The 288,358-nt window shown below is 35.7% G+C and overlaps 2 protein-coding genes and 1 long non-coding RNA gene across 4 annotated transcripts; 2 read left to right on the top strand and 1 right to left on the bottom strand.

Moving 5' to 3' along the window:
* Positions 1-7,134: 7,134 nt before the first annotated feature.
* On the top strand, positions 7,135-7,458 carry LOC129238227 (uncharacterized). The gene has a single exon (XM_054873268.1). It carries the CDS (start codon positions 7,135-7,137, stop codon positions 7,456-7,458), a length of 324 nt encoding a protein of 107 aa, XP_054729243.1.
* Positions 7,459-61,947: 54,489 nt separating this feature from the next.
* Positions 61,948-251,286, top strand: LOC129237355 (probable serine/threonine-protein kinase yakA). 2 transcript variants are annotated; one of them, XM_054872044.1, is made up of 8 exons: positions 61,948-62,005; positions 112,482-112,624; positions 112,714-114,177; positions 201,460-201,556; positions 201,992-202,171; positions 245,030-245,289; positions 245,713-245,805; positions 249,365-251,286. In XM_054872044.1, exons 3-8 carry the CDS (start codon positions 112,855-112,857, stop codon positions 249,473-249,475), a joined length of 2,064 nt encoding a protein of 687 aa, XP_054728019.1. In that variant the 5' UTR covers positions 61,948-62,005; positions 112,482-112,624; positions 112,714-112,854; the 3' UTR covers positions 249,476-251,286. The 2 variants fall into 2 exon arrangements, with proteins under 2 accessions (XP_054728019.1, XP_054728018.1); XM_054872043.1 differs by having other exon boundaries at positions 112,482-114,177.
* On the bottom strand, positions 74,624-76,072 carry LOC129237356 (uncharacterized). Its single transcript, XR_008581755.1, has 3 exons — positions 75,382-76,072; positions 75,075-75,320; positions 74,624-74,820 (listed from the first exon to the last, which is right to left on the bottom strand). It is a non-coding gene; the product is annotated as an uncharacterized LOC129237356 (long non-coding RNA).
* Positions 251,287-288,358: the final 37,072 nt, after the last annotated feature.

Raw genomic sequence — 288,358 nt, 5'->3', positions numbered from 1 at the left:
TTTGACTCAGAGTACTCTCACCGTATGCCACTGTCAAACTTTTCAAGTGTTTTTGAGTAATTAATTATATTTTTACACAAAATTTGATGCAACTTCTCTGATCCATTTTTTTTTTTTCGATAGCAGAAAATCGCTGAACACGCAAAACACTTGTCTTATTTATGTCTCTCACAAGCAATCTAAACAGGCTATATTGCTAATGTTCACGGTTTTAGCAATCATCGAGACGTAGCACGCGAAATTTGAAAGTCCACCTTATTTTTTGAACACACCTCGTATTCTGATTTCTCTCACTTCTTATAGCTTAAAATTTAAGTTTTGATCTTGAGTCACCAGTGCCAGTGACAAGGTTGTATCTAAAAGATCTAAAACTAAACAAAAAGGTCTTAGAGGTGTTAGGCAGTTATTGCGCCAACAACCGTGACGCACGAATTGGGCAAATGCATCCGAAACCAGGACAGAAGGACCCACTTCATTCCAAACCCTTCAAGCCAATTTGTTTCACGTAATTTACATTAAAAATAATGGGAAAGAAAGTAGACAACTACATCAGGCCCTAGATCCTAGCAAAAAATCAAAAATTACATAGCAGAAATGGCGAGGAAGCCCATTATAGTATTACTGTTAAGTAAATATGTTGCAATATTATAGTCGCACCTATGATTTTGTACGGGTCGGTAGTCTGCAAGAATTGCACGGCGATGCAATCAGTAATAAATACACTAACAAGGTTACGCGCCATCAACCCTCTTCACATTCATATCCAATCGAGGGGGCTATCCTAAGAACAACCAAAGCTAAAATTACCTCAGGCGTTCATCAAAATAGTAGGAAGTTTGATATTCTTGCTGAATAAGCCTCTGAGGTCTCAATGCCTTGGAATATGATTCAACCAATATTTCCTTTGCCAAACGCTTCAAGAATCTGGCATTTTTCTTAAAATGCGAAAGCATAAGAATAAAACACAAAATCATCTGCTCATACAATTTATGCCGAAGCATCCGGACATCGCCATAGGCGAAAATCCAAAAAGTGATAAGGACATTGAAGATAGCCTTTGGCATCAATTAGCAGAATCGCTCAATAAGATCAAGGAGGGGCGCTAATTGTGACTCAGATCACTACTTCGTCGCTTGTGTATTGCTGCAACGTACATAATATACATATATACATCGAATGTTATATCGCGCAACAATTACAAGAAAGGTAAATGGCATTTAGACGGTTTCAAAAATTGACAGATGTTGGAGAGATACCAGAGCATGGTTGTGGAAAAACTGCGACTTATTAGCACCAACGGAAGTGAGATTGAAGAAATGTGATCCACAATTAAAGCTTCTGTTAACGAAAGTGCTGCTGCTACCGTGAGCACAAAACGTAGCCCCAGAAATGGCGAATGGTTCGATGAGGAATGTAGGGAAGCGATCGCACAAAAAACATTGCTAGGGAAAGGATGATGTCACGTAACACAAGACAAAACCTAATGGAATACCACCAAAAAAGAAAAATAGCAAAAAAGCGTATCAAAAAAAAGAAAAAAGAGTAACTTAAAAAACAAATACAGCAAATAAAGATAAGTGGTCTTGCGTGAATATTCTACTCTAAAATAAAACACCAAAGATCAGAATACATGCCTAGACTAAACACATCGCACTTGTTACGTTAAAGCGTAACAACTCAAAAAGAAAAGGAAAAGAGTAACCACTCAAAAATTTGTTATTTTAGCGCAACTACTAAACAAATAAGAATGAAACAACCGTTATATTGTTTTTAATGATATTTTCGTGCAATTACATATTTTTTCCCTTGTAATACCTATATTATTAATATTTACGGAAACAGTTTTTCGTCTCTACTGAAAATGTTCAGATTTTGAGTTGTTAAGCTTTAACGTAACAAGTGCGACATGTAAAGATGCGTAGGGTAACCTTATTTCAGAAGAAGGAAAAGTTCTCACAAGATGGAAAAACTACTTTCAAGAACTTCTAAATAATAAAATCAACAGCACTCAATCTAACGCAATTCAATTGGCAGAAATTTTGGTCGAACCACCCACAATTGATGAAATTAGCCTTGTGATAAATGGCAAAGCAAATGGGGAAGATGGCATAACTGTCGAGCTCATCAAAAATGGGTCAACCATCACAGATTGAATGATTACGTCGAACATATATTAGACGAGTACCAATGTGGTTTTAGGAATGGAAGGCCGACGACCGACTAAAGCTTTGTAGTTTGTCAAATATTTGAAAAGTTTCATAAGTATAAAATCAACCTACATGTCCTCTTTATAGATTTTCTGAAAGCGTTCGATAGTATTGAAAGAGGCAAAATTGAATACGTGCTAAGCATGAAAGGTATACCGAAAAAATAAGCTTTGCTAGTAAGTCTAACCCTCGCTGAGACCTATTCGAAAGTGCTTATACAAGGCAAAGCATCTGTTCAGTGTTGAATCAGGAGTAAAGCAGGGAGATGCGCTGCCTACGCTTGTCTTCAATCTGATGCTAGACCATATAATTAAAGAGGTTGATCCATCAGGCACTATATTCAACAAACCTCACTGATCATCAAGCACTCTGATCAAAAGCGAAATTTTTCGGTTTAAAAATCAACGAAAACAAAACGAAGTATCTCGCAAGCTCTAACACGTTGAGAAAAGCGCCAGATCTTACAATTGGCGATCACAAACTTGAAAGCGGGGATGTGATTAAATACCTCGGACTGCTTCTCAGTAGAACAGATGATACAACGATTGCTATTCAAGACCGTGCACAGGCTGCAAACAGAACATATTTTATTCACGTTAAACTATTAAAAAGCAAGCTCTTGGGTAGGAAAACGAAAATCAAAATATATAAAACTCTTATTCGACCAGTGGCAACATACGGATGCGAAGCGTGGACATTCAAAGCGAATACAATTAAACAATCTGGAAAGAAGAATACTGGGTCCAGTACGAGAAGAACATGAAGTATTTCGCATCAGACACAACACCGAGATAGAGGAATTCCTGCAAATGTTGTGCGGTTTGCCAAATCGCAACGCATCAGATGGCTACGACACGTTAGCAGAATGCAAGATGAAAGAATACCTCGCAAAGTTCTAGATGCGCGCATGCTTGATGAAAAGCGAAGAGGACGGCTGCGGAAACGGTGGTTAGACGACGTTGAAGACGACCTCAGGAGCATAGGACTGACCAACTATCGTAGTCTGGCTATGGATTGAGATGCATGGAGAAGAATTGTGGAGGAAGCTAAGGCTCACAACGAGCTGTGATGGTATAATGATGATGAAACGCTTCAAGATTGAGCTATAAAAAAAACTTTGATAGGGTTATCTAAAACCAACCCGGAACATAATAGCAAATGTCTGCGGACTGGAAGAAAGATGCCCCGAAGCGTTAGAATATGAGTACATATGTAAATATATGTATTTCAAGCGGAAGTCTACGCTCACTTGAACTTGCATGCAACTAAAACAACAGAAGCGTACCCAGGCAGCAATCAAGACTGTCAATTATTTCTAGGCTATATCAAAACTGGTGCTGGTATGCTTGGATATCTTAAGGGTTTCAGGGTACATACAAATTACTGGAAACGAAATGACAGATAAATTAAACAAGAAAGGACAACATCTCTTCTCTTATTCAGAAATACAGAGAAGATCATATCGGAACAACCTACCGGTTGTACTTATAGAGAGCTTTTACGTAAACTGATTTAAAGTTTTGTGGAATTAAGTAAGAATAAATTTAAAATCATTACAGGAATTCTAACAGTGCATTTAAGACCGTATCATTATCTTGTCAACCTGGTAATACATACAGGTTCTGTAGGGTGGAAGATGAAACTTTATCTGTTTAAAGAAACAAAGTTCTATATTTCGATTTTAAATTTGAACTCAAAAATAAATTTTAGAGACTATGTTTTAACCTGCGTGCCGTCAAAACAAATGACATAGTTTCTCTTGTTAATCAGCATTTTCCAAAAGAGAAAAAAATAAGTGATGAGTTTCGCCGTGAATTTATATATTTATAAAAAAATTAAAAGTGCACTGCACCTGATCCATGTTGTGTTCTGCTAATTATTCTTCTTTTCCACGAAAATATCGACCGAGTCGATACCTCCGAGCTCAGAAGCGTCAGGGCATTTAACTTTCATATATTAGTAAAAAATAATTACAACTCTGTAGAGCGTTAGGTGCGTGCTACATAAAACATTAATCCTGGCTCTATTGTTGCTTGTTGCAAGAGGGCTGGAAGTTTTGAAAATTTTTTTTGGAAAAATTTTTAATATTTTTCTTTGGCAAAGGGTTAGTATTCATTCGATAGAACTCTTTCTGCTCTCCAAAACTATGTTATTTGTATTTTTGAAATATTTAATTTCTTATTAGTTTTGAGGCCGAAGAAGCCCTGGGCATTTGTGACGTGTATGGAGAAGGTGTCATAGGCTAGCCTACAGCACATAAATGGTTTGCAAAGTTCAAAAATGGCGACTTTGACGTCAATGACACGTTCCGCAGTAGAATGACTTCTGGGTTCGATGAAGAACGTCTGAAATCACTTTTGAAGTAGAACGATAGCCAAACCAGTTGGGAATTGACGGAAAAAGTTAACTGCGATCGTAAAACGTTGCCCACTCACCTTTATTCAATGAGATTTCCCGAAAAATTGGGAGCCTGGCAGCCTGGGCACCTTACGAGCTCAACGAAAAACAAACAAACAAAAAGGAGAGTCAAGCTGAATCTTCATCCAAATAAGATGCTATGCTATGTTTTGTGTGGGACTGGGAGGGCATGGTGCACTGGAAAATGCTCGAAAAGAATACCACGGTCAACAAAGAGCTCTTCATTGCCCAGCTAGACCTCATGAATGAGGCTATTCGACTGAAAATACCTGATCGACTTGGTAAAACCATACTTCTTCACGACAATGCCAGGCCCCATGTTGCACAAGTCGTCAAAGCCGCACTCTAAGAGCTCGAACGGGAGGTACTTCAGCATCCGCCGTATTTTCCGGACCTTGCGGCGAACCAATTACCATCTTTTCTGCTCCCTATCAAACCATATGAAGGGCGTTACCTTCGGTAACAAAGAAGTGCTTAAAAACTAGCTCAAACACTTCTTTGACACCAGACCAGATGATTTTTGGTGGAACGGCATCCACAAATTGGTCGAGAGGTAGGAAGAAGTTGTAAACAGCAACGGCGAATATATAATTGATTAAATTATTCTCCAACCTAACCCTTTAAAAATATCCCAAAATCATGGTTAAAATACGTCCGTTCATATTGGAATTCCTAATGTATATATGTATGTATATATCTGCAGTATTGCTTAAGCAGGCTAATAGATTATTGCTAGCTAAATTTTAAATACTGTCTTTCCAATTACTCAAAATATAGAGCATTGGTGCGTCTGCGAGATCCACAGCAACGTTTCTATCGCCGACATTGAACAAATAGAAGAAAAGAAAAGAAATTTCATACCTTTTTTTTTGTCGGGACAGACTAACAAGTACAGCACTCAGACACAATTAAATCCACTGTACTGCACTCGGATTCACTTTTTCATTTTCTTTAAATCTACTCGAACTCCGAACAAATCTGAGTAGATCTTGTGCTGCCAAGGAGCACACTTCTTAACACATCAGTACCAAAGACCTCAAGCCTGATTCGAGCGAAGGCGAAATAGACGCACAGAAAGTGGTCCGCCGTCTCATCTTCCTTTCTACATGCTGGGCAGAGTATACCATGCGCTTTGCCCATAGAAAGTGGCCTGTCATCAGTCCAACCAGCCTCCTACAGTCCCTTTGCTTAGTCACAGCAGAAACTGGCACAGCCGGTCGGACATGACAGGTAACATTAGTTTTGTCCATCTGCAGCCTCCCTCTGCCTGCGAAGGGAGCGTGGGTTAGAGTAACCCGTGGCTAATCGTGACTTTGATGGCTGCAGAAGGGAGTGGCAGAACGAGCTCCGGCCAAGAAAGTCGGCCTCAGAGCCCATTCTGGCTAAAGAGTCAGAGATCTCGTTACCCGTGATACGAATGTGTTCCGGGATCTATGTATGTTAGCCTCAGTATTATGTCTGCCGGCATAGTTCAACCTATTCAATTACCCTTGAAGTAGTTGAAGGGCTGTCTAAGGCCGTGAGCGCAACTTGGCTGTCGCTGCAGACACATATAGATATGCCTCTCCATCTGTTTTGCACAACAAAGTTCATCACATCTTGAACAGCATACACAGCATTTAATACCTTACTAACAGCTAACTATTCCGAACTATTATCTACAAAATTAAATCTTGAATGAAATACAAGAGGTATTTTACCGGGTTGAGTCTGACAGACCCTACTAGCCGTGCCGCGGGTTTATATGCAAAACGGTTAATCATCAAATTCATGTGAAGTCGAAGGTCAATCAAATGGAAAAAAGCCCAACAATATTAAACAATTTATTTAAATTTTTCACGCTTATTGTATAAATTTTTTTGCAAGGGCACTCATTGCACCCTTTATTTACTCAAGTGCTTCTAACTGTTCACTGTTAAACTAATACGTAAAAAGTTGTACAAATAACGCATTTATGCTGCGTTTTTAGGTTACTAACTTTAATTAGGTTGCTTTAATCGGGTGGGTTTGTGGATGACTTCAATTCGTTTGGTCCCGGGTACGACGCCCATTTCGGGCATGAAACAAGAAATCATAAAAAAAAAATCTCATAGCGGTGGCCTCTCGGCATAGACTGAATCCTGCCATGCTGCCAGATCCTGCCTGCCAGACTGTATCCAACCAGCTAAGGCCTTCCAGGGAACAGAGAATAAGTGGCTAATTTACTCGTCCAACGACTCCTGTACAATTCGTTGTCAAATTAATGACCCGTCAATTCTACCATCGATCAGAAATTAGCTAAACGTGTCGCCATCCATATCATCACATTGTCAGCGATCTTTCTTTAGTACCAATCACAGAGGAAACTCGGCCTAAAAACTTGACACCTAAATTAAGCGCAATAAGGTAGTATTGTGGGAAGAATATTGTAGTCTGGAATTTTAGTATAAAAACCTTAGCAGGCCGCACTGAGAGTACAGTCGAAATTTGTCTACATTACACACTATACTACTTACATTCTACTAGAAGCATGAAATCTCTACGTTTAATTTTGTTGAGTGTTTTCGTTGTGACGGTCGTATCGTTGCTCACAGCGGACGCCGCGACCACAAATTCAACATCCAACTCAACATCAGCAGACACTACCTCGAACTCAACATCAACGTCAACGTCTAACAGTACCATCACTGCATTAAAGAAACGTTTGGCAAGATTACGCGCATTATTGAGGAAGAAAAAGCTGGCTGCTGAAGCAAAAGCAAAAAAACGACGTGCAGATAGGAAGAAGCGAAGGCGTGAAGAAACATTAAGTAAAATAGCTGCAAATAAACGCCGAAGGGAACGGGAAGGCTGAATATATTCCCAATTGGATCAAACGTAATATCCTGCATCCTGTTACTTAGAGACATACTCGTATACCAACTAATACACATTTGATTTGACAATATTAATAACGACCACAATTCTAGTGTTGGATACAACACACATGGAGACAATGTTCTTTTCGTCTATCATTTAAGTCTCTAGTCCATCTCTACAACTCTCAGTTCAAGTAGTTTTATAAAACCTTTGTTGTAATAATAATAACATGATGATAGTAACATAACTAACTTTTTTTGCCTCACCTTAATACGAAGGGAATTAAAGAAAAATGCGGCTAATCTTTGCAATTTCGCTAAATAACTTCCAACTTAAATTTACGTTCTGTGTCAGCTGACACGATCAAACTTATGAGAGCGCCTCTTCTTCTTAATTGGCGCGATAACCGCTTACGCGATTTTGGCCGAGATTAACAAAGCGCGCCAGTCGTTTCTTTCTCGTGCTAACCGGCGCCAATTGGACACACCAAGTGAAGCCAAGTCCTTCTCCACCTGATCTTTCCAACGCAGAGGAGGCCGCCCTCTTCCTCTGCTACCACCAGCTGGTACCGCATCGAATACTTTCAAAGCCGGAGCGTTTGTATCCATTCGGACGACATGACCCAGCCAACGAAGCCGCTGGATCTTTATTCGCTGCGCTATGCCTATGTCGTCGTAAAGCTCATACAGCTCATCGTTCCATCGTCTGCGATATTCGCCGTTGCCAACGTGCAAAGGTCCAAAAATCTTACGCAGAATCTTTCTCTCGAACACTCCAAGCGTCGCTTCATCGGATGTTGTCATCGTCCAAGCTTCTGCGCCATACGTTAGGACGGGCATGATGAGAGTCTTGTAGAGTGTTAATTTTGTTCGTCGAGAGAGGACTTTACTGCTCAATTGCCTACTTAGTCCAAAGTAGCACTTGTTGGCAAGAGAGATTCTACGTTGGATTTCAAGGCTGACATTGTTATCGGTGTTAATGCTGGTTCCTAAATAAACGAAGTCTTTTACAACCTCAAAATTATAACTGTCAACAGTGACGTGGGTGCCGATGCGCGAGTGCGCCGACTGTTTGTTTGAAGACAGGAGGTACTTCGTTTTGTCCTCGTTCACCACCAAACCCATTCGCTTTGCCTCTTTATCCAGTTTGGAGAAGGCAGAACTAACAGCGCGGTTGTTAAGGCCGATGATGTCAATATCATCGGCATACGCCAGCAATTGTACGCTCTTATAAAAAATTGTGCCTGAGCGATTAAGTTCTGCGGCTCGTACGATGCTCTCCAACATCAGGTTAAAGAAGTCACACGACAGCGAGTCACCCTGTCTGAAACCTCGTTTGGTATCAAACGGCTCGGAGAGGTCTTTCCCAATTCTGACGGCGCTGCTGGTGTTGAGCAACGTCATCTTACATAGCCGTATTAGTTTTGCGGGGATACCAAATTCAGACATAGCGGCATACAGGTAACTCCTTTCCGTACTGTCGAATGCAGCTTTGAAGTCGACGAAAAGATGGTGTGTGTCGATTCTCCTTTCATGAGTCTTTTCCAAGATTTGGCGTATTGAGAATATTTGGTCGATGGTAGACTTTCCAGGTCTGAAGCCACACTGATAAGGTCCAATCAGTTGGTTGACGGTGGGTTTCAGCCTTTCACACAATACGCTCGCTAGAACCTTATAGGCGATATTTAGAAGACTAATCCCGCGGTAATTGGCACAAATTGCAGGATCGCCCTTCTTATGGATTGGGCAGAGCACACTTAAATTCCAATCGGCAGGCATGCTTTCATCCGACCATATTCTGCATAGGAGCTGATGCATGCACCTTACCAGCTCCTCGCCGCCATGTTTGAATAGCTCAGCCGGCAGTCCGTCGGCGCCCGCGGCTTTGTTGTTCTTTAGCCGTGATATTGCTATTCTCACCTCGTCATGGTCGGGTAACGGAACGACAATTCCGTCGTCAACGATTGGGGTATCGGGATCTTCACATTCTCTATGACATGCGCAGCTGTCACCGTTTAACAGGTTCGAGAAGTGTTCCCTCCATAATTTAAGATTGCTCTGTACGTCAGTCACCAGATCGCCGTCTTTGTTCTTACAGGACAACGCCCCGGTCTTAAAACCTTCTGTAAGCCGCCGAACTTTCTGATAAAATTTTCGGGCGTTGTTTCTATTGGCCAGCATCTCAAGCTCCTCGCACTCACGCGTATGAGAGCGCCTTGTAAATGAAAAATCACCACCATTCCGTTACGTTGTATCGTAGAGTCAGCTGATTGCTCTCTCACCACACAGTGTTGCCAAACAGTACATTTTGGCATAATTAACAAAACAAACTTACACAAATTTAAATTTTTATGCAAATAATTTAAAATTTGCATTTGTTGGTTTTCGGCTTTGGTTCATTATACAATACAATGAAAAATTGTAACTGATAACGCTGATGTGTGTAAAAGTAGGTATCTAAAAATATGAATGGCAACATTGTGCCGATACAAGCAAACACAAACCGATGTTGTGTAAATATGTAACAAAACGAAATCAGCTGCTTTCTACGGGTTCAAGTTTTGCTCAATTTTGTTTATCTCACGGGCAGCAGACAGGGACTACGGCAACGTCGGTGAAAGTGGGTACCAGCAGACATTCCTCAAAATGCCTTGCTGAAAACTTCTTTTTGAAAATGCACATTTGAAAAAGAAAAAAATTACAATAATGCTTGAAGCATCATCTACCACGTTATCGAATTGGCGCTTATATGTATGTATCCGCGGCGCTCTAGGAACCACATCCTCTGATGCTCTGAATACTCTTTTCTTCTTACATTCCCTAGATTGCATTTTTGCAAACAAAATGCAGGTAACACTGTCGCTCGGCTTGTCGGAACTAAGCAAAGACGCAATTTAGATGCTGGACCATTGGCAATAACACTCAGTCAGGGTCCAACCAATCCTGTTGGTTATGGTATGGATGAGCCATGAGTAGGTAGTTAAATGCCAGCTAGACATGAGTGGGTTGACTATATACATATGTATGTAAGTATGTACGTGGTCGGAAAAACTGTTTACGATTCTATAGTGATGGCTCGTAGATTGACGATAAAGTTGGTTTTGGCGTCGACTGTAAGAAGCCAAAAATGAAGGTTCTGGCTCGTCTTCCGAATCACTGTAGCGTATTTCAGGCTGAAATTCTTACCATCAATGAAATTAGCAAAAAGCGTGATCGCTTTTAGGGAAATCTATATTTGTTCTGAAAGTCAAGTAGCGATTAAGTCTCTTGGTGGGGTTGCCACTAATTTCTTCGTTGATCGCAAATGCCGAGCTTCTTTTAATACCGCATCCACTTGATATGGGTGCTAGGGTATGGTGACATACAAGGGAATTGTAAGGCAGATGAATTAGCGAGAGAGGGTAGGTATACCCCTCCTAACTTAGTTTTTTTTTTGTTGTCGGGACAACTAGCAAGTGCAGCACTCAGACATTAATTCAGTCCATTGTACTTCACTTGGATTCCCTTCTAATTCCCTTTAAATCTAACCGATCTCCGAAGAAATCTAAGTCTCCTCCAGGATGTGCTCTCGCTCATAGAGCTGAGAGACTTGGGTAATGGTTGGGGCCTCCAGAATCCATGTCCCTGGCGCCGAAGCGGGTGTATTGACACTTGTGTGGGTTCCACCTGGAGTAATTAATCCATCGTTTTCCATTACCTTTTCGGTTTTTGTTCGTGACTCCTTCCTAGCCAGTTTGGTTCACGGATGGCACCCTGATTCTATGCCAACTTTGAGTCATCACACGAGTGTTGGAACCTAACCCAGATGGGAAGGTTATGATGATGCCAGGCCTTCCCTATCCACCACCTGGGACGCGCCCGATGGGAGATCAGGCAACTCCACACGGGCCCCTCCTAACTTACAAACTGCTTGGTGCAAGTAGCATTGCCACTTCAGCCAATACGAGTTGCGTTGATAGTCTGACATGTACCGCTATAAAAAGCATTTGGCCATTTGACCAATGAGACGTCAGGCGCTCAAAGGGCTAATCAATCGCTGAAGGAAAAATTTCTCTACATTAGTTGCTTTGACCACAGGCCACAGTCTCCCAGGTCGACATGCTCAAATATTGAACGGACCTCAATTCGACTATTACAGAAGCTGCAAAATTGAGGAGGAGGAATAATGTGCAGGAAATCTTCTTTGCCACTGCCCTTTTGTCATGCCAGTACAAATGTGAGCCAGAGGAATGGATTTGTACTTAAAACAAAATGGTTTAACCAGGAGTAGCAGGTAAACTGCTACTGTGGTATCACAATTTTTTTTTTTTTTTTATTCATTTAAATTTTTTATTTTTTGCACGCGTTAAAGGTATTTTTTAAATTTGCTTTTTACAATCCAAGGCGAATTCATTGAAGGTGATTTCGCTAGACCAACAACTACATTTGCATGTATTTTGTATTACAATTCCAAAAATTTCAATTGTCAATTATAATACATATAAACAAATAAATAAGGCAATAAAAAAAGTAGTACACTTTGACATTAAAACCAGCAAATCGCAAGAAAAACCAACCAGCTGTTATAGTAAACTCACCTTCGGAGGTTTTTCGCCTTGTTACCACGGCGAATTGGGTATCTATAGTGGCGCCATTAAAAAACAGTTACTTTATTTTTCGCGATTTTGACAAGTCTGACGTCACCTCAGTTCGCAATACAAAACAAACAAACAATAGTAGGATAAATTACGTGTTTGTGAAAGTTCAGTGGATGGCCAGGTAGTTTTGGGATTTGTGAGATTTAAACTAATGAAAACGAAGTGCCGTGTGTTAAATTGTGGAAGCACAAATTAATATAAAGCCTCCAAATGCAGTTTGTTTGTGTTTTTATGCGGAAGACGCTGTGGCAAGAAAGTATTGGTGTTTGTGTATAATTTCTTGTGCTTGGTTATTTTCATTGCTTTCGCCTACTCTTCTTCTTCACAAACAATTAATTTCCTTTGTTTTGCTTGTTTATTCAGCCGCTCTTACGACACGGCGAATTCGCAAGGAGCAATCGTGTATTTTATCATTCTTGGCCTTGTTATGATCTTTGACATTTTCTGAAACTATACCTTCCAACACATTTTTTTCTCTTATAGCGAATAAATTTTGACATTCCTCAGGACCCAAAAACATAGCAAAAAATGCATTTTTTTAATCAGTTAACTGCTTTGTTTTGTTAAAAAAAATTCAGTATATTCAGTCAGTACTTTCAAAAACGAAACGCATAATAACTCGATAACGTGGGAGTTCGAAATGTTCACCGTGCGCTTATTCGAAAATTTCTAGTTGTCTACAAGTGTCGCGAGAATTTTCAAATCGATCAGATATCGTTGTTTTTAAGGGTATGGGATTTAAGCAAAAACAATTTAATAGTTCTCTTTGAGATGGATTTCTATAAATCATAAGCGGTTTTGAAGGAATCATCTGATTTGCTGACGTCACCTGGGTTATGACGGCGGTTTGTTTACGACAAAAGTGAGACTGTATTGGTGAAATGAAGAAAAAATAAACATAGTTCATACTTATGTGACTTCGTTGCCGTCAAAACAACAACTGATTGGACGAGTGTGTAAATACGTGTGAAATCAGCAGGCAGAAATCTGTTGCCGAAACCCCGTTGAAGTGACAGCCGAAATTACTCTCAAAATTTTTCTTCGAATGGCCAATATTAGCTTAGCGACGGTTACCGGTCTGATCTTGGTTACACCTCTACAAATATTTTAGCCATGATAATCATGGCAAGGTAATAAACGTCGGCATCACTGCTTTATAGATTACGAGAATGCAAGGGTGAAAGCAGAAGAGAAAAATTTGGGATGTATGCTATGAAATGGCCAGATCTGTTATATTTTTTACCTCCGCTATTTGAGGTCAGGTACTGTAACAAACAAAGTTGAAATAATTTTATTGAATGAGTTCCTTATTTAAAACTAGATCACACAACATAATTCTAACCTTATTCCAAAATATTTTTTTGCTAAATATTCCTTAAACCTTTCCGTAGGTCATCAGCAATTGTAATTTTAAAATATTCAGTTTGTGGATAAGTCACCAAAATTACTTCCCCAATAATTCTGTTTTATAATTATAATTTAGATTATATTTGCGAATGTCTTGTATATTTTGTAAATTTTATTTACTGTGGTTATTTTTCAGGAACAAGTGATCAGAGCAGTTATTCTTCTTTATTTATAGGAAGAGAACCTAATTGCCAAGGTTGCATTTAACCTGACTGCGGAAACGGGTAGACCTTTACTCGCCTTTAATATGTAGATAAAAAAAATCTATACGAAATTGTTGAGAAAAATAACAGACTACTGAAATAGTAAATTATATAAATAAATGAATGTCTTAAACATTTTTTATTATGAATTAAAGTATACATTAATTTTTTTATTTTTAAATCTATGGCTCGGCTTTATACGATTTTTAATTGTTTTCTTATTATTACAAATCTAAATAAAAGCAATTTTGAAAGAAACAATGCAAATAACAAACAAAACAGAGAAATTTTTATTTGCATACAGCTCCAATTGGACATTTTGCAACTGGTACCATTTCGTTCACTTTGGAACTAGTACGAATATACACCAAGCGTATTTTTCCTCAAGAAAAAAATAATTTTTTTCAAACGTATTCCTTTTTCTAATAGAGCGATTCCATGTCAAGTGAACCAAGTATATTATTGGATAGATTACCAGCCAGTAACTTCGGCTGCCACGTCACATGAGAATCAGCTGCAGAAGTTTGACCGTTCATTTCACACGTATCCGCACACTCCGTCGTTGTTCAAACGGCAACACTGGACAGTGGCTGCTTTAATTTTTATTATGTATACCACTAACTCAATCTCAGTGTTTTTGTAAAAAAACGTCTGTCATGACCTATGTGACGTCAGCACGTAAACTGATTCTTTCAAATTTGCTGAGAGCTGGTTTACAGTCTGATTTTGGTCACAACTCTAAAAATCTTTTCAGCGTGGGTTCTCTGCAAGATTGATAGAACCAAGATTGTGCCCATCAGAGAGTGCGTGACGTCACGTTTGCCGAGTTGTGCAGTGTTGCCAAACATTTGTTCTTCGCAATAAATGTAGGGCTGTTTTATATCCAATATGCCAAAATTTTTAAGTTTGATATTTGTTTCTTTTTTTTTTAATTCAAAGCTACCAAAACTGTAAGTAAAAAAAAAAATTGTATTATTAAACAAAAGAAGGTTAAAAAGGTCACTCTGAGCAGATTTTAGTGTTAATGAAAATTTGTCGATTCTTATAAAATTTGATATTTTTAAAGTATATTACAAATTTAATTTTGTGTTCCTTTTAAGGTTATGCAAGAATATTAAATCTTCTTCTCTCAACTCTGCTTAACCTTTAACTACTGAGGTGAAATATTTGGACGTAGTTACTGAGGTGGGGTAAATTTTACCCCTTTATAATCTATAAATAATTTTTGTGAACGAAAAATTTTTTTTAAACTATTTGTTTTTAATTGGAATACTAAAACATATTTTTAAATGAATAGAGTAATAAATTTAAAGAAAACAAACTTTTAGTTTAACAAAACAAGGACTTTATTTCATAGTCACTTTTCTTAAAACTAAAAAACAGCACTAACATAACTTAAAAAAAATTGTAAGAAAAAATTCAAAACTAGATAAAGGCACTTTTCACAGCCAAATTTATGACATTAGAATCACAAAAAAGAAAACAAACAAAAATTATGTTCAAAAAAAAAAAAAAACTGCAGATCAATCTTTTTGGAGGATTTTTACTCATCAAATTCCTTATTTGCACACTTCACGCATTCGCGTTTACTGCATCCCATACACATAGGCTTGGTGCAAAACAAACAAACATGTGGAGTATTCCGCTTCAACCTACTAGTGCAAATGTAGCATAACTACTAGAGGGGAAGCTACGGAGTCTAGTCCTAAGATGCTACTTATATTGTCTCGAATTAACCTGGGTAGTTGAGGATTATGCTGTCGCCTTTGCAAATGTGGTAAAATCAATTGCCGGCCTAGACTTTTCAAAAAGTCTGCCCTCGATTTATCATCAAACTCAGCACAAGATTGATATATAACGTAAGCATTTGCAGCACAGTAGTCTATAAAAAATTGCGAGTGGCCAGCGTCGCGTACGTCGAGTGGTTGAATATATGGAGCACTTCTTATCAAGTTCATCAACTCCCCCTTTTGTGTTATTATAGTCTGCTATTATGGCCGGCTTTCCACTTTGGATACCGCTTTCTTCCCTGTGATGCATAGAAGATAACAAAAGAACAGCTTTGTTTTTGTGAGGCACATATGATAAAATGGTAACTTCTTTGGTAAAACCGTACAAACAAGATCCAATTGGTCTGTTTTTATTGGGCTGAAATTCGGGAGGTATTTCCCTTTTATTTTTCTTTAATGTACCCAAGTACGTAAGCTGTCTTTTTTTTTTAATTCTTCTATAACCTGCATTGAGGAAAACCAATTATCAGCAGTAATATTATATTTCTGTTACTTCTTTCTATAATTTTAGTTAGCCTTAATACGGCTTGTGTTGGTACTGATAGCCTTTTTTCTTCAGTTGTGAGACCATTTCCGTCAGAATTTTTGCCATGGTATATATAAGCATTTGCAAGGTACTGTGTGCGAGCATCTGTTAACGCCATTATTTTGATGCCATATTTTGCAGGCTTTTTGGCATATACATTTTAAATCTGCACCTACCGCGAAACGGCACTAACATTTCATCGATGCATCCATGGGTACCAATTGTATAATTTTTTCGGCAGTTTTCTATAAACTTATTGAACAGCTCTGAAATGGCAGCCAATGGATCCGTTAATAATCGTTTCTTTCTGTCTGTGGAGTCATCAAATCGTAAGCAGCTAAGGATGCATAGGAATCGTTCCTCCGACATTGTGGACCTGAAAATTTGTCTGCCTGTTCCATCTGTTGCAAATATAAGGCGAGTGTCTTCGTGATTCGATTTGAAAGCGGACGAATATATCAAAACACCGAAAAATGCTCGCAACTCAATAATATCCAAACATTTCGCTTCACTTCTTTGAGACTTATCGAACTTAGCCTTTAGTTTAGTATTTGTATTTTGAAGAATTAGGTTCTCTATATTTCTATCGAAAAATCTTGACCAAAACCCAATTATTCCAACTTCAAGGTTTTGCTGCAATGCTTTTGGCAAGCGCACGATGTTATGTAGTGGAGTTTTACTGCACCGTGCTGGCTCTTTTGCTGACCACTTATACCCATTTTTTTCATAAAATTATTTGGTTACTCCTATTGACTCAATTGCGTCTTCTCCATCTCCATGTTCATTAGCATTGTCAATTTCTTTAGCAACATCTTCCTCGGAAACATCACATTCACTTCCTTCTTCATCTTCAATGCTCATTATATCATCTGTATCACTATCTTGAAGGCAAAAATCAGGATCAGCAATTTCATCATCAACGTCACTGATTTCGTCATCGTCTTCCAGCAATCTGGCTATCGCTAAGTCATTTAATTTGTTTGAATTTGACATAACCCAATAAAATAAGTTGCAATAAATCGTAGGAGTAGTCAAAATGATTCCACGAAAAACTAACGCTAAGCCTGAGAAGTGGTATTTTATTTTCTATTAAATACTTACGCTTAGTCTGATGTGGTGGTAAAATAATTTCTATTAAAAAAATACGTAACCCTGGACGAGTGGTAATTTTGACACCAGCACTGGTATATCTCCGCTTATACAATACCCCCGACTGTAGAAACACAACTGAATAATAATCATAGGATGACGAGAAGATACCAAGAAAATGAAATTGATAGCGGTCAACTGCAGAGAGTGAGAGAGAAAACAAACTACGAGGTGTAAAATTTACCACCACCTCAGTAGTTAAAGGTTAAGATTGAAAACCTTTTTACACATTTTAAAAAGCGTTTGAATTTACTGAATGTGAATTAAAACCATAGAGGTGTAATCGTTTCTTCTGGTCATCAATCCTTAGTGGGACATAGGGCATTAAGAGGTGTATTCATAGTAAAAATAAGCAACAAAATACCCGAAACTACTGTAGAAACCATAATGACATTTTTAAAAATTTTTTTTTTTTTTTTTTTTTTTTTTTTTTTTATATCTCCCTTTATTTATTACAGTCTGTTATGTATTAACAATATGTAATTTTTGTACAATTAGGGTGTATTAAGTTCTTTTACCAATGTAAGAAGAATCTGTTATTATTATTATTGTTTTTTGTGATTACACTGTAAATCTTATAGTTAGATCAGTCGGTGTGAGTCGCTTTAATCTTCGTTTGGTATTTTCTGCCGGTGCTATTTTACGCATTTCTTCGTTTTGGTGGACTGACAGTCGCTGTATATGCTTAGTGCTACATTTTGTGATTGTTTCTTGGATAGTATCTACATTTAATTCACGATGTATGGCTTCATTGGGAATAAACCAACCAGCATTTGTTATATTTCGTAATATTTTGGATTGTGTTCGCTGTATGAGCTGAATATTTGTGTTTTTAGCCGTTCCCCATATTTCTATTCCGTATTTCCAGATAGGAGTAATAATTGTTTTGTATATAGTCACCTTATTATACAGTGATAGTTTTGATGCTCGTCCTATTAGCCAACTTAAAAATTGAGTACCTTATCTCGTTACATAACCTCAAATATAGCAAAAAAGTCGTAACCTTAACAAAAGAGTCTCGCTTAACAAAAAAAAACTCATAAATTAAATTGTAAATAACTATAACACATTTATTTAAAAATACGCACACTTTAAAGACAATTTGTCACGCATACAAAGTTTTTTATGTGATTCAATAAAAATTTGGTGTTTTATTTTCTTTAAATGGGTATTTTGGTGCGTTTTTATATCCAAAGCTAGGCAACACTGCAGGAGCGAGAGAGAAATTTGACTGCTGAAAGCAGAGAACACCAACAACAATTGCAATCGCGGGCAATTCTACCAGATGTTAAAAAAAAGTAAAGCTATATAAATCTAAGTGAATTATTGAACTAATTTAAAAATTATGTATATTTTACAAAATTATAAACATTACTTTTAGTTAGAACAGGCTAGAAAAATGTCATGAAGAAAGAACTAAAACTCCGAGACTAAATAACAAAAAGAAAAAATGCAAAATCAAGTTATGAAAATGGTAATCTGGCCATACTGGTGCTATAACGACGTAACTCATTGTAAAATTCGCTGAGCGTAAAGTAACGGTAGCACGACAGGCGCCATATCATAATTCTTTCCATCATGGGTTCACTGTACGTATTTGAATAGAAGTTGAAAAGTTATGGGGATGCCATTATCAAAACTACTGAGCGTGTGCAATCTTAGCTATTTATGAAAAAAAAGGAAAAAAAATTAGAATGAAATATGAATGGGTTGATTTTCCCAAATAACGAAAGTAAATTTTAATTCCAAACAAAACTTGTTTTAAGTATATTTTATGCCAACAAATTAAAAAAAGAAATAAGTATTTAAATGTTTTAAATGAACCGAAATATATTTGACTTTAACAAACTCTGAACGCAATAAATATTATGTCCCATGGCAACACAATATGGCATCACTGTAATCCTCACGATCAACAACACACAAAGTTGACTGAATATATTTATGCGGAACAGCGCGTGTTTGTGCCTGTCTCTTTTTGTCGTGTTCGCAATGAACGGATCGAGCGCATACCAATACGTTCCACAAATGTATCTACGATTCGTTGCTGCACAAGTCAGAAATCTGGTTTTAGTTTGAACGCGACGAGTAATAAAACAATTTATTTTGCGGATATTGTGGTGTTTTATAGCGGGTTTGTAGTTTTGTTTCTTTATAAATTACAAATTTGTGCCAATTAGTGAATTACTAATTTGAAATTTAATTTAGAAATACGAACGCACACGAATTTAATATTGAAAATATTTTAGAAGATAATAGTGAAGTCAAAATGTTAATTGATATTTGCAGTGCGAGAAGCAGCAAAATAATTCAAGTGCAACAAAATTAAAATACACTTGCTTTGTATTTAGCAGATTGAGAAAGTTGTTATACATATGTACGTTGTGTGTTGCATTGGTAGCAGAAACCGGTGAAAATTCAAAGGTGCAAGAAAAATTTCAGTGAATGCGAAAATAATGTGAAAATTTATGTGAAAAGAGAGATTTCTAAAAACACGAGAGGAAGAAATAAGTTATAACCCATAAATAAAAAAATATATTTAATAAAATTTATCTGCAACTATTTTGAGTGGATTAGGATAATTAATTGATTGATTAAAGGTAATTTTTGTTTTTTTTTACTATGTTAAATTATAATTTTTAATCTATTTTATTTTATTTTATTTTTGTTATTATCGCAACCAAAATTAAATCGAATTGTAAAAAATATATTTTTTTTGTCGTACATTGGTACTGTAGTTTGTGTGGTCTTAACCCTGGACCGGATATCCTTCGTGAAAACCAGGACATGAGTTATTATTTTCAAGCTTTCTCATATTTTCATGGTTGGTTTTAAGTTTAAATTATATGTAGTACATTGTTTTTGTTTTGACTAAAATTTAATTTAACATAAAAATAAAATCCAGTATTTATTTAGCGGCAGGCTAATCACCTACCCTGTCAGATATCAAAATAGATTAACGAAACCAACGCAAGACTGAGTCTTGTACTTGTATATATAATATAATATGTCTTGTATATGTGTACAACATCCTTTGAATGTGAATTTGAAGGAGGTCAGCGTCGAGACGACGCAAGATGACGTTAGTGTACAAAAAATAAAATGATGTTCCAGTGGTTAAATAGAAAAAATTGCAGCATAAATAATTTAATCCTCCGTTGCGCACCTTTTTTAAAACCTTTGGTTGGGCACCAGGGTCTGGCCTTTTTTCGTCCTATTCGACAAAAGGTTATATACATACTACATAAGTCGGAAGAAAATAAAATTTTAGGAAGCTACCTGCAAGCTGAAGTCGTTAGCTATAACACAAATATGTTAAATTCACTTCCGCAGTCGAAAAACTCTGGCCAGACCCGTGTGCTGTACGGAGGGTTAAAACTTTGACCAAATCCTTTTTATTTAATATTTCAATTGACATTAGATTAAGTTTCGATCAAGTTTTTTATGGAATTATTCGGCTTAGTTTGGAAATGCTACAAACCTACGTACATATGTTTACTGTTATATTTGCACTGTCATCAATATCATAAAAATGTCAAGTAAGTTTCAGTATAAACACAAATCCAAACAAGATGTGCAGCATCCCCTCTAGGCGCTGCACCTTAATTTCTCTTCTTACCCAGTAGCAAAAAGCCAAACTACTCAAAAAATCATTCTACTCTCTGAATTGGAAATTGGTGGAAAAAGTCATACGGACCAGTTGCAAAACTACCAATTAGAGATGTATGCAAAATTCTTCTATATGAGTGTTGTTTTTGTTGTTGTTATGTTTGTAGATATCAGCATTAAATGTTTTTTGAAGTTGCCTTTATTTAATTTGATAATAAATAAAACCTTATAATGTGTCATTTTGAAAAGTACAATTCTTCTTCTTCTTAATCGGCGCGTTACCGCTTTTGTGATTTTGGCGGAGTTTAACAAAGCGCGCCGATCGTTTCTTTCGCGTGCTAGACGACGCCAGTTGGACACACCAAGTGAAGTCAAGTCCTTCTCCACCTGATCTTTTCAACAGCTGGTACCGCATCGAATACCTTCAGTACCGCAGCGTATGTATCCATTCGGACGACATGACCCTTTTAGCTTAGGCAGAAGGAGTCCATCAAGTTTCCTCCTTCTGGTAAAGAGGACAATACCGGTTTTGGCGGGGTTTGCCAATAGCCCATTCGCACAGCACCAAGTGTCAATCATATCCAGTATTTTCTGTACTTTTCTACAGATTTTCATAAGCGAAGGGCCCGTTATCAAACAAGCAACGTCGTCCGATATGCTTGTGTGTAGACTCCAACACCGTTTAAGGTGGTGAGTAGAGGATCGATCACTATGCCACAGAGCAATGGAGACAGCACACCATCTTGGGGGTAGCCTCTATTAATCCCGGACGACACCAGCAGATCTTACTCCGCCCGCACCGTGACGATTCTTTGGGCTAGCATTGAACGAACCCAATTCACCAGCACCCGGTCTACACCATGTTGGCTGGCAGAGCTGCACATACTGTCGAAAGGGGCATCATTGTGTTGTATTGTTGTAATCTTCCACGACTTCTCTCCTTTGGACCTTTCGCTGCCATACACTCTGCGCAATATCGAAACCATTCGGTTACTGATTCTCTGCAACTTGCCCAATAAAACCGCTGCTTAATCCTCTGCAGCGTTGTTCCCCTTTTCGATTCTTACGACTTCGAGCGGAATTTTGCAGCCTATCGATCCATCGAGAAATTTGTAATTCGTGGTCTACTTTTCTACGTGGTCTCTTTTTAACTTAACTTAACTTATCGTTGGCTGTACAAATATTTGTGGATATGTTTTACGCGTCTGGTCACGTAGCAATTCATCTTGCCTTCCGAGGACTCTGCTAGAGTATGCGATCACTTTTTCTTTCGCACTTCGCGCACATTTCTTTGTCGTGTCAATCTTTTACTGCTTTTATTTTCTCCTCGTCCGTCTTGTCGCCTTATATCCCTCGATTGTCACCTTATGTCCAAGATATGTGACTTATGTCTTGAACACACTTTTTCGGATTCAATCGTAATCTAGCGGAGGCGATGCGTTGAAGGTCCAAAAATCTCTCGCAGCATGCACCTATTATATCGCACCCTATATACAAAAGGGTCACAACTCAAAATTTTCCACACTCGAGCTTGACTTGTTTACAGTAGCACAGAAAACAAACTATGTGACATATCACGCTGAAATTTGCCATGTAAGCTTATAACAGTCCTACCAAAAAACAAAAAAAATTATTTTTGCCATATGTCATCCGCGCACCGTTTTATTGATAACGTCTCGTTCATATTTGAGCAGTAGTACATTTTGAGTTGTCACCCTTTTGTATTTAGGGTGCGATATGTACTAAGTCGTACAACAAAATGAGCATTTTTTTAACTCGCTAAAAACTTGATATATGCATGACCAATTCGTGAGCTTACTAGTCATTAACTGGTTCGATGATGGTGCAAAGGCTGACTATTGACAATTGACATTTCAAGACATCGCAATGTGATAAATCCTAGTAGCTACGAAGTATCGAAGGATATGGCGTGCGCTTTCCTACAATAAAAATTCCATCACTCAAACTAATTTTTTTATTAAGTAAATAAGTTATTCAAAACAAAATTAGAACTTTAATTTTGCGCCATCATATTCATGCTTTATACAAGCATGATCCCTTATCTTCTTCTCTAACCCACGAAACGGCAGGATCTCGTTGACAATTGTTCATTTTACAGAAAACTAAAATAGTTGAGAATTGCATTGTGGGACCAATTTTTCTGATCCTCAACGGCTTTACTTTTCTTTTGTTTTATTTTTGTGTGTTGTATTTTCAGACTTTTCAGCCCTGTTTTCGTTTTATCAATGTATGTATTATACATATTTGTTTTGTCGCCATCGGTTCCAGGTGGTGTATAGCACACACATAAGGGCAAGTTTTTACATAAATGCTACGTTTTTCTTTGTGTACATGCGCTATGTGTGTACATGTTGATTAAGACTCAAAGAAAAGACTTCGCCGCTTTCTTATCCTAAAAATATATCTATGAGTATGTACCCACACGTAGCTCTAAACTCATGAGCACGAACATTTTGAATTAGAATATTACACAAAATTTTTTCTTTTCTTCAAATTTTTCGTAGGACGTAATATGATTTTATTTTCAAAAATTAAATATTTCACAAGCTATTAAATATTGTTATTTATTTTATTTCATCAATTAGTTTTTACACGTTATGGTTATATGCTACTAGACTAAGTCAATTTAAGTAAAAAAAATGATAGCAGTAATTAAGAGCTTTACTACTGTCTTCTACTTTCGGAGAATAGGTCTAACAGACCACCTAACACTTTAGCGTGCCCAAAACATCTGTTGAGTGGCTCATTTAAAGAGTAGTTAGTCTTACAATGAGGACTGCGAAATATTTGACATGCCCTCAGATTTCGTGCCCTCTTCAACGCAAAACTATTATACTCGTACTATGATTTTCTAATGAAATTTAAGTGCAAATGGGTATGCAAGTATTCTGATTGTTTCTATTAGGCTGAAATAAAAAAAAAAACAAAGAAACATAAATAGAAATAATTATTCAGAATAGCACTGAACATACAGTTAATTTACTTCCGAAATTCAATTATGATGCGGTGGAGACGGGGTACAAAACTTTGCGCATGCAACACAAAAATTATAGGAAAACGTTTTTCCGATCAAGCAGGCAATGGAAGATATTTGAGTGGTATTTTCTGCCATAAAAGAAGCTCCTCATAAACAACCATTTGTTATTCGGAGGCGGTATAAAACTGTTGGTCCCTCAATTTTTATAAAACCATCAAGACGCTCAGCACAGAATTGAGGAGAAGCTCAGCCAGACATTCAATACAGGGTTTAAGCTCCAATTCTATATATATAGTATGTATGCCTCTTTAACTAAAAGATAAAAGAAAGATTATTTTCATCTAATGAGTTACTGTTAATAGATATCGCCATGCATTTTTAAAAGAAGAATCTAGTGATCATTTCTACATACTTATCTAAATTTTTTGTATGTAATTATGGCACTATTGAAGTAAATGAACGATATTCCCCAATACCCCATACAAAATATTCTTGAACTGTTGTATATATGTATGTACATACATATGTATGTGGTAACCATATGGCTCAAGGTATTTTTGTAAATAAAATATGCTTACATATAAATATGTGCATATGCATATAGGAATTTATCTTTATTTCTATGCTTGCTTCATTATAAGTAATATGGAACATATGTATGTATGTGTGTATATATTATGTATAGGTATGTAAGTCCACACATGGACTTGCGGAAGAGAGCTCAACGTATTGTGGTACCTTTAGGGGTTGGTGAGCCATAAATTCAGTTTCCACCTCTCATTCTCTTTAGATAAAATTCTTTAAAGGGATGCTATTAGACGTTGTAAATATATATGCGTACATGTACATATATGTATATACATACATATGTGTGTGTATGAACTGTCGTATTTACTGTTTACCTATTTTCTTATTAAAGGTAACAAAAGTGTCTTGCGTGTCTGTTTCTTGCAAATGTATGCGCAAGTGCGTATAGTTAATGGTAATCATGGCGATAAATGTCAGCATCTGAAACTAGAAGTGTGATCTCGTTATCCATATCGGGCATATGACGCTAAATAGAAAAAAATATTTTGTGAAAGACCTACACAGTGGCACAGTTCAGCCTAAAACTTGCTAGACAAAGGCGTTACCAGAAAACTGTTATGTAGTAGCAATAGCTGTATTCTATTGAAGTCGACCTGCAAAAGAATACCAGCTAATTTAGCGAGTTACTTGCGTGGAAAGCAATAATTCACTTGAGTTGATATAACCGATTTGAGTTGCATGCACTTAACTGCATGTGACCTGATTAATAGATCAGAATATAAAAGATACACATATTCGCCAAATGTTTTATGTAGAATCAAACAAATGTATTTACCAAAGATTTTTCGGAATTACTCACTTAGTATTGTTTTTCGTTCACAAATTTCACAAATGGACCATTTACTAGTGCAAAATGTAAGCGGTTTTGAGGGCCGATTCAGAAGAAAACAACTATTTTAGCAGCAGTGTAGTTGTTTCACCACTGGTGTGTGAGCTCATTGAATATATTTTTAAAATTTGCCGATATGCAATATTCGAAAATGGTTGATTCTTTCTGTGAGGCTCTTAATGCTGTTCGGCCAAATTACTTGTAGTTTAGCCGCAATTTATATGAACGAGCATTTCGAGCATATAATTCTATTCGTTTGTCCTAGTACAAAACTGCTCTCTACTCTAATTTAATTAGTAAGCAGCATTGTAGGCAAAATTAACACGAATACATATAAAAGAAAGAATTAAAGCTCTTAAAAAATACAAAAAAATCATTCAATTGCGGAACAAAGCCATCTATGCATTATTTCGCTCCCCGCAGCAAGTTTAATTACGAATCGGTTCTTTGCACCGACAGTAAAAAAGCATACTGCTTTTGATAAAATTTTTTCGACTTTAATTTAATTTATTTTCTAATGCAGTAATATCGAAAAAAATAAAAACAAAAAAATTGCGACGAAGTCAAGCTAGAACTCCATTTTTAAAGCTGAAATGTGTTTGTGGGAAACCAAAATACAGAAGTGTAGAGAAGAAATTTGCCAAGCAATGTAACGACTAAAAAGTATGAGTCCAATGAGAATAAGCTTTCTTAATACCATATTTTTGACCAAATTTTTTTGTTCATTTGATTGTCCCGATATCATGTAAGTTATCGATGCATTATTGCCGCATTCGCTTGCACCATAACTAATATCGGAATAACTGTTAGTAATCAGCGCCTGAAATCATGTAAAAATAGAAATTTTGGCTACTCTCAGGCGTTCTGGTCATTTCAGGCTTCACTTGTGCAGGGGTTTTCATGTTAATTTACCTTTTGAGGCATGTGGGCAAGACCTGAACGTATTAATATAAAGTTATAACTTTATATACCCATCTTTGTTCGATTTGTTGGTCCAGCTCTCACTTGTAGACTCCCTTTGCGACGATCATAATGACTTTGCACTGGTTTATCTCAATTTGACCAAACAAAGAGAATTATCTAATCTAATTAGATTAAATTTAGTGCTAAGTTGTATTTTGTTTTTTAATTTAAAAAATTGATTGTTAAAAAATTGAAGTTTTCAACAAAACCAAAAATCCTACGAAAAAAACTGGGCTTCAAAATAAGCTTTCAAATATTTGAATATGCGAATTTCCCTCACATCAATCACATTTTTTTTAAGTTATTGTATATTAGTCGCTGAATTTGCAAACACAGTTTCGAAAAAAAACCATTAAAATATTAGTCTCAGCCATCAGGAGTGCGAAAGCCGCTCACTAATTTTTGGAACCTTCAAAAACTATTAATTCGATTGACTTAAATTATTCAAGAAATATTCTAAAAAACATTTTTTATTACAAAAAAAAATCTTAGAAGGAAATGCAAAATATATCGATTTTTTAACTTGACAATTTTTTTCAGGGATTGTTCAATTCACAGACAGGATACGACGCACTGCTGATGAAATTGTGCTAGGAAACGAAGCTACTGCCATCTGACATGAGATTAACATTTATTTGATGTTGTATTACAACCTTCATGACTACACTTTTTATTACAACAAAAAAAAGCATTAAAAATTAGGGCATCTACATTGTATGGAGGAAAAGGCGTGATAGCTCAACGAAAAATTTTTTTAAAATCAATTATTTAGTAGTAACTTGAAACTTGCACTTTGTTGTATTAAAATTCAATAGGCTATAAAACTACTTATATACCCAGAAAAATTTTGAAAATTCTGATTAAGAATTTGAAAGTTTAAATGGAATTTTAGAAAATTTTGTACAAACTTTGAAACTCTTTGCGTTATATGGTTGTAGTATAAACTATATTTTTATGACAAATAGTGGGGCGTTTATAATTTTGCAACGTGTAATTTTGTACGAGTGTAGTGGTTAGGTCGAGTGCTCTTCTTAGGTATTTCATAAAATTTATTTAAGCCATGAACAATTTGCTTCACTTGCTGCTACTGATGTGTCCACTGCACTTCAGTTGCTTTGATAAATAAATAACCGTCTAACAGATAGTATTTAAAATTATTAAATAAAAGTACCAATAAAATACTATCACTGTTTTTTTTTTATCAGTGACGGAAGCTCATTAAAAGGCGACATACTTGTACATTTTTTCCCACTGCTGTTCAATAATATTTTATATTAATCACCTACAACCATGCTTTTATCTGAAAATGCAAGAAAGGGTTAAATTTTTATGCATACCTATGAATATTGCTAAGATAATACGTGCCCTTTTAATATTATACATTCGAAGCATGACGAAAAAATGCAATTTCACGCTCAATCAATTCATACTCGCGATCATCTCTCACATACATCTACATACCGTATCGCTTATTTATGATAAGCCGGATCGTTCGATTTTGTATATTTTGTAACTTATCATTTTGTAATTCGTTTGCTATGAAAATGTTCGTGGAATGATGCATGAAATGTGGTTCCACAATAGATTTAAAGGCCAGACCTAAATATCTTCTTCTCAGATACTTGAGTATATTTTTATAAAGCCTTTTTTATCGCAAGTCTTATCATGGGATACTCTATGTACTCATAACATTTTAGTTTATTATTCGACGTACATATATACTCGTCGAAAAAAATCCACACACATCTTGGGATTATAAATTTGTTTTATATGGAAGAAAGTGCACAATCCCATTAACAAAAAAAAAAAAAAAAATGTTAAAAATCAGCTAAATGGGCTATAAAACGGCAGACTAATCACCTACTTTGTTCGAATACTTACTTTTATTACAGTAGCAAAGACAAGTAGCCTCGGGCGAATGATTGTAAAGACGTTAGCATCTGATCGCGTACGTTGAAGAGGCCTTGTAGAGGCTCTATGCTCCTCCTAAATAGGAGAACAAAAGCAAAACAGAAAGCTATTCCAAAATTTTCGAAAAACTCTGATTAGAAAGTTAGAAATTTTGTTGAAATTTGGCTATTTTTTCGAATTTCGTACAATGTTTGGAAATTTGACCTAAATAGCTTTTGTTAAAAATTGAACTATATTTTTATTAAAAACTAGCAAACCCGGCCCGCTTCGCTGGGCACACTAAAATATAATAGATATGGTTTACAACAGAAAAGATATGGTTTTCATATTATTTATTTCTTTATTCTTTATTCAAGCGCTTTGGCATAACCAATATTTTTTTTTCTTTTTGTTTTTGAGTAAATATAAAATATAAATGGAAAATCATAAGTACATACCCATACTGTACATAAACAACCAAAGGTTACCCGGCTCCACGTTTTGACCTATATCTCGAGACCCCAGCCACGGAGCGGTATGAAAAATACTCTGTACTAAAGCATTCACCAACAGCTTCCATTTGATTTCCATATTGTACAAACACATTCCAGGGTCCACGTTTTGGTCTCTATCTCGAGACCCTAGTCACGGAGCGGCATGAAAAATACTCTGTACTAAAGCATTCACCAACAGCTTCAATTTGAGATCCATATTGTACAAACACATTCTAGGGTCCACGTTTTGGTCTCTATCTCGAGATCCTAGTCACGGAGCGGCATGAAAAGTACTCTGAACTAAAGCATTCACCAACAGCTTCCATTTGATACCCATATTGTACATACACATCCGAAGGTTACCCGGGTCCACGTTTTGACCTATATCTCGAGCCCTATCCACCAATAGGTATCCAAACTATACGTAAACCATCTTCAATACCTTCTTAACAATGTGTGTAAGTTTGGTTTAATTCGGTGCAAAGACACGGCCGGTTAGCGAACACACACAAAAAGTTGACTTTATTTTATATATAAGATTAATTTAAATTAAATTAAAAAATCTAATGTCAAAATAATATATATAATCGATGGGTACTTAAACATGTTCACTTTCTCCATTACATGATTTTTAATTTGGAGCTTACAACGTAGCTACATATCTCTCTAGATAAAATTTAATTTTTTTTTCTTTTTAATATTCATTTTAAGTTTTTTCAAACATTGTATCGTTTTTTTTTTGCTTCATGAGAAATATCGGTATTCATAACTATGATTTGAGAGCAAACAATGGTGTACTGTGTTTACATTTCTGTGCAGTAGTATTTTGTAAGTCATCACGAAGCATGTAACACCAGAACAATGCTTCGAAATTGTGGAAATATACTTTGAAGAAAAAATCTGTTCGCGAAGTTCATAGAGCACTGTTGGAATCATCGGCCCTTATTTCTTTCGAAATGATGAAGGAGATGCCATTACAGTGAACAGTGAATGCCGAGCAAATTCCTGTTTCCAAAAATTCATCAGCTAGACATCTAGTCAGGGAGCCAATGGTCATTTTGACCTCATCATTTCATGCCGACTGATTTTAATACTGAAGGCAGACGCCATCCAATGGATGACGAAACCAAGCGTCAGCTGGTCCAGTAGCGGTGGGTACGTGCGTGGGATGCTGCGAAACGTGTCGAAAAAAAAACTTTAACAACTCATTTAATACCGCCTGTAATTTTTTTTGTGTATTGTTGACATTTAGTATGAATGAGTTGGTAGAAATTTTTTTTCGACACGTTTCGTACCCTCCCACAATCACACCTACCGCGGTTGCGCCAGCTGACGTTCACTTTCGTTATTCATGAAAGTTAAATCACAAGTATAGTCAAGAATTTCACGGTATAAAAACGCAGTCCACAATCGACCCCTGGCTCCCGGACTAATCGACGACATTTGGTTCGAACAAGGGCGCTCAACTTGCCATACAGTGCGCTTAATAATCTATTTGTTGTCTTTGCATGATTGGTAGCCGCGACAGACTTATGCCGAATATCATATTCAAAAAATAAAAACCATGAAATCATCTACAAGTTATATTAATAAAAATCTCATTCCAACAACACTTCTGTTTGGTATTATCATTTTAAGTTCTCAAGGTTTCAAACAACACGTGAAACAAGTAAATACCCGGCGTATTTGAACTAAGTCGGAACCTTCGCCAGTAGATATATACTCAGAGAATATTAATTTTCCATCTTTGCTTTCCCTCACAAATAGCAATTTTTTTTTTAATCTTCTCTTTTTTTAATTTTAACAGTTATAGGAAATAAGTGATATATTTTGAGAATGCAGCGTGATAGCAGACATTTCAAAGTTTTATAGCAAAAAGTACTCCAATCGGATGAGTCATCTTTGATTTGTTTGAATAATTTTAGGATTCTTAACGCATTTTATCTCATAGACAGCCTATTTAGAAAATGTACGCAATTTATGCAAAAAGAAATTTCTTGCAGCGGTGGACTTCGAAATACAGTAAACTTTGTGCAAATCGGAGAATTCTGTACTTAGTTATTAGCATACATATGTACAAACTTTAGGACTTCCTTTTCGTGAGTGGTAGCAGTCGAGTGTGTTACCTCGCACCGTCTTTATATCATTAATGTATGTATAGGTGCTACGATCGTCGAAGTTCTTCAAATTTCTTAGAATTGTTTAATTTTTTTTCCATTCCTTTGTAACTATCCATTCATTCAATACTGCCCCTTTAGAAGCTTATTTTCTATAGAAACTTGCAAATTCGCAATATTTATACACACAGATGTACATAGGCAGGTATGAGCAACAAAAAAAAAACTGTGTACATACATACGAAAAGTAGGTAAATATAATTAATTAACTTACAATAATCCGGAATTATGTCATTGACACCCACACTCAACTACCGGCCTGCTTACCGGCGTAGCCCCTGCTTGCCTCTGTATATGAAAAATGCAGATGACCGACCAGCTGCGTGTGTACGACAATGTGATTAACGGAACAATTTTTTTATTTTTTTTATTTAACTACCTACTACTATAATGATTGTGCACATACCTATGTGTGTACGTATGAGTGCAGCACAAGCTGAAATAATCACGTTTTGGCGTATGATCTACTAAAAAAGAAAGCAAAAAAAGCGAAAGTCGTTTTAAAATCATAAATATGCCGTTAACACACAATCGCTTGCATATAGTTATCACTGAATTATATCTTATAGAGTTAATGGGATATTCAAGAGTGTTTAGGTTAACCAACATGCAGGGTGCCATTTCGTGGAAATTGGTGGAAACTGCAGCTTAATCCACAAAGGTGTAAATGTTCACCAGTTTCTAGCCTATCCTTTGACAAACAAATCGCTTTGAAGCTGATTAGCAGTTGATAAGAAATGTTGTGTACGAAATAAGAACAAGAGAGTTATGGAGATATAGAAGCTATAGAGCGTCTGTTTTGTGCCAGCAAACAAAACTGTCAAACATTAGCGCGATTTGAGCCACTTGAAATTTGTTTATTATACCAAAACTCGATGGGCTATAACACTGCATATTCGAAATTTTTCGAAGAAAATGTAGACAAATTTTTTTGGTAGGAGGATGAGCTACAATATATTTTCATAAAAAATTATTAAAATTAAATTAGAAACAAATAAAGTGTTGCCAAAAAGTCTTAGTGCTACAATTATCAATGTAGTACCTATATAAGAAGAAGAAGGTTCTCGGCTTAAAAATTCACCACTCAAAAACAGATTCGATTACATGGATGATAGATTTACAAGGATTGCTCTGTAACTGTGGTAAAAAGAAAATTTTGAGGGGAGATTCGGCAGCCGAATTCTGCACAATCATTTCTCATGTATTCACACGCTCATCCAATCAGTTGCTGTTCAGATTGTAACAAAATGTCATAGGTTGATCTTTTTCGTACATCATCTACACAATCTCAGTTTTTTGTAAATACATCCCAAGTGACGTCAGCTCATTAGCTGATTCTGTCATATTTGCTCAGAGCAAAATAACGGTCTGTTAAAGGGCACACCTCTAGAAATATTTTCACCATGATTGGATTAGATTCCAATCGGCTTTTTCGGTTGTGAATTTGCTCGCCGATTTTTGGTTGCGGAACGGTACAGAAACTGCATTTCTTGATGTCATAATGAAAAAACAAAATTGTTTTAGATGAATATGAAAAATGATATGATCAGGCTGCGATATCTAATATATTAACAGTATCTGATTAGATGAAAATAAGCGATGTGTTCTTTGCCGTAAAACTCTTTTCAGACATAAGGCAACAATCACATAATTTCTATGTTCCTTTGATGTAGATAAGGTATATCTCGTATCGTATTTCCATATAGGTACTTTTTGTAAAATGTAAATTAATCATTTATTTTAAAGTATTTATAGTTTTCCTCACGTTGAAAAGCGAGTACAATGTAACGAAAAGTTTTGGAATGAGATTTAAATTTTAGAATAAACATTAAAATTATTCATTGAATTAATAATGTATTTGGCTTTGAATAATAGGTCTAAAGTGTCTAAAAGTTCGAGTGAGAGTATGATATAGTTAACTTCATCCAGAAGAAATGAACAATTTATAGGCGCTGCGAGTAATTTTGCCACAAATATTTTCAATGTCATCTCTCTAGGACTAGCATGAGAGAGAAAACTTATAAGTTTTAGATGATTATTGTACAGAAAAAGATCATTAAAAAATAAAAATTGTGTTTGAATAGATAGAAAGGTAAGTTATGTAAATTCTGGGGTTTCGGACTATCATCGAACCATGTGAAATCTTTAGAAGTTCTCTTCTGCTGTAAAAACCTAGTTGTTATAGAATCCAGTGGTATACCAAAGAGCAGAAAAAACCTTGGAAGTCGGAGGAACAAGTTATTCAAAAAATTGAAATCCGCAAACTTATTAATTCACAAAGAGTACGACTTTATATGGAAATTATGCCACTAAATATGATTTTGAAATTGAATTCACTCCAAAGCTTTTTTGCGATATATTAAGACAAAGAACTAGAGCTCAATTCATTCGCCAGAAGTCTTTCTGTAAATGTTCCCGATTTTCTCGCGGATGTTTTTAGCTCCAACTTTGCGCCCGAATTACACTCACTGATGGTGAATATGATGTTTCGAGAATTAAATCCTCTATGCAAATGAATACCCATGCAGTCGTTATTTTTCCCATTAGATAGATTGCTACAAATATTAATCGAGCCACCAATAATTGGCTTACATATTTAGAAAGCTAAGAAAAAATAAAAATTAACGAATGACTGAAAAAGCAAATAAAGCAGCTAACGGCCAACTAAATGTTCAGTTCGGCTAAAATAAAAAAAAAAATTTTGTTATATAATTAAAAAAATCGATTTTGAGCCGAAAAACAAAATTGCAGATAAATCTTCAAAATATTTTTTTCGGACGAAGAAAAAAATACGTGTCTCATTATTTTGACCAGAGAGCAACGTATTTGAGTTACATCGAAATCGAAGAACATGTCCCGAATAGCCCGGTTGAATTGAAACGGAAAGTATCTAAGATGCACTGTGTTGTGGGAGCTGGCTTCCATTCGGAGTCACTCAACCTGTCTCAGTCAATTCGCCTTCCTGACTATGCCAGTGTGTTCCAGGCAAAACTGTTAGCGATCAGAGAAGCATGCACTAAAACTCTACAAGAAAGTTGGTGCAATAGTAGCTATCTTCTCAGACAGTTAAGCAGCTATAAAGGCCTTAGACTCCAAATCCATTTCATCCAAACTAGTCTTACGGTGTGGAGAGGAGCTGGAATTGCTTAGTCATTGGCTTGAAATCACTCTGATATGGGTTCCCGGTCACAGGAACATACGGGATAATGAGATAGCGGATGAGCTAGCAAGAAAAGTTACGACACTAGAAATAGCAGAGGCACTGGCAGTCTCAACCCCACTCAACACATTGAACGCATCCATTGCTTCACACTACCATGCTTGAACCGAAAGAAGATGGAAGCAACTAACAACATGTATTACAACAAAAAATACATGGCCGTCATACAAAATCCAAAGGACGAATGATCTGTTAGGATGCTCTCGGCCAAACATCTCACCGATCACTCTTACAGGCCATTGGAAAGTAGGGGATCACGCAGCTAGACTCAACCTAGCCTTCAATCCTATCTGCAGAAGCTGTCAAGCGGAAGGGGCGAAGGAAAGTCTTTTCCACTACTTCTGTGAATGTCCAGGGCTAGCTAGGGCACGACTCCGCGCCTTTGGTAAGCCAGACATCGAGATAAAGAATTTGCTGCTATACTTGGGCTTCACTAAATGGATCTGACTTAGAACAAAAAAAAAATATCATACGAGCACGCTGGTAGTAAAACGGTGCTGGTCACTTATTAGGATTATATCAGTGGAAATACTCACTCACTTCAACAACAACAACCACTTTGCAATGTTTTGCCCAATGTGCTAATAGAGTTTGGGGACGGTCTTTTGAGTTCAGAATGAATACCTAAGCATAGCGAGATATGCTTCCATGTTTCCAAAGATATAAAATAATTTTTTGACATCAGATAATGTGTAGCAAAGGCAGCCAATTTGGAAAAGTGGACGCTATCCAGGAAGAATGGAGAAATAATGATATTTCTCTTTTCCAAGCTCTGGTTAGCTCCATGAATAGGCATTAAATGGAATGATTAGTAAGAAAGCAAAAAAAAAAGCATTATTAAAATAATTTTTTTTAACGAATAACCTTTTATTTGAAAAATTTTCATAGATATTTGTAATTTTGTTAAAGTAGGATGTAGGATGCTACATAGCTTTTTTTTGAAAATATTTTTTTTTAAATGGATTTGATTATCCAGTAAAACAATGAAATTACTCTAAATTATTCAAGGTGGCGCAATTTTGTTTTTGAATAATTTTTTTACTACCAACAATTTTTACATCAATAAACATTTTTTTTTGAGTAACGGAAATCTTTATTTTGACCTTTACGCACTCCATTGCTTGTCTGAGTGCGTTTGGAAGCTGTCTAGTTCACAAGTGTCAAATATGACTGACATACGACGGTATTTGCAAAAATTATAAATCTTCCGATAGAGTGATTAATTTTGCTTCACCTTGTACAATATATAGATACGTTATTTCCATGATAAATTTTCGGTTATCAGGTATAACCATTCTCCTGCACTTATTGCTAATTTATGACTTTCGTAAAAAGATGTAGCAGTAGCTAATTTGCTTATACGGACTTAAATATCGCCCGTTTTGTCGAAGAACGACAACTTAAAAAATCAAACATTCGAGAGAAACGGGTGCAAAGTATTCAATTAACTATGCCCGCTAAGTAAAAGTATACACATATTTTGATCAATGAGTTACTGCGGCTTGCAATTTTTGCATAGCGAAAAAAATAGTAACTTCTGCATAATTATCTAATTTTTTTTTTACTTTCTTCCAGGAAACGACCTAAAAGCACTTCAAGAGAGGTATAGGAAATATAATAGGAATCGTAGCTAGGGTTCTAAGCTCAGTAGAAGTGCATTGGTACAAACTATTGGACTTCCCTACTAGGCAGTTAGAAAGCTAAATATTATTACCAGCTCAACCTTTGACATTACCAATTAATCGATTTAATTTAATTTTGGAATTTAGAATTCATTAGTGTTTGTATGCATGTGTGTATGCCAAATAAGTTTTGTAAATTGTTATAGCAACAAATTGGTGGAACAAATACACTAACAAATGAAAAGTTCAACTACGTTAATGTTTTACTTTTTTATTTACATAATTGAAATGGTCGGAATTAGATACGTGTATACATATTTCTGCCTCGTAATGTACGTATTCGATAATTATATTCAATTGTAATCTTCTAATTGAGTAAAAACTTAGGTTTACAAATTCATTAATTTTTTTGTCTATTAGTTTATTAAAAATAATTACATATTTAAGTTCTTCAGTAAATTTTATTGCAAAAATAATAAAAACACAGGGTTTTTCAAGTAAGGGTTTTGTTTTTTTGTGTAACAGGTTATTAAAATACATATGTAGAGAGGGCCTATAATCAATGAGTAATGAAAAGTAAACTAGAAAAAATTTTAATAAAAATAATTTTGAGATTTATTCCATGTTGAAAATTTTGGGTTAGATTTTTTAAGTGGAATATTTTTGGTTCTTTTTGACATTTTTATTTATTATTGTTTTTACATTTTCTAAGATAAAATATATTTAAAAAAACATATTATATATATGCATTTTTCATATAATATAATATATTCAAAAACAATTTAATATATTTGGTTCAAAAAATGTAATATATCCTTTTTTTAATTTTGGGGAATTCTTTTTTTTTTAAGTTTTGGGAATTTTCTTTTCGTAATATTAGAAAACCACCCACCCCTCAAATTTGTTGCTTATTTTTTTTATCAAAAGCTGAGATTATGCTCAGCAATCCCTCAAAGTTTCATTGCGTCTGATATTCAAATATGTAAAGAAATATTAGTGCAAAGTATGTACTATATAATAGGCAATGCACCCATATGTACTCATATATTATGTCCGTTTGCAAATTGATCGAAGCGTCATTACGTACCTAATGTAAGCAGATAACAGTTATGAGAATCCCTCTGTGAAATTTTCAAGGACTTTTTTACTGAGGACAGTGTTGTTTTTAATACCAAAAACAAAATTCTAAAAATTTTGAACAAAAAATAGAATCCCAAATAAAATGTTTAAAGAGTATGTTCTACTTTGAAAAGCAAAAAAATTAAAAAATGTTTAAAAGAATCAAAGAGTTGACTTTAAAACACTCTACACCAATTTGTCCACATTGAATAAATCTCAAAACTATAAATATTTTTTCCAAATCTTTTCAATTTACTTATTTTTATACTTAAGCCTACAATTAGACTAATTTTGGGAAAAAATTATGACAATGTCCAAAGTACTTGGATCACTTGACATGAAATGGCTCTAAGCTTCATTTAATTTGTAGCCTGACCATTGTTAACTTTTAAAGCTACAATAACTTTTCGACTAGCATCGACTATTATCTATTTCCAAGCCAGAAGATATTCCTTCATGGAAAAAATGTTGTCAAGTTCTGCGGTCAATCTAACCTAACTCGAAATTAACGCCATAAAAGAACCAAATTATTTTAAAGATTTTGAACTTTTTTTCTAATTTCGATGAATGTTTTCTGCTGGCTTATTGTTATGCTTTGAATGGAAACTATACAGAAAAATAAAAAAATAATTTTTCAGTTCCAAGTTGGAGGTTTTTACCCATTAGCTCAAAATGTTGGGAATATGAAAACATAAACGAAATATCCAATAATGGTCTAAATAAATAAAATATTTGGAGGAGTGGTTGGTTGGCTTCGCTTTCGCACTATTTTGTTGCACATCCTTGTTACCAACTTGTTTACCAGTTATTTGCAGCATGACTATATCCAGTCTGTGCCGTTCAGGAACCTTATCAGGTTGTTGACATCTAAGCCAGAGAGGTGTTCGAGACTCTTGAATAGCTGTTTACCCGGGGTTAATATTCTGTCCTTCCATTGGGCAGGGCATTCACAGAGGAAATGGAAGATTATTTCCTTTTTCTCTGATTGTTTGCAACTATGACAGTAAGTGTTGTGAGGGATGCCCATTTTGGCCGCTTGTTCTCCCATAGACCAAAAGCCAGTTATGACTGCCGTTAGTCTCCAGGCGTCCCATCACTTCATGCTTATCAATGTTGACGATTGCTTAAGGTTGTAGGTGGGCCAGAACGTTCTGCTAATTTTGCATGTACTCTGATCTCTACAGTCGGGACGATGTAGTCAGTCCTCTTCGAGGTATACTGGGTTTGTCACAGTAATAGATTGCCATGGCCATGAGCTTTTTCCTTCCAGCGACCCGCTTCATTTAACCCAAGTGCACTCATTGCTGCCATCTTCTTGATATGTAGATCTACCGGAATAACGTGTGCCAGTACCTTCAGAGCCTCCCTAAGGTATGGTCTGAGTGCACAGGCTGATCTTTGTATTCTGCCAAGTACGAGTAATTTGATATATTCTCTCTCTAGAGCTAGAGGGGCACAAACACAAAAAACACGCGAACCCTTCAAGATTATGGCAACCATTTTTATGGTAAATTAGAATATATGTCTTTTTTAATTTCATTTTAAATAAATATTTTTACTCCAGATTTTTCGAAACTGGATTTCTTATTGATTTACTAAGTACCTGAATATTCTAATTTGCTGCAATCAGCTGTTTGTCTTACTGCAAATTTTCGCTTGTGAAATCTTTAAATGAAATGTTAATTTGTTCCCTCAATTTGAATTAGTCTAAAAATTTTTACTTAAGAAAATAGTTTAAAATATATCATTCCTACGAAAAAGACTAACTGACTATATTTTTTGCATTTGTGAAAGAGATTTTTACCTTATTTGATAAAGAATTTCGTGACATTCCGGGCGTTTTTGAAGGGTATTATCAAAGTTTGTATTATATTTGCTATAATTAGGTATGCACTTAAGCTACACTTAAGAGTTGTTTGTGAAACTGGCGCTTAAGAAGCGGTTTAGTTTCGGCATAAAATATTGAAATCGAGCATGACCAAATTTTTCACATTTATAGTGGTTGAGTAAAACTCGACTAACATTAGTTGGACTGACATTAATGAATAATCAAAACATGGTTATCGAAAGTTACAATATCAGTCAAGGCAACAACTGCAATGGCCTATATTTTTATGTGTATGCATGTATGTACGAGTGTATAGTATAAATTTACCTCCCATATATGTATATATAGTACACACAATAAAAACAATAAAAACAATTGGTCTGACAATTGTGTACACGATTGGAACGCCTTTGTTCATCTATGATTTCAATTAAGTACATACATACGTGTGCATATAAATACATATAGAAATATATTTAGTGGAAGAATTATGATTACCCAACAGACATTATAACAGAATTTTCCAGTTAATGCGGACCTTGTAATGCTCAAATAAGTTATAAGAGTGCCTTTTTGTTTATAAATGTTCTTTACTGAAATGATCCATGTATTTAGGTTATTGCCGTAAATTTTAATGAAAATAGGTTTATTTGTAGGCTTGAGCTTATAAGAAGTAAAGAATTATAATATAAATATTTGTATTTCAAAATTGTTTTAGAGCGATTCCGTGTCAGGTTATTTAAGTATTTTAAAGATCCGCTGAGATTTTTTTCTAATTTTGTTTTTATTAATAGCTGAGATTATGATTCAGTAATTTCTGAAAGTCTCTGTAATCCCTGAAAGATGCTAAACATCGAGGAGACGTGGGAAATCATAAGTGGTTTCGGGGGAAAAATTCTCCGGACGAAAAAGCGAGACCTGGACGCAGGCACTCAAGCATAGACTTTGTGATGAAAACAGATAGAACTCCACTCTGAAGTAATTCGAAAGCGGTTCCAGGGTGGGCGAGAGTTCTAATTGAGGGAGAGTTTTTTAGTCTATACTGGACATACTATACCATTACTGCGACGGCTACTTTGATGATGCATTAGCCACTTGAAACCTCCTTATTCGCAAAAAAAAAACAAATAAAAGAAAAAAAATCCTGGAAGTTTCAAGGTGTGAAACGTCCTGGGAATGAGTCAAAAATACCGATCGACTTGCAAATGATATTACGTCCGTAATACTATTACGGCCGTAGCACTTACGAGAACATGTGCTAGTGCTTCCCTAGAGCAGTTTGTTCTGATTTTTCTCTAGTTCCTTGTACTATTTGCATATATTTCGAAAAGTTATTGGAATCTTATTATGTAATTTCATAGTTTTAGCTATTAATGAAAGAAATGTGAGCGGGAATGTTTTTCTAATATAACAACAAAAAATTTTCCCAATAATTTTCGCAAAGACATTAAATGTTTTTACTCAAAATGTAAAAAAAAATATTTTCCAAAAATTTAATTTCTCAAAAAAATTTTTTTAAATTATTTTTATTTAAGCTAAAAAAACAAAAAAATGTATAAAAATGTTAAAAAGCAGTGAAGATATGTGATTTTAAAAACTCTACACAAAATTTTGAACATTGAGTACATCTTAAATCTACTTTAAATCTTGACATGGAATCGCACTTTTATAAGTTATTTGATTTCAAGAGGAAAATGCATAATATTTAAATTTCTTTTATTTGAAAATTATTAAATGTTGAGATATTAATATATTAAAAATTTTAAATATCTGGATTAACCAAATTTATAGACAAGCCGATGATTTCCAATTGCCTTAGTCCTGAAAAATAAGTGCACGTAATTATTGACGAACTGCGTGCCGCTGAGAGCCAATGCTAAGTATTTTACAAATACTCCACCTCAAACTGAACTGACGCCAAAATGCTTGTTGGGTTCGTTTTTAGTTAGGCGTGTATGCTCGCATGTCATATCAATAAGTAAACAAATAAAAGCCAAACACCATTAACGACCAGAATCACTTTCAAGTGCAGCGGGCTATGAATTTTTCCTCGAAATATCGTATCTTGTAATTAATGTTGTGCAGCGTTGATCGTTGAACCAGTCAATTTGTGTAAACTCTCTAATATGTAGTACGCGTACATATGGTATACATAAATGTTTGTGTGTGAATATATAAATATAGCGAACCACAAATGAGTGCGTGGAGCAATTTCTCAGTTGGCCCTAGTTGCTCTGAGTAGGTACTTCTCACACTATTCTTTTTCAATGCATGAAGTAGTTGCTAAATTCTACAGCAAATAACTTATAAAGACAAGACGCCCGTTGCTTTAAAAAAGTCGAGTTGGAAACTTCACCACACAAAAAATATATTTGTTCGTAGTTGGTTCTCATTGATACTTTCTGTGCACAGAGTATTTTACGTGACGCTATTTTATACTCTAAACCTTTTGAAGCGCTCGTTTTTTTATTTTACATTTCTATTTCCAAATTCGGTGCACCAAAAGGCATTCTAATCTCTTCAAGAAAAAAAAAAAAATTAGTTCATCATATCAAAATTGATGCGATTTTGAATGAAAAGAATATGTAAATTGAGCCCGCGAAAAAAACTATAGTACCGTTATATTTTGACTAATTTTGATTACTCTTCTTTTATTCTAATTTTCAGTAATTGTTCATAAAAATATATTTTTTCTGATATAAATATCATTTAAACTGAAGTCTTAAACTGTCTATAAAAATTTATAAAACTTTGACAAATTTTGATTAAAATTAAAAATTAAATTTTTTTTTTAATTCGGGTATGCAGTTTTATACCTCATAAAATTATAGTACAATAAAGTACAAGTTCGAAGTGGCTAAAAATTTTCGTTGATTTTTAACAATTTTCTTCGCCTTTACTCCGCATAAAAAATGTGCATTCGTCAAAATGTTTTGGCAGCATAATTTCCTAGCGGTCTGTATATGTAAGTATGTTGGTGGATGCTGTAAACTAGGTCTGGTATTGATTTTTATTACTATTAATTACTTTTTTTTTAATAGCGTTCGTCCCTCTGGAGGGAATGGGTGTTTACCAGACATGAAACGTTCTGTTAAAACTATCTGAAAACTCGGAGGTATCATCAAGTTACGGGTACCATTATTTGTGTGGCAATAGGAATAGAAACGCATACCATAAACTGGCGAAACAGCTCGACTGAAATGCCTTCAATGACGAATGCGATAATATAATATTATTATTACTTGCTTCGTCACGATTAATTCGAAAGCAATAGTGGACTTCTTGAGATCGCTCAACCTAATGACAGAATAACTAGCTCGCTTTTCATCTGCTTTGGGCATCTCTTTGACTCACTAATATACAAAATCACGATAAATATAGTAAGACGAGTTTACTAAAATGAATTATTATACACGTCAAAACCAGCAAAGCAGCAAAACTCATATGCCCTGTTGAGAATATAGAAAATCATAAGTACTACTTATGCTAAGTAGAAGAGAAATATCTATAGTTGTGGGGCTACTTATATACCATATTTTTATCGAGAACTCCCAAACATGTTCTTTATAAAACCTTTTACGATGCAGAAGAATCAGAAGCCATCTTCTTAGAGATTCAGTATGAGGGAAAAAGCAATAATTTCTGGGTAGAGTATTTTTATTGCGTAAGACCACTCTAACGGTTAGGTTTTTTTTCTCAAAACTGTAAGACGCAAAACTTTTTCACAAATATTTATCTTTAGCTCACGTTTATTACAAAAAAAAAGAAAAAATTTAAATGAGGGAGATACTTAGTTCCGCATGAGGCAGCTTTCCCTTCTTAGAATATGCACTTTGAAATTAAATAACAAAATCGAGTTTGCGAAAATTTCCGTGAGGTCTTACGCCTTAAGTGAAATGACTGCAGATGCTGACTCTACCGAAAAGTACAAATGAAAGTAGAAAAGTTTAAGTGTAATATTTAATTAGGGCCCAACTGCGAGAGTACGTGTGCCAGCGGAAATGTGTGCAGCCGTTTCAACCTAACCTAGCTATTACATATAAATAGAAATAAATGTAACTTTATTTATAGTATCAATTACAGAAAAATGTATTACATATTATAATAATTATTAAATGTATTATTATATAAAATTATTATTTCCTATGGTTCCATGGACGCACAAAAGGCCACTCGAGAAAAAATGACTGGGAGTATTTCCAATTATTTGCTAAGCATAATCTCAGCTACTAATGAAAAAGAAAATAAAAGAAAGATCTGCTGTTTCTCAAAGTTGAGAAAACATTTTTCCCAAAAAATTAAAAAAAATATTTCAGTTTAATAACTTTGTATTTTACTTCTTATTACACTTAAACCTACCAAGAATCAAAATTTTCAGAAATAATTACTATAATGTTCAAAATACTTTCCTCACTTTCCTCATGGAATCGCTCGTTTGAGACAGGGTATCGCCAGATTTATTATCGCTTGGCATAAAACAATGAGCTGCGCCATATAAAAAGGCGTTTTAAATGAAAAGGAAATGTCACCAGCTATTTTCGTTTCTCTTCACTTCTCTGTCAGAAATTCTGATTATGTTTACGAGTACTAACGCCATTTTCGTATGCCGCAGATATTTAGCCTTCCGATATAGTACCTTTGTATGTTTGTATGAATAAATATTTAAAATTGTATTTACTTTTTAAATGCAAACATTTCCTAGCTTATCACACGCAAATTATGCATTCTTTATAATCAGTACTTCAAAAGGTTCTCTCTTGGGAAACGCAATACGCAAGGTTTCACTGGGTTAGCTTAACGTCCAAAAGATAACACACGATTTTGTAGTAGGGCCATTGTGGGATCCATTTTTCACAGACGTGCATATATATGTATATGCATAGATGCATGAAAATTCACAACTGTGGTAGATTACGCATGCTATCAGTGAAATATCAGTGCATTGTCGAAATGAAACGTTAAGCGCAACACACACGTGAATATTTATGGGTTTGTCTTTTTACCCACTTTTCATTGGCCCTGAAGTGTTTGACACATTTCTTGTAACTAGAAAAAAAAATGATTAGCATACTTCGTCTGACCTCGAAAAAGTATTCACTTGAGGTGCTACTATAAATGTTTAGGGAATTAATTGAGGAATTCAATTGTTAATGAATTGTAGCGGATATTCTGCTTGAAATGTGAATTTTCATATTAAAGGAGTTTTCTCTAAACTAAAAAGTTCTTGGCTTGTTAAAATCCAATACAAGACTTTGGTGCCGGTGTGTCTTCTAAATTCACCAGAATTAAGAAGATTTCGTACTAAAAAATAAGCAAAAAACTGGCGCGATTCAATGCCAACTGATCTAAGTATTTTGGACATTGTAGTTAGTTTTTCTAAGAACTGATTTATTTGTATCTACTTTCTTAACTTCGAAACTTCGATCGATTTGTCCGTAACAGTATTTTGACTCTAGAACCTACGAGTACTGGTGCTAGCGTTTTTGCAGAGCAGTTTATTTGCACGCATTTTTCACTGGTTATGGGGCTCCCATTATGAAACTTGATGGGGTTACTGAGTATAGTCCAAGCTTTTTACATTTTTTTCCAAATTTTTTTTAAAGTATTATATAATTTATCCTAAAAAATTAAAAAAGAATATAAAAGTTAAAAGGAATATTAAAAGGAATATATTTCTCGTTGAAAAACTCGGTACAAAATTTTCAACAGTGAATAAATCGCAAAATTATTAATTTTATTGTTTTGAAACATTTTCATGTTGAGTATAATAAAAACACTCCATAAACTCAAATAAATAAATTTTTAAGAGAATTACCGACAATGTTTAAAATACTTGGTTTACGTGACACGGAATCGGTCATGGATAACCGGCATAACTGAGTCCGCCCAAGTTGAGTGGGCTTGAGTTTGACATATTGGAATACTGGTTCGACAGACTGCTCAGCAAAATTAATGTAAAATATTTCCAATGGCTTTCGGGAGTTGACACTGTTTAAAACTGTGTACAAGGTGGCGCAAAATTAATCATCCATGTTTGAATTTCAATTGTATACTAAATAAAAAAAGAATGAATGAAAATCTTTATTTTGACCTTAAATGTCTTCATTGCTTGTCTGTCTACCGTAGCTGTATAGTGCGACCGCGTTTGTGAGGAGTTGGTAACGACCAAAATCAAGTAATATAGTAGTATTTAAAGTTGAATGTGTAATTTTTGACTTACTTCCACAAAAAAACTTCCTTCAAAGTAATTTTGTTTTAATTGTTTAAACAATTGCAAAAAAAATACTCGTTTCTGGCATTTTTGTGACCTTCAACTATTCGAAACCGTTAAAAAGTCAAAATCTGGTTTTTGGTCATTAATCATCTTTTCTCAGCCGCTGTCATATTAGCGCCCTATAACAAAACAAAATATATTTATCAAAGTTTAAGAAAGTATGCGAAATCACAAGATACAACAATTTTATGCTGAATACTGCGAGCATAAGTTTTCAATATGAGCATTTTTTTAAGTGATAAAGAGAGAAAAAGCACCTGCTGCCTTAAGTTATCATTAATGTTTTCGACCAAGTATCTCGATCCTTTGTTTTTCCATCCAGTCTAGTGTGTCGTCATTATCTGTGCCAGTCTTGGTTTACTATTGCATATCTTTTTTTATAATTTCTTTAGGGGCCATTCTAAGAACATGTTCTGTCGACTTAAGTCGCTGAAGTTTGATGTAGCCGGCGATTAGGAAGTCGTTTATCTCAGCTAGGTATTCATCGTTGTAACGTAGACGATAGTTGACGTTATTTATTCCCACCGGTCCAAGGATGTTGCATGGGAATTTTCGCTGAAATATGTTAAGCTTTTCTTCATCATAAGGCCTAATTATTGTTTTATAGAGTTTCAGGTTCGTTCGCTGAGGAAGAAATGAGAAACGTAGCGTCTTTTATAACGAAAATAAGAAAACGTTTCTCGCCCGAAGCCTTGCTCTAACTTCTTTTTGGTTGTTGCGTCCACAGAAATGGCAGATTAAATATAGCTGAGAAATGGTTGCCATGAGTTTGGCTCATATTTCTGTAAAGTCATGATTTCTTCAAGGGTTAATTAAGATAAAACAAATATGATGACATAGGTACTTAATAGCTTTTTTTTTAATTTTGGGGGATTTGTATTAATGTTATGCAGCTTTTGTGAGTAAATACGTATAGTGAAATACGCCAAGAAATATATTTGTAGAGCTTTTTGGCCCTCTTTACTACTACTCTACTTTTTCGATAGCACATTTTAGGATGAAGGGTCGAAGAAGAGACTATAAAGTGTTGAAATCTATTACGAAAAAATGCTACTGAGATTTGATTTCATATGCCTGAATATCATATTTTTAATTTCTATTTCTAATTTTACGAAATAACTTTCCTCACAAATATTTCAAATCTTGATTTTACCATCAAACAAGTTTTAATTATTTGGGTCGAATGGAGTCTTTTTTCTTGATTGGTTTACCTCTTAAACCGCTTAACCGCTTAAGGGTCATTCATTCTTTCTCGTGCTATCCTATGTCAAGCCCTTTTCCAACGCAGAGGAGGCTTTTAATTTTCCTCAGCTTACACCAGAATACTGCTAGCCGGAGCGTTTGTATCCATTCGGACGACATGAACTAGCCAGCTGAGCCGCTGGATCTTTATTCCCCGCACTATGCCTATGTTGTCGTAAAGCTGATGTAGATTATTGTTCCATCGCCCGCGATAACTGCCGTCACCAACTCAAACACACCAAGGTACGCTCAAGGCCAGGATTTAAATAAAACTCACAATTTTATGTTGTTTTATTCATTTGGTCGGTTGATAGATATTTGGACTTCTTCTGTATTGCACTCCTATGCCGGGTCCACTTAAAATTTTAGAATGGATCGGATACAAATTGCCTGAATTACGCTGCCCATTACTTTGAAAAATATAATTTCTTGATAAATGCATTTAAAGTTTCAAAATATATGTAGTTGGTGTACATTGTTGAATGGTTTCACAAATTAAGACAAAAATAATTACTAAAATTCTTTTGCCATCAATAATTTTCATGGGCTATAATTCTTGGTATGTTTTTCAACGTTCAAGCGAAAACGAAAAATTCCAAAAAAAATATTTTCCCGAGTGGTCTAATTCCTTCAAAACTTTCGAAATCTTATTAACACAAACTATTTTGTTTTCACTGTTTGCCTCAAAGCTTCTTTTGGTGGCAGTCATCAAATTGTACCTCAAGTACATACATATTTTTAAATATCATAGTTGCAAAATATCGGGTGAAGATATTCCAATATCTACTTTTCCAACACTGTTTTCTTCATCAATTACTTTTTACTTTCTTTAGTTTCCAATTTTATTTATATCACTCTGCAGTCTTTTTGTTTTTTTGTTTTGTGGAAAAGCATATTTCTTCTTTGAGCCGCTATTCCTTGCCATTTGTCAGCTGCACCATCCTTGCGTGCAAACACAACTTCACTTTGCTGGTGACGCCGCGCATTCACCTTCAGGTTCAGCATCGCAATGCCGCAATAAGTGCAGTGTCAACGGGTGCAACACCATGCCAGGCGCTGACTGCCGGTCCGCCAGTGCAACGAGTACACGCATGCAATGCAGCTGCCTTACAATTTACAACATTGTTTGCAACTTGCATGCAACCTCACGATGCGTTTATCTAGCCACAAGTGCATACATGCAAACATAGTTGTGTGCGATAGTTTCCTTTTGTGCAAAGATTTATAGGTATAAATGTATGTACATACGTATGGATATTTGCATGCATTTAATTTGCATTTATAGTATTTTTGAAAGATTGTTAAAGAAAACATGAAATTTTAATTAGTTGCTTATTCCGTGATTTAGTCAGATTTGAACTTTTATTTATAGTATTGAAAAAATTAAAAAAGTCAAAAAGTGAAAATACATTTAGTAAAATTATATTCTTCTATTATAGATAAAAATTAATTGAAATATAAATAGTAGTCCTTTTTTTTATCTATAAAGCGCTGTTAAAAGTCTTTTGGCGCCCCCAAGAGTCCCCAGCAACGCTGAAGCATAGCCCGAAAGAGACTTTGTACCTTTGCATTTATTTATACTCGTCTCAGTACACTATTTTTATGTTATTTGTACATGGAGAACATTTTCTGCGATGACTAAGTGACAGGCAAAGTACTAGGCCCCCATTTTAATTGTGCATAGCAAGACTCCCTCTTACGCAAAAAATAGTTTGCATGATTTACAATATCAGGGAAAAAATAAATCTCTTCGGCGTTAAAGAAAACTTCAGTGGAAAGGAAAATGGCTACCACTTTAGTTGATGGAAACAAAATTTGTAAACGCTTGAAAATCAGAAGCAGAAATTTCGGAAAGTACCAAAAATTATTTATTTAAATGAACCGGGCATGAGATAGCGTCAAAACAATTTTTTCTGGTCGGTGCATTTGTCAGTTGCTTACAAGAATAATGGAATGAATGCTACGTAGATTTAAGCGGAAAAATGAACGTGACTGTTACGTGACGTTGCTCTAGATGAAGTGTGTGAGAGAATTGAGAACGAATTATCAAAAAAGCGAAGTTTTATAAACAGATATGAAATGTTATGCCATATTAGCGTAAAACAAGAAGGTAATAGAAAAGATAATATAGAAAAGAAAGTTGCTTGTGAGCAAATCTCTATAACTCCGACAATTGTTTCTGTCAAAGTCAATGACGTCCAAGTAGCATAGAGAATATTGAACTCTCAATCTTGAGTTTAATATGTGTTGAAGCCGTCATATAATTTTAAGCTTTGTATTTACTTTTATTGTCCATGAACTTGTATCGAGTAAATGTAATATTAGGCGCTGACGAAGAATTTGCATGAGAAAGTAACAGCAAAGTTATCGAGCTAGATTCGCTGCTAGTGAGTATAGTTATATGTAGTTCATTAAACTGGTATAACTCACTATTTTTTATGCTGCCAACTGCCTTTCAAGAGAGTTTTATTAAACCGCGTTCATACAGGGAGACTTTTGTTGCCTCAGCATTGCGAATTCTCTGTTGGTATTACCCGTTCATACACTACTTTGCAATTGTTAGTTTTTAGTCTACAACCAATAACAACATTAAGAAGAACGATAAGACAAACAGTTTTGATAGAGCACGAGCATTACAAGTGACGAGTCGTAGCAACAATTTTTGGCAGCTCTTTTTCAGCGCTACTAACATATGTTTATTTATGCACTTGCTTCATCTATTCGCCACTTGCAAACGCTTGCCGAATCGAAAAGGCAATACCAAAATAGAACTCCGTGGAGCTTTGTAAACCAACGTAAAAAAATGTCGTTTTTGTGTTGCATCAATCCCATAACGGCCAAGGATGATAGATTACAAGGTCTCGTCATACGAAGCGAGAGAGTAACTCTAACTACCACGTCACCGGGTACTCGGCAGTTGAATTATGTCCGCTCATTTCACATGTATTCTTACGCTCTTCTAATGAGTGGTTGTTGAGACAGCAACATGAGCGGAGTCTACGTTGATTTTTTTCATATATCACCAACCAATCTTAGTTTTTTCTTAAAAACACCGCTGTCATTTCAGCCAATCAGCTGATTCCGTGAAAATCGCTGAGAGTCGGTTAATGGACTTATGTAGAATACAACTACTGTATTCTCTTCTACGTAATAACGGCAACTCCTGCTGCTTTTCAATTCTATAGATTTGAATCTAAAGAACAACAAATACTGGACTCTCTGCTCGATCGAGTGGTGGTGGTCCGCGCGCAACATTTCTTTCTCTTCCAAATGAGTCACGGCCTACGCTCGTTGAGCAATACCAGTATTTCAATGTTCGTTTATTTTTAGACACTTAAAATATATTCCCGATATGTATCAAACCGGATCGTAAATATAATTTTTTGTAATATACCTATCACAGCGCCAACTAAAGTATCAAAACAAACTCGTGAACCTTTCAAGACGTATCATACTTACACCAATCAATTAAAATTTCGGATATTTTTGGGGTAGATTCGAAAATATTGCAAAAAGTTTAAAGCGGGTCATATTGTGGTTGTTTATTTGCCTAGTTCCGGGTACTCATTTACCTCTGTGACCAACGAAAATATTAAAAATGTTCAAATAAGTTCACTCTTCTTCATCAGGAGGTAGACAGCCGATTCTGGTCTCTGGTTTTGATTGGCGCAATGCGTTATACCCATTGTTTTAGGGATGAAACGAATTGGATATAAGTTAGACGGCCCATTCGAGCAGTCATGACTACTATTTTCAATAAATCTGACGGTATTGAGTCAATGGTGGTTCGAATATTGCAAAAAATTGATTGCTTCGTTGGAACCAAATGTTGTCGATATTTAGCTGATTAACATGGCTCGATAGACCTCGCCATTCATCGTTCACCATAACGGCAGCCCTTTCCTCATTTCAAAACAATAATGACCGATAATGCCGCCAGTGCCGTATGAACTTTGCGAAAAGTTTTTTTTTTTTTTCAAAGTAAATTTCCACAATTTGGAAGCGACAGGACATCAATTCACAATGACTTGCCAAACTTTACTGACCAGAATTTTGAAAACAGTTTGCCATTCTCAGCTGTCAACCCATAGTTATCGATTTTGATAGTTCTCATGCCGCTAAGAAACCCCCAATACTTTTTTTATTTTCCGGCAGAAATCCATAAGCATAGATTTAATCCTCTTCTCGACGACTCCTGTTTTTTTTAATTAACGGTAATTGGTATATTGCTTGAGAGACAATGAGGATTTTAAATCGAAATATTTTGAGTAAATGGTCTCGTATAGGAAAACGAAACAAAGACAACAAATACGGTTATTTTTTAAATGGAAGATATGCTGTTGTAAAATATGATACTTATTTAACTTCCACCTTCATTTAGCAACTTTTTGTCTTCATATTGTATTTGGTTTACCTAGGTTGGGTTAGGTTAACTGCTCTTAAAGCATCAACCGGCAGTCTCAAATGCCCCTCGGCAGGTAAGAGCATATCTCCGAGTATATTTGTGATATCTCCTCATAAAAAATGTCTGCCATCCGGAGTCGGCTTAAAACTGTAGATCCCTCCATTTGCGGAACAACATCAAGACGCACGCCACAAATAGGAGGAGGAGCTCATCCAAACACCTAATATAAGTGTGTGCGCCAATTATTTATTTTTATTTATTTCATGCATTCACATCTTTTGAACAACCAGTCAACTGGTTGAATTTGAGTGCATCTGAAATGATTTGTTCCTGATTTTACAACATAGAAATGTGAAATGCGTTACTCACAGTACTTCATATTTGCGTAAGGAAAATTTAAAGATCTTTATTTACTTCTTCATCTCACAGCTCTAAGAAAAGCCATCTCAAGAAGATACAGCAGAGTTTATGCTAATATTTCCACTGTATGAAGGCTTAATTTAGTACCCGCTCCATGACCTCGGTTTTAACTAATAATCATTAAAATATTGAAGCAAATCTTGGACAATGCGGGCATCTAAGTGCTTGTGCCGCCATTTCATTTGTTTTTGTAATCAATGCTGTTTATTTTTTGTTTTTTCAAAAAGTGAAATGTGCATTTCCTCAAAGTAAATATTTGCAAGAGGAGCCAACGAATGCGCGCTTTTTAAACTTTGCATATATGGGTGTATGTAAGTATGTACCACCCTGCAGGAAAAATCTGAATCAAATTTTTTATTTTATGTAGTGTTTGGAATTTAATTTATTTTGTATTATTCTTCGCCGACTTCTTTTGATTGGGGGAAGTATATTAAGCCTTGTCATGGAATATGAAATGCTTTCCAGGGCTTACTTTACAGTAGCCCATTCTGTCAACTCAATTTCTTAGTAAGTTTTCATTCCATGGGGAGGTTCGGCCACTTATTTTAAGATTGGCAACTTTGATTACTTCAACTCTTAATTGTTTTTAAATGGCAACATTTATCCTTAACGGCGCCCTACAAAAATGGTCTTATGTAGTCAAATTACAGCTTCTATGCAGCCAATTGATATCACATTTTCGTCTGATGAATCGATTCTCGATTTGCGTTATTCAATTTGAATATTTCTCAAATGTTTTGAAGCAAAAAAGCTACCCATTTATAAATATCTTATCATAAACTAAATTTTTGGCACTAAACTAACTTAACCGTTAAAGTCAAAATAAATGAAGTTGAAATTCCAAAACCTAGAAATTTCTGGGGTAGAATTATTAGGAGTTTGCCAATTTCTAACTATGCTTTGCGACATTTGCATAAGGGTACAAAAGTGTCAAACTCGAAAGTAGATGCAAAATAATGACCGCCTCCTACATTACGAGCGTAGCTTCGCATGGAGATTGCGGATTCTGCGACGGTAAATTGTTGGATCATTGCACAGAAATCAACTACCGAACTTTTGGGAGGTTTTTTATTATAGATACGTTTCAAATACATTTCACTCTTTCATATAGATTTTTAGTAGATCATCCATTTCTACCGATTTTTTAATCAGGTATCCAAGGTGCAAAAGATTTTTCTACACTAGTAGCCAATTAATTTGTTGAAAATTGCAAAATTTGCATACTGAGGAATCTACAAGATATGTGCCTGAAATATCCAAATTTCAACAAGGATTGGTTTTTCTATATAACGAAGGCACGACGTTTTTATACGGAGCAAATGCCCAACTTTTTCAGGGGGAAAAATTATCAAAGAGCAACGAGAATTCTCAGCTACTTCCAGTTTCGATTCCGAACGGCAGATATTTTTTATGAGGAGAAATACACTCCCTGGTTTGCCATTGCTTGCCGAGGGGCGCCCGATATTAGAAACAACTCTTTCTTAACTTTGCACTTGTTATTTTGGATTATTATGGTATTTATGTCAGTTGTGGTCGAAAATGCATTAAAAATGTACTAGTTTGCACTACTAATAGATTTCCTTGCAGGGTAGGCATTTACATTTCACACTCATTGTTATATTTCTACAAACCGCGCAATCGAACATTTCGCTTTCATCCACTTGAACTTGTAGTGGCGCAGTGCAATGAATGCTTTTTCACTTCTGCTACCGCTTCTGAAATACATATATTGACACTCATAAGCACACACACATAGTAAGTAGAAATCGCACCTTTTTCTTTGTGATCGGCGCTATACGCCACCGCATGTCACATGCCATTGCGTACTTTCTTCAGAGCACCGCCGCGGCGCTAAGCCAAATCCATAAATATGGGCAGCATGGAATCGCGTTTTGTGGCCGCGCATTTGCTTGTGCAGTACTTGCATTCAACGTTTGGTGTGTTTGCCTGGTGGCCTGTTTATTTACATTTACTATAACGCGCCTCAATTTGCGGCTTGGTACGACCGGGTTTGATTTGGTTTTTATTTTCATTCTGTGTGTTTTATTTTCATTTGACTTGGATTGCTGATAGATATTGTCGTTGGAAATGACAGCATTTTTTTATTGTAGTTTGCGTGACGATACAAACATATGTATGTCTGTACGTGAAGCTACATAGGCATGCAGTCGGAAGCTAGCAGTTGACAGAGTTGTTGTAGCCTCTATAGACTGAAGAATTTTGGTTCGTAGCCAATTTCTTGTTTTTTCTAATAACAGAGTTGCACTTAAAAACTGTTTTAAATAATTTGAATGTGCAGAAATTTGGTTTCTTTTCAGTTTTACAGATAATACTACAAAATAATTGAATTATAAATAAACATAGAGCATACATAGATGTTGTGCAATTCACACCTTTTGCCTCTGAGCTCGCGACAAAACTCTTTTACAAACTACAACTAGACACTTTTGTGACAAAAAAGGAAGGGCTGGATAATTTATGGTGCACTGCAAAGCACCTAAAACTGAATTCGCCCCGACATGAATTAGTGGCATGGCATCGAACTGAAAGTATTGGTTCCCATACATAAAAATCGGATATACTCTCAATATCCTATAAACAAAGTACCAAAATATATACATTTTTTGCTAATAACTATGCAGAGAATGTTCCGATTTGCCCTGGACTTTTTGTATCTCTCCTGAAAGGCGTTCTTCTAACATAAATTTCATAAAGTTACAAAAAGGCATGTCTATGAGACAAAATTTGTTAAAAAAATAAAACTAATTTTCCAACTTCAAAAAACCATAAGTTGTCTAAGCGATTAGGGTACTGTTCTTTAGCAATAAAACTTTTAAATGTTAATATCTCTCTGTCAATTATTTTCTATTAATATTAAAATTTTGAAAACAAAAATAATACTTTCCAAAAAACTGCTGTTTGTGTTAAGTTAGACTGTGAAAGATTGAAAGACAGAACACAAGATTGCGCCATTCCAAGGCCGTGACGTCAGTACAGAAAATAATCAAACGAAAAGAAGAGGAAGAATAAGTGGAAAAGTAAGTGGAATACCAATAACGATAGAATAAATTATACACACCTATATTTGCCTCGCACAGCTTGCAAAATTGCCAAGAACAAGGTATCGGTTTTCGAATGGCGCCACATCTTATTCTCTACATCGTGGTTTGTTTGTTGAGTGTCAAGGCACATTATGAAAGGTGGTGGCACTAGACAATGTTCTGTACGATTGATTGCTACGGCAAAGTATTGACAAAGTAGAAAACAAAGAATGAATTCGCCTTGTCTCATTCTGTGCTGGCAGCCAAGAATGGTAGAGTAAGAGATTGCGCCTTCCGATTTCGCTCTCTCGTAGAGTCCATGAACAAACAAACAAAAGGAGGGGGAATTACTTGTGTGTGAAGAAGAAGATTAGGCGAAAGTAATGGAAACAACTAAACACAAGACATTATGCGCACACACACATACTTTCTTGCCACAGTGTCTTACGCATAAAAACACAAACATTTGGAGGCTTTATATTAGTTTGTGCTTTAACACAAATTTAACACACGGCACTTCGTTCGAATTTTAAGTGATCCGGAAGAGGAAGAGCATGAACTTATCCATACTCAGTATCGCAACCCAATATCCTAAGTCTGATTCTGGAAATGGCAGGGCAGCCACAGAGAAAATGCTCTGCAGTGTCGTGATTCTCAAAACATATATAGGCATATCGGGCTGTCTACGACCCCCATGGACATATGCTGTGCCCTGTGATTACACCCACCAGTACTCTCAGGTCATTTCTGCTGAGTTTTAGGCGATAGGTCGCTGTTTTCCTGTTTGGTTCTTTCACAAAATACTTGGCTACTCTGCACGAGTTCAACTCAGACCAACGATTAGAAAGGGTTCAGGGCCTAGTGGCATACTTGCAGAGCCTTAATTTGCCAATTCATCAGCTAACTCCTTCCCTGTAATACCACAATGCCTAGGCACCCAAATAAGACTAATTTTGTTGTGTTTTGCAACACTGTTCAGTTTTCTCTTACATTCCGGCGTGCCATTACTTCTAAGTGTAAGATTGTTGTAGACATTCTTACGACTGATCGACATGCATTTTGATTTATTGACATTGATTATTAAACCATATAATTGACTTTGTCTTGTCACACTATCGACCAATCTTTGCAGGCTATCCAAACCTTGTGTCATCGGTGTATCTTAGGTTGTTTATATCGTAATTCACTTTAATACCGTCCTCAGTGTGCTTTAAAAAATTGCCTCTTAGAAAATTGCATCTCAGTAGATATTAAATAGAAGTGGAGAAGTTATACAACCTTGCCGTACATCGTTATAAATGGGTACATCATTTTTATCAGTTTTGGCTATTTTTCGTTCTTGCTTTTGAATGGTATTATTTTTTAAGTAAAGTATAGCTGATTGTGTAACAAATGTGGTCTTTGTCCACTTTTAAAATTTTAAACAAAAATTAGAAAAATTCCACAAACTTTTACTCCGATTCGTCGATTCCATTTTTAATTAGTACTTATAGAACAAATTTCGGTATGCAGCTTTAAAGCTTATTATATTTTAGTCTAATAAAGTGCAAGTCTGAAGTTGCTAAAAAATCGCGCTGATTTTTTATAATTATTTTCTCTGATGCGGTTGTATGTATGCATGCAAGGCTAAAGATGCTAAAGATGTTTTCCTACGTGAAGTGCAATAGAATGTTAGGCTAAATACGTATCGATCAGAATTTGATGAAATTTTCCCCATTGAAGGCAATTTTGCACATTCAAAAGCTAAACGATGTCGTTGTATATGCTACTGCGAAGAATCTAAAAGTAAAACATCAACAGGAAAGCGTCCTAATGCAAAAGGTCTGTTCGTGTCGAGCAAAGGACAAAACTCAGTCATTAGTTTTTCGAAAATATTGCAATATTTACTGTATATTTGTTAATCATTTTACTGTTAGTACTCCATAAATGATAACTATCTAAAAACCTTGTGTTTACATGTGTATATGTAAATAGTGCCAAGGTGAAGGTTAACTAAATTGGCACGATTGTGAAGAAAGCTACCCTAGAGCACTAAGACTTAGCTTAGTTAAACCAAGATTATTGGTTATTATTACTAAGATTAGCTTATACAAAAATAACAATTCTTTTAGAAACATTTTTAGAATTATTTTAATAAAAATTTTTCCGTCACATTTTTTTTTTAACATTTATGAAATTTTTTTCTTATTTTTTTATTAATAGCTGAGATTATGCTGAGCAATCTGTGAATGTTTCATAGCCCTTTAACTTTTCCGGTTATATTCAAATACGTACAACGAATCAGTGAAAAATGCCATGTGCCAGCGCTTCGCTAGAGCATTACTTATTAGTGATTTTTCGCTATTTTCAAAACTTTTTAATGTAATAAAGTTGAGTTCAATGGAGGCCTTCAAAATGCATTTGAACCAGTCCTTCGCACAACTCAGAAGTTCAATATTGATGGTATATTTAGCTAACCGAAAAAAGAAAACAATCATCGATAAAACTTGCCAATATTTCATGGAATTTTTATTTTTTGTAATAAAATACCACAATAACTTTCCTGCTGCAAACTTTAACTTTAACATAAAATGATCAAATCGGTTCTACAGCATTGTTGCAAGTCGACACAAATTTTTCACAATTTTTTAATGAACCTGTCAGCTGTTGAAACTTTTAATTGCCCTTATACGTGTACATACATGTATATGTACATAATCGTGTGAGTGTGCTTACATTTTTTCAATAATATTTAAAGTTTCGACTGAAGTGAAAAATGTTTCGTTAAACTGACAATTAACGAGCGTACTGATATATCGATAATTTCCTCCTTTTTTACAACAACATGCGAGTATCATGTGCAACAAATGATATAAATTAAAATTTATGTATCGGAAGTTATTGACACGCAACATAGATACTCAATAATACTTCCATGAAACAAAAAAAAAATACAAACTACAAATAAAAAAGAATTTGCGCTAATTGTACAAGTAGTCACTGTGCATTGTGTGAGTATATCCGATTTTTATTCTTTTGCATATTAACCCTTATTGCTTTTATGCCAAACGTGTTAATTCCACAAATGGTTCAATACGTACAGTAACTCCTAGTCAAAGTCGGACAACGCAGTAAAATTTTTTTTCTCATTAAAAAAAAATTTAACTAAAATGAGAAAAGTTTTCATTCTTACATTAGTAAATTTTCAATTTTTTTTTTTATTTTTTCTTTTTACATTTTAAAACCAAGAATTCTAAACACGAAAGTGAATGCAGTAAATAAAATATTCAGCAAAAAGCAAAAAAAAAAAAAACATTAATTCTTCAATGCGAAACCACGTTAGAAGGCGTGTTTTTAATTGTAATTAATTCGATAAATATTTTTAGTCGAAAGTTGTAAAGCTTTGGGCGTTGTTGAAGTCCATGCTGTGCAATTTGCGCTTCAAAATTCTGAAATCTGAATTCTGAAAGCAAGAAATATATATTTTTTTTAATGTCTCACTTATCTTTTCTAACTTTTAGATGAAGATATGAAAATGAAAAGTGCATAAAAATTTGAAAATTTTCAAATATTCGTCGTTTTTCTTGGCTTTTTCGAAAATGCATAAAAAATACTGTATTTTATTTTATTATTTAGTTCAGTTTAGCGTCCGCCGTAGCGGAATGAGTTGGTGCGTGACTACCATGCGGCATTCAGAAAGGAACGTAGGTTCGAATCTCGGTGAAACACCAAAATTAAAAAAAAGTTTTTCTAATAGCGGTCGCCCCTCGGAGTCGGCTTGAAACTGTAGGTCCCTTCATTTGTGGAACAACATCAAGACGCACGCCACAAATAGGAGGTGGAGCTCGGCCAAATACCCAAGAAGGGTGTACGCGCCAATTATATATATATATATACATATACATATATTTAGTAAGTTCATTTAGTTAAGTAATTTAATAACGAACGAGGCTTTTTTTATTAGAAATCGATGCGTAAGTTTCCGAGTTACATTACACAACAATTGAAATAAAGGCATTTTGTGAAAAACGCACTTGAATAAAATATCGAAAGCCAGATATTTTAAAGAGTTATAAACTACATATATGTACTCGTATTTAAATTTATACATTAATAAAGATGTTTTTGCTGTTACAGCACAAACAGAATTCCTCAGAGATTTTTTCTGCAGGGACAGTCTTCGGCCGAATGTAAATCTGACTTTTTCGGTGACGTAAAACCGACAGTCATAAATTTACGATTGCATTGCTACGAGGTCTTAGGAGTGGGGTCTCCCGCAAATGAAAAAAATTATAAAGTGGCCAAATCGATAATTATTTATAAAAATGCCTGCCATCACTAAGATCCAGTTAAATAGTTAAAATATCAATATAGGAATTCTGATTCAGAATTCATGAAATTATAACTGATTTGCCAAAAGTTTCCAAAATGTGTCTATATTTCTCGTCGCCATAGTGGCTTCACCCCATAATTGTATCGCGTACGGTTGAGTGACTTCAGTTCACAATTTTAGCTAACTGGAGTTCAGCTGTTCAAACGCTTTAATGCTTTACGAGGTAGTTTCTTAGTTCAATTTTCTTTTGACCCTTTTGTTAAGATATTTTTATTGAACTATTTTTTTTTGTTTTTTAAATTAAATACAAAATGAAACACTTCTAGGCAAGTCGAGCTTATTAACGGTGATAGCTGTATATTAGCTGAATTGTTTTTTTCGCTTGGTTGTTATATTAGGATATCAGTATAAAATGAGATGACGAATAGCCGTTCTATTTTACACTACTCCACTTTATTTTGTTACGACATTCAAATGTACAAAACCTTGTTGTTGGTGTAGTGCCTCCATCTTTAATAGATTCGCCTTGCTTCCATGTATCCTGCTAGTTGTTAAAATATTTTACTTCGGGTTGGTCACGATTCACTTGCAATGCTGCATTTAGTTAGCGCACTGTTGCATGTGCCCGAGTTTGGCTTATGCATGATTTTTCTATTATTTGTGGTGTACATATATTGTATTAACAATAATTTTTTGAACTAATTAAATTTTGTTAATTAAAACGTGTTTTTAAATACAAGTCCTTGGATTTTTTTTACTTTAACAAAAAAGTTATTGATTAAAAAACAAAGTTTTAATTAAAAGAGATTTTCTTAAAAAACACTTTTTTTTATATGATTAAAAAAGAATTTCCTTAAGAACACCTTTTCAGGCGCGTAGGTGAAATGGTTGAAGTCCCGGTCTGACACTTCTCAAGTAGCCGTTTTGATACCATTATGAGACCTCCAATAGGCAGATATCTACAGCCAGCCAGAGCTGTTGATATAATGCAGAATATTGATTGGATTTAGGTTAGCTGTCGAAAAAAGGAGCGCTCAGTGACCTTAGTCGTCTAGCTGCCAAACCCGTGCACTTACAGAGAAAATGCTCTACAGTCTCCTTCTCTGAAAGGTCCCCACAGCTTCTGCAATGGGGGTTAAATGGTAACCCTAGCTTTTCCGCGTGTGTGCCGATCGTCCAGTGACCGGTAAACACAGCTACGAGTTTGGAAATTGAATGGCGAGGAGTCCAAAGAACTTTCTGAGTCCTTCGTATATTGTAGCGGGGCCAAAGGGTTTTCGAAAGAGCACATGCAGAAATGGAGCTCCATCTTTTCTGCGCTTTTCTGAGAAATAATTTGCGCAGTTCCCCTTTAACAACTATCAAGGGGGTGCCGATGAACGGCCCCTTCCTGGCAACTTCTTCAGCAATTCCATTTCCCTCTATGTTCCTATGTTCTGGAACCCAGATCACAGAAATGTTACCTGCACACCCAATAGATTTGATCTCTTCTTTGCAGGAGTTTACTAATTTCGTTCTGCGCCATGGTGTCGTCAGAGCGTTAATCGCGGCTTGACTATCGGAAAAAATGTTAATATCTCCCTCGCTCCCGCGTTCCCTAAGCATTTTGCATGCCTACAAGATCGCAAAGACTTCTGCTTAAAAAACACTAGTAAACGCTGTTTGGCAGTTTAAAGGAGATAGATAAATTGGCTGATTTAGAGAAAACCCCTGCTCCGACTCCCGATTCCATTTTAGAACCGTCAGTGAAGACAGAGGTGCAAGCTTCGGTGCAGATTTTCCCCTCAATCCAATCCTGCCTATTTGGAAAGACTGCTATAGTACGACCCTCAAACTCTGGTTTGCGGATAGAGAGATCTGTTCGAATTTCTGAGAAATACTGTGCTACCATGTCCCTTCAGAGATTGTCTGCAGAGGCCAATCTCTTTTAACCTGATTGCACTTTTAACTGCGATGGAAATGATGGAAAAGACGATGGGAAGTAAGTGCAAAAGGATATTCAGGGCAGCACTGGGGCAAGCTTTACATGCTCCGGTGATGCCAATGCATGCAGTCCTTTGCACCCTTTCCAGTTAATGATATTATAGCGCTTCCGAAGAGCTTCCCACCAAACCAGGTATCCATACGTTAAAATTGGCAAAACCACTGCGTTATACATCCACTGCACGACCTGTGGCTTGAATCCCCATTTTTTACCGAACACAGATTTGCAAGAGTAGAAGGCTATACTGGCCTTCTTTACCCGATTTTCAATGTGTAGCTTCCAATGGAGCTTGGCGTCAAGTATCACTTCAAGATACGTAACTTCCGATGAGAGCGGAAGTATGTGGTTGTTTAATTTGGGAAGTCGAAGGGTGGATGTTTATATTTTCTGGCACCAGCTCCGTTTTGTCAGAGTTAACTCGGAGGCCGCAGGTGGCAGTCCAGCGACTGAGTACTGCCAGTGACCTTTCCAAAATCTCAGCCATGACTGGGGGAAACGGTCCCTTTACCATCAGGACCAAACCATCGGCGTATGCTACTACCTTAAGCCCACCCTTATTTAACATTACCAGAACTTCGTCAATAGTAGGGGCGAAAGGACACCTCCCTGCACATTTTTAAATAATTTAAAAAAATATTGTACAAAATTTTCTAAAAAATTAAAAAAAAAAATGATTCGGCAAATATTTATATAAAAGATTGTTTTTATTTCAATAATTTAAATAAATTAAACAAAAAAAATTTCTTTCCAAAAAAAAATTTCTTATCAGAAAAGTTTTTTTAATGAAATTATTTCAAAAAATAAAAAAAAAATTTTGTTAAAAACAATTTTTTATTTAAAAAAATTTTCATTAAAAAAATTTGTTTTGGTAAGAGAAATTGTTTGTTTTATTTACCAAAACATTATTGAACTACAAACACTGTTTTATTTAAATATTTGTGGAAAAATTTTTTTTTTTAATTTTATTACTCTAGAAAGTGTAAAAGTATCACAGCTATACATATTATAAAGTACATAGACTAAAAAATAATAAAAAAATCATTTTGTTTTATTATTTCTTTGGCCCAAATATGTTTTGCTAGCAAAACCTTTTCCCATGGAGTCGGACTTTGGCTGAGAACCACTGTACGCAGTGCAGAGTACATACATACATATATATGTACATGTGTATGTAATGCTTCAATGCAATGAAAATGGTATAACTAGTCATAAATCCAGTTCATTAAGTTTTTGTTGTTGTTTTAGCGGATATGGATTGTAAAAATGCTATACTCGACCCATTTGATTTAGTTTTCCAGTTTTTCGATATTTCTGCTCATTTTAAAATTCAAATGCCGGCAGCCATAACTTAATTAGCGAATATTATAGCATTTTTGTGCAAACAAATACAGGCGTGAAAAATATTCTTCAAATAACTGCTTATGTGTTCCAAATTTTCATGAAAAATGATATGCTGCTTGATATGCTTTTGACATATTAATGACACCTTTAACTCAAAACTACTGCACATGATTCTGTAAACAAATTGGTGCTTTGCCGACTGCTTTGATAGGACATTTTTTGTTGAAATACTCGTAATTGCTTATAGAACACTCTTCTTGGTCTACAAGAAAACGACTGCGTAGACTATTAATCGAGCTCTAGAATGACGTCGAATAGCTGATTAAGAAGTCTGATATATTTGACTGCTATAAACCTCTTTAAATATATCAAAATAAATATAAACACCATATATAATGACATACTTCTTTTTGTTTCAGATTCATCACTTTTCTCAAATGACTTCGGTTAGCCGTAATTGAATTTATTTTCTAAGGTAAGCTATATTTTCAATTTATTTATGTACACCCGTCAAAAACAAACCCCACTCATCTCATGTGCCCAAATTTTTAACGTTTAGATTTTAAATCAACTTTTAATAAATTTTCTAAAAATGTAGGTAATTTTTTAACAATAGCCATATGATCATTGTTTCAAACTTTGCAAAAAATTAAAAAAAATTCAACAAATTTTCATCGAAATTTCAAATTTAGAACTAGAAATGTTAGAAAAATTCTGTGTATGCAGTTTTGTAGTCCATTCAATTCTTATAGGCTAAAGAGGCTAAAAACTTGCCTTGATTTTGGGCAATGTTTTTTGTTGACGATATTATCAATCAGTAGTATTATCAGTCTAGTAGCTACATTTCGATGAATGTGTCATAATACAAGCAAGGGCCATATGACTCAAAAGACTGCCATTACCTTCGTTTTTGTATCATTTTTTAAACAATATTTCTATGAAAAATAAAAAAAAGGGTAAATAAAAAATAAACAAAACTTTGCAATATGTCGCACCGCTATTATTTTGCACACAAATGAATGTGTAATTTTTCAGCACAATATAACCAAAGTTGATTAGCCCCAGATTTGAGCCATCACATTAGCGAACAGGCAGTTAGCGGCATTACCACCTAAAACGTATGTGTATTCGTATAGTCTCCTCTGTATCATACCAATCCGCACAATATACAACTTGTTATTATCTATCTTAATGGGGTGAAAATAATCTATGTTGTAGCTCTTTCGCCTTACAGTAATCAACTGCACTCAATGCATCAGTAGTGGCGATAAATTTAATGCGCCATTTGGGGATATAATGGCTTTTAATATGGTAATATCATCACTTGATTGCACAGAAAGGCCAACGATGGTATGTGGATATGTGCATTAAGGCAATTCTTATTTTTAAATTTGCTTAAAATTTAATTACCTTTATTGACTCTATTTTTATTTGGTCAGGAAAAAATGAGAGGTAAATTTTTAGCGCTCAATCGGACAAAGCCATCTTCTAAAGAGCGAAATGAAAACCATTCGAAAACTATTTATAGAATTATTGCACATATGCAGGGTTACCAGGAAAGTCATGGTAGATACTTAGGGACATTTTTATTCAGATAATTACTGACTAATTTAGTTTTATTAATAATGCAACTGAATAGACTCAGCGCGTAGTCCAACATAACGAGACAACGATTATAAACGCTACCTGTTTAGTACCTGGCATAGTTTGAACAATCGAACAAAATTAAGGAAATTAATGGGAATTTGTATCAGGAATAGGAACGGTACTGCCGAGACCGAATTATAATGAATATAAAATAATAAATAAATAAATCAAAATAAAAATGAATATAAAAGTTTAAATTCTTAATTTTTTGCGTTAGTCACGTACGAGGTTGTTCAATAAGTTTCAAATACACTTTATTATACAGTATAGTCTCAATGAACATGAATACACTTGTTTCAACGAGATTCCAATTTATGCATACCATCCCTGAAGTGAGAATCTGGAAGGGCCGTAAAATACGCTTCCAAAACTGTTATCACTTCATCATTTGATGAAAAACGCTTTCTGCGCATGAAGTTTTTAAGTCTATAAACAGAATACGGTAGATGCTCCAGCAATTCGAATTTTAATTATGGATTTTAGCCATTGACAAAGTGCTCTTGTGACACGTTGCTCTTGTGTCCTGATGAAAAGTAATTTTTTTCTTTTGCAAACTGGGTATTTTTTCAATGAATGGAAAAATCAAAGTGCTTGTTCAAAGTGCATATTTTTATGCCACCCTACCACATATGTATATGCATTCACATGCATATGTACGTATGTATAGATATTCATGCATGAGTGCCAGATTGCCTAATAATTGAGAAGAACTGCAAGTAGTTAGCAGGATCAACGCCATGCCGCAATAACAAAGATGGGCCGAAAGTATTGAAAGTACCGCTGTGATAACATATTGTAATATACACACACATACACACATACATATGTATATATGCAAATGCACCTGCATATATACCCTGTAGGAATTTAGAAAATACTGAATTGGTACTGTTCGGCGCTGAGTTAGAGTCATGGCTGGTTCGTGTGTTTTCTTTTTTTTTTTCAAACAAATGACTGGCAAATTTTTGGTGGAAACGTTCGCTTTTTCTACAGTGTGAAGCTAGAAAAAAAACGGACCTATAAGATTTGGTATTTTTGCTTTTTGATAGTTCCAAATTAGTGGCCAAATAATATATAGGAAGAATAACTATATTCAAGCTTACTCTACTGCTGCTCTCACAATAATCGCTGTGGTAGAGCATGGGTGGGACACTCAGCAGTTTCTATGTTCAATTTACGGTTACTAGACCCAAACAATTAAAATAATTTTTAAATTATTGTATATTTTCGTCTAGACTACCAACTTACGACGTCAGAAATCCACGTCAAGGTCGTGAAGTTGTCTTTGCAACGTTTGAGTTTTGAAAAATAAGCTCAAAAATTTCATGAACGAGTTGTTGTCGTTGTACACTCAGACTCTTTGCCCATTGTTTAGCATTGGGATCCGGCCACAATTACCTGGCGATTCTGCAGGTAGTTTCATTACGCCATCTTTCATTCGCTGCTCTTACAAGTTCCTCAAAGATAAGTTGCTTACATGTTTGGAAAGGTATACCCTTTTCATTGGCTGTGTACTCATCGCTCAATTTGCTGCCGAAACTCGTCAGTTTTTCAGCTCTGCAGTTACCCTCAATGCCACAATGGCCAGCAACCCAATTTACTTTTAAGTGAAATGACTCAACCATCTTCTTAAGAGATGTGCGGCATTTCATGCCTACCTTGGAGGCTGTCTATTGTTTTGTGAGGGATTTTATCGCCGCTTGGCTACCACCGGGTATCACACATCATCACTGTAACAGTGCCACGGCTTTCATTATTTCCATCAGTTAAGCCTTAAATACACTACAGTAGTCGGGACGCCGGGATGAAGATGAAGGAGATCCTCCGCTCACCATACCCTCGAGCTTCGAGCCATCAGTTCTGGAGGAGTTTAACCTGCGACAGTATCCAAAACGTAATTTTGTCAAAATTACGTCGGTCTCACAAGGCAGCTAAAGCTCTTCGTCTGCAATTGGTGGTGCAGATGAATGTCGGTTAATGTTTGTCTGTAAACTGTTTTAATGGGCGAGTAGCCAACTCTGTAAAATACATTTTTTTTCAAGGTGAGAACCAAAAAAAATCAAATATAATTTTATTTCATTGGTTTAAAAATCCTTAATCGATTACAATTGTTATAAAAGGCACCTTTGTTATAAAAAATTTTTAAATCAACTAATGGTAAAATTATGAATTATCAAAATGTTAACAATCGAATAAACAAACTCTTTCCAGTGTTATTTCGGTTCACTTAATTTTTATCAACTCCAGTCATTTGCATTCCCATGAGTTGGTTTTGATTGCATATCTAAAATCTACTAGAAAATCAATCCGCTCAAAAGTCGCTTAGACTGAACGAATGGCAAATGTTTGCGTATACTTTTCTGCCTTGGACACTGCCACACTCGGAAGACAAATCCCACTACACGCAACAAGAGTAGCAAAGTGTTCTGTATTTGACGAAATCCTACTAAATATGTAGTTCCAGGTCATTGACAAGTTTCCCCTGCAGGGTAAAGATGGGCACATATACAGACAGTTGTATCTTGGAATGCGTGGCTGTAAATTTGCGATTTTTTAATTATTCCATCTCACGACTTTTCTCTCACACTCGCTAATGGGAGAAATGCTTAATTATATTGCTGCAGGGCTTTTAAATTAATTTTAATCAAATGTGCTATTCAATTAATTTAAAATTTCGTTTTGTGTGCATCTGCCTAAAATATTTATGAATACATGGAAAACTTACACTTTGATCGGATCATTTATTTAGTGGTTATTTTTTTGTATTTCGTAGTTTTATTTATTACAAAAACGACGAAAAAATTGAAAATAATTGTATTGTATAAAGGTGTTGAAAGTGTAAATTCCCAAAGAAACATTAGTGTACATGCAAACCGTTACACACATAAAGTAGCCTGCTACGTGTAATATACTTATTTACTGACTACTATAAAAACATTTGATTAAAAGCTCGTCAGACATTTTTAATTCAGAAAAAAACAAGAAAAAAAACCTTTTTTCAAGGTAAATTTGATTCCCGCACTGTTCCACCAACGGCAGATACACTGTGTCGAAGGTTGCACAAACCCAGGCATTGTTGTGGTGCCCACTTGATGTGAAACCAACTGACAACATTCATTCCGTAACCCTATGCGCATATACAAATAAACAAAATAATAAAAATTTTCGTAGTGCATTTGTACAGAGATTATGTAAATATGTATGTAAGTATGAATACTTGTTGTGGCTCAAAAGGTTTTTATTTTCATGTTAAAAGGCTTACGTGTGAATGCTCAATATCCAGCAGCAGATAACACTAATTCTGCAACCAGTACATTTTTGAATGGTACTAGTCCATACCCTCACTATGTACCTAGAGCCTTCAATCCTGAAGCATTTTAACAAGCCTGGTATTTCGGGATACAAACAATTTGAGTCTCGGTATTGTGTCTTACGGCATTGAGATCTCAGGGGCTAGTAGCAAAAATAGTTTAACTTTTTGGCATTTTCATAAAAGCCTGAGCTTATTTTGAGCTTTCGTTGTTCTTAAGACAGCCTTCCTTATTTGGGATTGGTTAAGAATGTATTTGGATGTGAGTTCTAGAAGAACTTCAATTGATTCCGGGGGCTTCTGTTATGTATACACATGCCGATGTACTGAGAATCTATGTCTCATTCTCTATGCTTTGCAAAAATTTTCAGGTTTCTGTAGCAGTCACAGGCGTTTGGAAAATAGGTTAACTAAGTAATATTTTTCCTCTCGTCCTGATTCAACAACCCCCATACTTCAAGTCTTTCAGAACTATGGGAAACTATGGCTGACCGCTTGGGTCTTCCTTAATGCTCGCGGGACCCATTCAATTATTAGCTTCTTAAAATTGCTGCTGAAAACACTAAAGCATGCATATAAGAATTAGGGGTTTTAATCCGGGTAACTTTTAAGTCTAAAAAATTCTGCGACTATTTGCAAACAATCCTGGAATTTTCGGAATTTGAAATTTCTTACGAAGCATGTGAAATGGAGTTTTCCATTTTATAGCAAAAAACAAAAACAATATTGAAGCAGTAATGATATAATTGTCACTTAAAAAAAAAGTATATTTAAAACTTTGTTATCTATTATTTATTGTATGGTAGCAGCGCTTCCCAAGCAATACGGATGGAATTTTTTTTTAATTAAGTTATTGTAAAATAATGAGTGTCTAAATTCTGGGACTCATCCCGGGATTGTAGTAACGACATCCCGAAAATGTCAAAATCATACAAATCGAAAGAAATTACATCCCTAATAAGTACGTACTACCATCGTTTTGGTGTATGTATTATATTATATATTATGTATTGTGTGTATGTGTGCTGTATGTACATTTTTATACTACAGCCCAAGACAAAATGAACCAGTTTTGTTCTAATTTCTTCTACTTCATCTCATTTAAAGTTGTTTGCAAATATTTCAAGGATTTTATAGCAATTTAATCCGTAAAGTCGACAGTATGTATTCAAGATAACTAAACAAATAAACAGTTCGAGGCGTTAATCGTATTTTTCGTGGTACAGATTTTTCGTTGTGACTGTCTTGCAGTCAAAACAAAGCTGTGAGTAATAAAGACGAGAATGCAGACAATTTATATTTATCTGGGTTGGTGATTTGGGCTGCGAGAAGAGTTATCTTTATACTGCGACCATGACTTACAATTTACTGCGTGAAAAAGAAGTACATAAAATGAAATAACTTAGTGATGTAAGAAAAAAATAAATTAACTGGGTTAAAATTCTTATCGCCGCCATTAAGGTGTACTAGTGCTTTAATATTCCTTTTATCACTCTGCTTATAAAATGATGCTCTAAATGGCGTTTATGTATCTCTGGCAATGCTCAGTAAATATTTAGAATTTTCTGTTTATTTTCTGCTCTGCTACACTTTGCATTTTATTGACATTTTGCCATTTTACTGTTTTTGATGGCATTTTAAATTTCACCATATCTGGTTTGCTTCCAGAGTACACATAAATCAGTAGCTAAGTACTAATATAATATAAAACTGTTGGTCATTGCAGAAGATCGCTAGAAAAAAAAACAGAAATTTATTACAAAACTTGGGCTTGAAGTTTACGTGCATAGAAGGGATACGGGATTTTAATTACCATAGGCAAGACAAGTTTATACATCTACAGTAGCGAGTATAACTGAATGCCTAATAATTTTTTCTTGATATTTACAATGTTTTTAGAGAATTGTTTTGTTTTGTAATATTGTCTATTCTTTAACCAAAACCATAAAAATAAATCTTCAAAACTATACAAAATTCTGAAAAATTCAACAAATTTTCATCTAAATATTATATTGTATTTGCTTAGAAAAATTTCAAGTATGCAGTTTTATTGCTTATTAAATCTTGGCTTAACAAAGAGTAAATTTTAAGCGGCTAAAGGTCTCATTGTTTAAATTTTTTTTTTGGGAAAGGCTCTTGCGTCTTTTTTATATAATAAGTGCAATTTATAATAAACTGGAAAAAAACTTTTTACTTTTTTTTCAAACAGTCTTGCACATTTTTTTCACAAAGAATTATCTTTTGTATGAAATTAAGCGCTAAAAGATGTCAGAAAAAAATTATTAAAAATACCAGCCACTTTTGCACTTTAGCTTGATTATAAAAAAACTTAAGGGGATTGAAAATTTTTAAAAACAACACATAAACCAACTTTCATATATATTTCGTATTTTATATTTTTCCAAAAATATATTTCAGAGGAACATTTTTGTGTTTTATTTTATGCCATTTTGGATATTTACGTTCTTTGTGGACTGGATTCTACGTTCTTTGTTTCAGAACTCTCCTGGAGAAATTTTCCGGAGAATAATTTTTTAGAGCATTTTAATCCTCTAGTGACCTCGCAAACCCCTCTTTAGATTTTAGATTTCGACTTTCCAGAATACGTGTCTAAATGACCCTCTAAGGAAAATGCTAATATGTTAAAATATTCTACAAAATTAATCCTCGCGAAAGTTTCCTAATATTTCTATTTCCTATAATTGCCCAAATTACATATTTCGCTCCGATATGAATTTTAACCCTTTCTTGAACTATTCTAAGCTCTAAACATTCAGGCAAAAATTTCCACACTTAATATAGCTAATAGGTCTATCGATAAGTTCGTGCGGTTTTACAACAGATGGCGTAACTTGATTATTATTCCATCGATCCACATTTCCAAACATTCATTGGAGAGCTACTGTCGTAAGGCACAAACGTCAGTATAAGTTTTTTATTTGAAGCGTAAACAACAATATTTTTACCACACTTGAAAATGTCGAATTTCGTGCCAAATAATGTGTTTTTGCGGGGAATTCTTTAATATGAAGAAAAAAGCAGCCGAAAGTCATCGTATCTTGGTGGAAGTTTATGGTGAGCATGCTCTAGCTGAGCGAACGTGCCAGAAGTGGTTTGCACGCTTTAAAAGTGGTGATTTTGGCTTGGAAGACGAAGAACGCGAGGGTGCGCCGCCAAAGTTCATGGATACCGAATTGGAGGAATTGCTCGATCAAGATCCGGCTCAAACGCAAGAAGAGGTTGCAAAAACTTTGGGAGTTGATCAATCAACCATTTCCAAACGTTTAAAAGCCATGGGAATGATCCGAAAGGTAGGCCATTGGGTGCCGTATGAATTGAAGCCAAGAGACGTTGAACGCCGTTTTATGGCATGCGAACAACTGCTTCAACGGCACAAAAGAAAGGGTTTTTTGCATCGAATTGTGACTGGCGATGAAAAGTGGGTCCATTACGACAATCCAAAACGTCGGGCAACGTATGGATACCCTGGCCATGCTTCAACATCGACGTCGGCGCAGAATATTCATGGCCTGAAGGTTATGCTGTGTATCTGGTGGGACCAGCTGGGTGTTGTGTATTATGAGCTACTGAAACCGAATGAAACGATTACGGGGGATGTCTACCGACGACAATTGATGCGTTTGAGCCGAGCACTGCGAGAAAAACGGCCGCAATACGCCGATAGACACGACAAAGTTATTTTGCAACATGACAATGCTCGGCCACATGTGGCACAAGTGGTCAAAACATACTTAGAAACGCTCAAATGGGATGTCCTACCCCACCCGCCGTATAGTCCAGACCTTGCGCCATCCGATTACTATCTCTTCCGATCGATGCAACATGGCCTGGCTGACCAGCACTTCCGCAATTACGATGAAGTCAAAAAATGGATCGATTCGTGGATTGAGGGAAAACCGACCGAATTTTCACAAAGGGAATCCGTGAATTGCCAGAAAGATGGGAAAAAGTAGTAGTAAGCGATGGACAATACTTTGAATATTAAATTTGTAACCATTTTACGTCAATAAAGTTTCAAATTTCGAAAAAAAACCGCACGAACTTAAACATAGTCCTATTATAAAAAAAATTGTTACCTTAGAATACAAAAAGATTTGGAGTTTTTATTACAAGGATTTTTATCTTAAGTTGGATTCATTCCGTCCCGAAAAATGCGCTGTGTACTGATGCACTGTGTAATCAATGCAATATTAAAAATGCCCTCACAAATACTGGGATTCTTTTATTATGAATCTAAATTTGCATAATTTTAATAATAATACCAACGCAATACCCCTTAGCAGCCAATGTCGCCCCTTGGCAGCCAATGATAAACCTACGAGTGTATTTCTGCCATGAAAAAACTCCTCATAAAAACCATTCGTTGCTGGGAGGGAGGCGTCATAAAACTGTTTGCTGAACAAAATTAAGATGCTGACCGCAAACTGAAGGAGAAGCTCGACCAAATAACCAACAAAGGATGTATTCACTTTCTGTTGGGCTCAACTGGGAATTTACGTGGAGATCGAAATGAAATTCGTATTTTTTTTATTTTGGCGTGTTATGATTCTGGTAATGCTCAAAGTCATTTTATGACGTTATTACGCCTAGGTTTAGGTAGTATCACGCGCCATTATGCCGCCATCCCGTGATATATTCTTAACACTTCTCTTCTCATATTACATATTTTGCCGAAGTGAGTATGGACTCTCAAAGTGTTGTGGTTTGAATGTCTAGGGAATATAAAAAATTCCCTGGAATTCGGTAAATAGGGCCATTAATTCGATTTCTATAAATATCTTAACTCTAGCACCACATAGTGAACCCAAACAAACTTGGATAATTTAAGGAAAAATTCAATTCTAAGCACATTCCCCTGTTTTATATACATTTCGAATATTGAGGAGACCCATAAAAGACCAACTTTCCCATAAAAGACCAGTCTTTAATAATGTCATTGATATTCTCTTTTCTAATAGCTTCCAGATTTGCTTCATTGTTGGTGGAAGCAAATAACGAATTATTATTCTACAGATACTTCACCTCCTCAGGGTATTCAAGCACTGTTTCCTCGCAGCCTAATCGAACTAAGGCTCATTTTGTGTCTCACAAAAAAATCAAATAAAAGTATACAATTTTAAATTCGAAATATGGTGTCGGTTAGATACGAAAATGTAGACTCGCTATCTCTCACTTAACGAGACCCAACAACTTTTTTAACTGGTTATACCTAAGTATAAAATGCAGTTTAAACTCAGCAAAAAAATATTAATTTTGAAGAATTGGGCGGTTGGAGTGGGACTACTATCATCTACGATATATATTTGATTATTTATAATAAAATATTTTATGTATAGTTTCTCTACTTATACATGATTTTGTAGTGAAAAACAATACCTCTGTTGTTGTCTTGATTTGCCCTTCAATTCCAGATAAATAAAGATTGCCTCTCCACTTTTCAAGTTTATCGTGTGAACAGTTTGACCTCCTCACAGAGCGGTTTGTTGCTTTTACCATTTAAGCACGAGCATTGCAATCATTCAGCTTTGCAATCAAAAGCAGATAAACAATGAAACCCAATCAGATTTTAGTTGTGACTTTTAGCCTTTTAGGGAAACTTGTCAAATTTAAGGACTACATAACTTCTACAGCGTTTATGTAATTGAAATATTTTTGTGCTGTTGCTTTTGTAAATTTTTTTATAAATACATTTGTTCACTTGTATTTATGCAACAGCAATTGTATAACTTCATTTTGTCATATATGAAAGCTGATTACATCATAGTGAATAATATTCGAACAAAAGTTATGATTAAATAAAAGCAGGTGAATGTAAGAGGATTTTGAAGAGTTTTTCTATGTAAGGGCTAATTACGTGAAAGATATCTTTAAAGTCCTTCGGCTCTACTGACAGGTTTAGTACCTTGATTAAATCTCCATATAATAATGCTATGATACATTCGAGTGAGTAACAGTGAATAGCCCGAGGCGCTTCGAAAAAAAAAATAGTTTTGCAGTATACATCACAAGTCGGAACTTAATAATCTGAAACAAAAAATTCAAAATGTATTTGGGAAAAGAGATATTTCTGCAAGAATTTTTTTTCGCTTAAAAAATCAACAAATTTGTTATTGTAAGATTAATAACTATTAAAAAAAAACTCCAAGATATACGTGTTGAATTATGTGAAGAATTACTGTGTAAAATTTCAAGCCTGTTGATCCAGTAGATTTTGAGTTATGGCATACACGGACTTCAGAAATACAAAGTTTTACCATACAAAAACGAGCAAGTACAGAAACTGCGGCTGGAGCAACGGACACTCAAATACTCATAAATACATCAATTTGTTCCGATCGACTTGAAATTCTGACATATTATTCTTGAGATATGAGGGTGTGGTCACATACAAACGATGACTATGAAGTGCAATCCACAAGAGTACAGATGCAAAGGTTGACCAAAAGGATTCTGGCGATGCAGTCTGCATGACGAAATAACCCGCACTGATTTTACCTGGACTCAATTGAGGCAAAACGCAAACGATACAAATAAGTGGAAATCGTTAACTTTGTCGCTATCCGCCACATAATCGGTACTGAAGCAAACTATACATAATAATAATTCGTGAGATATGAAGCACTCATCTAAAATTAAAAAAAATGTAAGAGTATTTCGATTCACAATAAAATATTTTTTCAACACATTCAAAACTGCTTACAGTTCATTAATTGGTAAAATGCTGATAAGGGGCTGATAACTGACATTTCGGAGAATATTGTTATGTTAAAAATACCAGCAATGAGAAAAAATAAAATACGAATTTGCTGTGCCTATTGGAGTACAACTCAAATCCACCATGAAATTTTCAAGGATTACTGATCCATAGCCTCAGCTATTAATGAAAAAATAAGACAAAACACTTAGAGGGTTGACAAAGACATTTTTGTTAAGCATATTTTTTCTTAAAATTCCTTATTTAAATTCCTTTATTAAATATTTTGACGGTAATATCAAGTAATTTAGTTTTAATGTGAGATCCTTGCGTTGTAGTGTTAACTGCCGACCACGGTTGCCTGGCAATTTTATGGGCAAGCTTGTCTATTACATTGCCGTTTTCAAACAAGATATTAGTTTTGCCAGCATGGAAGGAAGAATTCATAACCATTCCCCTACTCTTCGGAGGAATATTTCAAAAGTCTCCTCAAGAGTTGAACGAGTGATGCTTCGTATCTGGGAAGTAGGTTGTCGACAACTTTGTAAGGAAAGTCATACCAGCCTAGCTTTCACAGAAAACGTGTGAATCATTTTCAAGTAAAGCATAATACTTTACTGGCGCCGCGGCGTTATGGGCCACCACCACTTAAGTCCCAAAGGAGTTGGAGCAGTCAGAAGCAGGAAAGCAGGAAGGGGTCTCAGGAGATTTGGAATATGTACTTAATTTGTAGTCATCTGTGCATAGATGGATAGGCGAATCTCTACTTAGAGCTCAGCTTTTTCGCTCTTCCCATGAGAGTAGTAGATGGGTTGAGGTTGACCAAGGTTCGAAACTTCGATCAGCTCTTTTCTATGACTCCAGTTAGTATTTAACAAACTGGCACGTTGATTAGTATGAACGCAATCCTATAGATCTTATCTCCTTTTAAAGACTGAACCCCTTTCTAAGCGCATGATATGAAAGAAAAAGTTGTTCCTCGACTGGCTTTAATTTAATGGCGTACACTGTGAAAGACTGGGTTTCACAGTACTGCTGAGATTATCTCTCTTCAGATTTACCTCTTATCAGAAATCGTTGTTAATAATAAGGAATATTATTAATAATTTATTTCAATCCTAACAATCGTTCCATAAACTTAGTGAATTTGCCTATTCCCAGATTGAAAGTTAATAAAGTTATCGCTTCACGAAATGTGTTGTATTAATGAAAGCGTCCTTGATGCCCAGAAAAGCGGCATGTTGATTTCTCTGTTAAGTACACTAAAGAGTGGAGTATCCGTTCCACTAATCGAACCTTATTCAAAGCCGGCTAAGCCAACTTCTTCTATATTATACACATCCAAGGAATCTTCTATGTATTTATTTCATATCTCAAACAAAAAAATTTATAATATAAGTTATGTACCATGTTTTTACAATATGCATAAAGAAAGAAAACAAAAAATTAATTTGAGAGAATAAAAAAAAAAATTGCCGAACTGCCGGCGCAACGTAATTTCAAACTTGTTTTCAGCACATTGCAGCTGCGCAAATCTGCAGACTCTCAACTTTTACCTGTACACATAAGGGATGACTGTGATTTATTTCTTGTGCGTATCTTCTCACATCTGCCGCACCTGAAAGAAAAGAAGGCATACAATCTTTAGACAAATATTTGTGCGCATGTATGTGTGGATGTATATAGGTTTTCTTACTCAACCTTGAACTGGAGATAGCATTGATTCTTGTCCTAAAAAGTTCTAAACGAGTAAGAAAGCAGTCATATGCACACATACATATGTCAATTCCATGTATGTATGTATATGTATCTAAATATGTACAATATTTATATGCCTCCATTGGCACCCACACTTTCATATGTTTGCCATACCTGCAGGAAATCATTTTTTTGAGAATTTGTGCCTTGAAATACAGGTCGTGAAATTGGTCATATGATACTAGGATGCAAATTTGATTGTGCACTAACTGTACCGTGTTTTCAATAATTTAGTTTTCCTTTTTACCTCGTTTCCAAGCACCTGAGGTAATAATTTGGCTGTTGGCTTTCATATACTCAGATGACACCGGTTCATTGGCATAGACTAGCGACTTTGTGTCACCTTATATGTATTTATAACTGTAAAGAATATAATTCATAAAATTGAGATCATTCGATCATTTCGGACAAATTTATATACCAGTGCTTAGATTCTTCTTCTTCTTCTTAGCATCACAGTCCTTGGTGAACTATTGCTTCATTCATAACCTTTCGCTACTCGTCTCCATCTAAGGTTACTTCCTTCCACCGCCGCACGTGCAGCTTTGCAAAGTCTTCAACAGTTTCGTGGCGCGCACAACCTTTTTGGGAGTTTGACCGAGCTCCTCCTCCTATTTGTGGTGTACGTTTGATGTTGTTCCACAAATGGATGGAGCTACAATTTCAAGCCGACTGCGGCAGATATTTTTATGAGAAGCTTTCTAAAGGCAGAAATACAATCAGAGGTTTGCCATTGCCTGCCGAAGGGCGACCGCTAATAGAAAAATGTTTTTCTTAATTTTGGTGTTTCACCGAGATTTGAACCTACGTTCTCTTTGTGAATTCCGAATGTAGTCACGCACCAACCCATTCGGCTACGACGACCGAACTTAAGCTGCGTCAAATTAGAGTAAGAAGATTTATTTGCTGTTAAAACTCTGTCACTAATTTTCAACGAAATATCCTTATTGATTGAAATTTTGGTACCCAAATAGGTAAATTTTTGCACATTCTCGAATGCATAGCCTCCAATCAGCAGGTCATCATGTTTTAAACTGGAGCTGGACCGCACCATAATTTGATCTTATCACTTTCTGTTCACTTTACTTTCTGTTCACTTCAGTTACGTTGCGTCTCCGTCCATCGTTCTGATATATACTTGTTACGCTGTATAGTAAGAAGTAAACAGAAAATATGTTCAAACAAAATTTTTAAATTATAATTTTGAGACTTATTCAATGTTGAAAATTTTCGTAACAAGTTTTTAAAGTGAAAGTTTGATTTTTTTTAAGAAAAAATCTGTGGGAGGGTGTTTTTTTAAATCTCGAAAAAAAATGTCCTACAAATTTTCAACACAAAAACAAATTTTTTTTCCAAAATCCAAAAAGTATATCTAATTCTTACAAATAAAACTAATAACTTGTAAGAACCAAAGAATCGTTTAAAAACTCTGCACCAAAGCTTCGAATACTGAATAAATATAAAATTATATTTTGTTTTTAAATTGTGTCAGTTTACGTCTTATTGTACCCAAGCGTACAAATAACCCAATTTTTAGAAGAACTGATGGAAATGGTCACAGTACTTGCATCACTTCAGTTCCATTAACTTCTAAAATTATTTCTTAGCGATCGACCAATGTCATCTCCGGTGAAATTCCGGCCGTCTTTGTTAAAAGTTCAGTAAGAGCTTTGCCTTTGCTTATTTTCTTTTTGCACTTCCGCCAGTTTAGCGAATAGGCATTGAAGCCAGCCGCAATAAAAATTTATAATATTATAAATATATAATTGCTTTATGGGATACAGCTAAAAGTAGAGAAATTTATAAAGAAATATAATATAATAAATATAATAATATAAGTTAATATGTTTAGAGTAATGCAGTTATAAAGAAGAAGAAAACAATGCTCCAACCGGTTCAGTCATTTTCGATTTGTTGCAGTTGGAAAATTTATTTTGAAATTGTTTAACTCATTTTAGCTTACAGACTCGTCTCTCTATTATGATTATGCAATTTATGCCATAAGAAACCTTCCAGGAAGGTTAGGCTTCAACATACAAAAAAAAAAGAACTCTGCAAATCTGAGTATTCTGTGCATAGTTTTTAGCGCACATTTATGATATCTTCGGACTTTATTTTATAAGATGTCGATATATAGGTATTTGCGTAATGATTGCAATAAAAGCTGCTTGCAATCAATTTATATATACCATCAAAATGTCACTTCAGTTTATTTAATTTCTTAAGGAAAATACCCAACTTTAATACTTAATGCCACCAGTTTACACTCCAGCTTATCGCATTTGCAACATATTTTCTTTTTACTGAATTGCTGTTAGATTCAGTTCTTTTGATTTATTTTTTCTCCTTATCTGCCATTTCCCTCCATTCTCTTATTCATCATAGCGCGTTGCATTCTCCAGATCTGGCTTACTTACTTTGCTCAGCCAGCAGCTGACAATGTTCTTCTATTGTCAGTGTACGTATGCACCACATACACACGTATATAAATATTTGATGCGCTTCTAAGAAACCTGTTGGCTGTTACAGGTAATCTGTATTTAAGTAATTCAAAAAACAGCTGCGATTTTTTTCCTTTTTATATTTTTTTCCGTTTGCCTCTGAGGCTGCTGCAGCTACAGCTGCTGATCACCTGAAAATCTTATTTTCAGGCTTCACTTGCTATAATCAGCAACTTGTTGGCATATCCTATTCGACGGAGTGGATTCGGTTCAGTTGCGCAGGTATGTGTATATGGTACCTGTATGTGGGTATGTGTTTATTGTGTAAAATCATTCGATTAATTAATTTCAATTCATTGATTTCTTTTATTGCCTTTCCGGCAATGTGTTCATCATGGCTGGCATGTGCAGTAGGATAAATAAGAGAGGTGCTGTGCCGGAAAAAGGTGGTTGTTCTATTATTTAGTACCTACTGCGATAAAAATCCACTTGCTAATGTGAGAACATGTGCACTAACCTATTTTGCTAGAATCTGTAACATCTGTTCATAGGTAAATACAGTCGTAGACGAACTCTGTCTTTACCTTAGACAGCCCTTCAACCACTTCAAGGGTAATTGAGTACTGTAAATCCAGATTAAACTATGTCGGCATACATAATATCTGGGTGATAACATGGATCCCGGGACACGTGGGTATCGCGGGTAACGAGATCTCTGACTCTTCAGCTAGAATGGGCTCTGAGGCCAGCTTCCTTTGCCTGGAGCTCGTTCTGCCACTCCCTTATGCAACCATCAAAGCCACGAATAGCAAAGAGGTTACCCTTTCCCACAAGCAAGCTTGGCAGGCTGAGAGGGGTTGTAGATGGAGAAAAGTGATGTTAACTGTCATGTCCGAACGACTGCCGCAGTTCCTCCTGTCACTAATCAGAAGGGACTGTAGGCAGCTGGCTGGGCTGATGACGCTCCACTTCCTATGAGAAAATTATATGGAAAAAGTGGGCATTTCAGGCAGTGCAATCTGCTCATCTTGTAGAGAGTAGAATGAGATGGCGGATCACTTTCTGTGAGGGCTTTGGCACCGATTTGTTAAGAAGCGACCACCTTGGCTCCTTGGCACCACAGGATCTACCCCGATTTCTTCGGAGATCGAGCAGATTTCAAGAAAATTAAAAAGGGAACCCGAGTGCAGTACAATGGACTTAATTGTGTCTGAGTGCTGTATTTGCTAGGCGAACTGTATCTCTAACGAGACAACCCTCTACAGTGTTAAAGGCCCGCTTCATAAAATATGAAACTTCCTAGTCCAATTGTAAGCTGGGCTCAGTCCACGCTACCTTAGGAAGCCATTTGCATTTAAAGTCTCTAATGAAACCTCCTCTTTTTGATATAATGGATGTTGTGGTTCCTCATGAATTAAACAAAAACTATTTCTAAAAACTTTGCGGCTTTATATATAAAAGGAAATCTACGGTCATAATGAATTACGTGTACAATCTTTGCCCAAAACAAAAAAAAAAAAACAAATTCAAAACAAAAAGAAAAATTAATTCTCAAAACACCTATTAAACTCGATCTTTGAAACGGCCTTCAGTTCATGTAGCGATTTACATTGAGTCTCTTCTATTAACCCGAAATGTACCTGGAATGATATTTTTAATTTATTGAATACATAGACGTGGAGATAAGTTAGTCGAAAACGATTATTGTGAAAGTTAGAGGCCGAGTTTTTCTTTCTTTACTCCATGGTCACAAACAATCGAACAGTGTGAGGCCTCACACGATCGTGGTGTGAAAATCAAGAGCTGTCTCACTATAAATCTTCCCTTTATATTCCGAATAGTTTTACGCAAATCACTCTAACCGTGCGGATTGTACTTTTATATGTATATTGACAGCTGACTTGACGCGAGAGTTAATGGACAGCCAACAAGGCTATTCAAATATGGCGGTGGAAAATATATTATATTAAGTGCTGTATCTACCACAATGCAGAATATGCACACTGTTGAAGAAAATATGTACTACATACCCAGTAATGGCAATTAATAATTCTATTAACTCTAGTCAATCTATGGTTACTCGTATTATCATTGATTGATTGAGTTTTTTGAAACGGGGGAAAGCACAATACAACTTGTAACCAAAAATTACCACCAACGAACTGCATTAATTAGTCTGCTGTTACATGCAACGATTTCAGTATGGGAAAATTAGCTACATGTGGATAACTTCGGTTCTTTAATTTAGTGCGCTACAAATTCATGTGAATGTTATAGAGTAGGAGGAGGAACTGGAATCTCATGCACTCATGCATGTGTTAAAACCTTCTGGGAAATATTGAAACGGTTATATAAAAGTACTAGCGCTGTACTACACATTTTATTCATATATTTAAACTGGTGTAAAGAGGTAGAATAGTTTACTCACTGGGTGATTAAAAAAGGGTGGATTAACGTAATATCCTTGACGGAAAGGTGCTTAAAAGGTTGTAAATTGAAGACAGTGATAATTAATTTTCCACTTTTTTTGCAAAGCTTTTGACAGTTGGTCTAACTTAATTGGATCCCTATAAATTTAATCACGTTTTCGTTTTGCCAGAGTGACTCCAGTTTGAAAATATTTCTCGGTGAAGCTGAGAGTTTAATTGGGAATAACTTTCCATAATACATTTTGAAATGCGAAATCGGTTTTGAAATCGAAAAGGTGCTTAAAAGGTTGCGAAATGAAAGCAGTGATAATTAAAATTTTAATTTAAAAGCATTGGGCTCGACTTTTCTACTTCTTTTACAAAGTTTTTGATAGTTGGTCTTACATAATTGGGGTTTTATAAATTCAATAGCGGTCTCGTTTTGCCAGAGTGTCTCCAGTTTGAAAATATTTCTCGGTGAAGCTGAGATTGGAAATAACTTTCCATAATACATTTTGAAATGTGAAATCGTTTAAATCTCAATGCATATTTATGTACATACATATGTACAATATAATTTTATTTCGTTCCAGTATGAAATCGAGGCTGTCGAAGAAAACATTTTTAAACATTTCTGATTTATTGTAAAGCATTTCTCTTTTTTTGGTTTTGGAATGGTATTGATTTCAGCCAATTTGATATTTTATATTTTTCCGAAATATTTTGGCGGAGGTCTTAAAGTAAAGGCTCTTTTAAAAGTGAACTATAACTATCCAGATACTAGATTTCTGAGATCTCCAATATATTTGCAAAGTTTATATTTGTATTTATTTTTATTTTTTATATTTATTTTATATTTTTATATTTACTTTATATTTATATTTTTTATATATTTTTATTTATTTATATTCTACGATACGATATAGGGTTTAGAAAATATTTTGTAGTACATTTAAATTAAGTACAATTGCTTTGTTATTTTTTTAAACATTTTAGTAAATGTGTTTAAACTGAACTAATTTTTAAATACCCCTTTAGTTTTAAAGCTATACTGCTAAAAAACTCAGTTACTTTGGAAAAGTATAGATAACGAATCACTTTAACATGAGATACATGCAGCATCAGATTTTGGAAATTTTAAAATACCATTATCTCGAAAACTGGAACCAATCTGACAAAAGGTGGAATGCCATTCATTTAAGAGAGCCCTATTTAAGTTTCAAAAGCCCTATTAAAGTCTTTGCCCAAATTTTGAGCATTCACAGTGAAATTATAATGCCTCGAATAGAAATATGAGCATTAAAATGAAATTTTATATATCCTCCTTAACAACTATTCCTAAAAGTCCATCATTCCAAATTTAAGGGTGTTTCATTTATTAGTAAATATTCGAATTATAAAGGTTCTTGTAAAAAACGAAAAAACAATTAAAATAAAACTTGTACAAATTTGGATTCTTTCAGGTTTCACTATTTTTATTCAAAATTCGCCTATTAACAATTGTAGATAAAACACGCCAAATACTCAATCCATGAATGGCTAATTGTAGAGAACGTCGAGCTATCGATGTTGAATGTTGTTCAGCAGCTCTTTGTGCTACAGCAGCAATATTCTCAACTGAACGTCCAGTTTTTAGTCTGCCAGTTCTTTTTCAATCCTTAATAGAACCTATTTTTTGAAATTTTTTCCTTTGATTTCCACCAAAAAATCAGGAATTTATGTTGTTCTTAAATAGCGCCCATTTTTGTAATAAGTTTCAATAATTTTAATACCTTGTTCTATTGTGTAATATTGTACATCTAACGATTTGACAAATGTCAAAGATGATATAAAAAATACACTGTCTAGGAATAATTCACCACTAACATCTAAGCGTCACTTTTGAAAAATCATTTACATGGCGTTACATAACTTTGGAACTAAGACTTACTAAAAAGTTTTGGCCATTTATTTATTTTGTTGAAGTTATTCTGGTCACACTATTCTCATCAGCTGTTACTACTGTCATTACATTTTTCATTATCATCATTTTTATTTTTGTAACTCATCTATCTAAAATCGTTTTGGTAAAATCGTTTAGTAAAATATGTATATTATATCAATAATTCGTGCATCGCATTATATTTCATATATTATTTTAATACTTTTTTATGAAAATACTACAAAACCATATAAATCTTAGTTTCTAATTTCGTGCGAGTTAAAGAAAAAATGCAAACAATTTTCACATAAATTTTACAATTCTTAACCAAATTTTCTATTGCAGTTTTATAGCCCGTCGAATTTTGATGGAAATTTTTAGATTGATTTGGTCTGTTTTTGCTGAATGTGTTGGGTGTTTTCTTCCACATAGAAAAGTCGAAGATCCGTTTCATTTCATTTATTAGGAAATATGCGAAATATACTATAAGTAGCTGATCAATTGTAGTTGTGTTAAAGGAAAGGTAAAAATTTTCACTATTAAACTTGTTTTTTGTGCCAAATGCTCTGTTGCGGATCCCAAACGTGTTCGTACCAGTACCGAAATACTGAATGCAGTGGATTTCCTTCTGGGGTAACCACTTAAGAAAATATATGGAAGTTCAAACAAAGAGATTTTTTTTTGCAAGTTCGAAAAGTGAAATTATTGTATCTAGCGTAACCATTTGGTTATGAAAAAGTTAACCGCACAATGGGTGTCTCGCTTCTTCACCCCATACAATGTAGCGGCAATTTCCTAGATAAAATGACTCCCAGAATGAAAATTTTCCATCCGAAATGGTTCACCATTCTCTGTATTCTTCGGAATTGATTCCCAGTGACAAGTATTTGTTTCCAAACATGTTTCCTTTTGCAAAAGACTATACGGAATAATAATTTCAGAAAAAGTAAAAAAAAGTTAAAGAAAGTAAAACATCCTAGCTCGGGTATTTTAAATCCAAGTAGTAATATGAGCTTTTGTACAGCTTTTGGGTTTAACGAATAGCCCGGGAATAAAATATAGCACCTCAATATTTTGATAAGCTTTGACTATGAATTTATTTATTTTTGAATTTAAAGTTTTGTTTTTTTTATAAAAATATAGTTCATTATATTGTATAATAAATACTATACCAATGCCAGTTTCAAACTTTGTGCAAAATTTTCGAATTTTTAATCACAATTTTTTTGTCAGAATTTTTAGATAAATTTGGAGGACGCAATTTTATAACGCATAAATACTTTTAGTATAATAAAGTGATAATTTGAAGTTGCGAGCTTTTCCTTGAAGAATTTTTACCTATACGAATGTTTCGTTACACCAAGAAAAAACGCAACACTGTTCGGTTAGGTAGGTAAAGGTTGGTGAAATGGTTGAAGTACCACTCTGGCACTCCCCAAACAGCACTAAAGCGCCGCTTTGATACCATTATGAGACCTCGAGCAAGAAGATATGCACAGCCACCCAGAGTTGTTGATATAATGCAGAAGATTGATGGTTAAAAAATCACCAAAAATTAAGGAGAATATTCAGGTACTTTAAACTACCATTTTCTTATAACAAAATTGCATTTTCCTTAAAAAAAAAACTAGTTTTTAAACGCTAAGCAGATATTTCTTTTTAAATACTTTATTCTAAATTTTCAGTATTGAATCTCAAAATATGTTCAATTCACTTTTTATTAAACTCCAACTTAGAAATAAACCTGTTTTTAGAAATATTGGCGACAATGTCCAAAATACTTGGTTCGGTTCACATGGAATCGCGTTTTACTTAGTTTTCTTATTTTATGTTAGTGAGTATTTAGTTAACACCGACTCAGAATTACTCCCAAATGAACACCAAATGCTGCCAAATTAGCATTCGGCATTGCTAAAGAACTGCTTCATTCCTTACATGAGATAGTGCCTTCTAGTCTCAGTACGATTTACTGCTGGGTATAGCTAACTATAATTATAGGTGCATGCATATGTCTGCAAATGATTGATGCAACATCACCATGCATTAATTCGTTTTATATTGCCTTCAGTTCCTTTTCAAAGTAGTTTTTCAGGCTTTATTATTTTTTCTTTCGATTAACTGGATTTCGATTTGTGGCACATAAAAAAGCCATCAAGTGGGGCAGCAAAAGAAACAAAGATAGAAAAAATAGCAATTGGAAAAATTCTGGAGAATTACGAACAAGGTTACATATGTATGACTCAACGACTGGTCAACACAGACATTTTTATAGAAAACGCTTGAGACTGATAGTCGAACCAAATGACCAATCGGGTAAAACAAATGAACATTCATTCATGGCAAATTTCAAAATTACGCCAGGGTTATGTGCTTTAGTATGAAAGGTAATAATGTAAGTCAAGTGAAAATGTCTTTATAAACAGCTATGGCCAAAAAATATGGTTAAAAAAACATATTTATCTTTTTATAATATTCGCAATATTTTTCAGGTCAAATTTTTTTATTTAATTTTTTATAACAAAATCCTTATAAATTAAAGGGACAAACTTTGCAAAACATTCAAAAATTTCAAACATTTATCATGAAAATTTAAAATTTTTTAATCTGAATTTCCAGAAAGCTTTGGGGTATTTAGTTTTATAGTTGAGCTGAAAGAGATATCGACCTTTTTTCTATATAAAAGACTTCTATAAATTCTGATTGAAAAGGTGAAAGTTTCGATGATAATTTTTGGAATTTATTAAATTTTTATGAATTTTGAACAAGGCTTGGAACTTTGATTTATAAATGATTAGCGAGAAAAATTTAGCATGAAAAATTATGTGAGCACAAGTGTATATCATCAAAGATTCTAATGGAATCTAAGAAAACCAAATATTTTTCACATCACATCTATAATATTTTTTATAGATGGTCTTTTAAGTTCGAGTTGCTTTTCTAAAAATGAGATTAAAGGCATATTTTGAAAGCCGATTCGCTATCTGCTTATTAACATACGTATCCATGCGCAGGAAAGGGTGCACATTGAACTGTAAGGCACAGACAAAACATTGTGTGAGGGTCCGAGAAAATTGTATGAACAGTTGGATGAGAGTAGTACACTAAGAAAAAAATTTGTCGAAAGGAAAAAATAATTTCATATTTATTTAAGTTAACACACCACATTGTGACCTTACCTCCCTTCTTCCACATCAGACAAGTACTTTTTCGAAAGCTCGTACAATAAAATACGAGCAAGTGTAGAAATAGAAAGAAAAAAATTAAATACTATTTTGGAAATTGTAGTAATTTTTTCTAAAAATTTATAAGAAGAATATAATAATCGGAGTGTAATAAGAAGTAAACTGAAATAGTTTTGAAACAAATTTTATAATTTTGAGATTTATGCAATGCAGAAAATTTTGGTATAGAGTTTTTTAAGTAAAATATTTTCGTTCCTATTTAACATAATTTTTTTTTTAAGTTGAGAATTTCGTTTTGAAAATTTATTTCAAAATTTTTTTTAATATAAAAACAAAAAATTAATTTTTGGTAAGTTTTAATTTGATATTAAAAAAACAAAAAAAAAATGTTACGTATAACATAATTTTTTTTTACAATAATATAAAAATTGTCTTTGGAAAATTGTTTTTGTAAAGTGTTTTTGGAATTCTTGCTTCTTCGTTGTCTTCAAAATTGTGTAAAAAAAATTTCTTTTATTATTTTGTTAATGCAAAATAAATTTGTTTTTGGAAAATTTGTTTTTTTTTGGAAAATGGTTTTTGTAAAAATTTTTTGAGATTTTTGTTTTCTTTAAAATTGTCTAAAAACAATTTCTTTTCTTATTTTTTTAAACTTTCCGCCGAAACTGCTGCAGCTTGCTTCTCATTTTATATGAGTACTTATCCCCCTTTTTTGCTTAAAAACAACCATAGTCCAAGAATATATAATATTTTTTCGGATGAGTATCAATAATTCCTGTAAAACTGCAAAAGTCCTAATCCCGTATCCAGATGATTTTTGTTTTACTAAATAGGCAAACAAGAGTCGATTTAAAACTTTAAAACCAGATTTTTCAATATTTAGGATTAATGAAATATGACCGTCTTCCAGCAAACGCGCGTTATATATCCGTATATAAAGGTATATTTGTTTCTGTACCCATGTAAGCCGACATACACATACTCGTACATATCTGTTAGTCAACAGCGCAACTGTATACAATAACATATTTATTTCCTGGAATTTAATTAAGGTGCAACGCTTGGCAGTAAGAAATAAAAAGAGAAAACGCTTTGTGTAGTCTGCGCTGCCTGTTCGTTGGACCGATGAGGCGGTGCAACCAATAATGATAAAATCAACTGCCTTATTATATTATGTACATACATACATACATAAACTTTCCGTATGTTTTTTGTTTGCTTTTGTTGTTACCTTTCTTGCACAATTTGTTATTATTATTATCATCGTCAGTTTGGTGTTTTATTTTCTTTCATATCTCCGTTTTGTGATGCGCGTGAGAGATAACTTCCACGGCTAAGAAACATCATTAACTATAGCTGGGTGTATTATGTTCTGGGTTCTGAGGTTTTTGTTTTTGGTTTAGTGGCGTAAGTAGTTGATAGTTTTTCAATTCCAGTTATAAAGTGTTGCTGAGGCTGTGAAGGGCTCTTCAATGAGTTGGTAAGAGGTGTGTATGTATGTATATAGATATGTTTGTATGGCGTGCAGGTCGTCGGCTTTTGTGTTATACGTTTTTGTTGTTGTTTTACTGTACGTTGTAGATAATTAAATGCCAAGAGGTGTTAAATAATTTCCCGCCATAGAGTTTTTGGATATGAAATGTTTAACCGGTATCAAATATGGAGAAGTAGGTGCAATTGTTCTTCTTTCGTATGCTTGTAACGAAAAATTAAAGTTAAATAAATAAAAAATCAAAAATTTATCAGCACATTAACCGTTTCGTCACAGAGTAAAAATTTGGTCACTGAAGCATAGCCATTTTCATAATATATATAAATACACATTTAAATAAGAGTTTCGATGAAAGAATTGAGGAGTGAGAATGTTGTACAGTGAGATTTTTAACCAGCGCAGAAAAGTTTGCTCAAAGACTAATCCCTATTTGTATGTGGAATCAAAAATAATGAACGAACTCTATTTACGGAATAAGTCACATTTTTGAAAACTGAAAATAAATTATTATGTTTATTATTATTTTGGTTTTTTTCTGAAACCAAATACATCCTGTAGCACTACCTCTTGCTTTTCGGAGTGCATTTATTCTGGCTGGCATACTTATTGATTAAGTTTTGACAAGCGTCTGGTGTAATTTGATACCATTTTGTTTTCACTTGTTGACATAGTGCATCGAGCGTTGTTACATACACAAAAGCACATTACATATTCTGTATTTTGTTCTTGAGTGAACTTCCGCTTGCGCGTAATGAGTAAATCGTATTCTTATGGTGTATTCTAAGGGGAAACACATACATACATACATATGTGATGGTGAACTAAATTGGTTTATTTGTTTCCAAAGACAAATAAAAGTAGAGAGATCAGCTGGGCGATCCCCTGTCAAGTGATCCAATTTTTTTGGACATAGTCGTATAAAATACAAACAAATTAAACAAATAAACAAAATTTATAAATTTTAAAATTTTTTCTGCCGTTTTTCAAAAACTGGTATTATCACAATATTATTATTTATTTTAATTATTACTATACTCAAACATTATAATTATAATTAAAATGGTAACGAAATAAAAAGAAGCCGTATCTGCCATGGCTATAATGCCAAAAATTAGTTTGTTCGCAAATCAAACAAAAAAGTTAAAACACAAAAAAAAAAATTTGCAAATTGCTTTGAGATTTTGAAAAAATCAGTTTTGGAGAAATGTATAGTGTAGCGCAAAATTAATCACCCTACCGTAAGATTTATACCTTTTGCCAAAGGCAGCTGCAGTATACAAACAGACAGCAATGTATTTTTTGTCACACAAAATATTTTTTTTTGTTTAGTAAAAATATTTATTTACAATATTTAGCAAAAAAATGATTCAAAAACAAAATTGAATGATTAATTTTTTATTCATGACTTTTTTCCTCATTTTTAATCTTAAAATTTTCCATCATGTCGGGTGATCTTTTGGAGAAAATATTTTACTTTATATAAAAATCGATCTTTGGAGATATATTCGAAACGGTTCTACTCACATAAATTTTTGGCCGAGGTCCTAGAATATAAAAGATTTTATAGCTCCGGTGGAGAACCGCAAGCCTCCATAATATTATATATAGCTCGCGACAAACGGTAGCACCTCAACATTTTTTGACCAATATCCATTATTTTTGATTTATAAAAGTTTAGCTGAAAAAATGTGTTTTACAGAGAAGAATTATAAAAAATCAACGGAATTTTGTAGCAACTTCAAATTTGCACTTTCTTATACTAAAAAGCTATAAAACTACAAACTCAAAATTTTTTTTTAAAATTCCAATTAAAACCGTGGAATTGCGATGAAAATTTTGAGGAATTTGAAACTTTGAATGTAAGTTTGAAAATTGGATTTATTTGGTTTTTGTTAGACAATAGCAGTATGATAGTACCTTGTAAATCCCAGGATTGCAGAGTTTTTAATAAAGCAATTCCGAAGTCCCGTGATTTTTTGAGACCTTTTGGGATAGTGGTGACATTTATTTTAAAGTTAGTTTTACCCGTACCAAAATTAGGGATTTTCAGAAACCTAAGCCCCGACGTTCGGGACCTGAATGAAATAAATTCGGATTTGTGGCATTTTGGAATAACGGTTTTATTGGTTTTAAAGTTAGTTATGCTCATATAAGAATCAGGGATTTCCAGAAACCTTCAAATACCATCGGGTTGGAGGAGATATCTTAGTTGTTAAGTTGGACACACAAACTTCTTTACTCTCTCTAATTATTAATTTTTCATATTTTTTTATATAAATAGTTACGATATACTACTTTGAAAATATTTTGGTGTGCATAAAACTTCATAACAGCTTCTTTCATAATATTGTTCGTGCTGCAGGCTTACTTGGATGATGAGTAGCTATTTACAATGAAGATGACTCTAAACGATCCTGGTGTATTGGTAATCCAAACACATTGCTATTGACCTATTACTCTTTTTTTTTGTATTCGCTTATGGACCTTTTATTCACATAATATTGTTGTTCATGTGTGAGCTTACTAAACTCTTCCAGATGCAGTTAATCCATCAGTTTTCAGCGTACATGACATCTCAGCTTTAAAACCGCGCTAAGTGAAAGAAGCGATGGGCACATTCGTTTGACGGGACTTGTGATCCTATGATATGATCATTTGTTTAGAATATCGGACTTCATTTCAAAGAAAGTAATTGAAATGCCTTGGTTTGCCTCGTTTGTGATCACAGATCTCCCACTACTGCATTCTGAAGTATAAAGTTGGTGCAGGTGTCGATGGTACCCCAATGTATATCGTTCAAGATGCGCCGATATTCTGTCATGTTCAGTGGTTGGCGGTATTGAGGTTAAAGGTTTGAGGTTATTTTAAGGACAACCGCATGATTTTATTGTGACGAAGCGCTTAGAATAGAATAAACCAAAAAGATGTTTGAACTTCGACTTAAACGCATTTTGTGTCCTCTACTCATCACAATACCTCATCCAAGCCCAGTTACCTTTGTAAACCTAGGATGGAGTTAGTTTGGGTTGAGCGTATGTGCTAATCTGTTGTACCAGAGAGCGCATTCGTATTTCGTCCATACGCAGGAAGAAGCACTTATCAAAATTTTCCGTTTTTAAAGCGTTTACTTTGAAATCAGATGTAAAGGAACTTTCTATTCAAATTTTGCGGCAGTAGCCTAAGATAATGGCTTCCCTTTAGTGAATTAGTCTTCTTACTTGAACGATTCTTGCTTCTCACAAATAGTATTAAATAGTAAAGGTAAAATTCTAAAACCATCTTTAGCTGAACTACCCTGCTCTATATACTCTACTCCTATAACAGTACATGTTTTTAAATTAAAGTTTGTTTAACCATTTTTAGCTGGACTCATTCCATAACTCAAAAACATGTGTAAATCGACGGCTATAATTCTATTCTTCCATTTATAAATTAAACGTTACATTTAAAAACTTCACGCAGCGCATTATGTTTTATTTATTTCCTAATATTCCTGAGCAGCCAAAATTAAGTAATGAGAAACTCTTTGAGCACTCATCGTTATGGTTTTGGCGTTCCTATTGGTATTTACACCATGATTTCATTACTTTCTACAAAAAATCTAAAATTCACTTTACCTTATTCCTACCGCACTTCCCGTTTCCTTTGGAGTAATTATCGATCACTAAATATCAGCTATTTCCCGGACATAACAATATTCACCTGAGACGATGAGTCATGCAGGTGCACTTGTCGCTTTAGATGTGCCAATCACAACAAAGACTAAAACGTAGTTTAGAAAAAAAATATTATATAAAAAAAGTTCTTCAAAACACCTAAAAGCAAATGTTAATCCAACTACTAATAAAACACAAAATAACCGGAAATTTACGACATTGTTGTGGTTAAAGCTCTGCCGCCGGACGCATGCGCTTGTCACTTACTATACATGTGAATAAATATTTTATGCCTATGTATGTATGTATACTAGGGTGGTCCAAAAAAAATTTGTATGCTGCCGCCCCCCAAAATAGTAAAGAATGAAAAATAAAAAGACCCGTATTTTTTTTTTTTTTTATCAGACCATATTTAATGGTGCCGCCGGGGCTTTGAAATATCCCATGTATTTTGCATGGGAAAAAAATACTTTTTCGTAGATTTCATGTAAAAACCTGGAAAATGAATATATTTTAACCGGATAACTCAGTTTCTCTTCATAATTGGTCAGGGAATAACAACCAATTATGAAATAATTAATTTTTTTTTGTATTAACTATTTTCATAAAAGTAATATAAAATATTGTTTTTCGATTTTTTCTTAGATTTTCGTTTTATGGGGGCTTTTTGGGCTTCTATAAAAAATAGTTAATACAAAAAAATTAATTATTTCATAATTGGTTGTTATTCCCTGACCAAATATGAAGAGAAACTGAGGTATCCGGTTAAAATATATTCATTTTCCAGGTTTTTACATGAAATCTACGAAAAAGTATTTTTTTCCCATGCAAAATACATGGGATATTTCAAAGCCCCGGCGGCATCATTAAATATGGTCTGATTAAAAAAAAAAAAAATACGGGTCTTTTTATTTTTCATTCTTTACCATTATGGGGGGCGGCAGCATAAAAATTTTAATATAAATTTTTTCCCATGCATTTTTTGGACCACCCTAATGTATACCTATAATACAACTGAATGAACAAAAGAAAACAATGCACGAATAATAAAATGCATGCCGTTGTTGGTGTAATTCCATGTGAAATACAAATTTCAATGGTGAAAATGAAAAATCGGTAGTCCCAGCAAGCATTTGCGTTCGAGTTAATAAGAGTTAAAATATTTCTGATATTCTTATTATTATTTATGCAAGCAGTTTTGGGATGCAGTCATCTCCGTACATTCTGATCGAGTAGAGGGAATTGAAAAAAAATATATAGGTATATGAAATTTGTTCTTCGCCGAATGTTTTTTGATGATTGGAAAGCAACATTTATTATATTTTTTTGTAAAAAATTTTTTTTAGAAAAAAACTTGTTTTTAATTCTTGGGAAACAATTTCTTTGTCATTTTTCAGAAAAACCCATCCTCTTCAAAGTTTTTTTATTTTTATTTTTTAACAACTGGGACTTTGCTCAGTAATCTCTGAGAGCTTCATAATAGGATTCCAATAAATGGTTGACTTATTTTCAAATACCTATAGCGAACCAGTGAAAAATCGTTCTCCTTCAAAAAATCCCTGCTTCAAACTGAGAAAAAAACGATCATCAAAGTTTCATCAAAACTGCACACGTTTTAATTAGAATTTTTAGAAAAATATCGAGTACGAAGTTGTATACTCCATTGGATTCTGTTGTGTGCAAGTTTTAAGTGGCTCAAAAATCGTAATAATTTTTCCCAATTTTTTTCTTTTCAATTATCTCAAATACAGGGTGGCTGATGAAAGCCGCTACCAAAAAAAAAATTGAATAACTTTTTTTCTTTTTAAGTTATCTGTTCCATTTTTGTTTTAATTTGCAGATTGATCTTTAAAATTTATTAAAATGGATAACTGGGACACGCGAACAAGAATTTGGATAGTCCGCCGCTATCACGCACTGGAGTCCGTAGTTTTGGTACAGAGAGAGTACAGGCGGATGTTTGGCGGCGATCCCCCGAGCAGATGGACCATAATGAGACTGGTGAATAATTTTGTTGAGCAAGGACGGAGGAAACGATCGCTGCTGTAGCTGCATCTATACAAAGCAATCCAAGGGTTTCAACAAGAAGCTTATCTGCTCAACTTGGTGTCAGCCGACAGTCTTTGCAAACAATAATGCACAAAGATTAGGACTTATTTCTCTACAAAATTCAAATGGTTAACAAACTGAATGCAGCAGACTTGCTGATTCGCTTGGAATTTTGCCAGAAGATCCTGCAAATGGTGGAAGAAGACCAAAACATGTTAAACTGCCTTTTCATGTCTGATGAGGCCCATTTCGATTTAAACGGCACTGTGAACAAACAAAATTGTCGAATATGGAGTACTTCTAATCCACAGATAATCCACGAGACGGAATTGCATCCTCTTCGCGTGACAGTGTGGTGTGCGGTTTCTTCACGCTGTATTGTCGGGCCTTATTTTTTTGAAGAAAATGGTTACACCGTTACGGTTACTGGAGACCGTTATTTGAAAATGCTGAAAGAATTTTTCTATCCAGAACTACGCCGAAAGAGAATTCCTTTCAACTCTGTGTGGTTTCAACAAGATGGGGCAACGTCTCACATAGCCCAGACTGTTATGACAGAGTTGCGACGAAAATTTCCCAATAAACTGATTTCAAGAAACTTCGAATTTCGTTGGCCCCCCAGGTCGCCTGACCTTAGGTAGGGTGGTTGTCGTAAGACACACTTAGACCTTCGGCAGGTCCATTGTGACCTTACTTTTTCTTGTGGGGTTTATGTAAACAAGAAGTTTATAAAACAAAGCCAACAAATTTGGATGAACTAAAACAATCCATTCGGGCAACAATTGCGGCTATTCCTGTCGCAACTCTCAAAGCAGCAATGAACAACTTTTTACTAAGATGTCGCACTTGTGTCAACGAGCATGGGGGGCATTTAAATTCAATTATTTTTAAAACTAGTTAAGCTACATTTAATAAAATTTAATGACCTTCAACTTGAAAAAAAATAAATGAATTCCATACACTAAAAAAAAAGTTATTTGAGTTTCTTAATGTAGCAAAATTCATCAGCCACCCTGTATAATATTAGAAAAATAATTTTATAGTAGGTGTGTTTGATTCGCCACTTCTCTGCTCGCTATCTCTAGACTCTGCTTACTTGACGAAACATTTGCATGTGTTAGCAACAACAGAGTTATCGAGTGAGTTTTGCCGCTAGCGAGTATATACATATATAGGTCATAAAACTGGTATAATTTACTATTTCCAATTCTGCCAAATCTCTTTTCTGATATCAGGCAAGTCTTATTAGATCGCGTTCATATAGAACAAACTTTGTTGCTTGCTGTTAGCCACAGTGTTAACCTCCGTCTTCACAACCGGTTCACAGTCAACAACAACATCAAGAAGAACCAGTACACAAAGGGTTTCGACAGAGCGCTAGAATCACAATTAACGAGCAAATGCAATTTTTGGCCACTCTTTTGCAGCACTACCAACGTATGTTTATTTATATGTTTATTTATACCAGTTGTTTCATCTATTCTCTACTTGCTAACGCTTGCTGAATCGAATAGGCCTAGTGTTTGTTGGGTATATTCTTACTAATTAAGCGCTAGGTGTGAGTGTATCTGTTCTTATACTTACTTGCTACTGTAATTCCATTTGTACGAGTATGTGTGTGTGTGCTTGTTCGAAACCCGTTTTTTGAAACTCAAGCGCCTATATGACTGCTTTTTTGCTGTTTATTTTTTTTTGTTAAAAATGTACAGAGCGAAGGGAAACGTGCACTGCAAATAAATGGAAGCCTGCCAGTGCACTGGGCACTCAAAGCAAACAGGTCAATTTTTTCGATGATTAAAAGGGTTAAGGTTGTTGATTGTGTGTTGGTAGATACACAATTATTGTTATTTTTATATTTAATTTTTCTTTTTGGAACATTTTCTCCATTATACATAATTAAGTATAATATAATTTAACGGGATATGATAATGAGGACGGACGTACGCTCAGAGCACACGGTGCATATTGATTAGCGAGCTGAGTAGACTTTAGGCAGACAAAGCCGTAGGCTTAGTGCGTTACATGCATTAAATTTGAAACATAAAACGAAATGCATACACATACAAATACCCGTATGCATGTGTGCATATTTATTCATAGGTAAAAGTGGCATTGTTTATTTTCTTTTATATCTTATTTATTTTTGTATGTAATTATCATTATATCATAATCCTTTTGTCCAGCTAATAGCGGAATTTTGTCTTAACATCTGTAATTTTTAAATATTTTACTTTTAAAGAAACATTTGGTTATCGCTATAAAATACATTAAGAGGCCCCTTAGGCAAACTAACTCCACACTGGCAAGTCAGCACTTGCTGATGCAACAGCGTTGGCTCTTAGGGCTATTTTTTATTATACCTGTATATGTACGTATGTCTGTATATAAATGCATGTGCATATATTTTCGTGTGTCTTCCCGTCACGTTCATGTCATTAAAATGCATTTAAAAACCTAAACGAAAGAAATATTTTTCTCCAGAGACAAATTTTCTTGTCTGTTAAAATTTATTATGCCCTACACTTTGTCCAACGTATATCCGCATGTAATTCCAACAAAAAAAAAAAACAAATTTTGCTATGAATGGAACCGCACTGTGAAAAAATGCTACTTAGGCAGAAAAAAATTCACGCAGACAAAATATTAATAGAAAAAAACTGTACCACCGCGCAACGTTTGATCTCCACCGAAATTTGTACACCAGGTGAACTTGCGATGAATTCTATCCGACCGCACGCATATACGTATGCACAAATTTGCACACATACATATGTATGTATGTTTATATACGCCGCTTAGTTACAAAATATTCAAAATTCCTACCATTGACCAACTATCTGCTGACTTACGTCCATGAATTATCAGTAAAGGGGAGATTTTCTTTCCCAAGCACACATTTGCGTAAAGAATTTTGGAATTTTTCAGAATCGAGGTTAAACCCTTTTGCGCTTTTCGTTCATTATTAGGTGTAAACCCAGTAGAAAATCAAACTAGTTTACAACTAGTACATAATGTAAGCTAATAGAGCTCAAGTTACATGGCTGCTCATGCGAGATCCCAATTGGACGAAAACTTAAATTTCATTATTTGTGATACCATTGTGAGGATAAAAGGGAGAAAAACAGGAAAAAAGTATAGTTGAGAGAGGGTTATGTTTGAGAGTTAAGAAAAAGATGGAGCGATGACTACTTACCGCCTCTTACAAGTACTGTTGATGAAGTTCATCCAGTGCGTGATATCTAAACCTCCTGTATCTGTAGGTGTAGCAGAAAATTAAGAACCAAGCAGTCTGAATCTCTGCCTGGCGAGAGCAGGACAGCTGAGAAGAAGTTGCTAAGTTGATTCCACCTTATCCATTGTTTAAATGATGCACAGGAAATTCGCAGCAATATCAATTCTCACAGCACAGGGTAAGGGTGCCTAAAGTTCCCTCGAAAGCTTCTGATCTACTCGCGGCTAGAATGATCTTACTAGAAGGACTTTATATATTTGTGCACTAACCCAGCGCTCGTTGACGGGAAGGCCAACTTTCCAGGGGCAGATCTCTGGTCTCCCTCTTTTCGCGAAGAAACCACCCAAAAGTTCGGGATTTTAATGACGAGATACTGAAAATACCGGGTTCGCAAAAATCGAAAAAAAATTACATCCTTAGTTAGAACTCGCTTCATTCGTGAATTTCGGTAACTAAACCTTCTGTGTACAGAGGTACTAGGAACTACATATAAACCTGTAAGCTTTAGATTTACCACACTTCCTTACAATAGTCTATCCTTGCTGTTGGAGATCTTTTTTTAAAGCTTTATTTTGTTTCTCTGTCGAATAATGGCTAAATACCACCTTCGGGCAAGAAATTTCTTTAGTTTTTGTTTTCCTTCCTCATCAATCTGCTTGATGATGATTTTCTGCAACACCTAAAAAACAGAAGTTCGCTGAGCAGCAACTGCTGGCCACAGTACGAAGTTTTGCGTTCGTCAGTTTTCTTGGAAAAGTCACCAACAGCCGGTGAGGTGCACATTGCATGTAGTAGGCTAAAGCGTTCCATTCCAACGAGCATTCGAAACTATGTGAAGAAATAAAACAATGCAAATAAAAAACTGAAAGATACAAGAAAAAATATTTATAAAGCATAAGGCGAGTAAAAACATAACAAAAAAGAAGAGAAATAATTGCAGTGAGGGAAATTGCAACATCAAGAGTTGCAGAAATAATTGCATTGTAATAGAGTTGGTTGCATACAAATATTCGCACCGCGCAAACCAACAGTGGCGTAGCTTCACTTATGTATATAGTATACATATATGTAGGTATGTATGTATGTATGCATGAACAAAAAAAAGAACAACACAAGTTTTGTGTTTTTTTACTGCTCCGTTAAGTAATAAAAATGAAATATGCTGAGGGAGACTAGTAAAGTCGAAAATTAAACAGAAATCCTAAGTCAAATTTCAAACTATGCAACAGTCAAGCCACAACTAAGATACCATATGTATGTGTATGTGCACATGTATACATTAAGTAGGCTCCCACTCCATACAAAACAAAAAAAAATAGAATTAAAAAAATAAAAAAATTAAAATGAAAAATAAAAAAAAACTTCGTTTTTAATTCGAGGTACTGGCTTTCCAGGCGATTTATAAAATTTGCTATATTCGAATCACAAACTCACAAGCTCGATATGTTCGGTGCCTTCAGCAACTCGCATTTTTCTTCCCCAATCGAACGACTTTGATAATTCTTTTATAGACAAGAATGCTCTATAACTCGTACTTATTATTCATATTGATCCAATTGAAGAGAAGTTTCTCTGTAGCTGTCCTACATTTTCCAGAATCAGACTTAGGATATTGGGTTGCGATATACTGAGGATGGACATAGTTCATACTCTTCCTCTTCCGGATCTCTTAAAATTCATCAATGAATCCAAGAGATTTGTGGAAGAGTGACCTCAAACTAATTTATCCGTCTTAGCACCCACTTTTTATCTTTCCTATCTCTATTATTTCTACTGAAATCTATCCGGGTGTAGTACAAAGGTCTACTGACTGAGTGCCTGGACTTGTCCAACCCCTCACAAATCTAATCTAATCTACCATTCGTGAATTGCAGTGTTGAAATATAGCTCCAGTTCCACTTTGCTTTTTTTCAGTAAATGAAAAAACGTCATCTGAAGAATTAAAGTTTTAAGAAGGGGAAAACTCTTACGAAAAGGAAATTAATCCACTAGGGTCAAAAATATATAAATAAAAAAAAAAGAATTAAAGAAAAGTTAAAAAAAAATCAAAAAAAAAAAGAAAAATAAGAAAAAATTAAAGAAAAATAAAGAAAAATTAAAGCAAAATATAAAAAAATTAAAGCAGAATATAAAAAATTAAAAAAAAAATAAAATAAAATAAAATAAAAAATTAACCCGTTCACGACCATTGAAGCAAACCCTCAAAAATCTACTTTATTAAAAGCTGATTTAAGTTTGTGTTCTTTGGCGCGTTCTATCAGCCAAACTGAAAACCGGTATGATTTTTCGTCCCATGTTAATAGGCAGACGGATTTGCACGTAGTCATCAATCAAATTAACCGAACCTTTTGAAGGCTATGCTAACTAATAAGTATTTTTTAAGTATAGCGACACTATTACGAACATTAAAATGAATTTTTAATCAGAATTTTTAGCCATGAGTATTTCCATTTACAAGCCCTTACCACTAGTAATTCGTAGTCTTACGATTTCTTCTCATATACACCCCGCTGGATAATTATAAACACTCCACTATTTCTTTTTATGAAAATATAGTATATCTATAACAAAAACCATATAACGCAAAGTTTCAAACTTTGTAAAAATTTTCCAAAATATTACAAAATATCCTCAAAGCCTTCAAATTTTTAACCAGAAAATTTAGAATTTGATTTTTTATTATTTTTTTTTTCATTGAGATGTCACGCTTTTTCTTCCACACCATGTCCATCCCAAAATTTTTTTTATATGGAAGAAAAAGTCGAGTACTGTCTCAAAAAAAACAAGAAATAGCAAAACTAGCGACATTTTATAGCCACTCATACATTTACATACATACTCGTACTATGGGCTATAAAACTGCATGCCTAGAAAAATTCTCAAAATTCTAGTTAAAAATTGAAAGATGAAATTTGTAAAAATTTAATACAAAGCTTAAAACCAAAAAAATATAAAATTTCTTATATATAATATAATAAAAAACTTCTTCAGCAATTCATATACAATAATAAAAGTTTAAAATCAATTTGAAAAATAAAAATCAGTAGCAGAAGAATTTTGTCCTAATGTGCAAAGGCGTTCCCTCCCACCCCTTGATGAGTACTTTGTTGATACCCTCCTCCAATTTTTGATTTCCTTCTTGATGTTCTTCCATAAATGGAACGACCTAGAACTTTACACTGATTCCGAATGCCAGATTGTTTTTTATGAGAAGCTTTTTTCGTGGTAGAAATACATTCGGAGTATTGCCATTGCCAGCCGAGAGACGACCGCTATTATATAAATCCTTTTCTGTATTTCATTGTTTCGTGCCCGCAGTGAGTTTTGAATGAGGGCCTTTGTGAATGACTGCCACTTGCAAACCCATTTAACTACGCTGACGGCTTTTCGATTATTGGTTAAAATTAACTCATTCATATCCCGCAAGTCACGTTTGGCAGTTTTGGCATTTTAATTTAACGTGCAAAAATATTATCAAATCTTCCACAAGTAAATAATTTGCAATTATAAGCTAATTTTTTATAACCAGAAATTGGTGTAGTTTTTTATCTCTTTCATACCAATTGAAGTGAATTTCTTCTTCTTCATAATTGGCGCGATAACCGCTTACGCGATTTTGGCCGAGATTAACAAAGCGCGCCAGTCGTTTCTTTCTCGTGCTAACCGGCGCCAATTGGACACACCAAGTGAAGCCAAGTCCTTCTCCACCTGATCTTTCCAACGCAGAGGAGGCCTTCCTCTTCCTCTGCTACCACCAGCTGGTACCGCATCGAATACTTTCAAAGCCGGAGCGTTTGTATCCATTCGGACGACATGACCCAGCCAACGAAGCCGCTGGATCTTTATTCGCTGCGCTATGTCTATGTCGTCATAAAGCTCATACAGCTCATCGTTCCATCGTCTGCGATATTCGCCGTTGCCAACGTGCAAAGGTCCAAAAATCTTACGCAGAATCTTTCTCTCGAACACTCCAAGCGTCGCTTCATCGGATGTTGTCATCGTCCAAGCTTCTGCGCCATACTTTAGGACGGGCATGATGAGAGTCTTGTAGAGTGTTAGTTTTGTTCGTCGAGAGAGGACTTTACTGCTCAATTGCCTACTTAGTCCAAAGTAGCACTTGTTGGCAAGAGAGATTCTACGTTGGATTTCAAGGCTGACATTATTATCGGTGTTAATGCTGGTTCCTAAATACACGAAGTCTTTTACAACCTCAAAATTATAACTGTCTACAGTGACGTGGGTGCCGATACGCGAGTGCGCCGACTGTTTGTTTGAAGACAGGAGGTACTTCGTTTTGTCCTCGTTCACCACCAAACCCATTCGCTTTGCCTCTTTATCCAGTTTGGAGAAGGCAGAACTAACAGCGCGGTTGTTAAGGCCGATGATGTCAATATCATCGGCATACGCCAGCAATTGTACGCTCTTATAAAAAATTGTGCCTGAGCGATTAAGTTCTGCGGCTCGTACGATGCTCTCCAACATCAGGTTAAAGAAGTCACACGACAGCGAGTCACCCTGTCTGAAACCTCGTTTGGTATCAAACGGCTCGGAGAGGTCTTTCCCAATTCTGACGGCGCTGCTGGTGTTGAGCAACGTCATCTTACATAGCCGTATTAGTTTTGTGGGGATACCAAATTCAGACATAGCGGCATACAGGTAACTCCTTTCCGTACTGTCGAATGCAGCTTTGAAGTCGACGAAAAGATGGTGTGTGTCGATTCTTCTTTCATGGGTCTTTTCCAAGATTTGGCGTATTGTGAATATTTGGTCGATGGTAGACTTTCCAGGTCTGAAGCCACACTGATAAGGTCCAATCAGTTGGTTGACGGTGGGCTTCAGCCTTTCACACAATACGCTCGCTAGAACCTTATAGGCGATATTTAGAAGACTAATCCCGCGGTAATTGGCACAAATTGCAGGATCGCCCTTCTTATGGATTGGGCAGAGCACACTTAAATTCCAATCGGCAGGCATGCTTTCATCCGACCATATTCTGCATAGGAGCTGATGCATGCACCTTACCAGCTCCTCGCCGCCATGTTTGAATAGCTCAGCCGGCAGTCCGTCGGCGCCTGCGGCTTTGTTGTTCTTTAGCCGTGATATTGCTATTCTCACCTCGTCATGGTCAGGTAACGGAACGACAATTCCGTCGTCGGGGGGTATCGGGATCTTCACGTTCTCTATGACATGCGCAGCTGTCACCGTTTAACAGGTTCGAGAAGTGTTCCCTCCATAATTTAAGATTGCTCTGTACGTCAGTCACCAGATCGCCGTCTTTGTTCTTACAGGACAACGCCCCGGTCTTAAAACCTTCTGTAAGCCGCCGAACTTTCTGGTAAAATTTTCGGGCGTTGTTCCTATTGGCCAGCATCTCAAGCTCCTCGCACTCACGTATTTCGGCCTCTCGTTTCTTCTGTCGGATAATACGTCTCTCTTCCTTTTTCAGCTCTCTGTAGCGATCCCACATGGCTCGCGTTGCGCCCGTTCGCAGCGTGGCTCTATAGGCGGCATCCTTTCTTTCTGCGGCAGCATGACATTCCTCGTCGTACCAATTGTTTTTTCGGGCTCGCAGGAATCCGATTTCTTCTTCGGCGGCGGTACGTAGGGAACGAGAAATGTTGCTCCATTGCTCGCGCATGCCGGTGTGTTGGGCAGTGCTCTCCGAGAGCAGGAGTGAGAGTCGGGTGGCGAGTCTTCTGGCTGTCTGTTGTGATTGCAGCTTTTCGATGTCGAACATTCTTTGCGTAGGTAGATGTACGTTTTTTGCTGCACAGAGGCGTGTGCGCAGTTTGGCTGCAACAAGGTAATGATCCGAGTCGATGTTGGGTCCTCGGATCGTACGTACATCTAATACACTAGAAGCGTGTCTTCCATCTATCACAACATGATCGATCTGGTTTCGCGTTTTTCGATCAGGAGACAGCCAGGTAGCTTGGTGTATCTTTTTATGCTGGAATCTGGTGCTGCAGACTACCATGTTTCGGGCCCCGGCGAAGTCGATCAGCCTCTGTCCGTTACCGGATGTTTCGTTGTGCAGGCTGAATTTTCCGACTGTGGGACCAAAAATTCCCTCCTTGCCCACCCTGGCGTTGAAGTCGCCAAGCACGATTTTTATGTCGTGGCGGGGGCAGCGCTCATAGGAACGTTCCAAGCGCTCATAGAAAGAATCCTTGGTCGCATCGTCCTTCTCTTCCGTCGGGGCGTGGGCGCAAATTAGCGAGATGTTAAAAAATCGCGCTTTGATGCGGATTGTTGCGAGACGCTCGTCCACCGGAGTGTACGACAGTACTTGGCGACGAAGTCTCTCTCCCACAACAAATCCGACACCGAATTTGCGCTCCTTTACATGGCAGCTGTAGTAGACGTCGCAAGGTCCTATGTTTTTCTTACCTTGCCCCGTCCATCGCATCTCTTGGATGGCAGTGATGTCAGCCTTTACTCTCACGAGGACATCAACCAGCCGGGCAGAGGCACCTTCCCCATTAAGGGACCGGACATTCCAGGTGCATGCCCTCAAATCGTATTCCTTATTTCGTTTGCAGGGGTCGTCATCATTGTTGGAAGTTCTCATCCGAGGCTTCGTTGCTGTTTTCATTGGGGGGGGCTTTTTAAGTGGCGGGTCCCAAACCCAGCGCACAACCAGCTATGCTGGGATGCTTCGCCTTCTCACTTTAGCTCACTCCCGAACGGGTGTTCGGAAGCTAACCAGAGGATACGTGGGCTAATCCCGGACGTTGTGAGCTGCTTGAACCATATGTAGAAGAATTGTCCTGGCCACTCCCAAGTGAATGGCGATCAGTAACTTTCCCCACTTGTGTGGACTTCTACACATGGAACCAATTGAAGTGAATTTACTTTACATAATAATGTATTTCAAGAGTAAATTGATTTTTAGATGTGTTTCTGCACAGCCCCGCTCACGAATAACCCTGTGGTGGCTCATATGATTTTTTTTGGAAGTTAAGAATATTTTAATTTTTATAATCACCTTAGAAAAACTGCTTCTTTTGGTGAACCACACTAATGTACAAATAAGTACATATATATAGTACGTGCATGGGTCACATATATTCCTTCCATTTCATACGTATCTGTTTACGCACGCTTATGTGTGCCTGGAAGTATGCATAAGAGCGATATACAACAATTCACTAAGTGCAAAAAGTTATAAAACAAAAGACAAGAATGCAATAGGAAAATATACTGAACACACGCACATATGTATGTATATGTATAGTGTATGCACATTCATGTGCTTGTGTGCATGGGAAACTTTTTTTCATGTACAACTTGCATTCTGATGGTAAATTTTTATTGTTGGCTATCTTTGCTGCTTCTGGTGCTTCTGCTGTCTCTGCTGTCTCAGCTGACTAAACTGACTCACAAAGCAAAGCCCTCGAGTGTAAATTGGTCAATGTTGTTGCTTCTGCGTCACTCCTGCTTGTCCTCTACTCATCTATGCTTTTTATTTGCTACACACCGGTGCTCACAATAATAGCAGCACGACATTTTGCAAAGCTTTGACTATTTATTTATTTATAATTTTTTTTATTATTAATTACACAGGTCAACCACGTTTTGTTCTAGGAAAGTGTAGGGTCATTTTCGAAGTAATATTTTGCGTAGAATCCGAATCCGGGGTTTAAATTGCTCTATTACGTCAGGATTTTGAAATATCCTAACCTAAAAGTGCAAAAGACGCTGTTTTTGCCCATTTTTGAGGTTATGTAGCTACGCAGATTTTGCTCTTCATAAAAAAGTAAACATAGTATTTTAAAGTATAAGTCTTCCTCATTTAAATGCCGTTGAGTTTGCTTAAATATCTTTATTTTTCACTGAGATACCGCATTTTGAAGTTTCCATGTTTGTGAATTTTTCGATATTCGAAAATCCATTGAGATAATATGAGACGTCGATTACATAGTCGCACGAAAAAAAACATGAAGACTTCAAAATGCGATATCTCAGTGAAAAATTAAGATATTTGAGCCAACTCAATGGGATTTAAAAGAGGAAGACTTATAATTTAAAATACCACGTCTACTTTTTATGAAGAGCAAAATCTTCGTAGCTACATATCCTCAAAAATGGGCAAAAACAGCGGTTTTTGCACTTTTAGGTTAGGATATCTCAAAGTCCTCACGTGATAGAGCAATTTAAACCCCGGATTCGGATTCTACGCAAAAAATTACTTCGGAAATGACACTACACTTTTATAGAACATTCCGAACCCATTTTTTGCAGACCTGTGTTATTATTATTATTTTTTAAATACAGCTTAGACCACAATAACAAAAACCATGTATTTCACAGTTTCAAAATTTATACAAAATTTAAAAAAATGATGGGAAAAGTGTTTTCTAATAACGGGTATTCCTTGACAAGTAATGTCGAATCTCGGAGCGTATTTCTTCCATGAAAAAGTTCCTCATAAAAAACACTTGTGGAACAAGTCATGCCGCAAATAGGAGAAGGAGCTCGGCCAAACACATAATAGAAGTATACGCGGCGATTATTTCTTTATTTTTTATAAATTTTCTATAGAGTTGAGGTCAACGACTGAGCTAGCCACGACATGAGCTCAGCTTCCTTGACGTGAAAACCGTCGTTGTCTAGCTAAAACAACCACTTCAATAGCATATTCCATTCCGCGTATGGCAGAATTACATTTGCTAAAACTCCTACGTACCCCTGCGGATCCATTGTTCCTTTTATCAAGTGGATTGTTCCAATGCAACTGTAGCGAAAATTTCCCCATACTATCACTTTTGCATCGCTATGTTTGACTGTCTTGAGCGTGTATTGGGGATTATATTCAATATTTTGCGGACGATAGACATACTGCCTAGACCCAGTTCCCCTTTGTTTTTGTCGACAAATGAGCTTTATGTGTATTTCTGCAGATGCCGCTGTAGGTTCTATTTTAGAGACTTGGAGTAAATGCCAATCGTCTTTTCTGGTTGTTTTGCGTGTTTAACTCCACGTGTTTTGGGTGTAACTCTATACGACAGGAAGTTAGCTATCATTTGATCAGAACACCCGAGTATTTCCTTTATTTCTCTATATGTTTTTTCGAAGATTTTTAATGGTTTTACGCACTTCTTCACTACATCATTTTCCACTATTAGAAATAAATAACAAAGCGAAATGGTTAAATTTTACTCATTCTTATCTAATTTGTTTTGCTTTATGCTTACTCTTCAGTTTTCTACACAAACTGTTAAATAATGCATTTTTTATAATACTTTGTAACTCACACTCGTATGCTTTTGAACAGCACAGAAGCAAGTCTCATACAGTAATAAAATACTTTCATAGCAACTACCTCAAGATAATCCTTCATATACTTGGGGAATCCCGTTAGAAATACTGCTAGAAGAGTGCATTGTGTATATGTTCTTACTAAAAAATTGTGATTGAATATACTTGACCTGGGCGCTTCTAATATTTTGCACACGGCTGCACATACATATTGGCATTGTTGCCTTTATGGTCTTTAATGTTGATGATATTGTTGTGCTACATTGCGCCAGGAGTGGAGGGCGTTGGTTCGTGACTTTGTTACGACACTGTAACTGTAGACATCTCGAAAGGTAAAACATATGTTCTTGTTGCTTTAAAAGTTAAGTTTTTTACTTGGATATGTTATTTTAAGGCAAGTATGTGCATTTGTTGTTGCAAATGCATTTGCTGTCTGAAGTAATAACAAATCGGGATGCTTGCATGCATTTTCTAAGCTTTGACAGGATTTTGATAAGTTTATGTCAACAAAGGAGAGATTTCTGCGAGCTTCATTGATTAGGACTAAGCTTGATGGCTTTATTGATTTATAAAAATAGGAATATTTCTTTTATACTTTGAAACAAATCAAAAAAGGTGTGAAGAAGATAATTTTTTTGCAATTTTATTAGGGGTACTAGATTTTGCGAACTTGACGCACGAATTGCTCTAAATCATAGACTGGCCTTCCGGCAAGATGCGTTCTCATAATTCCCCACACATTTTCAATGGGGTTCGCGTCTGGGGACTGGGAAGGCGCCATTTTCTTGTTTTGTTTTTTCTCAATATATTTTTCAGAGAGCAGTGGTTTTGATGATGTGGGACGATAGGATATGTTCGCCTCCTTCAGTCGACGTTCGCTGGCGTTGATGCTCACATCTATTCCCTTTTTAGCAAGAACTGACCGTACTTGGCTTAGTCACAAAGAAGGGCCCCGTTTCAAAAAGTTGGACGATTACTTTTTCCTACTTTTTTGTCGTAACTTGTTTCAAGTCGAGCTCGGAAAAGTCATCAACATTTTTGTACATCTTATAGCCCTGATTTTACATCATAACAAACTTTTTTGATTTTTTAATCACTTTTACAGACGAGGCGTATGATAATTTCGGCTCTTTCGAATGCGTGCATAAAAGTACCACTCGTATATATATAATATTTCCCGTACTTCTCACTCATTTTTGTTTGGTTACGTTAACGGGAAAGTCTCGAACGACACAAACTTGAGTTAGCACTGGCGACGTAGCCCTTGAGTGAACGCAATATATTGAAATACAATATATTGAAGTTACAAGTAAAAAAAACCGGTTCTTTTCTTCTGACAAAGACTACTCGTATATATATAATATTCATTGTGTTCTTTGAAGTTTAGGTTGGATCTATGGTTCTCGTATTGCCTCCTGACGTGCTATACAGAAAAGTACTGCAGACGTTACTAGTATGGAAATATTTTGCTCTCACGGCAGGAGTGATTCCTCAATCCTGGAAAACTACAACCATAATACCAGTGTCAAAAAGTAGTGCTAATATTGACGAGATAAAGTCATGCCGTCAATTTTCTCTCATATCCTTCTTGTTAAATGAAATATAGTAGCTTCCCTTTTCAACTACGAGGAATTCAAGCCAGACAAAGCTTGTGCCGATGCATTTCTATATATAGATTATTTTGCTACTAAAGCACTTTCCAAGAATGATATATACAAGATTGCGCCTAACAGAGAGTGTCTGGCGTACTATTAGTCTAGTTGTGCAGTGTTGCCAATCATTTGCTCTTCGAAATAATTGTAGTGCAATTTTATACCCAAAATGCAAATATTTTTGAGTTTGGTGTTTGTTTCTGTTTTTAATTTGTTGCTACCAAAATTGTAAGATAAAAAAAGTTTATATTAAAAAAAAGTTCAAACAATCCACTTTGAGAAGATTTTAGTGCCATTGAAAATTTCTTGTATTCATAAAATTTGATGTTTTGGAAATACAAATCTCATTTGTTTTTCCTTTTGAGGTTATGCAAGAATATCGGATATTTTTCTTTCACACAGAAAAAACACCATCTGAAAAAAAATTCTCAAAAATCAAATATATAACCTTATTGTACAAATATGTGACCTATAAAATTGCATACTTTGTGGAAAACATTGACACGCACATCAGAAGTACGAGGAAGAGCTCATCGGAATACCCAAAAAGGATGTACGTGCCAATTATATATAAAATTGCATACGCAAATATTCCTAAAATTGAAAATATGTTGAATTTTTCTAAATTTGTACAAAGTCGGAAACTTCGAATTATATGGTTATGGTAGAAGAGAGACCTATATGTAAAAAAACAACAATGTCTAAAATTAAATGAGGAACAGATAAATTGAAAAAAATAAAAAAGTCCTTGTGCTATAATTATTTAACGCAGTATTTATTTATTTACTTATAAATCCATCATTGATGAAAACGAAATATCTTTTAGGGTTCTATCTGACCTTCGTCGATCATTGTTGAAAGCCAAGGACATAAACTTATTTTCTATAAAGCTATATTGCTCCAAAAAATGCTGGAAAACTAGAACGTTTTCCTGTGGTATAGAAATCTCTTTTTAAATTTAATGGCGGCCTCCGTTTTGTCTCCAGTTGGTTCCCGTTTTCGGGATAACGGTTTTGGAAAATTCTCTTGGGAAGCTTAGAGCTGTTTCTGGAAAATCCTTTCTTTTGTATTGTGCCAAGTTTAAGCAGAATACTGTACATTCGTATTGAAGTCGGTCACTACCACTATCGCATTGGCAATCTACCTCGCTTAATAAACATTAAATGCCACTGAGAATAATCCAAGTTTATTGGGTAGAATTATAACATGTGAAGAGTTTTGGTTTTTTTCGTATGTCACTGAAAATAAGCGGTAATCAATGCATTAGAAGAAGAGCCCGATTTCAGCGACAGCAAAAAAACCTCTAATGAGAAAATCAAAAATCAAAGCAAATAAGCGAAAAGAAAACATCAAAAGTTTAAATACATTAATTTCAAATTAGGTAGCAATCGTGCCACTTCATTATTCTAACAGCAGCGGCAAGTCAACTTGATTATAATTAAAACTCCGCTTTCATACAAACACACATATAAAGAAAAAAGAAGAAAACTTCAGTCATATCCGTTACGACAACTTCCGCTAATAAATTATGCGTTCGCGCTCGCTTGTCTCACTGTCTGTCATTCACCTTAAACTTGCCACAAATCACTTGCTTCTCGGCTTCTCGTCAATGCAAGCACGCACAGGCACCCACAGGTTGTAAGCATACCAAAAAAAAAAAAAAAAATGAACAAAATAGACGAGATGAAGTAAGAGAAAAATATGAAAGGTTTTTACCTGACACTATCCGCCTACGAAGTGGAAGCGGTACAATTTATTGCAAGTAAAATGCAATCAACTGCAAGTAAGTGATGAAAAGGGGTTACAAAAAGAGCGCAAGGAAGAAATCCAACACAAAGGAAAGTCTGTATAATATCCGTTTGATGTACATTTGCTGTTACATTTACTTTTATTAACTATAGCACGGAATTTCATATATACCATTGATGATTGAAAATGCGCTTCGAAAATTTGTGAGACTTTGCAGTTGGGTACTGAGCTTGATTTACAGGCTAGATATATAGCTACTGTGCTGCGTAATTTGCTTATTTTCGATATATTTTCTTAATTAGTTTAGTGCAAAAAATAGTTTTCTCGAAATAATCTATGCAAAAGTAGATAAAATATAAAATAATTGGGTACACTCTGGGTATATCTGTATTTATATACCAGGTATATACCTATAAAATGAGACTGTTTTCTTTCAATTTCAAACATTTATTAACAAAAAATGGTTACAAATTTAATCTTAAAAATAATAGCCATCGCTAGCGACAAATTTTTCCCATCTCTCAGGCAATTTGGGGATGCCGCGCCAAAAAAATTGGCCGTCTTTGGCCGCAAACCAATCATCGAGTCATTTTTTGGCTTCTTCGTGAGAATTGAAGCGCTGCTCGGAAAGTGCGTGGCCCATCGATGCAAACAAATGATAATCGGGAGGCGCCAAGTCTGGTGAGTTAGCCGCATGCACCAGCGGTTCCCAATCGTACGTCTCCACCAATTCCCGGGTCACTCTTGTACGATGTGGCGGTGCATTGTCATCAAGAAAAATTACTTTGTGACGCCGATCGGCATATTCTGGGCGTTTTCGGTGCATAGCGCTTTTCAAATCGGCCAATTGTCGTTGGTAGCGTACACCGTCAACTGTTTCACCTGGTTCTAATAGCTCGTACCAAATCATACCGCGCTGATCCCAGAAAACACACAACATTGCCTTGCGGCCAAAGCGTTTTGGTTTGGCCGTTATTTTTGGCTTGTGGCCAGGCGGACCATACGATCGTTAACGCTTGGGATTGAAGAAATACACCCATTTTTCATCACCCGTAACGATTCGATGCAATAAAGACTTCCTTTTGAACCGGGAGAGCAGCATTTTTCAAGTGTGCATTAGGTTACGTTAGATTAACTCAGCTGGCCTTAAGCCACGCATAGACCATTTGGTCCCTAGCGATACCGGATAGAGGCTGACCTTTATTAAGATTTAATAAATAATACCATATAAAAACACAGAAGATGCCTTAAAGTTTGTTCTATATCCTCTCTGTATATGCAGCTAATAGATTATGACCTTTCAGCATACCTATGATAGTTCTGCGGTCTTTTCGTAAGAGCGTAAGTACGAATTGAGTTTTTTGTCATTAGTTCTACACATGACTTTTGCAGTTTTGCGAGTGGTGAGATTAGTCCACCTAGCATCCGCCTGCTTTTTTATGCAGACGTCCATTTCCTTATAAATTATGTCTTAGTCTTGTCTATAATGCCTTTGTGACGCGCTACCCAATAGATGTGCAGCCTTCAATGGGCGGCTAGCCTTTCTATGGCTTCCCCCTCCGTTGAACATATTTGGACTTAATGCAATATGAGTTTATTGCTTTTATTGCTGCTTGACTGTCCACGTAAATTTAATTATTGAGTTATTTTAATTTTTTCTGTAGGCTAGCTCCGCGGCTTTACCAACACTAAAAACTTCCGCTTGTAAAATACTGCTTTGATCCAGCAGCTTGATTGGCTGCCTAATCCCAAGTTTTCAAGAGTAAATATCCGCTTCCATTCTGTTTAAAGCTTTAGAGCCGTCTATGCAAATGTGAGAAGTCCTACGGCCAGGCTTCATGCATTTGTGTCGTCCTTTCTCTTCAATTGTAGTATGAAAAATTTTCTCCCAATTAAAGCGCGGAGTTATGTAGCAAGATTTTCCGCCATTATACATTAGCTTGTACCGAAAAAGATTTCACTGCTCGTCCAAATATCCAGTTCTCGTACTTAGCCACCGGATCTCACTTCGTACTACTCTAACAGACCATCTTAATGCCATGTGGCGCAAACTTTCGAACTGCATAAGTATATCACAACTAACGAGGATCTGCACTGATGACAGTAATCGTGTCTCATGCTTCAAGCAAGCATTTCATTCTGGTAGAATGTGAAGGAAAAAACCATTTCCCATTTCCACTCTAACTGTCTTCAACTGTGCTGAAATTCGCTCGATATCTGGGGCTACCAGTTTTAGTAACATTAAATGAGGTGACAGATATTGACATAAAGAAGTTGAGAGATGGGAAGATAAACTGTGTTTTGGCCAATACTGCATTAATATAACTGTAATACAAAAGCTGTAATATTACATCTCGCCTCCAATCATTGCCCTAAGAATGCTGTTTGCTTTAGTGACATCCATTTCAACTTAACCTGACCTTAGCTTCCCATAAAGTCATAATCATCATAATGTTCAGGAAGAGGGGGTTAGTACCAAAGTTATAAATGTTTCTCAAGACTTAGGTTTTTCATATTGAAATGTATTTTGTTATTTTAGCTTTTTATACATGAACATTGGTATCAAATACTATTAAACCTTTTTTTTTCAATGATAAATCTGGCCGCCGGTTGACAATATATTATATCTCAAGTTTGGAAGGTCTGAAACAAAAAAAATTAAATTGTTCAACAAATTAGTAAAATATTATCTTATAATTATAATCGTGGCGTTTTCCCCAAAAATTTAACAAATATTTACTATAAGAAACAAATTTATTTTTTTTAATTTTTTTTGGTTAACCCTTTACCAAAACTTTGCATTTAATTTCCTCAATGGAGTTCGAATCTAGGACCCACTCACTGTCAGGTTAGTCCCATATTAGATGCAAACATGAGAATAGGACAACGGAGAGATTCATGAAAAGAGATTAGAGAAAGGAGCTTTGTAAAAATAAAAAATGTAAAAATAAAATTCGTTTTTTTCGAAATTCTAAAATTTGTTCTGCAAAATTTCAAACATAAACATTCCCGTTTTGTTACTTTTTCAACTACTTGTACATGAATATATCAGACGATCACTCGAATAAAAATTGTTATAGTTATTGAAAAGAAAAAAATTATGTAGAAAAAATATGCTTCATGGGACTTCAACAAGAGAAGTAGGATATTTATATATAAGTCATGCTCGGTATCGTTAAAACAGGTTTGACCTTATGCCTTTAAAAAGGACACTAGGTTGCTATAGCGACTTCCAGGGAAGGTGTCTAAAGCCCTATTATTTTTCTTCTTGAATGATAACTGCTTAAACGTTTCGTTTTCTTCCTAACCTGTGCTCTTTGGAAATACATAGCGAAGTCCTTCTCCACCTCATCTCTCCTACGCAAAGGACTCCTTTCTTTCCTTTGTTACCACTTACTGATACGCTAACGAATACTTTCAGAGCAGGAGCATTTGTATCCGCTGGATCATTATTCTTTGCATTATGTCTATTTCGTGGCAAAGCTCATATAGATCACTGTTCCATCGTCTGCGATATTCGCTATCGTAAAATCGTCTGCAGAATCGTTCGCTCAAGTAATCCAAGGGATGTCTCATCGGATGTTATCACCGCCCAACTTTCTGCGTCATTTTATAGCACGGGCATAATGAAGAACTTATCTGTAAATAGTAGTTTTTGTTCGTCGAGAGAAAACTTTACTAATCTTTTCCTTACATGTTCTTAAATCATCCCATTCAAAAACTCAGAGGAGCTAAATTCTGAATTTTTACCAAATTGGACCACAAATGCGACTTTATTAAATGTGGCCACTTAGCGTGCCACGTTTTTTTGGGATATGATTTATTTTTAGCTCGCCAATTTATTTTTTATAATTCGTACCATAAATAGCTTTTTAAAAAATATATCGGCGCCAGCGCCACCTGAAGTGAATTTCTCGGCCCTGCAGTGAAAGTGACGTAAAATTCGGTTTATTCTTTGCTCAGCGTGGCGAGTACAAACAGACAAACATACATAATAAGTTTTTCAAAATTCAATGAGTAGACTAGATTGCCCTACAGTTTTATTGTATTATAGATGCATATACATATGTATATGATGATTTGGTATGTTCGTATGTACGCAAAAACTGAAGGGTTGCATGCTTCAGCTGGATACGGAAAAAATCAGTTAATTTAATTTTATGCGAAGTATTTCAATTTCAGCAAAATATCCACTTTCGCCCACTGTTACCCTTTTCAAGCTCCTCTTCCGCTTTTCTCATTCACGTCATTTATAAACCAGCAGTGTTTATCTGTCTAAAGTTTACGCTTTCCGCTTATCCCTATCATTTTTCTCCCAGTTTCGCTTCATCTAATTTCTTTTATTGCGACTTCATACGCACCTTTGAACATTTCAATTGAAAAAGAAAATGTATATATATAAATGTATATTGTATACGCTATTCTTATACGCTTTACTTTAATCACAGTTTCTATTTATTTTTTCTATTTCTCAACAGCTGTCAGTAGGGAGCATTACCTGCTTTGAACGTGCAACTTGACACAGCCGCATAGACATAAAGCCAACCGTTGATGTCGACTACAAAGGAAACGCTGTCAACTCGAGTTAACTCAGTAGCACAATCGTACATACAGGACGAAGGTGAGGCATCACGAACCATCACCGACTCGGCCGCCAGCCAGTTGCAGTTACAATTGCAATTATTATTATTCCTTTCAACTGTGCAACAGTGATTTTAATTGAAAACGTGCCTGGAACAGCCTCATAGTGTAGCAAGCAGCCAGCAACTTTCCACCAAACAACTGTCTCCACCTACGTCGACGACTACGACGCCAACAAAAACACACATTGCTCTTCCTTGCGGCGGCAAAATGACTGTAAAGCTGACGAATTTTTTCAGTAGCGCTGCTTCCATGCCAACGACAACGACGCCGCCCTCACCGCCCATGGTACCCACCGCTATCGGTGGCAGTTACCATCATCATCAGCAACAACCACATTTGCAATACCTGCAACAACAGCAACAGCAGACGCAACAACTACAACAGCAATCATCGCTACCCTATAATCCGTATATTGGTGGCGTTATGGATGACGGCGACTTGTATGACGATGACAACATGTCGCTATATTCGAATGCCACAGCCGCTAGTGGTATTATGACGCAACGCGGTCATTCATGCAACAATTCACAACGTCCGCTGTTGGGCGAAAGGAAGCCGCCAAAAATGTTGTTGAGCAACAATGCAACAAAGAAAAATAAAAAGTCGACTGGCATTAATCAACCGCAACGTCACTTGCAGCAGCAGCAGCAACAACAACAACAGAAACAAGGAAAACCACAACAGCAGAAATCGTATATCTCACCGTACGTGCAACAACAGAAACGTGACAGCGCCAAGGGATTGCACGGCTTTAACGATTTCGATATTTTGTCACAGCAATACACGGAGCATTTGCGCAGCAGCCCACATATCGGCTACCCCTACGGCAGTCCCCCCTCGCCCACTGCTAAGTCTAATGATTTTGTATTCGATACTTTGGCATTGCCACAGCAACAGCAACAACAACAGCAACAGCAACACACTTTGTATGACAATCGTATTTACAGTAGTGCTGGTACAGTTAATCAGCAGCAGCAACAACAGCAAAATTCAAGTCATTATCAACAGCAACAAATGGCAAATGGCTTTAATGATACGGACTACTCGTATTATGGACACAACGCCTGCATCGGTAGTGGTAGTGGCAGTGGCAGTGGCAGTAGTAACATTAGTAATAACGGTGGTAGCAATGCCCTTTTGACCACTACGAATAACGCATCGCCAACTCATTACATGGGCAAATCGTCACGCTTTGAAGATGATTTTTGTTCTCGCCGCAATGCAACCTTTGCTGCGCCGCAGCCGCAGCCGCAGTCACAGTCGCTGCCGTCCTCTGAGAAAACTTGGACGACTTCAGTTGTGGCTGGCAGCGACGATGTTGGTGGCCCTTTCATATTTGGAGGTATGCCGCATGAACTATTCCAGCACCAACACCAGCAACAACAACAACAACAACCTGATAACAGCACTCTGCGACAGGAACAACAACAGCAAGATTTTAGTAGTTTAACCACAGCGGTGACCAACTCGACGGACTCTGTGATAGATGTGGCAGACAAATACGCGCCATACAATGGCCATGTGACTATGGTGAGTGCATGTGTGTGTTCATGTAGCCGTTTAGATGTATGGTGTGTAATGCAAGTTTGAGCATCAAGTTACTGAATCGTGGCCACAAGAGCTTCTCAGTTTCGATAAAATATTTTTCCTTTGCAAACTTTCAAACAAATCAGGGGGAATATGAAAGAAAGTGTTCTCGTACGTGCATTCAAACAGCGTGCGACAAACAATAGCACATCAACATCTTGACGAGTTTTGATAACAGTACAGCTCATTGCCTAACGAAATCCATATAAATCCAAGTTTCAGGCTTTATAAAATAATTTTAAAAATTCCACAAACTTCTCATTACAATTTTGTGGTTTTTAATTAGAATTTATAGAAAAATATTTAGGTATATTATCATACAGTTGTATAGCGCATTAAATTTGAATATAATAAATGGCAAGTGCTTAGTTAAAAAACTGGCAAAACAATTTCATCCAAAGAAGCAATGACGAAGGTGGCGTTTCTTTGCCATCAACAATATCTAAACTTGTCTAGCACCTTACAAAAACCTAGCAATTTAAGACCATAAGCCTTCGAAATGCGCTATTAGATGAGCCATTTCCAAAGGTCGCCAACTGTGTGGATTATCCCTATTTAGTTCGGTGAAGCCTAAATCCATTTTTACGCTCTCATGGAGGTTGACCCAAAAGTAATTTGTTGATAACCCTCCATACCGCCATGAGCCTCCCATAGGAATAGTATAGAATGGAATTGTTCAAGCACTCAAATATTCCACTTAAGGTATAGAAAGGAGATGTAAGGGAAAGGATAGGGTAAGATAGCTGGGGTGGAAGATCCTTGCTCCTGTTTTTGTTAAACTTCTCAGTTTTTTTTATGAATCTTAGCAATTTATCGAGGAAAAGAGTATGCAGTTTGTCTATTCTCAACAGTTCCGATCCAAAAATGTGCCATCTAAGTCTGGCGAAGGCCGGATATTTTCAGAGAAAATATTATCTGCTATTATCTTCATGTTCCAAATAAGATTTACAGAGTGGGTCTTCGATGATGCCTAGTGTTTCCACTTGTTGTCCAAAAGGATTGTGCCCCGCAATTAGTCATATCAAGGCTTGTAGCTCTTCCTCTGTCTTAGAAGAAGGCTAACCTGTCAGGTCCTTTCTGGAAATACTTGGTTGTTACAGGTATCGCTATATAGTCATATCAAGGCTTGTAGCTCTTCCTCTGTCTTAGAAGGAGGCTAACCGGTCAGGCCCTTTCAGGAAATACTTGGTTGTTACAGGTATCTCTATTTCACCAATGACTCAAATTTAATTTTACTCTGAGATCCTGCTAGTCCGGGTTGTTCCTGCTATGCTTGACTCTTAAATTAGTTCCGGTTCAATTGGACGCTCTAAATACAGCTTTTCGCAAATTGACAAGCCAGTTAGATGCCTTGAACCCCACATCATCCGGACACTCACACAACTTCAGGCGAATTCCAACTTGCAACGAAGTTATGCTTGAACTTTAATTTCTGGGTAAGGAGGTAAAGCGAATGGGTCTTGTGGTGAACGAGGACAAAACGAAGTACCTCCTGTCTTCAAACAAACAGTCGGCGCACTCGCGTATCGGCACCCACGTCACTGTTGACAGTTATAATTTCGAGGTTGCAAAATACTTCGTTTATTTAGAATCCAACGTAGAATCTCTCTTGCCAACAAGTGCTACTTTGGACTAAGTAGCCGATTGAGCAGTAAAGTCCTCTCTCGACGAACAAAACTAACACTCTACAAGACTCTCATCATGCCCGTCCTAACGTATGGCGCAGAAGCTTGGACGATGACAACATCCGATGAAGCGATGCTTGGAGTGTTCAAGAGAAAGATTCTGCGTAAGATTTTTGGACCTTTGCACATTGGCAACGGCGAATATCGCAGACGATGTAACGATGAGCTGTATGAGCTTTACGACGACATAGACATAGCGCGGCGAATAAAGATCCAGCGGCTACGTTGGCTGGGTCATGTCGTCCGAATGGATACAAACGCTCCGGCTTTGAAAGTATTCGATGCGGTACCAGCTGGTGGCAGCAGAGGAAGAGGAAGGCCTCCTCTGCGTTTGAAAGATCAGGTGGAGAAGGACTTGGCTTCACTTGGTGTGTCCAACTGGCGCCGGTTAGCACGAGAAAGAAACAACTGGCGCGCTTTATTAAACTCGGCCAAAATCGCGTAAGCGGTTATAGCGCCAATTAAGAAGAAGAAGAGCAGACCTTTAGAGCTTGGCTTTCACTACAGAGCCTAGTTTTATGACCTAACAACTTTTCACCAATTATCCGGTCTGTTACAAAGACCTTTAAGTTATTGTTCACATGCCATGCTAGTCAAGTACTACTCTGTTTTCAGTATTGGAGCCGCAGCTCCATAGGCAGTGTCTGGTAAAAATTTCAGGCATCTCATTTAAAAGAGAGAGTCAGTTTTTTATCGATCTTAGACAGTTTTAGCCAGATGTGTCGTGTTATCTTATAAGTGAATTTTGTTGACCATATTTTGTTTCGCCTGTTTAAGATAGTTTTTGATAAACTGGAGTTGGACCGTATTGTGCTCTATTAAGAACAGAGGTGTCAAGTATTTATAATACAAATTACGATCCTCTATAATCTAGGTATGCTCCGGGTCAGCTAGTCATCATAGGTCGCCGTTCTTATTCTTACAAATACTCGACCCTCTTTTAAAATAGCAGCTTCTGGCAGAACTTTTGAGAGCTTCTTCATCTCACTGCATGTTGAATTTTGAGTTTCAGAGTTCCAAATCCTCAGATTATCTGACCGCCATACAAAGAGTGTTTTTCGAGAACTGGTTTTTGGTATTCGCCATAAAGCAGTAAAGAAACTTATTTGGTACTTTCTATAAGATGTAATAATGAACTGGAAGTTGCTATTTTAATACTGAATAAAGTAAAGTAAAAATCTTAAAAATTAGGTTTATTACATCTCTTAAGAGTAGTACACCTTTCAAGTGAACTTCCATCAAATCGCTTCTCCTAAAATATTGTATCCAACAAAATATATTTTCAATGTCTATAGTACTAGACGCACATCAGGTTCCTCGATACTGCAGTAAATGATAGGAGTGGGTTAGCACGAAAGCGTGAGAAATTTTTAACTACATACATAAGTGTTTGCTGGATATCAAATTGTTCTAAGCAACTTCTGATGATACTTTTGCAAAGCCATCACTTGGCATACAACGCATTTAAGTACATTGAATGCAAATTTAAACTGCGATTCAACTGAAATTTCTTTTTGATAAACTTGAAGCCAGACTTTCGTGGCCGTTATGCCATTGTGCTTAGTTGGATTCAAAGTATAAGTTACTACTACATACAAATATTCATGCATATACAATACTAATACAACTGACATGACGCAAAGGAAAATCCTGTGGTGGCTACCAAGAGGAATAACATCTGAAAACTCAAACAAAGTAAAGCAAGACAATAAAAACAACAACATCATATAGCTTTTCAATGTTAATCACCACAAAGCTGTTTGTCTATTTGTGGCTAATTGGCGTTAAACTTATTTGTAAACGCATTTAAGGAATAGCAATGAATAGAATGAGAGTAAAAGAAGCGGAAAGGAAAAGACAATGAAAGAAAAGAAAAGAAGAAAATCGGAAGACTTTCACCAATTAAGCAAGTCAAGTGTAATTTAAGTGAACAAATGAAATTAAAAAAGAAAGAAAAGAAAATTAAAAATAGGAATTAGCTACTGCGTTGTAAGAAGAGGGAAGAGAAACAATTTGAAACCAGAAGGAAATTCAGGAAGGAAGGAAAATAAGGAAGTTGATGTGAGTCGTAGAGGTGAAGAAACCTTGCCGCGCGCCATACACTTCATTAGCTTAATTTATGTTTTAACAACGCGCAATGAAATGGAAGACTGCTGGATCTGAAGAGACGTTGTTGGGCATCTGTGGTACGAGCTGCTGTCATTGCTAGTAAGGGTTTTGCACTTGTAACGGGTGTGTTTCAAAGATATAGAATCAGTTTTTAGAATGTATCTCAAAATTATGTTTGCGAAAACTTAAATATATTGAAATTTCACGACAACAATTTTTTCAATACAAACTAACGAAATGAACGCTTAAATATTTTCTCATTCTATTTATCCGAGTAGAATTTATGCTAAATTTTGAGTTTCAAAGTTAGATGGTGAAAATGTTGGTGGCACAATATTCCCTTTTTTTGTTTTTTAATAAAACTGCTGAACAACTTCTTATATCTAAAATGTAAGGATCTCATAGTTTCATACAGGTATGCGAATTTACCAACCATAAGAATGCGCAAAAGGGCGAAAACTGTGAACTTTTTTAGTTCGCTTTATCAAAACCCATTGTCAGCACCTTGTTATTTTTATGTTGCACAGTTCTATTTAGCTTTAAGGGAACAGATACCTGTAAACGGCTAAATTTTCCCTGATTTTCATTAAAATTATTTAAAATGAAGAAGTCAATATATTTTTTTTTAAATTGGCATACAGTTTATTTAATCATTTAAAATGGCGGATGTCCACTCAATTCCTCCAGCAAGGTCGAAGCGGGGCTTCTCAATCGGCGGGCATTGTAGCATCGGCGTTAGTGACCTGAATACAAAAAAACCAAAATTTTTTTTGTTTATTAATGTCATAATTTCTATATGAATTAAAAAAAAAAATGAAAAAAAAAATGAATTTTGGGGCGAATTTTCCTACTATTTTTGCTTCGAAAAATTTTCAAAAAATTGTAAATTCACATATTCAATACAACGTAACTATACCTCTCCCCGCGCTCGAACGCAAAGAATAGAGTCGTCACGATTGACGATCTATAATATAAGAAATACTTAAATTTACGTTCGAAAAATTTTTTGACATATTCTTACAGTATAATTTTAAAAAATAATTTTAGCATTTTATGAAAAAAAATTTTTTTTTTCGAAATTTTTCAGGTATCGGTCCCCTTAATTCCTTTAAAATTTTGTCACATTTTTATATACGAGTATAAATAATTTCAAACACATGGCTGGCGGTATTTTGGAAAAACATGAAAAAATTAGTATCGAAGCATACTAGGTTGTGTTACCTATATACGATTCCGTAATCCGATAGAAAGATATAAGGAATTATGGAGATTGTGCAAATGTAATTGGGATGCCATACTTCTTACAAAGCAGAATATTTTTTAATAAAAAATATTTGACCAAAACATAGTTTGGTTGAGTTTATCTGTAAAACATTGTATTTTTCTTGTTTTCTGAAAAAGAAGGTATTAAAGCTTAGATTTTCATGGTTAGAACTGTTCATTGTCAAGTAGAAATCCTTATTGAGGGTTCACAAATATTTACTCTGCCTAGAACCAATTTTTTTGGAAATATCTGCTTAGTATTAGGTTGGCAAGGGTTGGGTATCATTTTTACCGAAAATTTTTATTTAAATTAAGAACAATAAATATATCAATAGGAGTGTGTAGGCACCATTTCTCATCTCTCGTGACTATTCGGTACAAAAAGTGTTGTTTATGACTTCGTGTCGCTCGATGGCGGGATAGATGCTGAGAAGCAATGTGAAGGCGGTTTTCTTTGTTATTTTCGTTGAACTCGTGAGGCAGGTGTCGAAAATGTTGATGTTTGCCCCCTGGATATTTCATTTCTTAGCCTCAAAACTAATAAAAAATTAAGTAACTGAAAGATACGAAAACTATGTTAATATTTTGTAGAGCAGAAAGAGTTATATCGAATGAATACTTACCCTTTGCTAAACAGCAAACAAATCGTTGTAAAATAAAAGAAAATATAAAAACGCTATGAACGTTTTCCCCAACCCAATAGTTTCCCATCGCCTTTGGAATGAATGCCAATGACATAAATAAAAATTTTGTAAAAATGTATCTGTTGAAATATTTTCACAGGAGAGAATTTAAAATCATTGCAAATAGTGTTTTTAGCTCCTTGATATAGCTCCATTTCGACGAAGGTTGATTGCATTTCGCTGACTTGAAACAAGACCATATGTGTATATATCTCGAATAAGAAGTATAATTCCTATGCATAATCAGAGGGGAAAGGCGTAGGTCAGTGAAGTAAGTAGGTGATATGGTTTTGATGTTTTTCATTGCATTGAGAGACGACCACATATAATTTGTTTGAATGTACCACATACTCTGTTCGCTGAAATGGAATAAATTAACAAAATTTGAGTTATGCACTTTGGCTCCGTGGTTCTCTATTTATAGTCCGCTTTAGTTTGTAGTATGATTCAGTATATCTCTTAGTATGAAGGAATCGAATATTAGTATTTAGAAAGGGCCATCAGATTTTACGTACTTTTCCCAATATGGTTTTCTTGACAGATCACGCGTGACTACTGTCAAACTTAATACATACTTTCTTAATTGTCATTTCCTTATGAAAAGATTCACGCCTGAAGAGGCTGAAGAGCAACCAGAAGCCATTCTCCATTCAAGAACAGCCATTACATCTATTAAAAACAACCGTTTGGTGAAGGAATCATCGGTCCATACTTTTTCAAAGACGAGGCTGGCGCCAAGTAACAGTGAATTCCGAACGTTATCGCGACTTTTTGATTCCGCAAATTGAAGCGCGTGATCTGCACAACATTTGGTTCCAACAGGACGGCGCTACTTGCCATACAGCCCATGAACTAATGGATTTCCTGCGTGGTCTTTTCGGTGAGCAATTTATCTCTCGTGTCGGACCAGTGGATTGGCCACCAGATCGTGGCCACCTTTAGACTTTTATTCATGGGGTATGTAAAGTTTAAATTCTTTGTGGATAATCCAGCTTCGATTGGGGCATCGAAAGCCAACATTATTTAACTTATTCACGAGATAGCGCCAGAAGTCCTCCGGTGATTCATTTAAAATTAGTTTTCATTGATGGCCGTATTACGGCACAGTTATGGCAAACATTTGAAAGGGATTGCCTTTAAAAAATAAATGTCATAAATGGTTCTACACATAAAATAATAAAGAATGCCCAATCAATTTGAATTTTTGTTGCTTTATTCCAATTTTAAATCCGATACCTCTCAATTGATTACCCCTTATATGCGTGTAAATATTTTTTCCCTAGAGGTGCATTATAAGGCTAAGAAACAAAAAAGGCTTGCTTATATCGAATAACAGAAAAATTTGTGGACTCCGGCTATTTTATGATAAATTAAAAATACTTTGCGCTCATAGACGCAGGTAACATCTAGTGAAATATGCTTTGCCCACATTCATACACAATCTACTATGATACAACACACCACCCTTCAACTTTATACAGTTAAGGTAATATATTTTGCCATTCAATCAACAAACCTTAGACTTAGTTAGCTCTTGAGCTGATTCAGCGTTTAAACCAAGTGACATAAGTGTAAGGTCAACAGATATTGACTAGCCTGGACTAATTTAATTTTTAATAAATTTTAATTAATTTTTTATAAAAATATATTTCAATCCATAACAAAAATCAAAAACCATCTCTCAAAATTTACGCAACATTTTCTAACATTACTCCAATTTCAAGAAAAATTTCACACTTTTGATTAGAAATTTCTGTAAAATTTTTGGATATGCAGTTTTGTAATCTATTTAATTCCAGTATTCCAAATAGTATTTAAGTCCCATTTTTGTCCCAAAGGTACTGCTCAAATGCGTTTTTCCTGCATAAAGTAAATAGGCAAAACCGTCATGGAAAAAAATTATCAAAAATAAAGGAGAATTTTCAGCCATTTCAAATTTGTACTTTATTATACGAGAAATGTAAGTTGGAAGATATGTACCTATATAAGTTTTTCAAATGTCGTCGTAAGTTAATCCAATTTGAAATTTGTGGACTAGACAACTGCAGTATATAAGCCGACAAGCAATGGAGCGCGTAAAAGTTTCCATAATTCAAAATCAGTTTTTGTATTTAGTAATAAAGTTATTCGAAAACTACTTTGGATGACTAATTTTCCACCATATTTTATTGCAATTAAATGGGCTATAAAACTGTGTACTCAAATTTGTTAGTCAAAGATTGCATTAATTTACAAATGCTGATAAAAAAAGTGGGAAATTTTTCAGAATTTTTGTCGAATTTTTTATAAATCATTTACAAAGTTTGAAACTCGTATGAATATGGTATTTGTTCGGATGAACTGTATTAAAAAAAATATTAAAGTTAAAAAATAAATAAATAAATAAATTGTTGAAACAAGTCAATATGCGGGGTCTTCCAATTTTGCAACAGACTATATTTTCTCCTATTCAAGACAGACAGCAAACATAATTCTAATTTTTATTTTATTTCTTCAACAAACATTGCCCTATGAAGATTATTTTATATTGTATTACATTTTTGTTGCACCATTTTCAGTTAGTTAAGATATTAAGCGAATTAACTGCAAACAAGGGAAATATTGCCAAGAGCAGCAGCTGCAGAAGTTGTAAAAGTTGATGCCTTCAAGCGTCGTTGTCTATTCGCAGCGAAAGTTAACAAGCTGATAAAAGCAGACGAGTGAGATGTTATAGTGTTGCAGGTGATGCACGGCACATTCGCGCTATTCACTAGCTGAAGTATGGCGATTGCCACTTGCGTGCGTAGCTGCCACCGCCGTCATTTAGGCGTTAAAAGTAGTTGGTGTGAATACGCATGCACTCGCCAAATGATGACCGTTGGCTGTAGGTTATTGCGGGCAGACAAGCGTCAACAGGCTGTAGTTCTCTGCTCTTAGCGTTCAACATCAATCTGCTTACATGCATGTGTGAGTTTGAGTGTATGCTGCTTTACGTTGAGTGAAGAGTAGCTAAACGACAGTTAGTCAGTCATTCAGCTGACAGTTACTTAAGCTGGCAGGCAAAAAGTTGATGTTGTTGTTTACATAGATGGATACATGCTGGCGTAACAATCAACTACAATGGGGAGCAAGTTTACCCTGTAGGAAAATTCACTTGTTACACGAAATGGTCACATTCTAGTAATATTACCAGTTGCTGCACAGTAAATTTCTGCATCTAAAATCCCGATATTTAATCAATTCATCATTGAGTAAGAAATTGTTTAATTCTAAATTTTTTGAAGAAATTTTTCTATTGTAATTTTTGAAAAATACGCACCTTCAGATTTTTTTCATTACATTAAAATTTATATTTTACATTTTTTTGGTGAAATTTTTCTTTGGTGAATTTTGAGAGGAGAATTTTTGTAACCTTCAAAAATTCGCCCCTCAGATTTTTTTCATTAGGAAAAAATTGATATTCTAAATTTTTTGGGGAAATTTTTCTTTTGTAATTTTCGAAAAGTAATATATAACTGGGTTTTTATTGGTACCAATATGTTAAGGATTTTCTAGTGTGAACGGTTCGACGTTGAAGTGAAATAAAAAAAGACTGTGCGTGAGATATAACGAAATTATTTTCAATTTGAAAGCCCCATATATGGAATATGACATCATTCGCCGGGGTCTCGCATAATGGCTCGCATCCGAGAGTCCTAACTGTAGCAATATCGTTTAGGCAGATTTTTTTTTTATTTCTATGGTATAACTTAACAAGTATTAGCACACAGCAAATTATGTTATATTCTTTGTAAGTACTTCAACGATCCATAGAATACGTGGTTTAGGACATTGCCGCAAATATTTCCCAATTTTGAATTATTTGTAGGCTTGAGTATAATAAGAAGTAAACTGAAACAATTTTGAAAAAAAAAATTAATAATTTTGAGATTTATTCAACGTTGACGACTTTTAAGGGTATCTTTAGGGCATTTTAAAAGGTATCTTCGGTTCTTTTTAAATGTAAAATTTTTCTTTTTTAATTTTTTAGGTTGCAATACATATATATAAATAAATAAAAACAATTTTTTTGTAAATTTTTTTTTAATTTTTTTATTCTAAATTTTTTGAAGAAATTTGTATTTTGTAATTTTTGAAACCAATCCCCGTTTGTTTTGTGATTTTCAAAAAATACGCTCCCTCAGATGTTTTTCATAAAATTAAAATTTATATTCTAACTTGTTTGGGGAAATTTTTCTATTGTAATTTTCGAAAACTACGCCCCTTCAGAAAGCTGATACTATGCTAAGTAATCTCTGAAAGTTTCCTAATAGGATTCTCATAACTTTTCAAATTAATACCGTGTGTATGCTTATTAATATACGTAGCGACGCTTCGATCGCTTTGCAAACTGACTCATGCTAGCAAAACAGTATTTCGCACTGCTTTTTCATGTAATGTTTTTCTGCATCTTTTGACAATACACGGAAAGAATTACCTTTGTCCGTCGAGAGTTCGACATTTTTGAATAATTTTTCTAAAAAATTTTGCCAGCGTTCCATATGTTTCCTGCAGGGTATGCTTTTACACAGGCATGTGTCTGTATATGTACATGCACCATATGCCGCCTAAAGCAAGTTGTACGTATTTAGATTATGGCCAAAACAGCTGCCTCATAATATGGCTGTGTTTGGTAGTTTTTAGCATTTTGGTGGCAACTACTTGGGAGTTCGTGACTTTTCATATCATTCAAGGTGAAACGCTTCCTTTATGTTGCTACGAGTATGTTGCATGATCAACTTGTTAGTGTCAATTGATTGTGTAAATAATGTGCATTGGAAATACAAATTTTTACATGATATTTGAGAGTTCACTGAATGCAGAACTCGATATGTGTTTTGTGTGGTATTGTTGGCCATCAATACTTTCGTTAACGAGAAATTTGTATTTATTCAATTGTTAATTGTTTGCGTCAGCTTTGGAAATTTACACAGTTCTGCTTCTGTACACAAAGGAACGAAGAAATCGTTTAAGGCTTATAGATTTAAGCTGATAAGTGGAATTAGTTTGAATATATGCATTCATCCATTTTCTACTACTTCCTACCCTGGTAATTGACTTCTATGAGAAGCGTTTCAGTGATATTTGTGCTAAAAGTCGCATATAGATAACATAATAAATTCACTCGACCATGGGAGTTGACGTATTATACTTTATATCGTATTTTTTTCGCTAACCTATTGCAGTTTAGTTATTCAGAGAGTGTTTGAAAACATCAGACCTCTATGCACCACTCTTTTTTCTTTCTTTCACTCTGTTTGCTTAGTAAAGGTTGGTACCCAGCGAAAATACACTAAAAAAACAATTTTTCCTTTTGCTTTCCAAGGCTTAAAGTAGTAAGAAATAATTGATAAATTTGATGAATGCTGAGTGATAGTAATCATTTCAAAGTTTTATAACCAAAAATTGTAATCCTATCAGTTGAGTAATTTTTTATTTATTACAGTTTGAAAATTAATTTTATGATTTTTGCACACATTTTGATTTACATGACATGACCTGCATCTTTACTAGCCTAATGCAATTTATCTGAACGAAAAACCTTCTAAGAGAGATTAGCTTCAAAATACAAAATATTCCTCTGCAAATCGGAGCATTCTGCGCATAGTTGTTGGCGTACATGTGTGATATTTTGGGACATTATTTTATAAGATATGAAGATATGTATTTATATTACTTCTACAAACTGTGACACCGAGCTCTACTTCTCCGAATTAATTCTAGAGGTCCAGATAGTAAACAGGAAGTTAATTTTTTATCTTTATCGCTCTTGCAGCTGGTGTGCTTCCTTTGGGAAATACACGTCTTTCATTTTCGCAAATGACTTGCTAGAGTTTCAAGCACATCCTTCTTCATCATTTTAGCATTCAACAAATGGTCAAACTGGTAATTTGCTAATGGCACTGGATAATCGAATACGTTTATTTTCAGAAGGAATGTGATGGGTCTTACCTTGCCTTGCAAATTTATCTGTGATGCAGTGTGTCAAATGGGGTAGGGCATGTTTTGTTTGGCCATATACTCCCCTTTAAGTTTAGCAAAGAGAACAATGCCGGCAAATTTTGAATCAATTGTTGCCTTGACTAGGTTTAATGACAGCTTAATGCGAGCTACTCAACAGTCTCAATACAACAAAAAAAAATCAAACTGAAACATTCCAACGTGGACTACAATGAGAGAGAGAGGAAAGCACTTCTTTCTTTGCCATCAAATTTTAAGGCAGTTGTTTAAGTGTATAGGACCATATGAAATGAAGTAATTTTTTCATCACTGCTCAAATTTCATGCCTTAAAATTGCTTTCCGAATCTGAGGTTAGAGGACACCACGCAAGGAGTTTGAAACTTCCAGTATGTAAGATTATTCCAAAAAAATCTTTTAAACAAAGATCAGGTAGGGCTTTGCATCGGAGACCTACGTGATTCATACGAATTTGAATGCCATTTCGAGCATCAGTAGGCGTGAGCCAAATTTGCAAGACTCGCCGCAGGAGCATAGGTATTCCGATTTCTATACAGATTCAACGGTTAATGTTGGGCCTGCCAGAATAAGATTTTAATGAGTTGAGTGCTTGAGTATCTTGAGATTCATATTTGAGATTTTTAGAAATGTATTGGGAAGGCTTCTTTTATTTTCTACTGCAGTACCAATGTTAGAGTAAATACATCAAACTTCTCAGTTTCGCATCGCACAAGAATTGAAATCAAATTTCTCGTGGGCATCAGTCTCTTGATTGTGGAGTGATAAATTGCTTTATCTGTATAATATCAGCAAACCCAAAAACCTCAACCCAACCTCAAAAATACGAAAACAGCAAACATGGGGAAAACAGTATATCAGTATTAAGATGGTTTTGTCCATCAGAGGACTGGACTTCCATAGACTTCCATCTGAAAGAAATCACGTGCCATACAAGCAACGAAACCATTGATCTTTTACGGGAAAAGTTTCCAGACCGTGTTATCTCTCAAAGAGGTGATCAGAATTGGCCAACGAGATCTTGTGATTTAACACCTTGTGATTTTTTTCTTTGGGGCCACTTGAAAGAGAAGGTCTACGCTAACAACCCAGGGTCGATTCAAGACCTCAAAGATGGAATTCGTGAGGCTATCGAGGGCATAGGGCCGCCACTTTGCAATTCGGTTATGGATAATTTCATGAAAAGGATATTGTCCTGTAAGTGTGGTCGTTGTGGTCATTTGCTTGATGTTATTTTCCACTATTACCGGCATACAGTCCTCTTTATAATGAAATAAACATCCGACCATTTATATTAAAAAAAATATCTTTTTTTTTAATATCGAAATATCACCTCTGTTTGGAAAACCCTTTATCTCGCTAATATCACGATTTCAACAAAGTGAGCTACAGACTTTATGAAAGCAAGAATAAGTTTCAGCATAAACTTCATTTCATATACGTTTCTGATCTAGAAGATAATAATAAAGCAGCCGTGTCGTCGATAAAGAAACCAACTCACTTTACCCTATCGGGTTCATAAGAGAGTATGATGTGAGACAGGCGTAGCTCGGTCGCTATGGCTGGGGAGCACTGGGGAATTTAGTATGAAGATTGAGAAACCCAATTACTAAAATAACCGAAGCATTAATATATTCTGGTAATCTTAGCTTCGGCGTCCTCAATTACTAGATTCAAACAAATTGAGATTAAATTTAATATCTTTGAAAATGATTTTCCTTCCTATCTTAGTTCTGAGCTATAGAAATATCAGCGAGAACCAAACAGATAGCAGAAAAGGTGACTAAGGCGCAGGACTGTGTGAGGGAAACCGCAGTTGTGGCCCATTGAGAAATCCAATCACATTTTGCAATCGACCTCGCTAGTAAATTGTGGTCAAATATTCAAAAATTTAATGGATTATTAGGGCTTTATACCACTTTGCTCAAAAAGTTCCTGATATATATTCCGGAAATTCAAAGCAAAAGTTTATTTCTCAAAAGTGATATTATCGCCTTCAAAGTACTCCCCATCAACTGCAAAGGGCTTATGCCAGCGTATGATTCAGCTCTAGAAACATTTTTGGAATTCTATTTTCGGTATAGCCATTAGAGCCGTCTTCAATTTTTCCATTATTTCTTTTTGTCGTTTCCATTACATCCTTTGCCGAAGTGGTTCCACGTAGTGGTTTTTTGACCTTATCAACCCGATTAAAATTTATCGCTTAGGTGAATTGCTTCACGTAAACATCTCATAACGCCCAAATAATATAAGTTATTAACTCTCTGATCTTCTGGCGAAAATTCGTGGCGCACAATAACGTTGTAATGCACAAAAACAGTGAGCATCGTTTCATTTTTTGACTGAACATGGCGTGGTTTTTTGGTCTTGGTTCATTCGGAGCTTTCGACTCACTCGCCTGATGTCTGATGGCGTCTGGATTGCGTGTCGTACTCGTACGTCTCGACTCCAATAATGATGCGTTTAATGAATGCTCAGATTCAGCTTTCCAAATCTGGCGATATCAACGCGCTCCCTTTCTTGCATGAAATTCACGACTATGGGACCAACTTTAACTTCTTCTTCTTCTTAATTGGCGCTTAGGCGATTTTGGCCGAGTTTAACAAAGCACGCCAGTCATTTCTTTCTCGTGCTAACCGGCGCCAGTTGGACACACCAAGTGAAATCAAGCCCTTCTGGTACCGCATCGAGTACTTTCAAAGCCGGAGCGTTTATATCCATTCGGACGACATGACCCAGCCAACGTAGCCGCTGGATTTTTATTCGCTGCGCTATGTCTATGTCGTCGTGAAGCTCATACCCGCCGTTGCTGCAAAGGTCCAAAAATCTTACGCAGAATCTTTCTCTCGAACACTCCAAGCGTCACTTCATCGGATGTTGTCATCGTCCAAGCTTCTGCGCCATACTTTAACTACAGTTTCCTAAATGGATTTCATAAGAAGTATTTATGTGTTTTGTTAGCTCTCTGATGGTTAATTTGTGGTTATTGATCAACTTATCTTTTACTTTATTGATGTTTTCATCAGTTTTCGATGTCGACGGTCTGCATTACGTTCGTCATCCCCGTTGGACTCTTGATCTCTTCTGAAGCGTTCATGCCACTCTTAAATGGCTGTTTTCTTTAAAGTATAATTACTAATATATTTTTCCAACATTTCTTAGGTTTTCGCACCGTTAACGCAAAACTTAATACAAATTCGTTGTGTCAACTTTCAATCCATTTTTAAATCTTTGAAAAATCGGGAACGTGTGTAAAGCTAAATTTACTCAAGACGGTGTAACTTTCACAAATGTCAAACAATGGCCATCGAATTTTAGTGGGAATTTTAATCATAGATGTGGCAACCTAACAAAAAACGAACCTAAATCAGTTGACTTAGAGCGTCACCTGTCGGTTGTTCCGGGAACTTTTTTATCAAGGTGTATATGTATATGAATATATATTATATATACAAATATGAAGCAATAGATCAAGAATAGAAGAAAATCTTTAAAATCGAAAAAAATTACGTACGTAATTCAAATGTATATATAGAAAGGTTTTTAAATAAATGATTGTTAATAAAACTAGAAAAGAGAAATAGTTTGCTTCTCCGTTTCAAGGAGTTTAATGTATGTTATTTAGTGTATTTCATTATTTATATATATATATATTTAAAAATAAAAAAAAATTTAAAATACCAAAGCAAAATTTGTGCATAAAACTTGAAATCTCAAGCGCTAGCAATAAGCAAAAATGAAGTCATATGTATGCACGTATGTACAGCTAAGTCTAGACCTCTTCCGTCTTTAAAACAAAAGCAACATCACCGGCGGCATTTAAGTACAATTATGGTTAGATGAAAATTAGATTGTGGATGCATTTTTAAACAAATTGAAGCAAAAGCCTTCTAGTAAACAAAACCCATTCTAAGAATTTATTTGGAAACAACTTTATTACATACAAATACGGTCACTTTCATTTAACATAATCTTCAATGCCACTTCCTTCACATATTCTGCAATCATATTTTCTAATTAGGCAAGAAAATAAAACAAACCTTACATTAAATGTTGTTTGCAAATATTGAAAGTAGCAACAGTCGTTTGGGGCAACAAATTGGGGATTTACCAACCGCATTTGCTGGCACCAACACAAATGTACCTTCTTTTGTGAGCTTCTCTGCTTGGCGTTGCGTTAAGTTACGTTTCGACCGACCGCTTAGCAAGTTGCAACAATTGGAAAGTCAATTGGCATGTTTCTATTTGGGAGAGAAAATGTTGGAATTTAGGTGTTATTATTATGCATTGTTCTGCTGTAGTTATTGTTTTTGCAGTAAATTTTACTTGGTGTTGTTTTGCGGTCTTAAAAATAGTTCTCAAGAGCTCCATTTGCATTAACTCTCAAGTGAAAAGGCACGTTTGAGCGCTTATTTGTATTATAATGCACACACGCATACCCACCTCGTATAGTACATATGTATGTGTGTGCATACCTGTCTGCTTTACAATGTGTGCATTTTTGAAAATTTTCATATACCTCTATATGCATACATATGTATATACAAACAAGCCGACATATTTAAGACTTAATTTTGCGGTTGGCCTAGAAGAATGAATGAGCAGAATTGCGCTATGGCGCAGAGAACAATAGCCGTATGCTACGCACACCTACACCCACACCCACACCCACACGCACTTAACACTCATTTTGCTGAATACTCGAGCGCACACACTTGAAGAAGTGCTGTTGAAAGTGCGCAGCAAGCGCTTAAACTTGCGTGTTTCTATGCATTTACACATTCACACATTTCCACATTCAATTCAACATAGGCAGCATGCACGAGCACACAAATTGGGTCAACAAGTTAGCTACTTTTATTATTTAAAATTTTCATTCAATTTTTTGGGTTAAACAACCATTCCGTAGCAATGCAATTTTCTCCATTTTTATCTGATTTATTAATTTTTATTTTTATTTTCATTTTATTTTAATCGTATTAGTCTTTAGGTTTCAGAATTTCAATCTCACTGTTAAATCTTTTTTCAATGAAGCTTCTGCATGCTTATGTATTTCTCCACTAATTGCATTTATAAATAAATATTGCATGCAACAATGAACTGCCACGATGGTATTGAATGAAGTGGCAAGGTGGCTGCGCATATTTGATTTAATCTGCAGAGAAATTCTGTTGTTTTGAACTGCTATGCTGCTAGTGGATTAAGGACCATGCTTGTTTTGTTCTGTTTTTTGCTATGTAAACATTTATTGCCTATTATTCGGTTGTGTTTTGGCAAGTGTTGATCGGTTCACATATAAAGGGTTCCTCAAGATCGAGGTTCTGTATTATTAGAAGCGCTTTGTTTATACAACTGTGGTGCCTCTCGCTATAATTGACCTTTAAGGGGTCAAGTCACTGTACAGAGAGAGAGGTTACTAGTAGAGAAAAAAGGCAGCATTTGTTTGGAAAATCGAGTTTTGCAAATGAAAGTTTAAAATTTACTAAAATTAAGAAGTAATTCGAAAATTTAAAACATAGAAATGCTTTATTGAAAACATTCTTACTTCTATGCCGAATGTAATTGTGAATATACACTAAAATTTCAAGTCAATGGATCAAGATTATGAGTTCGGCTGGAAAAATGTAGTTTAACCCTCTCGATCCGAAAAGCCGCTGAGGTAAAGGGAACTTGTTGGAACGTGTTCAATCGTTACAATAGAGAAAATAAAACCATTCCATTACTTCAGGATTTGAATCGGAGAAAAAGGGGTGGTGGGAGGGGCTGGGACATATATGTCCCGTCAGTGTTTTTGAATGGGACTTATATGTTCCGTGCACTTGCAAATCGAGACTTAAGGCACTCAACCATTTCTTCCACGTAATAAAGTTTGGATGCTCCCTCAGGCTTTTCAGGTGAAGCAAAGTACATTTTCGATGATAGTAACTGAAATATATCCCGCGTTATAGCCGATTTTACTGCATCGTTTCCCATAGGATTATGTTATGACCAATAGTGTCTTACAGATGGCAAATGGTTATATGACATACAAATTTTTTTTGAAATTTATACAGTAACACCGCGTAACATAAAAATAAATAAGAAAACTCCGACAATCAATTCTGGCAGAGAAAGCAAACAAAAGTTACGACTCTCACATTCTTATGGTAAATCGGTAGAGGAAACTATCCTTACCTCCTTACATTTTGCACTTATGACGTGTTCAGCAGTTCTATGGAAAAAATCAAAAATAATTGTTATGAAACATTACGACCTTCTAACTCCTCAACAGATGGGTATTTTTTCTCTTTTTATTCATTTATTTAATTTATTTCCTTTATATCCTTATTCGATGGTACCAAACATTACTGTCTTTATTTACAGGATTATTTAAAAATAACTTAAGAACAAAATTAAATAGATAGTTTATTTGATAATAGTTATACTCAATGAGTCACCTAAACGCAGACATCGGCATCGGAAAATCAAGATCAAGACTTCCAGAAAGCCGATTAAACTCTGCAAGTGTTCTTATAAGGGGCGGAATTGAGGTAATTAGATCTGAGAATTTCAATATGAAATGGTTTATCAGAGCGAAATAATCCATTAAGAAAACTTAAACTTAATTGGCCAAGTATTTGTGAATAGTCAAAGATCCCATATATAGGCATTAAGCTTTGAACGAGTCGTCTGATCTCAAGTGATAAAACATTGATAAGTATGAACCTATTACTGCAAAGTGGCAAGGGAGGTTGAGGAGCGAAACGTATAAATTTTCAATTGTAAGAGATTGGGTGGATTGATTGAACGGACGAAGATTTAAATAAGATTTTTCTAGTGTATGCGTATGTGTATTAGAAAAGCAGTATCATCTACATATGTATTTGTATAATCGGCGTTTACACCCTTCATTGGGTGCTTGACCGAGCTTCTCTTCCTATGTTTTGGTGTGCGTCTTCGTGTTTCTTCACAAATGGAGGAACCTACAGTTTTATGTCGCCCCCTAACAGAAGACGGTTTTTATGAGAAACTTTTTCATGACAGATGTACATTCGGAGGTTAGCCTTTATCGATTCCGAAATTTCCGAAATTTACGCTAGGGCTTATTTTCGGACGATGTCCAATATTCGGAAAAAGACGGTATACAAATATTTGTTAGAAAATTCTATTATAAGTATCTTAATACCCCAAAACTCAATACTCCACTTTAACACCAACACTGATGTTTAATTCGCTGTCCTAAATATGAGATGATGATTTTTTGGCCAAAATTCTTCCTTCGATATTTTCTATCATTCGGTAAGCGTGAAATGTTGCATGATGAAAAAGCAAATGTTACTGAATATTTTACAGTCTTGAACAGCTGGCAAAACACAACAATGAGAAATACTAATATTGCTATCTGGTCACCCTACACTTGTCTAACTCGCTATGCATTATATTTCAAAATAATCTGCAGTAGACATAAATATATTGTAGGACTTAAATTACATACTACAAAATAGTCTTCTTACCAGTTAATTATTGATTCCATGACCGTCATCCAAGTATTTGGAATAGAGCCTACTGACAATTTTTTTTCTGTTTTCTTGTCAGGCTTCAGTACAATAGAAGTAAACTGAAAAATAAAAAAAAAACAATAATTTTTGTAATTTCTACTAATTTTGGGTTTATATTTTAGAATAAAATATACTTTTCAAAAAAAAAAAAACAAATATGTAAAAAAATGTGGGAAATATTTTTACTTTTCAGTTAAAAATTTCACATCAAAGATTTTTTTCATGAAACTATCATTGAAACTATATACAAGGTGATGTCCAAAATAAATAAGACTGAGCTAAAATAGAGACGACAGAAACTTTGTTCTGATAACTTCGACTTTATTTATTCAAAATAGTCCCCTCTGGCCTCGATACACTGTTTTGCGCGATCTAAAAGCTTTTCGAAAGAGTGTTTGAGGTCATTGACCGGGTTGTCCCTCAGGATGGCCTCAACGGACGGTAAACGTTTTCTTTTCATGGCCAAATGCTGTTTTCCGAATAGACAAAAGTCACAGGGGGCCATATCAGGCGAATACGGTGACTGAATTATGGTTAAAATGCGATTTCTAGTCATAAAATTAGTCACAAGAGTGAACCGATGAGATGGTGCATTATCATGCAATAAGCGCCAGTTTCCTCTTTCGCGGTATTCAGGGCGAATTCGACGAATGCGATGCAATTAACGCTTCAAATCGCCAAGATAGAAAATTGCATCGACGGCTTGGCCCCTTGGCACGAACTGCCTGTGGACAATTCCCTTGGAGTCGTAAAAAAAAGAAGTCAAGTCGATTGATTTCTGCCTTCTCCAAACGCGATTTTTTGGGTGTTGGCTCGTCTGGGGCCTTCCATTCGGCACTTTGACATTTAGTTTGAGGTTCATGTTGGAAACACCACTTTTCAATCATCGCAATAATTCTTTTTCAAATGTTTCGGTAAACGTTTTACCGATTTTAAAATAAAATTTGATATTAACTCTTTGTTTGAAACTCATTTTTGTACCGATGATACAAACATACTGACACTTTAGACGCAATAACTACGCTTCCACTGAACCAAATGTCACCAAGCTATGACTGGACGTCAGCCAGGGATGTAAATTCCAACGCACTAACTCAATAAAAAGATTGCGCCATCAAAAACATTTTTATGATGCCAGTCTTGGTTATGCTGGACTATAAAACTTTTCTATTTCTATTTTTCAATTATGTGAGTTCTGTGCGAAGTTCTTAAACCCTCAGAGTAAAGATGATTGTCTGAAGCGGAGAAGTTGCCACGGGCAGCTGATTAGGGCTGCTAGAAACCTAATGACATTATTTGAAATTAAAGCACATCTCCCATTTTTCTTCGGAAATTAGCGTATTCTAGGATGATGTGCCTATTTGTGGTCTTTCCTCAGTGCACGGAGAACTTTGAAAATCTGTAAAAAATTTCTCCATATACTCATATATGTGTGTATATGTAAATAAAGAATAACACCTTGTGGGGCAGAAGTTTGCCTACATTCAAGCAGCAAACTTTTTTTATCATTCAAATTTTCCATATGGGAAAAGTTTAGAATAAGAATAATCTATAACTTTAGCATCCTCCAGAGTACTCCATTTAAAACGTATGCAAAGGAGAATTTAAATTTTAATTAGCATAAAGTTACTTGTAAAGTAAACTGAAAATCGTATATATGAAACACACTGAAGCTTATTTGAGAAACGGATTGAAGTGTTATATTTACATGATCACACATACGTATATTATGCAAACGCAGGTCTAGGCAAAAAGTTGGAGTGTTGAGTGGAAAAATGCTCCCAACGAGGGAACAAAATAGCATCAGCGAATAGAATTGATATAAATGTTAAAAAGCATATAAAAGTCTATGCAGAAGTTAATCAGCAGAATGCATGCAGACAAAAAGTTGTAGAGATAATATGTGAATCGGTATGTGGAGTTGATGCTACTCTGGAATCGAAACAGATATGAGAACGTCACGTTGATGCCTGGCAACTTAATACACAAACATATTTTTGTACTCATTTCTACATGTTTATATATGAATGTATGTACAGGGTTGGCCATATTAAACTGACCCATGTGATTATTAAAAAAATATGGAAAAAGAAACATTTTTTTGTGTTTCATTGTGAAAAACATTTAATTTAGTTCAAGGAGATTCGTTTACATCACTTTTTGAATATGATATCGCGCAAGTGGTCGCCCTTAGCACGTATTTGGATATGTACAGGGTTGGCCATCTTAAACTGACCCATGTGATTATTAAAAAAATATGGAAAAAGAAACATTTTTTTGTGTTCCATTGTGAAAAACATTTAATTTAGTTCACGGAGATTCGTTTACATCACTTTTTGAATATGATATCGCGCAAGTGGTCGCCCTTAGCTCGTATAGCGTAATGTGCCCGTTTTTCGGCGTTTTCCATAGTTTTGGCCAGCGTCTCGGCCGATATGGCGGCTATTTCCCGTCGGATATTGGCCTTAAGTGCGCCTAGTGTCTTTAGCTTGTTGACGTAAACCTTAGATTTCAAATTACAGTAAAAAGTTATAGGGTTACTCAATGGGTCAGTTTAATATGGCCAACCCTGTATATGAATGCCCATATAGTAGTTCCGTGGTCTTCTACCATACATACATATACGTTTGTGTATAGTTATACTAATGCTTAATGATGACTATGCATTTGATGCAACGATGGTGATGTTTGAGTTCATGTACTTATATATATATTGAAAGTGTGTGTATACCTAACCCAGCAAACAAATGCTGTATACCTAAAAAAAATGCAAAGTTCATAGGAATCTCTTCATTCCGACATAATAACAAACTCCACGAGAAATAATGTAAAATCTGATATAGCACTCTCCAATAGGAAGGGTAAAAGGTAAAGGGTGGGCTGATAGTACTGGTAGTTTCAGAAACTGATTATATGTATAATATTACTTTGAGGAAAAAGAAATCGATTATTTTCTCGGTAGATGGCTGTGATCGGTATCTCGTAAGGTATCGATCAAAAACTTAATGTTCATTATAAACGTAACATTTCAGACTAAAAAAGTTCGTTTGCTGTTTTTTGTTTGATCCATTCAGTTGTGAGTTACATTTTACAGTTTTTCTTTGATAAAGGCGAAAATGCAAGCCAGGCCACCGAAATTGCGAATGGTGTTTATGATGCCGATGTTGTAACAGCTAAGCGTGCAATTTTGGATTCTTCGAATCCATTCAGGCATTTTTGATGTTAAACAAAATGTTGACAATGCCAATAAAATCACAGAAATAAATGAAGTTGAACGATTTTTAGTAGTCATAGCATTGCTCAGGAGCTAATGATCGACCGTAAAACAGTTTAAGCCACTTGCGCAAAAATAATGGATTTATTTTTCCCCAAACTAATAATTTAGCTGATGTCTGGAAATGGAGTAAAATAAGCTCTGTGCAAGGTAAGAGTGCCCAGAAAGAAATTATAGTTTTCTGGTGGTTTAGTAAGCAAATAGTCCTTAAACCAGATGTCATCACCGTCGTTCGAAGACTTAGCTATACCAATATTTTTTCCATTGATTAAAGAATTTGGCAGCACCGCGAAAAACGGATCTGTCATTTTTGTACAATTCTCTTCTTCTTCTTCTCTTTCTTGGCGCTACAAAATAAAGCGGTTTGTTATTCGAGAAGATAATCCAAACTTTTAAAGATTATTGTGAGGCATCGGACAACTAACCTAAACTTTATTCAATCGTTATGTTTTAGCAGATGTAAAAGCTATCCATGGCATCTAGCTGTCAAAATATTCCGTAAAAGCGTTAATTTCATCATGAAAGTTCTAAGAAATTGTAGTTCAGTTTTAAATACTGAGATCCAGATTTTTGCTGGAAAACCTCGGACGCGCCCAATTTTTGGCTCAGCAGCTATGCCAAGCAAAATTGTCGCCATTGGAGCGAATACAATCCACAAGTGTACACCAAGCATCTGTATATCCATATACATTTACTGTTTGGTGCGGTTTATGGCGTGCTGGCATCAGCGGGCGCTATTTATTTCGAAATAAGGAAGCAGGCACAGCTACCGTCAGTGGTTCTTGGTATAAATCAATGTTAGGTGACTTTCTGTGGCCAGAGCTCGCACACATAGGGTTATCCGAGCTGTAGTTCCAAGAAAACGCCACTCCATGTCATCGAAGCGATGCAACGCTCGAAGTTGTGAAGAAGAAACTTGACGACTGTGTCATCTGACTGCGAGCCTTTACCAATTGCTGGCCGCGATAATGCAACAAACCAACCACTTTGGGCGAGCCCAAGGGCAACATTACTGGACACCTATTTCTGGAATAATGACGCACATCGTCGACTGAGGCATGAAAAATCAATAGTGGTATAGAAGCAGTGTAAAAATTGTTTGTATCGTTTGGATATCTCACACCGCTGTTGTTTTATTAATAAATATATGTTCTTATCTGGTGACCCCAGATTAAGAAAATTCTTGTTTTTAATTGATATGCCATGTGCGAAATTATCAATATGAATGCTAAAATGCTAGCTTGTATCCGAGAGGTCCAGGTTTGAGAGACTTTATCGTCTAGGTCTAGCTGAAGTTGAGGGCTATATTGACTATGGACATATCGGTGGATTGCGACAAATCGTTGATCCATAATGCCTATCATAGTGTTCGCGGTGTGACACGTAGTACTATCCAATTAATATGTGATTGTCCAAGTTCAGATAGTTGAATTTGGGACAAAAAAGAAATTGATTACCATCGATCTGCAGCGTAAACCGCTGACGCTGTTGAGCTCTCCAACATCGTCTACAAATAAGTAGCCGCCGGCACAAATCCGATGAAAACTGAAACTTTTTAACGATGATTTTGAGCTCTTGTGTCAGCTTCTACTTCTTTTTGCTTAGGAATAAGCCGCAAGATTCGCAAAATTGAAGTTTAGAAAAGCTGAGTTCTTTAAACGGCAGAAAATTGACTACTTCGGGTACTTCCGCACACAACGTCAGTGGTCTCATCCGATCTAGCGCTTCTTTGACGTATGAAACTGATTGTTTATATTTAAAACCACAAAATGTACCGACCTTAATCGGCCACGGCATCTGGCGTAAAATTGGCGTTTTTCCCAATAACTCATTTTGATAATACAAATTTGCAGTTGTGGTAATATGCCATGGTAATTTGGTAGAAGTGACCGAATAATAAAGGAGAGATTTGGCCCCCAAGACGACGTGGTCGGCTCAGCCTACCATCTTAGAGGTATCGAACAGCTTTTATTTAATATTTCTTTGAGAAAAAATGAGCAAAATATACTTTTGATTTAGTCCAGAAAGGCAAGGACTTCCTTGAACTTTGCGAGTTTTTAGCAGAAACTTGTTTGAAGTTCCAAACATTTCTTCTACACTTTATATCAAATTTTATTATGCCCCAAAATTTTGCTTACTGGGTATAAGCATTGCCAACGTGTGAATGTTAGTTGCAAGTTCCGCAAAGGTTGCAGTGACACAATGAATTTTTAATACGTTCGGGTGCTTGCAACGAAATTTTTTACATTTATTTGTATTTTTTGTTCTCAATAAACCCTTTGGTAGTTAATTAATTTTACTGTTTTTCGGTTGCCTTTTTTACACATACAACTTATGGCACTAAATTTTATTTCATAAAATTTTTTTGTTTACTTTGCAGTTTTTGCGAGACATGCACTCGTGCACTCGAATTGTGTTGCTGATTAACCGCAACCAGGGAGTTGAAGTTGCATTGTGAAATTTTCACTAAAAGATAGGTTTTCGCGCGCCAACGAGTTTGTCATATTAGTTAGCACTTCGCGAAGTTTGTGCTTCTACGGAAATTAAGTGCACGGTGTTTTAGTTTGGAGCTAATTTTAGAGCATTTTACTCATACAGAGGTGGCCAACTACATAAATGGTTCCTTCAATGGGCAATAATTGGTTTTCGTTTTATCTGTACTCAAAAATTAGTCAACCTATCGGAAGATTTATAATTTTCAATCATATTTTACATTTGTGAATTAGACAGCTGCAGTATACAAACAAGCAATAGAACGCCGTCAAAATAAAGATTTCCATTACTCAAATAATTTTTTTCTTTTGTAAAAAATGTATTCAGAAACAAAATTGGATGATTAGTTTTGTGCTATCTTGTAGATATGTATTAGGGTGGCCCAAAAAAAAATTTTTTTTTATGAGGATTGGCTAATTTGCTCTTGGTGTGGCCAATCACAATTTTTTTTTTAATTAAAATTTATTTATATTTTATTCACTAAACTAAAAACTGATTAAACTAGTTAAAAAAATACCTTTAAAAACTATATAATACTACATTCTTTTGTATTAAAAATTTCATAGATCAGAAATAAAAATAAAAAAAAGGGATAAATATTTTTGGTTTTTAAAGGGGTAAATATTTTGGTTTTGACTTCATTTTCAGAAGGCTTGAGGGTCCGTATAAAAAATGGTTTAATCAGTTTTTGTTTAATAATGTATGCGGCATAATTTTTTGGGTGTACATATTTTAAATGAGATCAAATAATATGGATCCGTAAGCATTTTTAAACTAAATTTCCAAAAAAGTACATTCATGGAATTCTATGGCAATTTTCAAAGCGTTTGTGTCATGAAGTAAAAAAAAAACATTTATTTTTTGGCAATTCTAGTATTATTGTACGTTCAAAAATTACTCACTAGAAAAGAGAACAATTTTTTATTTTCGATATTTTGATATTTTTTTTTAATTTCTTTTAGTTCTAACGTTAAAAAATTATATTAATATAGTTTGGGGAACAAGAAAACCATTAGTTTTGCATACACTTTTTGCGTAAATGGTTTAAAACTTTTTTATGGTCGATTTTTAACTCCTTCGCGGTGCTACAACTACTAACATGTCACCAAACTTCTATTATTACTGTGATTTTATCAACATTGTCGAGATTATCGACATTTTTTTTAACATCAAAAAGGCGTGAACAAAACGGGAACGGACGAAACCAAAATTGCAGGAAAATGCAAGCCAAACCGCTGAATTAGCTGTTACAACATCGGGATTATAAACACCATTCCCAATTTCAGTGGCCTGGCTTGCATTTTCGCCTTTACCAAAGGAAAACTGTAAAATGTATCGAATTTTTCACCTTTTCGTGCGTAGTGGGTAATGGCTCCAAATTAGCAAATATAATTATCGGAGAGACAAAAACTCTGTTGAAATGCTGCAATAGAAAAAGAAATATAGTGTCGATCCGAAAAACGATGGGTAAGAATGAGGCACAATTGCGTCCCCTTGATAATAAGTAAATGAATAAGGACATCTCAATTTGGTCAATATTCTATTTATCGCTCACTTTGGAAAGAAGTTTGTATTATTTTTCTGTTACTTAAGCGCTAGGCAGTTTATTTCCTATCGCGTGGTTTGATATTGACTAATAGTAACAGTAACGACAGTTGGACACTCGGTTGTGAACCGGGTTCGAAATTTGGGGCATGAAACATTAAATGATGGAAAAAGCTATTTTCTGAAACCTAGGCATGCAATAGCAAACCTCCTGCCGTTCAGAGACAGTAGAAAACTCCCTCCATTTTTGGAAAAACATCTAGACGCGTACTACAAATATTAGAAGGAGCTGTGGTACATTTGCTATAGTATTCGTCCATTCTTAAAAAGATGTGTTCGCTGGGAGCCATACCAAACGCCAACAAAAAGAGATTATTTGAAATGCAAATAAAAAAAAAATTAAAACAATTTCATTTTATTAGCTCAAATCGAACTTGTTGTACAAAGGAAAAGATAATGAGGAGTTCACAAAAGCGAAAAGTTACACATGGTTGCATTCAGAAATAAAAAAGTTATTGAAATGTTATTAAGAATATAATTTAAAATAAGTAAATCTAGTTGTAGTGTTCCCACAAATATACAATAATTACTTTGAAGTATTCAAAAAATATTTGTACTTGAACCAGAAAATTAGTTTTGAAAGCCTGAGCGCCAGGCCATTTTGGTTTGGCATAGCCCACTTCAATACCACTGTGCCAAATCCACTAATGAAAAATGAATTTCCAACCATCTGCTAAGACCCGCTGACTGTGAGAATCACTTGCGACAACCGCCGCAGTACTTACAGAGGTACACAGCTGGCAGAAGCGTTGTGGCAATCGAGGTGCAACATGTCAGGCGTCGAAGATGCGGAGTGCGCGCAGCGATGCAACGTCAGCAGCGACATAAAAACAACATGACTGAGCATAGATAAGCTGCTGTGATAAATTTATTCTGTCATGTTTTCTTTTATGTTTGTTTTAATTTATTTTTTATATTTTACTTTCGGCATAGTGTTGAAAAGAGATCCCCTGAGTGGGGGGCGATGCCAAAAACTATGTTGTAATTTATGTATAATTTCATGCGGTTAAATGTAGCCGGGTAAAGAAAAAAAAATTTACGTAGAAAAGGCAAACATTAAAAAAAACGTTGCAGAAGCCAGTCTGTAAATCGGAAAAAATTCGCTTCAGTGTAGTGATTGTGCAATTTTTCACCAGCTCAATTCCAAAGCAGCTACAAGCTAAAAAAATAAAAGTGAGGTATAATAAATACCAAAAACTTTGCGTTGCCACATAGCTACATAAATAAATAAACAAATGCCACAAAGCGACAACCTAGAAAAAGAGAAAAAAATTGCGCAAAAATGTCGGCAAACTGGCATTTTCCGCTGTAACGCAATGACAGCAACAACAAGCAAATAGTTTCGGTATGTTGTCGACAGTGCTGTTGTTGTTGCTGTTGCTGCATGCTCTAATGCGTTGAATTTGCTTTTATTTTTCTTATTTTGATTATTTTATTCACTTTTGTTGCCGTTGCTGCATATTTTTACCCCAAGGACGAAGTGTTTTTTTTTTTTTGTTTTTGTTACTAAGCTCCAACGCTGCCAAATTTGCAGAAAAACAAATGCCGCAAACAACTGCATTTAGCTTTATAAAAAATTGCATTAATAGCTTCAGCTTCAGCATCAACAACAACGGCTGCCGTATTTATGTATACATATATGCATGCACCCAACAACGCTTGGTCAACTGTGCAAGTAACTTTATAAGCCAAAGTTATCTCTCGATCTCATGGCCATAAAGGCAACCAACAGACACGCTGGCTAGCTGGTTGGCTGTTTGGTTGTCGGACTGGTTGTAACGGCCAGTGTATAACAAAAAGTCAAATGCGTTAAAAAAAATTGAGGTACTCCATGCCATAATGTGGGCTCGCGAGCTTGTAATTCTGGCACTTAAATGTACCTGCACGCAGCGACTGAGGAGTGCTGTTATGCGAAATTGCTAGCAACAAGCGGTGTCAATTTATTTTCCCTTTTTCTCGTGCATATTTATTCTAAAATTCTCATTCCTTTTATCGAATGTCGATAATGCTTTTTTCAGCTGAATAATTTTATGCTGTATCTAAGGCTTTGATTCAAAGGTGAAAGTTAAAGTTATAAAGCTAAAAATAAAAATCTGTCAGTAAGCTTAGCATGCCTATGTAGCTGTAGAAGAAATCAATCGAGGGTTTATATTCATCCATGTTCAGTTTTCTCACGAAAAAGTTTCAGATAATGACATGAATCGAACTTCTTAAGTGAAATGGAGGTATACATAATTTCATAAATGTTTAATAACTCTATTTTTTACGTTCTTATTAAATTCTACTATTTCTAATTTTTTAATTAGATTTTTTATTTTTATCTTTTAACTTTATGTTTTTATTGTTTTATTGTATTTAATTTTTAATGACTTTTTTATTTATTTTTGGTTTCCTTAATTTTGCTTGACTTGTATTAATTCTTGTTATTTTTATATTTTATATTGTATTTATTTTTTAATTTAACTTTTTTCATTTTTATTTATTATATTTAAGTTTTTCTTGTTTTTTTTTATTTGTATTCGTAATCATATTCGGATACGTCCTGGCCTCCCCGTATGTTCACGTACAGGGTGGCTGATGAATTTTGCTAATACATTAAGAAACTCAAATAACTTTTTTTTTAGTGTATGGAATTCATTTATTTTTTTTTTCAAGTTGAAGGTCATTAAATTTTATTAAATGTAGCTTAACTAGTTTTAAAAATAATTGAATTTAAATGCCCCCATGCTCGTTGACACAAGTGCGGCATCTTAGTAAAAAGTTGTTCATTGCTGCTTTGAGAGTTGCGACAGGAATAGCCGCAATTGTTGCCCGAATGGATTGTTTTAGTTCATCCAAATTTGTTGGCTTTGTTTTATAAACTTCTTGTTTACATAAACCCCACAAGAAAAAGTCAGGTGCAGTAAGGTCAGGCGACCTGGGGGCCCAACGAAATTCGGAGTTTCTTGAAATCAGTTTATTGGGAAATTTTCGTCGCAACTCTGTCATAACAGTCTGGGCTATGTGAGACGTTGCCCCATCTTGTTGAAACCACACAGAGTTGAAAGGAATTCTCTTTCGGCGTAGTTTTGGATAGAAAAATTCTTTCAGCATGAAAAGGCAGTTTAACATGTTTTAGTCTTCTTCCACCATTTGCAGGATCTTCTGGCAAAATTCCAAGCGAATCGGCAAGTCTGCTCTATTCAGTTTGTTAACCATTTGAATTTTGTAGGGAAATAAGTCTAAATCTTTGTGCATTATTGTTTGCAAAGACTGTCGGCTGACACCAAGTTGAGCAGATAAGCTTCTTGTTGAAACCCTTGGATTGCTTTGTATAGCTGCAGCTACAGCAGCGATCGTTTCCTCCGTCCGAACTGGTGGGTCTCGATGATAAGGCCTTCTTGCGACTGTTCCTTGCTCAGCAAAATTATTCACCAGTCTCATTATGGTCCATCTGCTCGGGGGATCGCCGCCAAACATCCGCCTGTACTCTCTCTGTACCAAAACTACGGACTCCAGTGCGTGATAGCGGCGGACTATCCAAATTCTTGTTTGCGTGTCCCAGTTATCCATTTTAATAAATTTTAAAGATCAATCTGCAAATTAAAACAAAAATGAAACAGATAACTTAAAAAGAAAAAAAGTTATTCAATTTTTTTTTGGTAGCGGCTTTCATCAGCCACCCTGCGTTTTGATTTTTTTTGGTTTGGAGTTCCGTACTCGTATGCTAAATTCTCAATAGTGAGTGCGCTTTTTGTATTCATATTTACATTTATGTTCCCATATGCATTCACATTTCTTATTCCTATTAGTGGTCTATTAGTATACACATCCGTATTCGTACTCGTATCAGTGTTTATATTTGTATTCGTATCCATTTTCATATTCGTATTCGTATTCGTATTCGTATTCGTATTTGTATTCGTATTCGTATTCGTATTCATATTCATATTCATATTCGTATTCGTATTCGTATTCGTATTCATATTCATATTCATATTCAAATTCATATTCATATTCATATTCATATTCATATTCATATTCATATTCATATTCATATTCATATTCATTTTCATATTCATATTCATATTCATTTCATATTCTTATTCTTATTCATATTCATATTCATATTCATATTCATATTCATATTCATATTCATATTCATTTCATATTCTTATTCTTATTCATATTCATTTCATATTCTTATTCTTATTCATATTCATATTCATATTCACTTCGCTTGTTTATTCCATTATTCTCAATGCATTCCAAAATCCCACATCCTTTTGGAAAACGGCGTCTATCCATCCTCAAATTTTGTTCAAAGAAATCGTCTCCGGTTTTTTGGCTGGATTTCCAAAACTGATTTACTTGTGCGCTTCTGCAAGCATTGTTTCATTATTATTTTGCTCAGATTTTTATAAAAACAAATTAAATTATGCTGTACTTACCAAATGCCATTCCTCCGCCACTGTCTTGCTCTTGCCGTAACGCGATATCGCTCTTTAAACTTTTACTTTTTTAGATGTTATCGTTTATCCGAGAGCTGAACTTTTTTCACTACATTGAGAATTAGAGGGGGAATTGGAGAACCTGAGTCCAAACTAATGGTATCACTATGGGCCTCCTGACCTAAGTGGACCCCTTTACACCCTTATAGAGGGTGGCAACCACCGTAACCTACCAGGTGCCATACTGTTCTTGAAGGAGCTTTTAAATACAATCTCATTGAAGTATTAAATCGGCATTGCGAGCAACACGTAATTAAATTCAATAAAACCGTCAAATTCACATTAATTTTTTTTATTTGTTCAATTTTCGTCAAATTTTCTGTCAAACCTAAATACTGAATGATAATAAAAATTATTTGTGCGATTTTATTAGACATTTTAATTCTTATAATGTTTTGATGGAATAAATTTTGACAGGGATCCTTCCACAGGCTTTCGAAAAAGCGTGAACCACAGTAAAGCTTTGTGTGGAAATATGATATAATAATGAAAAATTATCTGTGAAAGCTTCATGGTCACATGTGTATTCGTACTGTGCGAACTTTTGTTGTTATATTTCTTGTCTTGTCCAACGTCGGTATAACATGTTATTACAATTCCCCATATTTACAAACGTTTCAGAAAGTATGCCCAAAATAATTTTTTATCGCTTTTCAATATTCACCCGCAACTTTTTATAACATGGTAAATTTCACTTTTACGCATATTTTTACCCAGCAACGCTATTCGTTTTTTTCTTTGCTCATGTTGTGTCAGGCAAACCTTTCAGGGGCGAAACATATTAAGCAGCTTCGGGGCGCACGATGATGCCTTGGTCGCTTGCACTTTAATGCTCTTCTGCTGCCAGCCATCGTCAGGTAATTCATTTTATCACATAATTTATGCCACACGTTATGCAAATGGAACGATTATTGCAAGCTTTTTTGCCATATACATGTACATTAGGGTGTACCATATTTTTCAAGGATTTTATTTCAAAATGCATATGCCCTAAATTGTTTTCATTTATCTCTAAAACACTCGGAAATAGATTTTTTATTTTATTTGGAGTACTGCAATCCATGGCGACTTACGCGAATAACTGTGCCAAGTGCAAGAACTGTACAAGTTGCGGTACAGTGATAGACCGTGCACTCTGTTATTGCCCCTTGGTCTCGGTTTGCCGGGTTTTTAGTGCGGTTTGTTTTGTATTTCGAAGCTGTCAGTGGATTAAGAAGGAAAAGAGTAGCATTTTCCTGGCTGGTGAGATAAGTCGCCAAATAACAGGTACAAGATTGCCGTCGAATCGTTTCGAAACGCGCAAAATTAAGTTTACTTGTTGTTCGGGAGTGCATTACATTCTGGAAAAAAGCTAGGATGTCTATCAGAGCTGTCGTAATTGTGGGATGGTTATCAAGTATAGCGGGAGCTGCAAAACAAAAAACAAAAAAAATAGTAAGAAGCTGCAAGATTTTCACGGGCATCGCGAGAAGGAATGAGAATTTGTATAATTAATCGATATTGCACACTCTGGTGCTCTCGAAATAACAGAAGATAAAATATTTTTGCAAAAAAATGAAAGCCGGAACGTCCGAGATGCTTTGTGAATATAGACAAAATGTTAGCTAAAATCGAAATACGGACAAGGCCTAGAAAATTAGCAGAAGAAAAACAGAGACGAAAATGCTTTCAAAACGCAATACAATATCAATTTACAAGCTCTGAGCTGAAAGAATCTTTACCTTCTGCTTATCAATCTGCAAGTTCCATAGCTAAGAGTAGAAGAAGATGCGAAGTTTTTATCGAATCTAAATACATATGTTGAATTAGAGATTCTACTTACATCATGCAGGCTAAGTGGAAGTACCAGGACTCAGTATCTTAGCTTTGGAATTCGGACACAAATGCGGAAAGGTAGAGTAGCAGAGACCATAAAATCTGATTTTCGAAATGACATGCCCGAAATGGTAACCGTTCATTGCGATGCAAAATTGTGACCTGGTCTGGTTATGAGAAGTTCTAGAGAATACACCTGCCAGTAGTTATTTTATTTGGTGAGAAGGATGGTTCCTTGTCCTTGTTGTAGTGTACTTGTAGTACTGAAATTAAAAAGCCATAAAACTGCTAACGCAAAAGTTGTCTAAACCTTCTAATTAAAAAGTAGGAAATGTTGATTAAAAATTTTATGAGTTTCGTACTAAGTATAAAATTTTGATTAATTTTTATTGAATTAAGGCGTAACCATTACTGAAAATTAAATTAGATAAACTAAAAGTTCAAATTTATAAACCCTAGGAGTGCGGGTTTTTTTTCGACGTGTGCCTTTGATCTATAATTGATAGTTTTTTGTCCTTCCTATAGTATTTTGCTCACTTCTGGACACTGCTTATTTTGTTGAAAATTCTCGAGTGTTAACACTTTTGTTAAGGCAGTATATGCAACATGAATTTGCTTTACTGAAATTTCAACCGTATAGAAATTATTTTAAAAATTAAAACTTTTCTAAAGGTTTTCATCTAATCAATAGAGATTCACTTTTTATTTCCATTTTTTATTAAGTTATATAAATTCTGCCAGTAGTTATATGACGTTGCCAAAAAATAGTTCTGCTCGCTAGCTCCTGAATCAGTTTTCCCCTTCACACCTGGTCTTCTACTAATTTTCAAGAAATATTTAACGGTGAACTTGCCAAGTGCTTTCACTTAGCCAGAGGAAAATATTAAAGAAAAAAAAAAATTACCGAAAATTATGTGCGACTTCAAACTTGTACTTTCTTATACTAAAAATCAAAGAGCTTTAAAAATGTGTACCTATTTTTTTTTTTAATTCTCAATAAAAATTTTCATATTTCAAACTTCAAAACAAAAAAAAATTTTAAAACTAAAAAACAAATAAATAAATGAATTGTCAAAATTTGTCAATGTGGTGCCATTATAAGAGTTATAATTTCGGGAGTGTATTTTCTTAACTTGGGAACAAATTATCCACTTATCCATTAAGTGCCCGCCGATTATGATATGCCTTGTGCAAAAGAGTACCCGTTGTAGGTGAATAGGATGAAAAAGAAAAAAATAGGCGGCATTTCCCACTGCTGATGATTCTACAGCCCTTTAAATGTAAGCCATGGTTCCTTTAGTGGCCACAACTGTATATATATAAAACGAAATAAATTATTTGTTGCTGCACGCTTTCGGCTGACTTTAGTTGAAATTCTTGTTAAAGTTTTACACGGAGTAAAAAAATAAAAAGAATGTGAAGCAGCAGCAAACCATAGTAAGCACTTCACGTTGTGCCTTAACGTTGAATGTTGCAGAATAGTTACACCTACCGATACTTATATAAAGGTAAATATATGTGTAAATATGTGCATATGCAAATAGCAAATATTCTTACTTTGTAAGAAATCGATAAGCCATCTTGTTACTAAAAATATTAATAGTCCATAAATTGTACTTAACAGTTTGTAGCTGCTGACGATGCTGTAAAAAAATTGGTAGGTTGATTGGCACAGTTTAAAGGTTTCACATATGGCTTACAAGCGGATTTGACGATCCATGATCATTGCATTAATTTGCATACATTTTAAGCAGCTCGAAATGTGGGCCATATATAAATGCGCACATATGATATGCAGACAGCTAGCAGATATATGGGTGAAAAAGAGGGTGGATGTGTATAATAAGCGATTAAAAGTGGATTGTTTTATTTAAAAGCTGTATGTTTTTCATTTTCGTTTTGTTAATTTTTTGCCTTTGGTAGCTGACATGAATTAGAAATACTCAAATGAAGTCAAGTCTTTCTCGATTTGACCTTTCCAACTCAGAAACTTTCCAACTTCGCCATCACTAGCGGCTACTAACATTGTTTGGGTTGCCATTTGCATTGTATCTCAATTCACTGTACTACGTAAAAGTACAAGTATACTATGTCCTTAAATTTTCCGCAGCATTTTTATCTCGCATTCAATGCGACAAAAATTTCATTGCCTCTGCTTCTAAGCGGAGTGATGGACTTATTTAATGTGAAATTTTGTTTTGCTATTCAATTGTCAACTTATCCAAAGTAAATATATGATGACAGAAGTAGCTTTGCGATGAATTTGTTTGTTATTTTTATTTCTTAAAAAAAAAAAATAAATAATTGGCGCGTACACTTCTGTTAGGTGTTTGGCCGAGCTCCTCCTCCTATTTGTGGTGTGCGTCTTGATGTTGTTCCACAAATGGAGGGACCTACAGTTTTAAGCCGACTCCGAACGGCAGATATTTTTATGAGGAGCTTTTTCATGGCAGAAATACACTCGGAGGTTTGCCATTGCCTGCCGAGGGGCGACCGCTATTAGAAAAATGTTTTTATTAATTTTGCTTTCACCGAGATTCGAACCAACGACCTCTCAGTGAATTCCGAATGGTGATCAGGCACCAACCCATTCGGCTACGGCGGCCGCCATTATTTCTTATTTACGTATTTTTTTAGCAAAATGAAGAAAATTCTTACTGACTATAGAACAAAATTACGTAATACCACTTACAAATTACCATAAAAGTTGATGACAAAAAAGATTAGATCTTTTTTAAAAAGATGTGAAATGAATTTATTTTATTTTTTCACTGAAAGTTTACAATACATTTATTTGCTATTACCGAAGAATTAAGAAAAATTCTTGTATTTTATAGTTGAAAAAAGTCGCTGATCAGCCATACGTCATAGACGGTATTGTTGTCTATTTTACTGAGATATACACAGATTATTTTTCTTAGTTCCTCACAATTTGTAGCTCTCCAGTTATTCTTTCACTATCTCACATATAATATTATTTCACTCTACAAGGCGCTCATCATGTCCGTCCTAACGTATGGCGCAGAAGCGTGGACGATGACAACATCCGATGAAGCGACGCTTGGAGTGTTTGAGAGAAAGATTCTCCGCAAGATTTTTGGACCTTTGCACGTTGACAACGGCGAATATCGCAGGCGACGGAACGATAAGCTGTATGAGCTTTACGACGACATAGACATAGCGTAGCGAATAAAGATCCAGCGGCTACGTTGTCTGGATCATGTCGTCTGAATGGATAAAAACGCTCGGGCTCTGAAAGTATTAGATGCGGCACCAGCTGATGGTAGTAGAGGAAGGTCTCCTCTGCGTTGGAAAGAACAGGTGGAGAAAGACTTGGCTTCACTTGGTGTGTCCAACTGGCGCCGGTTAGCACGTGAAAGAAATGACTGGGGCGCTTTGTTAAACTCGGCCAAAATCGCGTAAGCGGTTATCGCGCCAATTAAGAAGAAGAAGAACTTATTCTTGTATATCCTCCAACTTAAATTTCGAAAGAAATTCTTTCACTCCTTTTCTGCACAAAATTAACTTTTTGCTTATTTAAAAACTTCTTTATTTTAATAGCGTAATGGTATGGGGCTTTGTCGGGCAAAAATATATGGTTGTCATAAGCGTGATATGTCGCGATAAATGGCTCAGAGGAGACGAGAATAATTAATTCATTCAAAGATTATATAATGATAGCCAAGATTATTCTATTTAGCTACTAAAATCTTGTGGGAGACTTTATCGAATGCTTTTGAAAAGTCAATATAAATTGTATGAATTGTATGTCAATATATAATTGAATTGATGACCTTCTTGAAAGGCAGCAATACCGAAAACGGTATGTAATTAGCAACGTGATTCTTATCACTGCTTTTAAAAATATACTTACTGGATATTATTGACTTATTGAAAATGGATTGTTAAAGGTTCAATAAGTCAAAAACATTCTTTAAAAATAATACCTTGAAGACTAAATACATCCACTGTTTGATGATTTTATGGATTAGACACCACCTCTAGCGTCTTTAGTAGATAAAGTGGGAGTGGGAGAAGCTTCTGCCGAGGTCTAAAATTATTATTATAAAATTAGCGATATTTAGTTGTCGTATTCGGTCGCTTTTCGGCAATTTTCGCCCTCAGCCGGCGCTCTAGTAAATAATAATAATAATACGATCGCTTTTGAACCAAAAATGCTTGCTGCGTCTATGAATTGTTACTCCTTCTTTGACCGCCTCGCTAGAAAATTTCTATGAGAATGAAAAACATGGCCTTTTATTTTAAATTTTTAATAAATATGAAAATAATAAAAATTTAATTAAACTTTAAGAGTTTGCTCTACGAGTATTTTACTATTTTTCATATGCTATTAAGTTCACTTCCATCATTTACTTACCACAAGCACATATTCATGCATACAGACTTATACACCATAACTATGCGCCTACTACTTACAAAGTCCAACTTTTTGCCATCAAAAGCCCAAATTATAGCTGACTGAAAGTATGTCAAGTTAATTCTTTACAGACCTATTTCTTTGAAAGTTTTCGCTACCAAGTTGTGCTCATAATTTGCGCTAAATGTAAAACGAACTTTACTGTCATCCCATGTACGTACACACTTACATGTACATACTGTAATATATACATGCACCTACTGTTGGCAGTTAGTGAGGATGAAAAAATTTGCTTGCCATTTGGTTTTCGACAACATGACTGCTGCTTAAATAAAAGGAAAACTTTTCGAAGTAGTGGTACGCGCTATGATTACAATAATAAAAAGCACTTCTCTACGAGTATGTGTAGGTAAGAGAATCTATCTACTTAATATAGTTGTTGAGGTAGTACTATGCGGTGAAGTTTTTGGAAAAGCGAATCCATTGACTTAGTTGTAGTTTATTGATAATGTCGGTAACGATAATGCATAAATGAAATATTCTAGTGCGAAATGTGCGAATAGCAAAGGTGTGGCGCGTTTTAAGCGCAAGTTCGATTTTTAAGTAATAATAGACCTCATCTATTCACCATTTCCACGTTCGCTATCTGGTAGCTTGACGAAAAAGTTGTAAGCGAAAGCAACAACAAAGTTATCGAGTAAGATTCGCCGCTAGCGCGTATGACTATAGCGCATTAGACGCAATGCCTTACCAACACATGTAATTTAAGGCAACTCTCTTCCCGCGTTCCTGACATATATTCATTTGTACCAGTTACTTTATCTATTCGCCACTTGCTAAGTATTGGCGAAAAGAAGAGGCTCAATATTTACTTCTTGCATATGTACTTTTTACTAGGGGTGTACACTTTCTGCTCTCGAGCTATTCACTCTTAAGCATACTCTACTTGAGCAACAGCTTGAACACCAAGTTCAACTAGAAGAAAAATTTCGAAGAACTAGGTCCTTTCAGAGCACGGTTTTATCTCTTCTACTATTGAATTTCGTGCTGAATGAATTTCTACTTTATATTACCTCGTATGTCATTAAATTTGTTGTTCTTGTATGCACAGATGATCTAGTTATCGCGGTCGCAGCAGACTTTTTCTTGATGGTCAGTCAAGTACAGCAATCTGAACTTATGTGGTTATGTGTTAAGTTCCATCACCTAATAGTACTAGTCTTATATTGTCGAAACTGGCATAGTTTCTAGGAGTAATCCTTGACTCAAAACTTCCTTCCCTTCTTCTGAAAAAGTACGATTGGTAACTATGTATTGCGACTAGGAGCGCTTATATCCCATAATCATAACCATCATTGTTTGAAGCTACAGCTTCTTGTGAGATTTGATCTGTTGATGGGATATCAGATATATGTTAATTTAATGGAAACTCTGAGTCCCATTTTCATCTATGGGGAAATGGGAGCCGGTTAACACCAATTCGCATATGCTCAACAAAAGGCATATCGATCGGCATGCCTATATATACTTGCATGTGACACGAGCAGTTTAAACATTAATCCACTAGCACCTTGGGCGATGCTAGATACATTCCTGAACATTCCGTGTATGGACATATGATTTAAATGTTCCGAAATCAAGAGTGCTCCAAGGCTTAGGGTATCTGCCACACCGTGGATGACGGACTGTAGCCATTCTTCTTTCCTCAACCCAGCACAATTATGATAAAACGGAGATCGACTGTGAAATAGAATAAACAACTTTCTACATCCAGGAGTTACAGGGAAAAGCTCATGAGAAAAGCAAGCAGGTATCAAAACTATTGCGACGTTTTACAATTTTGATTTGTGTACTTGCCATAGCCGTACAGGAGGTAAGCATGGTGAATAGTGTTTTCTTTTTGATAGGCAGTTAAGATCCAGTTAAGAGCCTCGATTCAGTAGTAGGGATGACATTTGTTTTGATTTTTACGATCCCGTGATTTTCAGCAGATCGTGACTACAAACCGGGTGTCCTGGGAAATCTTCATTTCATATGGTTCATTAGAAAATCCTCAAATGTATTCAGGAATGTCGAAGGTTTTAACAGACACTTTCATATCGCAGCGTAAATCTGTACTGGCTCCCAACATAACGTTGGACCACTCTTAAACATGTCTGCTCACATGACTATGAACAGGACACTTGACTATTAGGCATATGCCCGCCATGCTTGGAATTTCGCATAACAATTTTTCAAAAAGTATTTCCAATTTCATTGAAGGGGCTGAAAGTCAGGGCTTAATTTCAGAATTATTTTGAAAAGGAATTGAAATATTTCCTTATTCTTCTTTCTTTTAAAATCAAAAACCAACTCACCTAACCTCACCTAACATAGCCTAATCTAACATAACAAATATCATTGGTGTTTGCAACGTTGGCTTAAGAAGGTAAAGTAAGTCTTAGTTATTCAGTTATTCAAGTATCTAGTTTGAAAATGTTTCCTCCTGTGCTCACAGTAGTGACTGCTCGATACATTGGAAAGTTTTGATTTTTATTTGATTTATTAATACTTGTTTTATTTTTTACTTTTTAATACAAGTCTATATTTATACTACAATGGAATATATTTAACTTTAAGTTTGAATATTTGCGCAAAATTTAGAAATCTTCAAAAAATGTTTATAAAATTTTGAATTTTTTGGTTAGAATTAAAAAATTTTATGGACATGTAGCTATAGCCTATTAAATTTTAGAAGAGCATTATGCATTTGCAACGAATGCTTGAAATTGTTTTATATGGAGAAAATGCACAAGAACGCCAGAAAACAAATATTTTAAAAAATAAACTAAATTTTAAGCCATGTTAAGCCTGCACAATATTTCATCTAAATGGAATGGGTATTTAAAACTACACACTTCAAATATTTCTACAAATTCTCATTAAAATAGTAGCAGTTTTGATAAAAATTTGTTGAATTTTTTGAAATCGTATACAAAGATTGCAGCTTTGGGTAAATTGGTTTGTATTGTGATATGGACTTTTTTTAAGAAAAAAAATTCTAAAATTATATAAATGTTAAAAACTTAGCGCTGCTATTATTGTAAAGACAGAAATGTGAATTAAATCGGATCATTAGATTTTCGAAATATTTCGATCCAAGTCTGTTTTATCTATATTAGTTAGTCAATATTTTGCCAATATAAGGTGAAGTTCAAAATAAACAAGACTGAGCTAAAATAGAAACGACAGGAGCTTTGTTTTGATAACTTCGAGTTTATTTATTCAAAATAGTCCCCTCTGGCCTCTTGTTCTAAAAGCTTTTCGAAAGAGTGTTTTAGGTCATTGACCGGAATGTTTCAGAATGTCGGTACAAGCCTTTTGTATGGCCTCTACGGACGCTAAACGTTTTCCTTTCATGGCCAAATACAATTTTTCGAATAGATAGAAGTCACAGGGAGCCATATCAGGCGAATACGGTGAGTGATTGATGGTTCAAATGCGATTTCTACTCAAAAAATCAGTCACAAGAGTAAATCGATTGCATTATCATGCAATTAGCGCCAGCTTCCTCCTTCGCCGTATTCAGGGTGAGCTCCTTGTGGAATCGTAAAAACAAATGAGTATCGACTTGATTTTTGACTTCTCCGAACGAGATTTTTTGGATGGTGGCTCGTCTGGGGCATTTCATTCGGCACTTTGACGATTAGTTTCAGGTTCATGCTAGAAACACCACGTTTCATTGCCAGTTACAATGCTGTGAAGGAAGTCTTTTCTCGCTTCTTTAATGAAGTCTTTCGAATGTTGAATTCTGAGGAATTTTAGGTCCTCAGTTAACTGTTAAGCCCAAATGAACAGTTAAAATGCGATAAATCGATGTTTTGGAAGTACTAAACTCTGATTTCATGAATTTGAAAAATTTGAAAAATCTACGAACAATTTCGATGGAGTTTTTGGTGATTACTGATTTTGTAGTTGTTCATTGTCATTTATGTTCTCACAACCATCTCTGAGAAGTGTAAACCACTCATGAACTCTGGCACGAGATAGACAATCATCGCCATAAACTTTTTTCATCAATTTAAATGTTTCGGTAAATATCTTACCGATTTTAAAACAAAAATTGATATTAGTTCTTTGTTCGAAACTTAGTTTTGTACCGATGGAACAAACATACTGACTCTTTAGACGCAATAACTTCGTTTCCACTAAACCGAATGTCACCAAGTCAGCTAGGGATGTAACTCCCAACGCACTAACTCCTGAAAAAGATGGGACCATCAAAAACTATTTTATGACTCCAATGTTATTTATTTTGTACTTCACCTTGTATATGCAAGTGCACTATAAATAGTTTCAATGCAACTGCAGATCTGGCGGGTCTAAACAAACTCACCACAGCTCACCAAAGAACGAATAAATATTAAACTCCAAACAGTCTCCCACATTTATTTTTACGATATGTTATATTATATAATACTATTTTGTATTATAATTATTGCCATTACTATTGTTAGAGAATAGCATGCATTAACATATCTACTTTCTTGAAATAAATTGTAATATGATGCTAAAATGGCTAACCACACGACTGGCGTCATTGTGCTGCACTCTGTACTTCGTGTGCTCTTCCAGCTGCGTCAGTACGTGAATGTGGTTCATTAAATTACTTTTATGTTTCTATACGTGTTTGTGTACTCGTATGTATGTGCGTTACTAATTGTGAATTATATTAATATACCCATATATTCATTTACGTTGATGCTTATACCCACATAGCTATGTAGAGAAATGACACTCATAAAATTATAAACGTTGCTTAATTAATATTTGCATTGCGCAAAATTTGTATACTTATTTAAAGCTTGAAATCAGATAGTAAAAAAAAATGAAATGTTTGTTTCTTCGAAAGCTTTTTAATTTTTGATGGATATAGAAGGGGCATAAGCAAGTAATTCTATTACTTCTCTCTATATCAGCACTGACAAGGCTTCATTGGCACCGAACATTTTTTTACAACTGGATAATATCATATTGAGATCTCTAGCTATAAGTAAGTACTCAAGCTATAGAGTTCAAGGTATCATAACATGAGTTTCTTCATATTATTGGGTATTCTTACACTGATTTCACTGTGAACATAACTTAGGTTTTCTTAAAAAAGGTCTAGTGTCAATACAACACTCTTTTCTAGGCGGAATGTCCTGCTTTGGTGTAACCTAGCTGGCTCTTTAAATTCCAACTTGAGAAAATGTTTTCGTCTCGCTTACAGTTTTGAAATCTATTACTTTTTTCACTTTTTCAGTGTGATTGCAATATCATATGCAAGCACTCAAGCAGGTATTCCAACGACTGCTGATATGTTCAAGGGAAACAGTTTTGTGCCGAATTTCTAAGACTTTCTTAGTAAGAGGGCACTTTCACAAAAGCCTTTTTCGTATTTTAATTTGATCTCAGCAAAATCATTTTTCAACCAATTATTGAAATATGAAAAAGAAAAATATTACACAAACTTGAAAAAAAATAATAAATAATTTCTAGAAACTTAAGCGAAACTAAGAAACAATTTGTAAAATTAGCAAAAAAAAAAAAAAAAATATCGTAAAGCTATCCATAAAAATTAAAAATTAAAAACTATCGAAAGTAAATAAACACTAAAAAATTATTAAAAATTACATAAAAACTACTTGCGCAAACGATCAAAGTCGCGAGATTCTCTTGGCCTTGGGTAGATAGGCTCGCTCAAGGGAACTTCTAAGTCTAACAAAGCCGCAACTCTTGAATTCGGTGAATGTCCTTACTGAGCATTGTCCGTTAGGTATCCATGCGGTGAAATTTGGAATTACTTCAAGTCCTTTCTGCAGAAGCTGTCTGGAGGATGAGGTGAAATCATCTCAGCACCTTCTTCTCAGTTGTCTTGCTTTCGTAGGCTTAAGATTCAGATATCTGGGCACTCACTTTTTTGCTACCTACTATAGGCTTCCATATCACACACCTCGTGAATTTCATCAGCAGCTTGAAGCAGTTTACGCAAAAGTAATGAGTAACCATTTGGTAGTCATTCTGCAATCCAAAGCCCATTTTTCCTTTTTTCCCCTGTTTGGATCTTCTCCCTTTGGTTCTCCTGGCATAATAATGGCCGAATTTGATTCCTGGTCCTCACGTGGGCAGCCTTATGTATCTTAATCTGAAAATTTGTCACTTTTAAGACCTAGGGGACATTGGCGGAACTTTTAAATGATCAGAACATATTGACACAGCTGCAAAAAATAGATGTCAAATCATCAGCATTCAAGTCCTGCTTATAAGCCACTATGTTTCCTCAAATATGAAACCCAAATATTTTTTTCTCAAAGTATGAAAGCTGCACATCTTTTTGCCAATTAATTTATGACTGAAAAGGTCGCATTAGTATTTTTGATGTTTTTTTGTATGTTTTTGTTGTAAAAACATAAACGTCTTAATACATTTCTAGAGAATGTTTATTATCGAATGTAAATCCGGGTCATGACTGGCCTAAGAAGGTCGATAAGCTAATCATATAAAGTACTTAAGCCCTACGTATCATTTTTTCAGAACCATGCCTCAAAGCTAAAAAAATTATTTCAGAGAATTTCCCTAAGTTTGCTATTTCCATTTCTTTGTCCGCAGCTGTATGTTTAGTTGCAACACATGCTGTTGTGCGCGCACACTATTTATGTGCGTGAGTAGGCCATCAAGAGCGAATGCCCGAAGAAATATCAATAACTAAACTCATGCTGCGCTTTCATCCAACCGCAAAAACAAATATAACAAACAACTCGCTTGCTAACAACAGAAGACTGCGCATACAAGTTAGTAAAACTAGCAAGCGAAATTTGTGTGCATCGATAATATATTTATCGGCTTACCTCGGGGCATAAAGTATTACAAATTTTAAAATAGCCGATTTTAACAACAAAAACAACTGATAGAAGGCAGTGGCAATATTTATGTAACTGGAGTGCGTACAGCAAAGTGACTTATTGATAAGTTTTTACAATTTATTTGTTCCTTAATTAATTTTAATAACTTTTTGTGTGAAAATATCGTTCACTCTACTGCAAAAAACAAGAAATCCAAGTTTTAAATTTTGTGTACGTAAAAAAAAAAAACATAAATTTTTCATCAAATTTGTTCAACAATATTCAAAAAAATTTCGAAAATGCAGGATTAAAGCCCTTTAAATTTTTGTAGATTCAGGTACACGTTTGAAGTGACTCACATGTGCGTTGATATTTCATCTTTTTGCTTCTGCTTTTGTTGTATGGAAAATATGCACAAGACCGCAAACAACTTGTCGGTTATTTATAATGCATTACAGCAAAATATTTCAACTTATTTATTGAATAATAAAAGCCTTCAAAATAATAGGGCGAGTGCAAAAACATAATACAAGCCATTTTTAAGCATTTAATTAACTGATGAAAAGTGTTCGTCAGTATATCAGAACTTATCCCTAGTGCAGCCAAAAGATTTTTTGGATGCTTTAGATTCTATCTTTGCTTAGCAAGGCCTTTTAATGAGAAGAAGCATACACAGAAGGTATTCTAGGGTATCTTTAGGGCTATTCTCGTTCAAATTATACGTGTTTCCACTAGGATACCCTTATTCTGGTAAAGTGTAATGCGATATCTAGAGATAATGTCCGAGGGGTCGATGAGCTTACGAGAATCGGCTCGAAACTTCCTTCTAAACGAGAACAGAGATGATGGCAGAGGCGAAAAATACGGTTGAGCGAAAAATACGGTCACGAGTCTATCTGCAGATGATCCCGGCCATGCTAAATTATCAGCATCCCTGCTGAGCTAAAATAAATATTATATATGCAGTAACATTAATTTCTATGATTAGGTACGTGGTACTGTCTAATAGGCGTACAGGTCCAGAGGCGAAGGGGGCAGACACTTGAATTTTGCAGAATACATTAAGATAAGAGACGATTTTGCTCCTTCTGTTTTACTGTCCACTCTATGTAGACAATTCTTTACTGAGCTGTAATGTCTCAGCACTGAAGCTTTTGTTCTCACATCTCACATCCAATGGACTATGAGCTTGAGTGTATCCCAAAGTAGGCAGTCCCTATAATAAGTTTGAAAATGTGGTAAGTCTACTTTCCCCAAAGGCATACTACTATCGAGTTGTACTACATAATTTCTTTAGTGCATTTTTATATGTGTTGCAATATTGTAAATGACATAAACACTTTTATAGTTTCCGGAATTTCGGGGTTTTCCCGTTTATAATAGAACCTAAAGCCATCCAGGATGCCCAAGAAATTACTTCTTGTTACTTGAAGCATGTAATTGTAATAGACTCAAATTGGCTTGGATGTGGCTTAAAGTTATTCAGTCCCCCAAGAACGTCGTATAAATTATCGACCATAAATTTTTATATTTTAGGCACTTTTATCTACCAAATGATACCGATTTTGGAAATATCGAGAGTACTATAAGAAAGAAAAAAAATGATTTATTGTATGTTCTTAAAGACTACTATACCTTCATAAAATAATGCCGAAAATATGAAAAGGGTATTTGGTGTGAAATGAAACAAACTGATTTTGTTTCTACAAATCCCTTAGAAGATGCAATTCTAAGAAGGCACAATATGCAATTCTAAAAAATTGAAAATATTAGGTTGAGGAATAACTTCTTTGCGTTTTTTCGGAATACTTTTATATCAATAAGTTAATCATTTACATATTCGCGTGGCTATTTACAACCTCTTCCCACCTCTCGACCAATTTGCTGATGCCGTTCCTCCAAAAATCGCGTGGGCTGGTGTCAAAGAAGTTGTTAAGCCAGTTTTTAAGGGAGTCTTTGTTATCGAAGGTGACGCCCTTCATATGATTTCACAGAGCCAGAAAAGATAGTAGGCGATTCGCCAAATGGCCAGAGAATACGGCAGATGCTGAAGGATCTCCCATTCAAGCTCTTAGAGTACGGGTTTGGCGGCTTATGCAACACGTGCAACATGGGGCATTGTTGTGGATGAGTATTGTTTGAGCATGTCGATTAGGTTTTTTCAGTTGAATAGCATCATTCACTCCTTGTTGACCGTGGGATAGTTTTCGAGTATTGCCCAGTGCAGCATGCTCTACCAGTCCCACCAAACACTTATCATTGTCTTCTTTGGATGAAAATCCGGCTTGACTCTCGCCTTTTGGCGTATCTCCTAGAGCTACGCACTCCTTTCTTTGCTTCGTATTGATGTGCACGCCCGATTCCTCATATCTCGTGATTCGGTACAATAAGCGCTGTTTATAACCGCGTTTTGGTCTTTCCCACGACAGTCGGTTCTACGTAACCGGAAAGACCAGGATTTATATTCGGCCAAGGACTCTCACTTCTGCAGCATTCCTCGTATGTGCACGGGGAATGTTTATGCTGCTACAACAACAACAACCGCGTGTTGGTCGATGACGGGCGAGATGCTGAGAAGCACCCAGGCTGTCAGGCTCCCAATTTTTCGATAAGTCCCATTGAATGAAAGTGATTGAAAAACGTTTTCTGATTACAATTCATTTTTCCGCCAATTGACTACTGGTTTGGACCAAATTCTCCTTCAAAAGTGATTTGCGACGTTCTTCATCGAATTCAGAAATTTTTCCTCTCCGGGATATGTCATCGACTTTGACGCCATTTGTGAACTTTGCAAGCCATTTCTGTGCTGTAGACTCACCTCGCCTCGGCTTCATACACGTCGCAAATCTTCCGGGCTGCTTCGGCAGCTTTTTGACCTCGATGCAAAGGCAGATGTCGAAAATGTGGATTGCCTGCTGGGTATTCCATTTTTGAACCTCAAAACTTATAAAAAATTAAACAACTCAAAAATACAATTAACATTGTTTTGTAGAGCAGAAAGAGTTATATCGAGTGAATACTTACCCTTTTCCAAAGAGTAAGCAAATCGTTGCAGAACAAAAGAAAATATAAAAACGCTATGAACTTATTCCCTAACCTAATATCATAATTGTGAGATTATAAATAATTTGGTGGCATGGTAAATGTGTATTTGTTTTTACTTTTGAAGTATTTAAAAAAATTGTATTAAAAAAATGGCTTTGTTTCAATTGAGTTCCCTTTGTAAATTCTTACTTTTTGCTGACTTTAAAAGTGGAAGTCATTAAAACGGAAATTTTTGTGAATCACTTTAAAAAATTATTACATTATAAATTTAAGTCAACTTAATGTTTCATTCATATTTGTCAAATTATTCGAATGCAAAACCTTGAATAACTCCGTCTAAAATAAAATACACGTACGCCATTTTCACAGAAAATGGCTCATATGTTTTGGCGTTTGTAATTTTTAATTGATTTTTTCACTCTACATTAATCTTATTGAAACTAAATTTTCTCACTTTACATTACTCTAATTTGAAATTCGTTTGATTTTCTTGCTTTAAGTCTGCAAATACTTTTTGAAGAAATATAATTTTTCAGCTAAAAAAGAATATTTTATACGAGGTTTAGCAAAGCCATCTTGTGGTGAAACAAAAAAAAAATGAATTTTGTATTTGAAAATTTTTACAAAATGCAATTGCAAACTAATCCATCAACTTTATACCAGCTAACAAACTAATCACATTGTGTAACAGAATTATACCATTTAATTAAGGAATTAGGAAACCCGTGTATGGATTTTCAGCTGTTTTGGACAAGTTCGGAGTGTATAGTGTGGAGCTGTGTAGCATTTTAGAGGACTGCTTTAATATTTTACCACAATTTACTATATATATATGTGTAGATGTGATACATATGTACATATTTACGTTCGACTGCGCATAGTAACTTAGTTGGTTTGTCTAGTGCGGTAACATACATTATACACACATGAGTCGATATTTCTGCGGTTTGTGGTAAATATTTGCGTATAGTTTTTTGTATTTCACAATATGGCTTTTACGTTATCACAATGCGAAGAAGCACATGTGGGACTTATATTTGATGTATACAAAAATTCTGCTATACGGACAACATACTGGTATTAGACCTCAGTTCCTGCACCCACTGGTTATTTGGAATATTTGATATTTGTCTAATAAATTTATTTAAATATTTGATGCGTATGCAGAGCAGTGGAACGATAATATTTTTGATAGTTTTATTTTTCGACATGAATACAATTTTTAATAAACAGTTATTCAATATTGTTTTAGCTTAACTTTGCTAAATTTTGATATAATTGGAATTAGTTTTATATAAGGTTTTAGCCATCGGGCTAGTAGTGCTGTGTGATGACTACTACTATGTGTTTGCTTCATTTCTATTCATTCATATTCAACCTGGGCAGAGAATTAGGGTAATTGATTATTTAACTGGAGCTGAAAACTGGATGAAGTTAAGATGAAAGCCACATATTTCTTTAATTTTACCCTATTTTGTATTATAAGAAATTCCATTTAACTACTTGATTTCGTATTTTTAATTTGTGACTTCTAGGCCGGTTTAACAATAAAGTATTAAATATAATGTTTGCTCTTTTTTTATTTTTCGGTATTTTGACCTCAATTAATATACTATGAAGGAAATCTAGACTTTGAATAGCTGACTTACTGCTTAATTAAACGTACAAATCGATTAAGATTTCTTTTTTCTGTGTCCATTCCACTCGAGTAGATTTGGTAACTCGATCAAAGAAAGTGTTTATGGTTTTGCACAGTTGTCCACAAAGTAATAGGAGTGCCTTCATGAAAAATATGTAATGTTAAATTTTCAATAAAAAATTGTTTTATTTCGAAAATTTTGGCAAAAAGTAAATCATCATATAAGATGAACTCATTTTTCCGTAGCTCACATGTTTCAATCAAACGTAAACAAGAACTAAATTTTCACTTTAAGTAAAACAAATTACAAATTAGTTCCATATAAAAATAGGTGTAATTTTAACAATACCCCATTATTTTTAACTGTGAGTATAAAATGTCTTCAAAGTTTTATAAAACAAAAAAAAAAAACTGTTATTACGTTCAGTAGCCTCGCATTTTCAGTACTGAAAGTATGATCATGGTATAGAGTCTATTAGATTCTGACAACGGAATGTCTTTCAAAGCGTCTTTCACTACCTTCCATAAATCTCTAAAATTGGTTGGTTTCCGTTCGACAACACTTTTATTGTTTAATGTCGTTTCAAAAGTTTTCTATGTAGTAAAGGCTGGAAGCCTGAACAGACCAACGTATGACCTCAACCCCGTCGGTGCTCAATCATTCTTCTTGTCATCTGATATACCCATTTCAGTGGCACATTCTATGTGGGATATGGTAATAATACCTATTCTAAATTTTTCACATATACCCTTTGATCAATGACATCTTCAATCAAATGAAGTGGGCCTACTCCCCATACAAAGACCTTATCGGCGTCATGTTTGCGCGTGAATCGGGGATTACATTCCGTGTTGTGTGGGCGCTGAACATTACTTTCTGGAGCGTGTACCACCAAACAATTCGAGTTGGCTTTCGTCTGACCACAATTACTCATGGGCCAAATACGTGCTTTTTTGGCACTAACTGGTAAACTAAGGTGGTCGCGGATGACGCTGGTTGTGACGCAAATGGATTACTTTTCCAGTAACGTATTTTCTTTAGTGATTCCATGACAAGTGGGCCAATTATTTCTGATATTGTCGTAAATTTTTCTAAAAATTGGACTACGTTTGGTCAGGCTTGAGTAAAATAAGAGGTAAGCCTAAAATATTTGTAAAAATAATAAAATAGTTTTGAGAATTTTTGTAGTTTAAAACTTTTGTTATTGATTTTTGTACAGGTTTTACAGTTTCCGTTGGGTATATTGTAAACATTTTTTTTCAGTTTTTTTCAGGTAAAATACACTTTACAAAAGTTTAATTATGTTTTTAAAATTTTTTTCGAAAACACATTTTTTTTCTCATAAAATTTGAATCGAATTTTGAGCGAAAAACTGAAATTGGTTTGCGTAATACTGAGGCTAATAGCGAGGCTAGTACACATGTAAAAAGCTGCATTTGCCAAGTCCCTACAGTATGCTGCTATCAAGTATCGCAAGTTCCGTACCCACCTGCGAACTTTATTTAAATCAACCCACTCTCTCATTATAATCTTTAATGTCCGCAGCGGGCATCGAACTCACACGGTTGCCACATAAACACATTACACAATAAATTGTTCAACAATCAGCACTTATCGCATGCTGCTTATTTGTGCGAGTACTTATATTGAGTCCTTTTGCATCATTTATTGTATAATATTCTATTTTTGTGACGGTAGATTGCTCAAATGCTTATGATACTGCCAATTTAATAGCCTTAAATTTTTCGTTGGAAACCTCGCATTTCTAATGAGCATTATAAAGAAAAATAAATATTGCAGACTGGTAGGGAAAAGAAAGTAAAAAAGGAATGAAAACATATTTTGCTTTCGCGATAACCGCTAAAAATTTACGCTTGCCTGCATAGCATAAACATAAGTCAATCCTTTGAAATCCTTTTAATGCGCGCGAAATGAAAACGTGCGTTTACATATTTAAGTGCCACGGTTTTCCACATGCGCATATGTTTATGTACATTGATATTATTTAAGGATATATGGGATGTTTGCAGAAAAAGTATCATGAGCTAAAAAGAAAAACAATTTTTTTTTGCATAAATGACTACAAGCTCCTGTGTGTAAAAACCATGGCAGTATTTCATTATAGGCAAAGGTTTCTTTTATTTGTACTTTACAAGGAATGTCAAGTATGGTATGTAAATTGAAAATTTTAAAGCTTGTTTTTCGTTTTATTTTGGTTTTTCGTATTATGCTACTATTCGCGGAAATTAGCGACTTATGCTTCTTGTTCTATTTTCTTGTGCAAGCTGGAAGCCGCGTCGTATGAGCAACATGAAACAAGTCAATAATTTAGCGAAGTATATTACCTTGTGCACTTGCACAAAGTCCAAAATACTTTAATCTTATTATTTACCATAATTTTCTTTAGTAAAATGAGTCAGCTGTGTCACTGGCTCTTTTGAAATCTGCAAATCTTTGTTTAACGTACTATCAGGATAAAAAATAGACGGATTTCAATAGGGAAGCATGAAACACCAAATGATAAAAAATAAAAGTAGTAGACCTTCGCATGCACTGACAAACTTTGAAGCGTACATTTTCCCTGAAAAATTTGCTCATAAAAAACCATCTGCCATTTGGTGGTGGCATAAAACTGCAGGTCTCTGGAATGAAATCGAAAATCACACCACAAATTAGAGGGAAGAGCTCGGTCAAACATTAACAAGTGGACATACTTGTCAACTATATACAAATATTAAATAAAACATATTTAAAAATCGAGATAAATACTTTTTCTCATTTTGTAACATTTTTGTTTTTTTAATTTTGGGGTGTTTTCAGGGTCGCTATAATAAAAATAATTCAAAAAATATATATTTTAAGTAAAATATATGGTATAGACATTCATGTAAGCAAACCAAAAAAAAAGGCTAAGAATACTGTTCTGTAAATAATGTATACCAAATTTAGGGAAAAGTTCTATTTTTCTGATTAGTGTTTAATGGCAATTTTCAAAGCGTCACTAAATAAAACAAAAAAAGGAAATAAATAAAGAAGTGTGTAAGGTTTTTGAACATCAATAAAAATAGTTTTATTCTGCTACCCTAAAAATTGTTTTTTTTTTTTCCTCCTCTAACAGACAGTGGCGAGCATAACTGAGCATTCCCATGGCCGTATAATGGCTCGGATTTCTCCCGACCAAGGGCTGCCGCCTCAGTAAACTAGCCCTGTCTAGAGCGTCGTACTCACCAAAACTAAGTTAATGATGTTTTTATATTTATAATGTTTTTCGGGTAAGAATTTTTTTATATATTTTATTTAAGTTTTTAATTTTGGTAGTTCTTGAATAAAAGCGGAAAACTTGCAACAACAAAAAAAGTCAGAAAAAATTATTAAAAATCGAAGCGATTTTTTAGTCCTATAAAACGTGCATTTGTTTTGCTAAATTTTCATGACCCTGTGACTACGAGTCTGATTTTTTTGTTAAATATTCAGATTAAAAAGCCAAAAGTGAGGGAAAAATTAGTTGCAGTTTTTTGCATTTCTTATAAAGTTCGAATGTTTGATTTATAAGATTTTGACTTAAGAGCGAATAACATTAAAAAGCAAGTTTTCATATATCGAACTCGCTTTTCACCACCAAGAAAACCATACCGTCCTCTCTCCGTAAGTTACTGCTGTAGTTGAAAAGTTTAGATCTCTGCGTTTAAAAAACTCCTAACTTTCTTACATAGTCAAGCACCAAAGCAAAAATTATCCATACCTTGTTCGTACTACGACTTCTCATGCTGCTTGGGCGGGATGTGAATTTATTGCTAATACGAAAGAGCTTTAAAGTTTCAGAAAAAAGACGGAAATGCCAAATGTCTTTAGATATTTCGTTTCGCGTATTTATTGAATTCAAGCACGTGCTCTCACTCACTGATATTGTCGCCATATGTCGCATTTGTTACATACAATAAACTTGTGAAATACTTGTATGGCTGTGTAAAATCACAAGTTTAAAGCGGCAAATTAGTTGAATCAAACGATGCGCCTAAAACACACTTCTTTTTGCGCCTTCTGCAAACCTTTTCACTTTCTCTCACCGCATACTTTGCCTCTTATTTGCGTCTTTAGTAGCGCTAGTATGCTCAGATCTGTATTCTACATTCATAACACATACTATATACATTCATACAAGCTTATATGAGTGTTTGTATGAACGCGTGAGTTTAATTCCCCTGTATAATAACATTCCGTTTGGGTTGAGTTTAGCGGAAATTGTTGAAAATTAACAGCTGTTGAATTTGATTTGTGGTAATGTTGAAAACTTTTTAACCAACAACAAAGTACATGTGACGAGCACAATATTTCCTTTGCCTTTCCCTTTCAACTTATATATTTGCACAAACTGTCATACGACGAAAATTTACAAGTAAAAGTTTTAATGGTGAAAATTCTTTTATATATAAAAGCTCAAGCGAATGCGTATAAACACAGTTCCATGCATAAATATCAAAAAACACCTTTTTAAATGTATTTGCTGTATTTATATAGGGTGCTTAGTACGCTTTTTGCCATTGTGACCAAGTCAAAATAATATAACCAAATAGTATCCTACTCGCTCTTGGCGTGGTGACTAAATAAAGAGAATATCTATACATACTATATTATATATTTACTTTTATATAACTGGCGCGTACATCTTTTGTTAGGTGTTTAATCGAAATACAAGCGAAGAAGGAAATTTGTGTATCCTTCGTATGGAAGGTCGATTTTTTGAGGAGCTTTTTCATGGCAGAAATACATATGGAGTTTACATCAATATAGAGCTGAGACTGAGGGGCGACTGTCATTGCAAATAACTTTTTTCGCCATTCGATGTCTCATGTTCCCAATGGGACTTAAACCTGGACCTTCACGCACAAAATTAGTCGATCATAAACTATAAAAGTAACAACAACAAAATTAAGCTAGGCAGGTGATCCAACTATTTTGAACACTGTCATTAGTTTGTCAGAAAATTTGAAGTTTTTCAGAAAATTTGGAGTTTTTCAGAAAATATGAAGTGAATTGAAAAACTTAAAAAAGTTTGGTAAATTTTATGTTTATTAAATATAGATAATTTTGGTAAAAAGTGAAATAGGAATCTCCGGTTATTTGTAATTTGTTTTGTAAATATTTTGGTCATTTTCGATAAAATATAATTGTTGGAAAAATTTTCACCAAAACCAATGTTATATTTTTGCTTACAAAAAGATTTTATATTTTTGCTTTGAAAAAAAAAAATTTATATTTTTTTCATATTTTTTTGCTTAAAATTTGTCTGAATTGAAATAATTGCACATCGTAATAAGAGGGCTATGCGATTATTTTATTGCCACAAGCAACGCTATGGTAAAGAAAATACCTGCAAAGAGGTAGGCCTTCAAAGGTAGCCTAGTGTGTTCTAACGTCTCTGACCGTCACTTCAAAATTTGTTGGTATTTCTCTGCCTTAAGAGCTAGGAACATGGTCTTCGTATGCTTGTGGATGCATGAGGAACATAATGATATTTAAAGGTCTGGTGAAAAATGTTTCTGCATCAAGATATTTCATATTATAGAACTCCTTTGTGTCCTATTAAGCATACACATTGATCTGTCATTTCGCAGATGACGAGATTTAGATTTAAATTGCAATTAATGTTTCATGTAAGTCAGTATCTTCCATAAAAAATATATGTCTGGTAATGATAATGTGCCTATCGAAAAATCTGCCAAACGGAGGATTAATTTAAACTTCCCTTCGCTTTAACCACCTACGAGTACTAAACTGATTTTTAAATACAAGTGCCTGACGTTTTAGGTAGTTGAATGCCTAAGCTTTAGATACTTCCCTTTTATTTTATATGTATGTAAATGTATCTGCTTAGCAATATTTTTTGATAGTCAACTTAAGGTGCAATTTATATATATCCAAAGGTGTAGGAGCTCGTGTAGATATGCATTCTTTAGTTCTTAGGTGAAGCTGGAATCCAGAGTTGGTTTATATTCAGAATGTATACCAAATAGTTACAAGAGAGAAAATACTTGAGCAGAAAATGGATCAGGTGAGTGACGCTGAGAACGTCATGTGATAAGAAATTGTATTTTCGGTATTCCTTTGTTCTTACTTAAATTTGTGTATAACTAACAGGAAAAAGGCATGCAGTCGATATATTTTGAAAACCCATTTTTTGGTTATATTTGGTTTTTGTTCCGAATATGCACTGCATAAATAATCAAAGCACTAAGACTTATTGACAAGCTTCGATAATTTATTTATTTCTTGTTTAATTTTAATAATTTTTTATGAAAATTTAGTTCATTCTGCTAAAAAACCCCATATAAATCTATCATAAGTCTCAGACTTTGTATAAAATAAAAAAAATGACATCAGAATTGCAAACCTTCAACCGGAGTTGTTAGAAAGATTTCTGGTATGCAATTTTATAGACCATTGATGTTTGGTATAAAAAAATATACAAGTAAAGGAGCAAAAGTCTCGTTTTTGCATATGATTTTGATTTTTGATTTTTTTTCTGCGGCGGGCTTGTGCAATTTATATAACGAATGCTCAACATATGCGACCCGTTAACAAAAGTTAAATTCCTAAGGTCTTGGCCCACTTATTTATAATTTTTTATTTAAGCTTAAAAAAGTGTATGAAGAAATGTATGTATTGGCAGTCGAAATCGCACCATTGGGGTGATACTCTTACTGTACGCATTAAAGGTTTTACCGAGTAAGGCGAATAGCTAAGCTCAGTATATCACTTTAGAGATTGCAGTGTAGCATGATTTAGTAATAACAGTACTAATGGGAGGCCAATGTTACACAATGATCTAGCAATGTGATCTATCAGAACCTTGCTAATTGCCATACACATCACCAATAAAAAGAGAAGCTCGGCCATAAATATATATCTAATTGTAGTTTATGTATATATATATATATATATATTAGGTGCAGTCGACTAATTTGAAGCTTATATATATATATAAGTCAAAGCTTCAGTCAATATATATATATATATATAAATATATATCTAATTGTAGTTTATGTATATATATATATTAGGGTGGTCCAAAAATGCATGGGAAAAAATTTATATTAAAATTTTTATGCTGCCGCCCCCCATAATGGTAAAGAATGAAAAATAAAAAGACACGTATTTTTTTTTTTTTTAATCAAACCATATTTAATGGTGCCGCCGGGGCTTTGAAATATCCCATGTATTTTGCATGGGAAAAAAATACTTTTTCGTAGATTTCATGTAAAAACCTGGAAAATGAATATATTTTAACCGGATAACTCAGTTTCTCTTCATAATTGATCAGGGAATAACAACCAATTATGAAATAATTAATTTTTTTGTATTAACTATTTTTTATAGAACCCCAAAAAGCCCCCATAAAACGAAAATCTAAGAAAAAATCGAAAAACAATATTTTATATTACTTTTATGATATTTTTTTTACGAAACTTTGTACACAATGTTTTTCAACAGCGAGGTGGATAGGGTTTGAGATATAGGTCAAAACGTGGACCCAGGTAACCTTCGGATGTGTATGTACAATATGGATATCAAATGGAAGCTGTTGGTGAATGCTTTAGTTCAGAGTATTCCTCATGCCGCTCCGTGACTAGGGTCTCGAGATAAAGACCAAAACGTGGACCCTAGAATGTGTTTGTACAATATGGATATCAAATTGAAGCTGTTGGTGAATGCTTTAGTACAGAGTATTTTCCATGCCGCTCCGTGACTGGGGTCTCGAGATATAGGTCAAAACGTGGACCCGGGCAACCTTTGGTTGTGTATGTACAATATGGGTATCAAATGAAAGCTGTTGATTTTCAATTTATATTTTATATTTACTCAAAAACAAATAGAAAAACAAAAAATATTGTTTATGCCAAAGCGCTTGAATAAAGAATAAAGAAATTAATAATATGAAAACCATATCTTTTCTGTTCTAAACCATATCTATTCTATTTTAGTGTGCCCAGCGAAGCGGGCCGGGTGTGCTAGTTATTTATAAAATAACATTAATAAATACTGAAGACAGGAATTTTTCACTTGGTAAAATGATAGTTTAAGCATTATTAAATTAAAAAAAAAAAATGTATTTATTCAGTTTCTTAAGAAATACGATAGAATTGCTTTTATCTTTACAATTTTACTTTTTTACAAAATTTTAATTAAAAATATACTTTATATATTACAGTAAAAGATTTAACGTAAATTATTATAAAGCTTGTGCCAATGTTCCTTTAATTGTGTTTGGGAAACGAGACTTATAATCTTTAACAACTTGAAGTAAAAATTGCTTTTGATTCTCATCATTAGTTAAAATTTGATTATAATCAGTAATGAGTTTTACTCCTCTTTCTGCAGAATCATTCACAACTTTAATTTTTTTGATAATTTCGCTACACCTTCTGTAATTTTCATTGTTACTCCAAGCCGATGGATCATTTTTTAGGAAATCAGTTGAAAAATTAAGTTTTTCGAAGAATTTTTTTGTTTTTGTACATACGAAATCTTGCAAATCTTTGTTTTCTATTTCATCAATTTTACAAATTTTCATTCGTTTAATGCCTTCTTCATCTAGTGTTTTTTCTTTTAAAGACTTAATCATTGCTTTTTTAGTCTGGATAGAAATATTATTATCAAAAAATGCTAAACCTACATTTTCTACATTTAAATACCACAAATGGTTAATTATTTTTTTACTAGCAACATTTGAAATTTCAGGGTCAATTCCTTTATAGTTTATTAAATCTTTACAGAACTGAAGGTCATTACGTGGAGCGTTTTTAGCAATTGGTGCTTCAAACCATGCTTTTACATACAGTTTTACAATAAACAGACATATATCATAAATAGCTTTTTTTTCTGTTGTTGTTAATTTGAATTGATCTTGAAAGAAAAAAATTTTTAAACAATATATCGCTTTGGACATCCAGCGAGCATGATGAAAAGCACCTGGTCGATAAAAACTTTGACACGAGGGTTGTTCTTCAAGAAAGAGCTTAGAAAGAATTAAAAGTTCTTTGTAATCATCACGAGGATGTTGTAATTCCAAAGTGTTATCTATAAAATTTTTAAGATCAGATTTTTGTTCTTTCAAAATATTTTTAATTTTCGTATCTTGAAATCCAGTTTTGATTTTAGATTGGTCAATTTGAGGCCAATATTCTTTAAAACGTTTAAATAAAAGTACATTTGGACCAGAAGAAGAAGGCATTTTTACATCAAATACGCTTTTCAAAATAATTTCATAAATGTGGTGCCTACAAGGAAAATTCAAAATCTCTCTTTGTAACATTTTTTGCAATAAAATAGCTGCACCACTTAAATGCCCCATGTTTGACGCTGTGGTATCACAACAAAAACCAATTATCTTTTCGTGTAAATTCCATTCTACTAGCACTTCATAAACTGCTTCAGCCTGTTCTCTCCCTGTTGAATTTGGCAACGCAGGTACTCCAAGCAACTGTTCGATATCTTCACAATTAACTATCACAGAAAGTCTATCTACAGTCTCCGTACCGGTTAAAGAAGGCAAAAGTTTTCCATCCCAATGAACAACTGGTGCTATCAAGTCATATTCCTTGAAGACACCTTTTAATTTTGTAGCTCTTTCTTCTCGAATAGATTGTCTATTACGTCGAAGAGTACTTCTACTTATAGACAGTGAAAGAGTATCATGTCCTAATGCTTCTGCTACCGCTGTCAAAATATGTACACCACACCTGTCACTTACTTTACAAGCATCGAAAGCAGCTACTATTTTTGGTGTAATAATATTTTTGGTACCATGCAGTCTTTGTTTTTTAGGTTGTGATGGACCAGGTTCATTCAGTGAAAAGTCATTCTGATTTTCTTGATACGGCACTATCATTTCTTGCTCTTTATCAGATTCAGCTTCAGATTCAGCAGAACTACTATTCAAGAAAGACTGGTCCATTAGTTCAGATTCTTCTTGTATACGTGGATCACTTTCAGCAACAGCATGCATAAAACCAGGACGACCTTTTTCTCTTTGTTTATTTAAAAACATTTTATCTTCATCTATAGTCATTAATTCAATAGCATCTGCATGAGCAATGTCAAACAAGTCATTTAATTTTTCTAAAAAAGCTCGTTCTTTTTCTTTTGCATTCTTCTTTTTACTTGATTTTTGTAAATTCCTCCATTCAGAGTATAATTTTTCAAGCTTCTCTATACAACGGTTTTCTTTTTGAATCGGTATCCGAGCTTTGTCCCAAAACACAGCAACTTCCTTAATAGTTAATGCAGCACTTTCACGTAAACTGAGATTCACTTTGCGAATATTAAAAAAAAGGACTCGCAAAACTTGTTTTTTGGAAGGTAATCTATTTCCAATAATTTGATATGTATAATGGCCAATTAGATAAACGGAACTATCCTTTCGTAGATTTCGACACTCACTCATTTTCACATTCAGTATGTTGTGTTGCGGATCACTAAAATTGAATATGTTTATTCGTTAACTTATTACCTATTGTCAGTTAATTTATATATGAACTAGCACACCCGGCCCGCTTCGCTGGGCACACTAAAATAGAATAGATATGGTTTAGAACAGAAAAGATATGGTTTTCATATTATTAATTTCTTTATTCTTTATTCAAGCGCTTTGGCATAAACAATATTTTTTGTTTTTCTATTTGTTTTTGAGTAAATATAAAATATAAATTGAAAATCAACAGCTTTCATTTGATACCCATATTGTACATACACAACCAAAGGTTGCCCGGGTCCACGTTTTGACCTATATCTCGAGACCCCAGTCACGGAGCGGCATGGAAAATACTCTGTACTAAAGCATTCACCAACAGCTTCAATTTGATATCCATATTGTACAAACACATTCTAGGGTCCACGTTTTGGTCTTTATCTCGAGACCCTAGTCACGGAGCGGCATGAGGAATACTCTGAACTAAAGCATTCACCAACAGCTTCCATTTGATATCCATATTGTACATACACATCCGAAGGTTACCTGGGTCCACGTTTTGACCTATATCTCAAACCCTATCCACCTCGCTGTTGAAAAACATTGTGTACAAAGTTTCGTAAAAAAAATATCATAAAAGTAATATAAAATATTGTTTTTCGATTTTTTCTTAGATTTTCGTTTTATGGGGGCTTTTTGGGGTTCTATAAAAAATAGTTAATACAAAAAAAATAATTATTTCATAATTGGTTGTTATTCCCTGATCAATTATGAAGAGAAACTGAGTTATCCGGTTAAAATATATTCATTTTCCAGGTTTTTACATGAAATCTACGAAAAAGTATTTTTTTCCCATGCAAAATACATGGGATATTTCAAAGCCCCGGCGGCACCATTAAATATGGTTTGATTAAAAAAAAAAAAAATACGGGTCTTTTTATTTTTCATTCTTCACTATTTTGGGGGGCGGCAGCATACAAATTTTTTTTGGACCACCCTAATATATATATATATATATATATACATAAACTACATACATAAACTACAATTAGATATATATTTATATATATATATATATATTGACTGAAGCTTTGACTTATATATATATATAAGCTTCAAATTAGTCGACTGCACCTAATACGTATTCACCCACTCTCTTTCTTTGCGGTGCCCATTGCGTATACGTAACCAAACGCTTGCTGTAATTGCCTGCGAATATCGCATGGAATTTTTTTCGATTTTTAGAGCAAAGATTGCCCTTCAATGTCTGATAGCCAAATGACTATTCATTCAAATACGTAAAATTATCAATTGCGTTTGATATCGCATTCGAATTCAACTGTCAACTTATTAGGTTTTTGAAGAATTACCACAAATATATAACGAAATTGATAAAAGTCGCATGACCTGGAGCTCCATATCGAGTATGCCGTGAAAAAAATTACATTCATTGGGGAATTTTACGTTCCATCTTGTTCCCAAAATCCATACAGAGTTTTGCAATTATTTCAATCAAGGACGACACCTTTACTATATAAAACGAAAAGACAAAATAATGCTTCATTAACAAAATACCCTGTATATTTTATGTGCATACTCGCTTCAAAAATATATTATTATAAAAGTAAATAAATATCTGCTAACCCAGGTAGGGCCTGGCTCCTGATTGTCCGCATTTAGTGTTTTACCACCTTTGACAAACTTTGACTTTGAGTTTGACTGACCGACTGTGAGGTCATAAGTCACACTGCTGCTCTTAATAAAAAATGTATTAGATATAAGTATAAGAGCTGTTGAAAAAGTTTTGTCATTTATTTCGTTGTATTTCTAATATTTGCCAGCTGAAAGCTTTCTGTATTTACTGCAATAACAATTTGTACCGTTAATAGCACACATAAAAAGTTTCAAATACTCGCATGTAACGTACTTTTGCACACATATATGTATATTATATACATACATATTATACGTACGTATATTTATAAGCCGTAAGCATTAATCAGTCAATATGTATGCCTTTACGCCACTTTTATCTAACTGAAGTGGTAGTGGTAATGGTAAAGGTAAAGAAGTTATGTTGAGCCTTCCCATACACTTACGCATATGTATTTTATTCAGCGCCTTAATGACATATTTCATACATGTGTACATATACATTTTACCTTATTTAAAATATGAGATTACTCTAAATTTTGTTCCAGATTTTTTGAAAATATTTTTTCCCACACAGTGTGATTAATATTTAACTGAAAACGCAAAACAAAATTTAAAGTATTTTTGTCATTTTTAAATAAGTTAAAATTCATGTACGTGTATTATTTGTAATATTATATTAAAAAACAGTTTTTCTCCATATTCGTACGGAATGCGTTGTCAGTCAAGTGGAAAAACATTACATATTTAAAATTAGAAACTGACCTACAAAATATGCGCTTCGAACCCAAAAACCAATTTTTTTTTAGGTCGAATCATATACTGCTTAGCAATTGTACAATTATTTATTCGGAAAAATTTTTCTACAACTTTTTGGAAAAGTATAAAATTTGCCAGTTCTCAGATTTTTCTATTTGTTTCAAAACTCGAATTCTAATTTTTTTAACGACGAACTGAAATGGTAAAATCTTTATGCGAGCCGTTCAAGTTTTCTTAATTAACAAATTTATTTTGTTTTCTTCTACAAAATTATCGTAGTAATGAAATATAAATCGTCAATTGATTAAATCAGTTTTCGATTGATTAGTGTCGCTCCTCCTCTTTGGCTATGACCTCGTATGTGACCATGTTTGGAAAGATGCTACTAAAGGGTTTTTCAATTGACGCGGGTCGATTTTGGCGCCCTGTGGCAGCCATTTTATTTTGGTGACATCTGTCAAATCTTTTGTTTATTATTCAGTTGTTTATGCCAAATCATCATGGCAAGTTACACGATTGAACAGCACGTTCCAATGATAAAACTTTATTATCAAAATGAGTGTTCATTAACGCAAACGTTGCGCGCATTGAGCCCATTTTTCGGTAGACATGGTGGCCCTTGAAAGTCGACTCTTCAACGTTTGGTGGCCAAGTTTGAGACGACCGGGTCAGTAAACAATCAGCCAACACCCGTACGTTCAAGGATCGCAAGATCAGCCGAGAACATTGCCGCGGTCCGTGAAAGTGTACAGCAGAACCCGAGGCAGTCTATTCCTCGTCGTGCACAAGAACTTGGCCTTTCGCAGACTTCAACTTTGCGAATTTTGCGTCGGGACTTGGGCCTACACCCGTACAAGATCCAACTGACCCAGGAGCTCAAAGTTGATGACAATAGACAACGCCGTTTGTTCGCTGAATCGGGCTTCGAATCGTTTGGAAGAGAACCCCAGTTTTGGGCGAAAAATCATCATTAGTGACGAGGCGCATTTTTGGATGAATGGCTATATTAACAAACAAAATTGCCGTATATGGGACGACACCAATCCACACGAGGTTTAGCAGGTGATAATGAATCCTCATAGAGTTACCGTTTGGTGTGGATTTTGAGTATACAACTTATAACAATATTCATATCATTGGTAGTATATTCTCATACAAAAACCAAAAACCAAAAATTTAATTTATAAATAAAAAAATGCACAAAGTTTTCATGAAAATTTGTAACTTTCACATTCAGGGTATTCAATTTCGTAGCACATTGAACTTAGGTATAGCAAAGTGCCAATTTAAAGGAGTTCAAAATTCGTGTTGATTTTGGATAACGAATACTCGAAATTTTTGTTATATGGGGTAAATGCACAAAACAGCAAGCAAATGAAAATTTAAAAAATTAACGGTTTTTTTGAGTGACTTCAAACTTGAACTTTATTATAACAGAATTAAATGAGCCTTAGTTGTGATTGTTTGAAATTTGCCTAAGGGTTCTGATTAATATTTTAGGAATTTTCATGAAAACTTGTTGATTTATTTTTGTAAATTGCTAAAAGTTTTAAACTTATATTTACAGTAGAATTTTGTAGAAAAAGACATTAGAATTAAATAAGAATGAAATGAGTTGTGAAAGCTTGTCAGTGGGTCATAGTGCTTAGTTATTGCTAGTTATTTAGCGCAGTGAATAAGTTATTATTTACTGTATTTATTTCGCGGCTTCTGGAGTATGTGGTTTTGATTTGCAGATCGTTTAATCAGATTGGCAGAGTCGAAGATAAGGTCGCACGTGCTTAGAAAATGTTTCTATCGCTCTTTAAAATTAACGGATCCGATAACCTCATATCATGGTTAAAAGATTTCAGAGGTATGACAAGATAAAACTATTAACCAGCTCACAGCGAATCAGGTGATTGGTGACATGACAGGGTTTTTTTTACGAAAAAAATAAGATTGTATTGGTTATATACGAAAAAATCAACCCAGTCTTCGCTCATCTTACTTCGTTGCTGTTTGAACAACGACTGATTGGACCAGTGTATAAATGGGTGTGAATCGAGAGAACAGAATTCTGATGCCGAGTAACAGGTAACATCAAGAATCGTAGTTTACTATGTTCGGCCAATAACTTCTTTTAAAACATTATTAATCTGATTACACCTGTTTGCAAGCCCTTTGACTTATTTGAAAAAATATTCGCATGTGGAACGAATTTAGTTTTTGGTTGCATAGAGAAGTATGTAAAAGGAGTACATTTTACGTGTAAGAATTCATTTATTTCTAAAATATTAATCCCAAATGTAGTATTTAAATAACTTCACGTAGTTAGAATTGCAAACCAAAAATAAATTAAGGAAAACAAAACATGCCAACCGCTCCCAGGGCAAAGAAGTGCATGACATGTCTCAGACGTCAAAGGTACCTACCCAAGGAGCTAGAAACAATTAGGTTTAATATTGTAGGACATTCTCTTTGAAAGTTTCTTTAATGACTAATGTAATGCTATTCCGCTTGACTTCACTACCAAGAATCGTTTTAAGTACTGGGTTGCCAATATTCGACGGACCCATGTGTTTTTTTAAATCAAAGAAAAACACAATTTTTTTGATGGTGACGATAATAATCATTTTATTTGGTTCAAATAGATTTGTTGACATCACTTTTTGAATATGATATCTCTCAAATGGCCGCCTTGAACCTGTACGGCGTATTGTGCCCGTTTTGCAGCACAATGTTGTTGTTGAGCTCGTTTATGGTCTTTGGCTTATTAATATCGAGGGGAGCCTTTTATATTTCGGGATTTGGCAACCCCTGGCAACTGTCAGCTGTATCGCAAAGTTTGACATTTTTTGGCTTTTACGTACTCAGAACGTTTTGAAATACCAGTGCTATTTGTGTTGTTTACAGTAACTTGAAAAATTCATCTCGGTCCAAAAATGGAATTAAATCGTGAACATTTTCGTGCTATAATTTTTTACAATTTTCGACGTGGATTAACTCAGCAACATTGCATGGATGAACTTAATTCATTTTTTGGCGATGAAGCTCCATCAAGGACCAGTGTTTATCGATGGTATGGTGAATTCAATCGTGGTCGTAGTTCACTCCAAGACGAATTTCGTGAAGGTCGTCCAAAATCAGTTGTTGTTCCGAAAACCATTGATGCTGTGCGCGAACTGGTATTGCAAGATCGTCATGTGACCTATCGTGAGGTTGAGACAATCTTAGGCATTAGTGGGACTAGCATACATTCAATATCGCATAAACATTTGACTGTCAAAAAATTTTGTTCGCGTTGGATGCCACACAATTTGTCAATCGCTCAAAAAAAGGCTCGTGTCGATTGGTCGAAGGAAATGCTCAAAACATACGATCGCAGGGCTTCGAAACACGTCTAGGACATCGTGATCGTGACAGGTGATGAATTATGGATTTACGCGTATGAGCCCGAAAGTAAACAGCAGTCAACTGTATGGGTGTTTCAAGATGAGCCAAATCCAACAAAAGTTGTTCGCGCACGAAGCACTTCCAAGCAAATGGTCGCCTGTTTTTCCGGAAAAACTGGATATGTCGCAACCGTACCACTAAAACAACGCAGAACAGTAAATTCTGAGTGGCACACAACCATTTGTTTGCCAGTTGTCTTCCAAGAAATTAGGAAAACCAATCGCCAAAGACGGATCACTCTTCACCAGGACAATGCGAGCTCTCACACATCGGCTCAAACAACTGCATTTTTGAGCACCCAAAACATCGAATTAATGGATCATCCGCCGTATAGTCCTGACTTGGCACCGAATGACTTTTTTTATTCCCGTACGTAAAAAACAAACTGAGAGGTCAACGTTTTTCGACACCCGAAGAAGCGGTTGCGGCATTCAGAATGCATGTTTTGGAGGTACCTCATTCAGAGTGGCAAAAGTGCTTCGACAATTGGTTCAAACGCATGCAAAAGTGTATAGATCTTCATGGAGAATATTTTGAAAAACAATGAAGTGATTTTCGATGATTAAAATTTGTTTTTGTTCTCTAATCCCGAAATATAAAAGGCACCCCTCGTATAAACCCGAACGCGGTGGCCAATCAAAATAGCCATTTTCGACATAAAACGACGAGGAAACAATTTCTTCAAAAAATTGATTGTGGTGCGAGCTGTCTGTGGAGGAGCGCCGTCTTGTTGAAACCAGAACTGCCTCATACGCTTTCGACGAACAATTGGCATCACAAAAGAGGTTATAATATCGCGATAGCGCTCCTGATTGACGGTAACAGCTTGACCATCTTCATTTTGGGATGTCCTTGGCGACGTCTCAACACTGGCCCGTACAAGAGCAATATTCTCATCCGATCGCCGTGGTCGGTTTTGATTTGGTCTTTTTGGATTAGAAAGAGCATCGCAAGTCGAAAACCTTTCGTACAAACGTTTAATGGTGTTCTTAGAAAGCGCACTTTTCACATTATTTAATTTGTTATACGCACGTTGAGTTTCAAATTTCAACAATTTGCGAGCGCTCGCGTGGCGTGTACTGTTCCATGGTAAAAATCTGCTTGGACTGACGCTTCCAACGTGGTATGTCATTCAGCGATCTGACGTCTCTGTCAAAAGATACAGGGTTGCCAGATGGGTCCGTCGAATATGGGCAACCCTGTATTTTTAATAGTTCTAAGTTAATTTTTATTCCACATAGTCTGTAATATTTTAAACCACATACTTATATGAATAAATAAGAAAAATAAAATCATCGGGTCACACCGGCTCATTTCATTACACAGAAACATAAACTTCAGTTGCTGTGTAATGGAATGAAGTGGTTGTTGTTGAAGTGGTGGAGTATATCCACCGAAATAATTCTAATTAGTGATCAGCATCGTTTTTACTACCACCGTCCTCGTATAATGATGTTTTTGTTTTGTTCTAAGTCAGATCCATTTAGTGAGGTCCAAGTATATCAGCAAATTCTTTATCTCGATGTCTGAGATCTCATTAATTTGCTGCGAGAAAGGCTTACCCAAGAAGCGGAGTCGTGCCCTAGCTAGCCCTGGACATTCACATAAGTAGTGGAAAAGACTTTCCTTCGCCCCTTCCGCTTCACAGCTTCTGCAGATAGGATTGAAGGGTAGATTGAGTCTAGCTGCATGATCCCCTACTTTCCAATGGCCTGTAAGGGTTGCAGTGGTGCGTGTGATGTTTGGCCGAGAGTAGTTTATACAAAAATTATTTGGAACAGTCCGCATTAATTTCAAAATAAAAGGAAAACACTTTGAGCACTTTTCACTTCATCTAATATATTTTTAATTTGTCTAGCAACTCCAATGAGTTTGAATTTAAATATCAAATACATATATTTTATATTAATTGAAGTTTCCAGCTCATCAGAAATTGAATAAAGGTATTAAATATTTCTATGAATATATTTGTAAAACCATGGTTTATTACACCAAAAGCAAAATCTGCTAATAAAGCAGATATGAAGCTTTTCCAGCACATGTTATTTGTATTTTATTTTCTATTTTTGAGCAGCTTCATGATTATAATTAAATTAGTTTTTTTACCCCTACGCTAACTGTATAAAAGCCCAGTCATGGCTTTTGTTTTGTCTTGTTACAAAAAAAAAGTAGAAAAATAATAGCTTATATTTCTTTGTGCAAATATGAAATATTTATTTGCTTAAACGAATTGAAAAGGAAAGCGCATGAAAAAGTGTAATGTATATTATTTATGAACAAACTAATTTGTTTGTATGTGTCGCAAACCGATCTATAAATCAGAGTAGCGCATAAAAAGTAATGGATGCAAATGAGGACGCATACAAAAACACATGCGTTTGTGTGTATGTACATAGTATGTGCATGAACTTATTTAAATGGTATGTATGTATGTATGTGTATGATACCAAAAGCAAGGCAATGCTATTAAAAAAATTGTAAATGCTGTAAAACCACAAAGGGCTTTCGTAAAAACGATTCGTGCATGAATATACAGGCATACACATGCATTTTCATGTATATATACATACATATAAGCGCTATGATATGAAATTGTGCAATTGTGCAATTTCCTTAAGGACTAGTTACGAACAATACGAATTTCAGAACATTTTCTCTTTCGCTACTCAGCCTTCACCAGTCTACGATTGTACTTTTTTGACTCCGGTGTTTCGAGAAAGGAGACATATTTTCTTTTTCTTGACAAACTGCTAAGATTCATAAAGAAGTCCGGCAAGTTTTCGGAGAATTAATGAGCATCCACCTTACCAGTCTTTCCCAATCCTTTAAATCTAGATTTTGAATACAGTGGACAATATTCCGTGAGTGGTTGGAAAGTTCATTCTAATTCCACTCTATAACGTTAACTAGACGATTTTCGAAATAGCGCAATGTGGAACATTTAGTGGGTCACCGCCACAGTTTATACTATTTGGTGTTTTTTGAGAGTTCGAGAACTTGGAATGCATTTTTTCTTATTATAATCTGCTTGTAATTTCATGGCATATGAATATGACTGCCGGCATATGGCGCAGCTACGAGCTACATCGTCCATTAGATTTGTCCAATATTTCACCACTTTTTCCAGAAAATCCGGCCATATGGCGTTATAGCGTCAATGGTGGCTTGAATATTACAATAAATCGATTGTTAAGCGCACTGTCTGGCAAGTTGCGATTTCCGCAATTTGGTTGATTTTGATTTCATGAAGGCTTGCCCAATCTTACTGCCATTCTCAGCTGTCAAACCATAATTATCGAGCAGCTAAAAAAACAGCCGGTATGTTGATAAGATATATAGCTAAAGTTATTTTCAATGCAATACTATGCCAAGAAGCAACACTGCCACATCTGGAGATTGCAAAACTCGCATGTGTTCGTTGAGAAACCAATGCATCTTCAGAGGGTGACAGTTTATTGTATTTTTTTTTTGCAACTGCTGCTGAAAATGCCATCTTGGTCAACGGCGGGCTAATTTTTATGGCCGAAAATTGAAGATATAGACTTGGACCATCTTTGGTTTCCGCCACAATCGATCTTTTGTGCGCCAAGTTCGGTAATCGTGTTATCAGCCGTCTCGGCGATGTCAATTTGCCACCTCGGAACTGCGCTATTATGTCGTTAGACTTTTTATGGGGAACCATGAAGTACCAAAAAAATCGATTTTTGTTAGCGATTTTTGAATTTTCAAAAATACATTGCAATTTTATCAAAAAAAAAAAAAAAAAATACGAGAAGACATTGTTTTCGATTAATAGCAACTATAACCATTTTGAAAAAATCCTGTCTATCTGGTTGAGCCCGGTATTCTTGGTAACAGAGGATTTGGCGGGTTTTTCTCTGATAGTATATACAATATCAATTTCTTAAGCAGGTTGTAGACTAATTTTTATGCTGAAAATATACCACTAAGTCATAATTTTTGGCTGAAAAAAAGGGAAGAACCCACCGGCCGTAAATTCGCGGGATATCGACTTGAAAAAAAAGAATAAAAAAAGCAATTGAATTTTACAAAATTTTCTGATATTATAGGGTGGGCCATGTAAAATTTGCTTTTTGAATCGGATATAAAAAAAAAAACTAATCAATATTTTGTCAAACTTTTTATTTTTATTTTGAAGATTGAACATTGTCATTTATGAATGAAAAATAATATCGTTCAAATGACTGCCACGACTGGCTTTACAGTAAGCCATTCGATCAACCCAGTTTTTAAGCATATTTTCGATTGTTTGGGCTCCAATTTCATGAATGGCAACTTCGTATTTGGTGTTCTAAAGCATCAATCGTCTCTGGATGGTTCGCATAGCATTTGTCCTTAACGGCTCTCCACAAAAAATAGTCTAACGGGCTTAAATCACAGCTCCGAGGCGGCCAATTGGTATCGAAATTTCGGCTGATTATTCGGTTTTCAAAAACGGTAGCCAAAAGTTCGAGTGTAACTTTGGCAGTGTAACAAGTTGCACCGTCCTGTTGAAACCAAATGTCGTCCATGTCAACCTCTTCAATTTTTGGAAACAAAAACTTGATGAGCATGTCACGGTACCACTCGCCATTTACTGTAACCGCGGAAGAAAAAGAAGACTCAACACTTTGGAAATAGGTTTTCAATATTTTCCAATTTTGTTCAACCGTATAGCGTCCCATTTCGTAAATGTCAAACCTTTAAGTAAATTATGAACACATTTCACTTGTCATTTGTGTTACCATTCTCAAAAAAATAGGTGGTTCAAAAAGCAAATACTACATGGCTCCCCCTGTAGTTCACAGTGCATTTTAAAGTTTTTCGGAGAAAAATGAGCGCCGCTTAATGAAATATCGTGCTTTAAAAGTTTGTCAATGAAAGCTTTACTTATAACCACTGTTATTTCCTGCTGGTTATAAACTTCTTCGTTTGACTACCGGGTATGAGCATCCATGCCGTCACATGTGTGAGGTGCGTAAGCAGTCTTTTGAAATTGATTTTTACGAGCAGAATAATTGCGAGGATAATTGAAATTTATAACAATTAAAATAAATTATATGAATTTACGATATGCCAACTGACTCAACAAAAACAAGGTGTCAAGTAAATGGGATATACCTACCTGTACGTATGTAGTTATGCATAATGTGCTGCACATACTACGCATATAGAGGGTTCTCCAATAGGAGTGCTCTATAGCGATAAGGTGTTTAGTTGCCCGGATATGTGTTAAGTTAACGAGCTAAATTAGTTGTGTTCGATAACAAAATTATTCATCACCAGCAATCAATCCAAATATACAGCATAAGCGAACATTCCCTCCCGAAGAGAAGAAAAAGTGAAGAAGTAAATGAACGGAAAATTATCCATCAAACCGGTAGAAGAACGTATACCAGTTGAGTTTGCTTAAACATTTTTATGTTGGCCAGAAAGAATAACCATAAATATACTGTATATACTCACATTTTTTCGTTATAAGGTTTCCATTTTTTGTATGACTACACTGGATCACAAATTTCAGCTTTTTTTCTGCACCAGAGACGCCGTTATGAAATTCCTATGTAAAATCACCGTCTGATTCCGAAAATCAAGGTTATTTTTTATTCTATGGTAACGTTTTTGAGATATTTACGAATTACCGTTATTTCAAAAAAAAAAAAAATTCGGCTCACTTAATCATATATATCTCGAAAACGAATTGAGCGATTCCAAAACCGTTGAAAGCTTTTAAAAGGTAATAAAATTTGCTATAAACTGTGTGTAAAACACTTTTTGCTAGGCCCTGCAGATTTAAAGATAACGAGCTATCATAACGGATTTTTTTAATTTTTTTTGTAAAAATATAAAAAAAATTGTACTTTGAGAGAAAGGATCTCGAAAACTTTTTACTTTTTCGTATATTTTTTGTTTTCACTCTAAGCTCCGTTTTATTACAAAAAAAATAAACTTTGATTAAACAAAATCGATGAACTAATACAAAAGTTACAAGCATTCAAGTAAATATATCCATTTAATACTTAACACGTTCCCTGTCCCAATACAAAAATGCAAAATTGACCGTCAAGTCCAACAAGGTTTTTTCTGTAGTCATAGGATAGCTTTAGTAATAATAATAACTAAAAAAAAAAACGGATGTAGGGTATTTCTACCTGAAACACATATGGTCCATTTTTGCTTCTGCATGTTCATGAAACACATGTGGTTCAGGGAATTTTTTCTATGCTGACACACATATGGCTCAGGAACGTATCAGTGCTTATCAGGCGCACGTTTCCTGAACCATATGTGGCTCAGCGGACAGGGAACGTGTTAAGTACCCTACTGGTAATATGTGTTAGTATTCGCAGATCAGTTAGTTTCAGGTAGATTTTGGAAGGGTTATTAGATACAAAAAATTGTTAGTGTCGTTATCTCAAGCACAGACACATTTCAAGCAAGATCATATGTTTAAGGCAGGTAGTGTTTTCTATGTATAACTAGGGAACCTTTTTGTATAGGTAGGTGATCTATGTAAGTATAAATAATAGTACATGTGCCTCGTTCCTTCATAATTTCTGCAAGGATCGCCGGATACTGTTCATTTTTTAATTGCAGTTTATAATCCGTCATTTGCTTAAAAATATAATATGAATAAAAGGGCGCGAGAATTTGAGTGTAAAAATGATCCAGATATGTTCTGTTTCATCTGCGGGGAGTTTATCGTTAAAAGGATGCGACGTGTGTTTTCAAATCCTTTGAAATTTGCATACCATAAGTGTTATGGAATTGAGCCTAGAAACAATGAAAAACCATGGACACCGAATACTGTGTGCACCACATGTCGAGTCGAATTGATATTTTCGGAAACCGGAACCAAAAGGTACATCATAAAAATTAGGAGTTTGCTCTCTTTTAATGCATATCTGACAAGTTTCTTAAACTATCTATTTAGACGACATATGAAATTTATTACACCAATGAAGTGGAGGGAACCAACTTGCCATTCAACGGACTGCTATATTTGTACTACAAAAGTATTTGGGGTTGGAAAGTCAAGAAAAGTAACCTATGCGAGCGTATCTACAGTGTCATTACCAGAACTAAATTCAACGGAAGCTAGATTGCCAGCATCAAATTTAACTTTAGTTCCGGCTCCAGTTTCATTGTCAACAGCAGTATCTGATTACGCGGCATCATGTTGTACTGAATTGCAAACGGAAAACGAAAGAAACCCTTTGTCACAAGCACAACTCAATGATTGGATAAGGGATTTGGAATTGTCAAAAGAAAAGGCCGAACTACACGCCTCTCGTATGCAACAATTTAAATTTGTTTCATCCGATGTTAAGGTAACATATTATAGGACTCGTCACGAACAATTCTCCCAGTACTATACGAAGAAGGACAGTATTTGTTATTGCAAAAACATTGCTGGTCTATTTAAACAGTTTGGTGAACCATATGATTCAAAAGAGTGGCGGTTGTTCATAGACGCCAATAAATTAAGTTTAAAGGCCGTATTATTGCATATTGGCAACCAAAAGCCATCTATCCCGATCGCGCATGTAAATACGAAGGAAACATATGAGACAATGCAAAAATTGCTTAAATTAATTAAATACGAAGAACATGATTGGAAAATATGTGCCGATCTAAAAGTCGTTGGAATGCTATGTGGTCTACAATCTGGATACACAAAATACTGTTGCTTTCTATGCAAATGGGATAGCCGGGCACGTCAAGACCACTACATCATAAAGGATTGGCCAGAACGAATCGAGTTTCAAGTTGGGGTGGATAACATAAAATACTCACCACTTATAAAGAAGGAAAAAATAATTCTACCTCCGCTCCACATCAAGCTCGGCCTTATCAAAAACTTTGTCAAGGCTTTGGACAAAGAAGGCGAAGCTTTTCATTATTTGAAAACAATCTTTCCACAGATTTCAGAAGCAAAAATAAAGGAAGGGATTTTTGTGGGGCCGCAAATAAGGAAAATAATGGCCAATACCCATTTCAAAGAATTATTGTCACCAGTGGAGGCAGCGGCGTGGGACTCTTTTGAAAAGGTCGTTACTTCTTTTTTAGGCAAACACAAAAGTCCTAACTTCGAGCTGATAGTAAACGATTTAATCAAAAACTATGCGGAAATGGGTAAATAAAAAACACATATAAGACCATTTTCTCAGTTAACTTTAAAACTAAACAAAAAGTTTGAAAGCAAATTTTTAAATTTACATGAGAACATATAGCCCTTAATCTGAATTTATTGCCCTGCTCCGAACAAACAAGAACCACCAAAATTTGTTCTGAATTGGAAGATTAATCCAGCCTAAGAAAATTATATGCTAATGTGTCACTTATGTATTTATCTAATTCCCTTTTTAATTTTCTTTCAGGAGTAAATATGTCTTTAAAAATTCATTTTCTGCACTCCCATTTAAATTTTTTCCCGCAAAATCTTGGCGACGAAAGTGATGAGCATGGCGAAAGGTTTCACCAGCAAATGCAAATGATTGAAAGTAGGTATCAAGGATTCTGGGATGTCGCTATGATGGGTGATTACTGTTGGTTTCTCATAAGAGAAACCGATCCTTCTATAAATAAGCGTCAAAACAAGACACATAACTTTTTCAATTATAAAATAAGATCATAGAGTTAAGACAGAATCATATGTACATATGGTATTATTTGTAGGGTACTTAAGTATTAAATGGATATATTTACTTGAATGCTTGTAACTTTTGTATTAGTTCATCGATTTTGTTTAATCAAAGTTTATTTTTTTTGTAATAAAACGGAGCTTAGAGTGAAAACAAAAAATATACGAAAAAGTAAAAAGTTTTCGAGATCCTTTCTCTCAAAGTACAAATTTTTTTATATTTTTACAAAAAAAATTAAAAAAATCCGTTATGATAGCTCGTTATCTTTAAATCTGCAGGGCCTAGCAAAAAGTGTTTTACACACAGTTTATAGCAAATTTTATTACCTTTTAAAAGCTTTCAACGGTTTTGGAATCGCTCAATTCGTTTTCGAGATATATATGATTAAGTGAGCCGAATTTTTTTTTTTTTGAAATAACGGTAATTCGTAAATATCTCAAAAACGTTACCATAGAATAAAAAATAACCTTGATTTTCGGAATCAGACGGTGATTTTACATAGGAATTTCATAACGGCGTCTCTGGTGCATTTTGGCTGTAAACCAGTGCTATTAACTCCGCTATTCTCCAATTATGAGCGGCGCATCCTTTGGACTTATGCATTCACTTTCTATCTCAAACTGTAATCTATCACTGTTTTGTTTACTTGGAAATTGCTACAAGGAATGAATATATATGTATACATAAACTGCAAATTTCCAGCAGTCGCAAGGGTACAAGTGCACAAAATACCAGATTCTGTAAGAAATAAATTTGTTTGTTTCCAAAAAGTTCCATCACACGCTCTCGGACCATATGTTTTCGTGATGGATAATTTTTGCTGGATCTGAACTTTGTTTTCTCAAATTTTAAATGATGAATAGTTTTTTGGCGTTAACGATCCCGACTATTGCTATGGGGTTGATCAAGTGAAAAGTTGTTATTGCCGCAGCGGACAAGATGGTGGGATTTTACTTTTCTATCCCACAATAATTTTGGATCCACTTGCAGTCATTTGTACATTGTCACATTCCATATCTAATAGCATACAAAAGCCTTTCAAACAAAAATGTATACTATTGCGACACACCTTATTGGACACCCCTTTATGTGGCCACCGCAAAGTGCCAGTTTGCGGTATTTATGTATGGGCGTAACAATATTTCCTACTGTTGTTTGGGTTAGGCTTTTGTGTGACAACAAACGAAATGCTAAGGAAGACATAAAATTATTTCTGGTGGCAGCTGAGATAAACCATAAGGTTTTGAGATTGGAGAGAAATATTGCTCACGCCATTGATTGTGACGTGACTGTAATTAAGGAATAATTGGTTGTATGAATTTGTAAAGTTTTAACGGTTTTTCAGTTGGAAAATTTTAAATAAGTGTTTTAAAATGTCGGCAATAATAAATATGAATACGTAAATTTTTTATTATTATTTGTTTTAAAGCAATGATGGCTCTGGGGACGTGTTTGAATAACACATTGATAATTTCATTTTAAATTTTCATTTTTAAACAAATAACGCAGCTACATTTAAGTGGGACATACAGACTTTTTCATTCGTTAAGGGTTATGGGGACACATATGGCCCACCTGCAGTATATGTTTTCATTATTATAATTTTTTCTTCAAAAATAACATACATGGCGTCCATTAGTTTGAAAAAATTTTTCGAACAAATGGCTTGCCGAAATTTCGGCGCGAAGTATAGATTTTAACCTTTTAACTGTCCTGAGTGCATATACGACTTCTCTGCAATTTATATATTAATTTTTTCTAAGTATAGATTTTAACTTTCTAATGGCCCTGGGGCATATATGACCCTCGTACATTCCATCCGTTAGTTTATTACTTTTTTTTAACAAATGAGTTGCCTACATTTTAGTGCGGAATTTAAGCTTTAACCCTTTAACGGCTCTGGGGGCATATATGATGGGGCTATATGGGGCTATCTACAAACATTATCATAATTTGATCGAATCGGGGCTTTATATTTTCCATCTTGGTTTATATTTTTCAATAAAGTTCTAGATATTAGAAAAATTATATTAGCATTTAAAAAAAAAAATTACAAAATACAAGAAATAAGTTGCTTCTTTTCAAGTTTCGACGAAGAAAATTATGTTAAAATACGATTTTGATTTAGCATAACATAATTAATTGCTTCCTAAGCTTAGCGTCTCTCAATCGGAGTATGTGACGAAAATTGCAAAATTCAAAATATTTGCTATATAATACATTTTTGTAAATTTGCTAATCCATTATAGAGTTAAAGTGAGTGAGTCCAAGAGTATGGAAAATGTTTCATGGATCTCCTCATATGCATAAGTAAAAACAACTCATAAAGATCTTGAGAATTTTTCTGTGCCACCTAAGAAACTCAAAATTTCTTTTTGGTGTTTTGATATTTATAAGTTATTAGTAGTTCATAGTTCGGGATTTTACTGCCATTTAATAGTTGCTTTTGTACCTTACTTGGTAGAACTGCCCCTAGGATTCATAGCGCTGGTCGGATATAAAAAGAAATGTTAAAAAGCAGGCCTATGTTTTTTATATTTCCTAATTGAAGTAAACTATGAAAAGTTTTTGCATTCGATTTCTATATAAATAGTTTATTGTTTGATGTCACAAATCGCTCAGATGAGATTTGCCGAGATAACAACAAAGTATATGTGAGATCAAAAATTGAGTCGTGTTTTCTTGCAAACAAAAAAAATATTTTAATAGGACAAAAAAATTGTACATGCTTCACCCTTTTTAGTCGGCATGCGCCTTTATGTTGTTCCACAAATGGAGGAACCAACAGTTTTAAGTCGACTCCGAACGGCAGATATTTTATGAGGAGCTTTTTCATGGCAGAAATACACTCGGAGGTTTGCCTGTCGAGGGGCGAACGGTATTTGAAAAATCTTTTTCTTATCTTATTTATTGTGTAGAGTTGTCAGTTCTTTTTCAGATTGAATGGCGTGTCGTCTAGAGCGTATCGTGTCGCAGTGCTGCAGGCGGCATACATTTTCCTTAATTTGGTGGTGATATGCGCATAGTAAGGATGTAAATTCTTGCATGCTGGAATTGCGAAGTTCCAGATTATTGATAACTTTAAATCTCGAAAATACTGGAACTATTTGCCTATAATCTTGAGGTTTTCGTTATTTGTGATTTTTTACGAAGCATTTGAATTGGAGACAGGCAACTTCCTTTTCATAGCAACACAGCAATACTGCCATTCGCTTTTTGCAAATTTCAATATGTTCGGACGTTTTTGTTTCTGTTTTCCGCTGTTTAATACAATAATACGTAGGCCCCTTTGTAAAAAGTTGCACTAACTTTCTTGATATATTACGCTAAAGTATAATTAAATGCACATAAATTTAGCCGTTGTGTTTAATTTTGTTGCTTATGAAATAATTTCCACTTTAAATAAAAAAATATATTTCGGGATTTCAATAACGAGATCCCGGAAATCGCGGACTTGTAAGAATCGAAAAAACTTGCATCTTTAGTGCATAGATACTCGGATCAAGTTTACCAATTAGCCCATTTATTAATTACCGAGTGTCGCCGAATTCGCAGGGAATTTAGAAGGGTAAGCTCAACTTCTTTTCCAAATTTTTTTGTTTACAGTTTTGGTGTTAACCTCCAAGTGGATGGGCTAGCAGTAATGGCAGATTAAACCGTGGAAATAAAAAAAACCTACCTGATTTCCTACATCAATAGATGTAGAAATAAACAAGAAAAGATGAAAAATTGTGTTTTTTTTTATTTTGAATGGCAAAACAAAATCGTAAAAATAGGTGAATTATTCGGTCTCTAGATAACCGGTGTCTCCTGAACCTTCTTCGTCATTTTTTACACTCTCCTCAATCTAGTAGTTGCCATTTTTCTTCGCTTCTTATGTTTTTGAGCTAGGGTGATCAAGTGATCCAAGTATTCTGGACATGGTTTGAATTTTTTCTGAAAATTGGCTTATAAGCTTGAGTACCTACATATAATTAGAAGTAAACAGAAGAAGTATTAAAAAAAATTTGAAAATGAAAGTTTTGGTATGGAGTTCTTAAAATGAAATAACTTCTGTTCTTATTCATATTTTTTTATTTTTTAGCTTCAAAAAAGTTTTTATTTTGGAAATTTTTTTATTAATTTTGTTAAATATTTCTGGGACATTTTTTTGTTTATTACCATATATAAATATCATATTCAGATTTTATTTTTGCAATATTTATTAATAGCGGAAGCAATGCTCCGTAATCCCTGAAAGTTTCATAATGAGATTCCATTTACTTTTCGAGTTAAATTGACATACGTGCAGCGAGCAAGTGAGTTACGGAAATTTGAAAGGAGGGTGTTTTTAAAAAATGACAAAAACTTATTGTTCAACATTTTTTGCAGACAATTGTTTGCTAAACAATTTTTTTTAAACTATATTTTATCCTAAGAAAAAACAAGATGAGAATATCTAGAAAAGCTCTACTTATATATCAGAATTTAAAACAATGAATTAATTTTGAAATTATTAATTTTTTTCATTTCCCTTCATATTATACTCAAGCCACAAATAATCCAATTTTCCGACAAATGTAAGACCATGTCAAAAATTCTTGCATCACTTGACGTGGCATTGTTCTTTTATGAAAAAGCGGGAAATATGAAATAGTCAGTACTCATAGTAATTCAAAATTCACTAGAAGTACACCAGTTCGCCACTTATGCATTTCTCTGCAGACATTTAACTGACCCAAGAAACCAGTTATTCTTAAGCACACACATATATGTACATATATTCTATATAGAATAGAATTATATATATATATATATATAGAATTATACATATAAACAAGTGCTAGAGTTTGCGTGCATGCACTTCTTGATTGCCCCAGTTGCCGCGTTGCCAGCGTACTTCAATTCTCTTCGATTCGTCTTGCGGATGCGTGCGTGTAATAATAACAATAACAACAAACACGTTAGTTACCTAATAAAACTGTACTCGCGCCAAAAAAACATACAAGTATGACAGCCAAGATAGAAGTAAACTACGTAGCCGAGGCAGCTGCTATACTTCCCACCTTCCGCCGCCACAATCGTCAACACAGAATGCTTAGCACTTTTACCTTAGCACAGTAAAGTTTTTTGCCGGAGTATATATTTTATGCGTGAATATGTGTGTTCGAGTGTTTGTGAAATGCTGTAACTGGCGCAAATTTTGCACCTTCAGCAATTTTTCTATGCAGTAGCTGAAATTTATTGCCAAAAGCAACTGGAACAATGCGGCGGAAAAAACGACAGCAGCAAAAATTCTCACGGCAACACATAGTTTGCGAGCAAGTGTATGTATACATATATATAGTATATGCATGTATGTATGAATGTGTGTGACTGCTTTGTGCAACAGCGTGTGGCATGCAACTCTAGCTCATCTTTTTACTAATTTATATGCGCATATTAAATTGGGCAGAATTCTGTGGCATGCATACTCACCTATACATACATCTATATATACATATGTCATACGAATACATTGAAGCATTTCACTGCTGTAGGCAACACAACTTTAATTTAGTCGGCGTCAAGTAACGCCTTAATTCCACGAGTGTGGTTGCATAAATTTCTTCACCTCTATGTAATTAGAATGCATCCTCATGTATGCGCATACATAAGCGTGTGCCAGAGTGTTAGTGCAAAAGTGAGCGCGCCCACAAATTCGACGTCTTACAAGGGATTCGTCACTTCTGTGTGGTAGCTTGTCATCATTATCAAATTGGCGGCTACAGCTAAAGCGCAGCAGGCACATTCGTGTTTATCCCTGCAGCATGGCAATGATTGTGTAGACGATACGCTAACATATATATGCATGTGGCGCATTCTTTTACAAATCGACTTATTTTTTCATTTTTTTTCGTTTAGCTAAATGACTTTTTTTACTTTTCTTACTTTTCTGAAGAAAAATTCATTATTACAAAAGCACCACCACAAAAGCCCCAAATGAGCAGTTTATGTTTTGTCAATAAGTTTTAATTTCTTTTATTTTTTTTACAAAAATATAGCGCCATTCTACAATAAAGACCATATCAATACATGTTTTTACAATTCATAAAATTTCCATCACACTTTTACACTTCTAGTTTTACAACTCATTAAGATTGCGTACACAATTTTTGTTTTAAATTCTGAAAGAAGTGTGAAATGTGGAATGGAAATTTGATGCATTTTTAAAAACGATGCACAAAGTCTTAAATTTTGAATTATGTAATTTTTATTATAGAATGAACTATATTCTTATAAAAATAATTCTTGAAAAAACTTGAATTAGTTTGAGAAAACAATCTACATTCTTGCCCTAACCACTAATAATTTGTACCCCTACGATTTCTTTTCATATACATCTCGTTACCTAATAAACACACCTAGCTAATTTTAAATTATTAAAATGTTTGAAGTTTCCATCACAACTTTTAACTCTTTAACCAGAGCCCCTCGACATTTTCTGCGTATGCACTTTTATTACCCATTAAATTGAGTACTACAGAGAGTAAGTTGCAAGTGACTATAAAATACCGTTGATTTTTCACAATTTTTATTACTGAGGTATCACGTCTTTTTCTTCATACAAAGTATGATGGAAGTACGTATGTAGGTATATAGAAGAAAATCCAAGCACTGTTAATTTCAATCTGAGCACGTCAGGTAAAATCCGCCAAACAGTCAATTCATGAATGTCTAATTGTTGAGAACGTCGAGATATCGATATTGAAGGTTGTTCAGCAAGTCGTTGTGCTACAGCAGCAATATGCTCAACAGAACGTCCGGTTTTTGATCGCCCAGTCCTTTTTCTATCCTGTACATAACCAATTTCTTGAAAGCTTTTCACCAAGTTTTGAGTTGTCAACTCATTCAGATGATTGTTTCCACCAAAAAAACCACGAATTTTGGGTTATGTTGTTCTTAAAAATCGGGCACTTTCATAGTAAGTTTCAATACTTTTAACGAGTTGTTTTCTCGACTAAAATTGCATATCTGTCTATTTGCCAAATGTCAAAGACGACATAAAAAAAGATAACGTCTGGGAATTATTTACTACTGATATCTGGGCGTCACTTTTGAAAGACCCTTTAGTTAAGGGGAACTTATCATTATGCCGCTTACTTTATGTGGGAAAAGTGTACGCTTTTGTAGTTTTTTTAGTTTAAAATTAAAAATTTTGTGACTTTCGTAATTTTTGGTTTGGAGACTCAGTTTAAAAAAGTTTTAGTTTTGATTCTACAAACTTTTTTTTTATTTCGTTCTGAAGCTGAAAGAATAAGTTTTTGAGAAAAAGAAAAATTAAAGATTATTAACGAATTACTATTTTTCTACATAAAATAAATGTTTACAATTTATCCCCATTTCGTAGTAGTTGTTTTACGTATAATCATCGTATCACTCGTCCAAGTTTCTATTAAAAACGAATTTCTTAATTTAGAAAAAAATTATCATAACATTTAGAAAAAAATTGTTTATCGTGCGCTGAGGTCTCTAGCATGTGAGTTTCTGAAATTGAGTATCTAAAAAAAAACAACAAAGCAAAACAAAAAAGGGGAAAAATGAAATAAATTGAATAAAAAACAAAAAACAAAAAACAAAAAAAAAAAGCAAAAAAAAAAAAAATGAAATAAAAATAAAATTACAAAGACTTATGAATTAAAAAAAATAATAATAAAAAAAAAATTAAAAAAAGAAAAAATAATAAGAATAAAATTAAATTAAAATAAAAATAAAAATACTCGAATAGAAATATTTTTTTATTGTTTTAAAAACTTACAAACAAATTTGAGCCACTTTAAAAATATTCATATAATATGCAAAATATATTGTATATAAATAATAAGAACCTCAGATATACCTACTTTCGATATAAGATCCATAAAACCATTTCAGTTAAATCACAAATGGCTCGCTACATTTTTATATAAAAATGTGCGATTTCTAAAAGAATACCCCATGAACGATGTAATTGTCCCCTAAATATGCTTGTAATTCAAATTAATGCAAGCATGTAAATGTAGTACGAGTTGTGTTGGGAAAAATCGCTACACTCTGCCAATTTGAATTTCATATGAGTCTTGATTTTTCGTTTGGTTGTTTTTTGCTTTCATTCCAATAACACCAAGTGAGCAGTTCCTGCCGTCACCCCAGCACTTGCGTGTTCATAAACGCTTGCACTTTTTCATTTTATTACCACACTTAAACCACTGCCGTCTATCGCCATTTTTATTTAAGTTGTCGGCTATAATCTCGTCTGCATGTCATTTGTTTTATTACCTTTTGCATAGGCAACAGCATCTGTGATAATGTGTGGATCCTATCTGCTGTGGCTTCATCAAACGCGTGTTGCCGTATTTCACCCATTTTCCCTTATTTTACTCACTCGTTTACTATCTACTATAATTCATGCACAAATATGTTTTCGTTCACATACATTTTCATGATTGATTGCGGACGTCATAAAATACGGATAAGTGTAGCACTCGGTAGTACTTTTCTATTTTCACTACAAGCATTCACACTTGGAAGCATATTAAAGTGCTTGCCCGCCAAATATATGTACCATATAGGGTCTTTATAGAAGTTTACTTGTCGTGATTTTATTTTTGCCGCTGTTACAGTTCGTTGTCAATACAGACGGACAGGTTTTAAGTAGACGATCCACAATTTGGAAAAAAATCGCAGACGGACAGGTTTCAAGTAGACGATCTACAATTTGGAAAAACGTGTTTAATTTCGCTCGAGAATTGTATAAAAATAATTAAAATTCCATACGAAAATATTGGATCTGTAAAAACTACATATCGAAAAATTGTGGACATCTTAGGTGCTTTTAACCATGAGTCCGAAATAAATCGGTTATGTTGGCTGGTTGTCATTAAAGTAAGAGGGCTTACTTCTGGGAACATTTTATATTCGTACATCAGGAAAAGAAGAGATAGAGGGTTATATCCAAAAAATGACCAGTTATGGCTTTGGTAAACACTTTGTTCAGCAGATTGTATTATTCAAACCTTCTATATCAGCAGGTGTAATTAAACAGCGAAAGCCAAAGTGCTTGAATCTTAATATGCAAAGCTAAGCAGCTGGGGAATAAGTGATGAGATCATTCCAGTTCAACCTCCAGAAAGCTGTCGCAAAATTGAATCGAAATAATATTAAGCCACATCATGTCATGTATAGGTACCTAGCGTACTATGCCCGGGGAGGACATGCACAACAATTGCGTACTGGTGCTTTATTAGCCTTAAGATGCTCCCTGTGTATACTGACTTGACATGTAGTCCACATCCTCAAGAGCAGGCCGCAAATAGCTCAGGGATACCCAATCTTCTCTTTGAGCAAGAATTTTATTGGCAAAGTAGTTTCGTGCATCCACCTTGTGTCCTAATTATAACAAAAAGCTGAAAATAAAAAAGGTGAAGCTCTTGAGTCGATTGGCTCGGTACAAGAGACATCAACACATAGTCATAGTCTGGTGGTCTGGAAATTTGACTGCTAAGATCAATTTAAGGTCTTTGATCCATTTCCTGAGGGACCATTTTCAGAATAGAACTTATGTAAACGAATAAACTAGAAAAAAGTGCAGTTTTGAAAGACTACACTCAATACAAATGTCTGCAATATAGCCGTAATTATAACTAAATGTGATCGAGAATGTCACCGAAGAAATCGACTTCTGTAAGCGTGCACTCAACATATATTTGGAAAATACCGTTCATCATAATTTGAATTTGAATTCTGAATTCCCACTCAAAAAATTCCTTTAATTAAGGTTTATTTTCAAACTCGAATTTGAAAGACCCTATACTTAGAAAGTGTGAAAGTGTGTATGTCATACATACTCGTATAAGAATATTATCACGTTTTATGTGCTTCTTATTAGTGGTACAATGTTGTTGCTGTGGCTTTTGCACTATGTGTGCCAGCTTTGATATTTGTCATAAAGTTGAAAAGTGATTTTCGGGTCGAGGTGGCTGAGCGAGAAGCTATTTCTACCTGTCGAATTCACACCAAATTACTTTTTATTATTCCAACTGAGTCTGTGCCTGAATTGAAAGTGAGTTGTTTTATTGCATCTCTTTGTTGCTTATATGTTTTTGTGGCTAATAAATTTTTTTAGTAAAGTAAATAAGTAGATTTTTGTGATGGAATGATAAAACGCAGCATTAGTTTTATGACTACGTTTTTAGGAAATGTGGGGGTAAAAAGGAATTTAGAAATAAAAATTATGGGCTCAAAATGCTATTACACAATATATCGACACATAAAGGAACTTAAAATCTGGGAAATTTTTTTTGATATGTTATGCCACCGTAGTGTCACTCTGTAGCGATTTATTTTGAGAGTACTAAGGAAAAAATATATACTCATACACACAAAGTTTATACATTCAAAGTAAAGTATCTCATGTAAAATAGCAAAGCCTGGAAATCATGTTTTTTTTATGTAAACAAGCTTTCAAAATGTCTCTTCACAACTCCATTATTATATATGAGGTTCCCAGAAGAGAAAACGAATTTTCAATTGTTGAGCTACTGTGTTAAGTAAGGTGTATTTAAGAGGTGTCAAAAAAAAAAATATTAACAAATGTTTTCAGTGTTATTTTTTTTCATTAAATTTCAACAAGAGATGTTATTTAAATAAACATAATTCGAGAGTAAAAAAAATTTTTTTTTTTATAATTTTGTTTTTAAATTAACTTAATAGAGTTTTCGCATCGCCTCCTCGCATGCCAAATGTATAATCTAGATTGGGAAGTCTGAAACACAAAATTCAAAAAGCACCTGAAAGAAGAAGGTTTCTCGCTAGGGCACGTACTACTTGTAGTAAAAATTTTAATAAAAATATAAAATGATTGACAAAAAAAGTGGAAACATTTCCTTGCACAATTTATTTCTTACTATTTTGCTAAGTGGTAAATTCCACTCAAGAAAATAGAAAAAAGTTTGAGCAACAAAATAGCGTAGTTTAAAGCAGGCTGGCAAAATAAATCTGGCCCTTATATAAGTCGTCGTAAATTACTTGGTTTACAGTCATTACATGATAGGCAAATATATTTCTCAATAATCTCTGTCTATAATATCATTAATGGCAATATCGATTGCTAGGAGTTATTAAGCCATACTTCTCTTTATAGTTTAAGGAATATTCGCTTATTTAATTTTTCTAATAATACTATTAAATATGTATTAAATGAACCTCCTCTACGATCAGCGCGATTGTGTAACAATTATTGTAACCTCATTAAGTTCAATGAAAACATTGTAAAATTTAAGCTTGATATGTTAACCATATTTAATAAAGTAAATTTCTCTATAAGATTATTTTTGGTAGACTGAAGTATATAAATAAATAAAAAAAAAACTTGTCAAAAGGTTTTTTGCGTGTAATTTTCTCATTTGGAATGTTTTAGTGACCTCTGAATATTTATTTTTTCGTATTTTAATTTTGTGAGCTCACAGCAAGCTTAGCAATAAAAATTCTATGATTGCTTTTATTTATTTCAATTATTTCGCTTTTTACAATAATTGTTCCTCTACAAGACTAACTATATTTTGTGTTTATAATCCTAAATTATTTTTTAAGTTTACTCCGCATCCAAAGAATTTGTAATACTAAAAAGCTGCATCCTTACTTTCTTCTAAAAAGACTTGTGTAGTAAATTACACCATCAACAATTATTGAATGCTTGATTTATTCTAGTCAGGTCTACTTACTTTTTTATTTACAGAAATTTCCTAACCGATTTCCGAAAAATATATTCTCTTCCTTTATTTTTTCTTTATATACCCATATTTATTGTGGCAAAAGAAGGCAGGCAGGCTGATTCTGTTTACTTTTAAGCTAGAGTGTGCTTAGCTTAACATTTTCATTATAACCAGAATTTGAAATTTAAACTCGGTGCTGCTGCACTTTCACTTGAAGTCTTTATCGGATATCTTGATTACAAAGTCTGTCTCAAAAAACCTCGATCTTCCTTCAGCAAAGATATAAGTATTTATTTATTTTTCTACTAAAATATAAGTTATACTATAAGAAAAAGCTTACTACTTAAAATTTGAAACTCTAGAGAAAATTAAAAAAAAAATGAAATATTTTGCATCGAGAAAAGTTTCGTGCACGCAGTTTTAGCCGAATGAATTTTAAATAAATCCAAGTTTGAAGTGGCTCAAAGATTGAGTTAACTTTTAAAATATTTTTGTTTGTGGTTTTTTACACTTTTTATTTAAATTTGTACTATATTTTAGATTCGGTTTAAAATGAGGCGGTGGAACTATACTTTCATAAAAAATGCTTAAAATTAAATAAGAAACAAACAAATGGCCAGAATTAGTCAATAACTGCTGATGCTCGAAATAGGAGTTGAAGTCACCAAATAAACCATGAAAAGGTTTACTCATTCTAATAAAAAAAGTCATAGAAAAATATTCATGCCTCTTTTTTTACAACGGATTGATATTGAATTCCAAACGTTAAACGCTCACCTTGTATTTTATGTGATACTACCCTATAGTGGTCGTCGTAGCGGAATGATTTGCTGCGTGACTACAAAATATAAAATGGTTTTTTAAGAGCGGTCGTCCTTCGGCATGCAATGGCAAGCCTCCGAGTGTATTTTGCCATATAGAAGGTCCTTATAAAAAAATCGTCTGCCGTGTGGAGTCGACTTAAAGTTGCAGGTCCCTCTATTTGTGGAACAACATCAAGAACGCACACCACAAATAAGAGAAGGAGTTCGGCCAAACATGCAAAAAGGGTGTAAGCGCCAATTTTATATTTATACTCTACATAGTTTTTGATTTAAATTCTGTGTAATGTGGGAATAATTGACATAAAAACTACAACTAATAGTTGAAGTTTAATTAAACTAAAATAATTGTATTACTTATGCAATGCTAATTGTATTCTTATTTCCACCGACGAATATCTTATTGTGTGAGAAAAACTGTTTTACTTCAAATCAAAATACATTTATACTTCTTTTAAGACACGTAATTGACTCAGTTATATCAATAATTCAATAAGACGCGAATTGCTTCTTCGGAATAACGTATAGGTGAGTAGTTACAGCACACTCAAGCAAAAAACTACTCAATTTGTTTTGTTCAGTGGTTTTCTTTTATGTTTTTTCTTCTTATAAATAATGAAATTCTATACCACCATGGAACAGGTAGAATTTACTGTCATTAAAATTTCTGCATTGCACAAGCAACGCTCAATTGCACTGCTTTACACACACACATACATAACAAGTAAACATTACAGTTATATAAGTAGTTTTATTACACTGACTATTTCTACTTAAAATCCTACCTGAAGAGTAATTTACCGTTTTATTATGTTTCACATCCCTTTTCTTTCGCTTTTCTTTTGCAACTACAACAGTCGAGCAGCGATACCAGTTCCAGTTCACGTGATAGTAGCAGTAATAAAGGCGCGAAGTTGCTGCTGCGAAAGGGCAAATCAAAGCGAAACAGCAAAGGTGAGGGCAATACAAGTACACTGAAGTACATATTTAAATACTACAATTACTTATACATACATACATTTACATACATATAAAAATCAAGAGAGTTCAAAAAGAAAAGCTTTGCATCAAAAGGTAATTGCAGCAATTTAAAAAGTTTTGAGGCGTAGCAGAAAAAATCGTGCGAAAAATGCAAAGCGATTTAAAAGAAGAAAAAAAAAATTGTATTAAGAAGTGTGTGTATAGACAGAAAATAAGGAAAAAAAACAGAAGGCTAAAACATTTTATATCAGCGTTGTAGTTTATAATTTGTACTTAAAGTTGCCTTAATTAGTTGCAATATTCTACTTACCTACTTACCAGCACACTTACCTTAAATGCATGCATACTACAAAATTTACTTATTTTTGCTCATTCTACCATTCACACATTTCTCTTGCTCGTTTATAGATAAAAAGTCCGATACGTCTGTCGTGCAGGCGAAAGTGCAACAAAAACAACACGAAACACCTTCCATTAAATGCGTTCTAGTTGGCGATGGTGCTGTGGGAAAGACTAATTTGATTTTATCCTATCTTAAGAATCGTTTTAATACGGAGCACGTACCGACAGCATCGGATATATATAATGGTAAGTGTATGGTTGATTTTAAATGCATGCAGACAATTGCCGATTTGGGTTCGTTTTGGTGATAGGTTTATGGGTAGGTGTGCCTTTAAGTTACGTATACGCCAAGGCGTACTCGCGCAACTACGATTTCGCATGTACATAAATAGTGCAGGGGGTTGCTATTTCGTTAGCTTCAATTGCTATAAGCAACTTCTTATTGTATGCGAGGGAGCTTTTTATGGTCATTTAATAATGGAAAAATGCCAAAATGAAAAAAAAAATCTGACAAAGGCTTGCCATAAGAGGCCAAAAAATAAACTCGGTCATACTCCGGTTCAAAATTTGCATCTAAATTTATTTTAAAGGTAAAAGAGGGATAAAATGGTGCGAGGATTATTGATAATAAATTAATAACTTACTATTTCCTTCACACATGAAACTTTTTCGCCCCTTTCAGTCCGAAATAGAAAAAATAAAATAAAATAAATGAAATACACAAAATAGAGCTGAAAATAATAAATAGAGTGTTGGCCTAAAATTTCGGCACACATCTTTATACTTAGATGTAGAAAATTTAAATATGGCGCACTTATTTAAAAAGTTTTGTGAAAGTGATTATTTCCATGCGGTGCCATATTTTTTCCAATTACTTCTAAAATCCGAAATTTTATTACATACCCTTTGTATGAGTATTTAAAATTTATTATACATATTAACTGTTTTAATTGCTATAATAATGAATGCTGTACCAGAAATGGCCATGCAGATCAACTTTTAATATTATACCTTATTAAAAAGTCTAGGACTGGTCCCTTACGAGATACACCTGGACTAGTATCCTTGGGACCTATAACTGGGCATTAATTATCCTCGAATAATCCCTTACGGGCACAAATAGAGATTTATTAGACTTTGCAAGCACGTCTGCACGCCTCGCTATCTCTGTAAACAATGAATACGGTCATGAGTACGCCCGGTGAAGTGCAATCGATAGTTTTTTTTTTTAATTCATACTCATTCAGGTATCGAAGATACAATTAATTTCTCCATAAAACATACTCGAATAAAACAGAACAGTTTATTTCTTAAAAGGAGGACAAAAGTGGTATTACAACTCATTACGGACCCAACCTGGACTCATCAGGAATTCCTAGCGAATTCAACCTGAGTGCTTCTCGAACTAACAGATTATTTTTTTTTTTAATTTTTATTGCAGCTAATATTCGATTAGAATAGATGACCAACCGATAAAAATAGATGACAAACAGAAAATAATATATAGTATATCTATTCACAAAGCGTGATATCCGTTTCTTTTTTAATTTATTTAAGTATACAGGATGGACTTATCATTGTTATAGGCAAAAATATTTTTTTTTTCACTCATGGGCTTCGAAAGTCCTTTAAAATCAAGCATATGTGCCCGCACATCGCTTTACTGCTGTTAATACATGCGGAATACAGCACAATGTAGGAGCTATGTATGCATACATGAAAGGGCTAAGGGCTAATGTTAACATTAGTGTTGCTTCTAACACTCCTATGTATAAATCATGGAATTATGCTGAGTCGTTTCTGTTACCACAAATGAATATTTACATACAAAACGAGCATTGCTATTAGCACTTGCATTGGTATATAAATCCGTATAAAACCACTGCAGATTTGTTTATTTATTTTTATTTTAAATACAAAATTTTTAATTTTTTTATATATATTTTTTTGTTATTTTTATTTGTTAATTTTTTATTTATTTTTTATTTTTATATAATACATATGTATTAAGTACAGATGTATTAAGTTTACGAATGTGGGCATCATATAAATTATGATTAAGGACATTTTAATTAAAAATTGGTTTTTCGAATGGAATGGACCGTTATTTTTTTAATTGAAAAAATATTGGAAATGGTTGTAGGCTATAAAGGTTGGGATCGATCTAATATATCTATACAATAGCGCTGAAAAATGAGCACTCAGCTATAGTCAGCCGCGGAGATTAAGTGACGCATACTTTGACAGATGCAGTTTAGTCGAATTCGTAAATATCCTCAAATAATAAAAAAAAAAATAACTTAAAAGCGGAATTTCTTTGTCTTTCCCTTTCAGAATTTTATTGCTGTTACGTATTTTATAAGCAAGCAAAGCCGCGGCCTTTGTATTTAATTCGTATTGTGCAAGGATAGTTTGAAAAGTCCGTACAAAGTCAGACAAATGGCAGGTGGTCATGTGTAGTTAATAGTATCTTTTGGGAGAAAGCTCACCAAGTTTTAGCCAAATGAATTCGTTTCTTTGTGTTTTGCATTCGTGTGAATCGAGGAAGTCGAGTGACTTTCTTATTCCATCACGACTACTCAGCTAGTAGTTAATAGAAATGTGATTCAATTCGTTTCACATCGCCCTAATTTTCCACATATAGCTCCCTCAGAATCCTTGGACTACTATTTGTTACCAAATTAGAAGAAATGGCGGACGGGAAAAAGATTTTGTTAAAACGACGAGGTGATTGCAGAAACGAATGGCAATTTTTCAGAGTTGAACAAAACCTATTATTCGGAAAGGATCAACAAACTAGAGTAGTGTTAGACGAATTGTATAAGTCTAAAAGAATACTATGTCGAAAACTAAAAAAGCTATACCCCAAACAATCAGGTAGTTTAAATTTTTGCACCAATTGTTCAAACGACTCTCGTGTATAATTCTTCAAATACTCAATAGAGCAACACTAAATTCTCATTTGTCCCAATTGTAAAAAACAAACTTAAAATAAATCCATAATTTCATAGACTTACACAAACAACTGAAAATACCTATTTAGGTCATGCAATGCGCCAGTTTAAATACATAAATTCAAATAAAGTGAAACTTAAAAAAATAAAGGGTGTTTTTTTTAGAGGTTAGGTTTTCAATATGAAATAAAACGTATATAATTTAATGTTATGACCAAGAATTTAGCTTTATTATAAAGATAAGGGTTTGCCATTATGTTTTAAAAATGATTTCGGGCAAGTGGCCGCCGCGGCTGGCTCGAATAAATTCCAGCCGAGAGGCCCAATTTTCGACCACTTTTTGCAGCAATTGGGGCCGTATGTCAGCAATAACGCGCCGAATATTCTCTTCCAAGACGTCAATCGTCTCGGGCTTATCTGCGTAGACAAGCGACTTCACATAGCCCCACAAGAAATAATCCAGCGGTGTTATATCGCACGATCTTGGAGGCCACGCCACAGGTCCACGGCGCGAGATAATGCGCTCACCAAAAGTTTGCTTCAATAAATCGATTGTTGCGTTGGCTGTATGGCATGTAGCGCCGTCTTGTTGGAACCAAAGGTCGTCCACATCAACATCGTCCAATTCAGGCACGAAAAAGTCATTAATCATGGCTCTATAGCGCTCTCCATTGACTGTAACATTATGGCCGGCTTCATTTTTAAAGAAATATGGACCAATGATTCCCTCTGCCCATAGAGCACACCAAACAGTGACTTTTTGAGGATGTAACGGCGTCTCAGCAATGGCTTGTGGATTATGTTTACTCCAAATGCGACAATTTTGCTTATTGACATACCCATTCAACCAAAAGTGAGCTTCATCGCTGAACAAAATTTTCTTCGATGCGTCGCGCGAACCGAACCATTACTTTCGTAATAAATTTGCACGATTTGCAACCGTTGTTCAGGTGTAAGTCTATTCATTATGACATGGCAAACCAAACTGAGCATAAATCAAGTGACAGCTGTCAAAAAGACCATCTACGAAAAAAGTAGTGCCAACTTGAAAACCTAACCTCTAAAAAAAACACCCTTTACAAAAAATACTAGTGAATTTGTTAGCCATTTCTATGAATGAATACAATTACAAAAGCTTGTGGTTATAAAAAGTTAAGTAAGTGGCAAATGGCTTTAAAATTTATTTGTTTTTATTTCAATCCATCTTTCTCCAATTACCTTAATAATAATATTTTCACAAATGTGCATCTAAATTGCATTTGATAAAGCGAAGCTAATTTTTTGTAAAGAGCTTTTATTCTCTCTAACTTTTTTTGCGCCAGTAGCTTTCTGGTTTAAATTTTTGCTTCATGCAAACACACACAACCATATGAAGAATGACTTCGTTTGCGTGCCAATTTTTCTTACTTCCTCTTTCTACTTTTGTGTCATTTTGCTTGTGTCCTACTTTGACACTACTTCCTGCCTGGGTATGGTATAACTATTCTATGCTATTTTAACATTTTTGTGAATGAATATTTCGAAAAGAACGCCATTCAAATGTACGCACTTTTTTCAAGCTAAAAGCTGCACTGACTTCTTGATATACTGACTCGCTGATTTACAGAATAAGCAACCGACTGGCTGGTTATGTGACTGACTGACGGTTGGGCTCGTGCCCCGTTAAACTGCTTTACTTACTACGTACTAGCTTAGCCATAGTCAACAAAGTAGGGTTGCTTTGTTGTGGTGCAGCACAGCCATGTCTCAAACATCGCACATACCAAAATTTTTACACATCTACTACACACATACATGTTCATATGTATATCCAGTCGACAGCAGCTAGTAGCTATTGCAAGTGATTGAATTATGATGTGCTCACATATCACAGAGCTGCAAGGCAGACGACAGGCAAGCTCTCCGATGTCTATCCTGAAGCTCTGTCCTCATATCCTCATATGCACACATTCACGACCACAATTGCATTGCGCATATAGCCAGTTTGGCAGTATTATCGCTGCTGCTTTTGTGGAAATTTATAGCGTGCCTGTGTGTTTGTTAATGCCTTTTGTTTAGAACAGCCGCTTGAAATGTGTGTCATGCACACATAATCGCCCCATTGGCTTTCATTTGCTTACTCATACACTCACATACACACGCACATATGGGCATACTTTTTATAATTCTATTTCCCCGTTGGGAAAACCTGAGTTAGTGAATTCAATTTTTTATTCAATATTAGTATTAGTTTGCTAAAAGCGAAGTGGTTTGTTAGTGACTTCATCCTCACTTGTTCAAAACCCGTCCTAAGTTTTGTACTGTTAACACTTTTATTTATTTTGCGACTCAAAGTGATTTCAAGCTTAATATCTGTAGTTTTTATGAATTTTGTTTCTTCCTGTCAAGTACATTAATTTTAAATTTAATTTGAGAGATCCATATAAAAAATATGTATAATAGTTCGGTGATTTGGTGGGCGCTTTCACCTCCATTAGGGATAATTTTTTTACCACATTTGGCTTTCGAGTTAATCAACAATAGTATCACCCCGCTTTTTTCCTGAAATAATCAACCAATTTTTCTGGTATTGAAATCTTAAGCACGAAAAAAATATAGCTTCACTTGTGCTCGCATAAGTAATATTTTTCATGTTAAATTTGTTTCGCACAAGTACTCGTGTGCCTTTGAATAGAGAAAATTTCGGTTCCCTGCACATTCCTTTTTTGGTTTATCAACGAATCTCATTAATTTTTTAGAAGCGTTGTACAATTGCACCTTGATAGCAAAGCCTCAAATTTTTACTGCGTTCTGGAAAGTATCACTTTTTCAGAAATTACGAAGGCTGATAAGTGCGCGAGTAAATCTTCTGTGATTGGTCTTGGCAAATCGAGTCTAAGGTTACAAATATTTTGCAGGCTTGAACTGTTAATAACTGCAGGTTGACTAATCTGAATGTGCATAGAGCATCGCATTCACTTTGACCGAAAATTCATGAATGAAGTATGGGGACTTTAAAAAAAATAGAACCTATCGGACTCTCATCAGGCTACACGCAGTATGCGCTATAGTGATTAAGAAAAGGTAGAGTTCAGTCAGCGCTTTCTGGGCGAATATCAAGCACTTCGAAGAATACGCTTTAAATTTCTAGGGAATCATTTCTTTGAGGAACTGGACATTTCACTACATACAGTTGCGCTGGAACAACTGCTTGGAATTGCAACAAAAAAACCTCAAATCTAACCAATACCAGGTTGGATTGTAGCTGTAGCCCACTACGCCTTTTTAAAGTCTATTATGACACCGTATGAAGAACTTGTGTCGATATTACCTACACAAAATTTGAGCTGATGGTTTAAAAACTTGTAGAGAGATAAGACGAAGTAAATCTTTTACGAGTACCATACTTGGCCTTGTAGTCAACGTGTGAAATCTCTCTTTTGTAAAAATATTTGTAGTCTCTTTTAAAAAACGTATTATTCTAAGAAAAATGTTTGCCTGATTACTCTGTTCTTCGGGTTTTTTTGAAACAAAATGAATTAAATCCTGTAGTCGAAGGCACTAGCCTAGCCCCTCAAACGAGTTATAATGCTTTACAGAAAAAAGTTTTGGTTTATTGTCAAACGGAATATAATATAAAGTACAATGGGCAGTAACACAATTCTTTAAAAGTCTACTTTATTATTATCGAGAAAGAAAAACCATATGAGAGTAAAGCTATATATTTTTTTATGGTAACGGTGCATCAGTTGCGCTCCGTTTTCTATTTTGTCATCAATTTTGTTTTTTTGAAGGAAATAAATTTTTATTTCACATTTAAAATACTCAAAAAATTAATTTAAATGCTTAAATAGACTTTATGATATTAACAACGAATGAAAGTGGCTACTAGAAAAAATGCTTGTTTACTTCTTACCAGCATATTTTAGTTCTTATATGCTTTTTAAGTCATTAAAAAAAGCTAGAAAAACAAAGTTTAAAAGCAAACAAAAACTTTTTTAATAGCTGCTTACTTCCTCTTTTTGTTAATATCCATATTAATAGCATAACAGCAAAATTTAGACCTTGGAAATTTTAAAGTCCTTGGAAAATTAAATTGATATGAAAATGAAAAACTGAATATACAGTATTATTATATCAAATCTATGTTTTCACATGCATATTAAATGTTGCCCGGATAACTTTTACTGTCGCACGAAGTCTTAGTTGAAAAGAGCTATATGGCCTCAGGGCAAATCGAAAAAAAAGCATAAGGCGAAAAACTTGGCAAAAATTTAGAAATAATATTTTTAACGAATTTTAATTAAAATTAAATGAAATGCAAGAAATAGTTTTTCGTTTGAAAGGAGAGTAATTGTGAAATAAAAGAAAAATGGTCTAATGTTAACATCTAAGTAAGGTGAGTCGTTTTTTTTTTAGTTTTTCAAAACAGTTCTTACTAGTTCAGAATTACGGAAGAAATGATGTTTTGAGAGGCATTTTCATGCTGCTTGGTGTGACGTCGTACAAAATTTAGCATTTACCTGTAAGAAAAGGAGCAAAAGCACGACATTTTCATCACTTCAAATTCGCTGCCATCCTTGCTGCAAATAGAGCAAGTTCCTGCAGGGCAACCAATCACATGCTGCTTACGTGTGTGTGTGTGTGTATATCAACTGACGCTTATGCAGATATGAAGGCAATTAGATGCCTTCAAAGCTAATATCTTTGTCAGAGCAATAGGATACGTATCTTCATCTGAATTAAATTTAATGCGCGCTAGCTTGGGTAACAAAAATTTAATTATTATTGCATAATCAAGACTGCTTGCAATACAAAACGTTAGACAGTTTATGAATACTTACTGTCAGCTGCAATAAAATTATGTTTACATGCTCGATTATGGTTAAATAAAGTGAATATTAAGTTGATATATTTTCTTAATCTACTCGTATATAAGCATATTTTATGTTTTTATTATTCGACTGAAAAGGGATCAACAATTTTCAGTTCATTTTCCTTAAACCTCTGAAAACCAGTTTTTGATTGGAGAATTGACAAATGCGGAGTTCAGCATACAATTGAATAACTAACTAAGCGAGTAGAGTCCAAGCATAGCGAGCTGAGTAGTAGGGAATGGAAGGAACCTTAAATTGTAGGCTAAAAAGCATGCAAAGGAATGAGAAACTGGTTGTTTCACCCTATATCAAGGTTTTGTGGATGCAAGGTAAATATCACATTTCGACTCATGTTTTACTTGACAATGCGCGCAAGAAAAATAACATCTCCTACCAAATGCATTTGAACGCTGCACCGTGTAATTGGTGTCCTGTAAGCTTTTACTCCTTTCCTAACAGGTCGGTACTAAATTTTATACGACGCAGAGCTACGAAGCAGCAAATGCCTCTCAACACATCGTTTTTTCTGTAATTCTGAACTAGTATGAACTGTAAAGTAAATTACTCACATTGCTTTGCTTTTAGCACTAGACGCTTTTTCTTTTATTTCGCACTTACTCCTCTTTCTAAAAATATTACACGGCTTTCATTAAATCTTGCTAGTTTTTTGGCTCTTCTTCCAAATTGTGATGTGCATCGCGATGTTGTTTAACGATATTGTTGCGATATATGGGTTCTTATAAGGAGCTTTTTTGTCATACATTTATTTGAATGAATTTATCTACCAATAGAAAACATTTTCTATTGAAGCTGTTGCACCAAAATTAATAAATATTGAATTAAACTTAAAATATGTGGATTGGAAGAAAATTTTACAGTCTTACATGCAGTTTTGTGACACCTCTTTTTACCCGTTTTCATTACTTTCCAAATATTAGTCGTGATGTTAATAAAATATTTGGCCTGTATTAGATTTGAAATTACCCGAGTTTTATGGAAGAAAGTTTCATCAAAATACTTGGTGGCTAACGGAAAAAGCCAATATTGAATCGATCTGTAAGGTAGCTTATAAATGTTTACACATTGATTGCTTAAACTTTTGAGAAATTCTGTAATCAGACGAAAGACGGAACAAAGCAATTCATCTAATTTGATATACACTTACAGAGGCTTAGCTACAACTGCACTATAAGCCTATTAAGGTGCATGCGTATATACATACCCTATGTTTGTAAATGTGCCCTGGCGTAAAACACTAAACTAGTCAGAACAAATACTTGGACTTTACGGAATGAAAATGAACTAGTCCGAAAAAGACTATATAAGTACTAATACAAAACGATTTATTTATGCCTATTTTATTTGACTTCAACCTTTTAATTTATTTTTATTTGGGTATGTTGTAAGCTATTAACATAAAAAGCACATTAGATATCAGTAGTGAATAATACCTAGACAGCATCTTTTTTATGTCATCTTTGATATTTATTAAGTAGCCAGACGTAACCATGGATGCGTACAGAATAACGCGTTAAAATTATTGAAACTTTTTACGAAAATGGTCGATATTTAAGAAAACATAACATAACGTGATTCATTTTTTTAGAATTAATCGTATGAATGAGACATAAATTCAAAGACTGGTGAACCCTGTTCTGTCGAGGATAGAAAACAGACTGAATGACCAAAAACCGGACGTTCGTTGAGAATAGTGCTGCTGTAGCGCAAAGCATTGCTGAACAACCTTCAATATCGATATCTCGACGTTCTCAACAATTAGGCATTCATGCGTCGACTGTTTGGCAAATTTCACTTGTAGACGTGCTTTTGGTGGATATTTAAATGATGTAATTTTTCACATATAATTGCTAAGACATCACTGTTGACAGTTGTGACTTCAAGTTGTAAGAGACTTCATTTATCTAGGCTGGATCCTAACATTAACACCGATAATAAAGTCAGCCTTAAAATCCAACTAAGAATCTCTCTTGCCTTTGCTACTTTAGATTAAATAGGCAATTGAGTAAAGTCCTCTCTCGACGAACAAAACTAGCACTCTACAAGAACCAAGGACCGGCATGATCGTCTTAACGTATGTCGCAGAAGCTTGGTCGATGATAATATCCGATTAGGCGTATCTTGGAGTGTTTGAGAGGAAGATTCTGCGGAAGATTTTTGTATCTTTGCACATTAGCGACGGCGAATATCGCAGGTGATGGAACAATGAGCTGCATAAGCTCTACGATGACAGAGACATAATGCAGCGAATTAAGATCCAGCAATTTCGTTGGAATACAAAACGAAGGACGGCTCTGAATGTATGTATTCAATGCGGTAACAGCTGGTGGTAGCAGAGGAAGAGGAAGACGTGTTCATTTGGTGTGTGCAACTGGCGCCGGCTGGTAGGAGAAAGAAATGGCTGGCGCGCTTTGTTAAACTCGATCAAATTCTCTTAGCGGTTATGCCGTCAAACAAAAAGAAGAACAATTAAGAGCCGTATATTAAATAAAAATAGTGAAATCTGACAGAGTGTAAATTTTTACATGTTTTGTCTTAGGAACAATATCTAGGTTCGTCTTTGGAAAAGCACTATATTTTTGGGAAAGATGAATAAATATTATTTATTGTACTTTATTTTTTTTCTTTTGATGTGATGAAATATGCTTTTACTTAACCCTTGGAATGATACCAATTTTGAAATATTTGTGTATTTATTTATTTATTTTTCCTGTCTATCAAAAATGAAAAAGTTTAAGAATAATATTGCTAGGAAATCTAAGGTTTTGTATAGAAGGGTATAATATTTTCAATGATAATTCATAAACGGTTTTTTATTGTATATTTATGAATTTGTTTTATTTTTTTTGTTACCCTTTTTAAACTGAAATTAGTGGTTTAGGCCCCATAATTGGGCTAGTGTGTTTTGTTTATATTGAATTAGTATAAGAGTGGTATGTTTGTGATCGAAATCTGACAATTGACATTTCATAGGACATCGCCTTTTAAAAAACATCAGTTGGTTGTATGCAAAACAGGACAGACCCGACGAATTGAGTTTGCACCTCATATTATTGGGTTGTCAACTAATTAATTGCGGATTTTTTTTAGAAAATCAACGACAATTTTTTCTTAGCAGAAAACGGAGTCGGGTACGATTATTGAAATTTTTACGATTCAAGAAGTTTTGTAAAGAACGAAACAAAAAGTAATCAGATGGTGCAAGGTCATGACTATATGGTGGATGTACCAAAACATCCCAACCAGCTCCAATATTATTTGCCGGGTGGCCAAAGATGTGTAGAGCCTTGAATTGTCATGAATACAATACTTTTTCGATTTGTCAATTCGGGCGGCTTTTTTTTAACTGCATTGTTTAATTTCGTTAGTTGTTCAATGTAGACATCAGAATTGATCGTTCGGTTGGGTGGTAAGAGTAGATAATTACTTTGTAGTCCCACCAAACTGATAACAAAACCTTCTTTTGATGAATATCAGCTTTTGATGTTGTTTGAATTGGTTCATCTGGCCTGCTCCACGATCTTTTCCGCTTGATATTGTTGTAAACAACCCCTTTTTCATCGCCAGTTATCAGAAGTTTTAAAAATGGATAATTTTCGTTACGTTCCTTAACCAAATCACAGCTGTTAATGCTTTGCGTTAAAAGCGTTCTTTCAGTTCGTGAGGAACCCATGTATCGAGTTTTTTAACATAGCCAAATTGTTTTAAGTGATTTTTTATGCATGTATGTAATACATGAAACTTCTCTGCAATCTCACGTGTTGTACTGTGACCATCCGAATCGATTATTGCCTTGATTGGGGCGTCATCAACTTCAACTGGACGACCAGAGCGTTTTTCATCTTTGAGTGAAAAATCACCAGAACGAAATTTGGCAAACCAAATTTGACACTGTCGTTCTTTTAAGGCTCTTTAACAGCACATAACTTTTTATGAGCTTGCGATGCGGTTTTCCCGTTTCAGAAATAAAAAAACAAAATATGACGAAAATGTTTCTTTTGATTTTCCACTTTTCAACGAACGCCAAACGAATCGGTTGCGTAGTCGACCGAAAAACTTTTTTTACTGATTGACAGCTGAATTGCCAGCTATCAAATAACGAAATGTGTTTTGCATTTGTACTACGTCTGCAAAACTAAAAATTCAACTGAAGCCATCTATGAGTGAATTACTGAGCAATTACTTAGTTGCCAACCCCATAGTTGTGAGGTAATTTCTGACTAGTACTGTTATAATCCATAATTAATAAAACATTTAACTGTCAAAAATTATAAATTTTTCTTCGTTTGCTATTCGTATTCGAATGTAAGCGGTTATGCAATTTAAAAATAATATAATACATACAAAAAATTGTTTTTATTACAAATTTTTAACTATACAATATTTGAAAATAATTCACGATCTCTAGACACTTCCAGGAAGTGATCCACACGTAGTATACCGGTTCACTGGTTTATATTCCTCAAACAAGAAAACTGCTTCCGCCCGATCTTGCCTTCTACCCTCGATCGTGCTCTGTAGTTGTTTGTCACAGTGAACTCTTCGCAGCAGTTTTTCACTAGAAGCGTGTTCGATTCAGGATACTTTAAATAATATAATGGTCGATCCATTTTAAGAAATCAATCCTATTGGGATCGAAAATAAAATGTAGTTTTACTCCTATTAGTTATGTAACCCTGCGGATAATCTAACATAACATGTACGCAATGTCAACTCATGACTTTGAATAAAGCAGTTTCAGTTTAGCCAGCCAATGCTTTAGACTTATTTTTACAAATACATTTGACTATAGGGTAGTGGCATGCATTTAAGTTTGTGTGTATTTGTGTTTATACAAGGTTGGTAATATTAAATTTGCTATTTGAATTTCCTGTAATTAGTAAAAGTTGTGTGTTTATTAGACCCAAGACTACGTACGCAATTGTATACACACAAAATTTTATCTACAACACCTTCACTTTTACCTATTTATTTAACTATACATGTGCACAGGGAAGTTGTATCCTGCGACTAAGGGACATGCGGGTGTTGCTGCCAGCAGTCTTACATTAACTTTCTCACATTTGTATTGAGGAAATTAACCTGGATTAAATGTACATATATCTAACCCTTTGATCGTAAATTTTGATTGCACGAGGGTTGCCCTTAGTATTTTGCAATTAGTTATAGAAATTAATACAATAACACTGCTTGATGAAAAATGGTCTAGCGTTACTTCGTGCAAAAGTTTTTAGTATATTAGGCTAAGCTGCTCTTGAATTCAGGGTATACAGGTTCTCTAATAAATACCTAGCAAATGCCGTAGGTTGCAAAATTCAGAGAGCTTTGCCAATTTTCATTCAATAAAAATGAATAAAATAACACAATTTATTTAAATATACTTTTAAAATATTACTTTGAACGAAATATTCCTTATCGAAAAGTACTAAAAAAGATTATGAAAAAAATTGGAAGCACTTTTACCTGATGTCTTCGATTTTTTCAGATCGAATAACATCGCGCAATTTTAACAAATTTTCACAAAATATTGACTAAGTTCAAAAAATGGGGACAAATCGGAAAATCGCAAACACTTTCAACTGATTTTTAACAAAATGAGCCACCAACAACTCAGACCTTCTACTCTTTCGAAACGATAAAATTACTTAAATGTAATCGTAAATATAATCGTAAATGACTAAAAATTAGCGAATTTGTGGGTTGTTGTTGATTGTACTACCTATCAAACTTATATACTGAATCTTGCCAACAATACTCCCATGCTAAGGACTAATTAGAGCCAATTAGAGTTGTATTTAGACAAATTGATATTTAGCGTAGTGTATGTGGCTTAAAAATTGCAGCAGCTGTCTCGAATATGAGGCTACATGTGGCACTTACTTCTTTTGTTGGTTGTTTGGCCTAGCCCTTCCTCCTATTTTTTGGGTTTTGATGTTCTTGCACAAATAGAGGGATGTATAGTTTTATGCGGCCAAGGAACAGCAGGCGGTTTTTAGGAGACGATTTTCATAACAGAAATACACTCGGTCCACCGAGGGGCGACCGCTGTTAGAAATAAAATTTGCCCATCCTTTGGAGTTTCATGTTTGAGGTTTCAAAACCGAAGACAACTAACTCACGTACCAATGCATTCTGCATTGGATTTAATCGCCCGCTTTTCATGTCAGTATGCAGCGCTTCTCACATCTGTAACTAGACATCACACTTTGGACACGAAACTCCTCAAAAGTGGCGAAAATTATATCAAACTATTGTCCGATTTTAATGTAACCTCGCCTGGAGGGGATTTCGAAGTTGCTGGTTATGAATCTGAAAATAGTTTTTTTTGTTTAATTCAAAATGACATACGACTTGTAATAATCACTCGATTTTAATTAAACTTCGCATTGAGCGTGTATCTGTGGCTAGATGTATGTATTGGTTCTGGTTTATGGATATGCAAATAGAAATTACTCAAATGCTCAAATGCATAGACAAATTAAAGTCTTTTCATATCGTGGTTAAGGGCGGTTAATGGCAATTTAGTGAAACGTTAAGTGCGAAAAATTTGTAAGAATTAAATGTTTCACGTAATTTTACGTATGTAGGTGAAATGGTACGACATAAAAATCGTGCTTGGCGACTTCAACGCCAGGGTGGGCAAGGAGCGAATTTTTGGTCCCACAGTCGGAAAATTCAGCCTGCACAACGAAACATCCGGTAACGGACAGAGGCTGATCGACTTCGCCGGGGCCCGAAACATGGTAGTCTGCAGCACCAGATTCCAGCATAAAAAGATACACCAAGCTACCTGGCTGTCTCCTGATCGAAAAACGCGAAACCAGATCGATCATGTTGTGATAGATGGAAGACACGCTTCTAGTGTATTAGATGTACGTACGATCCGAGGACCCAACATTGACTCGGATCATTACCTTGTTGCAGCCAAACTGCGCACACGCCTCTGTGCAGCAAAAAACGTACATCTACCTACGCAAAGAATGTTCGACATCGAAAAGCTGCAATCACAACAGACAGCCAGAAGATTCGCCACTCGACTCTCACTCCTGCTCTCAGAGAGCACTTCCCAACAAACCGGCATGCACGAGCAATGGAGCAACATTTCTCGTTCCCTACGTACCGCCGCCGAAGAAGAAATCGGATTCCGGCGAGCCCGAAAAAACAATTGGTACGACGAGGAATGTCATGCTGCCGCAGAAAGAAAGGATGCCGCCTATAGAGCTACGCTGCGATCGGGCGCAACGCGAGCCATGTGGGATCGCTACAGAGAGCTGAAAAAGGAGAAGAGCTTGAGATGCTGGCCAACAGGAACAACGCCCGAAAATTCTACCAGAAAGTTCGGCGGCTTACAGAAGGTTTTAAGACCGGGGCGTTTTCCTGTAAGAACAAAGACGGCGATCTGGTGACCGACATCCAGAGCATTCTTAAATTATGGAGGGAACACTTCTCGAACCTGTTAAACAGTGACAGCTGCGCATGTCGTAGAGAATGTGAAGATCCCGATACCCCAATCGATGACGACGGAATTGTAGTTCCGTTACCCGACCATGACGAGGTGAGAATAGCAATATCACGGCTAAAGAACAACAAAGCCGCGGGCGCCGACGGACTACCGGGTGAGCTATTCAAACATGGCGGCGAGGAGCTGGTAAGGTGCATGCATCAGCTCCTATGCAAAATATGGTCGGATGAAAGCATGCCTGCCGATTGGTGTGCTCTGCCCAATCCATAAGAAGGGCGATCCTGCAATTTGTGCCAATTACCGCGGGATAAGTCTTCTAAATATCGCCTATAAGGTTCTAGCGAGCGTATTGTGTGAAAGGCTGAAGCGCACCGTCAACCAACTGATTGGACCTTATCAGTGTGGCTTCAGACCTGGAAAGTCTACCATCGACCAAATATTCTCAATACGCCAAATCTTGGAAAAGACCCATGAAAGGAGAATCGACACACACCACCTTTTCGTCGACTTCAAAGCTGCATTCGACAGTACGGAAAGGAGTTACCTGTATGCCGCGATGTCTTAATTTGGTATCCCCGCAAAACTAATACGGCTATGTAAGATGACGTTGCTCAACACCAGCAGCGCCGTCAGAATTGGGAAGGACCTCTCCGAGCCGTTTGATACCAAACGAGGTTTCAGACAGGGTGACTCGCTGTCGTGTGACTTCTTTAACCTGATGTTGGAGAGCATCGTACGAGCCGCAGAACTTAATCGCTCAGGCACAATTTTTTATAAGAGCGCCCAATTGCTGGCGTATGCCGATGATATTGACATCATCGGTCTTAACAACCGCGCTGTTAGTTCTGCCTTCTCCAAACTGGATAAAAAGGCAAAGCGAATGGGTTTGGTGGTGAACGAGGACAAAACGAAGTACCTCCTGTCTTCAAACAAACAGTCGGCGCACTCACGTATCGGCACCCACGTCACTGTTAACAGTTATAATTTTGAGGTTGTAAAAGACTTCGTGTATTTAGGAACCAGCATTAACACCGATAACAATGTCAGCCTTGAAATCCAACGTAGAATCTCTCTTGCCAACAAGTGCTACTTTGGACTAAGTAGGCAATTGAGCAGTAAAGTCCTCTCTCGTCGAACAAAACTAACACTCTAAAAGACTCTCATCATGCCCGTCCTAACGTATGGCGTAGAAGCTTGGACGATGACAACATCCGATGAAGCGACGCTTCGAGTGTTCGAGAGAAAGATTCTGCGTAAGATTTTTGGACCTTTGCACGTTGGCAACGGCGAATATCGCAGACGATGGAACGATGAGCTGTATGAGCTTTACAACGACATAGGCATAGCGCAGCGAATAAAGATCCAGCGGCTTCGTTGGCTGGGTCATGTCGTCCGAATGGATGCAAACGCTCCGGCTTTGAAAGTATTCGATGCGGTACCAGCTGGTGGTAGCAGAGGAAGAGGAAGGCCTCCTCTGCGTTGGAAAGATCAGGTGGAGAAGGACTTGGCTTCACTTGGTGCGTCCAATTGGCGCCGGTTAGCACGAGAAAGAAACGACTGGCGCGCTTTGTTAATCTCGGCCAAAATCGCGTAAGCGGTTATCGCGCCAATTAAGAAGAAGAAGAAGAAGGTGAAATGGTTGAAGTGTCGGTCTGGCACTCCTCAAGTAGCACTAAAACGCGGTTTTGATACCATTATAAGACCTCCAATAGGCAGATATCTACAGCCAGACAGAGCTGTTTATATAATGCAGAAGATTGATTGGATTTAAGTTGGCGCACTGCCCCAGGCTGTCGAAGAAAGGAGCGCCTAGTGACTTTAGTTGTCTAGCAGCCAAACCTGGACATTTAAAGAGAAAATGCTCTACAGTCTCCTACTCTGAAAGGACCCCACAGCTTCTGCGATGGGGGTTAAATGGTAACCCTAGCTTTACCGCGAGTGTGCCGATCGTTCAGTGACCGGTAAACACAGCTACGAGCTTGCGAATTGAATGGCGAAGAGTCCAAAGGACTTTCTGAGACCTTCGTATATCATATTGGAGCCAAAGGGTTTGCAAAATAGTACATGAAGAAATGGAGCTCCATCTTTTCTGCGCTGTCCTGAAATTTTACGTAAGTATGGGAAAAAGTTATAAATATGCGTACTCGAAATTTTTCTAAAAATTCTGTGTAAAAAGTGCGGAAATTTCATTGAAATTTTGTGGAAATTTTTTTTATTTGCACAAACTTTGAAAGAATTTGCATGAAAAAATTATTAAATTTAAATAAAAAGCCACTAAATTTACAAAATTTGTCAATAAGTCCTTGTGCTATAGTTTTTTTAACACAGTTTATACTGAGATGGTCTCGTTCAATTAAAAAATGTTTGAACTTCAATCAATAAGTTCTCGTCAGATTTGAACAATAATAAATAAATCCATTCAAGTGAGCCCATCGGCTCGTGAGCAACCAATTCAGTATACTCTATCTAAACTTTTCGTGGTACTTCATCGCCAAAAGTCAAATTCACCTGAACCATGATGTGTTTTAACATGAAAAGACAAGCTTAGAGTTGTACGAACTAAAAATATGAATAGTCCGCCTCGTATTAGTGCTGCTTATTCAACGATTGCTTCAATTTCAATTGGCCATAGTTAATCCTCTTAGGCTGTGCAGTGTGCTACCAACTTCATTTAACTGATTCAATAGAATTGCTGAGCAGACACTTTCAAGTGTAAGCATTTATACATGTTTTTATGTATTCTTAAGCATTGTGTGAGTATAAATCGTTATAACTATTCCTCGCCTCCGCACATCAGCACACACACACACACATATACTTGCCACTAAACAACTCTTACCGATTGTGGCTAATTTGGTGTATCATTGAGCTATAAAAGGAAGTGGAACTAAGCGCAATGACGCAAAAACACCCACTTACACACATTTACAAAGCATTACGCACACAATTGAAGAGTTACTCTTACATATGTTCAAGAGTGCAAGAATGGGAAGCGCCTAATTGAACATGACTGCAACAGTTTTTAACCAACTGTTTAGCTTCTTTTCAATTTAGCTTGTCGCATATGGTGCTCGAAGAGTGAATAGAAAGGGAGTAATTTTCAAAATTTCTATTGAAAAATGCTGTGCTAGTGCAGCTTTAGAGATTTTCAATTGTTACTTCAAGTAACGAACTCAACTGATTTGACTTAAATGCAGAAGCACAACTCAACAATGCCAACCAAATAATTGGCTTTCACTAAAGGATAAGCATCCAACGGAATAATGGAAACGACTTGATAAGAAAAATTACAAAAAAAAAGTTTAAATCATAGAGGGAAGTAAAGTCGCAGTGCGCTTTTGTATTTCTTTGCATTTGTAGTGGTATACAATGGCAGAACGTTATAAGTTTTATTAGCTATAAATAGTAACGATGCACAGTTGGCATTTGATGCAAATGATTGTGAAGCTTTTGTCCGTAAAGTCAAAATCCATTCATTGCAACTTCCACCAAAGACATGTGAAACAAGCGAACCACCATGGCCCTTCTCAGCTTCTTTTCAGAAATGCCATAAAAAACAGTATTTTTAAACATAATTTTTGCTTTATTAGTAAAAATAAATTTGACGAATATTTCAGAAATGGCTAACTCATTCGTTCAACACTATTTTCCATGACCATGTTTGCGGTTTCTAGCTTACGGGCCTTGCGAATATCACTTCTCTGACTTTCACCAAAGATTTTTTTTTTTTTTTTGATATGTTTTTTTTGGACTATGCATACAATATTGATCGTAGCTTGGAAGCTGCCAAATGGTACCGTCAGTAGTGCTGATTGATATAATCAGTAAGCCTGTTGCCCGAAAGATTGTATGTTTGATGAGCTGTGTGCAGTTCTACTGATACTTAAAGTCCATACAAGCCATATCGTCAATTTTAGAGAAAAGGCTAATCATGGAACCAAATCAAAGCTTATTGATATGCTTGTTTTATAATTCAATTCGATTTCATATTTTAGCAAAGAACAAAAAAAAAAAAAATGCTCTCTTTTTAAATATGAATTTCAATAATTTTAATGAAAAAAATTGTACTTGAATGAATCATAGCAATTTTAATTATCTATAATTTGCTCAATTAACCCGTGTTGCAGATATTAGGTATTTGGATGATCAGCCGCTTTTTCATTAACCCCAAGCCGTTATTTGACGATATCTCGAAAACTACATGACAGAAGATATTTGTTGTGGATTGTGTAAATTATACCAAAATTCAATAGGCCATAAATCTGTGTACCAAATATATATTTTTTCTGTGCTTGCTAGGAGAAACAAAGGGGCCTCAACAAGCGGGATCAACTAAACACCATCTTATGTGGGCTAATGGGGTTGGTGACGCGAATATAAAGCCTATGCCTCCCAACTGTCAACCCCAACTTTTCGTGGTACCCTCTGTTCAAAACGTACGAAACTATAACGACCAAGCATAGGCGGTATAATTTTATGAACTGTGAGGAGGAAATCTTCTCACCCATGCTCGGATGGGGAAGGCCAATCCCCTCCCTATCTTAAAATTCTGATTAATTTAGTTAATTATATTAGTTGAAAATTTGTCGAACTTTTCTAAGTCTTGCGCAAGATTTGAAACTTTGTTTAGTAGGATATATGTTGTGGAAGAAGCTAAATTTTTTAAACAACTTATGAAAATGAAAAAAAAGAAGGAAACGTAGTAAAATGTTTTTATACTATATTTATTTTGGGGGGCTGCATTTTCTAGCACTTCACAGGTGACTTGTTTTACTCCAATATTCATAAACTGTGCACTCTTTGAAGGGATAATCAGCGTATTTATGGCGTGCCAGGATAAAGCCAATACTTAAATGAAAGATTGTCAGGGGCAAAGAAGAAAATAATGAAAAATATATATTTTTTCTTACATAACTAATATGCATACCCAAAGAATAGTTATAACATTATAATCTGAGCCAAATCGGATTATGATTTTCGAAACACATCAACCTCTGCGCTTCTTAGCGGGTGAAAAAATACAATCTGTAACTTCTCTTGTCTTTCATTTATGTAACTCCGTTAAGAAACTTAGACACTTTTGGTCAGTATGGATAGTAAACAAATGAAACTACTTACCTTCATACGGCTCGGTAATTTGGTGGAAAGCTCTAGGGAGAGATTACAATATAAAATTACTTGACCGAACACAAAGATCAGTCTGTGCAATAATGGTCGGTGCAATCACACGTCATTTCGTCAGATCTACATATCACATGTTCACCTCGAACGCATTTAGGTTAAATGAAGCGGGTCGCTGCAGAGAAAAAAACTTATGGTCATGCTAGTCTATTATTGCGACAAACTCAGTTAACCTCGGTGAGGACTGACTACATCGTCCCGCCGGTAACTTTCAATAGGAATTTTGTCACTCTCTTTCCCTCTCATAAGGAATGGAATAAGGATTCTCACTAAAAAACTTCGACACTCCAGTCTGTACAGATGGCTTTGAAATAAATTGTTGTGTTCGAGCAGGCGTATATTCCCGTAGACTTAAAATTGAAAAATCTGTACATATTCCTAATGCTTGCAGTGTCTTCCAGGTGGAAATACTGTCCATTGGGGAAGCTTGAATGTTATTAATCGCAGATTTCGTTTCCAAGGGCAACGTCGCTATTGTCTCGGATAGCTAAGCTGCAATCCAGACATTGGAATTGTCTACAACAACCTTTAAGCTGGTGGAAAAAAAGTAGGAATAGCCTTAGCACCTTGAGTGAAAACCATAAAGTTAGCTTAATCTGAGAACCGGGACAGCTGAACATTGAACGTAACGAAAAAAAGAGGTTGTCTGTAAAGTCGGTTTACTGACGATAGTTTAACGTGACAACGTCATTAGAAAATATTGATGGAATGGTTGCAATTTTCAAAACAAAATTTTAATTTTATTTGTTTGATAGATATTTTGTATAGATATAGAGGAGGAGGTAAATGGAATTGTTACATTTACACAAACGTGAAAAATGACGAAACATTTATCAAATTCATGAAAGATATCTTCAATTTCGATTGTGCATCAAACGTTAATAAGTCAACAACACTAAGAGGCACCATCATCGATTTGCCTTTTTCAAGACACTTTACACTCGAAACACTCCCTTTCATTTCCTATGATTCATTACCATGCACACAGGAAGAAGGCATATGCAAATACAAGTATGTGAATTTATATACAAATGTGCATATACATACATATACATACATATACGATTGTGCTCTTTGTCGTTCGTTCCGCGCTCTCGCTTGCAGTTCAACATATTATTATATTATTGCATATTACCATACATTTTTTCCTTCATATATTGTATAATAAAAGAACTAATAATAATAACATTAAAACAACAGGTATTATTAACGTTATTAACGTTATTTTAAATTCTTCAAGTAAATCAAATTAATAATAATCAATAAGAAGGCATATGCAAATACAAATACGTGAATTTATATATGTACATATGCGCATATACATACATATATACGCTCACTTAAGTAGGAGAGAGCAAGATGTCGAACGTTGCCGTTCGTTTGCTTTGTTTGCTTTGTCGTTCGTTCCGCGCTTTCGCTTGCAGTTCATTCAAGGTAACGGCAATGAGCAAGGTAACGACAAATGAGCAAGGTAACGGCAATGAGCAAGGTAACACTAATTAGCAAGGTAGCGACACATTTTTTCGTGCGTGCAGCCGGCTAAATCGAATTATAAGACGTTATCACGTCAAAAAGTAGACGCACTGGCAACAGGGGTTATGCCATGAATAACGTTCTTGCAGAATCGGTGTTGCGAACAGTCTGGCAGCACGGTCAGGATAGATCCCACTGTAGCTCAAAAGCAACATTGAATACGTGTCGATCGGTGATTGGTCGATGAAAAAAAGGAAGAAAACGGGAGAAAGAAAGAAAATCGAAAGGCGTGGAGGAAAAGCACAGTACGTGAACAGTAACCAAGGCAGAAAGAGCTACCAAATTTTTAATTCTCTTTGTACACATCATTTATATAAAGTTTTGATTTGTTAATAAAGTAATAGAATTGCAAAAATTTTGCCAACAAGTTAAAAATTTGTTCTGCCCACAACGTACTTGTAAAAAATTCCGATGTCGCAGGCTACTACATTGTCTTCGAACATAGCCGATGTGACCGCTGCGCCGGCTAATCTCGCCGTTGCACCTAGTTCCAGTGCCGCCGCCAATCACACCGCGGCAATGAGTTATCCCGTTGCATCCAATTCGATCGCTCCGGGCAACAATTTGCTGATACTGGAAACGTGTGCCGCTAACAGTGCAGCTGCCCCACAACAAGCCTCGATGGCGCACCGCGAAAACCTGAATGCTGGTATTGTATATGGAACTCCCTCCGCGCCTAATACAGCGCACACCATGCCATCCGGTCGACTACTGCTCCAGAGAAACCCGCCGATTAGCCCCGCTCACTCCATTAACTCTGTTGGCTCGCAAGGGCTTCGCCGTCGAGCTGAGCTTATACAGGAGCGAAGCGAAATTTTACGTCAGAGGGAGGCTTTGTTAAGAGAGGAGCATAGTTTTTTGGATCGCATAGATGCGATGGGCTTTGACGATGACCTAGATGATGGACAATGCACTGTACCTAGGTTTTCAACTTCCGCGCATGATTCAGGTCCACATTCAACGCAAATTATACAGCCACCTGCAAATTTTATTACACCTTTCAACATAGCTGCTTCCGGTGCCAATAATTTCACCAATACCGGCTCTGCCCCGCACGATGTCAATTTGATAAGTGATCAAATGCCCCGCAGCCAGGAGGGGGTCTAACAGCATCTGTTCTTCAAGGCCTATTAGACAGAATACAGTCACTCGAACAGCAAGTACGCACGTATTCGACACTCAATCGAGGATATTCTCCGCCACAACCGCAACCGGCACAAACTACTTTGCCGACAGCTGGGCATGTTAATAGTTTATCTTTCGGTGCCTCGACTTCTCGACGCTTGAGTAGAGACCAGATTGCTTCTCGTAACAGCCTTGCTAAAGAGTTGCCGAAATATGATGGCAAGCCAACTGAGTGGCCGTTATTTTATGCCGCATATAACCAATCGACTGAGGTTTGTGGATTCTCGGACGATGAGAATCTTATAAGACTGCGGCAGGCATTGGAAGGGCCAGCACGGAATGCAGTTAAAAATTTATTGTTGCATTCCTCTTGCGTGCCCCAAATTATTGCTACCCTTCAAATGCGATTTGGACGACCAGAATTAATTATCAGCGTTCTACAGCGACAAATTTATGAGCTTCCATCACCGTCAGAGAGTCAGCTGGAATCGATCGTCGACTTCGCCGTAGAAGTGCAGAACATCTGCGCAACAATGTCTGCGTCAGGCCTGACCAGCCATTTGAATAATCCCGATCTCGAACAGAAGCTGGTTTCGAAATTGCCTGGGCTACTACCAGCTTATTGGGGAATGCATAAGCAAAGTTTACCGATCTGTAATTTACAACATTTCAGTGATTGGCTTTTTCTACTAGCACAAAGCGCCAACTCTGTTATCGTGCCAAAGGAGTCAACAAAGGTGCGCAAACGGGGCGCAATTAATTATCATTTTAATGCGGTAAGATGTATCGTTTGTGAAGAAAATTGCAGTGATGTCTCTAAATGTGTCTATTTTAAGGGATTGACACGTAGTCAAAAATGGGGAATTGTTCGCAAGTTGAAACTTTGTCACCGATGCTTGAAGGGCCATCCTACAGCCGGTTGTAAATCGACTGCACCTTGCAATGTTAATAGTTGCACCCGTAATCACCATCCTCTGTTGCACAACGCAGAGTTAGCTGCTAAAGACGCTCCAAACAATGGCAAGGGCGTAACTACAATGCGGGCGGTCAACGTTAACATGCACAATGTGGGCCAAGGCAGTACCATTTTCCGTGTCCTTCCCGTAGTTCTACACTCAGGCGAACGGAGTGTATCAACATACGCTTTCATAGACGATGGTTCGTCGCTCACCCTTATCGACGAAGAGCTGCTGAATAAGCTAAATATAAAGGGCACACCACAACCACTGTGCCTGCGCTGGACTGGTGATACACATCGGTATGAGGACGAGTCTGTGGTTGTCGACTTAGCCATATCAGCTAAAAACGGTAATAAGAAATTCGGGCTTAAAGGCGTTCACACAGTTAAAAAGCTTGACCTGCCTCTTCAATCGATTAACGCTGCTAAACTGCAGTCCAAATTTCAATATTTGAAAAGGTTGCCTCTGGAGTCCTATTCAAACGCGGTACCACAACTATTGATTGGTTTAAACAACGCTGCGCTTGGTTCTCCCATCAAATCTTTATATGGCCGTGAAAATGAGCCAATAGCAGAGAAGTCCAAACTCGGATGGACATTGAAAGGACAAGCATCAAGTACAAACCATGATGCGGCGCACCCTGTCTTTCACATTTGCGACTGCTCCGCACAGGCTGAACTCGTTAAAATTACTAAATCGTACATTTGCCTCGATAATTTAGGCGTGTCAGCCAAATCTTCTGCGTTAATGTCTAAAGAGGACGAATTTGCTATGGTGCAGCTACAACAACACACTGTGCGAGTTGGCAATCGATATCGAACCAGCTTATTGTGGAAGCACCCTAAAATGCAGCTACCCAATAGCCTACCAATGGCCTTATTTCGAGCGAAGTGTTTGCTGAAGAAGATGCAACGCGACCCTAACTTGGCTGAGGTGCTTCAGCAAAAAATTGATGATTATATTCAAAAGGGGTACGCTAGACATATGACACCAGTCGACAGCGCCGTTGAAAGATACTGGTATCTACCGGTTTTTGCAGTAATTAACCCCAACAAACCAGGCAAGGTGCGCTTAGTCTGGGACGCAGCCGCGAAGGTTGATGGTATATCCTTGAATACCATGTTGCTCAAAGGCCCAGACCTAACGACCCCATTGTTGTCGGTGTTGTTTAAATTTCGACAAAAGCGAATTGCCATGTCGGCCGATATTGCTGAGATGTTTCACCAAGTTCAAGTCCGGGAACAAGATCAAAATTTCATGCGTTTTCTTTGGTATGAACAGAATGCCAACGAGCCAACTACATTCGTGATGACTGTTATGACCTTTGGGGCCACATGTTCGCCCAGCTGCGCTCAATATGTCAAGAACAAAAATGCAGAAGAATTTCGTGAAGAGTTCCCTGGTGCTTCGCAGTGCATAATAGAAAACCACTACGTAGACGATATGTTAGTTAGCGTGGATACTGAAGAAGAAGCTATTAAGTTAGCGAGAGATGTGCGTCACGTACATGCGATGGGAGGTTTTCACATAAGAAATTTTTTATCGAATTCAAGTCGTGTGCTAGCCGCCCTAAATGGCAGCCCCACTGATGCACTATGCCTTGATTTTGAGAACGAGCAGCCAACTGAGAAGGTACTAGGCATGTGGTGGGTTACCTCTAGTGACCACTTCGCCTTTCGTGTATCATCCAAATATAAGAATTCTGATCTGTTACTTTCTCAGCGGCGACCTACCAAGCGCGAAGTTTTGAGCTTGGTTATGACTATATACGACCCAATTGGGCTGATAGGTTTCTACGTTGTATACGCCAAAGTTATCTTGCAAGAAATATGGCGAGCTGGATGCGACTGGGACGACCCAATTCCAGATGACCAATTTGCGAAATGGCTGCGGTGGATTAAGCTTATTCCAAAAATAGAAAATCTAAGGATTCCACGTTCTTATGCGCGAATCACATTTGGCGATACACCTAAAATAGAGCTACATACCTTTGTAGATGCAAGCGAAAGTAGCTATGCAGCTGTATGCTACCTACGATACTCACATGGTAATTCAATCGACTGTATGATGATCGCCAGTAAAACCAGAGTGGCTCCGCTTAAATTATTATCCATACCTCGCCTGGAATTAAAGGCAGCACTGTTGGGAGCTCGCCTTGCTAAGCATATCATCGAGTCGCATTCTATCCACCTTGATAGCTCCGTATACTGGTCAGATTCACGAACGGTATTAGCCTGGCTGTATGCTGATCATCGCCGCTACAAACAGTTTGTGGCTTTCCGAGTTAGTGAAATTCTAGAACTTACCGACGTCAGTGAGTGGCGCTGGGTTCCGACTGCAGCAAACGTTGCTGACGAAGCCACCAAATGGAACGGTGATCCAGATTTTTCTAACGATAGCCGATGGTTTAGTGGGCCATCCTTTTTATATCTTCCGTGTGACGAATGGCCCGTGTCTAACGGACCACAAAGTATTTCAACAGAAGAACTCCGTCCTCAGTTTATTGGAGCTCATTGTATAGTTTCAGAACAACTTCTTATGGTGCCCAAACCTGAGAGATTTTCTACATGGGACCGTCTCCTCCGAGCCACCGCCACGACCTTGTACTGCGCTCGTATTTGGTTAAGCGTAGTGCGAGACAATCAAGTCTTACGTGGCGTTGTCACTACCGACGATTTTCGTAAGGCAGAAAACTTTCTTTGGAGGAAAGCCCAGCAAGACATTTTCAATGATTCGATAACATCTTTATCGGTTGGGAAGGCCGTTGACAAATCTAGCAAAATATTCAAATTATCACCCTATCTGGATGCCGATGGTGTTTTGCGAATAGATGGCCGAGTTAAAATAATAGGGCGCACGACCAAGTTTTGCTGCCTAACAATCATCACATTACGAACTTAATTATAAATCACTTTCATGTCAAATATCATCATGTGAACTCGGAGACAGTAGTCAACGAAATTCGGCAACACTTTTGGATTTTAAAACTTCGCATCGCAGTTAATCGAATTCGACGCAGCTGTCAGGTATGCAAAAACAGAAGCGCTCAACCACGTCCACCTAGAATGGCTTGCTTACCTACAGCCCGCATCGCACAATTTTGTCGTCCATTTTCCTATGTAGGGGTTGACTACTTTGGCCCACTTCTGGTCACGGTTAAAAGGAGCACCGAAAAGAGATATGGGGTATTATTCACCTGTCTGACAACCAGAGCGGTGCATCTCGAAGTGGCATATTCGCTTTCTACAGACTCCTGCATTTTGGCCGTACGTAATTTTATGGCGCGTAGAGGGAGCCCATTGGAGATATGGAGTGACAACGGTACAAATTTCAAAGGCGCTGAGAGGGAACTGAAATCTGCGTTTACGCTCGTAGACCAAAATCGATTGACGAGAACCTTCACTTCGGCCGCAACCAACTGGCATTTCATACCACCCGCGTCTCCACACATGGGCGGAGCATGGGAGCGGCTAGTTCGCTCAGTCAAGGACGTCCTACAACATATATTGACATCTAACTGTCCAAATGACGAGATTCTTCGTGCTGCTTTAATGGAGGTGGAGATGACAGTTAACTCGCGACCGTTGACTTATATTCCTATTGACCACGAAGAAGAAGAGGCACTAACACCCAACCACTTCCTATTAGGCAGCTCCAATGGTGTTAAGCCGATTGCAGAACCAGTTACTGAGGGCGTCCTAATGCGTCGTAACTGGCGAACATCACAAAACCTTGCGGACGCGTTCTGGCGACGTTGGCTCACCGAATATTTGCCCACCATCACTAGGAGAACTAAATGGTTCGAAGACGTAAAAACAATAAAAGTCGGAGATATTGCTTACATAGTTGATCCAAACAACCCAAGGAACTCTTGGCCCAAGGGTAAGGTAATTGGCGTGCGAACGAGTGCCGACGGAAGGGTTCGAAGCGCTACTCTCCAGACAATCTGTGGAATCTATGAAAGACCTGCTGCTAAAATAGCCGTTCTAGATCTGAAAAGCTCGGTACATCCCAATCGGCAGGATATACCAGGGGGGAGTGTTGCGAACAGTCTGGCAGCACGGTCAGGATAGATCCCACTGTAGCTCAAAAGCAACATTGAATACGTGTCGATCGGTGATTGGTCGATGAAAAAAAGGAAGAAAACGGGAGAAAGAAAGAAAATCGAAAGGCGTGGAGGAAAAGCACAGTACGTGAACAGTAACCAAGGCAGAAAGAGCTACCAAATTTTTAATTCTCTTTGTACACATCATTTAAATAAAGTTTTGATTTGTTAATAAAGTAATAGAATTGCAAAAATTTTGCCAACAATCGGTATTCACATTACTGGGTGTAATCAAGAATACAATACAAGATGCCTCCGATTTGCGGATTGTAAATAGGGAGACTAGACGAAATACAAAATTAGCAGAATGTTATGGCCCACCTACAACCTCAAGCAATAGTCGACATTGATAAACATAAAACGACAGGACGCCTGGAGACTCACGGCACTTATAACTGGCTTTTGGTCTGTCTGGGAACAAGCACCCAAAATGCCACAGTTGTAAACAAGCAGCGAAAAAGAAAACGATTTTCCATTTCCTCTGTCAATGCGCTACTTTATTGAAGGAGGGAATGTCAACCCTGTGCAAACCACTGTCCGAGAGTCTCAAAAAACTGTCTAGCTTAGACCTGAACAAGTTTTCTTAAACCGGTTATCCAGCTCAACCGTTAAACAAGTTGGTAACTAGGATGTGGCGCAGAGGCGCTAGATGAACTCGGGTTGAATCACCACTCTACCTAACCAACCAACCAACCTACCTTCTTTTCGATGTACCTATTTATAAGAAGTTCTCTTTACTTTGGAATGCACCTATTTCATAGGTTATACACTGCGTTGAATAGTTATAGTTCATGGACCTAGGAATTAGTTTCGACAATTTATTTGTTTATTATTTAATTTTAATAATTTTGTATCGATGTCGATCGTATAAATCCAAGTTTCAAACTCGCAATTAGAATAAAAAATAAAAAAAAATTCGGGTGTGCCCATTGAAATGGGGTATAATGGTGCAGGTTTGAAGTGTCCCAGAAGTAGCGTTAATGGCGGTCTTGTGCAGTTTCTCCATATAACGAAAGCGCAAATATTCTTATAGAGTAAAGAACACACAACACTGTAACCAATAAAATAAAAAATTGTCAAAGTTCCACGCGACTTTGGGTCAATTGAAACTCAAAGAACATTATATCGAAACTTTATGCCCTATAAAACTGTATATCCGAAAATTTTCTAAGAGTTCTTTTTAGAAAGTGTTAATTTATTCAAAAAAATTTTAATTCGCATTTCTTTTTTATTTTATTGTAGATCTGGATTTATTTGCTTTTTGTAGGAGAACAAACTGTACATATTTGCATAAAAACATTATTAAAATAAAAAAAAATAAAAAAATTTAGTTGTCCAAACTTCTCACTTAGTCCTAGTGCAATAGTTATTGAAAGCGGTGTGTATACGATAAAGTTACCATGCCAGTTAATTTTGTAACTATGTGCGAATCCAGCTTTCTGCAATCCTTTATTCAATGATATAATTAGGAAACTTGTTGACTTATAAATTTCACTTGAAGTGCCTCAATAGCAAAATTCTGCTTTAAGGCAAGCACAAATGTGCAAAGCCTCACTTACTCGTACTTACATTGCTTTTGTATGCAAGGGTATAAGTAGACTTACTTACCTACGCACTAAATTGCACAGTTCTTTACTCGGCTTAAGTCAGTTGTGTTTGCTAAGCTGACAAAAGTGACGACGCATTACTAAATAGGTGCTATCATAGAGTATACAAATACTTATGCAGATATGTACATATACACATACTTTCATATACGTTTATATGTATATGTGATTGAATGAATCAGTGTGTGGTATTTATTTGTTGCTTACCATCTCCCACAGTCAATCACATTGATAATACTTGGCTCTTGATGCCACTTATGTTTAGTATACAAGAGATTTCTCGTGCATAAACGTCAACTTATATAGGGCGACCAGATAAGTGCGAAAGAAAAATAAATTTAAATAAAACACCAACGGTGTGAGATGATAAACTGATACTGGCATTACTTTGCAGCCGCATGCTATTATGCAGGGAATAGCAGATCACTTAAATGATCGGCCGAGTTTCGTTGGCAATGCTTCCAGCGGTCGCCTCACTTTCTGATGACTTAACTCATTATGTGCGGAATTATTCCGGCAATACTAACTCGCAAATTGTCCTCCAATTTGCCTTAAGTAATTGGGTTCGTAGAGTAAGCTAAGACTTTGACGCAGAACTTGAGCTCTTATGGTCAGACGACCCACTCACAAAAAAGTCTGTTGACAGCGCTCAAACTAAATGTTGACAAATGATATTTAAAATTTGTAATAAGTAGAATTACAACCCTGCTTGTGAACCAAAGTTGCGCACTCATTCTTCTTCGTTCTATTCTATTTTTCATTTGCATACGATCAGTCGAGGAAGAAGGGGTGCAAAACTGCGGTAAGTTTCCAGTTATATTTTATTAAAATACAAAATGTACATATTAAATTGAATTTCAGAATCAACAATTCTTGCCATTGAGTTAGTAGCAAACCCCTTTCATCTCATCGTAGCCGCAACATCTTTATTCGCAGTTTTGATTATTTGTGATTAACTGCGTATTTTTCCCTGCCGTAAAAGAGTGAAAGTTTGGGGCCGTTTAAATGAATGATCCGGAGGAAACCATAGAGAAACGCCGCAGTCCTCGGCTCAACAAATTAGAACCAGAGTCAGGTGAAGTTCAGCCTAATTCCACCGCCATCATAAACGACGCCGCCTCCGCCGCCACCACGCATACCAACGCCACATCAGAATCCGTAAGTTTAAAAATGGAAATGCAGAATCAAATCGCCACTCTTCAAAGACAACTAGAAGAAGCACAGGTAAGATTAAGTGAACAAAACCGCCACTGCCAAAGGCTAGAGATTGCTTTGCGTAGCTCAGGTCATTTAGATAGTGCTACATCCATAGCCACGACAACAACAATACCCGTCGTTGCGTCATCGTTAGCACCCGCTATAGGTGCTCCGTTATATGAATTCCCAAATTTTTCATGTACTTCACGTATGCAAAAATTGTCGGTTAACGCAACAACAAATAACATCGCGCCATCGACCATAAACAGTTATGCACATTTTGCGACGTCGACTATCACGAGCAGCGCTGCCACGCTGCCAGGCCAGCAAGCCGCTGAAAACGGTGGTAGTTTTTTTTCGCTGCCGTCGTTAACTGCGAGCGCCGTCTTTGCGCCAACGTATTCAATAAAGGGCCAAACACACGCTACACTAGATAATTCTGGCGTGCCGTTTACATCGTCGTCGATAATTTCGCCCCCTGTTTTTAATAATTATAACAGTATTGTTCATGGTCCTATGCCAACAAATGACTTAAACAATTTTTCATTTTTAAACAATTCTGCAACAGTACCACGGAAGTTGCAAGATTTACCCGAATTTAGTGGCGAGCCAGAAGACTGGCCAATTTTTTATACAGCCTACGTCCAATCGACTTCAATGTACAACTACACTAATCTGGAAAACAATCAACGGTTGCAGAAAGCTGTTAAAGGAGAAGCGCGGGAGGTGATTAAATCGCTTTTAATTCATCCAGACAATGCCAGCGCCGCCATAGAGCAACTCCGTTTTCGCTTTGGCCGACCCGAACAATTAATTCAGAGTCAGCTACGTCAAGCGAGGGATTTGCCTAATATTTCGGAGAATGCATTGTCCAAACTGGTACCCTTTGCCACTAAAGTGAGAAACCTAGCAACATTCTTACAGTCAGCGAATGGACAACAACACATCGCCAATCCTACGCTATTAGAGGAACTATTAGCTAAGCTTCCTATGAGTAAGAAACTGGAGTGGGCCAGAGTCGCCGCCTCAATACAGCCGTATCCGACAATTGTACATTTTAGCGCTTGGGTAAGTGAACTTGCTAATCTGATATGTACAGTGCAAGACATCGACAATAAAGATCAAAAGCGTCGTGCGGTGTTACATACATCCGAAAAACAGTGTCCAGGTTATGCAGGTGTAACTCCCGTTAAGTGTCCGTTATGCCAGGAGCAACATAAACTGCAAGATTGCCGTCGTTTTTTAAATGCTGCAGTGTCTAATAGATGGGAGTTCGCGAAGAAACATCGCGCTTGTTTTTCATGCTTGAACGTGGGCCATAACACGCGTAACTGTCGCCGTAAAAAGCTTTGTTTAGAAGAAGGATGCCAGCGTAGACACCACAGTTTATTGCACGAGGCCAATGCTATTACGCCGACCCTAAGTTTATTAAAGGAAGAACAAGGTGACGTACGAGGAAACGTGTTGAGCTGCGCAAACGTTAGCAGCACTAAACCCAAGCTGCTCTTTCGTGTGCTGCCGGTAACCTTGTATGGCGATAATAAGCGCATCGATACGTACGCCCTATTGGATGAAGGTTCTTCAATTACGATGTTAGACAGTGATTTGGCCAAGGAGTTGGGAATACGCGGCCGTCGACATTCGTTAGATATACAATGGTTTGGAGGAAGAACAGCCCAAGAGTCGACTGAGGTTTTCAATATTGAAATTAGCGGTGTTGGTAAAAATAAGCGCTACCTACTGCGCGACGTGTATGCCGTAGCTAATCTAGGTTTGCCCATGCAGAGTTTAAGTCGTGATGATTTAAAGAGCAGTGACAAATCAATTTCGTCTCTGCCTCTTCAGCCATATTTTGATGCTGTGCCTCAACTTTTAATTGGAATCGATCATGCACACTTAGGCTTGCCGATTGACATAAAAGGGGTTAGTGAGCAAGGTCCGTACGCTTGCAACACTAAACTAGGGTGGGTAGTTTTTGGTCCAACCAGTCGTGCGTCGTTAGCAACCCGCTCTTGTCTTTTTTTACGTACCCAAGAAATGCAAGAAGAAGAAGACATGCGACAACTTGTGATCGACTATTTCAATATTGAAAGTCTTGGCGTTAGATCTTCGCCACCTGTCGAAAGTAATGATGACGTCAGAGCTAAGATGTTACTTGAAGGCACAACTAAACGAGTGGGAGGTCGATTTCAAACAGGGCTATTATGGAAGGACGACAGCACACAACTGCCCGATAATTATACGGCTGCTCTACATAGGCTTGAAGGGATTGAGAGAAAGACGAAACGCGACGAAACGTTCGCAACCGCGTACAAAGAGATCATTGATGGGTACCTAAGTAAAGGCTACGCTCGAAAGCTTACGCCCAAGAAATCGAGAGTAACTTCATCCATGAAATGGTACCTCCCACACTTTGGTGTCGTCAACCCAAATAAACCTCAAAAATTACGCCTTGTTTTTGACGCAGCGTCTCGATTTGAAGGGGTATCTCTGAACTCCAAGTTATTGAAGGGACCACAGCTCTACATATCACTACCTTCGATTTTATTTAATTTTAGAACACGTGCAGTTGCAGTTTGCGGAGATATTAAAGAGATGTTCCACCAGGTAGCTATACAGCCAGTAGACAGGTATGCACAGCGTTTTCTTTGGCGTGATGGCGAAAATACTAAGCCACCTGAGGAGTACGAGATGCGAGTGATGATTTTCGGCGCCGCGTGCTCGCCTTGCTCGGCGCAATATGTCATGAGGCTGAACGCCAAGGAGCACCACGAAAGTCATCCTCGTGCAATTAAAGCTATTTTTGATCATCATTATATTGATGATTTTGTTGACAGTTTCGATGGAATTGAAGAGGCCGTAGATATCTCAAAGCAGGTTCGTGACATTCACAGCGATGGTGGATTCGAGTTACGTGGATTCGTATCGAACTCAGAGAAGGTAGTTAAAGAATTAAATGGTAGTACGGCAACGAAACAGATCGCAGTCGGTGAGAGCACAGAGAAGGTTCTTGGGTTATATTGGGAGTCAGCAACTGATAATTTTAAATTCAACCTGAAGTTCCATCGCATTGAACAAGCAATAATCACAGGCGAAAGGAGTCCCACAAAAAGGGAACTTCTTAGTATTATTATGTCAATATTCGATCCGTTGGGATTTTTAAGTCACTTTACTGTTGCAGCCAAATCTCTTATGCGTGAAGTATGGCGTCGTGATGTCCGTTGGGATGAGCCCATCCCAAATGATGTGAATATAATATGGGAAAGGTGGCGCCAGCAGATGCACAAAGTAACGGGATTTCGTGTGCCGAGATTCTACTTCCCACATGGTGCGCCTTCGGATTTGGAGCTGCATGTGTTCGTTGACGCTAGCGAAGAGGCCTTCGCTGCTGTCGCCTACTGGAGATCAAGAAAGTCGACTGGTGAAGTTGGTGTTACGTTAGTTTGTGCGAAGACGAAGTGCGCTCCACTAAAGGCCGTAACCATTCCACGCCTGGAATTGCAAGCAGCCGTCTTGGGTGTACGTTTACGGAAATTGATATTGGAAAATCACCAAATACGCCCTGAACGATGCTTCTTATGGAGCGACTCCAGAACTATCTTGAAGTGGATTGGAAGCGAACATCGATGCTACAAACCGTATGTGGCACACCGCGTTGCAGAGATTTTAGATGGGAGTGAAGTTCGCGAATGGCGATGGGTGCCAACGAAAGACAATGCAGCCGATGATGCGACAAGAAGCCATGGGAGTGTTGATTTCTCACTAAAATCTCGCTGGCTACAGGGACCGAATTTTCTGAGACGCGATGAAGAGACGTGGCCTGCTGAAGAAAACATCAGCAAGATCTTTGTGGAAGCAGATGAAGAGCTCCGTTCTAAATTTTCTTTAATTGCCAACAACTATATTTTTATAGATTACAATCGTTTCTCAAATTTACTTAGATTAAAAAGAGCAGTAGCGTGGGTGCTTCGATTCATAAACCGCTGCCGTAAACGGGAGCTAAAATATCTGGAATATGGACTTACTGCTGTTGAACTGGAAGCCGCGGAGCACCTATTATGCCTACGCGTTCAATCGGAATCATTTACTTCAGAACGCAACAGTATCGAAATTGGTAAAGCCATTCCAAATGACAGCGCATTAAAGCAACTTTCGCCATATCTGGACGACAGGGGGCTACTTCGTGTACAAGGGCGCATAGATGCAGCTAGCTTCTTACCGTATAACGTCAGAAGACCGATCATACTGCCGTATGGACATATATTTACGCATCTGGTCGTTAATTATCACCATTGCACAATGAAGCACCAGAATCACGAGGCGACTATAAGCAATATACGTCAGAAATACTGGATTCCCCGAATAAGGCAAATGCTACGACGTGTAATAGCCGGATGTAAATATTGTCAAGTCAGGAAGACAGAACCTCACGCGCCTATGATGGGTCCTCTACCAAAGGATCGTTTGAAGCCCTATGTACGACCATTTACTTATACGGGACTGGACTATTTTGGGCCTATTTCGGTTACTATCGGGCGGCGAACTGAAAAGCGTTGGGTCGCGTTGTTTACGTGCCTCACCGTGCGCGCAATCCACCTGGAAATCGCCCACGACTTATCAACGGATTCCTGTATAATAGTTATGCGCAACTTCATGAATCGGAGAGGGGTTCCAACACGTCTACGATCTGACAATGGGAAAAACTTCATCGGGGCCAACGAAGAAGCGAAACGTTTTCCTGATGTTTTTGACACTGAGCGAATACAAAATGAATTGTCAACCAAGGGAGTTGAATGGTTCTTCAACTGCCCCGCCAATCCATCTGAAGGAGGAATTTGGGAAAGAATGGTGCAGAGCGTTAAAAGGGTTCTTCGACATTCATTAAAAGAAAAAGCGCCACGTGAGCATGTCTTACAAAGCTTTCTGATAGAAGCGGAAAACATAGTAAACTCACGTCCATTGACGCATCTGCCCATCTCTCCCAACGAAGACGAACCATTAACGCCTAACCACTTCCTGATTGGCGTGGGTAATATCCCTAAAACTCCAACGGCCAACTCTCCTGGTGAAAAGATACCTTTATTACGCAAGCAGTGGCTCATTGCACGAAGCCTAAGAGATGCATTTTGGAAGCGGTGGGTACTGGAGTATCTACCAACGCTAACCCGAAGAGTTAAGTGGTGTGAACGAACCGCGCCTCTAAAAGAGGGTGATGTAGTATTTATTTGCGATCCGAATGTGCCAAGGATTCAGTGGCGACGTGGTATTGTTGAGCGTGTGTACACTGGCGCAGATGGTGTGGCTCGGCGTGCGGACGTGCGTACGGTTGGTGGACTTCTGCAACGAGCGGTATCTAAATTGGCAGTCCTGGATCTGGAAAGTGGTGAAGCTGATCGCTCCACGGGGGTGGGGGTGTTGACAAATGATATTTAAAATTTGTAATAAGTAGAATTACAACCCTGCTTGTGAACCAAAGTTGCGCACTCATTCTTCTTCGTTCTATTCTATTTTTCATTTGCATACGATCAGTCGAGGAAGAAGGGGTGCAAAACTGCGGTAAGTTTCCAGTTATATTTTATTAAAATACAAAATGTACATATTAAATTGAATTTCAGAATAAACAATTCTTGCCATTGAGTTAGTAGCAAACCCCTTTCATCTCATCGTAGCCGCAACACTAAATAAGGTCCAATAGTGCCGCTACGCCACAAATCACACTAAATAGTAAATCTTTATAGATGCACAGATGCTTGGTAAAACAGTTGTGAATTCTGTTCATAACGGCAACTTTGCATATCACTGCCGCTAAGCTAAAAATTGGCCTCGTCCGAGAAGATGTTTTTATGGCCAACATACGTATCACCTTATCCACAATTATAAGGAGTTTTCGAATGGTGAAATGGTACGTGGTTTGAATATTTTGAAAGTTGATTGTCTTTGGAACTTTTACATAGCAATTGGAAAAACTATCATTATTAACTGGCCACCCTTTCCATACAGCTTATTTGCTTCTAGACAACTGCTAAAACAGTATACTATCACTATGTTGTAAAAATCTTCTAGAAAATTTTAAAAATTTAAAACCCATGAATCTCTTGCTTCGTAGGAGCCAGTAACGGTTTTTACTATATTTCTGCGCAATACGTTTTATTGTATATTTTATTCATCAAACATTACTGAGTGACTGAAATTTCCATGTATAGCTTTTATAGTTTAATATTAAAGCTTTGGTATAAGTATAAATTGAAATCGTGAAACTATTTTTCTCAAAACCATAACACCATATGTATGCCCTTTTGTGCCCCAGAAATGTGTTCAGCGTACAAAAATACATCACAATCAGTCATAAATTAAAATATATACATAAGTATCAGTTAGGTCAATGGGTTTGCACTTAAAAAAAAAAATGGGTTAATGAGGAGTAGCAGGTAAACTGCTGCTATGACATCACAAGAGATTGGCAAAGGCCTAAGTGAGTCGCTTTATAAACTGTCAATTCTACCTACCTGCCTACCTACCTACAATCTTTCTTCTATAAAAATTACATGCTTGAATTTTTTATATGGAAGAAAAAGCCTAGCCTATGATTTTACTGAGTTATTCTGGATGAAAGCTTCTTGGAAGTCAAACGATAAGGAGCTTGCTGGAAGCCATGTCAAATAAAAGCCAACGCAACTTGTAAATGAATTTCATATCACGTAACTCATAGCCGCGGCGGACACTTACCGGATATCATATTCAAAAATAAATCCCATGAAGTTATCTACATGAAAAAATGCATTCCAACAATATGTCTGATTTTGAGTTCTCAAGTTCTTAAAAAACACCCTATACTTATCTATACGCGATGCATCGTTCATGTCAGCAGTTGGTTTGTCGTCAAAGTTTATGAAGAAAGGCTTGCCTTGTTAAAGGTGGTTATAGCGAAATACCTAAATTATGATAGTTACAATACAATAGTTTTTCTCTTTTCGGTGCATAAGAGTGTTATGTTGCTACCTAGTATTATGTAAATAAGTGTTTAAGTTTTTGAAAGTGTGGCCAATGTCAGATCGTTAACCGGCTCTCACTAAATTTGATCAGCTGATAGGCTGACGTAATAGAGGATGTGTTTACAAAAAATGAGATTGGGTTAGTTATATACGAAAAAAATCAACACAGTCTCTACTTACGTTGCTTCGTTGTCTTCTGAACAACGACTGGTCGAGTGTGGGAGTACGTGTAAAATGAGCCGGCAGAGTACTACTGCTGAGTATCCAGTGACGTGGCAGCCGAAGTTTACTCGCTCAATTTCGATTTTCACCATGGAACTTTAGCCTCCACTTCAAATGGAGAATTTAGCTGAATTTTTCACGATCATTTCACATGCATTGGCAACGAAGTGTCACTGGTTGATTTTTTTTATATACCATATAAAAAAAATCCCAAGTGAAGTCACTCCATCAGCTGATTTTGTTTTAATTTCGCTCAGAGCCGAATATCGGCCTGCTAAAGAGCACACCTCTAAAAATCTTTTTACCATGGTTTGCTATTTAGTTTTGGTGAAAAAGAAAATTGTGAGGAGAACTTCGGCTTCCACATCACTTGTGCATTCGGCAGCCGAATTCTGCAGATATATTCACACACTCGTCCAATCAGTCGTTGTTCAAAAGGCGAACGAAGTGTCATTGGTTAATTTTTTTCGTGTATATCCAACACAATCTCAATCAATGTAAAAACATACCCTGCTACGTCAGCGCATCAGCTGATGCTGTGAAATTCGCTGAGAGCCGGTTCGCGCTCTTTCATTGAGCACACACATCCAGTAATCTATCATTCTTGAAATTAGCCAATGAAACTCGCTAGAGTAATTGAGATCGACGAAACTCATCCAATGGCAGTCTGATGGACATACTTCAGGTCCAGGCTCTATTTCGGAATTCAATTTCTTTTAACACTTTAAAAAAAATCATTTAGGGATATTTTGGTAGTATTACATATATGAAAATCTGTTTTTTGTGCACTTGCAAATATTTTCGCAGTAATACAAAAAAGTTCATATAACCAATCACTTGCAAACTGGAATCGTTAAAGTATGTTACTAGGTTTTTCAAGTTAGAGTATCTTATTTAGTATAAAATGATTTGGCACTGATTTCTAATAATTGTTTATTGGAAAATGTACATTTAATAGACTAAAATAAGTGCAAATTATTTCGAGAACCTTTCAAAGTTAAGTAAGTTACTACGAAAATGGAAAAGCTCCTTATAAAAAGTATCTGCCATTCGGAGTCGACTTAAACTATAGGTCGCTCCATTTGGGGATCAACATCAAGCGCGCACCACAAATAGGAGCTCGACCAAACACCCAAAAAGGGTGTAAGCGCTAATTATATACATACATATATGTAGCATATATATGTATAAAAGAGAAAGAAGAGGTGGCTGATTGAAGTAAACTTTATCGATTGTCAAAGTTCAGTAGCATAACCACGCATGAAGAACATGTCCCAGTAGTGAGTGCTTCAATGGTAAATAGCTTACAAGGCGGAATATGCCACACTCTGTAGATTAAGTTCTGAACTGGGTATATTTAGAACAGCTCATTGCATTAGGTTAGAGAAGAAGATTAAAATCTCTAACCTATCTCGTGCTGATAACAGTTTGCAAGGGGCCCGACTATAACCATCCCTTAGTGCCGTCTATAATAGCGGAGCACTATCTCATATGCCGTTACGCTCAGAGGCTAGGAGCGCAGACAAGAACATGAAGGGATGATTATGAACCAAATTTGCCACTGTTCAGCTTTATTCAGATGAAGATTCACCACTTTCGGCAGACAACTCTTTAATTAGTTGAGAGATCTTAGCACTGTACAAATCTAGAATCTTCTAGAACTTTTGAACAGTTCACATTGATTTTAGGTAGATCAGTACAAATTTCTTATTCGCCAACACAATGGGCTATGCGCTTGAGTGTGGCCTCTAGTGGGCAATAGCTCCAACCTATTCTAACGATAAGAGCAATGTTTTGAAGATTCCCGGAACGAGTCTTTGAACCATTTCTAACTTATTGTATTATATTTTTTTTACTATAGGTGACAGGAACAGGTTTTAAATTTAACGTTTCTCCCTAACCTCTGCGCGTATGAGCTTCGTTATTTGTGTGGATTATTTAGTGCGGGTTATTGTAGTACACGGCACGGACTGCTCGTCTGAGTTTTTATTCACGCTACAATATTCGATGTCTACGTGATGCACCAAGTTAAGATTTGATCCGGTAATGGGTGCGAAGGTTCCGGGCAACAACTTCAATGGCAAACAGCTCACAGCCGGGGTCCAGCTGTTGGTTGCTCAGCCTCCAGTGCTTTTCGCTTGGCTTTGCAGTTGACTGCATTTCCCAATACTTCGCTGCCATAAAGGAGAATTGAGTTTGTAGCGACCGCCTTGATTAGCCTACTAATTTGGAGATAGTCCAGAAGTGAATAATACGAAACTAGTTCTTTAGGAGTTTATTTGAATATTTCATTGCAGTTAATCAATCCGTTCATGAATAGGCATGGCTGAGCAGAAAAGAGAAAAAAAAAAAACAATAAACGAAAGCAAATTCACGCCTTGCGACGCTTGTAGAGAGAAGAGTGCTGAGATGACAAGAAAATTACTAAGGAGCCAAATTCATATGGCGGCCACAAAAATTCAATAAGTCTGCGTGTGTTTTCTAGGTATGCCGAGAGTTATTCACTTTCCTTGCCAACATCAATACTTATACACGCATATAAGCAAACTCACACGTCAACATGCCTACCAGCCGCAAACGATTACTTGAAGCAAAAAATCCTCCCTAGTAGACGTGTTAAATGAGCTTAAAATTAAATATTTTTCCTTGTAATGTTTTGTGTACGTTATCTCAAATTGAATTCCCGATTCACTTTGTTCTTTTGACATTTTGATGTTGGCATTTATTTTTTCTTTAATTTCAGCAAACTGTCAATTATCAGGGGAAATCAGTAGAATTTAATATTAAGATTATATTTAATTGTGTTGTTATTTTTGACATCAGATATTCAAGTTTTATTTTTTCCACATACATATGTATGTATGTTGTTATATTGACGAGGTAATAATTTTACTGTCTGCCCACCTAGAAGGCATGCAATCCATATGCCAAAATTAATTTGGAAGTCTGGTAAATGCATGGAAAAAGTTCGAAGAAGGAGATGGGAAAACTCGGTGTGCTGCTCTCTGGCTGAATATCAAAAAACCAAAAAATATAAAATTTAAATAATAATAAGAGGCTGTATTTGATTTTTCAACCTTAGAGACTTTGCAGCAGAAAGTTGTGGCACAGAAAGCCTTTAAAGGGAGATTTCTGATAGGTTTATCTAGCCAGAGCGCCATATAAACTTGGCGATAAATTACGACGCAGTTAAGGCCAACATTTGAAATGGATTATATTTAATCTTAGTATTTAAAAAATAAATGCCATGAAGGGTTTCACACAATCAATTTAAAATCCGATACCTCTTCATTGACCACATGGGTGCGAAGGTTCCGGGCAACAACTTCAATGGCAAACAGCTCACAGCCGGGAGGAGCTCGGCCAAACACCCAAAAAGGGTGTACGCGCCAATTGTGTATGTGTGTAATCTCTCACAAGATGACTGAGCAGGTGCATTATCATGATGCAAAAGCCATGCATTTTTTTCAACAACTCCAGGCGTTTTTTCGGGCTGCTTCATGCAAACGCCGCATAACTTCAAGGTAATACTCCTTATTTACCGTACGACCTTGTGGTATGAACTCCTGATATACTGCGCGATGGTAATAGAATAAAACAGTGAGTAAAACCTTGGTATTTGATTGAACTTGGCGTGATTGTTTTGGTCTTGGCTTTCCTGGACTCTTCCATTGGGACAATTGGCCTTTGACTTCGATGTCATAACCATATACCCTTGATTCGTCCCCAGTTATGTATGACCCTTTTAAGTAAATCTCATTGTCATCGAATCATCATTGACGTCATTCAACAATTCCTGAGTCATGCTCATGCGACGTTGTTTTTGGTAAAAATTCAGCAATTTTGGAACGAACTTTGTTGCCACACGCTTCATGCCCAAAATTTCCGAAAATATTGCATTCCATAAGTCAACCAATATGCTGATATCCTCAGCAACTTCTCTAATTGTGATTCGACGATTCTCCATAACAATTTTCTTCACTTTCTCAACATTTTCATCAGTTGTTGATGTGCTGGGGCGTCCAGATCGAGTGACGTCATTTCACATCTACTTGACCTTCTGTGAAAAGCTTGTACCACTTTTAAACATTTTTTTGACTGTCATCGTATGCCGCTGTCAACATTTTAGGTGTTTTTGAGCACCTAATTCCATTTTTAACACAAAATTTGATCCAAATTCTTTGATCCATTTTTTTTGATAGCAGAAAATCGCCGAACACGCAAAACACTTGTCTTATTTATGTCTCCCACAAACAAACTAAACAGGCTATATTAGTAAAATCGTGAACATGTTTGCTAGTCGAGTGTACCAACACAAAAAAAAAATAATAATTGAAAGTTGAACGTACGTAGCCCGCGAAATTTGATTATTCACCTTATTTTTTGAACAAACTTCGTATAAGGAATGCACTTTTCCATTGTGTAGTACAAGTTTTAAGTAGAGAATATGCGCAAAATGTAAAAAACCAAAAAACATTGTAAAAAAAAAATGCAAAAAAAATTTCTTCAAATTATGGCAAACTACGTATCAAAATTTCCTTTCAAATTCTTAGTGAAAATTAAAAAAAAAATGTTTCGCGTTTCTATGCATTTTGTGTAATATAAAAGTTGAAGTTTTGGTTTATAATTTATTTATTTATTTTTTTTTAATATAAATTTTTTACGAAAAAAATATAAAAATTGAAAAAAAGAAGAAAATTAGTCAAAGTTGGTGCTTCAGTTTTTTCGTAAGCAGTATATGTATTGTATTTTCTCTCATCCCTTAGTTGCTATGAAACACACCTTCCTTCGCGTAGTTTTCATTTTTACACTCATTTCATGGATATTTGAATATCTTTTGTTAGCTCCGTATTGGCATATTCATTTGCATCGTTCTCAAATTTATCGTTTCAGCGGATGTATTGGTTAACGACAGTCCTGTACACTTAACCATCTGTGACACTGCCGGTCAGGATACATTGGACAAATTGCGCCAACTGTGTTATCCTGACAGCGATGTGTTTCTCTTGTGCTTCTCTGTGGTAAAGCCAGATACGTTTCATGCTGTGAAGACGAAGTGGGCGCCAAAATTCTCAAAGACAAAAGCCGCATTGATACTCGTCGGAACACAGGCGGATTTACGCAACGATGCGCAAGTGTTGAATAAATTGCAGGTAAGTGGCCGTTGTACACGTGCATAGGTATTTATGTGGGTGTGCATGCGCTTCATACGTCAGTAAGAGATATAGTCGAAAAAAAAAAATAATAACGCGCGTGTCGTAGCTTTGTGACACTACATGGTGTATACGCACTCGATGCTGGTTCAACTTTGTCACAAATGTTGCGGATGAAATCGCTAGCGGCTCACACATATTTACTATTTTATCATTATAGAAATATATGTAGCTCGAATTTATTGTATTTTATTTCGTTTCATTGGCTTATGCTGGATGAAAACGTTGAACAACAACAATCAACACACAACTTATGCCGTTCTGCTGCTTACTGTGCTCAAATTTACCGTTTTGTGTATATGTATGTGTTCTCATCACTACCTACACCATGCGCTTGTGCATTTTGTTCCTGCATTTAATCAGCTTAATGGCGAAAAACCAATTTCATATGCTGATGCCTGGGATTTGGCAGCGACTGTTGGCGCAAAATACATCGAGACTTCCTCAGCAACACAGGTAAGCAGAAACAAAAATATTTTATAACAATAATACGATAGTATTTGTGCAAAAACATAGCTTTTCCCTCTCACTTCAAAACCTGCCCATAAAACACTAATTCCGAACATTAGAATGCAAAAGCAGTTTGATTGTGAAACTAGTTTCAAACGTGCTATATTTTAAATACAAATATTCTTTAAAACTAGAAACCAAGTACACGAATAAACAATTTTTACAATCCCACATATCCAAGTGGAATAGCAAATTAATTTGCATCTATTTGCATCTATTTGCATCCAATTTCTCCAAATATGAAATATTCACGCAAACCTAGTGTTCAGAAAATTTGCAACCAAAAATATTACATAAAATCCCTCTACTTTCGCAAAAAATAGAAACTTTAGTACTTCTTAGCGAGTTTTGAATTTGCAACAAACACCAGAAAGAGCAAAATCCCCGGATCAGATCGATTTTCATGTCAAATGCTAATAAATCTCCCCTTTCATCTCTATAAAGGCATCCTACAATAAAATAGTTGAGAGTGGACTGTACCCACAAGTTCGAAAATCTTTCCGTCATCCCAAAGCCTAACAAACCGTCAACTGAAATACCTGGGTACTTACCAAAAGCACTACATTACTGCTTGAAAAAAAACAAGGAAGAATTTTTTATAAAAAGCTAAAGTGTTTCGTGACTCTCAATAGTTTCATTAGCCAGCATCAAGGGCCTCTAAAAAGAAATCAAGGGACAATGGACACCTTATTATATTATACTATATTTTGAGCACAAAGCATCAATGGCCATACGTACCAAGCCTAGACGTTCAAAGGGCTTTCGGCCGACTTTTTCAACACAGAGTTTTAAGCCAACTTGATGAGTGGAAAGTTGGACCAAAAACGTACAATTTTGTGAAAAGCTTTTTAGCAAACCGCAAATTCCGCGCAACAGTTAAAAATTTATACTCAAGCGCACACAGCTTATACAATAACTTCCACAAAGTTATCGTACTTCAAAACTCATGAAATTGAATTAATGAATTTGTCAAGATATTGCGGGCTTTATTCGACTCCAAACTTAGCTTAAGCAACAGTGTATGTATTGCATTGTATATATAAGTATGTATAGCTAAGAGACTTGATATTATAAGCTACTTAACCTCAAAAAAATTATTTGCACACGAAGAAAATTGTACGAACTTACTTAGAACACTAATCTTATCTTCAATTGAACTGGGGGGCTCCCACTAACACTCGACTTGTCTAATAACCATATCATGCTGACGCTCTCAGAAGCATTCGGTCTTTAAAACCTCACTAGTTTAAGTGATCCTATCTGAAGACAGGCTTCTTACAAACGAATAATTCGTGCTTAGCTTCACACTTAAGCAGATAGATTTTGTCATTTTGCTTAATAAACACTAATTTCAGGAAGTGTCATATTGGGATTTCCTTAACTTTTGAGTTACATTTATTCAAATACGTACAGTGAATACAGATAGTGGTAGTTTACTCAGTCAATTTTGGTAAAGTAATGGAACATTTGAAAAAAGTTTTATAAATTTCGATTACAAAATATTGATAACACGAGCTTTCCGAAGCAGATTCAAAACTGTATGTGGTGCTTAAGTTTCAAAGTATAACTTATAGAAAAAATCGAATCGAGTAGAAAAAGTGCGTGTAGCGTAGTACACATAACAGAAGTGAAAAGGCAGACAAAGAAAGAGGGAGAGACCCGAGAGAGAATGAGAGAGAGAGAGAGAGACAGAAAGAATATATATATAATATATCTAAATAAATTCACAACATTTGCAGAAAATACAAATAGACAAAATTTACAAAAATAACATACGCTGGTCTCTCTCGCTCCGATGTATTAGCGTGGCGTTAGAGCCGTGCGCACATATAGCGTCTAACACTATAACCTGCATAGACAAGGCACGCCCATGAGCAATACTATCTATCCTATTCTAACAGTATGTAGCTCTCTTTCGCTCTACTATAGTAATATGGCGTTAGTGTATAGTATAGTAATATCGCGTCACTCTCTTTTTCTCTCTATTATACTCTAAAGCCTTGTATAACTTAATAGCTTGATAAAAACTCGAGTTAAACCTTCGATTTCAATGCCAATCTTTATTCTCCATTTTAACTTAAATGCTTCGCTCACTCAAACCCCAACTCGATAGAATTTCACCAACGTTTTCCACTAGGTCATGCAACTCATAATTCATTAATTCTTCCTCAAAACTGGTTTTGAGTAAAGTGTGAGAGCAATGGTTGTTACTGGGCATGCCCCGTCATAAAGTCGCTCGACCTTGGTCACGTAGGCAAAATTAGTGTTGTGAAGCGTAAGATGAGCTTTAACAAAAATATAACATCAGTTAATTGTATTTAGCGAATTTGTGCGGGTGGTCTTAACTTATACAATGGTGGTTCTCTCTTGCTCCTATATTACGAGTAACGTCGTACGACTTAAACTAGAGCCTTAGCGTAGGAGTGGGAGAAAAGACGAAGGACCGCCCAAAAGGGAGACGTGAATAGCTTAAAGTGTATCTAAGATATATATAAGGTATAGCTCTCTCTCCTTTTCCTCTACGTTATATCTTTTTTGTCTCTCGCGGAACGAAAATGCCTAAAACGTTGCATGAGCTTGAAATTTCTCGCTCGTTCATCGACACCTAAGAAGTTTCACTTCAAAAATCGGCGAATCTATTATAGTTAAATTAATAATTATTAAAAAAAAGCAAGTTCGCATAGACAGCTGGTAAATTATGTGAAGAAGTTCTTTGCAACATTTGAAAACGATTGGTCCAGTAGATTTTGACTTATGGTGCACACAGGTATAGAAATAATACATGATCAAAATCTGTTTGAAAACACTGAATAGAAAAGCTTTACCACACCTGCCGTATTCACCGGACATATCTGCTTCTGATTCTCACCTATTCCGGTTGGTGGAACCTAACTTATCGAAACAGCAGCTTACTTCAAATGAAGATATTAAAAATTGGTTACATTCGTAAATGGAACTGTGGACTGAAGAGATCTTCCGACGTGGTATCCGAATGTTACTAGAAGTAAAGAAGAAAATAGTAGCTCATAATGGACACTTTGAATAAAAGACAATATACGATTACTTCATAACAAACTCTTGTATTAGTTGAATACCACAGATGAGAAAATTTCGAACTTCGTGCAAATGATAACTTTTAAGAATTTATAAAAAAGATTCTAGGTGAATTTTGAGGTAACATTATACCACTTTGAAGAGGCTCAAAATTTGCGTTGATTTTCGATATTTGTTTCCTTGTTATGAATTTCCTTGCATATAACGAAGGTTCGACATTTTTTATACCAACAAAATATAATTGAATAATCAAAACGTTCCAGTATAAAAAATATCTAAAAAACAACCCCCTCTGACCCCTTTCAATAGCCATTTTCTAAAATTCGTTTCAGCCGAATGCCTTGTAGCTAGAGCTTTAAAATTTTGCTTGCAGCGCAACCATTTAAAGTTATATTTAATTTAAATAAATAAGTAAATAATATTCACCTATTTACTCATTCTGTCTTTACAGGACAAAGTCAAGGAGGTTTTCGACACTGCAATTTGGGAGGGGCTCGCGCCAACAACCTTGCCATCCACACCAAAGCCACCGCTATGGAAGAAGCTTTTGTGCCTGGCGTAAGAAAGCAAGTCAACAATGCCGCATCTACACAATGACAGAGATAATAACAACAAAAAATATGAACAAGTCAGGGCAAAAGAAAGCCGCACACGAACGAAGCAATGCGCATTAGGACGATGAAATGAAAAACCAAATTTGTTGTTGGTCAAATAGTTTAACGCAATGACGACGATGTGGAGTATAAATTGAAGCAAATGTTTTTGAACTCATTCACTTCGTAGTTCATTGCAATGCAATTTGACCTTAAAGTTTAAACTGAACGAAGCAGAGAGAAAAGGGTAGTAGTAGTTTTTCTGTATACAATTTTTTTCTCTAAAAATTTTTAAAATCTAAAACTAAAAGTACTTTGTGTGGTATGAAAATTGACTTAAACTCGTTAATTTGTTTTCTAACGATTCCCAGTAGAATTTCAGATCATCTTTCGAGTGTCCACATAATTCTCCCTTGCGAGGATGCGATTATTTCCACATCTCTAATACTTCAATATATAAAAGTTTTGTTTGCCTACTCCCTTTACTCACATTGGTTGTCCTATGAGGGCAAGTAATGAGAAAAATATCATTTTAACCCTTCAACGAGCAATAAGATAGAGTTCCCGGAAGAATCATGCTAAAGCCTTGTAAACGAAAAAGAGGTGACTATTCCTACAAAAGTCTTTACTTAGTAATATGAGACAACAGATTTACAGATCTTGTTTTTAATTTATCTATTGAATTGATGTATGACTAAAATTTATAAGGTTTTCTTCAAAATGAAGCTTTTGCATAACTCGTAAATTTCTTTTCATGAACTTCACGTTTTGTTCAAAATTACTTGACAGCTTTGGGATTGGTAAAGCAAATTGGGATACCAAGATAAAGGTAGGAAAATAGAAGATTCTATATACTTTTCATGGCGCTAAGTTTTAGGTGAAAAGTCATTGCAGGCGGCCATAAAAAATTTTGCGGTTTATAGAACCAATTCATTATCGAATGCAGCAGAAAGGAAGTGGTTCCAGATATTTAGGTTTTGTTATATTGACGTCGAAGATCAAACACGCGCTGGTAGGAAAAGTGTCGAAACGGTTGATACAATTTTGAAAATCATGGGGATAAATCTGCATGTGAGCACTTAAGTCATTGTGCACAAACTGAAAATTAGCCAGAAAATTAGTTTTGAAGCAAATGATAATTGGCGCTGAAAAGTGTATCGCATACGACAACATCAACAGTTGAAAAATATTGTGACCAAATGGTAATGAGTCGACCCAAATGATGGCCAAACTCGAACTAGCTGCCAAAAAGGTTTTGCTTTATATTTGGTGTGTTTGGAGCGAAAGTGTTCAAAGTGAGCTGCTCTCTTTTTGGATCTCTACGCTCATCAACTGACTAAATTGAGGCAGCCGATGAACCAGAAGCGGTCAGAACTTGTGAATAAGAAGGGTTTTGTGTTCTATAAAGAAAACGCCCTGCCGTAAACATCTTCAACGAAGAGTCAGAGGGAGGTGCTATCGCATCTGCTGTATAGTTCAGAGATGTCATCAATCGATTTATCACCTTATCAAGCATTTAAAAAATTTTCTTGTGATACAAAATTGAGTTAAAGAGAAACTCGCGAAAGTGAGCTGACAAATGAGTTGCCAATTTTTCCAATTTCATTTCATCTTCAATTTCAATTACGAAACAGCCTTCAAACTGGGCAAAATAATAGAAGTAAAGCTCAACAATATTCAGTACCAATATTTGCTACCAAAGAGGAATTCATTCAGCAACTTTTTAGGGGTTCCATTTTAATAAATTATACCCTCCGAGAAAATGATAAAATTGAAAAACGCACAGTATATAATGCAGAATAAATAACAACACGAACTCTTTCTGAAAGAGAGGAATTTGCTTATTCTACCTTTCGTCTCCTTTGCTGTTTCAGAACGAGTAAAGATAGCGTGGAAAAAAGAACAAATTTCACTTATTGCTTTGAAATTTTATCAAAATGGGTGCTTTTCTATCCTCGTTTTGGGTTACCTTCCGTTTTTTTGTGGTCGCACTTTCTTTCCTTCTGTCCGCTAACAGGGTGAAAGGGCGTGAAAAAGCAACAAATCTCGTTTATTGCTCAGAAATTATGCCAAAAGGGGTACTTCCAAGGGAGATTTCATTTCTAGCTCTACTGGGATGTCAAAACTAGCTAAGAGTCCTCATTTATGAAAATATTTTTATATTGATTCTTCTCCTCTTTGCTTGTACACACACGCATAATATCTACTAAAGACTTAATTTTGTTTGAAATTTTTATAATTAAAATGCGCAAAAGGTAAATATAATAAAATTCTACTTAGTTATTAATAAAAAATGTATTAAGTTATTATTGTAAGTAAATTTAGAGCAAAAGTCCAGCTTTATAGACTGATTAACAAGAAAAGGTATACATTTAAGCATAGAAGATGATGTTTGTAACTGTTAAATTCTTAAGAGAAATATTTCTAATTCGTACTTTTTGGGTATTTTTTTTATTTTTATTATAAGTATTAGCTGTTTTTCATTGCATAATGCATATAAATCGTTTGGTTGATATTTAAATAAAATATTTAAAAATCTCTATCCATGTTAAAACTTTATTAAGGTACTGCCTGATATTGGGTTCGAAAATTAAAAAAAAAACAAGTTCTCATTGTTTTATTATATTTTTTTATTATAATTTTCTTTTTGTTGTAATATTAGGACAATTTCTGCCCAATGATACCATTTGTTTTTACATAAACTTAGGCGAAATATGTTTGTTACTCATACAAATTTGGAGTTTATTGTTAAGTACAATATCATATTTTATAAATAATTTAAGACAATATCAAAATATAAAAAAATATTAGAAGAACCTACATTCCATCCATTATAAACGTATAAGAATTTGTATTTACAACTAAATTTTATTAAGTTTTCTCCATACGCTGTACATACACGCACATTTATATGAGTATTTGAGCATAACTGTCTGTGTTTAGCCAGACCCATTTGAAAATTTTGAATAAAGTAATTTTGTCAATGTATGTTTATCATATGCATATTATTAAAAAAAAAATTATAATAATCTGTAGTTTCCAATTATTTAAGGGACGAGACCATTCTAATTCTTAAAATCCTAAAATCCGATTTTATTTTATTTGTTTTTGTTAAACAAAATTAATGGAAACAGAGTAAATCATATCCAAAATAGTGTTCGAGAAAATAAAAAGTTAAATACTTTCGGATAGCCAATCGGTTCTTAAAGCCTTGAATAGCTTCACATTCAAGACGAAAGTCTTAATAGAGTGTAAAAATGCACTCAACAAACTGGCCACTCATAATCAGGTCTCACTGATTTGGGTATCAGAACATGAGGGACACGAAGGAATCGCGAAGGCAGAATGGTATGCCAAAAAAGGGGCAGAAGGGCTATTTATTGGGCCAACTCCATTTTTCGGCTTTAATAAAAATAAAATGAAACAGGAAACTAAAACAGGGATCCAAACTAAAATCAGGGAACGGCACAATCGGCCTTAATCACTGCAAAAAGTTTTTGAACTTCATGCCAACAGAGCAAAATCTGCTCTAACTGTAGATAAAAAGAGACTCAGATTACTCTGGGGAGCACTTACAGGACTCTTTGCTGTAACACCATAACACAATTGGATTATCTAATACAAGATTATGCACGTCCTGCTGTGATGATGAGGAGTCTATGGAACACTTAATCACCAACTGTGGGGCATTGGGCCACAGAAGACGCAGAATCTTTGGTGCGTACCTACTAGAGGAGGAAGACCTACAATTGCTCCCTCCTAAGGAGCTGGTTCGATTCCTCGGTATACTAAATAATTATAATTAAGTAATTAGGGGCGCACAATAAATCAATCTGATCGCAATGCGTAAAGCCCTTAGCCCGTACAACCATTACCATTACCCTTAAACAAAATTATAAAAAAGATTTTAAAAGAAAATATCAAATCACATATCATTAACTATATTCGGCAGTTTTTTTGTAAAAGTGTTGAAAATGAAATTGGCAGTTGTACATCGTTTTTGAAATAACATCACTTTTTTATAAGTTTGAAGTAGCAAAAGCTCATAAGGAATTATACTGGCTTAATATAGGGAGACCAGGTGCGGAAGACCACCCAACACGTGGAGGTAACTAGTTGAAGCAAAGCGCTATAATCAGGCCGTTTATGGAAACGAATAAAATTTCTTTCGGGTCCGGCACTCGTAGTGTAACCAATTAAAAAGGCCATAAATGTAGTTTGGAAAATTGATTTTATTCAATTCAAAGTAAAAAATGTGTGAAAATAATACAAATTAATAATCAATTTACTTTTGCTCGATATGACCACCTTTTGCCATGACTATGGCCTTGAAACGGTCCAGAGACGAATCGCAAGCTGCCCTAATGTGACTATATATTGGTATATTGGTTCACTCGCGGACAATGACTCGGATTTTGCTCTCCAAAATGGCTGAAAGAGAATAATGCATCGGATTCGCGTCTGGTGAATTTGAGAACCATTGTGTGGACGTTATGAAGTTCGGTGCGCTGATTTTAAGCCATTCTTGGTTCACTTGAGCTTTGTGAGTCGGTGCCGAGTCCTGTTGAAACGTCCATGGTTTGCCACTAAAATGTTTGTCTGCCCACGGCTTCAAAGCAACTTCCAGAATACTTTCCGGACAATATTTCACATTTACCTTGACAACAGGTTCGATGAAAACGATTGGAGAGCGCTCATCTGCGGTCACAACGGCCCAAACCATTCCCTGTGGCAGGTGCTGCCTCCTGATGGCCAATCGATGACTCAAATTCTCGTATAAATGGTCATTTCACCGACCCTACCGTTTTGGGAGTTTACGAATTGCTCAATTTGAAAAACTTTCTCATCAGAAAACACAATGTTCGAAAAGTGACCGCTTTCGGCTAAGCGAAGCAACTCCTTCGCTCTCTCAAGTCTGACTTGTTGCTGCTTTGGTGTGAGATCATGGCCATTTTCGATCTTAGATCTTGTAAGGCTTGACTTTGAGATCATTTTTCAGTGTGCGGCGGATGCTACGGTCAGATTGTTTCCGTTCTTTCGTCATTTGATTGGCACTTCGTCGGGGATTTCGCTCAAGTCGCTTCTTCACTTTTTGAACAATTTCACGGTTCACACGGCAACTCGGTTCAGTCGACATTGTGGACATTTTGAAAAGAAATGAAATAAATCATGACTTTTTTCTAAACAGCAGTTTTTTTACCGATTCAAGTATGATAGGGGGAAATAAGTTAGCGAGTTGCATATATACGAGTGTATTTCTGGCCTACCATTGCAAGAAAGGAGATTGGGAGTTGAAAATGGTTTTATTGTTCTTCAGAATATTGTCCATAATGACCGATATACCATTGCATTCGCTTAAACCAATTTCCAAAGCACTTTGCCTAGAGCGTTTTTTAAATCGTGTGGGATCGATCGCGAAAACACTTTTTATACCACTTATTCCTACTGGCCATACATATTATTGCTCGAGGATACCTTAATCTCACGGTATGTCACATGGAGGTTTTACTCAATCATTTCGCGCACAGCATCGATATTTTCTGGTATAACAACATATTGTAGATACACTTTCCGCATTTATCTGAATTTGAATTTGAGCAATCAGCGACCCCCAAAATATTTTCCCGACCAGATTTCGTACCAGTAGATGCTACTTTGAACAATCTGTGATCGACCCCTTTAACTTTGAACATTTTTGCGTAATGGTATGAAGTTGTATGGCTGCTAGTGTCATACCTGGAAATAATTGACGGAGTAATGGATCATCGGGCGTATTCTGATGTTCGAAAAAGATTTTTGAGGCCAAGCTTTCAAAAATTTGCAGCAAGATAACGCACCTGAAAATAAATGGCTTGTATTATTAGATGTACTTGGCGTACAATACTTTATATCCTGAAAATACCATTACAGAGCTTCAATCCCATAGGGTGTATGTGGAATATGCGAAGAGTCAAATCTCATCGCATTCGCTCGAAAGAGCAGTTATAAAATGTTCTTCTGGAGAAATGGTAAAAAATGGAGCCAAGCTATTGCCAAATAATTATGGAATCAATGCCCGATCGATCGTCTTAAAGAGATTATTAAAAATATTAAAAATTAAATTTGGAATACTTTACTGTTTTTTTGTTTATTATTAATCAACGCATAAATGTGCTAAGACTTTAGTGGAAGAAAATTTGGGTTTTTTAAGCTTTTAGCTGATAACCTGTAAAAAAATAAATAAAGTTAAATACTTTGGCTAACAGAATTTGACGAAATTATCGTGGATCTTAAAAAGCTTCGAAATGGAAGGGCAAAGACTTTATATCGGTTGAGCTCCTGAAGGAAGTTGGTGAGGAGTTATATAAGTGCCTTCACCATTTAATAATGGACGTATGCAAAAAAAGAATCCATACCATCTGATTGGCTAGGCTGCATAATCTTCCCAGTACACAGGAAAGGTTATAAGGGAGTATGCGATAACTATCGTGGTATCTCACTGCTTAACACGGTCTAAAAGCTATTCACAAATGTTCTCTATGAACGAATCAGCAAATATGCCGAAAGAATACTTGAAGACCACTATCCACAAGACCACAATCAACCAATGTTTTGTTCTTAACCAAATGCTTGAAAAACACGCTCACAGAGTCGATCTCTATTGAATCAGGTGTAAAACAAGCTGATGCCTTTTCAAGAGTCATATTCAATTTGATGCTGCACTTGATCGTAAGGGAAGTCAACAAAGGAGGTACCTTGATAACCCAAATATGTGCTCACGCAGATGACATCTCTATTCTTTCAAGAAATAGGAATGATTTAAAAGACATTTTCTTAAAAATTAACAAAATTCCGAACGGTATTGGTCTTTTTGTAAACGAGGGCAAAATCAAATATCTGTTGAAATCGAGGCGGCCTGCACAGATGCAAAATTTCCAAGTGGGAGCCTATACTTTTGAAACAGTGCAGCATTTTAAGTACCTAGGAGTTATGTTCGCATGTAGCGGGTCAACTCCGCCAACAAAGCGTATTACGCCAACCTTAACTTGTTCAAGCCCCGACTTTTGTGGAAAGCTACAAAGTTAACTATGTACAAGATTCTTATTCGACCAATCCTGTCGTATGGTTGTGCGGTATGGACTCTTAATCTGGTAGAGTGCAGATTGCCAGCATGGAAAGAAGAATTTTAGGAAAGATATTTGGCCTAATAAGAATAGATGATGGTACCTACAGAATTCGATTGAAGTCTGAATTTAGATCGCTCGATCTAACTCAGAACAAGACAGCTTTACGTTTTATTAAAGCGCAGCGCATAAGATGGCTAGGTCATGTGATCCGTATGCCTGCTGACTGTACCGTGAAGAAAGCCTTGACAGGAAAGCTAATTGGCGTGAAGACCAAGGGCAGACCGAGGAGCCGTTGGATAGACTTAGTGGAACACGATCTTAAGAAGTTGGGAATACGTAACTAGGAACCAACAGCTCAAGATTGACGCACCCTGCTTTGTAGCGCTATGAAAGAAGAAGAAGACCGTAAACAATAAATACCTAATAAATAAATATTCATATGCACTTTTAAGAAATTCCTGCTAAACAATATTTTTTTTGTTGACACAGTTTAATGGTACGAGTACACTGCATAAAGATTTTTTATGAATTTATTTTGCAAAAACAATGGAGTTAAAAACAAGAGTTCCAAATTTTCAATAAAAAATATAAAAAAATAATTAAATATATTTAAAAAAAGTTAACTACCCGTTCTTCCTTGCAAAATATTATTGTGAATATGGAGTTAAAATTTCAAGGCAATCAGTATGCATTGTACTGAGAGGGGATGCGTCAAAACTCAAAATATAGGTTTTTGAACATTTTTATCACCTTAATCCTTTGCGTATTTAATTTTTAAAGAATCAGTTCATCCCATAGTACATACAAATTTTGTTTAATTTCTTCGGTGACAAAATCCCTTCAATGAAGTGGAAACAGCAAAAACCGCTGCCATGAACATTTTTACTATTGCCTTTCACTCAGAAACGTACGTCAGTTAGCTAGTATGCTTCCGGTGGATACTAGCAGATCACCTAGACAGTCAGTGCGGCACAGTTTGTTGTGGCAAGCATCATTCGTCGTGAGACGCGCGTAAAGTCATAATTTCCCATTTATTGTTGTCTAATGTGTGCGGTTAGAACAACACTGTTTTTACGTAAATTTTACTTCTATGCCTCGTATTATTGTTACTGCAACATAACTATTTCCATTTCATAGTCCGAAAGTAGTTTACGCTGTAATTTCTATTGCTGTTTGCTGTTTGTTTGGGCAGCTACTGCTAGCACTGCCCTATAAGATTTCAGCTGCTCAGCTTTTCAGCGCAATAACATTTTTCTTTGAGTAATGGCGGCTTCATGCTGAGGCTTAAGTGCTTCCATACTTTTTACGAGTTGTTATTATGCGGTAGTGTTGTAATTTTCTTTTATTGTTTTTGCCTGTAGCGTAAATTGCTGCAGCCATTGTTGTTGCTCACGACTTCAAACTTCTTTAGAAAATAGAATCATACAATTTTACTTTGTTTGCACTCTACAATTTGTTTGTTGTTGTTTGCGGAGTAGTGATGATGTTACTATTGTTGTGGTTAGACGCATTGTTATCCTTGTACCACGATGGTGATGTGGGTGTAGTAAATAAGAATTTTTTTTTGATTTGTTTTTTTTTTTTTGTTTCTACGTAAGTAGCAAGCTTTCAAATCCTTCTTAGCATACAGTTAGAAATAGTTTATGCATACATATGTTTTCTTTGCAGCATACTTTTCCTTTCATTTTCATATAAGCTCTCTTGTTCATGTGCAGACGAATACATTTTTTGAATAGATTTGTTTCGAATTTCGAGTAAAACAATATGGAACACAATTTATTTCTAATGATTTCACAAATGGCTTTATGGTAGCCTATTCTATCACGTAAAAAATGTTTCATTATATATTTTAGAGGCCGCGTAGCCGGAGAGATTGGTGCGTGATTATCATTCGGTATTCAGAGGGAACGTAGGTTCGAATCTCGGTGAAACACCAAAATAAAGTTAAAGTATTTCCCAATAAAAGTCGCCCCTCGGCAGGCAATGGAAAACCTCCGAGTGTATTTCTGCTATGAAACATGAAAAAGCTTCTCGTAAAAAATATCTGTCATTCGGATTCGGCTTGAAACTGCAGATGGAGGCATTTGGGGAACAACATCAAGACGAACGCCACAAGGGAGGAGCTCGGTCAAATATAGTGAATCGCTTTTTGGTGAATCGCGTTTTTCGCAACTCATTTCGTGACTACCGTCCCATTTCGGCCGCTTTTCTTTCAGAGCTCGATTCAACCGCATTAGCTGCAGCCGGTAACGATCGCCATGGTTGGTTGGTTTCAGATGGTTTAAGAAGTTCATAATAGATGACACCCTTCTGATCCCACCAGATGCACAACATAACTTTTGAAGCATGAGCATTTTTTCGCTGTCGTTGGACCTGGCAGCGATTCACCTGGCAGGCTCCAACAATTTCGACGGTTAGGGTTATCATAATAAATCCATTTACATCACCAGTGATGATGCGATGCAGAAAACCTTTTCTTTTCTGCCGTTCAAGAAGCATCTCACACTTCACTAAACGTCTCTAGCTGCACTTTTCCTTAAAAGGTAATAATGAAGCGTGACTTTCCGCAAATGCTGTTTTTTGGGACGAACTACTGCGATCGAGACTTCACATATATATATTCAAATCACAGGTATATTCCTAGAGCGATTAGAAAAATAGTATCAACAGCGCCACTTCTTTTACGAAGGCGGAAACTTATTCCCGTACCCAATATATTTCATCATGGAAAGAACTACGTCTCTACAATGTTTAGAAATCATACATTTGCAATACGAAAATCGACGATCTATGAAAAGTTTTCATCACGCGCTCAGTCCAACTTATGGGGTATAGCGATGAGGCCCATTTTTGGTTTAATAGCTACGAACTGAATAATAAAATCCCGGAACACATTTTATGCAAATTTGCACCTGTCGTAAAATGAAGACTCACACATCTACTATGTGATTCGACTCTAAGTCCATTAGTGATAAGGGACAAAAAGTAGACAGTACACCACTACACTGTAGCAGTTTTCCGAATTATAATACTTAATAACAATAATAGTCAAATCGTAGTATCCTCTTTCAGCTGATTATTCGATTGTCGAGTACAGTGCTAAAATAATCGAATGCAGGGTTGGCTTTGTGGTAATGTGATGCTGCCAAAACTAAATGTAACGATGCGGTAACATCGCCGGTGGTTTCATATTTATTGAAAAAAAAGAAAGGTACATTGACTTAGTCTGATCAAAATCCGCACTAAAGAGCCACTAACTTGAATGCAAAGGTTTCTCTATGAGGGCTTATGAATATTCCAACCTCAAATGCGAAAGTATTATTTGTCAATATAACCGTGGAGGTGAAAATGAGATTCATCTGAAAAGACGATTTGGTGCTAAAAATTGTCATTTTCAATGAAGCGGACTTTGGACTATGTTTCAAAACTTATTACGTATTACGATTACTCTAAAAGTGCACAAAATTTTTAAGTCGCCGCGACTCTCTGTTTGGGCGCTATAGTTACTTGTAATCAAATTTCGGCAATGGTGGTGTGAAACTCGCTGGAATCAGTATTTTCCTCAAAGAGTTTTTAGTTTTTGATATAACTCTTGGGAAAAATTTCATATTTAAAATCGTCTTGCCGAATTCGGAAAAAATAATAGGAGAAGTTAGTATTAAAAAAAACGGACAGCAATAATACGTAAACTGATAAAAGTAAGAAAAATAATCGTTGAAAAATATTATTTTGCCTAAAATTTTTGAAAATAAAAGATTTTTTAAGAGCTATGAGAAAGTTTTTCAAAAAACACACGTAAAGTTCAGAAAAATTCATGAAATTTTTATTTAAATCGATAGTACAGCCCATATAATTTAATGCTTGAAGATTATTTCATGCAAATGTTGACCGAGACTGCGCTTCAAATGGTCCATCCGCTTAGTCCAATTTTGGCATACTCTTTCTAATGTTTCGGCCGGTATCTCACATATAATTAATGTTGTCTTCCAATGCGTTAATTGAAGCAAGCTTGTCTGAATAGACATGAGCTTTAACATAGCCCCACAAAAAATAATCAAAAGACGTTATATCGCACGATCTGGGTGGCCAATTGACAGGTCCCGAACGTGAAATAAAACGTTCACCGAACTCGCCTCTCAACAAATCCATAGTTACGCATGCTGTGTGGTATTTGGCACCGTCTTGCTGAAACCACATGACATGCAAGCCAAGTTATTGCATTTTGGGCAAAAAAAAGTTGGATATCTTTTCACGGTAGCGCTCATCATTCACAGTTATGTTACGATTCGCAGCATCTTTGAAGAAGTACGGTCCAATGATACCTCCAGCCCATAAACCGCGCCAAACTGTGACCTTTTCTGGATACATTGGTAGCTCTTGCAATTCTTCTGGCTGATCTTCACTCCAAAACGACAATTCTGCTTATTCACGTACTTATTGATCCTTGAGTTTCGTCGCTGAGCACAATTTTTCGATAAAAAAGTGGATCTTAAACTTTCTTAACATAACACGTATTTTTATAAAATTCAGTGATTTGCAAGCGTTGTTCGTTTGTAAGACGATTTTTAGTTAAATTATAGACCAAACTGAAGATGTTTGATAGTGAAACAAAACACGAAACGTGCGTCAGCTGTTTAACCAACTGTTTAAAAAGAGAATAGCTAAAAAATCACCGGTTATAACGTGCCGCGCCGTAAGTCCTTGCCAGAAGGTTGCACTTTCAGTTATATATATCGGGTGATTTTTAGCTTCATGAGAGCTATCGATATGGGTAACTATGGTTTGATGACTGAGAAAGGCAAACTGTGTTGACATTTCTGTTCAATAATATTCGGTAAGTCATTAGAAATCGTCTAGAATCTAGATCGCTCTAGAACAACGTTTCCAAATTGTGGAAATTTACATTGAAAGACATATATCTGTTCGTGAAGTTTCTATAGCACTGACCGCATCATTATTTCTTTCGAAGTAAGGAAGGAGCTGCCTTGTCAGTTCGAAATCGTGACAAATTCTGTTACCTTGGCAGCATGGTCACCACAGATGGCGGTTCTGAGGTGGATGTCGAATATAAAATTAGCAAAGCTATATCATCTTTTGGCATACTCGATCCATTTTGGCAAATCAACAGTGCCAGCTTTCACATCAAAATGCGCTTCTTAAACTCGAACGTCAAATCCGTTCTATTATATGTATGGTTGCACCACTTGGAAAGTAACTGCGAAGATCACGAAGCGTCTGCAAACGTTTCGTCGAATTTTGCGAATTTTTTGGCTTATGCATAAGCCTAGTAGGAAATATTGAAGCAAATTTCTTGTTCAATTCGAAAATTCTTTCGCCACAAAGAAGACTTAATTTTTACCAATACCAGTATTCTTATGCTGTCGTGAAAGAGCATGAGAAGTATTTACATACTAGAAGGATAATACTTTCCCTTCCTGTTATGCTTTCATAGCACGTGATGGCTTGTTTCTTTCTTATGTTTTTTTTTGTCACAAAGGAAACTGCAGGGTGGAACTGAAAAACCTAAAGGTGGTGCATTTTCTAAAAAATTTACATTTTTGTTCACTTTTTTGAATTGCTGGCTTTGATTTTTTTCTTCTGAATTTACATCATTGTTACACCCTGCATTTAGCCTACCATCAAATTTTCACAACAAATTTATGCAAATGAGAATACTTGCATTTTTGAAACATAAGAAAAATTCCTCTGCGGCAGTCAGTACTGCTGGCAGCAATGAAAAGCTCTGACATGAACATTAGCAGAAGTTTGCGAAAATGTTGGAAAGGCTGGTAGAATTATTTATGGGCCCAATATGTGGATGCGTCTAGGGAAATATCGTTGAGCGATTTATTGCGGGATTTGGCTTGCATCAAACATGTCGGTGTGTGAGCTACTCGTGCATATAGTTTTTTGAATAGGTGCCATTAACAGTACAAGTATATTAGCCGCAGGCAACACATTGTGCATATATACATAGCCACATACCTCCACACATTTTAACAGTACTATAAACAAAAAATACAGCAAAATCTACATGGAATGAAGCACTAGAAAGTAAAATATAATTTTTTTTTATATTTTTATTATTCAGTATAGATGCGTTAGTCTCCATTCAGACCATTTATACCAAACTAAGGTGATATTTATTTTCGTGACTTTCAGCTAATGGCTGCATTGCTGAGCAAATATACATAGCCCAATTGTGCAACCACCTCTGTGTTAGCTATGTCGGGTCTTGTGGTAACGGACAGATACATAAAATCCCCAATTTTTTCCCTGTATGGGGTTTCATCATTCTTCGTGGCCTGTAATTCCATAAATAAAAAACTTCAACTTAAGTTTGACGTACCACTGCCGCTAAGGCTGTATAGTTCTCTTTGAAGTCGTTTGGCGTTGCCACCATTACTTAAATCTTTCAGCATTTTATGCTTTTCTATCAATTTCACCTCGTACGGTGTTCTTTTATATCATATAATTCGTGGCAAAATATCGTAGAACACGGTTGACACCTTTATGAGCACCATTTCATCTAATGATCCATTCAGATATGCGCTCTCAACATCGAACTACAAAATTGTAAGCCTAAAGTTTGCCGACAAACTGAGCACTAACCGCACTGTATCTAATCGTGCTACTGGTGCAAACGTCTAATACTAATTTAAATCGTATTTTTGACCAAAACTTTTAGCTACAAGGCGAGCTTTCCGCTTCTCTATTTTACCAACTGGCCCCCAAACGGCAACCAGGTACATTTTCCTTCTCAGTAGCTTTAATAATATCCCACGTATTATTTTTTATAATAAAGGGTTTTCCGATAACAGGTGTTACAGGTGAATGGATTGCGTTATCGAGAGAAGATTAATGATTTTGTATGGCCGGAATTGGATGGTATTGATCTGGACAACGTTTACTTTCAGCTAGACGGCGCTACGTGCCACACAAGTAACGAAACCATTGATATTTTACGGGAAAAGTTTCGGGTCCGTGTTATCTCTCGAAGAGGTGATCGCAATTCGCCACCGAGATCCTATGATTTAACACCTTCTGACTTTTTTCTTTGGAGCCACGTGAAAGAGAAGGTCCACGTCAGCAGCCCATGGTCGATTTAAGAACTCAAAGATGCAGTTCTTGAGGCTATCGAGGACAAAGGGCAGCCACTATGCAATTTGTTTATAGAGAATTTCATGAAAAGGATATTGTCCTGTAAAGGTGGTCGTGGTCATTTGCCTCATGTTATTTTTCTTCATAATGAAATAAACGTCCGATCATTTATATTAAAAGATAGCTTTTTTCTTTGAATATCAAAATAACACATCTTATTATAAAACCCTTTATTAAAGATCTCGCAATTCAATGCGTTTCCCCATTCATTGCTTTCAGGCCCACGCAATGAGCTCAGTTATAGCAACAAACACATTGCTGTCAGCAGGCTCATAATCGTCCGAAATGTTACTGCCTATGTCGCCCTCCGGACTAGATGATAGCGGAACTGACTCTGAATTTCAGCGATTCCATTTGCGCTGTCGTCCTCTCTTTCCAGTAATTTTGCCGCTGGCGGTGCTCTTTTAATTTCTTTACACCTTCTTGCCCCACACCAATCCACTTGCACTGTCGTCCTCTCTTTCCAGTAACTTTGCCGCTGGCGATACTCTTTTAATTTCTTTACACCTTCTTGCCCCACACCAAGCCACTCCAAAAACAAGAATTTGTTGGGGATAAATTATAAAAAAATGGAGGCATTTTTTATAATTTGTTTTTTTAATCGTTTTTTATACTAAATTTTAACAAATCTTATGCATCAAATTCTTAAAGCTATATTCTCGGTAGTTTTAAATAATGAACTTTCAAGGCGTATTTGCAATGCGTAACCAACAATGGCTTGCAAGCTGTGCAAAAAGTCATTAAATACTCATACGCCATGTAGGCGAGGCCACAACTTGTGTGGTCAATGTATTTCATATCATATTTCGTTCGTCTATGGCATAGCCACATCAACGGTCATCAGGCAAATGAAATAGAAAGTAAGCAAAGTGTACAACAACAGCAAGTAAAAAAGATCAGAAATATTTTAGAGCACCAAACAACAGTCATTTCAAGGCATTTTTGCCTTCTGGTTTTGATTTGTTTTGTTTGAAAAAACAAATACTGAGTGCCGACGAACAGCGGCATGCTGATAAACTTTTGGGTTAGACGGAATAAATAAAAGATTGCTGTCATATGTGAGATTTGAAAAGTTTACTAGCCAGTAATGAGCGGATGACTGCCGGCTGCAGAAAAAATCGGTCATAAATACAAAAATTATTTCGCCAATGCAGCTACAAAGTGAATATTTCTTTTATATGTAAGGGGGCTTTTTATTTTTCGCTCAAAATATTTATTTATTCATCAAACACTTCCTTTGTTGATGTGTTCCTTGGCCGATTGGGTTTTAGAAATGCATTACTTTCTTATCTCAAATAAAGTATTTACACTTAGTAAATAAGCAAATTTATAGCTCGTAAGATTTTGAAACCATAGACTCGGTACAATACAAATACAAATATCGTACTCTTTCACATACTCACTCAGTGACTCGGATTTACTGGTATTTTTAATTAATTCGCAGCATTCAAGGCTTTTTACAGGGTTACTATAAAGTATTATTTTCAAATATCCTCAAAAAATATGTCTTGTGGTTTAAATCCATTTAAAAAGTTTGGCGTAAATGCTCTCTAGTGGTAATCGAAAAAAAAAAACTGAAGCATCTTCAGGCTGGAACTATGTTTACTACCTTTGATCTAAAGGAATACCGTCTACGAGATCAGCCATTACATAACAATTATCACCTTAAATATTCACGCATGTGTAGAATTAAGCACATCACTCTGTAAATCTGTAAATCCAGCCTTTTTAGTAAAAAGATGTTCACAAGAATGCGGTGATTTGCATCATAATAACGTAGAAGCTAGCGACACGAATCGAAAGGTGCTTGAGCATTCAGTTGATTGGCGACCTGTACTCGTTTTAGATGATGCGGTCTATGCAGCTGCTTGACACAGCTGAGAATTTTCCAAGCCAGAGCAGCACTAATTCCTGTCTCGGCTTACACTCTTCGCGTATATTACATATCCTCGGATTGTGCGCTATCCGAGACAGAAATCTTTCTTCTACTTGATCTTTCGGATAAACATAAAATTAATAATATCATATTGTTTTTAGTATTCTGTTTAGGTGCTTTCCTTACGGCAAACCGCTGCTATTTTTCTTTGTGCAAATAACGCAAGAGCCGCCTTCTAGTCAAGAGAACGAAGATTTTACTGTACCGCTCAATTATTTTATTACCACCATGTTATCTAGTGAAACCTGGTGAAAAAATTTTGGCGCGACATGTGATAAAGGCTCCGTGGAAAATGCCTCAAACATAGCAGAAGAAGCCGCGCGTTCTTAGTTAGATTGACGGTGTAGATGAAGAAGTAGGCTTTTTGAGATTTTGGGCATGGAAGACGCAGATACAACGCCGGGACAAATGGAGGCATATACTGCTGTAGCCGAAGACTCGATCAGGACTATCCAGTCAGACGACTCGTGTACGAAACGGATGCTTCAGAAAGATCAAGCTTTTGCTCACGATGCGGAATGCACCGTGTGGGATTTTTTCTTCCTAAACAGCGACGATTTTCCCAAACGACCTGTCATTTCACTAACGTATAAGCTTCATTGATCACCGATCAATGTGAGCCCCGCAGAAATTTCTGGACGCGGCTCACGGAACTTTTAGCGATTTTGATTGCAATTTTTAAAAACTTCGAAACTAAAAATGTATACATGCTCATTTGACAATTCGTTTGAAAGTATTGGTTGAACATTTTCATTAAATGTATTAGAAAAAAAAGAAATAGAGAAATAAAGTAAAATTTCATTACATCTAACACATACATACAAATTCCTTCACATACAAATTTTCAAATAAGCATGTTATCAATGGCTGGCTTACTGTAAACACTGCGGTTGTAGTGTTCTATGGTAGAATGTCAACACTATATAGACATTCTCAACGTAACAGCTGTGTCCTTGCAAAGACTGCCACTATAAATTCAGGTTCCAATCGCATCTATTGAAAAAGCTAAAGTATTGATATAAAGAAAAATTCGCTCTTCACTTACACTTTTATTTTAGTCGAAACCTCAAATGTATTGTTTTAGTTCAATACAAGCACTGCGAAAGCCTTCTATTAGGCGATACTACACCAAAGAACAAAAAGGTTGGATCCTTCAAGTACAGGTAATTTCAAATTATCAAGGAAATCATATTAAGAGAGACCTGCATACACTTAACCAATTTATTAAGCACTTATTCGTACTATACCACCTTTTTGTTGTGGGGGCAAACTTTCGAAAGAAGAAAAATGGAAATATGAATGAGAGAATATAATTATAACAGACTCGTCCTGCTACCTGAGGGTAGTTCTTATACCAAAAATGGTTTTCCAGAAACATCTAGAAAAAAGGAATAACGCCGCAATGCCAAGTTTAAACTTCACATGGAATAACTTTTTTGAAAAGAAGGATATAGAATTAGGTGTGAAATGGAAAATATTTTAATCAGTCCGTTGAGCTTAAGTTATGTGGAGCAGGTATGGGGATACTGTAGATGCTATTTATTTAGAAGAAGGTATCGAATGTGGTCTCATTTACACCCTTGCATTACACTTAAATTATATGCAAGCAACTATCTTTCCACATGACGTCTTGGAACAAAAATAGGTTTAAAATAGAAATGTTTTCTGAGTTAAGGTTTTAAATCAAATTGCGTTGGCTTATAATTTTAAATGGGACGAAATAGTGGTAGAAAAAAGCAACTCGAAAAAATCGAAATATTTCTAAATTTAATATTTAATATTTAACACTACTAACAGGCAAAAAATGTAGAACAGAGCACTAAGCTGTAAAAATTAAAAATTTTATGGATTTTAAAAGCCAGGAATAATTGGCCTTTACAACAAAAACTGCTATTTATATAACTTAAATGAGAAGGAAACAATCCAACAATTTTTTCGACGAAGCCCAATATTAAAACAATAAAGCTGTACTTGCTTTGGAGAAGACTTAATAATACCGAAATTGTTTATGTTCTAAATGGGCTTAACGATTTTCAATTGAAAAAAAATTAATAAATTTTATTAATGGGGGTTTAAAGTACCATCAATTTATTATAAATGAATAGTTCTGAAAATAATTATATATCCGTAATTTTATCGGCAGACGACTTGCCAAGTCACTGCCGTACATACATTTAATGGGTCCCGGTGGTCTAGAAATTTAAAAAAATCGATATTTTGTTTTGCCGATATTTCGAAAGTATAGTATTTTAAGAATATATTGCAAAAGTGTCATGCGGAAATTCCCAATATTAGAGGTTCTACTCGTACAGCCCATTAACTAGGTAGAGAGCGGTCCGTGCGCTCCTGTACCTCAAATTTTAAACTCATTTATCTCGAAATGACTTTTTTCCGCTTGGTGTTGTCAGGAAAAACAATTCAACTGAATCTGAAATTTTAATATGTTCTTCACAACACCAATGGCTATCGCCCGTACTAGAATCATATTATTATTTCAATTATTTCGTATTTTTTGATTAAAAAACTGAAAATCCGATGTTTAGAGTGGGCCATTTTGTCAAATTTGTTTTTTTTATGCTAGTAGCGGGACATTGCTACAGTCATACTGATTAATAATTTGGACAACACCGTCCAGGTCCAATTTTTCGGGAAGGTCATCTTCAGAGCCATTTCTTAAATTATTAAAATATAAAAAAGTTATATAAAGGAAGTTAAATAGAAGGCCTAAAAAATTTAAATATCGTTTTTGATTTTTTTATTTAAACAAAAAAATCTTGAAAATACCCTAAATTTTCGAGCTCTAGACCACCGGGACCCCTTAAATGAAGTAAAGGGATATTGTAAATAGTTCTGCAAGAGTTTTTGTGAAAAATGAATTAATCTCTCGACAATTGTAAAAGTAACATCGCCTTGAGTAAATTTAAATACCTCTTCAAGTGTTTTCGATTTTTTACAGTAAACAGCCATCGAATTCATCCGACATGGATCCTTGCGTTTTGTTTTCAGTTTGGTCCAATCAAAAAAGCGCTGCGGGAAACGCGTTTTAACAGCCGAAAGGAAGTAATGGAAAAATAGAGTTCCAAAAATTTTTCGAGATCTGGATCAAACGCTGGCATAAGTGCGTTGCAGTTGATGTGGAATAATTTGAAGGCGATAATATCACTTTTGAGAAATAAACTTGTATTTTGAATTTTCTGTATATTCCAAAAACTTTATATCAAGGAGGTATAATTACTAGATCTTGACTTTGGCTTTCCAAAAATGTAGAAAATATTAATTTCAAAGTTATAGTAATTTTAAATCAAGGTAAAATTAAAATAACTCCTTCATAAGCAGTAGCTTTAATCCGCACAACGGCTTTGCAAATCCATCAATTTCAATGTGCCAATATAGCAATCAATCACTCAGCTTTGTGCATTACCATTGAAGCTCTAAAAATCGCAACAAATTGACTGGTGGTATGTGTGCAATTACTGTTGTTGCACAGGTTGCCAAACTATAACTACAATGCGCAGCTGCTGCCAAAATCGTTAGCCAATCGACTACTGCTTCGGCAGTAGAACAAAGGAAAAGGTTGCATACAAAACCACAAATCTAACTGTTTGAGAATTTTGAGTTCTGTTTGAACAGAATCTAAATCGTTGGTTCTATCGAAATGTACTGAATACTGTTTTGAATACAGGTGCGCCTATGTGCACGCACATTCGGTTGGAATTCGAAAAACTCTGCCTAACTTTTATAAAGCTTTGTATATTTGAAAGAGGTTTTGTATCGATTGAGAAAAATGCATTTGGGAAATCTTTTGATGATTTTTTTAGCACCACGCACTGCTTTTGGAATCGGCAATCGTGGTGGATAGCAGGATACGGAGCACTGATATCTCTTTTCATATAAACTACATTTACATGTATTTTAAAACCACAATGTTACTTTAATAAATACAAAAATAGTATTGATGTTGAAATAACTTTTGCGTTTGTAATATGAAGATTTACGCCAGGTTACAAAATTCACTTTTTTCTGGCTGCAAATGGGACTGCTTTCGGATGTTTTTTTGTTCGCTCAATACGAATCTGATTTCCCTCTCAAAAAATTACGCTGTTATCCCTAAATTAATTAATCTTATGAACAATATTAATGGATCAATAACTCATAAATTAATGATTTTAAATTACTAAAACTTTGTTAAATTGTAATATCACCCATCATAAAAAAGATTAAAATAATATTATATATAAAGATTTACAGGGTCTTCTCGTCTTTTAATAAAATTTTAGCTTTTCAACAAAAGTATAAAACTATGTAATAAATTTATATGAAGGCGGCTTACACTTCGACCAACCGTTCGTATTTGGTGTCCATCAGCCCATCATGTCATGGTTTTTTGTACTTTTTGAGAAAGAGAGTGTCGTGCATAATGACTGATTTCGTTGCACATCACTTACCAGGATGACCGTAAATAGAATAAATATAACACGTTAGTTAAATTATTAATTAGTTCAATATAGTGAATATAGAAAAAGTAAAGTACAGTTCAATTAAAATAGTACATTAGTTAATTTTTATCAAGTATGATTTTTAGACGCGTCTTGGATGGTATTCGCACTCGTACTCCATTCTTTTATTACAACTGTTTTGTTGTTCCACAGCACATTTGTACTTTTATCACTATGAAAAACCCTTTTGTTCATTTTTATTTCAATGTATCATTTTTAAGACGATTGTCGCGCACTTTTCCAAATCAATACAGGATCCGGTACTCGAGGTGTAACCAATTAAAAAGGCCATACATTTAGTTTGGAAAATTACTTTTATTCAATTCAAAAGAAAAAATGTGTGAAAATAATACAAAATTACGAATCAATTTATTTTTACTCGGCATGTCCACCTTTTGCCTGGATTATGACCTTGAGATTGTTAAGAAACGAATCGCAAGCTGCCCGAATGTGACTTGCAGGAATTTTGGCCCACTCACGAACAATAGCTCCTTTCAGCGGCTCGAGACTGGTGAATCTTTTAGTTCGGACCTTGCTCTCCAAAATGGCCTAAAGAGAATAATTGGTTTCGCGACTGGTGAATATGAGAGTCATTGTGTGGACGTTATGAAGTTCGGAACTTTGTTTCTTAGCCATTCTTGGTTCACTAGAGCTTTGTGAGACGGTGCCGAGTCCTGCTGAAATGCTCCTGAATACTTTCCCGAAAACATTTTGCATTTAGCTTGACGCCAGGGTCGATGGAAACGATTGTAGAGAGCCGATCTGCGGTTACAGCGGTCCAAACTATTACCTGTGGTGGGTACTGCCTCCTGATGGCCAATCGATGTCTCGAATTCTCGTATGATCCCTATCGTTTTGGGAGTTTACGAATTGCTCAATTTAAAAATTTTTCCATCAAAAACACAATGTTCGGAAATTGACCACTTTCGCCCAAGCGAAGCAACTCCTTCGCTCTCTCAAATCTGACTTGTTGCTGCTTTGGTGTGAGATCATGGTCCTTTTGGATTTTAGATCTTATAAGGCTTGACTTTGAGATCATTTTTCAGTATGCGGCGGATGCTACGGTTAGATTGTTACCGTTCTTTCGTCATTTGATTGGCACTTCGTGGGGGATTTCGCTCAAGTCACTTCACTTTTTAAACCATTTCACGTGATATTGCAACTTTTTGATGTCCACCTCCGTTACATTTCGCAATTCTACCAGCATTAAGGTAACGAACAATGTTGCGATAAACAAACCTTTTATTTATTTTAAAGTACTCGAGCTCACGAACGATCGCTGGTTGTGATTTTCCAGTCAAATATAATGCAATCATTCTATTACGTTCGAAATCCATATCTGATTTTCTTTTTTCGCGTTTTCTCTCGGAAAAATGCTTCCGCGCGCCTGTAAACAATACTCTGGACTGTCATGTAGCAAACTAACAGACAGCTGATGCCCGTGCCTCGGAGGGATAGATATCGTTTTATTAAGTCGATGTTTCTGCGAAGTATTATACTTTTCTGAATTGGCGAGAATGCAGTAATTGGTTAAGTTTGAGTATCGATAAACGGACATACATATGTATATACTTGAACTGAAAAAACAAACATGTTTACACGTGTTATTAAAACCATGTATTATGAGTGTGAAATCATATGTACTATGTATAATTGGGAGTAACTCCGTTTTTGGCCGTTTGGCCGAGCGTCTTGATGTTTGTGCCGTGCGTCTTGATGTTGTTTCGGACCTATAGTTTTAAGCCAATTTTGACCAGCAGATGGCTTTTGCATGGCAGAAATACACTCGGTGGCTTGCTGTTATCTGCCGAGGGGCGACCGCTATTAGAAAATTTGGTGTTTCATGCTTGGTGATTTGAACACACTTCCGAATGTTAGTCACGTACCAACACATTCGGATACGGCGGCTTGTTAGCTATAAAATTTCCAGCCACACCAAATTTATTATCCTCTTGATTGTCTCGACACTAAATTCGTCATGTGTTGGACCGAAATCGAAAAACCCAAGCAATTTGTTAAGGTTTTATTCGGCTAATTCAAATCGTTTAACTCCATCTGCCAATTTTCACTTATGAAAAATAATAAAGAATCATGAAACCTAGTGTAAAATAGTAACCACAAAAAATAACAACAAATACACACTGTAAGCCCCAGTGTCTTAAGGCACTTATCTTTTCTTAGTTTCGCTAATTACCAGTAATTGTCTTTCGAGTTAATAAGTTGGTTAGAAATAAGGGGCTTTTTAAAAGACGTGCCTAGATATTGTTTTAAAAGAAAATATGTAAACATGTAGATTCTTTCAGGTTTGACTATTTTCATGCACAATATGGCTCCTAACAATTATATGTGAAAAATCACGTCACATCCTTTTTAAGCACGTCTATAGGAAAAATCCACCAAGTAGTCAAGTCATGAATATCTAATTGTGGAGATTGTCGAAATATCGATAGTGAAGGTTGTTCGTTAACACTTTGCGCTACAAAACGTCCAGCTTTCGGTCTGCCTGTTCTTTTTCTATGTTCGGTAGAACCGGTTTTTTTAATTTTTCTACCAACCTCACTCCACTCATTTGGGTGATTATTTCCATGAAAAATGTTACATCTAGCAGCTTTTGAAATACCCTTTAATAACCTTCCTGAAAACAAAAAAAATTACTCGCTGCGATTTAAAACTGCAAAGCAGTTCACTTATGGAACAACGCACCCATTCGCAAACACACTTCTTTGTTGCTAAAAATGTGGCATCTCACAATTAACGGGATAATAAGCTCTAAATGAAGAAAAACAGCTAGAGGCATGAGTGAAGAGATGACAAGCCATTTGGGTTCAAAAAATGGTTTACCAAAAAGTTTAAATAGTTTTTGTAATTAGTGTACTAAGACACTCTTAAGTGTAAGAGAGCTAGTGCAAAAATAAAAAAAATATATTATAGTAAATATGCTTATAATGCAGTCGTTTCCAGTAACCTATTTTATCTATTGAAGGTAAGCTCAATTCCAAATTAATTTCGTTTAGTACCTGTATGTAACTGTGAAATACTTTAAATACTTCTTACGTCATTGGTACACCACAGTCCATACAGACGAAGTGCTGATAGTCCCTCTCAGGCAAACAATTTTAACACTGGAGCCAATTATTGTCTTTTACTCATCTACTATGTGTTTCGTCAGAATTTTATTTGATGAGAGTTAAACTTTTCACAACTTTGCCAAGTCTTATTTTAATTGGCATAAGAATCATGTGATTCTTTAGTTTTAGGGACATGATGAGTTCGGCGCTTCTATGAAGAAAATAACGGGAACACTTTTGTGTGGAACATTCTAATTCTCTAATTTTTCAATAAATAGATATCTTTTGTCTCTTTTGCTGTAAACACTATAAAATTTTCACAACAGTGGGATATACCTTCTACTCAAATATGAACGAGACGGTATCAATAAAACGGTCCGCGGGTGACATATGGCAAAAATAAATCTTTTGTTTTTTGATGGGACTGTTATAAGCTTACATGGCATGTCACATAGTTTGTTTTCTGTGCTACTGTAAACAAGTCAAGCTCGAGTGTGTTCTTCGAATTTAACGATGGAAATTCAAGTTGAACAAAGAATTTGTTTGAAATTTTGTTATTCCAACAAAATTTCGGCTTCAGACGCCTTAAAAATGCTGCAGACAACCTATGGGGACTCTGCTCTATTGCGTGCACGTGTTTTCCAGTGGTACAAATCGTTCAGAGAGGGCCGTACATCGGTTGAAAACTTGCCTCATGAACGTCGTCCAACAGCATCATTAAACGACGAAACATCGGAAAAGTAAAGGAAATTGTGCTTGAAAATCGCACAAATCGCAAAATCAGCTAACGCTGAATATTATTTAGACGTTTTAAAGCGTTTGCGCGAGAACATTCGTCTTAAAAGGAAGGAATTGTGGGACAACAAGTCATGGTTCTTGCATCACGATAATGCACCAGCTCACACATCACGCCTTGTTCGCGATTATTTGAACAAAAATAATGTTAATATCATTCCGCAAGCATCGTATTCGCCTGATATGGCTCCATGTGACTTTTTCCTGTTTCCCAAGTTCAAGTTGCCGCTCCGTGGAAAACATTTTGAGACAATTGAAGTCATAAAAGAGAATTCGAAGAACACACTCGAGCTTGACTTGGTTACAGTAGCACAGAAAACAAACTATGTGACATATCACGCTGAAATTTGTCATGTAAGCTTACAACAGTCCTACCAAAAAACAAAAAATTTATTTTTGCCATATGTCATCCGCGGGCCGTTTTATTGATACCGTCTCGTTCATATTTGAGCAGAAGTAGCGGGTTAAAATGAAGTGCACAAATTTTTTATACATAGAAAATTCCACTATAAGTATCTTAATACACGGAAGCCAAAAACTCAACTTTAATGCCAAAAAAAAAATTACAATGGGAAATGTGTTAGGGTTGGTGTTTATTACAAAAAAAAAAAGCATTTAAAAAAAACATTTTTTTAATAAATGTAGATAAGTATGGTGTAATTTAGAGGACGATTTTGATTGCCACGCGGTCACACAAATTATTTATATTAAATATTCTTCAAAATATATCCATACAATTTCATACTTAGCACTGGGATGACTTTTCGCTAAAGCACCAATAAGTTTCTCAGTAAAATGTGCTGGAAGATTCCTTAAATACCTAGCAACCCAGTATGGAAATCTTTAATATTCTGGAGTTGTTTTTTCGATTTTTATCCATATTTTTCATATTCCTGCCCATACTGCTTGGTAGCTAAGAAGAAAGGCGTGTGCTTTAAGTCGCGCCACTAACTTTTGTAAGAAAGCAAAAATGAGCATGGGATTTTGAAATGTCTGCTGTTATACCGGTGCTATGCTTCACACAAGTAAACGTTTCTATACAAATGCTCACAAATTTGCTTATCAACATACATCCATACGTGCATACCATCACACGTACATCCACACCATGTGCAACTGTCAAAAGTGGCACTGAAGGCGTTGAATGAATCGCACACTAGCACATGAAGCCCAGAACCAAACAAAGACGAACCAAATTCTTTGTACTTGAAACTGAAATAATAGCTAAGCTTGAAAATTATTGCATAGCATTTTCTTTTGTGCTATTCTTGCTCTGATTGGTTGAAAATTAAATCAAACATGGTGCAGTCAAATATTTGTATATGTCGATATTTTGAAATTGGTTTTAATAATGAACATCTGTCGCACATGGCAAACATTTAGCGAGACGTTTTTCTCATTTCAGTACTTATCAAATATTCGTTTGGGTTAACTCTAACCTGGCTAAATTAAAGTATTTGTTATGGAGAATTGGAAAATGTGTGGAGTTAGGTTTAGAGAGCGCTCGAATTAATAATAATTGCATCCTGGCAACAGGAACAACCATAAAGAAGTCGTCGAGAGGTATCGGAAGAGTTTTCTTTTCTGTTTTATAGTTGAGTTACTATGGAAGTCTTTTTAATTAATAAATAAAACAAACAGCTTCAGTCATATTGGCACAATTTCTTCTTTTCCTTTCTTCATGTGGGGAATATCATTTTGGACAAATGACCGCTGCGGCTTGGTGTCGCACGCTAGTGGACTAATTTTGGGTATCATCTTCTAATAAATGGGACTCAATTTCATAAAGGACGCATATTTCGCTGTTTTTCGGGGTGGCCGGTAATCATCTATGCTTTATCTACATATACTAGAAATATTATATTTTCAAAAAAGAAGACTGTGTTAACGATCCTGGGCACCAGAAGAGATACCAATTTCGGTATTTTTCGGGATTTTTGGGACTGCCCCTAAACTAAAGCTTATTGTTAAAAAGTGTAACCCTTACTTTTGTATGCACTCAGGCGGCTTATACATATAGTTTTTAATAAAAAGCTAAAATTGCTACAGATGAAAAGCAACGAATCAAATAATTTTTTAAAGTAATTGATATCATCATTAAATCATCATCATCAAAAACCACTGGAATTTTTTACTACTACTACATGAAGTTGACGAACTACCAGTTGAAACTCTAAGAAATATATCCTTTATGTTAAATGTTGCGTGTTTCGGTAATTTTTAACTGTTTTTTTCGCTCTATAAAAACACAATTCTCCGCGAAACACAAACTCAAAACTCAGCTGTTTTATGAAAAAGGTGCAGAAGACGGTTAAAACGAAATGTTGCAAATAAAGCTCTCCGAAAATTAGAATTTTTGTAAATACAATCGTACTAATTTCACGTGATGTAAAAATGATGCTCAATAATCCTGGTATTTTAATCGTCTAGTCTGGAACTCAAAAAAGTCTGGGATAACATGGTCTCGGTATTGTCTTCATTAGTGAGAAATAAATTATACTCAACAACTCCAACTTTGAATCAGGCTAGTCTCGATAGTTCGGAATTCAAAAAAGTCCGGGATCGCGAGACTCACATATTCTACTCAAAAAATTCGGGATTCAAAAAAGTTCGGCTTCCCGAAAACCCGGGATTGATCTCCAAAGTGACCAATAAACTATACTAAACAATTTCGAAATTTCAATCGACTTGTCCCAGGGATTTAAAAAACCGACGTGATCTCGAGTCGTAATGGACGACCTCGTCACGCGATATGACGAAACCATCGAACTTCTCTTGATCTTGCGGAAAGATCAAGCTCTTGTGCACAGCGGCTTGGACTTTGTAGTCGCGAACGGCAGTAGTATTATCCAGCAATTATGGGCTACTGATCCGTTTGTTTCTCATTTATGGATTAAACTGCGATTGTGGACTCTGCATATTTTGTTTCGTATTTTTTGTTGTTGTTTCTTTTTGCGGAGGCTTAAAATGGCTATTGCAACAACAAAGCTGCGGTCACAGCAATGGTATGGTATGTCTGGAGACTAAGAAACTCCCCCTCTTTTGGAACAAGGTGTGCCTGCCTCTGGGTCCTGCTTTTTCATCCGGAGCATTTGAAAGTTTGGCGAACATAATACTGAATTTGATAATAAATTTTATAAATTTCAACGAGCTATGGAATCGTGCAGAATTACAATAAATAAATTTTCCCACCAAATTTGACAGCTGTAGTTTTAGCAAAATGCCCACTTTGCGGTGTCTAAATTTGAACGAACGTACTGAGAAATCCTACATAAAAACAAAATTACAAAATACTTACTTACGAACGCTGTTTTCAGCAAACTCTCTTATGAATGCATATAGCCAACTCAAACCAAAAATAATTTTGCTTCTATTATATAGCAAAGGTATTATATATAATAATAATATAAAGGGTTTAATTAATAGGGTTTAATAAAGGGTTTAATAAAGGGTTTTTAATAAGAGGCGTTATTTTGATATTCAAAGAAAAATGCTATTTTTTAATATAAATGATCGGATGTTTATTTCATTATAAAGAGGAAGGTATGCCGTTAATCGTGGAAAAGAATATCAAGCAAATGACCACCACGACAGCGCTTACAGGACAATATCCTTTTTATAAAATTTGCCATAACCGAATCGAAAAGTGGCTGCCTTATGTCCTCGATAGCCTCACGAATTCCATCTTTGAGGTCTTGAATTGACCCTGGCCTGTTGGTGTAGACCTTCTCCTTCTCGTGGCCCCAAAGAAAAAAGTCACAAAGTGTTAAAGATCTCGATGGCCAATTGTGATCACCTCTTCGAGAGAAACTTTTCCCGTAATCAATGGTTTCGTTGTTTGTGTGTCACGTAGCGCCGTCTTGTTGAAAATAAACTTTGTCCAGATCAATACCATCGAATTCCGGCCATAAAAAATCGTTAATCATTTCTCGATAACGCAATCCATTCACCTGTAACACCTGTTATTGGAAAACCCTATATTTACACATGATAATATACTGCCTCAAATAAATAAATGTCAAGCATTCGTTATAATAACATTTGCAGAGAATTTAGAAGACCGCCAGCTAAAAAAAAAATTAGAAAAATTAAATCTGCCCTTATTACATACCAATTTAAAGGGCTGCACAATTGCATACTCATATTATTCAGAAAAATCTGAGAGAAAAGTGTAAGTTTTGATGAAGATGTTTTGAATTTCTTTTTTTTGATTTGCACAAAGTATGAAACTCGGATTTTTTGCTTTTTGTAAGAAAATAAAATATATTTTCGTATAAAATTATTAAAATTAAATGAGAAATAAACAAATTATTAAAAATTGTCAATAAGTCCTAGAGTAATAGCTATTTAACTATAGCGTTAATAATATTTCTTTGTGTTATATATTAGTTAGTATATACAGTATTATGTATTTATTTATTTATCTTTGTTATTAACTGCTTTCGATTCACGACTTCTCTGCTTGCTAGATAACTATATATGTAGTTCGCCAAGCGAAAAGTTTGTATGTGAAAGTAATAACAGTTTAGGGATGTTCAGTCTGCACTTTTGAGTTACGCCGCTTAGTTCAAAAATGGTGCTTTGACCAGTGTTTCCAAGTATAAGTAAGGATATTTTTTATTATATTTTTTTACTAATCAAAAAACTACTCCTACAAAGGATTAAACCATTTTACACACCTTCAGGCTGGATACTTTGAAAACAGTAAAATTCAATTAATTTAGTTCATGCTGACAGTGCTGTCAAATTAAATGTAAGGTCTGAATATTATCAAGAAATATTTTTGTTTTATTCACTATTTTGGAGGTGGTTGTTGGAAGCAGCCATTATAATTTATTAGGTATATCAAAATTGCCTTTTCTAAATATTATACAAGCAGAGAGTTCTAGCTGTCAGGGCTTATCACTTTATTTCTTTATTCATTTTAAATCTAGAAATACAAATATTTTCATATATTAAATATGCCTAATTCATACTAACCATCTTTAAAACTCATTCAAAAATTGTATATATTTAAACAAAGAAGACAAAATATCAAATTTTAAGGAATTTGAGAGAGAATTCAGTTTTCTTAAAGCTCTATAAATACTATAGGAGCGCTAAAGGCAAAAATAATTCTAACTCGTAATAAAAAGAAACGTTCGGTATTCTTAAGAGAGCATTGATGGATATAAAAACTTAAGCGCTCTCCAAGAAAGACAATCAAGTATCCATTAATATTACGAAAGTCAAAGTGATTAGCATCTACTACTTTATAATACGTTTATATATAAGCAGATGATCTACTTTTTTCGTGCTTAACTCCCAGTCCATAATCCAAAAGCGAGATTTCCCATACAAAACTTCTTCCCATACATTATAAAATAATGACATACAACCCTTTGTTTTCTGTGTAACAGATCATTATTTTAAACGTCGTTTGCGGATTTCCTCCAACTGTTTATTACTAGTGATAATTAAATTAGCTATTCCTTCTCCTTGTATTTTCTTCATATCGTTAAGAATGATGAAACAAACCAAAAACACCCAAATATCCATCAAAATAATTTCTATGAAGAAAAACCTTTCACAACAGTACGGACAGCTGATTGTTAATTTTGCCGGTAATTTGCCATATCTGAATTGTATGAATTTATTGGTAATCAATGCATATGTGAACGTATTTATACAAAGGAATTGGGTTAACAAAGTTCAAAGATCGTCAAGCTTAGTGTACAAATGCCTTTTAAATACGTTCACCTCAATTAATATGGCAATAAAGCTACAGCCCCTTCAGATGAAGATCGCATATTCATGTTTAGAACAAACTAAAGAGGTATTCAAAAGCGAAAGAGTATACGGGCCACCGAAGTCAGAATGAACACAAGGAATAAATATAAGCATGACATAGGATTTTCAATGGTACAATTTATATGCCTGTGTCAAAAATAATATCCAGATCAGTGCATTAATTCGGGAGTATAGAGACGATATCTGCCATTAGAACAAGAAGCAAGAATAAAATAATTAAATTCTATGAAAGACACATGCATGTTAATACTGACTAATATTCAGATGCGGACAGTTTTTACGACACAGCATTTCTAAAATCAAGCTATGATGGTTGGTTGGTTTAAGTGGTGATTCTTCTAGAATCCAACTAGCGCTTCTGCACCATTTTGTTGCCACATCCTGTTTACCAACTTGTTTACCAGTTATTTACAGCATGACTATATCCAGTCTGTGCGGTTTAGGAACCTTATCAGGGTGTTGACATCTAAGCCAGACAGCTGTTCAAGACTCTCGAACAGCGGTTTGCCCAGGGTTAACATTCTGTCCTTCCATAGGGGAGGGCATTCGCAGAGGAAATGGGAGATTGTTTCCTTTTTCTCCGGTTGTTTACAACTTTGACAGTATGTGTTGTGAGGGATGCCCATTTTGGCTGCTTGTTCTCCGACGGACCAAAAGCCAGTTATGACTGCCGTTAGTCTCCAGGCGTCCCGTCGTTTCATGTTTATCAATATTGATAAACTATGATAATGCATATTAATTAAATGTAAGTACATAAATGCATTATAATATAAGTTTGGAACATAAAGACCTAAACAACATAAAAAAAAGAAACAAAACTCCGTACTAGAAAATGTGCCAATACCTGCCGAGAGCGACCGCCCTTAGAAAATCCTTTTCGATAATTTAATATTTCATATCCTCAGGGGGCCTCAGACCACAACCCATCGAATGGTAGTCACGAACAAACCCTCTTGGCTACGACACCTGAATGCTGATTTATATATATATAATTGGCGCGTACACCCTTTTTGGGTGTTTGGCCGAGTTTGGCTGGTTTAGCTAGTGAAAATATGCCGGTATTTTTTTTAAATTGATAATGCACCGCATTCGAATTTGTCGAATATTTTTAATAGACCTTGGAATATGCTAGTGTGTGTAGAAGTATTATACAAATGTATGTATGTATGTACATCTGTGTGCACAATAAAAGCAGCCTGACATAAGGTTATTTTATGTTTTTTTTATTTTTTGAAGTAAAACTTAGGCGTCGATAGACGAGCAAGAATGGAGGTTAAAATTTCAAGACCATGCAACGTTTTGTGCATTTTCGTTCCGCGAGAGAGAAAAAAGATGTAATGTAGAGGAAAAGGAGAGAGAGAGCTATACCTTATATATATCTTAGATACACTTTAGGCTATTCACATCTCTCTTTTGTGCGGTCCTTCGTCTCTGCTCCCACTCCTACGCTAAGGCTCTAGTCCAAGTCGTACGACGTTACTCGTATTGTAGGAGCAAGAGAGAACCACGTATACATTATATACAAGGCGTTAGAATATAACAGAGAGAGAGAGAGTGACGTGTAAACATACAGCACTAACGCCATATTACTATAGTATAGCGAAAGAGAACAACATATTGTTAGAATAGGATAGATAGTGTTTTTGTAAATTTTGCCTATTTGTATTCTCTGCAAATGTTGTGAATTTATTTAGATATACATATATTCTTTCTCCCTCTCATTCTCTCTCGGGTCTCTCCCTCTTTCTTTGTCTGCATTGAAAGTTTCATTTCTGTTATGTGTACTACGCTACACGCACTTTTCTATTTTTTGGTAAAAATATGTTCTATAGTGTACAAGAAAAAGTCATATAACTAAAAATTTTATGCAAATTTAACAAAATCCAAAAATTTTCAACAAAATTCCAACGTTCTGTAGTCCATTCAATTTTTATATAGTGAAGTATAGCTTTAAAGGGGGCAAACACTCCCTTCATAGGTCCTGAATCTTTCTGCGGGCAGCTTCAAAAGTGCTTTTCTACGTGAGCAGGAACAACAAGGCCTAATCGACTACTGGAGGGCCCAATTGTGCATGCGCAAATCAAAAAGACTCATAGATCCAGAACGGATAAGGCAGAAGCAATCCTTATATATATATATATATATATATATATATATAGGGTTATTCAATAGGTGCGCTTCAACTTTTTTCCGATAGGGAGGGCGAACGACGCAATATTTTTTGCTTTTTGCGCCACCTGTTACCGGTGTATAAGCTTAAATCCGCCGTAGTAAAAAAAACCCATTTTTTTTTATAGAAAGCAAAAAAATAATTTATTCAAAGTATTTGCCCTCGCTAGCTATACATTTTTCCCATCTCTCGGGCAATTTGTGTATACCACGCCAAAAGAATTCTTCATCTTTCGAGGCGAACCACTCGTCAAGCCATTTCCGGACGTCTTCGTACGAATCGAAGTGCTGTTCGGCGAGCGCGTGACCCATCGATGAAAACAGATGATAGTCCGAAGGGGCCAGGTCTGGTGAATAAGCGGGATGAGGTAGCACCTCCCAATTGATTGTCTCCAAGTAGTTTTGGACCATTCTTGACGTGTGCGATGGGGCGTTGTCGTGGAGGAAAATCAGCTTCTCATGTCTTTGTTCATAACGAGGCCTTTTTTTCACGCAAAGCACGGCGCAATTTGATGAGTTGTTGGTGGTAGCGATAAGAATTAACAGTTTCACCAGGTTTCAACAGCTCATAGTAAACGACACCCTGCTGATCCCACCAAACGCACAGCATCGTCTTGCGTCCAAAGCGATTAGGTCTTGATAAAGAAGTTGATGGTTGGCCGGGATCGACCCATGATTTTTTTCGTTTAGGATTCTCAAAGTATATCCACTTTTCATCGCTAGTCACCACAAGATGCAGGAACGACTTTCTTTTATGCCTAGCCAGCAAGATTTCGCATGTGTTTTGGCGTCGCTCCATCTTTCTATCGTTCAATTCATGGGGTACCCATTTTCCGACTTTTTGGACCTTTCCCATGGCACGTAATTGCATGGAAATGGCTGGTTGAGTGACACCTAACTGCTCGGCAAGCATTTTTTGCGATTGGGTATCGTCCTCATCCAAAAGAGCCTGCAATTCATGGCCCTCAACTTTTCTGGGCCGATTTTCACGCTTCTTGTCACTCAAGTCAAAATGGCCGTCTTTGAACCGACGAAACCAGTCTCTGCAAGTTGTTTCCGATAATGCACTGTCACCATAGGCCTCCACAAGCATTCGATGCGATTCGGCAGCCAATTTCTTCAAATTAAAGCAAAAAAGTACAGCTTCCCGCATATGCTCTTTTTTTGGCACAAAATTAGACATGATTACGCAAGGAAAAAAGTGTGTTGCTGTATGAAATCACTGATGATGTGCAGTGATTGATGTAAACAGGTGTCGAACCCATGCAAAAAAAAAATATGGCATTTCTATGGTAACTTGATATGCTCGCTAACACCATCTACGAGCAATCAGCGGATTTAAGCTTATACACCGGTATATATATTATAATTGGCACGTACACCCTTTTTGGGTGTTTGGCCGATCTCCTCCTCGTATTTGTGGTGTGCGCCTTGATGTTGTTCCACAAAGGGAGGGTCCTACAGTTTCAAGCCGACTCCGAACGGCAGATATTTTTATGAGGAGCTTTTTCATGGCAGAAATACTCTCGGAGGTTTGCCATTGCCTGCCGAGGGGTGATCGCTATTAGAAAAATGTTTGGTGCGATAGAAAACGATTCCTGTAGACTCGGCAAAGAGGCACAAGAAACAGCAGAACACGTTCTATGCGACTGTCAGCAGTGGCACGACACAGACTAAATAACCTGTGAAATGGGTCAATAGATTTGAACCTCCTGATAGAAATTAAGCCTAGAGCAGTTTTAGGATTTATCAACAGCCTAAAACTGTTTGAGTAGACTACATGGCTGCACAATAGATCTCTTCAGGTCGTCAGGTGCACAAACAGCTTGAAATACTTAAAAGACCTTGATTTTTAATAATTTTTTTACGGTGTGATGCGAAAAAATGCCTATAATTCGATTTTTCAGTCACTTCATACTAACATTTTGTTTTATCAAAACTCATTGGACTATAAAACTGCATACTTAAATTTTTTTCAAGATACTAAATAACAGGTTTGAAATTTTGATAAAGGTTTGAGGTTCTTAAATTCTGTACAAAGTTTAAAACTTAAATACATATATGTTTTTTTTGTGCATCTTTACAAAAACGTATTATATAAAAAATAATGAATTAAATAAAAAATAGTCAAAACTTTGCAATATGTCGCGCTGCTATTATTGTAAACATAGGTGTATATCTGCATAGAATTAGTACACTTTAGTCACCCTGATAAACTTGGCACAGTATTTTAATTTTTCACTCGCGGTCCTTTGCATATGTCAAAAACAAACTGTTCTAATTACCCCGGCAACATTTGCGACTTACTAAGTAAACTAATTAGTCTAAGTACATGCAATGCTCGCACAAACATTCTCACTTATTCACACGAATACAATTACACGTACACCTTTGCAGAGATATAAAGATGTATGTGCCTATATAGACACCGGTAAAGCCGCTTGTAGGTGAGCAGCATTTTCCGGTGGCGGCACTGCAAAAAGACGAGCGACATTCAAAAGTCGTTTTCTATGTTTGTTAACCTTCAAAGACAGGTGTGCACATACCTATATATATACAGAATGAATATATAAACTTCCAAGTAAATATAGAAGAGTGCAAGAGTACCTAATATGTATGGGGTGAGAACTAATGGCACATCATGAAATCGGCATACTTGGCTTACTCGTTATGCAGACTCAGAAGGAGGACAGGGAAGTCATATGTATTTTATATTTTTGTACTCGTATGTATATAGAAGGTAGCCCAGAAAACTTTCACCTTATTTTATGACACATAAACTTTTTCATTGGTTGGTTAATAATTTTTTGTTTAGTATTTGACAGGTGACTATTGACCAATTTATTATGTTTGAAAATTGAGAGGAGTACGCTACTGAAACGCGAAAAAATTGATTGGTTTAGTTTTGTGAAATAATTCATCATTGCTTTTAACTCAAGATGAATGCCAGAACTTATATTCGAAGCTTGGACAGCTACTGCACAAACAATCAAACAGCAAACTAGAGATGGGCCACTCTAAGATCATAAATTACCTGGACGGTCTCCCGAACATCAAAGGTATGAGTCATAGTGTCAGGATGAAGCCAACATTTCTATGCAACAAAAAACACGCAACGCAGTTGGCAACTTCTTGGCAAAGAATTGGAAGGTATTTTCGTAGCAGCTCGTGCCAGTTGATCACCAAACTCGTTTTGCTTACAGTCGAAGGTTGGTGTAACTCGATAATAAAATGAATAGTTTTTCAAAAAAATTATTACGAGGCACATGCCCACCTCTCTGGACGTGTAAGTAAACAGTATACCCTGATTTGGCCAACCGACAGCCGGTGTCTTTCCATGAGCCATGATTGATTGAGCCTTTCTTTTTTAAAATGGCAATAAAAATGTGGTAACCCTCGCTGACGATTTATAGCGAATCATGTTGATCGAGTTCTTCCTATGGAAAGTGGAAGAGTTGAAGTTTGAGAATATGTATGTGGTTCCATCCACGAGACACCATTGCCCACATTACGATTGAGTTTTTTAATATTGTGAGCATATTTTCTGACCATTTAATTTCTTGATTATAGTGTGTTTTGACTGGCCAGCAGGATCACAGATCTAATGACCCAGACTACCCTGTTATATGCCTGTATGATAAGACCCTAGCCTCCGTTGGTTGGTGTTAGTGCGTGATTAACATTCGAGAGTGCCCAGGTTAGAAGCCCCAGGCGTGAAACAACGAATGATATTGGTCATGAACACTAATAAAGGAGGTAAGCGCTAATTATGGAATGTAAAGGGTGATTTTTTAGCTATTCTCTTTTTAAACAGTTGGTTAAACAGCTGACGCACGTTTCATGTTTTGTTTCACTGTCAAACATCTTCAGTTTGGTCTATAATTTATCCATGAATCGTCTTACAAACAAATAACGCTTGCAAATCATTGCATTTTATTATAAAAATGCATGTTCTGTTAAGAAAGTTTAAAGTCGAAAAATTATGTTCAGCGACGAAGCTCATTTTTGGATCAATGGGTACGTAAATAAGCAGAATTGTCGATTTTGGAGTGAAGATCAGCCAGAAGAATTGCAAGAGCTACCAATGTATCCAGAAAAGGTCACAGTTTGGTGCGGTTTATGCGCTGGAGGTACCATTGTACCGTACTTCTTCAAAGATGCTGCGAATCGTAACGTAACTGTGAATGATGAGCGCTACCGTGAAATGATATCCAACTTTTTTTACCCAAAGTGCAAGAGCTTGACTTGCATGACATGTGGTTTCAGCAAGACGGTACCAAATGCCACACAGCACGCGTAGCAATGGACTTGTTGAGATGCGAGTTCGGTGAACATTTCATTTCATGTTCGGGATCTGTCAATTGGCCACCCAGATCGTGCGATCTAACGCCTTTAGATTATTTTTTGTGGGGCTATGTTAAAGCTCGTGTCTATTCAGACAAGCCTGCTCAATTAACGCATTGGAAGACAACATTAAAGCATTAATATGTGAGATACCTACCGAAGCATTGGAAAGCAGTCGCGGTCAATATTTGCATCAATAATCATTTGCATTAAATTAAAATATATGGACTGTACTTGCGATTTAAATAAGAATTTCATGTATTTTTCTAAATTTTACGTGTGTTTTTTGAAAAACTTTCCTATAGCTCTTAAAAAATCACCCTTTCACAGCTTTGAGACCTTCAAGAACAGTACTCGCCATAAAATCGATAATCTAACACCGGAAGTTTAAGTGAGATCGATGCAAAATGTCATAAATAGCGCCAAAATTTACGTCAACTCTGGTGGTGATCATCTATCAGTTACCTTTTTCGAAACATTAAAAAACGTTGCTTCAGATAAGCACAGGCAGTTGAACAATAAAAATAAAAATGTCTTAATTATTTTTAGAAACAGAAAAAGGTCTTCCCTACATAAGTATTAGTTTGGGGAAAATTCAACTCATTATTTTCTCGGTAGTTGGCTGTAGTTATCGATATCGCACAAAGTATCGATAAAACAATTTAAAGTTTGTGCTCGTAACCAAGGTGACATTTCTGTTCCTGTTTTTTATTTGTGCCATTCAGTTTTGAGTTACAGGGTGTTAACAATGGCAATCAACAAAGAGAAACTGCGGTTCATTTTACAGGTTTTTCTTTTTCATAAAGGCAAAAATGTAAGTAACGACGCTGAAATTGTGAAGGTGTTTATGGTACCGATATTGTAACAGCTAATTACGTACAATTTTCGTTTCGCTAAAGAAAATGTCGATAATGTCGAAAATGTCAATAAAATCCCGGAAATAATGGCAGTTTACCAGGATGTTAGTAGTCATGGCAGGAGTCACCCATGAGCTAAAGATCGACCATAAAACCATGTTTTAAAATATAATATTTGCACAAACATTTTTCACAAAAATAATGGATTTATTTTTCCTCGAATTAATATACCTACGGTCTTCCCATAAATTCTGTGACAAATTTTACAATGCATACAGCAAGAACAAATTCGTAGAAAAAAGTACTGTTATTTTTTTTTTTCTCTTCTTATGCATTGTCTACTCGTAAATTATACTCAGTTACGTGGCAAATTTCGCTAAGGAAAGTCGAATTGCAGTGATTGCTTTACAAAGGTGTGGTAAAAGTGCAAGTGAGATTTACGAATTGCTTGAAAAACTTAATATTTTGAGAATGTTTGTTTACCGCACGATCAATAGGTTTTCCCAAACGTCTGAAGTGGTAGACAGAAAAGGAAGTGGTCGTCCTTGAACCGTCGAGAAATCACCTTAGAAAGCAGAAAATCATGTCCTTGGAAATTAATGTATCGACCAGATCCATGCCAAGACTGATTCGAGAGGATCGCCATATGAAAGCCTTCCGTTGCTAAACTGGTCATCATTTGACAACGCCCTTGAAGAAACTTAGACTTGACAGATGCCAGCAGCTTCTTTGGTGGCACGCGGTCAATGGCCATGAGAATATTATTTTCATAGATGAGAAAATGTTCACTGATAAAGAAGTTTTTAATAAGCAAAACAACAAAATATATGCTAGAACCTTTAAAGACGTAAAAAATATTGTTCCAAGGTTTCAGCGTGGTCGTCATTCAGCCTCCGTAATGGTTTGGTGGGGAGCATCTTATAAAGGCGTTACATCTCTGAATTTGTGGGAAAAGTATGTCTTAAAAGTCGAGGAAAGCAGTTGAACAGTACTCTTTTCAATGAAGAGCGTTGGATCTTTCAGTAAGATTCCGCCCCAGCTCGTAAGGTTAAAAACCCCCAGAGGTGACTAAAAAACAATATTCCAGTTTGTGATCAGAATTGGAGAACAATCTTTGGCTCGTGCAGCGT

This window comes from Anastrepha obliqua, chromosome 2 (assembly GCF_027943255.1).
Source record: "Anastrepha obliqua isolate idAnaObli1 chromosome 2, idAnaObli1_1.0, whole genome shotgun sequence".
Taxonomy (NCBI): domain Eukaryota; kingdom Metazoa; phylum Arthropoda; class Insecta; order Diptera; family Tephritidae; genus Anastrepha; species Anastrepha obliqua.
This window is presented reverse-complemented; position numbering and strand designations above follow the sequence as displayed.

Coding starts and splice junctions, on each gene's coding strand:
- LOC129238227 (XM_054873268.1), top strand. CDS start 7,135: ATGAAATCTCTACGTTTAATTTTGTTGAGTGTTTTCGTTGTGACGGTC.
- LOC129237355 (XM_054872044.1), top strand. CDS start 112,855: ATGACTGTAAAGCTGACGAATTTTTTCAGTAGCGCTGCTTCCATGCCA. Junction 202,172..245,029: donor AGCATCGGATATATATAATG/GTAAGTGTATGG, acceptor TTATCGTTTCAG/CGGATGTATTGGTTAACGAC. Junction 245,290..245,712: donor AAGTGTTGAATAAATTGCAG/GTAAGTGGCCGT, acceptor GCATTTAATCAG/CTTAATGGCGAAAAACCAAT.